Below are 274902 nucleotides of genomic sequence, written 5' to 3'. Positions count from 1 at the left end.
AGTTGAATGAGCCAAATGAGGCTCATTCCATTTTCTCTGGCAGTGTTCAGAGTCCGGATTCCGCGGGATGATATACACTCCCTGATTAGCTCTGGATGATTTTCAGAGTGTGAATCGGATGACATCAGTCCGGGCAAGCCTGAAGCCCTGGCTTTGGATTCGGCGTGGGAGAGAACCATTGGGGGTGAATGCGCCTTTGATGGTGTTTTCTCCTCCTCCGCAGCGAAGTTCCTCCAGGTTTGGGGGAAGGTATTTACCTCCTGTCCCTGCAACGGTGATGCGTTGCTTTCCCCCCGTTGAAAGATTTATACTGAGGCTAACAAGGTGGCTAATCCTAGCACAAATAAACAGCGCCGGTTCTCTGGATTCCTGAGGGGGACAGTCGGATGTATTTGGATGAGACAGTTTCGCCAACAAGGCTGTTTGGCTCGGGGCCCTCCTCCCCAACTATTACTGTGGCAACAGTGCTCCCAAGTGGCTCGGTGAATGGTGGGCAAGTTACTGGTTGCCGAGGTCCCCGACCCCGTTGTTGGCCGGGTATCAGAATGCACAGTCTTCCACGTTCAGACACACGGTTGTCAAGAGTGGTGGATATGAAAACAAGCATGACAAAAACATTTATTATCCCAGTCCTCAGGGTGGTGCTCTGCCCCTTCAGGAGATAATGTATGGGAGACTGGCAGCGTGCTCCGTTCAGTGGCGGTTATGCGCAGTTTCACGATGGGTGATGAGGACGGTGACGAGGAGTTACAGTCTGTAGTTCGCTGTGGGTCCTCCACCTTTTCGTGGTGTCATTATGTCTGAGTTCTTGGGAGAGGACATTTCCTCTCTCCTTCAAAAGCAGGCTGTTCAGGTGGTCCCCGTGTCAGAAGTATAGAGCGGTTGTTCCAGCTGCTACTTATTATCTCCCAAGAGTGATGGAATGTTGCATCCCAACCTGGACTCAAGGTTGCAAGTTTAAAATGCTCACACTTGGAGTCACGTGGGACCACCGAAAAAGATAGCAGCACTTTAGAGAGCTCCTAATAACCGCATGTAAATCCTGAAATTCAACGGCATACACTTACATTTTTTGTCTTAATATATTTCCTTGAAGTACAGTTTAATATAAAGATCATTTACATTTTGAAACATCTCCCTAAAGTGGCATTATTGGAATGTCGACACAAGCTAAAAACTTCTTCAAGCTGAACACGCCGTGTTCACAGAAGGCCACTTCGACTAGCAAACAAACAGTCTTCCAGAATCCCCCCATCAAAACATGGATAAACACGTAAGCCAGGAGAAATCGGTAAATCTGAAGGATCTATTTGAGCAAATGGGAAATATGAATCCGACTTTGTTGGATGTTGCATCCAATGTCTCCACGATAAAAACAACAACTACTGAGCTAAAGGAAAAGCTGATGCGATACAAGAGAGGATGGATGGGGAAGAGGGATGGATTTCGACAGTGGAGGATGCCATCTGCCGTCTGGAGAAGGGTAATGAGAATCATGAGACAAAACTGCACATATTGTGGAATTGTGTCGAAGAACTTGAGAACAGAAGTAGGAGAAATACGGTGAGAATGGTTCATCTGAAAGAGGGGAGTGAAACTGGCAGTGGACTGATCTTGTGTGTGCAGAAAATTATCTCAGAAGGATTTGGATTTGACAACAGGCAAGAATTCTAAATTGAACGAATCCATCTCAGCGTAACCATTCCTGACGAAAATGTGCCCCCGAGAACGGTTCTCTTCTGAGAGATTCTTGCTAGAGCAAGGTGTTAAGCCTAGATAAAGAAGACAAGACAAGGTAAAATACAGGTTGAATTGTATGCCGTTTATAATACAAATGAAGGTAGCCTATGTGCTTGTGGGAGTCTAGGGAGTGTTGCCAATTTAACCTTTCAAGTGCCTCACGGAACATAAGGAATTTTGAGTTGAGACTGCAGCGTCGAAGACAGTTCTGTGATGATTGACTCATCGTGAAGCAAAGTTACGTTCCTAGTTGCTTTGTTTTATACATTTATTTACACTGTTTTATTGTACAAGAGGAGCATACAGTTGAAGTCGGAAGTTTACATACACTTAGGTTGGAGTCATTAAAACTAGTTTTTCAACCACTCTATAGTGTTGGCAAGTTGGCTAGGACATCTAATTTGTGCATGACACAAGTCATTTTTCCAACAATTGTTTACAGACAGATTATTTCACTTATAGATCACTGTCACAATTCCAGTGGGTCAAAAGTTTACATACACTAAGTTGACTGTGCCTTTAAACAGCTTGGAAAATTCCAGAAAATGATGTCATGGCTTTAGAAGCTTCTGATAGGCGAATTAACATAATTTGAGTCAATTGGAGGTTTACCTGTGGATGTATTTCAAGGCCTACCTTCAAACTCAGTGTCTATTTACTTGACACGATGGGAAAATCAAAAGAAATCAGCCAAGACATCAGAAAAAATTGTGGACCTCCACAAGTCTGGTTCATCCTTGGGAGCAATTTCCAAATGCCTGACGGTACCACGTTCATCTGTACAAACAATAGTACGCAAGTAAAAACACCATGGGACCACGCAGCCGTTATACTGCTCAGGAAGGAGACGCGTTCTGTCTCCTTGAGATTAATGTACTTTGGTGTGAAAAGTGCAAATCAATCCCAGAACAACAGCAAAGGACCTTGTGAAGATGCTGGAGGAAACAAAAGTATCTATATCCACAGTAAAACGAGTCCTATATCGACATAACCTGAAAGGCCACTCAGCAAGGAAGAAGCCACTGCTCCAAAACTGCTATAAAAAAGCCAGACTACGGTTTGCAACTGCACATGGGGACAAAGATCGTACTTTTTGGACAAATGTCCTCTGGTCTGATGAAACAAAAATAGAACTGTTTGGCCATAATGACCATCGTTATGTTTGGAGGAAAAAGGGGGAGGCTTGCAAGCCGAAGAACACCATCCCAATCGTGAAGTACGGGGGTGGCAGCATCATGTTGTGGGGGTGCTTTGCTGCAGGAGGGACTGGTGCACTTCACAAAATAGATGGCATCATGAGGCAGGAAAATTATGTGGATATATTGAAGCAACATCTCAAGACATCAGTCAGGAAGTTAAAGCTTGGTCGCAAATGGGTCTTCCAAATGGACATTGACCCCAAGCATACTTCCAAAGTTGTGGCAAAATGGCTTAAGGACACCAAAGTCAAGGTATTGGAGTGGCCATCACAAAGTCCTGACCTCAATCCTGTAGAACATTTGTGGGCAGAACAGAAAAAGCGTGTGCGAGCAAGGAGGCCTACAAACCTGACTCAGTTACACACGCTCTACCAGGAGGAATGGGCCAGAATTCCCCCAACTTGTTGTGGGAAGCTTGTGGAAGGCAACCCGAAACATTTGACCCCAAATTAAACAATTTAAAGGCAATGCTACCAAATACTAATTGAGTGTATGTAAACTTCTGACCCACTGGGAATGTGATGAAAGAAATAAAAGCTGAAATAAATCATTCTCTCTACTAGTATTCTGACATTTCACATTCTTAAAATAAAGTGTTGATCCTAACTGACTTAAAACAGGGAATTCTTACTATAATTAAATGTCAGGAATTGTGCATTTTAAATGTATTTGGCTAAGGTGTATGTAAACTTCCAACTTCAACTGTATATTGTGACATTTTATATAATGTTCAGTAGAGTTGTCACATGTTAAATGGGACACCACGCTCACAGGCTATAACTACCCGGAGTAAATATGGCTAATGGTTATGTATGGTTGTCAAATCACATCAAATGTTATACACATATTTAGGAGATGTTATTGCGGGTGTGGTGAAATGCTTGTGTTCCTAGCTCCAACAGTGCAGTAGTACTTCACTTGTGGTAATCCTAGGTTTTACTTTACTTGTAACCAAGCGAATAGGAAAAATATTTTTTTACATATTTAAAATCAAAACTGGCAGATATTGTGTTCATACAGGAATCACATTTAACAGATACAGAGGCACTGAAATGTAGAGGAGGCTTGGTTGCAGAAGTTTATCATAGCTAATTTAATTCCTAACAAAATGGGGTGTTATCCTGATAAGCAAAATACTTCATTTTGTCATGTTGAAGCATTGCATTGAGGCTCTTAGAAACGGTATTAAGGTAGTGTTATGCAACATACAGTGCATTCAGAAAGTATTCAAACCCCTTGACTTTTTCCTCATTTTGTTACGTTACAGCCTTATTCAAAAATGGCTTAAAATGTTTTTCTTCCCCCCTCATCAATCTACACACATTAACCCATGATGATGAAGAAAAAAAAGGTTTTTGCAAATGTATTAAAAATAAAATCCGGAAATATCACATTTACATAAGTATTAAAACCCTTTACTTAGCACTTAGTACTCAGTACTCTGCAGATCCTCTCAAGCTCTGTCAGGTTGGATGGGGAGCATTGCTGCACAGCTATTTTCAGGTCTCTCCAGAGATGTTCGATCGGGTTCAAGTTCGGGCTCTGGCTGGGCCACTCAAGGACATTCAGAGACTTGTCCCGAAGCCACTCCTGAGTTGTCTTTGCTGTGTGCTTAGGGTCATTGTCCTGTTGGAAGGGGAACATTCGCCCCAGTCTGAAGTCCTGAGTGCTCAGGAGCAGGTTTTCATCAAGTATCTCTCTGTACTTTGCTCCGTTCATCTTTCCCTTGATCCTGACTAGTCTCCCAGTCCCTGCCACTGAAAAACATGATGCTTGATATTACAATTTTTTTAGCGTGATATCCAATTGGTAGTTACAGTCTTGTCCCATTGCTCCAACTCCCCTATGGACTCGGGAGAGGCGAAGGTCGAGAGCCATGCATCCTCCAAAACACGACCCTGCCAGGCCGCACTGCTTCTTGACACACTGCTCGCTTAACCCGGAAGTCAGCCTCATCAATGTGTCGGAGGAAACACCGTCCAGCTGGCGATCGAAGTCAGCTTGCAGGCGCCTTGGCCTGTTTTAAAATGTTTATGACAATTTACATACTATTTTTACATCCTGTTCAGCGAGCCCCATAGATATGGATACTTTTTTGTCTGGTATAGAATTACCTAGATTATCAGATAATCAGGGGACCTGGACTGTACTATATCATAAGAAAAGGTTTGAGCCGCCATTTTATCTATGAAAGCAGTCACCTGGTCTGGATGGCCTTCCTGTAGAATATTATTAAAAAAGTATATCGACTTTCTTGTACCTGTATTGACAGTGGTTTTCCAGGAGGCATTTAAAAATGGTTTTTAAATTTGGTTTTTGACCAGACTTTTGTAAATGAATAGGTGTCCTTTAGTCCAATCCTAAAGCAACCATACTTACGAATGGAATTATGCTTCCTTTTTTTGTCTTTCTAGAGGCAAAAGGCAGGGTTGCTCACTCTCCCCTCTCCTGTTTTAGAGTCGCTTGCGACAATGATAAGAACAGATCCAGAAATTATAGGTGTCCATGGAGGAGGAAAAGAACGCAAGCTGCTTATGTATGCAGGCAATATTCTACTGCTGGTCTCTGATCCTCTTCAGTCTGTACCACGATTACTTACTTGTATTGAATCATATTCTAGTTTGTCAGGCTACAAAATGTATTGGAATAAGTCGGAAACAATGCCAATTAATGCCCAATGTTACTATGGAACCGTTACCCCGTTTAATTTAAAATGGGTTCCTACTGGGATGAAATATTTGGGTATCAAATTGAGTTAAAATTTGGAGGAAGTGATAGGTAAACAAATTGAGCCACTACTTATCAAGATTAAGACTAATTTAGAAAAATGGGAAAAGATACAACTTTCTTTATGTGGAAAGATCAACGGGATTAAAATGGTTGTGGTCCCAAAATTTTATTGTATCTCTACAATGTTACCTATGACTATTCCAGACCGGTATTTTAAACAATATGACAAAATAAGTAAATACTTTTGGCGATATAGGAAAAAACACAGGATTAATATGAAGAAGATGTGCTCACCAAGGAGTGTAGGAGGCTTGGCTTTACCAGATGTAAAATTGTACACTTTATTATTTGAAATGGCTAAATTGGCGATGCATTGGGGTAAGGGAATGCTGGCATGGATTAGATAATAATAGAACGGGAACAAAGTTATCCTTTCCCCCCTGTTGATATTCTATCACATAGTCTTACAGGGGAGAGGTCTGTTGCAACTCCCAAGCCAATTTTGTTAAAAAAGGTGTGGAGAACAGTACACAAGATATGTGGAATTTTACATCTTAAACAAGAATACTCCTCATTGTGGCACAAACCTAGGCTACGGATAGGAAAGAAGTCTGTGTGTGGCTAATGAAAGAAATTCATATTATTAGGTGAAGATGTTTTGTCATACTCAGACAAAAATATGATGTGGGAGACAAACGACATTTCTAGAAATATTTACAATTGAGGGAATGTTTGTTAAAACCGGCTATCAACAAAATCCAGGAAAGAACCCAATAGCAGAGTATTTGGAATTACCCCAACATAAAGCAGCCAATTTTTACTCAATATTTAGTCACCTGTAGAGTAAAAACTTTACAAACCTCAGAACAATATGGTAAATTTCCCTTGAGTGTGAAATTGAGGAGGATACCTGGTTGAAGATCTTGTCCAGCTTAGGGAGGAACCTAAGGGAAGCCAGGGGGAAACTTACTCAATAGAAGATACTACATAGGTTTTATTGGACCCCAACAAAGCTTCATCAGATGGGGCTAACCAACAATTCTCTGTTTTGGAAATGCCAACATTAGTGTACATTAGTGCTACCTTTCTGGAAGGATGTGTTGAAATATCTGGAGGAGTGGTTGGGGTTAACAATTCCAGTTTCACAGAGAATATGTCTCTTGGGTGATAAAACAGAGTTACCTAATGTAACAAATTAGGAATTTGCACTGATCACTGTTGGTATCGTTACAGCAGCTAGAGTTATCCTTTGAATTTGGAAGGGCCATGCCACTCCTACTCTGAAACAGTGGATAGAATCAATGTTGGAGGTAGCATCTTATGAACAAATGCTTGCTAGGATCACTGGTAGAAAAGACAATTCTAGAAGCTGGACGTGTTTTATTTGTCATGTTGTTTCTAAGACTGAGAGGTGATGACTTATGTTTGTGTCCCCATTGAGTTCTGTATTCTAGCTTGTGAGATACTATTTAACTGTTTATGTGTGCTATGTTGGAGGCTATGTCTGAATGTCATGTTCATTGTTTTCATGTACATTTTAAAAGAAATACATATTTAATAACAAAAAAAACCACTTGTAGTCGGTGCGTCCCAGAGATAGGTTCGCGTCCATAGATCTGAAGGATGCATATTTTCGTGTGTTATACAGCCTCCCCATCTCCCGCATCTTTTCTGTGGCACAGGTGGCACGATGGTTTCCCATATTCAGTCTCTGGGGTTTATAGTATATTATATATATCCTCTGCTCTCATCCTTCTAGACCTATCGGCTGCCTTTGATACTGTGAACCATCAGATCCTCCTCTCCACCCTCTCCGAGCTGGGCATCTCCGGCGCGGCCCACGCTTGGATTGCGTCCTACCTGACAGGTCGCTCCTACCAGGTGGCGTGGCGAGAATCTGTCTCCGCACCACGTGCTCTCACCACTGGTGTCCCCCAGGGCTCTGTTCTAGGCCCTCTCCTATTCTCGCTATACACCAAGTCACTTGGCTCTGTCATATCCTCACATGGTCTCTCCTATCATTGCTATGCAGACGACACACAATTAATCTTCTCCTTTCCCCCCTCTGATAACCAGGTGGTGAATCGCATCTCTGCATGTCTGGCAGACATATCAGTGTGGATGACGGATCACCACCTCAAGCTGAACCTCGGCAAGACGGAGCTGCTCTTCCTCCCGGGGAAGGACTGCCCGTTCCATGATCTCGCCATCACGGTTGACAACTCCATTGTGTCCTCCTCCCAGAGTGCTAAGAACCTTGGCGTGATCCTGGACAACACCCTGTCGTTCTCAACTAACATCAAGGCGGTGACCCGTTCCTGTAGGTTCATGCTCTACAACATTCGCAGAGTACGACCCTGCCTCACGCAGGAAGCGGCGCAGGTCCTAATCCAGGCACTTGTCATCTCCCGTCTGGATTACTGCAACTCGCTGTTGGCTGGGCTCCCTGCCTGTGCCATTAAACCCCTACAACTCATCCAGAACGCCGCAGCCCGTCTGGTGTTCAACTTTCCCAAGTTCTCTCACGTCACCCCGCTCCTCCGCTCTCTCCACTGGCTTCCAGTTGAAGCTCGCATCCGCTACAAGACCATGGTGCTTGCCTACGGAGCTGTGAGGGGAACGGCACCTCCGTACCTTCAGGCTCTGATCAGGCCCTACACCCAAACAAGGGCACTGCGTTCATCCACCTCTGGCCTGCTCGCCTCCCTACCTCTGAGGAAGTACAGTTCCCGCTCAGCCCAGTCAAAACTGTTCGCTGCTCTGGCACCCCAATGGTGGAACAAACTCCCTCACGACGCCAGGTTAGCGGAGTCAATCACCACCTTCCGGAGACACCTGAAACCCCACCTCTTTAAGGAATACCTAGGATAGGATAAAGTAATCCTTCTAACCCCCCCCCCCCCCCTTAAAAGAGTTAGATGCACTATTGTAAAGTGGTTGTTCCACTGGATATCATAAGGTGAATGCACCAATTTGTAAGTCGCTCTGGATAAGAGCGTCTGCTAAATGACTTAAATGTAAATGTAAATGTAATAGTGATTCACAAGAAAAGTTGATTGACTCCGGCATCTGGACTCGGTTCTGAATCGTGCGTTTTTTGTCCCAACAGAGGAGGGTCGCATTCCGGCTCTGTCTGGCATGGTTTCGGCTGGGACAAACGGTGCCTTTTCGCTTGTGCCTGCGGTTATTTTGTCTGATGGCCTCTATGATAGCTGTGGTGCCTCTGGGACTTCTGTTGATACGTCTGTTTCAGCGCTGGGTGATTGCCGACAACAGGACGGTGGTGGCGTACATCAACAGGCAGGGAGGGACACGGTCTCGCTTTCTCCTAAACCTGGCCAGTTATCTTCTCGTATGGAGCAGTGTGCATTTCCTGTCGCTCGGGGCGACGTATCTTCCCAGATCTCTCAACATGGGTGCAGATCTACTTTCCAGGGGGGTGGTCCCATCTCTACGGAGTGAAGACTGCACCCCTCTGTAGTGGCCCAGATAGGGGACCGTTTAGGCAGGGCCGACGTAGATCTTATGCATAGCGAAAAAAGGTGCATTGTTGTCTGTTCTTCTCAATAAGGAATCTGGGCACTCCGTTGGGAACGGATTATTTGGCGTATCAGTGGCCTAAGACCCTGCTTTATGTGTTCCTCCGGTGGACCTGATTCAGGCCACCGTGGATAGGGTCTGTTGATTTGGTAGGGCCCCGGTGGCCCAGACAACACTGATTGCCGGAGATCATCTGTCTGCTAGGCGGGGATCCGTGTGGGGTTCCGTGTAGTCGGGAACTATTGTCCCAGGTGCATGGGAGAATTTGGCATCCACGATCGCAGATATGGGATCTGTGGGTTTGGCCCCTGAAAGATTGAACCCTCGAATGTGATTACGACTGTCCAGTCAGCGCATGTGCTTTCTACAAGACGGCTGTATACATATACAGTGCATTCAGAAAGTATTCAGACCCCTTCGCTTTTTCCACATTTTGTTTCGTTACAGCCTTATTCTAAAATTTATTAAATACATTTTTTTACTCATCAATCGACACACAATACCCCATAATGACAATGGGAAAACAGTTTATAAATTTAAAAAAATGTATTACAAATAAAAAACTGGAACTTATTATTTAAAAAAATAAACTTTTTACCACCTTTTCTCCCCAATTGGTAGTTACAGTCTTGTCCCATTGCTGAAACTCCCGTACGGATCCCGCCAAGCTGCACTGGTTCTTGACACACTGCTCGCTTAACCCGGAAGCCAGCTGCACCAATGTGTCGGGGGAAACACCGACCAGCTGGCGACCAAAGTCAGCGTGCATGCGCCCGGCCGCCACAAAGAGTCGCTAGAGCGTGATAGGACAAGGACATCCTAGCCGGCCAAACCCTCCCCTAACCCAGACGACACTGGCCCAATTGTGCGCCGCCTCATGGGTCTCCCGGACGCAGCCCGGAATCGAACCCAATGCAGTGCCTAAGAGCGCTGTGCCACTCGAGGCCTGAATACTTTACATAAAAAGGCACATGACAGCCTGCTTGGAGTTTGCCAAAAGGAACCTAAAGGACTCTCAGACCATGAGAAACAAGTTTCTCTGGTCTGATGAAACCAAGATTGAACTCTTTGGCCTGAATGCCAAGTGTCACGTCTGAGAAGAAACCAGGCACCGCTCATCACCTGGCCAATACCATCCCTACGGTGAAGCATGGTGGTGGCATTATCATGCTGTGGGAATGTTTTTCAGGGGCAGGGACTGGGAGATTAGTCAGGATCAAAGGAAAGATGAACAGAGTAAAGTACAGAGAGATCCTTGATGAAAACCTACTCCAGAGCGATCAGGACCTCAGACTGTGGCGAAGGTTCACCTTCCAACAGGACAACAACCATAAGCACACAGCCAGGAGTGGCTTCGGGACAAGTCTCTGACTGTCCTTGAGTGGCCCAGCCAGAGCCCGGACTTGAACCTGATCGAAGATCTCTGGAGAAACCTAAAAATTGTTGTGCAGCGACGCTCCCCATCCAACCTGACAGAGCTTGAGAGGATCTGCAGAAAGAATGGGAGAAACTCCCCAAATACAGGTGTGCCAAGCTTATAGTGTCATACCCAAGAAGACGAGGCTGTAATCACTGCCAAAGGTGATTCAACAAAGTACTGAATAAAGGGTCTGAATGCTTATGTAATTGTGATATTTCTGTTTTTATTGTTAATACATTTCCAAAACAAATTGCTTTCTCATTATGGGGTATTGTATGTACATTGATTTAATTTTGTTTACGGTGTGTACAACAATTTAATACATTTTAGCATAAAGCTGTAATGTAACAAAATGTGGAAAAAGTGAAGGGGTCTGAATACTTTCCGAATGCACTGTAAGTGGCGCAGGTTTGAGGGTTGGTGTCAGGTTAAAGGTGTCTCTCCATCAGAGAGCTATGGTGGACATTTTCATATTCTTGCATGAGGATTTTGAGCAGGGCCTTTCTTTTTCCACATTGAAGGTTTATATGGCAGCCATCTCGGCTTGTCATGTAGGGATTGACGGCTCTACCCCGGGGTCTCATCTTCTGGTTGTGCAGTTCCTGAAATGCGTGTGTCAGCTCAGACCAGTGTCTAAGCCTACATCACCGATCTGGGACCTGCCTTTGGTCCTGGACACTGTGTGAGCCTCTGTTTGAACCATTGGAACCTGTGGACCTAAAAGTCCTTTCCTACAAGACTGCCCTGCTCATGGCCTTGGCCAAGGGCGTTGGGGATCTCCACGCACTATCAATCTGGAAAATTTCAAGAGCTTTCGAAGTTTCTTCAACTGCAGTCTCAAAAACCATCAAACGCTATGATGAAACTGGCTCTCATGAGGACCGCCTGTAACGATCTTCGTTGGGAGAAAGAGAGGAGGACCAAAGCGCAGCGTGGTAAGTGTTCATGATGAATCTCTAATAGAACAAACTGAACACTGAGATACAAAACAATAAAGTGAACTACTGAAAACCGAAACAGTTCCGTGTGGAAGACAACCACCCACGAAACCCAGGTGAAAAAAGCCTACCTAAGTATGATTCTCAATCAGAGACAACTAACGACACCTGCCTCTGATTGAGAATCATACCAGGCTAAACGAAAAAACCAACATAGGAACACAAACATAGATAACCCACCCAACTCACGCCCTGACCATACTAAAACAAAGAAATAACAAAAGAACTAAGGTCAGAACGTGACACCGCCACAGGAAAGGAAGACCCAGAGTTACTTCTGCTGCAGAGGATAAGTTCATTAGAGTTACCAGCCTCAGAAATTACAGCCCAAATAAATGCTTCACAGAGTTCAAGTAACAGACACATCTCAACAGCATCTGTTCATACAAAAATCTCTGTTCAGATCACTGTCAAAATCTGTATCTAATTCAGGAAATTTTTCAATGATGTCTCAATTGTACAGGATTTGAGTATTCCTGTGTCAAATTATGCAATGCGTCAATCCCATTGGACAAAGGAGCAGCTATTAAGGTTCCAATAGTTTTGTCCATGGTATGACAACGATAGTGGAACATAGAAAGAGAGAGAGAGTAGGCTCAGGGATTAGAATCTCTGACCTGATTCTGGGCTGAACATGTAATATCATAAATGCCAGATTATGAGTCCTGTTGGAGCCTGAGGCAGGGAGGGTTAAAGATGAACACAATCTCTTAATCCTATGATAAAGGGGGTTAAGGGACTGGGGCTGAACGATGGGGGAGGGCAATCCAAATGAAATCCCAGATGGAGAGTACATACAGTGTGCAGAGAGCACCGTTCGACTGGGCATGTTTCAAAACCATGTGCCAGTGTGTTTTTCTGATCAACATGCAGAAAGACTGTTCGTCATCTTTCTCAGAGGTTGAAGCAAAACCACTGATTCATTTGCGCGTCTCTTCATTTCCGGTCAACGTACAGAAAGGCTGGTGAGATTTCACTTGCTCTTACACCCACTGAACATGAAGCGTTCAGAGAAGCATGATTGGACATTGGATCTGAACTTTTTCATAGAACATCTCGGGCGGCGCAAGAAATTAAGGACGAAATGCTTCATGATCCAAATATATCGACTTGCAAGACCATTTGTCATTATGTGAAGTCCAGACCACAGTAAAACCATGATTAAGAGGAAGACTTTGTGTGGGTGCAAACGTTTGTGTGAGGAGATGGTGGGTGTCTGAGACAAACCGTTTGACTTTCCTTGTGTCACAGTTTTTGGGGTAATTGGAGAAGAGATTACAAAGACACCAGCCAAGTGGACTGCAGTGATGGGATAAAGGCCAGAGGGTGGTGGGGAGAAAAAGGGATATACTACTAGGCCAATCGTCTCATCTGAGTCATTGATGGCCGGGGGCAATTCCTAAATGCCCCTTCACCATGACCTCAAAAAACCTTTCAAGAGGATGGAAGCAGTGTTGGCGTACCCCTGGCGTTAGCATTCAAATGCAAGAGAAAGTGTAACACCTGAATTGAGATCTGAGAATTGAAGCCTGAGCTGTAGCTTTGAGCTTTGGCCTGTCCATTGTAGGGTCAGAGAGGCAGAAGGGAAGAGAAGTGTACTGCAACTTGTGGCTCTAGGCACTTTGAGAAGTGTGGCCAAGCAGCAGGGTAGAAAGCCAGCCAGCGCCAAATAGGATTAGTCCCACAGCACTAGCTGAAGTTTCAGTCTAACGCCACCCAAGACGATCTCTGCTAATAAGATTACTAGAGCCCGAACAATAAATCGGTTGACCGATATTATTGACCGATATTATCATTTCACAGAAATATTTGTATCGGTCTTTATTCCACAGATAAAGCGCCAATATTATATACATAGAATAAACACATACGTCTGCTCATTTGCGGTAATTTTTATTTTATTTTTAATGGTTGCCTGAAGAGGGTGCTCTCTACGAGCTGGTCATTGAACATCACTCAGCCCAAGGTCACAACGTGAGAGATAGTAGGCATGGTGGTTTGACGCTGAGTAGCTTGCCACAGCCTGCATATTTGAATAAGTAAATAATCAAAAGTACACTTCACCAAGCAAGCGGCCCTGTCCTCATCACATTCTCACCTAGTTAACGTTAACTGGCTAGCTAGCCAGCAAGGTAGTTAGCTTAGCTAGCTAGCAATCTATGCTAATTATGTGCCAATACTGAACTGGTGCCAAAGTGAACACTCGTCCTTGATACAAAAAGAACACGTTACTGTATGGGCCTATTATGTTAGCTAGTCATTCAAAAATCATGTTAAACACTATTATTTCACACAGTGAGTCCATGCAACATATTATGCGACTTTTACTCCTGAAATTATTTAGGCTTGCCATAAGAAAGGGGTTGGAAACTTATTGACTCAAGACATTTCAGCTTTTCCTTTTTTATTCATTTGTACAAATTTCTAAAACATAATCACACTTTGACATTATCTGGTATCGTGTAGGCCAGTTACACAAAATATAAATTTAATACATTTTTAATTTAGGCTGTAACACAACAAAATGTGGAAAAAGTTAAAGGGTGTGACTACTTTCTGAAGTTAATCAGTGGACTTTTTGCCTCCATAAAATTGGTAACAGACTCAAAAATCCCATTACGGCGGGCTCTAAACATTTCTGCATGCTGCCCTGCCAGCTACCCCGGCCTGTACTGGCTAGCTACGTACGCACACACGCGCACACACAGAGATTTACACTCTGAAACAGATGGGTCTCGGTTTGTGCAATTGAATGATTATCCTGATTATGTTATTTTTCCTCTGCTGCCTTGCCAGTCCAGGGGCACATGCTCTGTGTTCAAAAACGACAAACTGTTGTTTTTTTTTCTCTATGAAAAACTTCAGGCAAACAATGAGACCCTTGGAAACATTACATTATTTCTTATGCCGAATCATAACTGACAATGACAGCTCCATCTCTAAGAAAAATATAGATGAACTGACCTTGACAGTTGGCTGCATGCACCCACAGACAGACACAATCACAGATCAGAAGAACTTCCCGACAGTCACGTCTCAGTGGGAGACAGCATCTGCAGCTCAGGTGGAGCACAGTCAGGAATGTAATTATTTAGACACAGCACACGGAAGTCTCATTTTGTGTGTGTGTGTGTGTGTGTGTGTGTGTGTGTGTGTGTGTGTGTGTGTATGTGTGAGAGAGACTAAACTTAGTGTGCGTGTGAGAAACAGGGAGAGAGGAAGAAAGAGAGAGGCTGTGTGTGCCTGAGGATGTGTATTTGTATGCAAGTGTCAATGAAAAAGTGTGTGTGTGTGTGTGTGTGCGCGCGTGTGCATCCGGATTGATAGACTTAGAACACAGCATCTATCAGAAGAATTATTGACATTGTACAAACAAACTTTCACAGTCCAAGATAAAGATATTTCAATCTGATTTTGGAACATAGGCTTCTAGAATAAATGTCGCTTTAAAGGGCTCAATGGCTCGCTTCAAATGACTAACAGGTCGTGAGGGTTCCTGAAATAATAAATCATTCTAACATATAAATATTCATACATATACTGAGTACACCAGACATTAGGAGCACCTTCCTAACATAGAGTTGCAGCCTCCCTTTTGCCCTCAGAACAGCCTCAATTCATCGAGGCATGGACTCTACAAGGCGTCGAAAGGGTTCCACAGGGATGCTGGCCCATGTTGACTCCAATGCTTCCCACAGTTGTGTCAAGTTGGCTGGATGTCCTTTGGATGTTGGACACTTCTTGATACACACGGGAAACTGTTGAGTGTGAAATACCCAGCAGCGTTGCAGTTCTTGACACAAACTGGTGCGCCTGGCACCTACAACCATACCCCGTTCAAAGGCACCCACATTTTTTGTCTTGACAACTTCACCCTCCGAATGGCACACATACACAATCCATGTCTCAATTGTCTCACGGCTTAAAAATCCTTCATTAACCTGTCTCCTCTCAGTCATCTACACTGATTGAAGTGGATTTAACAAGTGACATCAATAAGGGATCATAGCTATCACCTGAATTCACCTGGTCAGTCTATTTCATGGAAAGAGCAGGTGTTCTTAATGTTTTGATATACTGTACGTACACAAGCCGGGCTACATAAAAGGATGTTTAAAATACATACATACGTTCTCACCCAGATGGAGGGTTTCCCACCGCATTTGATAGTTTTGGTGGGCCGTCAAGGCAAAAAGTCTGTGTAAATCAGCTCCCTCTTGCTTGCCTGGACAACCACCGGTACTAACTTCATCGCTGTGAGAAACCCTGAGGTGAAATTATCAAACGGATGAGGAGGGGAGCCTCATCTATAATATTAGAAGCGACCATGATAGACCCCATTACGTATCTTTATGGTAGGGCTGGGTGATATCTCTCATTAATTAGAGGAATTCAAATGTATGTTTTCGCGCGATATTCCAAATATATATCTTTTACATTTTTTAAGCTTTTATGTCTGCTTGTTCTCATGTTGTCTTTCTGGTCTCGTTTCCTTCGCTCCTTCTGTGTTGTGTGCAATGACTGTAGGTTGTGTGCACCTTCCCATTTGCACGCGCACACACACACACACACACACACACACATACGCACACACAAATAGGGTTGCCAGGGGCCCAATGACTACTCAAAACCCACCCACAAAGCCTGAAAACTAGCCCACATTCTTTTTCCTGCAGCAAGAGAGGAGTTGCCACATTTAGCCAATAAATCCATTTTCCACAGTGGTGTAAAGTACTTAAGTAAAAATACTTGAAAGTACTACTTAAGTCATTTTTTTGGGTATCTGTACTTCACTTTACTATTTATATTTTTGACAACTTTTACTTCACTACATTCCTAAAGAAAATTATGTACTTTTTACTCCATAGATTTTCCCTGACACCCAAAATAACTTGTTACGTTTTGAATGCTTAGCAGGACAGGAAATGGGCCTAATTCACACACTTATCAAGAGAACATCCCTGGTCATCACTACTGTCTCTGATCTAGCGGACTCACTAAACCCATGCTTTGTTTGTAAATGATGTGTGAGTGTTGGAGCATGTCCCTTGCTATCCGTAAATTAAAAAATAAAATAAAAATGGTGCCGTCTGGTTTGCTTAATATAAGGAATTTCCGTCAAAATAAGAATTATTGCAAGCTAACGTGACTAATAAAGGAATTTGATTATGTTGCAAGAGAAAAGATAATTCGCCCTCATTAAACTAGCCAGATCATTTTCCATCAATGAATGTCGATTTAACTTGTTTGACTGCTAGGATTGTGAATAAATCCCTTATGCGCATAACTATAGATAAATCCAACAGGAGAGTTTGAGGGATGAAAGGTGGACAGAGGATCTCAAAATCACTGTGCAAGAAACACTTGAACAAACTTCAAAAGAATGTTTGGCTATTTCCTGGCAATTATGGCTTTATTATGTGCCAGATGTTAAGACTACAAACCGTTATAAAATGGCCTATTTGCGAGATTGACTTGTCATTTCAATAGGCATAGGCTTACTAAAATCTGGGTTTATGATTGTAATTCAACTTAGCTAGATGCAAGTAGCCCATAGTTACTGATAGCCTACAGTAGCCTAGGCAAGAAGTAAGATGAACGATTTAGCAGCTTGCTGAGTTCAAATTGACAGACTCGTTTATTTAACATGAATAGCGAGGCGATTTTGAGGTAAGAAGTGCTTCTGTTGCCAAACAGCTTGCTGGAATAGGCTACTGAGGATGGTGTTATAATTTCAATCACTGAATAATATATTAATAATATGGATATGAACTGAATAGGCCTATACTTGTCAACAACAGCCAGTGTTTTCTTCTTCATTTTTTTTAACCTTATTTTTTTTTATCTGATTGACTGTTACCTTTAATCTAATGCATTCTAACAACAGCTGATCAGCAATTTTGATAGAATTGACCATGATCACAATTGATAACTTTTGATTTCATTACCTAAACATGGCCATTAATAATTGCATAATAACACAAGGCTACAACAACAATAAACTGAAGTTGTAGACAGACTATTTATTAAATCCGTTTTCCAGCTTCAGGTAGGCTACACAAGTAACACAATTTGATTTGCAATGACTCCATTGATAACATAATTTCAACATATTTATTGTATCAAATGGTAGGCTACAATAGCCTACATAGGCATATAAATAAATAGGCTACTTAATGGCCAACAGATTGTGATGGAAAATGTTATGTGATGGAACATTTTATGTTTGTGCTTTTCTAGAAACCAATTTCTATGTTCTATGTTTGTGCTTTTCTAATAACCAATTTCTGTGTTCATGCAAGTGACTAGTTAAACGAATCCTCACTATCAGTTTCTGCAATTTGGCCGTACACCCAGATCCTTGTTTTGAGAACAAAAGATATCTCTGTTTCAAGGTCTCAGCTTAGAGAGAAGAAGCCTCGTGAGGTATTGGTCTGTCACATGCATGACCCAGTATTGGTCGGTCACATGAATGAAGCAAATGTTAATGATACATTAATTATGAATGATGAATAAGCTAAATCATGCAAATATAACTTGTCTGCAATATATAAGAGAACTAACGGGACTGCTCCGGTAGAGCTCCTGATCGACATGTGTACTTGGTGCATTGAGTTGGTTGGAACCTCTCCAGCATGCTGATAATAAAGAATGATTCATTTAAGATTGACTTTGAATGTCCCTGTGTAGAATTTCCACGACAAGATGTATCACTGTCCACATTCAATTTCAGTTTCATTGTGGACTTTTCCCCATATCAGAAGCAAGTGAGGGAGTTCCATAACTTCCATTTGAAATTTCCACTCGCGCAGCACTCGAGACCCAAGAACTGAGCATGCGTAAGACCTTTCATTTTACATGGTTTTCCATAAGCAAAGTTGACATTAGAATGCAATTTAAACCACCTTAATAATTTATCTAATGCGCTCTAGAGCGCCTTAAGTCGTTTTCATTTTTGATGGTGCGCATCAGTTCTAGCGCTTTAATATTTTTTGAGGAAAGAAGGTTGGAAATAGGTGTCTCCATAATGACAATCTAAATAGTCTACCTACAACTGGTAAAAAGTTGTCATGATGTGCACATTTGCTGCTCTGTATCCTCTCACTCATGTGACCCAGCTGCCTGCTGCAGGGCTCAGCCTCAACAGACACCCCTCTGACCCTCCCCACCACTCACGTGTTCACTCACTCAGCAACAGCCTTCTCACTGCCTGACAGTCAGCAGCAGCAGGTCACAGTAATATATATATATATATATGTAATAAAAATACCATGGCGGCCGTGGTGCTATTTAGAAATCGCACAAAACCCCGCAAACAAAATATTTTCACCCAAGACCTCGTTTTAAAAAGTAGCGGACATGGACAAGGCAACCCTGCCCACCAAGCCCCCCCCCCCCCCTCCCACCCGAAACAAGTTGAGACATTATTTAATTGTATTGTGGTATCACGTACCGCTAGCAGCATTTTAGCCAAAGACTGTTACAAGCAGTTGGAGACTGTTTGAACAGAAGGGTGTGTTCATAACAATGTAACTGTTCTACCTTGTTAGCTAGCAAATACATCCAAGTTGGCTAAACCTGAAATATAAAGATTAGCTGGCTACTCACTAGCACGTGGGCTTGTGCTTGATAGATTGTTTATGAGACCTGTGTTAAATTTCTATAATGCCTGCTTCAAGAAGTTAGTCATTATTAGTGAATGTGCATTTTGCATGGTTCTGGTTACATTTGTAACAAAAAGGGCATTTTCATAGACAGATTTCAAAGCCATCTCAGTGATTATTGCAAAAAGTCGTATGGTTGTGAAAGGCTTATATTTGACCTAGGTATAATTTCAGAATCCCTGAATTCATTAGATATTGCTGAATGTCTGAAATGCAATGTAGTTGATATTTAATTGTACAACAATGCTTATTTAGATATATTTTAATTTTTTATTAGATTGCCTTCATAAAGTATTCAGACCCCTTGACATTTTCCACATTTTTTTTAATGTTACAGCCTTTTTCTAAAATGGATGAAATAAAATACAAATCCTCAGCAATCTACACACAATACCCCATAATAATAAAGCAAACAGGTTTTCAGATAAATATTATTAAAAAAACAGAAATACCTTATTTACATAAATACTCAGACAGGATTGTGTCGAGGCACAGAAAGATCCTTGATGAAAACCTGCTCCAGACCTCAGACGGGGGTGAATGTTCACCTTCCAACAGGACAAGGACCCTAAGCACAGCCAAAACAACATAGACTCTGAATGTCCTTTAGTGGCCCAGCCAGAACCTGGACTTGAACCCGATCGAACATCTCTGAAGAGACCTGAAAATAGCTGTGCAGCAACGCCCCCATCCAACCTGACAGAGCTCGAGAGGATCTGCAGGAAAGAATGGGAGAAACTCCCCAAATACAGGTGTGCCAAGCTTGTAGCGTCATACCGAAGAAGAATCGAGGCTGTAATCGCTACCGGAGGTGCTTCAACAAAGTACTGAGTAACGGGTCTGAATCCGTATGTAAATGTAATATTTCCATTTTTCATTTTTAATACATTAGCATAAATGGCTAAAAACCTGTTTTTGCTTTGTCATTGTGGGGTATTGTGTTGATTAGGGGGAAAAAGCTATTTAATACATTTTAGAATAAGCCTGAAACCTAACAAAATGTGGAAAAAGTCAAGGGGTCTGAATACTTTCCGAAGGCACTTTATATCATGAATCGCCCATAAGTTTGAAAAAAATAGAGATATGAGTTCTACGCCATAATCACCCACCCCTACGTTATGGCCAATTACTACTGGGTCGATATACAAGACCTTGCAAACCACACATAATTACAGGTTGGTCTAAAACCTGCCAAAAACACAGAAGGTTCTGGATCGATTCAGAGGCAGCTCCTCCCCCTTGATGACTGTGCTGTTCATCTTTGTACAGTACAAGAGGGGAGTCACTACAGCAGCAGCCAGTAAGATGCGATCAGTAAAGTCAATCACAACATAACAGAGAAGCAAAGAAACTCCCAAAATGATCTGGGACACATTACAGCATGCGGTGCCATGAAAGCTTTCCATTGTTCATTACAATCGATCGTCTCAGGAAAAGTGGCCCATCTTCAATAGACGAGACGAGTAAGGTGTTCATCATGCCCAGTGGAACATGATGTTGGCAAACCCCACACCTGGCAACTTGGTAAAAAGTGCACATGGGAATGAGTGACGGTCCGAGACCAAGGATTGACACTTTGAGATTCTGCGTGAGACCGGCCTCAAGCATTTTAACGACTGTTTGATTTGCAGTCGGCCGCGTGGCGAGCATTCCTTCCTTCCATAGCGGGTAGTGCCCACCAGGTGATCATCTGCATACCTTCTGTTCACGCAGCATAACTGGTTGTCAGTTTCCATATAAAACTGTATTTTCCCATGGTTCCCATGGTCCCCATAACAGTCAACACTCAAAGTAATATGAATAACATATAGCCAAATAAATTTGTGCACCTAGGTTCATATTCTCATTTTAAATACCCATACTTACTGTAGTTTGAACAAATCAGACATATATTGACCTAAACAGGTAACAGGCTATTGCGTAATTAGCTAGGTGTTCAGATTTTTAAAAACAAATGACTCTGTCACCTGAAAGAAGTGTGACCATCTGTTCAGGCTAGGCGGTCGGCAAATTATTTTTAAATGTTTACATAAAACATTTAAGGTATAATTGTCACATCATGTCACGTGAAGCCTTTGTAAAACATTAGGCAACCGCAGAGAAACAGCCACAGAAACAGCTGTGTGTGTTTCTGTGTATGTGTGTAACCCTGCTCGGCCTGTTCATATCCGGCTGAGGAGGATGCTCTTCTTGCGTCGCTATGTCCGCATGGCCCATTTATTATTAATGCACTGGAGTGACTGTGCCAAGCAAGGTGAAAATACACACAATCACAATAACATGAGCCAAACATGGACCTCAAGGGATGGCAGGGGTCGATGCCGGCACAGTGTCTTACCGATTGCCGTCTCCGGCATGTTGAACAGTCTTCTCAGTGGCCACCCGAAACCTCCCGTGGACTGAGAGGCCCACACCCTGAGAAGGAGAGAGAGGGGAAGAAAAGGTTAGTGTGAGAAAGATAGGGGAAGATAATGAGGGAGAAATTATTAATGAGGGAATTGGGACAGAGAGAGAGAGAGAGAGAGAGAGAAAAAAGATGAGATAGAAAGAAGATGAGAAAGACACTAGAGCAAGAGAAAGAAAGGTGAAGAGAGGGGCATGCAAAGATCCATCGCTAGATATGAGTGATGTGATTGACGGAAAGGTATGTAACAGATTGTAAATGCGGACTGAGGCAGAGGCCATGTTAAGCCCTTTGTGTGTGTGTGTGTGTGTGTGTTTATGTGTGTGTGTTTCTGTGTGTGTGTGTGTGTGTGTGTGTGTGTGTGTGTGTGTGTGTGTGTGTGTGTGTGTGTGTGTGTGTGTGTGTGTGTGTGTGTGTGTGTGTGTGTGTGTTTAACGAGCCACACAGGGTATTAGGAAGAAGGGTGAAGGTTAACAAGGAGGAAAGGCTGAGCATCCCTTCGCTGCCATAGAAGCACACCAAACGGTGTGTCCAGGACAAGGCAAGGACTGCATCGTTACCATGGAAACAGCCTCTGCCTCTCCCTCTCTCTCACACACACAGTGCGAAAAATATTAAAACTCAAGTACACCCAAAGTCAAGCACCAATGGCAGGGCGGCATAGTACAGTGGAGAATCTGATATGATCAGACTAGACATTGTAGACAAGGCGTTCCACACACTAACATTATCACACCCTGTCCTGATCTGCAGCGGCCATGTCCCTTCAAGGAGCCCTGTGGCACAGGGGAAGCAGAATATTAGCGTCTGACTGCTGAAAAAAAACACTAGGCCTGATATATCAAAAAGCTCTGTAGACTTATCAAGCAAACTGCTTTGACTTAAGTAGAAGTAAACCCGTCTGATTGAAAATGGTTGCAAAGGGCCTTTTCCATATGGTAAGACACTGCCGTCAACACAAGCTCATTTTATAGAAGTTTCCCCTCGATAAGAGATCAGTGTAAAAGAGCAGCACTTTGTTTTCATACAGTGCCTTCGGAAAGTATTCAGACCCCTTGACTTTTTTTTTTTTACGTTACAGCCTTATTCTAAAATGGAGTAAATAAAAAAAATCCTCAGCAGTCTACACACAATACCCTATAATGACAAAGCGAAAACAGGTTTTTAGAAATGTTTGCAAATGTATTAAAAATAAAAAACGGAAAATACTTATTTACATAAGTATTCAGACCCTTTGCTATGAGACTCGAACTTTAGCTCAGGTACATCCTGTTTCCATTGATCATCCTTGAGATGTTTCTACAACTTGATTGGAGTCCCCCCGTGGTAAATTCAATTGATTGGACATGATTTGGAAAGGTGCACACCTGTCTATATAAGGTCCCACAGTTGACCGTGCATGTCAGAGCAAAAACCAAGCCATGAGGTCGAAGGAATTGTCCAAGCAATTGTCCAAGACAGGATTGTGTCGAGGCACAGATCTGGGGAAGGGTACCAAAAAATGTCTGCAGTATTGAAGGTCCCCAAGAACACATTGGCCTCAATCATTCTTAACTAGAAGAAGTTTGGAACCACCAAGACTCTTCCTAGAGCTGGCCGCCCGGCCAAAATAGGCAAATTGGGGGAGAAGGGCCTTGGTCAGGACCAAGAACCCGATGGTCCCTCTGACAGAGCTCTAGAGTTCATCTGTGGTGATGGTAGAACCTTCCAGAAGGACAACCATCTCTGCGGCATTCCACCAATCTGGTCTTCATGGTAGAGTGCCAGACGGAAGCCAATCTTTAGTAAAAAGGCACATGACACCTGCTTGGAGTTTGCCAAAAATGCACCTAAAGCCTCTCAGACCATGAGAAACAAGATTCTCTGGTCTGATGAAACCAAGATTGAATTCTTTGGAATGAATGCCAAGCATCACGTCTGAAGGAAACCTGTGGGGATGTTTTTCAGCGGGAGGGACTGGGAGACTAGTCAGGATCGAGGTAAAGTTGAACGGAGCAAATTACAGATACAGTTGATACATCCAAATACATTTAAACTCAGTTTTTCACAATTCCTGACATTAAATCCTAGTAAAAATTCCCTGTCTTAGGTCAGTTAGGATCACCACTTTATTTTAAGAATGTGAAATGTCAGAATAATAGTAGAGAGAATAATTTATTTCAGCTTTTATTTCTTTCATCACATTCCCAGTTGGTCAGAAGTTTACATACACTCAATTAGTATTTGGTAGCATTGCCTTTAAATTGTTTAATTTGGGTCAGACGTTTCGGGTTGCCTTCCACAAGCTTCCCATAATAAGTTGGGTGAATTTTGGCCCAGTCCTCCTGACAGAGCTGGTGTAACTGAGTCAGGTTTGTAGACCTCCTTGCTCGCACACACTTTTTTTCAGTTCTGCCCACACATTTTCTATAGGACTGAGGTCAGGGCTTTGTGATGGCCACACCAATACCTTGACTTTGCTGTCCTTAAGCCATTTTGCCACAATTTTGGAAGTATGCTTGGGGTCATTGTCCATTTGGAAGACACATTTGTGACCAAGCTTTAACTTTCTGACTGATATATTGAGATGTTGCTTAAATATATCGAAAATATATCTATTTTGTGAAGTGCACCAGTCCCTCCTGCAGCAAAGCACCCCCACAACATGATGCTGCCACCCCCGTACTTCACAGTTGGGTTAGTGTTCTTCGGCTTGCAAGCCTATCCGTTTTTCCTCCAAACATAACAATGGTCATTATGGCCAAACAGTTCTACTTTTGTTTCATCAGACCAGAGGACAATTCTCCAAAAAGTACAATCTTTGTCCCCATGTGCAGTTGCAAACGGTAGTCTGGCTTTTTTATGGCGGTTTTGAAGGAGTGGCTTCTTCCTTGCTGAGCTGCCTTTCAGGTTATGTTGATATAGGACTTGTTTTACTGTGGATATAGATACTTTTATACCGGTTTCCTCCAGCATATTCACAAGGTCCTTTGCTGTTGTGAACATGGTACCTTCAGGCATTTGGAAATTGCTCCCAAGGATGAACCAGACTTGTGGAGGTCCACTATTTTTTTCTTGATGTCTTGGCTGATTTCTTTTGATTTTCCCATGATCTCAAGCAAAGAGGTACTGAGTCTGAAGGTAGGCCTTGAAATACATCCACAAGTACACCTCCAATTGACTCAAATTATGTTAATTAGCCTATCATATCCTTCTAAAGCCATGACATCATTTTCTGGAATTTTCCAAACTGTTTAAAGGCACAGTCAACTTAGTGTATGTAAACTTCTGACCCACTGGAATTGTGACAGTGAATTATAAGTGAAATAATCTGTCTGTAAACAATTGTTGGAAAAATTACTTGTATCATGCACAAAGTAGATGTCCTAACCGACTTGCCAAAAAAATAGTTTGTTAACAAGAAATATGTGGAGTGGTTGAAAAACTAGTTGTAATGACTCCAACCTAAGTGTATGTAAACTTCCGACTTCAACTGTAGACAGTTGATGAAAACCTGCTCCAGAGCGCTCAGGACCTTAGACTGGGGTGAAGGTTCACCTTCCAACAGGACAACGACCCTAAGCACACAGCCAAGATAATGCAGGAGTGGCTTCAGGACAAGTCTCTGAATGTCCTTCAGTGCCCCAGCCATAGCCCAGACTTGAACCTAATCAAACATCTCTGGAGAGACCTGAAAATAGCTGTGCAGCAACGCTCCCCATCCAACCTGACAGAGCTTGAGAGGATCTGCAGAGAAGAATGGGAGAAACTCTCCAAATACAGGTGTGCCAAGCTTATTTCGTCATACCCAAGAAGACTTGAGGCTGTAATCGCTGTCAAAGGTGCTTCAATAAAGTACTGAGTAAAGGGTCTGAATACTTATGTAAATGTAATATTTCCGTTTTTTATTTTAAATAAATTAGTAACATTTTCTTAAAACCAGTTTTTGTTTGTCATTATGGGGAACTGTGTGTAGATTGATGAGTGAAAAAAACGATGTAATACATTTTATAATAAGGCTGTAATGTAACAAAATGTGGAAAAGGTTACATGATGTGGATAGCCTTATCAAATCATTAGTTGTGCTCTTTGGCGAGAAAGGTGATTTATACGTCTGTGGATGTGCACACAGCACAGCAGCACCTGCTCTGCGTTGATGTCTGTGAAGGAGCGTCTGGTCTGCAGTACCTCCGTGACTACAGACAGACAGGCAGCTGGCAGTAACAAAAATAAACATGAAGCCAAAACAAACCAAAGACGACCCCAACCACCCGGGGTTCAACTGGGGGTTGTGTGACAAACAGCCATGCAGACTAAACATCAACGGTATGAACAGACGTCTCTGGAGTGTTAACTGGAAGTTATGTAGCACTGATGTGACTTAGTGAGAGCCCCTCATTGACACGCATTGGCTGCAACAGACAACTACCCCAGAGCTGAGGCGCGGGGTGTGAAAGGTCACATCGGGGACAAGTACAAGGAGGGCGGTTGCCCATTCATTTTTTAAATTAAATTAGGACATGCTGTTCTCTGACCTTTCTAGAGAAATAAAGGAATAGAATAACAATGTTTTTGAGGAAATAAAGAGAGGGGTGAGGGACCTTGGTAAGGAAAACAGAGCTATAACTAGTTGATTAAACTGCCGTGGACAGGTCACCTCAGATAAGGGTCATTGGTGCCCGGCAGATGGAAATGGTGACTGTGTCCTTTGCCGTAGGTGTGTAGGGCTGTCAGCGGTGATGAGTGTCATGGTTGTGTCAATATTGAACCCAATCAAACATCTCTGGAGCGGTGATGAGTGTCATGGTTGTGTCAATACCTTCGCTCCTCCCAATACATTCCAATTTGCATCCTTGCAGCAAGTCAAATCAATCACATTCTGCTCAAGGTCTGAGCCGTCGAGTGATTCCTGTCGAACTGAAGGTTGATTTATATAGAAAAATGTGCTTGTGGTTAGGGACTTCAACATATTTGACTAACTTGCATGAAACTGAATGAATCAATATTTCATGAAGTTCTGATTACATTTTGATTGAATCTGAAGGGTAAGACTTTGTGAAGTGTTCTGTGTGTAAATGGCCGTCAAAGGACATTCTGTTCATGTTCGGTTCTGTGAGACATTCCTATCAGATCAGGACACCAGAGATATAGAGAAGCCATTAAACATCTCAAATGGATGGAATATGAGTTGTCTATCTAGCTGGCACTAAGCAGCCTTTTCTCCAAAGTGGAAAATACCACCCATTGACATGGCTGTGCAGGCTCTGGAGACTGGAGTGGAAAAGCAGATTCCCCGCACATAGGTTTTCAGAGAATTATTCTCAGGATGGAATCTGAGGCTGTATATCTCTCACCTTTTATAGCGATGGGAGCTGCTGGTCGGAATGAAGGAGGATGAAAGGGGAGCACTTAATTTAGCATTTCATAAGATGAAATCAGACCCATAAAAGTAAAGGAACAATATGATCTACGGGTACCACCGACCACATAAGTACACGTTCAGGGTATCTGGATTCCCGGAACATAGGACTAGTCAAACAACTAGTCAAATATACAGTATTGCCCAGGCATAGCACAATTCATACTTAACATTTTACAGCTTCATCAGGGGTCTCTGGGTTATTCTCAATTATATCACTGGAGGCTCCTCAGAACAGGAAGGGGAGAACCATCCTCAGTGAATTTCATAATAAAAAAATGTGGGAAACATTTAATAAGTTATCCTTTTTAGATAAATCTATACTAAATATATTCATGTCACTAAACAATTGATTAAAAACACACTGTTTTTCAATTAAGGTCTACAGTAGCCAGAGGACCATATTGTAGCCAGAGGACAGCTAGTTTCCGTCCTCCTCTGGGTACATTGGCATCAAAACAAAACCTAAGAGGCTCACGGTTCTCACCCTTTTCCATAGACTTACACAGTAATTATGACAACTTCCGGAGGACGTCCTCAAACCTATCAGAGCTCTTTCAGCATGAACTGACATGTCCACCCAATCAAAGGATCAGAGAATTAATCAGGTACTGAAAGCATAAGCTATAGCTGGCTTGCACTGCAGTTCATAAATGTGTTTGACTCAAATAGAAAGACAATAGTTGAACAAATTAATTTCCTTAAAAATGAATGAGAAGCAAGAGAGAGAGAGAGAGAGAGACAGCTATATTTCGTTGTATTTTTTCACTTTCACTGAGCTAACAAATGCAGTTTAGCCTACACAAACAACAGGCTCAAACAGAGAAGGACACAATGTTAGCTAGCTGGTTGGTTATGGCTATCCAACACTGGAACTCTTCCAAGTCAAGGTAAGCTTTTGGTTTTATTAATTTATTGCCACCGGGGCCCGCCGGTGTAACTGCTAAACTGCTTGCTGACTGTACACTGTACTGCATGATTGTAGCGGGTTTACTAGCGCATGTTAGCTCTAGTAGCTATGTTGACTATGACATTACCTAATACGGTGACAACAATGTAGGCTGTACGTAGCGGTTAGCGGTTATGATATTTTGAGGTAGTGCGCACATGCGGATATTCTGTGTTGAGCAGTTAACAAAGAAATAGGTACACCTATATGCTTCATTTAGAGTTATTAATGTAACTTTAGTTGTTTTACAAACGTTGGGCTATATGTTTTGATTTTTAATACATTGTAAGGCTGCATGATGCGACTCTAATGATGATTTGAAAAGAATGCATGAACTCTGCTTTGTTTTTTGCGCAGGCTTTACACACTTCATCAGTCTCTCATTCACAATTTAACAAGCACTTGATAATGCCTCAAATTGCCCAGCGGCATCCCCTTTGTGTGGACATAATGCCCCCTAAAAAAATTCTGGCCTTTTGCGGCCAATGGCAATTGTGCCCTTGGGTTAAATATAGTAATGATAATTCCCTTCTCCCTGAGTGCTGCTTGCTCCGAAGCACCTCTCACCTCACATGGATCTCCATCACATATTATCAGGTATGAAGGTAAGACCCAGAAGCAGACAATGTCGAATTAACAATGGTTTAATAATCCAACAGGGGCAGGCAATAGACAGGTCAAGGCAGGCAGGGGGCAGTAAACCAGAGATGGGGCAACGGTACCGGACGGCAGGCAGGCTCAGGGTAGGCAGAGGTCAACAATCCAGAGGTGGGGCAAAGGTACAGGTTGGCAGAAAGGCTCAGGGTCAGGGGCAGGCAGAGTGGAACAGGCAAGGGTCAAAACCAGGAAGGCGAGAAAAAGAAAGACTGGGAAAAGCAGGAGCTGAGACAAAAACGCTGGATGACTTGACAAACAAGACGAACTGGCAACAGACAAACAGAGAACACAGGTATAAATACCCAGGGGATAATGGGGAAGATGGGCGACACCTGGAGGGGGGTGGAGACAATCACAAGACAGGTGAAACAGATCAGGATGTGACACGGATAGCCTATAGAAATGTTGCGCAACATGAGCTCACATGAAGTGTTTGATTAGATTTTCAATTACATTTGCATTGATGTCAGAGTGATTAGAGGGACAATAGAGTGCTGACTACCAGTCAGTTAGCAAGTAAAAAAAAAAAATGGAATATCCGAAACATACAATATACTTGCAGTGAAGTTGCTCAACAACTACACCACACCAGTCATCCAACAGACTATCATTCAGAGCGACACACAGAAGCATCCAGGGTCAATGCCCTGCTTAAGGGCAATGTTGACAGATCTCCCACCAGGCCAAAAAACGTGAACCCGAACTCTCCAAGATCCCCCCACAGTTCCCCAATAGCTGTCCCTCAACCATTCGAGACCACTCCCACAGTCCCCCCCCAAGAAGAAAAAAAAAATAAAAAATACAATTAATTTCATCCCCACCCCCAAGAACCCCAAAAACCAACAACCAAGAAAATGAACTAAAGAGAAAAAAGAACAAGACAGAAGAAAACAGCAAACAACAATGCAAAACAAACAAACAAAAGGACATCAAGGACAACTAAAATCATAACAACAATGCCAACTGTATATGTTTGTGTGCATGTCTGGCACTATTACATGTATGTGTGTGTTCCTGTATGTATTTATTTGAATGAGAGTGTGTGTATATGCATGTGTACAAACACCTGCACGGCATCAGCCTCAGGCAAACCGGCATTAGCTGTAAAAACAAAGTGTCATTCAAACTTACTTTTTATTATGTTTTATTTTGACATTATTTTGTACTTTTATCTTTGACCATCATTCTATCTCCCGCACAGCAACTCCACTCCCACTCGTCTCCAATTCCACACCCCAACCCTCAGGTTCTCTCAGCCCATCCCACCTATCTCTGCTGGCCACCCTCTTCGGATTTCTACGCAACACATATCTTTCAACTATGCTGTGATGATTAACGTACAATTTCAATCTATCTAATCGAATAGAATAAACAGATTGCGAGTTGAAGATAAATACTTTTACTAAGAGTATTAGTATATTAGTAATTGACTGACCCGCTCTCTCCAGATCTCCTAACAATACTATTTCTAGGGTGAACCTAACAGTACTGTTTCCAGGGTCAATTTTCGATCAATGCTATGCATTTTCAGCCATTCCTGAACCTGAGACCAGAAACAGGATACCTGAGGGCAATACCAAAATAAATGGTATATTGATCTGTATGACACAGTTGTCAACATCCTGGTCCTCAAATGAAACTGGTATACTTTCCTATTTATGGTATTTTTATTCCTCATCTAGTTTTGATCCTTTATCTTGGGCAGACAGACCAGTTCCCTACCCCCTCCCGCTGCCACCTGGGGTGGAACAAAATACCCTTTTCAAACATCTTTCCCATAAATACAGGTATTTTATCAACCAGCGCATTTGAGTTCAGCCATAATATTTGTTTTATCTTTTCAGGGGGATGAAATTGAAATTGTAGCCAGCTCTGCAATGCTCGTTTGAAAAAGAGTGATACTTTGATTAATTTTTCAATTAATCAAAAATGAAACATGGCAATCTGCACAAAGGCAAAAAGGCCATTTTCAAACAATGGATGAGCTTTTCTTAGTAATCTACTTGAGAACCATTTAGGGTTCAAGTACAACTTTTGAATGAGTGAAGCTTTTAGAGAGAGGTTTAGTGCTTTTCTATTTAATAATCTCAACCCACGCAATTCATATTCATTAATTAGATAGGCATGCTTTATTTTGTCTGGTTTAGCGTCCCAGATAAAGCAAAATATTTTTTGCTCATATGATTTGAAAAACGAATCATCAGGAGTAGGCAGCGCCATAAGTAAGTGAATAAAATGAGATACGACTAAGGAGTTCATCAGGGCAATTTTACCATAAATAGACAGGTATTTAGCTATCAATGGTTGCAGGATCTTGTCTATTTTTACAAGTTTTCTATTGAAATTCATTGTGGAAAGATTATTTATATATTTTGTGATATGAATACCAAGTAGGTCTATTTCACCATCAGACCATTTTATAGGTAAACCTCAGGGTAATGTAAAAGTTGTATTGTACACTTCTCATAATTAGGTTTTAGTCCAGAGAGTACAGAAAAGTTATCTAGATCTTCATTGAGACATTGCAGGGATCTAGCTTGCGGACTTAATATAAAACTTGAGTCATCAACATACATGGACACCTTTGTTTTTTAGCCTTGGATTTCTAATCCTCTAATGTTGTTATTGGATCTGATTTTAATAGCTAGCGTTTCAATGGCCATAACGAATAGATATGGTGACGGCAGACACCCTTGTTTAACTCCGACAATTCAAAACTCTCTGAGAAGTAGCCGTTATTTACTATTTTACACCTGGGGTTGCTATACATTATTTTTACCCATTTTATAAGAGAATCACCTAAATTGAAAAAATACAGGCATTTAAAAATAAAGTACAGTCTTACTTTATTAAATGCCTTTTCAAAATCTGCTATAAATACCAAGCCTGGTTTCTTAGATGTTTCATGATGTACTATTATTTCTAGTAGTTGTCGTATATTATCTCCAATGTATTGTCCATGTAAAAAACCTGTCTGATCAGGATGAACAAAACCTTGTAGTGCTATGCATTTCGGTAGAATTTTTGCATCACAACATTGAAGTGTAAGGGGCCTCCAGTTTTTTTAGATAGACTGGATCTTTATATTTGCAACCTGGGTCTTGTTTTAATAATCATAATAATCAGACCTTCCTGCTGAGTACCTGACAGACTACCATTTCTAAAGGAGTAGTTAAAACAATCTAGCAATGGAGCTTTATGTATATCAAAAAAGGCTTGATATACCTCTACCGGTATGCCATCAAGCCCTGGGGTTTTTCCAGACTGAAAGGATTTAATAACCTCAAAATATTCTTCCTCTAATTTGGCCTTCGAACTGATCTTTCTGTACATTTGTTAATTTTCGATTTTTTATATAATATGGAAAGAATTCCTTACCGTAATCTTCCCTCAGTGGGAGAGGATGAGACGGAAAAGAGAACATCTGCCTAAAATATTCAGCTTCCTTTTTAAAAATAAAATTCGGAGAATCATAGATGTCTTCAGTAATGAGTTTCTGCTAGTTATTTTTGTTAGCCTTCCTGTATTGGAGATTCAGGAAGAATTTTGTGAATTTTTCTCCATATTCCATCCAGTTTGCTTTATTTTTGTAATAGATTACATTAGATCGTTCTTGAATAAGTTCCTCAAGTTCTTTTTGTTTCTCCTCTAACTTATTTTGTATCTCTGTAGTAACGTTTTTATTGCCATCTACCTGTACTATTAGTTCATGGATTTCCCTTGTTAGTCTGGTCTCTTTAGCTAGAAACTGTTTTTTTATTATTGATGAATATTGAATTGAATGACCTCTGAAGGTACATTTAAAGGTATCCCAAACAATAAGGGGATTTTCTGAACCTATATTATACTGGAAAAATTCAGTTAGAAATTATTTTGTCTTATTTTTAACTAAGTTGTCCTCCAGTAAACTTTGATAAAATGTCCAATATCCCTGTCCAAGTGGAAATTCTATAAGAGTTATGTGAAGGCCAATTAGATGATAATCCGATCGCATTCTGTCTCCTATTAAAACTTTTTTAACCTTTGATGCAAGAGAGAAAGAGACAAGAAAGTAGTCAAGATGACTAGCTTGATTAAGTCTCCTCCATGTATATCTCACTAAGTTGGATTCTTTAGTTTTCAAATATCCACTATTTCTAATGTGTCCATAATATTTGTGATTTCCTTAAGGGCACGGTGATGATAGTTTGTAGAGTGATTACCTTTACAGTCCATTGAGGTACTTAACACCGTGTTATAGTCTCCTACCATAATGATTTGATCATTTGTTGCCTGTAAGTTCAATAAATTGGTATAAATATTTTCGAAGAAGTATGGATCATCCTGATTTGGACCAAATAGATTAATGAGTCAAATACATTTTTTGTCCATTTTCATATTCAAAAGGATCCACCTTCCTTGCGAATCATTCCTGACTTTTTGCATATTCAGATACATTTTTTTTAAATTGTATTTTGTATTTTTTTATTGAATATTCAAAACATACAATATACTTGCAGTGAAGCCGCTCAACAACTACATCATACCAGTCATCCAACAGATTCCCATTCAGAGCGACACACAGAAGCATCCACACATCCCAGCATTTCCATAGCAACTGACGTTTCACATGATTATGAAAGAGGCCTTGCATTACCCTAGAGTTAGCAAGTTTGGTAAGCTACTAATGGCCATCAGCAGCATCAGAGCTTGGAGAAGACTAAATACTGTGACTAAACGGTCACGTGGAATTTGACTGCCTTCATGACTTGTGACTGCCAGTGTGGAAATAATACAGTCACTGTAACAGCCCTAGTCACAGACACCTGATGTGTTGTGCACTGAAGTCCACAAGCTAAGGGAAAGATGAGAGAAGGAGAGTGCAAAGAGGCAAATTGTACAAAGCACAAAATGATCATGCTGTTTGTATGTGGCTGCTATGAAAGTGAACTGTATTTGCTTATGATCAGGGGTGTATTCATTCCGCGGATTCTGTTGAAAAACATTTCTTTAAACGGAAGCAAACAGAACGGGGATAAACATACCTGAATTTGTCCAATATAAACTTGTTTGCAACTGTTGGACTAATGATTAAATTATCAAATACACTGCTCAAAAAATAAAGGGAACACTTAAACAACACAATGTAACTCCAAGTCAATCACACTTCTGTGAAATCAAACTGTCCACTTAGGAAGCAACACTGATTGACAATAAATTTCACATGCTGTTGTGCAAATGGAATAGACAAAAGGTGGAAATTATAGGCAATTAGCAAGACACCCCCAATAAAGGAGTGATTCTGCAGGTGGTGACCACAGACCACTTCTCAGTTCCTATGCTTCCTGGCTGATGTTTTGGTCACTTTTGAATGCTGGCGGTGCTCTCACTCTAGTGGTAGCATGAGACGGAGTCTACAACCCACACAAGTGGCTCAGGTAGTGCAGCTCATCCAGGATGGCACATCAATGCGAGCTGTGGCAAGAAGGTTTGCTGTGTCTGTCAGCGTAGTGTCCAGAGCATGGAGGCGCTACCAGGAGACAGGCCAGTACATCAGGAGACGTGGAGGAGGCCGTAGGAGGGCAACAACCCAGCAGCAGGACCGCTACCTCCGCCTTTGTGCAAGGAGGAGCACTGCCAGAGCCCTGCAAAATGACCTCCAGCAGGCCACAAATGTGCATGTGTCTGCTGATGTCTGCAGCATTGAAGGTCCCCAAGAACACAGTGGCCTCCATCATTCTTAAATGGAAGAAGATTGGAACCACCAAGACTCTACCTAGAGCTGGTCGCCTGGCAAAACTGAGCAATCGGGGGAGAAGGGCCTTGGTCAGGGAGGTGACCAAGAACCCAATGGTCACTGACAGAGAGTTCCTCTGTGGACATGGGAGAACCTTCCAGGAGGACAAACATCTCTGCAGCAATCCACCAATCAGGCCTTTATGGTAGAGTACCAAACAGAAGCCACTCCTTAGTAAAAGGCACATGACACCTGCTTGTAGTTTGCCAAAAGGCACCTAAAGACTCTTAGACCATGAGAAACAAGATTCTCTGGTCTGATGAAACCAAGATTGAATTCTTTGGCCTGAATGCCAAGACTCACGCATGGAGGAAACCTGGCACCATCCCTACGGTGAAGCATGGTGGTGGCAGCATTATGTTGTGGGGATGTTTTTCAGCAGGAGGTACAGGGAAAGATGAATGGAGCAAAGTACAGAGATCTTTGATGAAAACCTGCTCCAGAGCACTCAGGACTTCAGACTGGGGCAAAGGTTCACCTTGCAACAGGACAACAACCCTAAGCACACAGCCAAGACAACGCAGGAGTGTCTTCGGAACAAGTCTCTGAATGTCCTTGAGTGGCCTAGCCAGAGCCCGGACTTGAACCCGATTGAACATCTCTGGGGAGACCTGAAAATAGCTGTGCAGCAATGCTCCCCATCCAACCTGACAGAGCTTGAGAGGATCTGCGGAGAAGAATGGGAGAAACTCTCCAAATACAGATGTGCCAAGCTTGTAGCGTCACACCCAAGAAGACTCAAGGCTGTAATCGCTGCCAAAGGTGCTTCAACAAAGTACTGAGTAAAGGGTCTTATGTAAATCTGATATTTCAGATTTGTATAAATTTGCCAAATTATTTAAAAAACCCTGCTATGTCATTCTGGGGTATTGTGTGTAGATTGATGAATTAAATAGTTTCCCCCCCTAATTTTAGAATAACGCTGTAATGTAACAAAATGTGGAAAAAGTGAAGGGGTCTGAATACTTTCCTAATGCACTGTAAGTATTGGCTAATACGCATATTCAGCTGTCGTTGACTTACTCCACATTTTATTGTGTTACAGCCTTCAGAAAATTCCCAGAATATACACTGAGTGAACAAAACATTAGGAACACCTTCGTAATATTGATTTGCACACACTTTTGCCCTCAGAACAGCCTCAATTCGTCGGAGCATGGACTCCACAAGGTGTCGAAAGCGTTCCACAGGGATGCTGGCCCATGTTGACTCCAATGCTTCCCACAGTTGTGTAAAGTTGGCTGGACGAAAGTAACCCGGACGACGCTAGGCCAATTCTGCGTCGCCCCATGGACCTCCTGGTCGCGGCCGGCTGCGACAGAGCCTGGGCTCGAACCCAGAGTCTCTGCGATGCAATGCCTTAGACCCCTGCGCCACCCAGGAGGCCCAGCTTTCCCAGTTTGACAACAGATGCAGCTACGGCGGGAGAAATCAATATGCGAATATCACAGCCAATCACAACACTGGTGAGTAAGTAATACTGTGAAACACTATTATTCCACTATTGGCGGCAGAAATATTATGGACATTTTCTGAAATTACAAAGCAAAAATCCTCACCCATCTACACACAATACCTCATAATGACAAAGTAAAAACAGAAATAAATAAATAAATAAAGGGGGATACCTAGTACAACCTGTACAACTGAAGGCATTCAACTGAAATGTGGCTTCCGCATTTAACCCAACCCCTCTGAATCAGAGAGGAGCGGGGGGCTGCCATAATTGACATCCATGTTAAGACATTTATGCACATTTATAAAAAAAACATTAAATACAGACATATCTAATTGACATAAATATTCACATCCCTGACTCAATACTTTGTAGAAGTACCTTTGGGTAAATCTCTAAGAGCTTTCCACACCTGGATTGTGCAACATTTGCCCATTATTCTTTAAGCTCTGTCAAATTCGTCATTGATCATTGCTAGACAACCATTTTCAGGTCTTGTCATATATTTCCAATAAATATAACTGTTTTAAAGACCATAGGCCTCTTGGTGAAATCCCTGAGTGGTTTCCTTCCTCTCTGCAACTGAGTTAGGAAGGAAGTCTGGATCTTTGTAGAGACTGGGTGTATTGATACACCATCCTAACTTTACCATGCTCAAAGGGATATTCAATGGCTACTTTTTTCATTTTTACGCACCTACCAATCGGTGCCCTTCTTTGCGATGCATGTGGTTGAATCTGTATTTGAAATTCAATGCTCGACTGAGAGCCATGCAGACAATTGCATGTGTGGGGTGCAGAGATGAGGTAGTCATTGAAAAATCATGTTAACCACCATTATTGCACACACGGGGAGTCCATACAACTTGTTAATCAAATTGTTACTCCTGAACATATTTAGGCATGCCATAATAAAGTGGTTAACTTAATGACTCAACACATTTCAGCTTTTCATTTTTAATTTGTAAAAATGTCTAAAAACATAATTCCACTTTGACATTGATGGAAATTATGTAAAAATGTACCACTAGCCACTTTAAACAATGCCACTTAATATAATGTTTACATACCCTACATTACCCATCTCATATGTATATACTGTACTCTATATCATCTACTGCATCTTGCCATCTTTATGTAATACATGTACCACTAGCCACTTTAAACTATGCCACTTTATGTTTACATACCCTACAGTACTCATCTCATATGTATATACCGTACTCTATACCATCTACTGCATCTGCCATGCCGTTCTGTACCACCACTCATTCATATATCTTTATGTACATATTCTTTATCCCTTTACACTTGTGTGTGTGTGTAAGGTAGTAGTTGTGGAATTGTTAGGTTAGATTACTTGTTGGTTATTACTGCATTGTCGGAACTAGAAGCACAAGCATTTCGCTACACTCGCATTAACATCTGCTAACCATGTGTATGTGACTAATAAAATTTGATTTGATTTGATTTGATTTGACATTATGGGGTATTGTGTGTAGGCCAGTGAGAAAAAAATCTCAATTTAATCTACTATAAATTCAGGCTGTAACACAACAAAATGTCAAAAAAGTCCAGGGGTGTAAATACTTTCTGTAGGCACTGTACAGTATGTAAGCCCTTCTATGACACATGCTACTGTGCTAACGCTGATAGGAAGGTCCTGATAAAGGACTGTCTCAGGTAGCAGCTGTTTGCACGGGACTTTATTTGGTCTCACTGGAAGGGTGCAGGTGAAATCCTCATTCTGAAACCTCACCATCATCAGTGAGCCATATAAAGTGGGTTGCTTTCATAAGAAACGTTAATTTTCATTTTTCGTTGGAAAACCATTTTCCGTTGTGTGCCCTAATGTACATGACCCAGAAGTGGGAACTGTTTTTGATCTCACTAATGGATTAATTGAACATCCAGATGCGAGCCGTCCCAGAGTGTCTGGTCGTCTTGAAAGCGGGCATCTATGGTGGCTAATTTGATAGACTACAATGTCTGGCAGCCACCAGCAGCCCATACACATCCTAATTAAAATGTAAATGAACAAATGTCCAGAGAACTGTTGAAAACCTTTCAGATGTACTGAAAACATTCAAGGCCAGAAATACTATGCTTCTTCTATCCAAAATCAAGCATAAATTCAGATCAACTGTAAAATACTGTAGTGCATCAACCTAAGACGCCGTTGGTGTATCATCATCATCATCATCATCAACAACAGGAGACCACACAAGTTGCTGCTCAATTTCATTTACATTTTTAGCTTCCTCTATCCTCTGACTCTAATGCTAGATTATGAAATGCCATATGACTAATGTAGACATAATTTGAGTGACAGTTGTTGGAATGCGGATATTACTGGCAATTGAGGGTGATCATTGCAGACAAGTCCATGATTAAAACTGGGTCTCTTTTTTGATTTCTTGAGTAAGGCAGCTCCAAAATGCAGGTGTTTCAGCCTAGCTTACTGCTTTCTGTGGTGGTGGGGCAGCCAGTGGAAAATACGGAGTGTAGGGGTTGGTAATGTTCTCTAGTTCCGCCGTGATTGGCTCAGTGTTCTGTCACTCATGTGGACACTACGTCACCGCCCAATCTAACGGTAGAACTAGAAAATTCAGGCCCCTTGGGTGCTGCCATAGAGTTACATTAGACGTGCCCAACCAAGAAGGCTAAAGGTCAATGGCCACAGATAAAATGACGTCAAATCACGTTATATCTACAGTAGCTTTGATTGGACTGATCATGTCAACCTCATCCTTTCAAAATGTTAGCTAGCAGTCATCATCATGAATCAAGTCGACGATCTACTGGCAAGTCCTTTTAAATCCTTGTCATATGAAGACAAATAATAAATAGAAATTATAGATAAAACGTATCGGTGCTCATCGGACATTGGACAAACATTACGCAACAAAGTTGGAAATATCAAATTCAACAATGAGTGGTTTGGAAGGAATCAGTGGCTAACTGCAAGCATTGCAAGGCAATCACTAGCCTACTATTCAGTGGAGTGGGTGTGTGGTCCCAAGTCTGGGTTTAAGGGTCTCTTTTCCAAGCTTAAAAGGACAAACATTAAACATTGGCCATGCTGTCAATCCAGCAGGACTTCTGCTGCGCTCAAAACAACTTGAAACTCGTAACTGGGAAATCTGACATCAGTGAGTACAAGACAACTGGTAACTCAGGAAAAAAACGAGCTCCGACTGGGAAAATACTTTTGAACAGTCATCCAACTCAGAATTGTAAGTCAGGAACTCGGGCCTCTTTCTAGAGCTCATACCTGAAGATCACTGACGTCATCATGATTGGACCTTGTTTTTTTCCAGAGTTCCCAGTTGTCTTGAATGCACCATAAATCCAGAGAATGCCAGACTTTGATGACAGGGATATATGTATACTGTAGCTAAGAAAGTAATACTAAGTGTATGTTGTGTAGTAGCCCAAGTGCCTCACCCTAATAATTTGGTCCCTTTTCCCCTCTTAATTTCGCCTAATGTTCTCACTTGGTGGTTCACATGTAGCCTATAACCTGTTTTAGAGAAATGTCATCATTTAATATTTTAAGAGCTTTTACTGTCTTTTTATATGCCCCCTTCATTTATCCTACGGTTCTGACTTGGTATTACAGGGAGAAAACTGTAAGAACGGCCAATGTTCTGAATTCTGTCGATGTACATTTCAAAAGTGCTGAACAAATAGTTATATTGACTACGTCCTAGCTCGCTCGTTAATGTTTTAAATCAAAATTACGGATTGCCTCTTATCCGCTCATCGTCCCCTTATGCCATAGTTTGTAAATCTCAATTGTCAGTAGAAACCACATTTGTTTAAGCAAGTCAGCCATATCAGCTATGTTTTTTTTAAAGGCAGTAAATGAAGTTGAATGAACTATTTTGCTGCCAGACAAGGCTCCGCTGATAGCCAGGTGTAGCAGTGGTAAGGTGTTGGGACTGCTGGTGGGCACCATTTGTCACCAGTATAGTGCAATTAATGTATTCTTTAGTGCTCTGGCTTTGCTGGCATGCATATATTTTTTTAATTGTTTGCTGTAAATACTAAATCCTAATTCTCCATTAGCCAGTGTGCTTCAATAAGAAACAGTGCTGTCACTACGAGTGTTGCACGGTATACCGAAACTTCTGTACTTTTTCCTTTACTAAAACATGAAAAACAGTCCGGTAATAGAATTGTTGTTACTTTCCGTACTTCTGTCAAATGTGCCTCATGGAAGTCTGTTTATCAGTGCAGCCGATGTCCCCTTACAGCGCGAGTGCACCGTGCCTGCTCCACTTATCCTACACCTTATCCTACACCGGGAGTCTGGGCTGTATCATGTTAGCTCCCCACTCATGCCTCCCAGAAGTTAACACACTTGAATAATGCGACATGGCATGTAGAAATGTTGAAACTGTTATTTACTGTTCACAGAACAATGTCCATACAGGCAAGAACACTTTACAATGCAAGATGATACTGGTAGCTTCCAGCTTTGTAGGTACACTTTGATCAGTCCCAAATGGAAGGGAAACTGATAGTTTGTCATCTGCAGCCCCATGAAATCAACCAAAACAAGCTCAATAACACAATGCATGCATACACTCCTATTGAATATGCATTGACCAGTATATTGTGAACTGGCCTAGGCTACATCTTGATTTACCCAGTTTATCAAGAGATTTACCATTCAAATAAATGACTACTATCAGGAATCAAGGTAAGACCCAGATGCAGTCTCATCGAATTGACAATGGTTTAATATTCCAACAGGGGCAGGCAATAGACAGGTCAAGGCAGGCAGGGGTCAGTAAACTAGAGGTGGGGCAACGGTACCGGAAAGCAGGCATGCTCAGGGTCAGGGTAGGCAGAGGAGACAAAGGGCTGTGAGACATAGGTTTGACTCTGGACACATGAAAGGTGGTATATGAAGGGTACGGGGCAACAGAAGACGAACAGCAGAGGGGCTAATAATCTTGGAGATGGGAAATGGGCCGATAAACCGGGGGGGAGAGTTTGCGGGATTCCACCCGGAGTGGCAGATCCCAGATGGATAGCCATACCTTCTGCCCGAAACGATGCCGGGGTCCGATGGCGATCCGCTTGTCGTCGATACCTGGAGGTGGTCTTGAGGAGGGCCGACAGGGCTCTCCTGCAGGTACAACGACAGAGGCGGACAAACATCTGGGCAGAAGGTATGCCGACCTCTTCCTCCTGCTCGGGGAAGAGCAGGGGCTGATACCCCAGGGAACACTCAAACAGAGTGCAGGGAAGGGTGTTGCAGGCGTACTCGACCCACACCAGCTGCTGGCTCCAGGAAGTGGGGTTGGCGGAGACCAGGCAGCGCAGAGTAGTCTCAAGATTCTGGTTGGCTCGCTCCGACTGGCCATTGGACTGGGGGTGGAACCCAGAGATTAGGCTGGCCGACGACCCAATGAGGGCGCAGAATGCCTTTCAGAACCGAGACGAGAACTGCGCTCCCCGATCGAAGATCATGTCCACGGGCAGTCCATGGAACCAGAAGACATGCTGCACCATGAGCTGGGCCATCTCCTTGGCCGAGGGTAGTTTGGGTAGAGGAATGAAGTGAGCGACCTTGGAAAACCGGTCGAGTACAGTCAGGATGGCAGTGTTGCCTTCAGACGGGGGGAGATCCGTGATGGAATTCAGGCGGAGACAAATGTGGTGACATCCGGAACCATCGTAGGCCACCAAAAGCGTTGTCGCACGAAGGCCAAGGGTCCGATGGGAGCCCGGGTGGCAGGCAAGCCTGGAGGAATGGGCCCACTCCAGGACTGCAGAGCAGACAACATCAGTCAGGACAGGCAAGGGTCAAAACCAGGAGGGCGAGAAAAAGAGAGACTGGGAATAGCAGGAGCTGATAACAAAAACGCTGGTTGACTTGACAAACAAGACGAACTGGCAACGGACAAACAGTGAACACAGGTATACATACACAGGTGATAATGGGGAAGATGGGCGACACCTAGAGGGGGGTGGAGACAATCACAAGGACAGGTGAAACAGATCAGGATGTGACAGACTGCCATTATGTTATGCAGTTAGATTGTTTTTTCCGAAGTCAAACTGATTGTATGATTGATTCACTAATGCATACATGTCTCTGAAAATGTTTCCAGTAGAAAAAGTCTAATGTAATGATATTGAACTCAAAAGATGCCCAACGATTGAACAGAGCAGTAGCTGAATTTGGGTCTGGATCAGTGCCATTCTGTGACTTGGACTAATATGTCTTCTTGTCAAATACTGTATAGAAAAGGATATTTACCATCTACTATTCTTTCTAACCAGGACTAAAGAAATAAAAAATAAAAAAAATAGTTTTGAAAAGTGAATCTTGTATTTCTTGCAATTGGATTAAATGGTAGTTAAAATGACTAAATGGTGAGCCGATCATCTGATGTAAGATAGGGGGCATTACAAGTTATCAGTTTAGAGTTTTGTACTTAAGAGTTAAAAAAATATACAACTTAGATCTGAAAAATGTGGCAGGGTGATTGAAAAAACACGTTTAGAAATTGTGTCAATATAGCCCAGTGGCTCTGTCGTGTTTGATCAGGCCAACAGGTAGGCTCGTCATTGTTTTCAGTGTTAGACCGGGATGTGGGCACACCATAAAAAAACGGACAGGCCAATAAATCAAGCCCTCACTCAGGGGAGATAGTTGTGATTGGACCGGGGCAAAATGCTTCCATAACACTTGCTTTCACCATCCAACCACTGAATTTATGATTTTTCCCAGTTGTCTATCGCTAAGACATCCACACTTTCCCCCATGGAAATATGCAGAGAACAAACTTGAAGCCCAAATGTATAAACAATAGTGATAAAGATGTTTGGTGTAAAACATACTTTAGAGGACTCCTGAGATTCTCAGGAGGCCCCCAGGCAGTAGGCTATATTACCCCTTACTGGTGAGTAATTAAGTAAGGTAAGTCAAATCAAACTTTATTTGTCACATGCGCCGAATACAACAAGTGTAGACCACAGTGTGAAATGCTTACTTACAAGCCCTTAACCAACAGTGCAGTTCAAGAAGAGTTAAGAAAATAATTACCAAATAAACTAAAGTAAAAATAAAAAATTGTAAAAAGTAACACAATACGTAACAATAATGAGGCTATATACAGGGGTTACCGGTTCCGAGTCAGTGTGCGGGTGTACAGGTTAGTTGAGGTAATTTGCACCTGTAGGTAGGGGTGAAGTGACTATGCATAGATAATAAACAGTGAGTAGCAGCAGTGTACAACGCAAATGGAAGGGGGGTGTCAATGTAATCCAATGGCCATTTGATTAATTGTTCAGCAGTCTTATGGCTTGGGGGTAGAAGCTGTTAAGGAGCATTTTGGTCCTAGACTTGGCACTCTGGTACCACTTGCCGTGCGGTAGCAGAGAAAACAGTCTATGACTTGGGTGACTGGAGTCTGACAATTTTATGGGCTTTCCTCTGACACTGCCTATTATATAGTTCCTGGATGGCAGGAAGCTTGGCCCCAGTGATGTACTGGGCTGTACGCCTGTAGCGCCTTACGGTCAGATGCCGGGCAGTTGCCATACCAGGCGGTGATGCAACCAGTCAGGATGCTCTCGATGGTGCAGCTGTAAAACCTTTTGAGGATCTGGGGATCTTTTCCTGTAGTCCACAATCAGCTCCTTTGTCTTGCTCACATTGAGGGAGAGGTTGTTGTTTTGGCACCACACTGCCAGTTCTCTGACCTCCCTATAGGCTGTCTTATCGTTGTCTGTGATCTGGCCTACCACTGTTGTGTCGTCAGCAAACTTAATGATGGAGTTAGAGTCGTGTTTGGCCACGCAGTCGTAGGTGAACAGGGAGTACAGGAGGGGACTAAGTACACACCCCTGAGGGGCCCCAGTGTTGAGGATCAGCGTGACAGACGTGTTGTTGCCTACCCTTCCCACACAGCGTTCTCACATAGGTGTTCCTTTTGTCCAGGTGGGAAAGGGCAGTGTGGAGTGCGATTGAGATTGCGTCATCTGTGGATCTGTTGGGGCAGTATGCAAATTGGAGTGGGTCTAGGGTTTTCGGGAGGATGCTGTTGATGTGAGCCATGACCAGCCTTTCAAAGCACTTCATGGCTACCAACATGAGTGCTACGGGGCGGTAATCATTTAGGCAGGTTACCTTCGCTTCCTTGGGCACAGGGACTATGGTGGTCTGCCTGAAACATGTAGGTATTACAGACTCGGTCAGGGAGAGGTTGAAAATGTCAGTGAAGACACTTGCCAGTTGGTCCGTGCATGCTTTGAGTACACATCCTGGTAATCTGTCTGGCCCTGCAGCTTTGTGAATGTTGACCTGTTTAAAGGTCTTGCTCACATCAGCTACCGAGAGCATTACCACACAGTCATCCAGAACAGCTCTCCGTGACCCTATTTTTTTTATTTAACTAGGCAAGTCAGTTAAGAACAAATTCTTATTTACAATGACGGCCTAGGAACAGGGGCAGAACAACAGATTTTTACCGTGTCAGCTTGGGGATTCGGTGTAGCAACCTTTCGGTTACTGGCCCAACGCTCTAACCACTAGGTTACCTGCCACTCCATACAAGAAGATTTCTCTGAATGTAGCCTGCCTGAGTCAAACCCTTTCATATGCCATAGAGAAATTGACATATCTTTGTGTGCTCTCGATCTAAATCACTCACACCTCTCCATGACTCCACCCTGCCAGGGGGATACCGACAAAAGCACACAAACACATTGAACCTGATGGACACACGCAGCTCGTCTGTGCTCAGTGACCTTGGTGGGCACACGGAAGAGGAAGGGAGGGGACACACAGCTGACAGACTGACAGCTGGGTGAAACTATTGCCACAGTGTCTCATCCAGCATACACATGTCACATACTACTTCTCATTACGGCCTGGGCAGAATAATACATCACTAACATAGAATGACTGCATAAGGAGTGAGTGGATCGAAATGTGTACGTATAAGTGAGATATTCTATAACCCTTTATTCCAAAACAATCTAGGCTACTCATATTAAAACATGTCAGACATACCACTTCCACACATTCCTATCACAATGTACGATGGTGCGCTCTCCATGGTTCTATTGACTGTTTTCGGCAGCAGCTCTCGATATGTCTACTGTCTGAGTAACTGTAGCTAGTGTCTCTCCACTTCTAACCATCTGCAGGACAACAAGGTATCAATTCACATACTGGGAAAGTCTGACAATAGGATGGGAAAAAACAGTGGCAGCAACATGCTCTGGTCTATGTCGCTTCTCATCGCGACCAATGAGAGCACACCTAGGTATCAATTCAAAATAAAAAGGGAGCTGGTCGGGACTACAGGATGTTAAGCACATGGCTGCCACCTGCAGGAAGGTCTGTAAATTATACGGCGAACTGACACATTTTATTGTCAGTTATAAAAGGGTGTCATCATAGGACGTGAACAGTGTGTGAACTCATAGGGGCAAATGATACTCTAGATAGAGAGGCCTTTGTGTAAATGAGGTGTGTACAGTTTAACTATGATCAAAACCTTCAGAGTAAATTCTGTTTGAAGTGAATGAAATACACAAATACTTCCTTGAGAGTGAATGAGGGGTGATACATCAAAACAACAAAAGTCCATCAGTATTTCCTCCATATCAGACCCATAACTTTGCAAATGAAAGCATTTTCATACTGCTGTGGACGGTAGTCTAATGCACGTAGTACAATGTTAGTACAAATGTTTTCCACCAAAGGCAAAATCAGTCCTTGTTTTTGGAACATTAGTCATTTCAAAGAACCTGAAATTGGGACACTGGTGATGACTCAAAGGCTAAACATTCCAAATGTAGTATTTCTGCACACGAAAAGGGACATGATATTCACAAAATGACCAATATATTCAAATACCCATTCTAGTTTGTGACCCAACTGGCTACCTACAGTGGTGTGTATTCATAGTGGCCAAGGGTGATGGAGTGATGTCAAATCCTTGTATTCAAAGTATACAAAATTAGCCAATCAGCATTGAGCTAAACTGAGCGAGGTCAACTGAGAATGGTCCTGGCGCACAAAAAAATAGTGTCAAGGGAAGCTAGCTTGGATTTGGCATCACTCCTTTCAAATCCCATAGAGATCATACATAATTGACAGAAAAACTTGAATTGTTACATCTCGTTGTCCTCTGGTGGATAGTTACCCAGCTAGCAAAAATTGTCCCTTTCCTAAATTAGCCATGGATGGAGAGGTATTACTTTATTCTACATACTGGCCAATGATTATCATGGTGATTCTGATCTAACCATTAATTCATACATTGTTGTGCCCCTGGCCTGAGAGGATGGAAGTTCAATATGTAGCCAGATGTAGAAGGATAATGTTAACTAAATAATGTTGCCCATGAATGGAAGTTAGGCTAGCGAGCAAGCATTTTAGCCAGGTATTCTAGGACAACAAAAAATACAAGCATGTACTGTATGACAGAGTGATCATTTCGTCAACATGAAAGAGAGGAGGATGGCATTGGTGTAGGGTGAGTCAACATGTTTTTGTACTTGCACGAATGCGCGCACACACACATACACACAGAAATCAGAACCATTGACAGCCACATCGTATTTAGTTTACGTTGATTAGACTAAATTGTTTTTGGTATCTTTTAGTTGTCACTGTATTAGACTAAGCAGAGGTGATTTGATGATGTTGAAATGGTGCTGGAATAGTGGAGGCAGCTCCTGTTTCCTTTTCGACTTGTGGTAACTCTGTGGTTCTAAATCAATAGTAGTTTAGTGGTCCGAAAATGTCGGAAACATTAACTTGCTTGACCATGCTGTAGGTCATGTAAAAGAAAGGCGTGGTTGAATGTATTCTGCCACTGTCTTCTTATTGTCTCAGCCTTTATGCCTATATATCACGGTTGCAAGGCATATGATCTAACAGGTGATAATTGCATTGTTTGCTCTATAACAACACATAGGTTGTAATATGGCTTTTGGTGTGTGTGGGGGGGGGGCTTCCCCAGTGATTTTACCCACACACCGCTACTGGCTACTTATCTGCCATCTTGTTGGGTTTTGGCAAACCATGTTTGTGTTTAGAGGCACTTCCCTCCTACCTGTTTTTATTTCCCTCTAACATTTTTTCCTTCAAGGGAGATTACTGAGACAAGCTACAGTGACAGCATGACCGCCAGGACCACAATCCATCTCTGCTCCTCTGATCAAAGGAAATCATGCGAATCATGCCCTCTCATGTCGCCATCTGGTGGTCAAAATATGCACCGCAGCAATAACTTGCAAAGTCATCTATCTGCATGCTCGGAGGTCTGGGCAAAAAAAAATAATATTTATACTCACCCCTCCCATTGTTATCCCATAAATAAGGGCCACATATGGTTTCTGATATGTTCCTTAAAATATGAAATCAAATGTAAGTCAAAGCAAGTGTGGTAGAAAAAGTCACTGATAGCCAAAGGAGGGAAACAGGTGCTCCTAAGATACAAAAAAATAACTGGTCTCATCAGAGAAAATGGATGTACAGTACGGTCTGTCCTTGTAGGTTCATAATGAAAACCAAACATTATGTAATACACAGGCATACTTTTGTTGTAAAACTCTCCCCTCTCTTACATAATCATGGATGAAGAGTAATTGGGACACGTACCAATAGTATTGTTCAGGATGTATTCTTCAGAAGTCTCCTACCTTCCCTGCTTCAGTCACAGCTAGGAGGAAATGACATCACAAAATGCGCACAGTAAAGCACAGAGATGATAAGATGCCCGTTTGAAAATGTAGATGACAACATTCAGTACAAATCAAGATCATGTGTGTGTGTTCGTGGATCTCAACAGTCTGTTGTTTACCTCTGATGTCTCCACCAGCACAGAAGGCTTTCCCACCGGCTCCTTTGATAATCACAATTTCAGTCTCCTTGTCCGTCTCCCATTTCTACGATGAAACATGCAATAGATTCAAAACAGTTTAGTACATTATGTGGATCAGTGTAAGTCAATGCTGACTGCCATCTTAGGTTTACACATGATACACGACAAGCTACTACATTTGCCCATTGGAATGCCAATGTAAAATGCCAATGTACCTCTCATTGCATTCAAGCTATAGAGTAGTTGTTGAATATTGCACAATATATTTGTGTTTAAACAAGTACTTCCACGTTCTACGGCCATTAAAACAAGTTTTTCAACATTTAAGATTTTGAATGAAACCTTAACTTGCCCAATTCCCTACTGTGAATAGAGGCCTTAACAGTAAGCGGTTTAGCTAAAATGTTGCCACATTTAATTAACTACTCCTACAGTTCGCTGCTGTTGTTTGCAGTAGGGGAACTGATATGGTTTCCTGTCCTTGACCCATGGCCCTAGTGACAGGTGGCCTAGATAGTGAGAGAGTCGGATCAAGTTCAGGGCTTTGGATCGATTCAAGGTGATCACCCGAGCATTCCCCACTTTCTCCACCAGCACCTCGGCCTGACTTGACATCTTCCCCCAAACACACACAGAGGCAATGTAAACACAAGCTGAAACATTTTAGGTACAGCAATGCAGGTGTTAAGTAGTAGTAGCAGAACGAGCTTCATTGGTTTCATTTGTTAGCTCCTAAACCCAAGGATGAGGATTTCTATCACTCTCCTACACCACATTTCTACGATGTGGTGCTGTTAATGTAGCTAATGCTTTTAACGTGCATGTCTGCCTCTCCCCCCCTTAATTTCTGTGGAGGGAGTATTACAACATGTGAGCCTGCATACTGTAGCTAGCTAACTGTCTCAAAGCTCAATTGCTCACAGATCAATCAATTGCAAGTGCTTACCACTTGTCCTTAGACCTTAAAGAGAACACAAGACAGATGTACATTTATTTACAGAGATTAAATGTGGCAATGAACTGTGGACAGTGTAAACTTGGACATATTGACCTATTTTACATTGGCTCACAAATGTAAGAGGTGAGGTAGATAAGACTTGACTAACTAAAAATGCTGTTTAATTCTGCCTTGCATTGCAGTATGGAAAAGAAAGTCCACAAATTATCGTTCATTGGCTAGGTTATTGTTAGTCACTTTGAAGAAACATATCATTTGCAGTTGGAAGACTACGTGGCTTGACTAATGCAATGTCAAGATATCGGGCGTGTTTGAAGGGTAAGGCAAAAGCGACTGACTGTAAACGAAAGTCGAAGAGTGAAGTCGGGGGACTTGCATCTGTGACAGCCGAAAGTCAGACACTAATGTAGTTTTCCAACAGCAAGGATCAGATCAACATAGCAGCGTTGCCATTGTTAATATAAGGTTTTCTTTATAATGTCGAAAAAACTTCTCCAACAGCAATATCACACACACATTCACGAACCAAAATCATGGGCGTTAATCAATATGCTTACTACCGTGCTTCAAGTGCATTCCCCCGAGGACGTTCTCTTGAGTATGTTCTTGTGAGGACGAGTGTGGAGAAGGCATGAAATATTACATTTGAGAAGCACTTGCACTCCCCCTACTGTCCACGATGCATATGCCCATTCAACGAACCTTCTTCCAGCCAGGACAATGGCAACAATAATGACGAAACAAGATCAACACAAAGCAAACATTTTACTTCATAATAATCAGCTAGATATACAGCTCTGGAAAAAATGAAGAGACCACTGCAAAATTATCAGTTTCTCTGGTTTTACTATTTATAGGTATGTGTTTGGGTAAAATTAACATTTTGGTTTTATTCTATAAACTACTGACAACATTTCTCCCAAATAAAAATATTGTCATTTAGAGCAGTTATTTGCAGAAAATGACAACTGGTCAAATAACAAAAAAGATGCAGTGTTGTCAGACCTCGAATATTGCAAAGAAAATAAGTTCATATTCATTTTTAAACAACACAATACTAATGTTTTAACTTAGGAAGAGTTCAGAAATCAATATTTGGTGGAATAACCCTGATTTTCAATCACAGCTTTCATGAGTCTTGGCATGCTCTCCACCAGTCTTTCACATTGATGTTGGGTGACTTTATGTCACTCCTGGTGCAATTCAAGTAGTTCAGCTTTGTTTGATGGCTTGTGACCATCCATCTTCCTCTTGATCACATTCCAGAGGTTTTCAATGGGGTTCAGGTCTGGAGATTGGGCTGGCCATGATAGGGTCTTGATCTGGTGGACCTCCATCCACACCTTGATTGTCCTGCTGGAAAAACCAATCCTCAGAGTTGGGGAACATTTTCAGAGCAGAAGGAAGCAAGTTCTTCCAGGACAACCTCGTACGTGGCTTGATTTTTGCGTCCTTCACAAAGACAAATCTGCCCGATTCCAGACTTGCTGAAGCACCCCCAGATCATCACCGATCTTCCACCAAATTTTACAGTGGGTGCGAGACCTGGAGAGGCCTACAAAGCCAGTGTCTTGCACCCACTGTGAAATTTGGTGGAGGATCGGTGGTGATCGGTTCAGAAAATAACTTGTAAAATTCTGCGGTATTCCATCAATACCTGGGATTTACTGTTCATTAGATGTTTGATAGACCCGATAATCTCTTCAATTATGATGGGTTCATCACACTGTTTAAATTCTAGATCACTGATAGTGTGAACATTATTCAGTGAGTCAAAAAACATCTGTGGATTCCTGAGCGTACGTAGAGCCAAACAATTTCCTGTAAAAATTGCTACAGTAGTTAGCGATACATTTTCGGTCATCTGTAATAACACCATCAATGTTTAAATTATTGATAGTGTTATTTGTAGAGTGACATTTCTCAAGTCTAAAGAAATAGGATGAATTCTGTTTTACCTACTCAAGCCATTTTTTCTAGATCTAAAAAAGGCTCCTTCTGCTTTTAATCTATATATTTTATCCAGTTTATTTTGTAACTCAATCAGTTCCATGTCCTCTTCCCCAGAGAGGCTGGCTGGCGAACTCCGAGTAAGGGAAGTTATCTTAATGATCACCTTTTCCTCCTCAGCTCTTCTGGTCTTAGCAAGATTACTACCATATTTTCTAAGGAATTTGGCCATTTCAAAGAGCTCCCAGTTCTTGCAATACAATTTTTCTTCACAAGCTCTTTCCCAAAAGTGTGAGAGCAGACCTTTAACCTCAAACTTAACTATATCATTATTTAATAATGAGCTATCAGGGGTAAATATTTTGATATCAATGTAAATGGCCCTATGGTCTGTGAGGGGAGTAGTACAGATATTTGTAGTAACACACTCACTATCAATACATTTCGATATAAGTCAAAAATCTATTCTGGACTGTCTGTATGTCACGACTTCTTCCGAAATCGGCACCTCACCGGCTTTCTAGCCATCGCCGCTCCATTTTTGATCATGATCATAAAAATCAAGAGTACAAAAAACAAAATCATATATATTTTTACACACACACACACACACACACACACACACACACACACACACACACACACACACACACACACACACACACACACACACACACACACACACACACACACACACACACACACACACACACACACACACCTAAGACCTTTCTCACTTGGAAATAAGTATGAATAAATCAATAGAAAAATAACAGTGTAAAGTAAGTCAAAAACAGACCTGTATGCCCCTTTAAAACCTCTATCTTGGTTACTGTATGCATACAAAATAAATAAATCCAACTTTGTCTTCTTCGTGAGTTTGTAAACAAAATAGGCCTTCTCCTGGCCTGGTCATGCAAGAAAAAACTAAGAAATGATTGAGGTACCTGAGTAGTCCGAAAAATAGTCACCCGAGGCTTGTTAGTTAGTCAGTCCAAGGAAAATGAGAATAGGGAGGAATATGGATTTCCGAACCGTTGATGAAGCCTCATCCTCCGATGAAGTATGCAGCCTTCCCCTCATTTTGTACTTTCTTGATCGTTGGCCACAACTCGTTCCTCCTTTCTATGTCCCCCGGGCTGAGATGCTTGGCGAAACGCAGACCATGGCTCTGAAGGAACGTGTTCTTCCTAGCAGCTTTCCAGATAGCATCTCTGTAGAATCTGGCAGTGAAGAGGATGATGATACCCCTTGGTCTTGAATCATTTTGCTGTTTCTTCTTCCCGAGGTGATGCACAACATCGACGGTATCACCAACTTTGTTCTACACTGCAGGCATAACTTCTTGGCAGATGCGGATAGCCTTGTGCTGCACATCCTCCACCTCGGGCACGCCGTAGAGTCTCAGGATCCATCTACTTCTACTGTATTGTTCCAGATCAGTGAGACGTCTATGGTTCCCTCTAGTGGTGCGGGGGCTGTGCTTTGGCAAAGTGGGTGGGGTTATATCCTTCCTGTTTGGCCCTGTCTGGGGGTATCATCGGATGGGGCCACAGTGTCTCCTGACCCCTCCTGTCTCAGCCCCCAGTATTTATGCTGCAGTAGTTAATGTGTCGGGGGGCTGGGGTCAGTTGGTTATATCTGGAGTACTTCTCCTGTCTTATCCAGTGTCCTATGTGAATTTAAGTATGCTCTCTCTAATTCTCTCCTTCTCTCTTTCTTTCTCTCTCTCGGAGGACCTGAGCCCAAGGACCATGCGTCAGGACTACCGGGCATGATGACTCCTTGCTGTCCCCAGTCCACCTGGCCTTGCTGCTGGTCCAGTTTCAACTGTTCTGCCTGCGGCTATGGAACCCTGACCTGTCCACCGGACGTGCTACCTGTCCCAGACCTGCTGTTTTCAACTCTCTAGAGACCGCAGGAGCGGTAGAGATACTCTTAATGATCGGCTATGAAAAGCGAACTGACATTTACTCCTGATTATTATTTGACCATGCTGGTCATTTATGAACATTTGAACATCTTGGCCATGTTCTGTTATAATCTCCACCCGGCACAGCCAGAAGAGGACTGGCCACCCCTCATAGCCTGGTTCCTCTCTAGGTTTCTTCCTAGGTTTTGGCCTTTCTAGGGAGTTTTTCCTAGCCACCGTGCTTCTACACCTGCATTGCTTGCTGTTTGGGGTTTTAGGCTGTGTTTCTGTACAGCACTTCGAGATATTAGCTGATGTACGAAGGGCTATATAAAATAAACTTGATTTGATTTTGATTTGATTTAGACATTGTTATTCTGTTCCACCTTTTCCACACTCTTTAACTTTAGCCACTCTCATTTTCACATCTTTGATTTTACCACATGCAAACGCCAGTCTTTTTTTAAGCATTTGATTGCCATGGTGTTTGCACCTACTATTTTCTCAATGGCGTCAGACCTAGAGTTGATGAGTAAGGATAGGGTAGCCATGATGTCAGAGTCCATTTTGGTTTTTTTGGAGGGTGGAGGTTTGCACTGAATAACCGGTAAAGAGGGGAACTCTTTAACAGCCGTCGAAAGCGTGGGATTATCCATAGGGCAAGCGTAGTTATGCCAGTTGTCTATAAGCATATAAGCGTTCCTCTCTTGTTGATTAGCAATAGAACGGCTAGCTTCTTCCTTTCTCTTTTTGTTACGATTTTGCATGGCAATGCCAAAATAAATTATCCACTTATCATTCCAGTCACAGGGAAGTTCTAATATCTTGAGCAAATAAAAACAATAATAGGAATGACTGGAAACTCGTTTTTTAAACAATCTTTCTGAAGTTTGGTACACTGCTCGGTAAAAAGCATATCAAAATCTGTACATACGCAGTACGCATTCGAGAAGTGCCCTCCGTGCTCCGTTTCGCATACTTTGATTTGGGCTCATATTCCGACCCTCCTGTGGGTGCTCGGAGCACAGTAGTATGCATTTTGAGAAACACGTCACGTGTGTACATTATACGATCAATTAGTGAGAGAGAGCCTCAGTCACATTTACTTATTCACTGTGCACATGCATTGAGGCAAATTAGCTCCTGTTTCAGTAACATCTTTGGTCACAAACAAAAACACCCTAATGATTGGTTGACAATAGAGCCTCCCACAATGCAGGTGATGGCTGCTGGATGAAGTTGGTGAAGAGCAACTGCAGAAACTGACCTTTGATCACATGACTTTGTCAACTTCATGTAGTCGACATGAATGCAACACACTTTGAAAGGCGGGGACCGACTTGATAAAAGTGATCCACTCGAACACGTCCATTAACTTCTCTAGGGTATGTGGGACGCTAATGTATTTTACACCATTTTAAAGATACACTTGTTGTAAATCCAGCCACGGTGTCCGATTTCAAAAAGGTTTTACGACGAAAGCACACCAAATGATTATGTTAGGTCAGAGCCAAGTCACAGAAAAAGACAGCCATTTTTCCAGCCAAAGAGAGGAGTAACAAAAAGCAGAAAGAGATAAAATTAATCACTAACCTTTGATGATCTTCATCAGATGACACTCATAGGACTTCATGTTACACAATACATGTATGTTTTGTTCGGTAAAGTTCATATTTATATCCAAAAATCAGAGTTTAGGCGGGACGCTGCTGTCTCACTTGGCCAAAATCCAGAGAAAATGCAGAGCGCCAAATTCAAATAAATTACTATAAAAAATCTAACTTTCATTAAATCACAAATGAAAGATACCAAATTAAAGCTACACTGGTTGCGAATCCAGCCAACATGTCTGAATTCAAATAGGCTTTTCGGCGAAAGCAAACAATGCTATTATCTGAGGATAGCACCATAGTAAACAAAGAGAGAGAAGCATATTTCAACCCTGCAGGCGCGACACAAAACGCAGAAATAAAAATATAATTCATGCCTTAATATGTCCCATAAACATCATAAATGGTCCTTTTGTTCGATTAATTCCATCGATATATATCCAAAATGTCCGTTTATTTGGCGCGTTTGATCCAGAAAAACACCGGTTCCAACTTGTGAAACGTGACTAGAAAATATCTCAAAGGTTACCTGTAAACATTGCCAAAACATTTCAAACTACTTTTGTAATACAACTTTAGGTATTTCTTAACGTAAATAATCGATCAAATTGAAGACGGGATGATCTGTGTTCAATACAGGATTAAAACAAACTGTAGCTAGCTTTCTGGTCACGCGCCTCTAACAAACAGGACACTTCGAGTGACCCTCGTTAAAGATGGCCGTACTTCTTCATTACACAAAGGAATAACCTCAACCAATTTCTAAAGACTGTTGACATCCAGTGGAAGCGGTAGGAACTGCAAGAAGGTCCCTTAGAAATCTGGATTCCCAATGAAAATCCATTGAAAAGAGTGACCTCAAAAAAAAAAGAAATCTGAATGGTTTGTCCTCAGGGTTTCGCCTGCTAAATAAGTTCTGTTATACTCACAAACATGATTCAAACAGTTTTAGAAACTTCAGAGTGTTTTCTATCCAAATCTAAATGCATATCTATGGATATTATTATCATATTTACAGGTCTTACGTCATGAGTTAGGCCCGTCACAACACCGCACACACGTTTGTAGTCTCTGCAGACTAGTAGACTGGAGGGGAATGTGTAAATGAGGTCTGTATTGGGTGATGTGAACTGCAGAACAGAGGAGAACAACAGTGCAGTGTGTCTGACTCGGTCCAACTCCAGACGACGCCTTTTTTATAATCTTTTTAATCTTTTCCATACTGTAATAAAGGCTGTCCACTTCTATTTTTAATATTTTTTATTTCGACACACCCAATCTCCGACCACCATTTTGGGCTGTAGTTACCCACTTCCAGAGAGGATCAGACCAGACAGGAAGAGGCAAAGTGAGACGATTTACTCCGCCCAAAATCTTTCCACGAAAATAAGCCCACATGAAGTTTGTATGGAGGTTAATGAGCGAGTCGAATTTGGTCAATTTGGTCAGAAACCTAGAGAGGAACCAGGCTCTGAGGTGTGGCCAGTCCTCTTCTGGCTGTGCCGGGTAGAGATAATAAGAGTACATGGCCATTAAGGCCAGATTGTGTTTCAAGATTTTCAAATGTTCATAGATGACCAGCAGGGTCAAATAATAATCACAGTGGTTGAGGGTGCAACAGGTCAGTACCTCAGGAGTAAATGTCAGTTGGCTTTTCATAGCCGAGCATTCAGAGGTCAAGACAGCAGGTGCGGTAGAGAGAGAGAGGGAGGTTGTCTGAACGGCAGGTCTGGGACAGGTAGCACGTCCGGTGAACAGGTCAGGGTTCCATAGCCGCAGGCAGAACAGTTGAAACTGGAGCAGCAGCACGGCCAGGTGGACTGGGGACAGCAAGGAGTCATCATGCCAGGTATTTCTGAGGCATGGTCCTAGGGCTCAGGTCCTCCGAGAGAGAGAAAGAAAGAAAGAGAGAAAGAGAATTAGAGAGAGCATACTTAAATTCACACAGGACACCGGATAAGACAGGAGAAGTACTTCAGATATAACAGACTGACCCTAGCCCCCCGACACATAAACTACTGCAGCATAAACACTGGAGGCTGAGACAGGAGGGGTCAGGAGACACTGTGGCCCCATCCGATGATACCCCCGGACAGGGCCAAACAGGCAGGATATAACCCCACCCACTTTGCCAAAGCACAGCCCCCACACCACTAGAGGGATATCTTCAACCACCAACTTACCATCCTGAGACAAGGCCGAGTATAGCCCACAAAGATCTCCGCCCCGGCACAACCCAGACAGGAAGACCACGTCAGTGACTCAACCCACTCAAGTGACGCACCCCTCCTAGGGACGGCATGGAAGAGCACCAGTAAGCCAGTGACTCAGCCCCTGTAATAGGGTTAGAGGCAGAGAATCCCAGTGGAGAGAGGGGAACCGGCCAGGCAGAGACAGCAAGGGCGGTTAGTTGCTCCAGAGCCTTTCCGTTCACCTTCACAGTCCTGGTCCAGACTACACTCAATCATATGACCCACTGAAGAGATAAGTCTTCAGTAAAGACTTAAAGGTTGAGATCGAGTCTGCGTCTCTCACATGGGTAGGCAGACCATTCCATAAAAATTGAGTTCTATAGGAGAAAGCCCTGCCTCCAGCTGTTTGCTTAGAAATTCTAGGGACAATTAGGAGGCCTGCGTCTTGTGACCGTAGCGTACGTGTAGGTATGTACGGCAGGACCAAATCGGAAAGATAAGTAGGAGCAAGCCCATGTAATGCTTTGTAGGTTAGCAGTAAAACCTTGAAATCAGCCCTTGCCTTAACAGGAAGCCAGTGTAGGGAGGCTAGCACTGGAGTAATATGATCACATTTTTGGGTTCTAGTCAGGATTCTAGCAGCCGTATTTAGCATTAACTGAAGTTTATTTAGTGCTTTATCCGGGTAGCCGGAAAGTTGAGCATTGCAGTAGTCTAACCTAGACGTAACAAAAGCATGGATTAATTGTTCTGCATAATTTTTGGACAGAAAGTTTCTGATTTTTGCAATGTTACGTAGATGGAAAAAAGCTGTCCTTGAAACAGTCTTGATATGTTCGTCAAAAGAGAGATCAGGGTCCAGAAAGACGCCGAGGTCCTTCACAGTTTTATTTGAGACGACTGTACAACCATCAAGATTAATTCTCAGATTCAACAGAAGATCTCTTTGTTTCTTGGGACCTAGAACAAGCATCTCTGTTTTGTCAGAGTTTAAAAGTAGAACGTTTGCAGCCATCCACTTCCTTATGTCTGAAACACAGGCTTCTAGCGAGGGCAATTTTGGGGCTTCACCATGTTTCATTGAAATGTACAGCTGTGTGTCATCCGCATAGCATTGAAAGTTAACATTATGTTTTCGAATTACATCCCCAAGAGGTAAAATATATAGTGAAAACAATAGTGGTCCTAAAACGGAACCTTGAGGAACACCGAAATTTACAGTTGATTTTTCAGAGGACAAACCATTCACAGAGACTATTGCGCTTTCAAGACAACTGGTGCCCCGTTCAAAACAACTGGGAACTCGGGAAATCTCCGACTTCCGACTTTAGTGGTTTCAAAACAACTGGGAACTCAGTAAAAAATAAAAATAAAATTGACAGGGAAAAAATTGATTTGAACAGTCATCCAACTCAGGAACTCTGGCCTCTTTCTAGAGCTCCGACTTTCCGACATGAAGATTACTGACGTCATGATTTGACCTCGTTTTTTTCAGAGTTCCCAGTTGTCTTGATAGCACCATATGCCACATTCAAGTCCTAGTCTGAACTAGGAAACTCGGAAATGTCCGACTTGCTAATTGGTTGTAGTTATACATCTGCTGCTTTCACCCTGTTAGCCAGTCGGACATTTCAGAATTTCCTAGTTCCAACTAGCAAGTGAATGTGGCAATAAGGCGCGTTCCTTTGACCAGGCGTTGCTGACACATGCCAGATCTTACAATGCCTGGATAGGTATTTTATAAATCAACAGAGATACTGGATATAATGACGAGACGCTTGTGTCTCCACCCTAACACTTGAGATTCGTTGTCCACAGACCGGAATAGCAGGGTGTTAACCTAATGTAGCAGGTAAAATAAACTTTCAAGCTCCTGCCCATTCCTTGCTTTGGATTGGTGGATACAGCTCGTTATTTGAATACATTTTTGAATATTCGATGGGGTGTTGTCAACCGCCTTTATTCAATGGTGAGTGAGATCCTAAGCTAACCTCATGAATATGCATAGACGGTTTAGAATTTCAACAACTTCTAAAGTGTTTGTTCTCAATTGCTGGGCTGTCACCTGCATCACAATTATATCAGTACACTCTTAACAACCTAAGCATTATGAAACTTCTATTAAATCAAATAAGCCTCATGCATCAAAATAGCGAATCATTTTTTATCTTGACTAAATTCGACACTCACTCATTGCCCCCATACAAAAACTCCTTGCTTACTTAATAATTAATGATCTCAGGGCCTCCCGGGTGGCGCAGTGGTCTAGAGCACTGCATCGCAGTGCTATGCTGCGCCACCAGAGTCTGGGTTCGCGCCCAGGCTCTGTCGCAGCCGGCCGCGACCGGGAGGTCCGTGGGGCGACGCACAATTGGCTTAGCGTCGTCCGGGTTAGGGAGGGTTTGGCCGGTAGGGATATCCTTGTCTCATCGCGCTCCAGCGACTCCTGTGGCGGGCCGGGTGCAGTGCGCGCTAACCGAGGGGGGCGGGTGCACGGTGTTTCCTCCGACACATTGGTGCGGCTGGCTTCCGGGTTGGAGGCGCGCTGTGTTAAGAAGCAGTGCGGCTTGGTTGGGTTGTGCTTCGGAGGACGCATGACTTTCGACCTTCGTCTCTCCCGAGCCCGTACGGGAGTTGTAGCGATGAGACAAGATAGTAATTACTAGCGATTGGATACCACGAAAATTGGGGAGAAAAGGGGATAAAATTTAAAAAAATATAAAAAATAAAATAAAATAAAATCATTAATGATCTCCTTAACTTCGGGCCAATGTTGGGAGGAGTAAACCCTCTCGATTTGCTTCTGCCTATACTTGAAAATGTGAGATCCCACTGATTTCGCCGTGGTTCCGGTGAATCCTTCGACACCAAATTGCTTTCAAACACCGACCTCTACCGGAGACCTACTTACAAAGTTAGACCTGAACGGTAGCTCAGCAGGTAGGGTCGGGACCGATAGAGCACTCAAACTATAAGGCGTCGGGTCATTTATATGTTATAGCTTTGTCGCATCCTAAACAATGCCATGGATTCACAGTTTTTGAAAAATTGTGAACTTGTTGTAGCAGTGCCTGCGTTATGGGCGAGCCTTAAGGGGCCTGGTCCACCCTAATGTACCTTCCGGCCCGCCCTACCATACCTTCTTGCCCATTCAAATTAAATATTTAAATATTGATAATTTATTTGACCGAGATGCGCGCCGACAGAAAGACCCATCATTGTCAGATAAAGTATCCGAGCAAGCGAAACAGCGACTCTATGTATCAGTATTTGTAGCCCATGTAGGCCTATCTGATGCTGTTTGGACTAAAAGAGTATTGCATGACATTCTTTTATTTTGTCAGACCGTGTCAGATACATGGGCTACATATTGTAACACAGAAGGGCGCTGATGCGGTCGATCAGATGCAAAAACAAGGTCGAATCATGATGACATCAGTGATCTTCGGGTCAGAGCTCTAGAAAGAGGACAGAGTTCCCGACTTGCAATTCCGAGTTGGATGACCGTTCAAAATGCATTTTCCCAGTCAGAGCTCGTTTTTTCCCCCAGAGTTCTCAGTTCTCTTGAACTCCCTGAAGTCAGATTTCACAGTTCTGAGTTTACAGTTGTTTTGAGCGCAGCAGAAGTCATGCTGGATTGACAGCAATGCCAATGTTGAATGTTTATCCTTTTAAGCTTGGAAAATGGACCCTTAATCCCAGACTTGGAACCACAAACCCACTCCACTGAATAGCAGGCTAGTGATTGCTTTGCAATGCTTGCAGTTAGCCACTATACTAATTCCTTCCAAACCACTCATTGTTGAATTTGCGAATTCCAACTTGTTGTGTAATGTTTATGTCCAATGGCCGATGAGCACCTATACGTTTTATCTATAATTTTTCTTCATTATTTCTCTTCATATGACAAGGATTAAAAATAATTTGCCAGTAGATTGTCGACTTGATCCATGATGATGACTGCTAGCTTGCTAGCTAAGATTTTGAAAGTATGAGGTTGACATGATCAGTCCAATCAAAGCTACTGTAGATATAACGTGATTTCACGTAATTTTATCTGTGGCCAATGACCTTGAGGCTTCTTGGATGGGCACTTCTAATGTAACTCTCTATGGCAGCACCCAAGGGGCTTGAATTTTTTTGCTTTACCCTTAGATTTGGATGCGACGTAGTGTCCCCATGAGTGACAGAACACTGAGCCAATCACGGCGGAAATAGAGAACATAACCCAATCACACCCAACTAGAGAACATTACCAACCCCTCTGCTCCGTTTTTTCCCGCTGACTGCCCCACCATCACAGAAAGCACTGAGATAGGCTCAAACACCTGCATTTTGGAGCTGCCTTACTCAAGAAAGCAAAAAAGAGACCAAGTTTGTATGCAGCTTTATTAACTTGATATATATATATATTTTTTAAAGATATATATATATATACACAATTATAGCTCGGCTCGGATAACCAAATACCCATAAACAAATCAGAATTCCCCAGGCCCACAATAATAGAAATATCAAAAACATATCCTGTGGGTTGTAGTTATGATGTACACAGTAATTGGACAGTTATTTTTTTCAATCATTTTGGCATACAACAAGAAAAGAGACGTTTCCCTCTGTGTCCTTTAATTATTTTACATAAAAGAAACCATCATGCTTTTTTAAAATCAGACATATGAGCGGGAGAGATATGGTTTTGTAACGTACATACATTAGGGATGGGGATTAGGGATTGGTTCTGGGGCTATAGTAAAGCACTGGGGAGAGAGATCCAGATCTCTTACGGCTGATAAGAGGATAAGTCATGTCCCTCTGACTGCAGGCTCTAGTCGGAGTCACTGCTGCAGGAGCTGCTTGAACTCTGGATGGAGGAGAAACAGAAAAGGAACACCTTTATTCAACATAAATTATTTCAATGTAACAGAGATTTTACTATGGAGCACTTTCAATTAGGTTTAGACTAAAAAGATCTCTTACCCCATGACTCTGCTTCCCTTTCTTGTGACAACCCCCATGCCAATGCCCATGCTTGTGCCTGTGCCTGCATCCATGACCATGCCCATGACCGTGCCCATGACCGTGTCCATGACCATGCCCATGCCCTCCTCGACCGTGCCCTCCGTGTCCTCCATGACCGTGTCCTCCATGACCGTGACCTCCTCGATGCCCGTGACCGTGACCATGATCATGCCCGTGACCGTGACCATGATCATGCCCGTGACCGTGACCATGATCATGCCCGTGACCGTGACCATGATCATGGCCGTGAGGTCCGTGCCCATGATCGTGCCCATGCCCATGATCTCCATGGGGACCCTGTACTGGATAAGATGGTGGCACAGGGTAGCAAGTGGAGGGGGGCTGGTAGGGAGGGCATACTGGGGGCTGGATGATTCCAGTGGGGCACCTGCCTGGCATTGGCGGTTCGCACCCGCTTGGGTTCACGTTGTAGCCAGAGGGATGCTGGTTTCCTATACAAGGAGAGATTTATATAGAATTACGAGCCAAATTACCTACACTATAAATTGAAAGAGTGGTACAAACAAATGAAATGGGTTTGCATTTACAAACATTTACCTTGGTTGTGACCCCACATCTCGATGTTTCAGATCAAAACCCTGAAATGGAAAAAATATTTAGACTTATTTTAATGATTTATTTAGAATATTATATTTTGACCCCACTTTCACTAAAATAGAACCTAGAGTTAGAGGACGTCCTTGTCAACATATTCCTACATTCAGTCACATCTAACCAGTCTGACCGGTTGTGGAAAATGCTATCTGCAAACATATGGAACAATAGTGTACTAGACAGGCTGCTGGCTGCACACTAAGACAAATGTTCCATACCAGGGAAAGCAACAGTGGGGTGTTGGCCAACATATATTTTTGAATCCTTTTGCAGTGCTTTTTATTCATGTAGTTACCAGGTAAATACTATCTGCAAAGATACTTTTAAAAACAGTTTTTCTCAGGTACTTTGCTTTGACATTAATGTCAAGATACTGTACATAATATGGTATTTCAATGTAAGTTCTGATGGCATTCTTATGGATTTCCACCTGATGGAGCATTGAAAGCACTGAGGTAATCAGTAAGCACCTAATTTACTGAATTAATTTATATTCTACGCAGGTACCAAGTATTTATCCCAGTATTTGCTGGTAAATTAAGCACTGACAAGGGTCAAATAAACTACTTTCTTGATGACTTAAGAATTAGCATAATAGCAGAAATTATACTTTTCCAAATGGAATACAAACATTTTAGCTTTGTTTTGGGTCTTTTATTCCATCTGTAATAAACATTTAGTAAACGTATCCCTAAATAGATAAAAATACTTATTAACAATTAAAGATATACAAAGAGCATATTTCCCTGCATTGGCAATTTTAGTCTCCCATAGTTCAAAGTACTGTAACACATCAATCAAAGTGCTAACTGTTAAACTCTATAAATCATGTTTTACATATTTCTTTAAAAAAACATGATTCTTTTCAATGTGTCAAAATAAGGCATATTTAGAAATAGTGTACTTACTGGGATGTAGTTCCTGTCAGGGTTCTGTCTGCATTGCTTCTCAGAGAAATAACTCTTAAATATACTGTAGAGAGTGACACACCTCCACACCACACGTCCTTTAACACTCCCCAAATCTCTCATCACAAACTAAACACACATCTCTGTGTGTGTGTGTGTGTGTGTGTGTCAAGGGGGTGCGAGGGGGATGGTAATAGAAGGGCAGTGTCACGATCGTTATAAGGAGTGGACCAAGATGCAGCGTGGTATATTTCCATCCTCTTTATTTTGAAGAGAAACTCAAAGAAAAAACAATAAATAGCAAAACGAAACGTGAAGCTACAATAGTGGTCACAGGCAACTATACATAGTCAAGATCCCACAAAAGCACAATGGGGAAATGGCTGCCTAAATATGATCCCCAATCAGAGACAACGATAAACAGCTGCCTCTGATTGGGAACCATACCCGGCCAACATAGATCATTAATCACCTAGATAACCCACCCTAGTCACTGTCACGCCCCAACCAACATAGAGAATAAACAGCTCTCTATGGTCAGGGCGTGTCAGGCAGTTTTTATGTAATTTGATGAATGTATAAAATAATTGGCCAATATTTATTTCATTTTACAAAGAATTCAGTTTTAATTGAATACTGCATATGGTCCATTGGGTTTTACGAAATGTATTATAATTTATTCTTTATACAGTTGCTTGAAAAAGTATGTGAACCCTTTGGAATTACCTGGATTTCTACATAAATTGGTCATCAAATTTGATCTGATCTAAGTCACAACAATAAACAAACATATATGTGCGATATGTATCTTGCAATTCAGCTTTTAGCTGCAATATTCTCTTATCAGGTATTAATATTTTTGTAAGTAATATGAGAAATACAAGCATTAAGAATGAAGATTAGCCAGATGGAAATAAATATCTGGTAAGATGAGTCTTCCAACCATCAAATGACTCACACTACACACCCTTCTGAACAAAGTATGAGTAAAAGGGAAAGTTCTGAGCATTGGTAAATACTGGGAACTTTTTAAAGAGTTGGCATTTACAAATGAGATGTGGAGAACAGACCTGGGCAGGAAATAGTTGTATTTTGTTGTGGTAGTTGAATATAGTTTATATAGTTTCAACTAATAATCAACTATTTTTTTTGATATTCAAATACAGGTCTCAGAAAACCAAATAATATTTTAAGTTATTTGAAAAAATATACATACAGTGGGGAGAACAAGTATTTGATACACTGCCGATTTTGCAGGTTTTCCTACTTACAAAGCATGTAGAGGTCTGTAATTTTTATCATAGGTACACTTCAACTGTGAGAGACGGAATCTAAAACAAAAATCCTGAAAATCACATTGTATGATTTTTAAGTAATTAATTAGCATTTTATTGCATGACATAAGTATTTGATACATCAGAAAAGCAGAACTTAATATTTAGTACAGAAACTTTTGTTTGCAATTACAGAGATCATACATTTCCTGTAGTTCTTGACCAGGTTTGCACGCACTGCAGCAGGGATTTTGGCCCACTCCTCCATACAGACCTTCTCCAGATCCTTCACGTTTCGGGGCTGTCGCTGGGCAATACGGACTTTCAGCTCCCTCCAAAAATGTTCTATTGGGTTCAGGTCTGGAGACTGGCTAGGCCACTCCAGGACCTTGAGATGCTTCTTACGGAGCCACTCCTTAGTTACCATGGCTGTGTGTTTCAGGTCGTTGTCATGCTGGAAATGTTCTGGACACTACGCTGACAGACACAGCAAACCTTTTTGCCACAGCTCGCATTGATGTGCCATCCTGGATGAGCTGCACTACCTGAGCCACTTGTGTGGGTTGTAGACTCCGTCTCATGCTACCACTAGAGTGAGAGCACCGGCAGCATTCAAAAGTGACCAAAACATCAGCCAGGAAGCATAGGAACTGAGAAGTGGTCTGTGGTCACCACCTGCAGAATCACTCCTTTATTGGGGGTGTCTTGCTAATTGCCTATAATTTCCACCTTTTGTCTATTCCATTTGCACAACAGCATGTGAAATTGATTGTCAATCAGTGTTGCTTCCTAAGTGGACAGTTTGATTTCATAGAAGTGTGATTGACTTGGAGTTACATTGTGTTGTTTAAGTGTTCCCTTTATTTTTTTGAGCAGTGTATATTTGATGGCTACCAAATATTTGATGAAGAACCAAAAACTACAACAATTATTTGAATTAGTCTAGATATATGATCATACGCACATGGTTTGGAGGGCTCTTAGATATGAACTTTAATATAGTCTATAGCCTATAATAGAATGACCTCACCATTAGAATAGACCACTTTTGCAGCTTTAAAATGACTAACAAATATATTTGCATAATGAGTGAGACATAAGGTAATACAGTAACACTTGACATCAAGTTCTTATACATGTGTAGTAACTTTGATTATTACAATAGCAACATTGTTGTTACTTACATAGGACTTTGGGAATTGATTCATAATGGCATAATAATGGAGTTATTACAAGTGGAATAAGGAACAGTTACTATTCCTCTTGTGCACAGTAGTTACAAAAACTCTTAGCTCATTGATATGCAATAAAAAATGTAATATCCAAAGTTATGTAACAACATGCCAATAAAATGTTGCTCAAAGTAATTACAGTTTTATTACACAGGCACAAGAAAAGTTGATATCATTGATTAATTGGTTTGACTTAATAATGTACACCTGGGGAAATGGACATTCAAAGGAGAAAAAAACTAATGTTTTGTCACATACACAGGAAAGGTGCAGTAAAATGTGTTATTTTACAGGGTCAGCCATAGTACTATGACCCCCCTGGAGCAAATTAGGCTTAAGGGCCTTGCTCAAGGGCACATTGACAGATTTTTCACCTTGTCGGCTCGGGTATTCAAACCAGTAACCTTTCAGTTACTGGCCCAACGCTCTAACCGCTAGGCCAGGGTTTTCATAACTAGGTCCTGCACTAGTTTGTGTGTGCTCTATTCATTCTATTTCTATCTTCAACATGCAATTCCAGATACAGCCCTGCCATTAGTTGAAGGCAGCCAATCCAATAGTTTCTGAAAAGTAGTATGGTAGAAAATTACGAGATTATGTTTTAATACTGTTTAAATATCGAATAAGGTTTCTCAGTACCCCCTCATCTATGTCTGTGTGTGGCCTCTGGGGTTTTGGGCTAGCAACTGATTTATGATGGTCTTGTCCTCTGTTGGAGCAAATTAGGGTGGAAAATAAGTATTTGGTCAATAACAAAAGTTTATCTCAATACTTTGTTATATACCCTTTGTTGGCAATGACAGAGGTCAAACGTTTTCTGTAAGTCTTCACAAGGTTTTCACACACTGTTGCTGGTATCTTGGCCCATTCCTCCATGCAGATCTCCTCTAGAGCAGTGATGTTTTGGGGCTGTTGCTGGGCAACACGGACTTTCAACTCCCTCCAAAGATTTTCTATGGGGTTGAGATCTGGAGACTGGCTAGGCCACTCCAGGACCTTGAAAAGCTTCTTACGAAGCCACTCCTTCGTTGCCCGGGCGGTGGGTTTGGGATCATTGTCATGCTGAAAGACCCAGCCACGTTTCATCTTCAATGCCCTTGCTGATGGAAGGAGGTTTTCACTCAAAATCTCACGATACATGGCCCCATTCATTCTGTCCTTTACACGGATCAGTCGTCCTGGTCCCTTTGCAGAAAAACAGCCCCAAAGCATGATGTTTCCACCCCCATGCTTCACAGTAGGTATGGTGTTCTTTGGATGCAACTCAGCATTCTTTGTCCTCCAAACACGACGAGTTGAGTTTTTACCAAAAAGTTATATTTTGGTTTCATCTGACCATATGACATTCTCCCAGTCTTCTTCTGGATCATCCAAATGCTCTCTAGCAAACTTCAGACGGGCCTGGACATGTACTGGCTTAAGCAGGGGGACACGTCTGGCACTGCAGGATTTGAGTCCCTGGCGGCGTAGTGTGTTACTGGTGGTAGGTTTTGTTACTTTGGTCCCAGCTCTCTGCAGGTCATTCACTAGGTCCCCCCGTGTGGTTCTGGGATTTTTGCTCACCGTTCTTGTGATCATTTTGACCCCACGGGGTGAGATCTTGCGTGGAGCCCCAGATCGAGGGAGATTATCAGTGGTCTTGTATGTCTTCCATTTCCTAATAATTGCTCCCACAGTTGATTCCTTCAAACCAAGCTGCTTACCTATTGCAGATTCAGTCTTCCCAGCCTGGTGCAGGTCTACAATTTTGTTTCTGGTGTCCTTTGACAGCTCTTTGGTCTTGGCCATAGTGGAGTTTGGAGTGTGACTGTTTGAGCTTGTGGACAGGTGTGGACAGGTGTCTATACTGATAACAAGTTCAAACAGGTGCCATTAATACAGGTAACGAGTGGAGGACAGAGGAGCCTCTTAAAGAAGAAGTTACAGGTCTGTGAGAGCCAGAAATCTTGCTTGTTTGTAGGTGACCAAATACTTATTTTCCACCATAATTTGCAAATAAATTCATTAAAAATCCTACAATGTGATTTTCTGATTTTTTTTTTCTCATTTTGTCTGTCATAGTTGAAGTGTACCTATGATGAAAATTACAGGCCTCTCTCATCTTTTTAAGTGGGAGAACTTGCACAATTGATGGCTGACTAAATACTTTTTTGCCCCACTGTAACGTAGGTAGATTACGTAATGACACCACAAAAAATACAGCTCTACACATGAAACACAGCATTCCTAACCTAGCCTACAATGTCTACTGTGTGGATCTATTTTGAAGTTTCAAAGGAAGATAAAAAAAGGCCACATGCAAAGTTTGTGCTGCTATTATTCCCAGAGGGGGGGAGAAAGTGAAATCTTTCAATACCACAAACCTAATTTCTCATTTGAAAGTGCATCACCCCCAGACGTTCAGTGACCTCTTAGAAGAGAAGCAGAAAAAAACTAAACACACACTTCCAACAACTAAACAAGTTCAAGTCAGCGAGACAACTCAAAGGCCAAATCCATTAACGCCAAGATAATGGAATTCATTGCCCTTGACAATCAACCGTTCTCTGTCGTGGGTGATGTTGGCTTTCGCGGACTGGTCGGGAACCTCGGGCCCCAGTACACACTACCAAGTAGGCGCTATTTTTCAGATGTTGCCCTACCGGAGTTACACAGTGTTGTTGAAACGCATATCCATGAGCTACTTCCTATGGTCGTCACTGCTATTAGCTTCACGACTGACATTTGGACCAGCGATGTCAGCCCCATACCGCATACCGCTGCTGCCATTTCAATGGCATTTGAGAACATATTTGAAACATGAACACACTCCTAGCTCCATTCAAACAACTGACTCGAGAAATAAGCTCCTCAACTGCGTCTGCAGCAGACGTGATACCCTCTGTCATGGTATTGAAACGCCTGCTCAACAAAACTGCCGACACAGACCGTGGGGTTAAAAGTTGCAAAAGTACTCTACTAGAGGCTGTGAACAAGTGATTCGGTGGCATTCTATCTGAGCCTCTTTACTGTGTCGCCACTATGCTCGAAACTAGGTACAAGGACCGCTACTTCGATGCAGGCAAGAAACAGGGTTTATGTGAAATGGTACAGACACAGCTGGACAAGATGGAAACGGACACAGTGACAGTGCGCACCGACGAAGAGGACCCATGACAGAAGAGGCCATGGACAGACAGAGCTGAAACTTCACTGCTTGACATGTACGATGAAATCCTGGTTGAGAATGAAACGACTGAACAAATGAACAACAAAACAGCAAGTAAGTGAAAGAAGGTTTTGATGATGTTTTTACTGGTAATGGGGAAATACGTAAATGCCAACAGTCAGTGTGTGTGTGTGTGTTTAAACTATTTAACTGTACTAGAATGCTTAAAAGGCCGCTAAAATGTTTAATATCGGTATCTGTTTTTCTGGCAAGGATATCGGATATCGGCCAAAAATGTAATATCGGTGCATCCCTAACAATAAGAACAGAGAGTTGCTGACCAGCTCAAAGTCTTTCTCACTTGGTTAGAATTTCCACGACAGTAGTTACTTTCTGAGACCTGTGTTGAAATTGTTTAGAAAAAGTAGTCCCTTTCTGAGATCTGTATTTAAATAGTTTTTTGGGGGATCCGTATTCACATCCAAAGTAACAATTTGTTCCCCCGAAAAAAGGTACTTTGCACAAATCGTGTTTAAAACAAATTATCCCAGGTCTGGTGGATGGAGAAGGGGTTGAATGAGGTGAGTACCAGCATTCTTATCGGCAGTCATGCTTCAGGAACAAAACAAATTGGATGTGGCATGGGGAGGTGAAAACAGAAATGTACCTATCAAGCACACCTTTCTTTGGATTGTCTATTGTGCAACACTTCTACTGTGTGTTATCATATGATCTCCCTTCACTATTGCTATGATTGACAGTGTCATAGATAGCTTTTTGTCCAGACAGTTGCACCCTACACCATCACACACACACACACACAAAGCTGGATCTTACAAACACTCCCCAAAACTGCACCTTAAATTCCATTAGATTTGGCAAATTCGGTGAAAGAGAGCGTGTATGTGTGTGTGTGTGTGTATTGATGCAGGACGGGTCACGGGCTACTGGTTGGTAGGTTTGACTCACACTGTTCTCCCACTCAAACATCATGTTGCAAGAGAGAAATAGTGAATTAGTGAAACCATACAAAATGACTTTATTCTGCATTTCAAAATAAGATTTAATTACAAATCAACTACATCAATACATTTTCAGAAACTAAGGTTGATATTAATAGGCAACATGGAAACATTTTTATTTCAGCACTATTTACAGATTGATTTACGGGCTCGATTTTTATGTCATAATACAGATGCCAAAATGACACCCTCATTTCTCACATAGCAGCTAAAAGGTTTGTTTCAAAGAGTTCAGTCCCACCAAAATGTAAGGCAAGAGGAATGTTAAAATAGCAGGCAAGGTAAGGTGATCCCAAGGTTGAGGTCGTTTCAGGACTCACCCAGTAGAAAACTTGAAAAACTTCACTTTTACGACCAGGGTTGGGGAGGTTACTTTAGAAATTCAATCTATTACAGTTGCTAGTTACCTGTCCAAAATTGTAATCACTAACTTTTGGATGACCCAAACTCAGTAACATAATCTGATAACTTTAAGTTATTTTTAGATTACTTTCCCCTTAAGAGGCATTAGAAGAAGACAAAAATGAATATTACCAATTGAATGACATCTATTGCAGGATAAATCAATGTTAGAGTTTACAAAGTTCTGGCAATAAATGGATGTTGCATTTTACTTTATAGTTATGTAGGCTTCTTTTAACCCATTGCTTTCTACTTTAATATAGATAATAAAATGAGTAGGCTACATCTTCACATTGAAAATCAAAGTCTGTCAGATTTCCAATCCTTCCAATTGATTTCATAACCCTTGGTCTTCAAAAATAGGACTTGGAAAAGTGCTATTTGCATGTGAAAAATGAATTCCATATGCTGCATTTGCCATAGGCCTATTGTTTAAGCTTTTGTTGGTGACACTTTAATATCTCAATAATTTGCAGCTGTTTAAGTCCATCAAAAGTGTGTGGGTTTGAGCATGTGTCCGTTAGGCCTATGGGCATTTTTCTTTTATCAGCACGAATTAGATTGAGCAGCAGTGTGATTCACATCAATGAGCTATATAGATATCAATAATAAGTGATATCCTAGCACCCGTAGGCTACAACACTGCTGTCGTCCTTACCTCCAAGCGTTTATTCAAATTGGATGAATAATCTTTGATTCTGACAGCAGTCGCACCATTGGAAGACATAGCTTGGACTGTAGTCTACAAAAGCCTATTCCTGCTCTTTTCCCACATTCCATTAAACCCATTTGGTGTGTAATGGTCTCTGACTTGTGGTCAGACTCTCTTAAGCGGAATACATTTAATATTATTTGAATGTTATTGAGAAAGAGTAATCATCTAGTTTTTCAAAAGTATCTGTAATCCGATTACAATATTTTAGCTGGTAACGGATTACAGGTAAAAATACTTTTAGAATCAGTTACATTTAACGGATTACATGTAATCCATTACTCCCCAACCCTGTTCACGACCGTTCTTTATGTATAGATTAGAAAGGGCACTGTTCCAATCCTTGCTGACCTCACAGCTTCACCTTCCCGGCCAGAGGGCTGGAGGGGTAGAGGTTAAAGAAGCGTCCCAGCGCCCACACGGTGAAGACGTTCCTGTAGGAAGTGTAGCTGATGGCACAGCTCTTATTGAACACTCCCGAGATGTTTTCCTGAGGAGATAGGCCAAAATACAGTTGTGGTCATCTATAAAGCTTCAGGTTATTCTTCACAGTATGTATCTCTAGTAAGAATACTCTACACTGCTTCTTGGGCTCCAAAAATACACACTGACACAATCTGCAATACAGTACATGAAAGAATGACAGACATCCAGAGGGCCAGACGTTCAACAACAGATTATGCTAAACAATTTGACAACTTCATGCTTGAGCCTTGGGTGGAGCTAAGCACTGAGCACAGTGTGACAGGCGGCAGGGACTCACCTGTGGCCAGTCTCCATTGGGCAGCTGCTTGTCAACCAACAGCTGTATTCCTCTCTCAATCACCTGTGCATCTGGGTACCTGCCACATAGCAGAGAAGAGATTGTGGGTCTACAACTTGAACATACTGAGGTTCATTGGTCCCACTTTATATCATATTGTTTTAAACCATGTAGTTACAAGGCAGTGATGGGTTCTGACTCTTAAACTTCAAATATTGTTAATTATCAGGTATCCTATGGAAATGACAAGTGCCATAGTCTGGTTTCTACACCAGAAGTTTATCTGTAGGGGGAATGTATATGGTGGAGGCAATTGTGCTTGGAATGTACTGAGTAAAGGAAAGGCAATCACATGGTTGCAGTCACTGATAAGGGTAAAGAGAGGTGGTTTAGTGAGGAATGGGGGTTGGGGGTCAGGTCACATTAAGGGAGAAGGAACAGTTTATTGCCCGCATAACTTAACTTCCTGCCTAGCAATAAAGATGTCATGTTTAGAGGGAAGCTACGTTTCTATTCAAGCGTTGATCGACATGGTAATGGCTCTATAGTATTGGAGAAAAGTTGAAAAAACGGACCCTCCGTTACATCGTGACGTGTCATGTCGTAACGTACAGCACGCATAAAGCAACTATTTCTGTCTTACAATCTCTCTCCACCAGGTGTAGCACTTCTCTCATCATTTAAAAACAAGAAATGGACAGTGACGGAGGTAAGGGGGGATACCTAGCCATTTTTTGCGTCATCACTGCAAGCGATCATGACTCTCAAAAGCCGCTGTTTACTTCTGACGATCACTTTAGCACCGCCCTAAAAACCCGATTCAAATTCGACACAAACCTTCAAATAGGTATGTAATGACACATTATATAAACTCTTTATAGTGCTATATTTTAATTTTAGAGGCGATAAGGTGATAAGTTGGACAGATCGAGTGAAAAAAAGCAGTTTCCCCACACGACATCTCTCCTTCTCACTATCACGCATTAGTTTCGCTTCCCCACCCGCCATTTTTAAAAACACCCGACGGAGCTCATTGCCTTCTTGAATCATGCAGAAACGTGCAGCTTGGAGGTCTCGGCATGGATTTTGTTGGAAAGGGGAGAAATTGTGCTTTACAATGGTATTGACATTACAGTTGATCTGGAAGTATTACGTTTTTGGGGCGCTAAAATAAGGTCAATTGTACGGACCAAGGCGATGTACAAAAGTGAGTGAGTTTACGTTAGTTAAATAAGTCATTACAAGGCAGTTACATAAATAGTTACTGTTACCTAGCAACCATGAGGCCCAGCAGGGCCCAGCAGGTATTGTGGATCTGGGAGTTAGCACTCTGTACGTAGCGACGCTGCTCACAGGACTCAAAGTCCTCACCCCAGCCCCCATCCTCCATCTGGTGGGCCACCAGGAAGTCACAGGCACTCTGCACCTCCTTACACACACCACCGCTGGAGAGAGAAAGAAGACAGAAACAGACAAAGACAGAGTGAGAGAGAGGGAAAGATGTATTTTTAAAGGTTTGAAAAAACGATTCCACAGACATTCGTGCTTCCTTTGAATGTGGTGTGTGCGTACACGTCTTCCTCCAGCACTAAGGATCCTTACCCATCATGGTAGGTGTGACCCATGCAGGCAAAGGCCTCCAAGCCGAACCAGACCCCATAGGTGAAGCACACTCCCCAGGATCTAGGCAACACACACCAAAATAAGAAAGGACTAGGGTTGAAAAAGTACAGTAGGATTTCCTGCTCATTCCCTCCTGATTCCGTGAAGCTTCCAACCCGGGATTTCTGGAAAACCTTTTGGGGAAAGTTACCAGAATTCTGCAACCCTAGGAAGGACACATAACTAAATGGTCCATATGACACAGAAGAATTAACAACATGACATTCAAATCACAGACACTGGCATTCAAATCACATGGCATTCAAATCACATGGCAACTTTCTGAATGCACTGTAAGTGAGACCGGAAGCTACTTACCCTTCCCATGACCCATCAGGCCTCTGCACCCTCCGGCAGTACTCCAATCCTTCTCTCAGAGTGGACCTGAGTTAAAACATGTAGAAAAAGTTATGCTTTTAGGCAGCAGCTTGGAGAGGGTTAGGGTTCCAGGCTAGAGGTATAGCATGTGTGTGTGCGTGTACCTGATCTCCTCTGTCCGGTATTCAGGGTACACGCGCTGGAAGTGTCTCAGAGCCTGCATGACTGCTGAGGTGCACTCCACATAGGTGTAGTCTATCATGATGTCACCTGAAAGAAAGAGAGAGGGGGGTGGTGGTGGGAGAGAGTACAAAGCTTGTATTTATATCCTAAAAAAGTATTATATCCATAAATACAACACAGGGAGGGGGGGGGGGGGGTCGGTGAGATGAAAAACTCACCAAACACCTCTGAGGGGTTGAGTAGCTCCAACAGTCTCCCTCCTCGCTTGGTCTCATAAGTGGCAAAACCGCCGTCTCTGTTTCTCATGCTTAGCAACTGCAACACACAGTCAACCAGGGCAAGTGTCAGTATTGTATGTTGCTTTTTTGTCGTATGATGGAATCAAACATGAACTGAGAGTTTGCATTATTATCAGCACCGTGAGACATCATCTTGAAATAAGTTGAAAGTTGGGGAGATAGTAGACAGGAAAATACATGAAAGATCGAGAAAAGCCCCCGACACGATATATCAAGTTGTGGTAAAAACTGTGATTGGTTGTACAGTAGATAGAAGTTAGTTGGTGTTGCCACTGACCACATTGACGGAGTCACACAGGCGCTCTGAGGGGACGTGCTGACTGATGAAGGGACAGTGTTCCTGCAGAAGCATCACTGACTTTAGGCCCTCTGCCGTGCAGTCGGCCACGATCCAGCCACAGTCCCGCGTGCTGAAGGGGAACCCTCCCTGATACACACACAGACACAAACACACATTCATGCATGTAAGCGCGTATAGACACACGCACACAAATGCACGCACACAACCATGCAGGACACACGGATGTGCAGGACAAATACACACAATCACTCACACACGACCATGCAGGACACACGCACACGGTCTTGCAGGACAAACACACTCATACAGGACACGCAGACACTTCCTCTGACTGGCAGTAATTGTTCACCTTGTTCATCTGTCTGTAGTATTTCTGGTATTCTGGGGGGTTGTCTGGTATCTGATGAAATGAGAAAACTGGTTAGACATCGGAAAAAAATCCAGATAAAAGCAGCAGGTGTATTAGGAACCGAGGAATGTGTGCCCTCAAGGTGTTTTGTCTGGCAGCGAGCCAATACACTAAACTCTCTGACCTGTGTGAGGAACTCACGCCCATTTCCTGTGACGCTCTCACCTGTGTGAAGGTGAGGAACTGGTGGGCGTGTTTAAGACACTCTTCTAACCTGGGGCTGTCCTGAGCCCCTGCCTGAATGACCCCAATTGAGAAAAAACACAAAAACGTTAGAAATGTGAACAACAACACATCATCCTCTCAATTTTGTATTCTTTACAGTTATCAATCATCACGTGAATGGAGAGTAATGCACGCAGAACGTAAAGCATGATGAACAAGTCAGATGGGTTCTTTGTAGTCTATGTAGCGTAAAATCAATATGAATATCTCACCTCTAGGAACGCCTGAGCTGCGAAAGCCGTGTCCCATAGCTGTGATCCATTGGTCCCCTATAGGAACACAACCAGACCGCATGTCAGGAAAACAGGTCAGACATTAAAAGTGCTTTTTAGTGCTTTTCTGTCTTCTTAATTTGGGTCAGGAAACCGGCCCATAATGCAAAAGATTAACAACATTATGTATATCATGGCTAGCGAATACCCAACATACCTGCATTTTCATACCATCCAATCCCAGCCTATCGCGAACCAGGAAATGGAAAACAAACATGTAAATAAACACGCTCACAACCTACTGCATTGTCACATACAACTGACTCACTAAGTGACTGACCAGAGGTAGTCTGGGATCCTGGACACGTGCTCCTGGAAGGCAGCGGAGGAGGGTCCGTCCACGTGCCAGCGCACCAGCATGTTGATCGTTTTGGAGATCTGAGGAGTGAAACTAGGTGTTAAATCACCACCACGTAACAACTGACACACAATTCTGGATCAACTTAAACCATAGTGTAAACGGCCAAAACAGCATTAAAGATGGAATCCGCACTAGGGGAAACAGCGCCACTAATGTTATCCGCCCCACGGCCGTTGTTGTTTCGTTGAAGAAGCAGAGGTGGGGAAGCGTTGCATATCAAGGTAAAGAAAAAATGCAGTACATATGCTTCTGTTCTACCGCACGTGCAATGATGTCTGAGGGGAAAGAACTGTGTTCATTGTTCGCAGTAACTTCTTTGATGTGATAATATTGCAAACCAATGTTTCACAAAGAAGGATTCCAGCTGAAGTGCAAGGAAATACTAGATAATCCTAAAACACAAGTGGCATTAGAAAAAAAAAAGTACTTTGATTAAAGTTCAGTTTCTTACTGGGCCGATGCTGATGCACTTGGTGAAACGGTCGTCAGCCTGTATGTGGTCGTACAGCTCTTTGACCGCTCTTCCTCGTAGACTGCTGCTGTGGTGGGCCTCATACACGTTCATGACCACTGAAGAAGAACAGAGAATTCAAGGTTACAGTTATAACGTAGTCACAAATGACCACTCACAAACTATTAATAAAGTATGTGCAGTGCTTACTGTAAGCCATGGTGAGTAGTGTGCTGTGTGGTGTGTACATGTCACATGCCGCCACATTGTTCCGCTGACCAGGCCAGTTGATGGTGGCATAGTCCTGGACATACAGCTCCTATAGAACAGAGAAGGATGCTACTAAGTCCATGCACTCTATTGCAGCTCCATCTTATTCTAGCTGATCTTGTGGCTGTGCCTACGTGTGTAACTTCTGGCCGGAGTGAGTGGAGCACTATGACAGCAACATGTCGCCCCCAGGTGGTGTGAAGTAACTACTGCACCTGTCTGAGGCTGAGCACCAGGGGGTCCTCCTTGGCAGCAAACCTGACAGCATAGCAGTAGCTCATAGGGAGGTAGACCTGGCGACAGTGGCACCAGAGAGTGGATGGGTGAGCAGGGAACCAGGTAGGGAACAGCCTGAATAGAGGACAAACATGGACCAAAGAACAGGAGAAGTTGAAACATAGCTGAGGGAATCAATGTCCCAAATCAAGGTTAAAGTTCACAACTATTCAAGCGTGAGTTGTCTATCCAATTTCAACTTTTATGCATAGGTGCTGTATAAAGGTGAATAAAATCTATGTACAATTCTGATCAAATTCGTATCAGGACATCAAGCATACCACATCTCCGGGAGGAGTGTGTTCATTCCTTCCCAGCTGTACACATTGAGGATGGCCAACCAGAATTTACCCCAGGAGGGGATGCCAACCGCGCCTCCTGTAAAACAGACAGACACACAGACATGATCTGACTCTATAATGGTAACAATTTCACCTCTTATTTGAGGTTAAAAGCATTTAGACACTTTTTATTTCAGGTTTAAAACATATACAGGTGATGCTCTCCAACATTCCCTTAAAAAAAATTCTAACAGCATATTTCTTCAACAGTTAAATAAGACCTTTGCTGTGCAGGTTGTTCCTGGCCCTAACCATATCCGGGTCATCCGGTCCCACTCCCAGAATCCTCAGGGTGGTGTAGCTGAGGGCCGTGCCAAACACTGTGGACTTGTCTTCAATGTGTCTGACAAGAAATGACCAAAACACAACAATAATAAATCTTTGAAGCTTTGACTGCGCTGATACTCACAAGCCTCATAAGCTGTGGTAGAAACATTGCTAATTAAACTACTGGAGAATATCTAAACAGTGTGCGTGGGCATCCCTCTTATTTTCACACTGTATTCTGGGGTAGAAGTGAAGGAGAGCAGTGATAAGAACACTCACAGGCCCCAGCCTCCATCAGCCAGCTGGACAGAGCGCAGGTATCTCACCATCTCCTTCTTCCAGGCCTCAGGGAGAGGGATCTGGGTTATGTGACAGGTGATCAGGAGACCTGAGGATAGCACAGACAGACAGACCACTGATGTCACCTCAGATGTTGTAAGTACAGATGTGAGTCTCATCGTTAACTTGAGTGTTTTTACTGTTTTCATAACCCATGTATAACATTATAACTACCATGGCATAATGTACACGATAATGCACACCACGTGCGACCCCGTCCACTGTTATTTTCCCATGGACATGACACAATAAAACTCAATGACCGTGCTTGTTATGTGTACATACATTATCTGTAAATATGGAAGTTAATATTGGATGGCATTATGCAGACATTTAATTTTACGAGATGCATACTGTACGTCCTTTGAAAGTGCATCTAATTGTGTGTACCTGGTAGCAGGAAGAGGGGTCCTCCGTAGTCTCCTGCCCAGTGGCCATCTTCTGCCTGGAGCAGGCTGTAGAATGCCATGCCCTTCCGGGCTGACTCCTCTGCAGTGTGGGCTGAGGGAGAGCCAGGGATGAATTTACTCTGTAGAGGGGCATAGGTACTGTCACAACAAAGCATGGGTCAAAGGTCACAACATTAATGACAAGCTCTTTAGAGGAGAGATTTAGTTCCACCTTTTGTTCTTGTGGGGCCCAACTATTCTATCATTGAATTTATACTTCAATGAGACATATGTTTATAAGAGGTTAGGATGAGAGAATATGCACTTTTTCTTGCAAGGGTTTCAACCATACGGTTTATGGCTTCAACTAATAATATATTATAATAATTTGGGGGGTGCTTATATTTTACCTGATAGATTTATATTGATTTAAGTCAATTAAGAACAAATTCTTATTTACAATGACGGCCTACTAAGGGGACATGTAGGCAATCCAAAAAATGCAATACAAGTGTGCAATGGAAATGTTATTTATTTCAATTTTTTTGCATATCAACTACCCCTGAGACACCCACATGGAGTGGGGTCACAATTGTACAGCACCCCTGAAGCAATTAGGGTTATGTGCCTTGCTCAAGGACACAGCGACAGATTTTTCACCTGGTCGGCTCCAGTATTCGAACCAGCAACCTTGCGGTTATTGGCCTAACGCTCTAGCCTTAAGGCTACCTGTCATGCCTAATGCTTACGCTTCAAATAGCCTAGGTCAGTCTGTTCTCATAGACTAGATGTAACATAGTAAAAGTAAATCCGAGACACTGAAATTAGTATGTAATGTTAGGTTTCATATGGTTACATAAGAGATGTAGACCTCATTTTTCAACTATTTAAAACTTTTGCAACTACTTAGCATGTCTGCTAACCCTTTCCTTAACCTAAACCTAACTCCTAAACTTAACCCTAACCCCTAGCCTAGCTAACGTTAGCCACATAGCCAGAATTTGTAACATACACAATATATACAAAAGTATGTGGACACCCCTTCAAATGAGTGGATTCGGCTCATTTGGTGTATAAAATTGAGCATACAGCCATGCAATCTCCATAGACAAACATTGGCAGTAGAATGGCCTTCCTGAAGATCTCAGTGACTTTCAAAGTGGCACCGTCATAGTATGCCACCTTCCCAACAAGTCAGTTCGGAAAGTGTCTGCCCTTTTCAACTGTAAGTGCTGTTATTGTGAAATGGAAACATCTAGGAGCAACAACGGCTCAAACGTGAAGTGGTAGGCTACACAAGCTCACAGAATGGGACCGCCGAGTGCTGAAGCACGTAAAAAAAATTGCCTGTCCTCGGTTGCAACATTCCCTACTGAGTTCCAAACTGCCTCTGGAAGCAATGTCAGCACAATAACTCTTCATCCGGAGCTTCATGAAACGGGTTTCCATGGCCGAGCAGCCATGGAAGATCACCATGAGCAATGCCAAGCGTTGTCTGGAGTGGCGTAAAGCTCGCGGCCATTGGACTCTGGAGCAGTGGAAATGCATTCTATGGAGTGATGAATCACGCTTCACCATCTGGAAGTCCGACGGACGATTCTGGGTTTGGCGGATGCCAGAAGAACGCTATCTGCCGAATGTATAGTGCTAACTGTAAAGTTTGGAGGAGGGGGAATAATGGTCTGGGGCTGCTTTTCATGGTTCGGGCTGGGCCCCTTAGTTCCAGTGAATGGAAATCTTAACGCTACAGCATACAATGACTTTCTAGACGATTCTGCGCTTCCAACTTTGTGGCAACAGTTTGGGGAAGGCCCTTTTCTGTTTCAGCATTACAATGGCCCTGTGCATAAAGCGAGGTCCATACAGAAATGGTTTGTTGAGATCGGTGTGGAAGAACTTGACTGGCCTGCACAGCCCTGACCTCAAGCCCATCAAACACCTTTGAGATTAATTGGAACACCGACTGCAAACCTGGCCTAATCGTCCAACATCACTGCCCGACCTCACTAGTGCTCGTGGCTGAATGGAAGCAAGACCCTGCAGCAACGTTCCAACATCTAGTGGAAAGCCTTCCCAGAAAAGTGGAAGCTGTTATAGCAGCAAAGGGGGGACCAACTCCATATTAATGCCCATGATTTTGGAATGAGATGTTCAACGAGCAAGTGTCCACATACACTACATGACCAAAAGTATCATATGTGTGGCAAATTTGCAGCTTGTTATTTTTTATTTATTTTTTATTTTTATTTCACCTTTATTTAACCAGGTAGGCTAGTTGAGAACAAGTTCTCATTTGCAACTGCGACCTGGCCAAGATAAAGCATAGCAGTGTGAACAGACAACACAGAGTTACACATGGAGTAAACAATAAACAAGTCAATAACATGGTAGAAAAAAAAGAGAATCTATATACAATGTGTGCAAAAGGCATGAGGTAGGCAATAAATCGAATAATTACAATTTAGCAGATTAACACTGGAGTGATAAATCATCAGATGATCATGTGCAAGAAGAGATACTGGTGTGCAAAAGAGCAGAAAAGTAAATAAATAAAAGCAGTATGGGGGGTGAGGTAGGTAAATTGGGTGGGTAGTTTACAGATGGACTATGTACAGCTGCAGCGATCGGTTAGCTGCTCGGATAGCAGATTTTTAAAGTTGTTGAGGGAGATAAAAGTCTCCAACTTCAGAGATTTTTGCAATTCGTTCCAGTCGCAGGCAGCAGAGAACTGGAAGGAAAGGCGTCCAAATGAGGTTTTGGCTTTAGGGATGATCAGTGAGATACACCTGCTGGAGCGCGTGCTGCGGGTGGGTGTAGCCATCGTGACCAGTGAACTGAGATAAGGCGGCACTTTACCTAGCATAGCCTTGTAGATGACCTGGAGCCAGTGGGTCTGACGACGAACATGTAGCGAGGGCCAGCCGACTAGGGCATACAGGTCGCAGTGGTGGGTCGTATAAGGTGCTTTAGTAACAAAACGAATGGCACTGTGATAAACTGCATCCAGTTTGCTGAGTAGAGTATTGGAAGCTATTTTGTAGATGACATCGCCGAAGTCGAGGATTGGTAGGATAGTCAGTTTTACTAGGGTAAGTTTGGCGGCGTGAGTGAAGGAGGCTTTGTTGCGGAATAGAAAGCCGATTCTTGATTTGATTTTGGATTGGAGATGTTTGATATGAGTCTGGAAGGAGAGTTTGCAGTCTAGCCAGACACCTAGGTACTTATAGATGTCCACATATTCTAGGTCGGAACCGTCCAGGGTGGTGATGCTAGTCGGGCGTGCGGGTGCAGGCAGCGAACGGTTGAAAAGCATGCATTTGGTTTTACTAGCGTTTAAGAGCAGTTGGAGGCCACGGAAGGAGTGTTGTATGGCATTGAAGCTCGTTTGGAGGTTAGATAGCACAGTGTCCAAGGAAGGGCCGGAAGTATATAGAATGGTGTCGTCTGCGTAGAGGTGGATCAGGGAATCGCCCGCAGCAAGAGCAACATCATTGATGTATACAGAGAAAAGAGTCGGCCCGAGAATTGAACCCTGTGGTACCCCCATAGAGACTGCCAGAGGACCGGACAACATGCCCTCCGATTTGACACACTGAACTCTGTCTGCAAAGTAGTTGGTGAACCAGGCAAGGCAGTCATTAGAAAAACCGAGGCTACTGAGTCTGCCGATAAGAATATGGTGATTGACAGAGTCGAAAGCCTTGGCCAGGTCGATGAAGACGGCTGCACAGTAATGTCTTTTATCGATGGCGGTTATGATATCGTTTAGTACCTTGAGCGTGGCTGAGGTGCACCCGTGACCGGCTCGGAAACCGGATTGCACAGCGGAGAAGGTACGGTGGGATTCGAGATGGTCAGTGATCTGTTTGTTGACTTGGCTTTCGAAGACCTTAGATAGGCAGGGCAGGATGGATATAGGTCTGTAACAGTTTGGGTCCAGGGTGTCTCCCCCTTTGAAGAGGGGGATGACCGCGGCAGCTTTCCAATCCTTGGGGATCTCAGATGATACGAAGGAGAGGTTGAACAGGCTGGTAATAGGGGGTGCGACAATGGCGGCGGACAGTTTCAGAAATAGGGGGTCCAGATTGTCAAGCCCAGCTGATTTGTATGGGTCCAGGTTTTCCAGCTCTTTCAGAACATCTGCTATCTGGATATGGGTAAAGGAGAAGCTGGGGAGGCTTGGGCGAGTAGCAGCGGGGGGGGCGGGGCTGTTGGCCAAGGTTGGAGTCGCCAGGAGGAAGGCATGGCCAGCCATTGAGAAATGTTTGTGGAAGTTTTCGATTATCACGGACTTATCAGTGGTGACCGTGTTACCTAGCCTCAGTGCAGTGGGCAGCTGGGAGGAGGTGCTCTTGTTTTCCATGGACTTTACAGTATCCCAGAACTTTTTGGAGTTAGAGCTACAGGATGCAAATTTCTGCTTGAAAAAGCTGGCCTTTGCTTTCCTGACTGACTGCGTGTATTGGTTCCTGACTTCCCTGAACAGTTGCATATCGCGGGGGCTCTTCGATGCTATTGCAGTTCGCCACAGGATGTTTTTGTGCTGGTCGAGGGCAGTCAGGTCTGGAGTGAACCAAGGGCTATATCTGTTCTTGGTTCTGCATTTTTTGAACGGAGCATGCTTGTCTAATATGGTGAGGAAGTAACTTTTAAAGAATGACCAGGCATCCTCAACTGACGGGATGAGGTCAATATCCTTCCAGGGTACCCGGGCCAGGTCGATTAGAAAGGCCTGCTCGCAGAAGTGTTTTAGGGAGCGTTTGACAGTGATGAGGGGTGGTCGTTTGACCGCGGACCCGTGGCGGATACAGGCAATGAGGCAGTGATCGCTGAGATCTTGATTGAAGACAGCAGAGGTGTATTTGGAGGGCAGGTTGGTCAGGATAATGTCTATTAGGGTGCCCATGTTTACGGATTTAGGGTTGTACCTGGTGGGTTCCTTGATGATTTGTGTGAGATTGAGGGCATCAAGCTTGGATTGTAGGACTGCCGGGGTGTTAAGCATATCCCAGTTTAGGTCACCTAACAGAACAAACTCTGAAGCTAGATGGGGAGCGATCAATTCACAGATGGTGTCCAGGGCACAGCTGGGAGCTGAGGGGGGTCGGTAGCAGGCGGCAACAGTGAGAGACTTATTTCTGGAGAGATTAATTTTTAAAATTAGAAGTTCGAACTGTTTGGGCATAGACCTGGAAAGTATGACAGAACTTTGCAGGCTATCTCTGCAGTAGATTGCAACTCCTCCCCCTTTGGCAGTTCTATCTTGACGGAAAGTGTTATAGTTGGGTATGGAAATCCCAGAATTTTTGGTGGCCTTCCTAAGCCAGGATTCGGACACGGCAAGGACATCAGGGTTGGCAGAGTGTGCTAAAGCGGTGAGTAAGGCAAACTTAGGGAGGAGGCTTCTGATGTTGACATGCATGAGGCCAAGGCTTTTTCGATCACAGAAGTCAACAAATGAGGGTGACTGGGGACATGCAGGGCCTGGGTTTACCTCCACATCACCCGAGGAACAGAGGAGTAGTAGGATGAGGGTGCGGCTAAAGGCTATCAAAACTGGTATACATTTAGCAAACTCGTGACATATAATGCTAATTGTAATTCGTAACATATCATATGAAATGAGTGATGGACATCCACAAATGAATACATACCATATGAAACGTAACATCATACTAAGTAGTGTCTCGGATTTAAGTACAGAATAAAAGTAACTTCATACTAATTAGTATCTCGGGTTTCCGTACAGAATAATATGAAATGCATCGAGAGAAGGTTGCCTAGGTAAGTCCTCTCCTTTAGTAGATACAGGTAATATACCCAATGGCTAGTGAAAAATAAACATGGATGAGTATGTGTACCGTATCCAAACCAAGTGAATGTGCTTCAAGCATAGTCTGCTCCCTGTCTGATGTGTCTTGATCCTCTACATAGCGCCATGTCTGCCTGCCCTCTATGTTACTCAGCCTCCAGCGGGTCAGGTCTGTCGCTGGCTCCGTCTTGTACGGTCCCCCCCTCCTACGAAGGCATCTGAGGGTGCAAGAATTGACAGCGCGCGTATGCGTATGGAATTCATGGGCGCGCGTATCCACTGGGGACACACTGGTTGAATCGACGTTGTTTCCACGTCATTTCAATGACATTACGTTGAACCAACGTGGAATAGACGTTGAATTGAAGTCTGTGCCCAGTGGGTGTGGCGCTTGCGTAATTTTACATTTACATTTACATTTAAGTCATTTAGAAGACGCTCTTATCCAGAGCGACTTACAAATTGGTGCATTCACCTTATGATATCCAGTGGAACAACCACTTTACAATAGTGCATCTAACTCTTTTAAGGGGGGGGGGGGTTAGAAGGATTACTTTATCCTATCCTAGGTATTCCTTAAAGAGGTGGGGTTTCAGGTGTCTCCGGAAGGTGGTGATTGACTCCGCTGACCTGGCGTCGTAATTCTGCACCACAATTAGTATTGTACTTAATGGCCATTGTTGAAATTGATACAGTCGTTGACATGTATCCTGTTCCTTTCCTAATGAGCATGCATGTCCTTTCTGATCAAGTTAATGGTTTAATCTTGTGAAAGAGCACAAAGCAATCAGCTACCAATCAATTAGCAACAGTTATAACTTGCTACAAACGTTTACTTTTATAGTATATATGTAATACACATAATTGAACATGTTCTGTACTTACGTTCCCTCGGTCATCATTAAAACCTTATGAATGAATTAAATCTTCCGCAAACTTCAGCTGATCCACAGGATCGGCCCCAATTTGTGATACTGTGGGAATTGAAGTTCTTTTCAAAATATTTCCGTTGGATAAACACTAACTTGTGCCACAGCGGACTGCCCTTCCCATGATACCAAGCAGTACCATCCGAGTAGGTTTTTGCATGGAGAGATATGAGCAGACAGACGACTGTCCAATCACAATTTAGAGAGGCGGAGAAATGGGCGGGGTTTCAATGTAGCGCTCTAACGAGTGCTCGAACATGTTGCTTTCGTGAATGTGAGAGCGTTACCATAAACTCTTGACATATATGGCAACATTAATCAGAAGACTTTTATTTAGATTCCTATGACAAATATAACGTCAGCATTTTAGACAAATATAGCTCAACATGAAACAAACATAACCAAAGTAATTCATTTGGGTCAATCCACAAAATATCCCTAAACCAGTTTTAATATGGAGAAATAAGATAATAAACCATCCTTGTGATTTAAAAAAAAAACATCTACAAGAGGACTAAGCAACTAATTACAACAAATACATAATTTTTGATATAAACTTAAGTCATGTTAAGTCAGTCAAGCAACTGCATGTGTAGGTCACTGAGATCCACCCGTTATAGGAAGACAGAGACACATGTAACAAATCAGTCCCCTGTCATAATGCAAAACTACTTAACAAAACTAAAAAAAGGAAAAGCAATGAATCTTTCTTCTCAATTAGAAAACCAACATTTAAAAAAGTAAAAACACTGACAATATTATGGGTTTACATTTTCTGACCACAATAACAGATTTTCAGATGGCAACAAGTCCAAAAAGCAAAAGCTAAGGTCTTTAACTAAGTGGTGTGATATGACATGAGATTCAGTCCTCGACAATGTTCAATAAGCTGTTCAGCTTGAGCCCGCACGCAAGCTCCTCCTCTCGACTGGCCAATAAAAGCCTATTCAGTTCCTTCAGGCGCTGCGCCATGGATACAGGAGCACCCTTGAGCCAATCGCGCTCTGCTTTCTCCAAAGGGTCTTCTGATTCTGCTTCCTACAAAAAAATAAGACATTGAAGAATACCAATTAAGTCACTCTACTATTGTACTATTCATTGCAAATGCTCACAACACTTGGGTGAGAGAGACAATGGCAGTGGTGGAAAAAGTACCCAATTGTCATACTTAAGTAAAAGTAAAGATGCATTAATAGAAAATGACTCAAAAGTGAAAGTCACCCAGTAAAATACTACTACAGTAACAGTATTTGGTTTTAAATATAAGTATGTATCAAAAGTACATGTAATTGATAAAATATACTTAAGTATCAAAAGTAAAAGTATAAATCTTTTCACAGACGGCACAATTTACTTGTTTTTTAAATTCACGGATAGCCAGGGGCACAGTCCAACACGTAAACAATTTACTAACAAAGCATGTGTGTTTAGTGAGTCTGCCAGTACAAATACCCCCCCCCAAAATAAGTTTTTTTTTTTACTAAAGTACTTTAAAACTACTGGACAGTGGTTACAGTATATAGTGTGATGTGTACATTGTTATAGTAGCCTACTTATTAGTGTTTTGTGTTTAACACATGTTCAACAGTGTAAATGATAAATTACAGTCACTTCTCTCCTATCACGGCCATTAAACTCTGTTTTAATGTCACCATCGGCCTCATGGTGAAATCCCGTATCTTTAGGTGGTGTATCAATACACCCAGGCACTACATAGTGTAATTAATAACTTCACCATGCTCAAAGGGATATTCAATGTCTGCTTTTACTTTCACCCATCTACCAATAGGTGCCCTTCTTCGCAAAGCATTGGAAAAACCTTCCTGGTCTTTGTAGTTAAATCTGTGTTTGAAATTCAATGCTCGATTGAGGGACCTTACAGATAATTGTATGTGTAGGGTACAGAGATGAGGTAGTCATTCAAATATCATGTTAAACACTATCATTGCAAACAGAGTCCATGCAACTTATTATGTGACTTGTCACCCCTGAACTTATTTAGGCTTGCCATAACAAAGGGGTTGAATACTTATTGACTCAAGACGTTTCAGTTTTCCCTTTTTAATTAATTTGTAAAAAATATAATAGGCCAGTGATAATTTTTTTTTTTTTACCAATTTTAAATTCAGGCTGTAACACACAATATGGAAAAAGTTAAAGGTTGTGAATACTTTCTAGCGGCACTGTAAATTAGATATTTCTGTACTTCATTTTCAATTAATGTAAAAAAAAATCTAAAAACATGTTTTCACTGTCATTATGGGGTATTATATCTAGATTGTATGTACTTTCTCAGGGAACTGTAATATTGTGTTTATGTGTGTGCATATATGTACATGTGTGTGTGTGCATGCGAAGACAGTCATGTACCTGTGTAGCAGTGGACGCACCACCAGAAGTACGGATGGGGGTCATGATGTTAGTCGTGGAGAGCAGGCTAGAGGGCATGAAGAGGGGCATGGAGAAAGAGTCCAAGGGCTCTACCTCTAGCCAGCGCTGCAGCTGCTCCTCACACCTCTGGCTGTGTGCCCTCTCCTCCTGGAGACCGTGGAGGACCTTGTGGGGCAGCAGGTCCCGGGGTGAGGGGGTGTGTGTGATGTCCAGAGTGTGGCAAGGGGCAAAGCGGTCCGGCCGATCCACCAGGCTCCGGAACAGCTTCTGTCTGAGGGGAGGGAGAGCTGCGAGGCCTCCTGGACTGGCTCTGAAGAAGGGAGGGAGAGCTGCGAGGCCTCCTGGACTGGCTCTGAAGAGGAAATGATACATTTTCGTTTATCAATTCGCAGAAGGGAGTATAAGCCAACAAACTCAGGAGTAGATTTGAGAGTGAGAGAGAAATATAGAGGGAGAAAGAGAGACAGAGTTGTGAACCTGTCTCCTCCTTACCCCTGTGTCTCCTGCTGCTTCTCTCTGTGTGTGAGGCTGACCGCCTCAGTCCACTCTGCCGGGGGCTGGAAGCCCTTCAGTCCCTCCTTGGGGAAGTAGACCAGGACCTCTCCATCTTCTGTCACTGCATCTGGAACAGCACCACCGGAGTCTTGGGATTAAGTTAAGCTCTTTACAAATTTCAATCCAATAAAGGCTTTTTAACTTGTTTTCTTGCTTTCTTCATACAATACTTTGATGTCTCAAATCCTGCTGAAAGCTCAGTTTATTCTGTCTCGGATAAGGAGCTGCATTTGTCTTTGGTGCGGAAAATGTCACCCAAAGTGCTAGAATAGGCCTTGAGTAGAGCAGACAGAGTAGATAAACCAATAGTCATCTCACCATCACAAACTGGGCTGTCAGGGGGTTGCCAGTCCTTCAGCTTATGGTCTATGCAGAGAGCCACCACCTCGTCCCAGGGGACCTGCTGGAAGGATGGGCCCTCCTCCTCCCAGTGGTCCTGGGCTCCAGCCGTGGAACAGCGCACCCTCTCCAGGAGGTTCTCCAGACGGGACATGAGGAGGGGCTGGCTGTGGCGCGAAGTTGGGATCTGGCCGGCGTACTGGAAGATGGCGGAACACAGCTGGGGCCAGGAGGCTGGGGGGAATTTTATTAATGAGATGTATTAACGAGTAGATAGGAGGGCAATGTAAACAGTTGTAATTTGAGCAGCAATAAGGGATAAATGTTAGTCTGGGTGCCAGTCTGTTTCTGCTCCATGACAATGGAGTAGGCAAAAGCAAAAACAGATCTGGGATCAGGCTACATAAGTTGCAAGTAAACAGAATCACACACGCACAACCTCATGCAAGCACAACTACACAGTCACACACACAAACTAAAAAGCTACCCACCTGTGTTAGCAGGCATGTCCCAGCTGGGTATCTGCAAGCTGACTACAGCCGTCCGGAGCCAGGCCAGGTGTTGGGGAGAGTTCCAACCCAGGTGTGGCACCAAGTCCCGGGTCTCAGGCAGGGCGAACTCCCCCGGAGGCCAGGACAGGCTGGAGAGGTACTGGGAAGACACTAGGTCAGCCAGGAATGCCAGCACAGCATTGTAGAGTTTGATGACAGGGGCTGGGTTTTGGCGCGACAGCCCTGCCCTCGCCCGGTCCTGCCGGTGGCTGTAGAGGCGGGCACTGAACTCACGGCCCAGCCCGGCCTCCACGAAGTGCACCAGGGTCTGGGAGGAGAGGAGAGAAGGCGCTGGGGCACGTGCCAAGAGCCAGCGTACCGCTTGGCTCACCTGGGGGCAAGCAAACCCCATAAAACAACACATTAGAATACTTCCAATTCAATAAAACTTGGGTTGCGACAATACCAGTATCGCAATATTTTTTCCGTGGCAAAAATTAAAACAAGAAACAGATCAAATTCTTTGGTCCCTTAAAAACCAGCTGTAAGATAGTGTCCTATAGCTTGGAAAATAAATAAATGCGACTCTGGATGAAAACATAATGATGTTAGTTTCCAACATTAGGGCTGTTTTCATAAAGAAATTAAATCCCTTTCATGTTTTGTTTTATTGGCACGATACTAACGAATATCGCGATACTGGTATCGTCCAGGTCATAAATACAACACTACTCATTTAATTACCTTAGGAGCAATGTAAATATTTGTATTTTGTTTCAAGAGGGCTGTCCGTACCTGCTCTGAGCCCTGTAGGTCGCTGGTGGTCTCTGGGATGTGGACGAACACGTGTTCTGATATCAGTCCGTCTTCAACCAACGTCTGGAGCATCAGGTCTAACCAGAAGAGAAGAAGAGGCAGGCAGAGATTTACAGATTTGGTACTTAATAAGGACTTAATTCACAATATGTGCCATTGAGTGAGTGACCACTAAGAAATTGCTGGTGATGTTCAGCCATGTGTGCATGTGTGGTTGGGGTACCCCTACCTTCCTCCAGTTTCTGTGTGTTGTGGGGGCCAGGCACCAATATGGCAAGGGGCAGCGGGCAGTCCCAGATGTTGGCCTGCTGGAGCTGTTTGAGCTGGAGCAGAGCAGAGAGCATGGGCACGTCCTGGTCCTCGCTGCCTGGGCTGGGGGCAGGCAGCAGCATCAGCAGGGCCCCTGTACCTTGGAGCGCCTGGTCCTCCTCCAAATTGGACAGGCCCTCTTCACTCAGCGGGCCCCGAGATGCCTGGTAGGTACAACACACACAGACAAAATCAGTACAACTACACTGCTGTCAGAAGTGTCTTGATATTTGCTTTGATGGGATTGGTGAATGCATCAGGATGTTAATCCGTCAGCGTAGAGCAGGGGTGTCAAACATACGGCTCGCAGGCCAGATCTGGGTTCCAATCCTGCCCACCGGAGGTTTGAGTAAAAAAAAAAAAAAGAGATACAATTGAAGTCAGAAGTTTACATACACCTTAGCCAAATACATTTAAACTCAGTTTTTCACAATTCCTGACATTTAATCCTAGTAAAAATTCCCTGTCTTAGGTCAGTTAGGATCACCACTTTATTTTAGAAATGTGAAATGTCAGAATAATAGTAGAGAGAATTATTTATTTCAGCTTTTATTTCTTTCATCACATTCTCAGTGGCTCAGAAGTTTACATAAACTCAATTAGTATTTGGTAGCATTGCTTTTAAATTGTTTAACTTCGGTTAAACATTTCGGGTTGCCTTCCACAAGCTTCCCACAATAAGTTGGGTGAATTTTGGCCCATTCTTCCTGACAGAGCTGGTGTAACTGAGTCAGGTTTGTAGGCCTCCTTGCTCGCACACGCTTTTTCAGTTCTGCCCACAAATTTTCTATAGGATTGAGGTCAGGGCTTTGTGATGGCCACTCCAATACCTTGATTTTGCTGTCCTTAAGCCATTTTGCCACAACTTTGGAAGTATGCTTGAGGTCATTGTCCATTTGGAAGACCCATTTGCGACCAAGCTTTAACTTCCTGACTGATGTCTTGAGATGTTGCTTCAACATATCCACATAGTTTTCCTGCCTCATGATGCCATCTATTTTGTGAAGTGCACCAGCCCCTCCTGCAGCAAAGCACCCCCACAACATGATGCTGCCACCCCCGTGCTTCACGGTTGGGATGGTGTTCAGCTTGCAAGCCTCCCCCCTTTTCCACCAAACATAACAATGGGCATTAAGGCCAAACAGTTCTATTGTTGTTTCATCAGACCAAAGAACATGTCTCCAAAAAGTACAATCTTTGTCCCCATGTGCAGCTGCAAACTGTAGTCTTGCTTTTTTAATGGTGGTTTTGGAGCAGTGGCTTCTTCCTTGCTGAGTAGCCTTTCAGGTTATGTCGATATAAGACAAATTTGACTGTGGATATAGATACTTTTGTACCCGTTTCCTCCAGCATCTTCACAAGGTCCTTTGCTGTTGTTCTGGGATTGATTTGCACTTTTTGCACCAAAGTACATTCATCTCTAGGAGACAGAACGCGTCTCCTTCCTGAGCGGTATGACTGCTGCGTGGTCCCATGGTGTTTATACTTGCGTACTATTGTTTGTACAGATGAACGTGGTACCTTCAGGCATTTGGAAATTGCACCCAAGGATGAACCGGAGGTCTCCAATTTTTTTTCTGAGGTCTTGGCTGATTTCTTTTGATTTTCCCATTATGTCAAGCAAAAAGGCACTGAGTTTGAAGGTAGGCCTTGAAATACATCCACAGGTACACCTCCAATTGACTCAAATTATGTCAATTAGCCTATCAGAAGCTTCATGAGCCATGCCAACATTTTCTGGAATTTTCCAAGCTGTTTAAAACCTCTTAGGGCTAGGGGGCAGTGTTCGGAAGTTTGGATGACTAACATGCTCAAAGTAAACTGCCTGTTACTCAGTCCCAGAAGCTAGGATATGCATATAATTGGTAGCATTGGATAGAAAACACTCTGAAGTTTCTAAAACTATTAAAATAATGTCTGTGAGTATAACAGAACTGATATGGCAGGCAAAAACCAGAGGAAAATCCATCCGGAAATGTTTTTTTTTTAGGTCACAGGCCATTTCAACGCTAGCCTATGGGATATACAAATAAATAGGACCCAGATTACAGTTCCTATGGCTTCCACTAGATGTCAACAGTCTTTAGACAGGGATTCAGGCTTGTTTCTTGAAAAATGAACAAGTAGTTGTTGTTTATCCAAGGTGTCCCTCATTAGAAAAGTAGTGATGTTGAGCGCGTGAATGAGGTGGGCGCTCTTCGTTATTTATCTTCCCTATTGAACATACTATTCTCCGTCTTAAATATTATTGTTAATTTAGATATTAGAGTACCTGAGGATTAATTAGAAACATCGTTTGACTTGTTTGGACGAACTTTACCGGTAACTTTTTGGATTCGTTTGTATGCGTGTTGAACGAGTGGATTACTGAAATCAATGGCGCCAACTAAACAGACTTTTCTTGGATATAAAGGACTTTATCTAACAAAACGACCATTCATTGTGTAGCTTGGACCCTTGGGATTGCAAACAGAGGAAGATCTTCAAAGGTAAGTGATTTATTTTATCGCTATTTGTGATTTTGTGATGCCTGTGTTGGTTTGAAAAAGTATGTTGATGTGGGGCGCTATCCTCAGATAATTGCATGGTATGCTTTCGCCGTAAAGCCTTTTTGAAATATGACAACGCGGTTGGATTAACAAGAAGTAAATTATTAAGCTTTTAAATTATGTAAGACACTTGTATTTTCATGAATGTTTAATATTACGATTTTTGTATTTAGAATTTCTCGCTATGCAATTTCACCTGATGTTGTCGTAGTGGAACGCTAGCGGGACACCGAGCCGCAAGAGGTTTTAAAAGGCACAGTCAACTTAGTGCATGTAAACTTCTGACCCACTGGAACTGTGATGCAGTGAATTATAAGTGAAATAATCTGTCTGTAAACAATTGTTGCAAAAATTACTTGTGTCATACACAAAACTATAGTTTGTTAACAATAAATTTGTGGAGTGGTTGAAAAACAAGTTTTAATGACTCCAACCTAAGTGTATGTAAACTTCTGACTTCAACTGTATATATAAGGGCTGTCCCCAACATATAAAAATCTTGGTCGACCGAGAGTCGTCTGTTCTTTCGATATATAGACACAACCTATGCTTGAATAAAGTCAACTATATATAGGCTACTGAGCTTGTCTGATGCTTTAAGCACTGCGATTAAAACTCAAGACACAAATTACTAAAGAGGGAGCAAGAGATCAATATAGCCTAACCTGAAGAAAAAAACCTGTTCCCAACCCTTCTCTCTCTGCTGCTGGTATTCGCAGATTCTGCCATTAAGCTCCTGAAGTTGCCGGTAATAGGCTACACCAGCTGTCGGCAACCTTTTCCATTTGGAATAACAAGTTATTGTACTTCTACTGATCTGCGTGCCAGTTATGATTTTCATATGCACATTTTCATGGATCAGATTCATTTAATTTATAACAGTCTTCATATCTCAAAATCAATGTCATGTGGTTAATAAAAATGATATCTAAATGAAAATGATACCAATCTAAAATTAACTTTTCCATTGCCAATATGTAAAAATAGCCTACATAAACCAACAATAAAAACATTCCAGCCTGCAGTTAGAAAATATCCTGATAAAAAATAAATATCCTATAAAATCCCATTAGCTACGCATGACTTGTCTGCAAGATGGTTAGGCCACATGCTAACCATGTGTATGTGACAAATAAAATTTGATTTGATTTGATTTAGAATCTTGAAACATTGTATCAACTATTAACTTGGTCCATCCCGATAGTGATAGCAAATATTCTGGGCCCTCAGAGTTTCCAGTAAGCCCTGGACAAACAGACACAGCTGTAGACTATTTGCGCAAGGGATAAGAAGTAATCAGGTCAGCCTATTTTATGACGTTTACTCCGGATCAGAGCATGACATTTTTACCCCTTTCATGCCGAGTGATTATCGAAAGGGAGAGAGCTGGAAACATTTTTCAAATAGGCTACGTTGAGGAACTATTGTCATTCTCAACGGAAGTAAAAACTTGCTATTTGATGCAAAGAAAAAATTACTTTGACATGCTGGGTTAAGACAATCAGAAATAGTATCAGATCCCCAAACGGGCACATTTATAGGCCTACATTTGTACGCAGGCCAGGTAGCCTAGGCCTACTTCTATGCATAATCAGGTACATGTCCTTACTCAAGACTCTGACAATAAATACAAAACTGAAATTTCACATTTACATAAGTATTCAGACCATTTACTCAGTACTTTGCTGAAGCACCTTTGGCAGCGATTACAGCATCAAGTCTTCTTGGGTATGACGCTACAAGCTTGGCACACCTGTATTTGGAGAGTTTCTCCCATTCTTCTCTGCAGATCCACTCAAGCTCTGTCAGGTTGGATGGGGAGCGTCGCTGCACAGCTATTTTCAGGTCTCTCCAGAGATGTTCGATCGGGTTCAAGTCTGGGCTCTGGCTGGGCCACTCAAGGACATTCAGAGACCCTCTACAGTGGTTGCACCCTCTACAACCACTGTGATTATTATTATCTGTCCCCGCTGGTCATTTATGAACATTTGAACATCTTAGCCATGTTTTGTTATAATCTCTACCCGGCACAGCCAGAAGAGGACTGGCCACCCCTCATAGCCTGGTTCCTCTCTAGGTTTCTACCTTGGTTCCGGCCTTCTAGGTAGTTTTTCCTAGACACTGTGCTTCTACACCTGCATTGCTTGCTGTTTGGGGTTTTAGGCTGGGTTTCTGTACAGCACTTTGTGACATCAGCTGATGTAAGAAGGGCTTTAAAATAAATGTGATTGATTGACTTGTCCCGAAGCCACTCCTGCGTTGTCTTGGATGTGTGCTTAGGGCCGTTGTCCTTTGGAAAGGTGAACCTTCGCCCCCCCAGTCAGAGGTCCTCAGCGCTATGGAGCAGGTTTTCATCAAGGATCTCTGTACTTTTCTCCATTCATCTTTCCCTCGATCCTGACTAGTCTCCCAGTTACTGCCGCTGAAAAACATCCCCACAGCATGAGGCTGCCACCACCATGCTTCACCTCCCAGACCAAGGCCCTTCTACCCCGATTGCTTAGTTTGGCCGGTCGGCCAGCTCTAGGAAGAGTCCAAAATGCTTCCATTTAAGAATGATGGAGGACACTGTGTTCCTGGGGACCTTCAATGCTGCATACATGTTTTGGTAACCCTCCCCAGATCTGTGCATCGACACAATCCTGTCTTGGAGTTCTACAGACAATTCCTTCAACCTCATGGCTTGGTTTTTGCTCTGAGATGCACTGTCAACTGTGGGACCTTACATAGACAGGTGTGTGCCTTTACAAATCATGTCCAATCAATTGAATTTACCACAGGTGGCCTCCAATAAAGTTGTAGAAACATCAAGGATGATCAATGGAAACAGGATGCACCTGAGCTCAATTGAGTCTGAATAAAAAGTGGCACTGGATGCATGGACCACTTTTCTCTACACACCTGACCACACACCTGCTTCTTGTCTCATTGAGTCTGAATACTTATGTAAATAAGGTATACGTTTTTACATTTTTTTTAAAATTATAAATATTTGCAAAAATGTCAAGAAACCTGTTTTCACTTTGTCACTATGGGGTATTGTGTGTAGAATGATGAGGGGAAAAATGAAATCAATTTTAGAATTACCCTAACGTAATAAAATAAATGTGGAAAAAATAAGGGGTCTGAATACTTTCCAAATGCACTGTATAACACATTTTCAGTATGGCCCTCCGGATCTCGTGTAAAACCGAATGCGGCATCTGGGCAAAAATTAGTTTGACACCCCTGGTGTAGAAAGTAGTTATTCAACTTATCGCTAGTCTTAGTGGAAAATGTTTTGGTAATGTTGTTTAGCTCCCACCTTGATGCTGATGTGTATTTTGTGAGTCTTCTCTCCTGCTTCCCTGAGTCCATTGGTGATGCAGAGAGTCCTCAGTGTCCCCTCCTGCTCCTTCTCGGTGTCGTTTGCACTTTCCCCTACGCCAAACTTCGTCTCCAGCCAGTCTGTCAGGATCCTGCAATAAGAGCACAGAGAACACACACTCAATAAACACAAGTATCATCAGAGGTAAAAAGCACTTGGAAAGCATGAGTGACTAGCTGGTGAAAATAAGTGTGTGGAGAGAAAATCAAATGTATTTATAAAGCCCTTTTTACATCAGCAAATGCTTATACAGAAACCCAGCCTAAAACTCCAAAGAGCAAGAAATGCAGATGTAGAAGCACGCTGGCTAGGAAAAACTCCCTAGAAAGACAGGAACCTAGGAAGAAACCTAGAGAGGAACTAGGCTCTGAGGGGTGGCCAGTCCTCCTCTGGCTGTGCCGGGTGGCCCACTGCATCCGGATAAAAATATACAAGAGGCTGCCCCGTTTGAACATACAGTACATGAACATTCACCAATTTCTGCAAAATGGATGTGGTTGTTAGCAGTATTCTATCTAAAAAATAAAAGTTTGTGTAAAAAAGAATTAGCTAATTCTGAATTCAGTCCTCACTGGGAAAGCTAAGATTCAGCTGACTTTTCTGCCTCTCCGGCAAATTATTACAGAACCTAATTGGAACACTTTTCATAAACTCTTGCGATTGATTCAGAATTTTATTCACAAAAGGTCTGATGATTTTCACGATTGACACCATTGGAAAGTTTGAGCCTGTGATCTTTACCACTGGCAGAGATGAGAGCAAGACAATCAGATTTTTATGATGTTGCCTCTCCCATGACTCTGGATGTGTTTTACAGATCTGTTATGGATTCCACCAAGAGCTGGGATGAGTCCCATGACATCATGAAATAGCATTACAGCAAACTGGTTGATAAGAGAGATGCATTGTATGTGTATCTTTGGAAAGGTGAAAAGCTGAATGAGTTTCAGGACAGAAAGAGGCACTCAGAAAGCATGAGACCAGCTGGTGAAAATGGTCAGGTGTGTAGAGAAAAGTGGTCCATGCATCCAGTGCCACTTTCAGAGGAAAGAAAGACCTCAAGAAGAAACGGTCTAACAGGCTGCTCCTTCTCCTGGAGCAGATGCAGATCAAGAACAACAGGATGGAAGCTTAGCTGCGGAGGCTTCAGAGGCAGCTGTCCATCAAACTGAAGTCACTTTACAGTATTTAGCAAAGCCGGCAAATACATGACACTCTTGGACACAGCCATCAAAGTACTGGTGAGAGTACTTGTATGCTGCACTGTGAGAGGGTGTGTGGAATTCAATGGCAATTACATCTGCCACATTGCATTTGATCTCACCTGTCGGCGATGCTGGCAACACTCTCGTGGTCGCTGGGCAACAGCAGGGTGGCCTTCCAGAAGATTCTGTCAGGTGGGTTAGGAACGTTCTCAACCACCAGCGTAGGCATGTCTAGAGGAGTCCACACTGACTCACTGAAGGGGACACACATATTGTTTGATGTTGTGTTTAATGTAATTGTGAGAGAGTTTGAGGAGTACACAACTGAGAAAAGAACTACAATGAAGTAAGTGCGGGGATGACGGCTTACTTCAACAGCTGCTGGTAGTAGAAGTGGACTCGCATCTGATGGATTGCTTCTTGTCTCATCTTTAGCAACCTGGGCACATTTCAGAAGAGTCAGAGGTGTGTAAGAGAGCAAAGGAAAGAGGGAAAAAGAGAGAGAAAGAAGGACAGAGAGAAGAGGGAGGCGAGGGCCAGAGTAGGGCAGGGTAGCACCAGTACCTGGTGCTGGACAGGGCCATGTAGCCGGCATTGCCCAGGTTGACCATGCCCCTGGCCAGGCAGTCCATAGAGGGCTGGGAGGGGGCACTGGGAGCCAGGGCTTTGAGCTTGTAGCGGGGGTCCACACAGCAGGGGGCGGCAGGGAAGCCCCGCATTTGTCTCTTTAGCTGCCTGCGTACCGCCACCACGTCGCGCCACCTGACGGAGAGAAGGAAATAGGGAGGGGGTTAGAGGGAAGCTTACATGTCTTTTTTTTCACAAATTACCCAACTGAGAAGATACTTTGACATTGACATACTAAGATCAATAAAACGAACGACCCATGTCTTAAATGCAACCAATAGCACAGGCCAATGAAAGCCCAGCAAAGAGTGGAGACAGATTGTCGGCCTACAATAAGATGAAATTACAGTCCAAATGTCCAGTGGCACTCACTTATCCAAGGTCCTGGTGATGTCACTGACAAGCAATGTAACCCAAATATATCCACTATGTGCTTCGAAAAAATATCCTGCCGCATGAAGGCTACACCTACAGATGGGAACGACAGACCGCAAATAAATCATTCTGGAAGTGAACCGAATATGATCTCTTTTTTTAATTTTCAGAATTACGGAACTGCTACGACGCTGTCCTGCAAGACTTGGCGAAGACCAACAACTGAGTGGAAGGTTGGCATCGAACATTCTCGGCGAATCTTGGCGCTAACCACCCCACCGTTGGAAGTTCATCGAGGCATTGCAACAACAGCTGCAGAGGTGAAATGAGAAGGGAGCAGAAACTTGCTGTCATTCCGCCGCCTACTGCAAGCAACAGAAGGATCTGAAGCTACTGGGTTCAGAAGTACACCACGACTGAACGGCTGGAGTCTTACCTAAAATTAGCGCCTAGCCTTCGTGACACATCCATTTCAACCCTTTCAATGACTCCAAAATCCTTATGAGACCAGAACATTAAGCACATTCTTGGACGATTTGTTCTGAACTTGTTTTTAAGGTGCTGGATTGTCATGTAGTCTGCTCTTATTATACAATTTTTTTTGTTATTTAGAAATATATGTTTTAGGCATATTTTATTATTTTTGCCCCATAATATTTTGTATTTTGCTAAGCATTTTTGTTGGTAAATGTTTTATAGTGAATGATTGGTGTTAAACCTAGATAAAATGAAAATATATATTTTTTTATTCAAATACATTGTAGAAAATAGATATTGGCTGTTTCTAGCCTTCAGCCTTTATATGACGTATGAACAAATGTTATATACAATATTCAGGCCACTACTGAACCAAGTTCTGTAGGCTATATGTGCTTCACAGCTTCCCCGGAAACTCAACGTATTGTAGCCTCACGAGGACGAAAGAGTAGCGGAGGAAGGAGTTCACTTTTGCTGCAGTATTCACGGTAAAATATTCCGCGTTATGGCGGTGCTTCGAGAGAAGGAGCGAACACCCAACAGAGAGAGAGGGCAGGCTTTGAAAAGCAAACGTGAGCCTTGAAACTAAAACAGCAAGGACCAGAGTTGGAGAACCTTGATGAAGGGTCTACACGAGTCTGGTGGCCCAACTGTCAACCCAAGCAGTCATAGTTGTCATTCAAATGCCTTGGTTGTACCTCTTAATGTACTTCTGTATGCGCTGTAGCTCCGCCTCCAGGATGTCTTCCACCATGAGGAATATCTCTTTATCCAGGGTCTCCTCCACCAGGAAGCTGCACACCTCCTCAGAGCAGCGCGCCACACATGCTGCCTCCTCCTCCGTGGCTAACCTGACACACAGATACTGTTACTGAAAATGACTTATGTCTGGTGGCTATTGCACGTCGGCAAATACAACAGAGACCCGACAGTACTGCACAGGTGCATATACACAAGGGAGAGACAGCACCATGAATATGGGGCTAGTGGTGGATATGGAATCAGGAATGTGAGTTGAGTGTAGAAGGGCAGCTCACTGGATCTCAGAGGCGGCAGTCTCCTGGATACACTCGGTCAAGACCTCTTGGCTGATCTCAGAACAGAGAGAGTCACTAAACTGGGCCAGGAAGACTTCGTGCTCCTGCTTTCTCCTGCCAAGGAAAAGAGAGAGACATGGATAATGAGTTGGAAGACATTGGACTAGAAGTTGGATGTGGAGTTACATGTTAACCGGTCAAAACTTGGACTAAGTGATTTGTTAAACTTCTGCTTCCAATGTATGGTTAAGAAAGTGAGAGATTAATAACATAATATATGCCATTTAGCAGACGCTTTGATCCAAAACGACTTACAGTCACGCGTGCATACATTTTGCGCATGGGTTTGCAGCTAGGGTTAGGATTGAGATCAAGATGTTTCAGAGTCTCTGACCAACCTGGCTTCCTCTATCCTGCGTTTTTCCTCGGCGAGTCTCTCTCGCTCTGCTTGGACCTCGGCTGTGGACACCTCCCGAAGCATCTGCTCCACCACCTCGCTCACCACCGCCTCCATGTGGCCACTGCTCGCACTGCAGCGAGAGAACAAGGCATTGGGTATTAACGTGAAAGGGGATGTTCAATGCTACTCCTGATGTAGCACAGTGTATGCAATCATAAATCAGTCTTAAACAAAGCAATAATATAGCACTCACCCGAGAGCGGCTGCAGCGTAGTCGGCCCCGGCGCTGGCAAGCTCCTGCACCACCGCCTCCAGCACCTCCTCCACCACGCACTCCAGTTCTGCCAGGATGTCCTACGGCAGTAGGATGGACAGAAAACATGAGTCATACGTACGGGGGGGCACATCTCCTACCCTTCTGCTGACTTTCATACACATCTAGAGGCAGAGCCTAGAACTATGACCAAAAAGGAAGCAGCAACGACCTACCAACGGTCTCAACCCACCATTTTTATTTTATTTAACTAGGCAAGTCATTTAAGAACAAATTCTTATTTACAATGATGGCCTACCCCGGCCAAATCCTAACAACACTGGGCTAATTGTGCACCCCCCTATGGGACTCCCAATCACGGCCGGATGTGATACGGCCCAGGTTCGAACCAGGGTCTGTAGTGATGCCTCTAGCACTGAGATGCAGTACCTTGACCACAGCGCCAATCGGGAGCCCATTTGGGAAACACTACCACTAAGGCAAGCAAGCATCAACCCACTAGGGGTTTCTCGCTCTCTTACCTCGTCAGAGTAGATTGGCTCAGGTTTGGGCGGGGGCGAGGGGGGTCTGACAGGCTGGGTCTGGGCAACATCAATGGGCTGGAACAGCTGCTGTTGGAGATCTGCTGCAGGGTGAACCTGGACAGTGGGTTGGGAGGGCTCTGGTTCCCCTGTCTCATCTGTGCCCTGCAATTGCTGGGCAGGCTCGGTGGCAGTGGCAAGGCCGGGGTACGGTGGGGGAAGATCCCCGAAGAGTCGTGGCTCTGCCAGCAGCCTGACAGGTTTGTTCTGCGGCTGGAGCTCAACCTCCGGCTGGGCCTTGACTTCTGGCTTCTGCAGGGTGAAGGCTGGCACTGGGGAGAGTAAAAAAATACAAATAATTCTCAGTCAGAATGAGAAAGATTACAACACAGCAGCAATTGTAAAGAACATGGACGCCCCTCGTACCTGTGACATTGAATCATTAGCTCAAGACTACCAATACAAACTATTGAACATTTTAACAAGGATAGCAACAACGGCAGACAACTCTAGACACCATGACAGGCTAAATAAACAATGTCAGTAAGGGCTGTCTTGAACATCAATCTACGGCACAGCGGCTCTATAAGCGCCTCTACAGTTTAGTCATCTTGAACTGCCATGGCTCCCATACTCGTTACAGCCACCGGGCTGCTCCTGAAGACGGCAGCGAATGTGGGTTCTGCCAGCGGACCCTCCCCACAGTACTTGTTGTGGGCGTCAAAGCTGCAGACGGGGGCATGTTGGGGCGGGTTGGGCAGTGGTCCTCCGTTTACCACCTCCCCAATTAGCACAGCCCTCTTGGCCATGATGACGTCTGACTTCACTTGGGGTAGGTTCAGGTCTGGCTCCTGCCAGGCCGTGCGGCTCAGTTCCACCAAGCTGTGGGGTCAGGAGGTCAGAGGACATCAGAGAAGGAAGTCTGTTGCTTGATGACAACAATTACCCAGTGAAACATTGAAAAGTGACTGTAGTGAATCATCTTTTGATTTTTTTTGTATGAATACTTTTTTAAGGGGCAATTACCAGTTGCTACATCCATTGTTATGGCTTATGAATTAACAATATGTACACATTGATTCTGGAAGAATATAACTTGCCTCATGAGCTTAGTTCAACTGTTGTAACCCATCAAAACGCACACCATCAGAAACTCTGCGTTTTAAATCATTTCACCTGTGTTTTATATTGACAGTCAGTGTTTTTTTGCTTCAATAGGAGTGGTCAGGGGCGTGCAACTACAGTTTCCGTTAACACCAAATACATTAGTGAAACACATTTGGCAGAAAATACCTTCATTTTCTTGAGAAAAGTGCAATGCTATTTGTCTACCAGCCACACGTATGTAAATTAGCTTACAAAAACGATGCATGGCCATCCTATTTGTAATGTTTATCATAGAAAAAATGTAGCCAGCTACATTTCCTTATGTTTTGCTTGAAGTTATTCTTGCATTTGACCAGCTAAAAATACACAGAGAAAAGTTGGTACAAAGTCAGAGAGCCTTCTGTTCGTGAATGTGGGAATGACGACGAGTGGAGAAGAGCAACTGAAGCACAAAATTTGTCTGAAGCAATCAGAAATTACAATAAGAAGCATTTTAAATCTTTACTCCAATGTTTGTAAACAACAAATATAAACAAACACTATATGAGGAAGGCCCTAAAAATTGTCAGAGCCACCTTAGTCATTGACTGTTCTCTCTGCTACCGCACGGCAAGCGGTACCGGAGAGCCGAGTCTAGGTCCAAGAGGCTTCTAAACAGCTTCTACCCCCAAGCCATAAGACTCCTGAACACCTAATAAAATGGCTACCCAGACTATTTGCATTGCCCCCCCCCCCCCCCCCTCTTTTACACCGCTGCTACTCTCTGTTGTTATCATCTATACATAGTCACTTTAATAACTCTACCTACATGTTCATACTACCTCAACTAACCGGTGCCCCCGCACATTGACTCTGCACCGGTACCCCCTTGTATTTAGTCTCGCTATTGTTATTTTACTGCTGCTCTTTAATTTCTTGTTACTTTTATTTCTTATCCGTATTTTTTTTAACTGCATTGTTGGTTAGGGGCTTGTAAGTAAGCATTTCACTGTAAGGTTTACAGCTGTTGTATTCGGAGCATGTGACTAATACAATTTGATTTGATATAGACTCAAAACATGGTTAAAACTATCATTTTTATTTCATGGATGATATCAGTTTCAGCGTTTTCGCAAAACAGGGGCGCGAGGTACTCTTTGTTATTGTTTCTACAGCTGATTGCCGCTTTAAAACACTGTCCCTCTGGGCTCTTTACTGTTGTGAAGATGTTACATTTCAAGCGATACATGGAGGTGCAACCTGAACATCAAATAAGAAACGTTATTTTTTGTTTTCTGTATGCTACAGGTTTTTTTCCTTCTCTCCAGTAAACATGTTGGGTGCATATATTGTATTAGACAGGTACTGACTCGCCACTGACGTTGAGACCGAATTGCTGGATGAAGTCTGTGGCCTCAGCGGCGTCTTCGAACATGAGCATGCGCACCAGATCCTCCAGGGGGAAGATGGTGGACCTCTGAGAGCCCACTGTGTGGGCGTTATTCAGGGTCCTCAGGGCCTTGCCCCTCACCTACACACGCAGGAATGCATACAAACACATAGGCACGTACACACAAACGTCCATCAATTCCCAAGGAACAACCAGTTGGGACGTGACCCTCATTACTACAGGTTCAACTTCCTACTACTTTTCAAAGCTAACTACAGACCCACTAAAAATTACATGGCATGTAAGGAGGTATGTTACTAGGGTAGGTGACATTATTGCTGACCTGGTTGAAGTATCTGTGCAATAGGCAGCCCGCCAAGTAGGAGGCAGATTTCACCAGCTTGAAGAAGCGTACAAAGTTGTTGCTGTTGAGAGCTGCGAATGCCTGCACGGCAAATTTCACCTCTGGAGAGTTGCGCACCTCGTCCCTGAACTGCTGCACCTCACTGTGTGGACCACAACAAAAGAGAGCATACTCTCAGTCAGAGTGGAGGATAAGGGCGGTGTTTGAAACATTAAAACAAAGACAAGCTTACAGTTCATCAGTAGTGTGTTTCCAAATGGAGAATAACTAGGGTAATGTCACAGTCGTAAGAACAAAACAGAAGAAAATGGTCCGTAACGAAGGGAGACTGGGAGGTAAAGCTGACCAATAAGAGACACGTATTACCTTTTTCCGTTACAAAATCTTTTGCAACAGTGTACCCTAATAAACACGACCCAATCATTGGCGAGTGACTGACCGGAGGACGTCCCCAACATCTAGTTTGAGAAGCACGTTGTACTGGCGGAACTCAGCCTCCTGGGGGCAGTAGACACCCCTGGTGGACAGGTCCTGGTACATCTCCTTCAGGCTCTGCAGGCACTTGGTCATGTTCTCGTTGTTGATCTTGGCGTCGAACGTCATCATGTGCTCCTTGCACAGGTGGTGGGCACAGTGCACATGGAAGCGGGTGCACTTCTCGATCAGCGACACCGTCAGCGGGTCACACAGGTGCTGCTGGGTGATGTCCTGGGAGGAGAGGAATAGAGTTAGCATAACTCCAACGGACAAAGCCCCTCAGACCACAGCAATGTGTTATGAAAACTTTTCATAAGCTTTGATTTAAAAAAATTATAATTCTGCTCTCATCTACTCAGCGTTTTTCAGCACTTTCGCATTCCTTTAACTTGCTTAGTTAAATAAAAAAAATACAAATTGTGACACCGATAATAAATTATTTAAAAAACAGTACCAGCTAGCTAGCTAACCAACAGTAGCTGTGTTTACCTTACGGATGCCGCGGGTCCTGTTCCACACAAAGTCGTACCAGTCGCGGTAGTTGTCGTGGCCCTGGTCCATGATCTGGGTGACGAGGTAGTCCATGGTCATGCTGAGCACGGGGAGGGGCCGCAGCTCGTAGGGGAGGGGCTCCTCCTGGTCCGCCGACGACCTGCTGTACTCCTTGATGGCCGCCACGTGGTCCACCTGGACAGGAAGTGGTCTCATTATAAAATGTATAAACAAGGTTGATTTCCTTTAACTGAGACGTTTGGACAGGAGTATATCCCACTCACAATGTCAAGCACTTGGAGTTTGAGGACATATCTAGATAAATAGCATACATATCAAAATCATCATTATTATCATATGCCATCAAGTGGAACATCTCTATTGATGACAGGGTGGTGTACTTTACACAACAGTAGCACAGGTGCAGTATACTTGCAAAATGTGTGCCTGAGAGAATTTGTGTGTCTTGAGACAGGGATAGAAGAAATGGCTTTACCCTCTCGGTGTCTGGGACGACCTCAAAGCAACTGAGCTGGTTGCGTGTCTCCCTCATGTAGCGCTCCTTCTCAGGGCACATGTCTGGGCATGTCCCCACAAAGAAAGACAGCTCCAGGTCTGTCCGTTTGGGCCGCCCTGCACATTGAACAACAGAACCAGTCAGCCTCTACAGACCAGATTTATATTTAATTTGTATTATTATTACTTTTAATTTCATCGTTGTTGTTATGCCAACAGTCAAAGAAATCGACATTCAGCTCTTTCTTTCATGTCAACTGATGGCTTCAAACAAAAAATGCAGGAAAGTCAATTCAGAAGTGCGCGGCCAGTTCCAAGACTGCATGTCAGACTGACAGCTCTATTATACCTACCAGCTCGCAAGATCTTGTCCCTCTGCTCCAGGAAGCGGTACTTCTCCTCAGCTGTCTCAGCCAGCTGGCCAATCAAGTGGAGGAGGGAGGAGGGCACGGGGCGCTCAGAGCTCTGGCCCTCGGAGCTGCTGTCCTGCTGGGGCTCGCTTTCAAACTGCATGGATTTGGCTATGGACGGCTTCGTCACTGGGGAGCTGAGAAACAAAGTGTCTTTTTTATATCTGACGTCACATCCTGATGTGTTTAGAGATTAACTCTAGTCACCCACGGCTAGCTAACACCCACAGTTATCCCCCAGCTAATAAGCCTCGAAAGTAGCTATTATAATTACAGTATAAGTCGTATGTTTCCACAAGCATTTCAGGTTATAAAAGCACTTCAGAGAAACTAGAAGTCTGGCCCAGCTAGCTGTGAGGGGGAGCCAAGGTTACCTCCTGCTGACGTTGACGGTGCTGCTGAGGGCAGGGGCTCTGGGGAGTGTCTTCCTCAGTGGAGAGGAGGACTGGAAGCCCCCCAGACTGGTGTCTGAAACCTGGTTGTCCCTGTCCCTTTCTTCCTCCTCTCCCTCTGGGCCTCGATCGCCTTTCTTCCCCGGGCCTGACACAAACACATAAGGAGCAATACACACGAGCGCGCACACACACAATCAATTTCTAAAGACAGAATGGCTTCAATCAAGGTGCATGGAAATACAGGGGCAGCTGATCAAGAGCTTGACAGTGGGCTACTTGTCTGTCAGATGATTTCCCTTAGATAAGCCTATTAATTGCGTACTTAACTAGTGACAGTAATTTGGTCCGTATCGTCTGTCTTAACTCTGCAAAATAGGAGGATGCGGCCACAAGGACTTACTGTGTTTCTTCCTCTGCCAGAAAATAACAATTTCCTGTCTGTGCAGCATTTTACCCTTCTTCTTTGCCTTTGCTGCTGATGCCTGAAAGGTATCACAGACGTTTGAAAACAAACAAAAAAATATTCTCAGTTAAATTCAGCACAAACATATAACATGTAACGGAACTGAGAATCCCCAAAAGCGTGTCAAGTCGCCTCTGTTGTCTGTAGAGTGTGTACTCACGTGGTCTTGGAAGTGGACGATAGCCAGGTTCTTATGGGGTCGGCAGTAGACCCGGCAGACTTTCCCGAAGCGACCAAAGTGCTTTTCTATGACGTTCTTTTTGTTGAGGCTGAGTGGGATGCTCTTGCACTGGAGAATGGTGGCGTCGTTGGGGGACATGCCCCCCAGGCTGTCCGTGCTCTCGCCGCGCTGCCTCCTCCTAGCTGGGGTCTTGGTCTCAGCGTCTGGGTCAGGGGCTTCCACCGAACCTGGAGGAAAAGGTGAGAAGAAAATCAGCATGACAAAATCTGTGATACAAATTAAACATAATACTTTAAATTTTGGTTAACAGCAAGTAATAGTGTTTTACTTAAATTTCATGATGAGGACTTACCAGTCACCTCTGCTTTCTCCAGAACCTCTGTGGTGGGGGCCTGAGCACTGGGAGGAGTAGCGGGTCTGAGACTGATTGGAGCTTGTGTGTCTGCTCTCTCCCCCTCCCCCCATCCTGGAGGCTGCTGCTCCTCCTTCACGGGGTCCCTCCTCACTGAGTTGGCTGTGGATTTCATAATGCCACTCATTGCTCTGGAGAAGAGTCCACCCCCGGGGCCGCGGGAGGACCTCAGGAGAGGCCGTTTCGAGGGGTGTCTGGGTAGGTCAGCTCTGGCTTCAGCTTGGGCGTCCTCAGATTGGGCAGGCTTCCTTGGAGCGGCTTTGGGACTCACTGGCTCCTCCTTCCGCTTAGTTCCTTTTCCAAGTCTCCCAAACACTGTCACTTCCCTGGTGCTCTCCTCATCGCCAACTTTCTCCTCGGCTCGGGCCTCGGTTTTGAGGTCTCCGAATGTAGAGGTCTGGCCGAAGCTGACTCCTCCAAACAGGGACATCGGGGGCGCAGGCTGGGACTGGAGGACTTTGGTAGAGAAGCTGAAGGAGGAGGGGCTGCTGGGGACCGGAGCTGGTTGGGGGGCGGCGGTGCTGGAGCTGGAGTTAGTGCTGGAGAGAGCGGATGGCTGGGAGAATGTGAACTGGAGGCTCCTTCCTTCTATGCTGAGAGGGTCTTTCTGGGCCAGGCTGGTAGTGGCAATGGAAGCGGAGATGGAGGGGGCCACCGCCGGCTGGGAGAAGCTGAAGCCAAGCGTGCCACTCTTGGCTCCGGTCAGTAGAGAGAAGCCTGAGCTGGCTGGTCCACTGCTGTCCTTGGTGCTGAAAGAGGGCTGGGTGGTGGTGGCGCCACCGAAGGGCTGCTCGGGTGCAGCGGTGGGCTGGGGGTTAGCCGGCTCTGGGCTGGCACTGAAGATGGGCTTAAACAGCACCTCGTTGGACGGCTTGAAGCTGAATTCTGAGGTGCTGAAGCCTCCACTCTGGACAACACTCTGAGCTGTAGCAAAGGAGGTGGTCGTAGCGCTGGGCGGCGGCTGGCCAAAGGGCGACTGGCCAAAACTCAAAGGCTGTGCCGACCCTGCGGTGGTGGTAGTGGTGGGGCCAGAGGAAGCCTGGGAGATCCCAGAGGAGAGGCCGAACGCCGGGGCCTGCTGCTGCCCGTATGCAGGTGGCTGCCCAAAGGCAGAGCTCTGTCCAAAAGCAGGCATCTGTCCAAACCCAGAACTCTGAATCTGTCCGGTGGCCTGACCATACGATGGCGGGGGAGCACCACTAAACCCAGAGCTACCCTGCCCCAATGAGGACTGACCAAAGGCTGGAGGCTGACTTATTGAAGAGAATGTCGAGGTCTGCCCTGACGCCTGACCTAGTCCTCCACTTTGCCCAAAAACAGAGTCTTGTCCAAGCGAAGGCGTCTGCCCAAATGCCGGAGACTGACCAAAGACTGAAGGCTGACTGAAGGCAGACGGTTGCCCGAATGTTGCAGTTTGCCTAAATGCTACATTCTGTGGAGGGTTGGTGGAGCCCTCCTGTCTGAAGGCCTGGAACATGCCACCAGTCTTGTTAGTGTTGCTGGGGGCCTGGAAAGCTCCTCCCTGCTGCCTCCCAAACAGACTGTTGGGATTCATGGTGGAAATGTCAGAATAGTCTGAATTGTACTCAAGGGCAGTCACTTACTCACTTGAACTCACATAAGCCGTCCTAGAGGCCAGGTTGCTGCAAGGCATGTTGAGGAAAGTGTGTGTTCCTCCATTTGAAGTGTCTTCAGTGAAGCATCATTGAGCCTGAAAACAAGCAAAGTAAACATCAGCATGATGATGTTATATAGCTAACTTAACATGTTTTCTAACGTGGTTTATGGAAACGTCTTAATGTTATCAACAACAACAAAAAATACTAATTATGTACACGTAATTCAGCTTCAAATACTATGTAAACACTTTAAAGGAGTACTTCAAATGTAACTAGCTAGTTAGTTAACATGTTGTGACTTGGAAAATGTTAGCTAGCTAACGTTAGTTACTTCATGTAAACCTAGCTAGCTAACGTTTAGTTCGTTAGCATGCTAGCGAATTTACAAGACGTGCTACTTGAAAATCAAGGACATGATAACGCTCTTTGATAACGCTAAAACGTTCGGTTGCTTTTTATAATACAGACGGACTTTACCTTTATATTGTTTCAAACAAGACAGCTAGTGACCTACTTTTTCAGTATTCCCCTATGCTCAACAATTTGAATAGAAACTTGCTGACATCCGGTTCCGGTCCAACCTATTTAGGCTCCCAGTTTCTACATTCCACCCCGGGATGGATCCGCATGAGAAGAATGCTAGCTAAAATGTTCATTTTTTGTTTCAAGCAATAGGATATTTTGTTATATAATAATATACTGGATTTGTATCATTACATCCGCTCTAGAGGACCTTGTTGTAGAATAGTACATATTTGTATTCATAATCTAAAATAAGAATGCCTTCAACAACTGGAACGACTGAGTCACCTTGATTGAACCAACGAGCATTCGTCGGCTAACAACACGCTAGTTACCTAGGATACCTGTTTCTTGTATGTAGACATTCGTAATTTTTACGACTACTTGATGAAAACTATTTCCTTCAGAGTTTTTGTAACATTAGTGACTGGCGTTTTCAAATGGGTGTAGTTCTACGGAATCTTCAGAACGTGGTGCCGCTGCGACGCGCGAGGCTACGGAAGGATGTGGAGACGTTGAGGCACATATTGGGCATCCAAAAATTTGATTTGGGAGTCATTTGCGTGGACAACCGCAAAATTCAACGCATCAATAACATTTATAGGAAAAAAAATATGCCCACTGATGTCCTCTCATTTCCATTCTATGAGGTTGGTATCTAAGTTCTCTTCCTAGCAGTCACCTGCCCGTCAAGAGATCTGAGATGTCATGGCACGGGTGTTAATACACCACGGGTTCAAGATGCAGTGGTGGGATGGTCTCTGGCCTCTGGAAGTGTTACCCTGTTCGCTGTGTGAACATTTGGAAATTGAATTTAGGTAAAGAAACGGTGATCAATGTTTGTTTTGTTTTTAAAGGAGCTGAGGCCTGGGAAGCTGCCTTGCCCCATTTACAGAGATGAACTGAACCTTGGAGACATTTTCTTGGGGGTTGAATACCTGATGAAACAGTGCCAGCAGCAATCTCAGGATCTTCATGGAATTCTCACAGTGAGCAAGCTACTAGTGAAACAGCCACACAATGCATGCGCAACATTTATTTTATTTAACCTTTATTTAACTAGGGAAGTCAGTTAAGAACAAATATTTATTTACAATGACATACAACCTACAACGCAGTAATATCATGCAACAGACATTAAATCACATTTTCAATCGAAGCCAGGGTCTTTTTGGCGGGAGCATAAGAGTGAGGCGGGGTGGCCCACCTTGCCTTTTAGAATGGTGAAATACTGCATGATAAATGGTTTGTCCTGTGACTATCATCATGTGAACACCATTCACATGCAAAAGTATAAAGTTTCTAGTGAAATACTTGCCAGCACACACTAAATATGGTTCTGGGTGCCAAGATTGATAGACAGACCATTGTTTTTATTACACTAAACACTAGTAGTTGCATTAGTGCTTGTTCATTTGACTTCTTTTGTACCCCTTCTCCTTCCTCAGTCAGTCACTGCTCATGGAATCTGTCACTTGTTGGGTTACAGACATGAAACTGAGGAGGAGTGGAAAGAGGTATGGATGATAATTAAAAGTGTAATGGCTAGGTCCCACTTTTTTTTTCTCAACGAAAGATTTCCTTTTAACAGTTGTATATCTGTGCTCCCAGATGCTGCAGAAGGAAAGCTACATACTTAATGAGTTCAACAGATTCACTGGCAGACAGCTGGTGCCTCTGACCAAGAAATGTAGCCAAGACGGGTGACCACCAAGAACCACCTGCAATGGAAGGCCTTTGAAATGGATGGATTTGGAAACGAATGGACTTAGCTTGGATGGATTTGGAAACTTGCAAAGATGACTTCTTGATCATGAATAAACTGCCCATTTCCAAGTGATAGCTACAGACCATGTCAGCCTTCATGTGATTGCTGAGCTTTTACCTATGGAACTAGACAGACTATTCTTATTACAATCAAACTGGACTACTCATGACTTGACATTGATGACAATTAAAAATGTCCAAAACCATTGTTTAAATTCATTTTTATTTTAAAATGCAATGTAGGAAGTCAAATACTGGAGCCGAAACAAAAAAAAAACTCAGTCCACTCTGCTACTCCTTTGCATTCCACATCAGACGCGCTTGTCAACGTAAAACCTGTTCTTTCTCACTTAATGCAAGCAGGAGACCAGTAAATAGCTAGCCAAACCCTAATCTTAGCAAAAAGTAGTCTAAAAGATGTGAATACTGGCCTGGTCAGGTGTGATGAGACATCTGAGCTGGCCATTATAAACAGACCTCTGCTAAAATAAATAGTTAAATCTTATGGCCTTATTAAAAGCAAAGCCTATGCAGGATAGCTTACGCATGTAATACACATTTCTGCATTGTCAGCGGTTTGAAGGAACACATTCTAAACAAAGTGGTTGTGCATTTCTCAAAGTAAAGCGCTTTAGAAAAAGAAACTACCGGTTCTGTACTGGGAAGCACCAGGGAACCCCTAGGAGCATAAGCTTATAAAAAAAAAAAGCAAGCTACTTTATTAATGTTTAGTTTGTCAAGGTGATAAAACATGAATAAAACAGCAACACAAACAGTCCATAAGTAAAGCATTGCAAGAAATTGAAGAAAAAAAATTGAACACACCCGACTCAACTCTAGAACAGAATACAAACATAAGCAGTATTGGCAAATCTATGCCACAAAATAAATATTGCACCACATGTATCAGATGCATATAGAAGAAAGTACTAACCTTAAATTAGCTTTTATTCCAACACAGAAGAATAAATCTTGGTTTTCGATAGATTATATTGGAAATTAAGTCAACCATATAATCCATCTGACACTTTCTATCAAAGTTCTTAAATGCATGATAGTTAATATCATACGAGTGCCAAGAAACTATTTTACAAGTTATTCAACGAAACAAAAAGTTGGGGGCTAATCTCTCATGCTTGAATAAACAAAGAACATAGTCAACTCCTTTATTTTGAGTGCGCTGCATGTCTCATTTCTGAATGGACCTGGAGAGAAGAATGTGGGCTGTATGTGTGCTGACATCTTGAGCCTGACAGAAGCTACCTTGGTCTGTTTTGTTTTAAAAAAGGGACAAAGTGCCTGAAGAAGGCAAAATGTGGACGGCGATCAGTAGTACTGGAGAAGGGTTCTCTTTAACCCGACATCTGATGGGGAACAGCTCTGTGCTGTTGGAGTGTGTTGGTTGGTGTGTGTGATTGATTGATGACAGACTGGTTGCTCAGAGGGGCTGCAGGACGGTCCTCCCTGCCTCGGAGGCTCCTCCACTGGCCCCTGTTCTCTCCAGCTCAGACAGCTCCTCAAAAACATCCCTGAGGAGAGGAGGGAACAAACACAGCAGTCAGTCAAGGCATCCACACCCATTATAGTGGGTTCCAGTGTATATGATACACACAACACCAAGTTAGGCAAACATCTCCTACAATAAGTGAATGTACAACTTTATTTGTATTAAACCCCCCCAGCATTCTTCGAGTTAGTAGACAGTTTAATTTCCCCCCTTTATTTGAACAAATTAGCTTTTCTAATTGCATGAGGGGGGGGGGATTTTGTTCCAGCTTCTGCTCAGTTGCCCATTGGTGTTGGCAGCCCTGCTTACTGGAGCTGGGTCTCGCTCAGCCGCCACTGGATTATACTCAGAGACTGGTGTAGTGCATAGTGACGGGAGGCTGGTTGCTTACTCCTTATTATAAACTGGGCTGTTCGAGCCCTGAATTCTGATTGGCTGACAAATGGTATATAAGACTGTATATCACGGGTATATGACAAAACATTCATTTTTACTGCTCTAATTACATTGGTAGCCAGTTAATAATAGCAATAAGGGGTTTGTGGTATATGGCCAATATACCAGGCTAAGGGCTGTATCCAGGCACTCTGCGTTGCGTCATGCATAAGAACAGCCCTTAGCTGTCGTATATTGGCAATATACCACACCCCCTCGTGCCTCATTGCCTAAGCATAAGAAAACAGGGTTTTAGTATTCAGTAGGGGATACCGTTGCAAAGTTTTTACAACTGAAAAGAAATCTATGTTCTTATTGGACAAGTTCAGGACACGTTTCACTGCATTTTCTCCGCTGAACACAACCCCACACTCCATCTGAAGCTGGGATAGGGACCTTAATGGAAGGGATAAGAGGGACACTCACTTGTGCATGTAGAAGAAGATGTATCCGCTGCGGTCGCGGTCCCTCTGCACCGTGGCCTCCTGCGTGCGCGACACGTCTAGGTCGTTGTAGGTCAGCCACGACTGCTTCTTCATGTCGTAGATGTCGCTGATGTAATGGCCTGAGGGTCGGGAGATTGAATTATAGGTTAATATTAGACTACAAGAATCCAGTGTTTGGGGTTCTCATGGTATCGTAATCATATGCTGCCTCAGCTCACACGACCTTATATTTCCATGCTTTACGTTGTTTCACGGATGAGTGATAATCTGTGGCTCCTGCTACACAGTAGTGCGTTTTGAGATGCACAGAAATCCATTGCTACCAAAAAATATTAATGACATTCATGCTTCAATATTCATTCAACTTGAACACATTTTTGGGTCCCACAAACAACAGTGCATCTCGTAACACAGCCATACATCTTAGCAGACTGTTGTTTATAAGGAGGGCAGTGCTTACCAGAGGAGGAGCTGCTCCCGATGTGACTGACTACACTGATCAGCCGGAAGGAGTTGGCCAAATCTCCACTCTGGGAACAAGAAAGGAAGAGGTGTTCAAGCCAGGACGTTTCACTCCATTTCAAAACGTTTCTCCTTACTTAATGTCAGACACCCAGAACTAAAATGTTGTGTAATTGCATCAGAAGCTCAATTAAGTTCTGGGGGCAGCGGACATATACACACACACGTTAGAAAAGATACTAACAAGAATAGCCAAGTCTCAACCCCCCTAAACAGAAACTCTGCCAGTTTCAGGCAAGTCTATGGGCCAAATGTCCCATTTAGAAATTCGAAAGATGTGAGCACCTGCGAAATCGTGATTTGTCCAAATCATCAATGACAAAAAAAAAAATGCGTACCAGAACAAAGTTGCTCGTTAGTCGTCACATCTCAGCCTCTTGTAAGACGCTACTACCATTTATGTTATGTGCGTCTGTCCGCAAGAGTTTACTCCCTACTGAACAGGACCCTGGTGAAGGCTGGTTAGTGTGGGAGATGAGGAAAAGGAGGGAGGCTCTGTACCTCAGCGTTCCTCTTCAGGTCCCCAGCCTCTGCTTCGCTGTACTCCATGTCCAGCACCTCTTCGTTCCCAGAATCCTCGTCTGAACACAGCAGCTCCGGCAACGAGTTGTTGAACTCTGGGAGGGAGAAACCAGCAGAGCAGATCAAGACACATGAAAACCACTGATATGCGCAAACCAGGGGTTGGAACCAGTTCAGGGAAACAAAAACGGAAAAATAATGACATTTTCAGAGGAAGTGAAACGGAACCGGGAACGAAAGGGATCTCTAGTTTTCTGGAACAAAACCGTTATTTTCATATCTTGCCTACGGCTTACTAACATTCTTTTTAGTTCCCAAAATATTTCTAATGTCTCGAATATAATTTGGTAATTTTGTGAAGTTATAATGCTAGTAATAGCCTAAACACATTCCAATTCACATCATGATTTTCAGAGCTTCAAGCCCCCTCCATGTCCACCACGTTGCCCTCTCCTCACCCGTGAAATTTCAGTCGCATCTCGCGCCTGCACTTATCTGACCAATCAAACATGTAAATAAGACAGTGATGTAAAATACTTATGTAAATACTTTAAAGTACTACTGAAGTCGTTTTTTGGGGGTGGTATCTGTACTTTACTATTTCTATTTTAGACAACTTTATACTTGTACTTCACTACATTCTTAAAGAAAATGACTCCATACATTTTCCCTGACACCCAACAGTACTCATTACATTTTGAATGCTTAGGAGGACAGGAAAATTGTCTAATTCACACACTTATCTGGGGGACTCACTCAACACATGCTTAGTTTGTAAATGATGTATGAGGTTTGAAGCGTGTCCCTGGCAATCCATAAATGTAAAAAAAGAAAATGGTGCCGTCTAGTTTGCCTAATATAAGGAATTGGAAATTATCTATACTTTTGATACTGAAGTATATTTGAGAAATTACATTTACTTTTGATACTTAAGCATATTTACTTAAATAGGATTTTACTGGGTGACTTTCACTTTTACTAGAGTCATTTTGTATTAAGGCATCTTTACTTTTACTGAAGTATGACAATTTCCACCACTGATCAGGGATGGGCAACTGCCGGCATGCGGCCCACAGGCCCCCTTTTGGAGGCCCTCGGATCAAATTCAACTCAACTTACTGTTTGTTGCAAGTTAGAATAGTAGAATACACAAGGTGCAATTTAGAAATTTGGTTGTGAATCAGCAGTTTCTCTATTGTTATGTCTGTCACTGATAGTCAATTAGCCCATGTCAGCTAAATGTTTTCAGATTGGTAAATTAGATTGCTGGCCGCTAAACTAAACGGTCAAATTATCAGCAAGGGACCCCCCCATTGATTTTGTTAGTCTCACTCAGATACCATATTAAAACTGCAAATATTTCTCTCTACACTATGACAAAATGTATAAAATTGCACAAAATGAACTCTAAAACTTAAGTCTCTCCGCTGTCAAGAGGTGGGCCACTAAAATGTTTTGCTCGCAGTGTTTGTTTGTGTGTGTGGGGGGGGGCAACTACAGCCCCTCATGATGAGTTCAGAGTGTGTGGCCCCCACCCCTATCAAAGTTGCCCCTCTCTGACCTATATGAACTGCTACTTTTTTTAATTTATTGGTTCGAACCGGTTCAGAATGTATTTTCTGGTTGGAACACCGGAACTGATTCCAACCCCTGGTGTAAACACACACACACTTATTTTCTTTTGTGAAGCTGAGTATATGCTTAAAAAGGGGTACTGGTGTCTATGATGTACCTTGCAGGCTGAGCTCTGTGGCTCTCTTGAGGTCGTCGTCCTCCCTCATCTCTTGGGCTTCCTGTAGGACATACCACAAATTGAAAATGTCACTGGATTGTATTGTGATGGTGCAACAAGGCAGCATTGCTGGATACAGGGTCAAGTAGACACCTAGTTGACATTATATAAAGTTGGTGGGTCAGAGCTTAAAACCCATTTTGGGTATTCACCAAAACAAGCTGAGGGAAGATTAGCCTACATTACAAGAACATTGGTGAACCACCAACACCAGGTTAATCCAACAGTAAAATGTCAAAGGGTAGAGCTGTATAGGTCTCTCTATGTAATGGCCTAGTGTGTGTTGGGAGTCTTACATGCTCCTGCAGGCTCTGGGCCAGGGCTTGCTGCAGCTCCTGCTCCTCCCGCTCCTGCTCCAGGCTATACTGCTGCACCCAGTCCAGCTCTCCCTGCACCCCTTCAGGTGTCTGGTTTTCCTTGTTTTCATCCATGGTCAGGTCCAGGGAGTTCAGCACATCTACACACACAGATACACTCTGTTGCGCAAGGGTTGGTGAAACGCACATTTCAAAACAGTACATGGTCTTCATGACTTAGTATAGGATAGTTCAAGGAAATTACAATTTCACAAATTTCATAATGGACATCTAGTAACTACAGAGAGTTGTTTTGGTGTGTAGTCTGTTTAAGCCTACACTTCCCTTTCTCTCCTGGCTGGGGTGTGTGTGTGTGTCGTGGTTACCTGCAGACGGTTTGTTGTCCGTCTCCAGCAGGTCTGGGTGGTAGTTTGTCTCCTGGGTGTCGGGGTCGGCGTCACCGAAGCCCGTGTCGGGGCTGCTGGTTGGCTCGTCCTCAGGGGCAGGGCAGGAGAGACCAGTGTCTTGACAACTCATCTCTAGCACTACCGCTAGCATCGCCTCATCGTTGATGTCTGACGCGTCTGTGTGTTGGACGCCTCGCTGGACCGAAACACACAACCAGAGCCCACCATGTCACACCGGACCTAAACCCACAGTATTCTTTCAACCTGGCCCTGCATGTGTCAGTGGTTAAGTTGTAGTAACTAATTTCTCCCCCCAGTCCCCCTACCTCCTCTGCTTTGTCATCAGGCAGACAGTCGCTGAGGCGTCGCTTGCGGCTCACCGCCTTCCGGCTCAGCTCCTCCTCGCTGTCAGAGTCCACCAGGATACTGCTGGAGCTGCCCCCCGCCTTCAGAGACACTTTCCTGGAGGAAGGAAATAAAGACAGTGGTTAGAAGATCCAAACATTTACACCAGTGGTTTTCAACCTGTGGATCGGAGGTATTGCAGGTGGTACAACATTTTTTCATTTATTTTTTAGAATCTAATTTTGTGATTTATAATTACTTTACACAATGCAAATTGTAATAACAATGTATTTTATTTAACGAGGCAAGTCTTAAATTCTTATTTACAATGACGGCCTACCAAAAGGTAAAAGGCCTCCTGCGGGGACCGGGGCTGGGACAAAAAAAAAAATATATAGGACAAAACACACAACACGAGAAGAGAAGAGACAACGCAACACTACATAAAGAGAGAACTAAGACAAAAACACAGCATGGTAGCAACAAAACATGGTACAAACATTGGGCGCAGACAACAGCACAAAGGGCAAGAAGGTAGAGACGACACATTACTCAAAGCAGCCGCAACTGTCAGTAAGAGTGTCCATGATTGAGTCTTTGAATGAAGAGATCGAGATAAAACTGTCCAGTTTGAGTGTTTGTTGCAGCTCGTTCCAGTCACTAGCTGCAGTAAACTGAAAAGATGAGCGATCCAGGGACGTGTGTGCTTTGGGGACCTTTAACAGAACGTGACTGGCAGAACGGGTGTTGTATGTGGAGGATGAGGGCTGCAGTAGAGCTCTCAAATACGGGGCAGTGAGGCCGAAGAGGGTTTTATAAATAACCATCAACCAGTAGAGATCTTGCGACGGGTATACAGAGATGACCAGTTTACAGAGGAGTATAGAGTGCAGTGATATGTCCTATAAGGAGCATTGGTGGCAAATCTGATGGCCGAAAGGTAAAGAACATCTAGCCACTCGAGAGCACCCTTACCTGCCAATCTTTAAATTATGTCTCCACAATCTAGCATGGGTAGGATGGTCATCTGAATCAGGGTTAGTTTGGCAGCTGGGGTGAAAGAGGAGCGATTACGATAGAGGAAACCAAGTCTAGATTTAACTTTAGCCTGCAGTTTTGATATGTGCTGAGAGAAGGACAGTCTAGCCATACTCCCAAATACTTGTATGAGGTGACTACCTCAAGCTTCATAGGTATTACTTTTTGGGGTTAGACCCACAGAGAGAGAACTGCTCCTTAAAAGTAACTAACTTTGGCCTTCCGGGTAGCCTGAGTGCACTTATTTCTCATTTGCCTGAACGAGAGCCAGTCAGCCTGAGTATGCATGTGCCGAGCCTTTCACCAAATGCAATTCTTGAGGTGGAGTAACTCTGCAAGATCATGGTCGAACCTGTTTTTAATTCTCATGTTTGTTAACAATACCACTGAAAATATAAAAAAATAAGGTTCAAACGTTTTCGACAGAGGGGATCAAGGTGATTCTATACCATTTTAAAATAATAATACAACTATTAATAATAAGTTACATTTACTGATAAAATGTACTCTATATTTGACCGCCAAGATACTTTGTTAAATTCCGCCATTCCTGGAATGTGGTCCTCAAGAGTTTGCCGGTGATTTGGTAGGCCCTGGAATGGAAAAGTTTGTGAACCGCTGATCTACACAATGTTCCCATCAAGGAAACAAGAGACCTACTGTAAACATGATTGGTGTCCATGGGGTGGAAGTGTGTGGAAGTGATACCATAGTGTTAGAAAGGGGTTGAATGAGTGGCTTACCAAAGTAGTGAGGAGGAGTTCACCAACTGGGAGGCCTTCAGTGTTCGTGCCCTGTACAAAAAAACAGGGTGTGGTAAGGTCATTTAATTTCTGCAGAGCACATTAGAGTAGGATTGTATTGCATTGACAGGCAGAGTGGTCTTTCAATAATCCCTTTGGCGAGATGTGCTATTGAGATCAAAGAACAGATCTGTGTGTAGCCACGTGTGCACATTTGTTTCTAATCCTTGCCGATTAGTGAGTTACGTGCACAGTTATAGCACATTTTCGGTCAGCAAACAGGTTTTGTACAGATAAACCCTGGAAAAAAGTCATGGGTGTGTGCATCAACTGCATGTGTGCTAGAGGAGAGAGGGAGATTACAGCAGGTAAGGCTACAAAATAATGACAGACCAACTAGTTAGCCAAATCAACACCTATTGTGTAGCCTGGATAGTTCTCGGTAGTTAACTATTATCATGTATTAATGTAATTGTCATCTCCAATGTCCTAACTACACCTAACTACACCATAACTACAAATGGCGACACACAGTTGATCAACGGGTGCGTTAATAAATCAACGCTTACTCCGGCTGTAAAAGTCTGACACAATTGGAAAGCTGGGATTCCCCTCTGTTCAACATTGGGCATGTCATTCTGACAACTTTAAAATATATTCTTAGATAATCCTAATTGAGAATTTAGTAATGTCTCCCATGCTGTCAATAGATCTCCCCTGAAAGGATGTTATCAATAAACAGCTACCTTGCTTTGAAGTAGGCTACTTTAGCCATTTGATTTTTTTTATTTTATTATTATTATTATTATTATTTTAAATATGGCAAGACCTGAAAATGGTTGTCTAGCAGTGTTCAACAACCAATTTGACAGAGTTTTAAAAATATATTTTTTAAGAATAATGGGCAAATGTTGACAATACAGCGTGGAAAGCTCTTAGAGACTTACCCAGAAAGACTCACAGCTGTAATTGCTGCCAAACGTGCTTCTACAAAGTATTGACTCAGGGGGTGTGAATACATATATAAATGAGATAATTCTGTATTTAATTTTCAATAAATTTGTAAACATTTCTAAAAACATGTTTTCATGGGTTATTGCGTAATGATTGGTGAGGAAAATAATCCATTCCATCCATTTAGAATTCAGGTTGTAACAAAATGTAGAATAAGTCAAGGGGTATGAATACTTTCTGAAGGCACTGTAACAGGCCTGTGGTGCCTTGCATCATACAACAATTTTCAGTTACCTTTTTGGCCCAAAGTGTTAAACACCCCAAAAAATGTGTAGTACAAAAATGTATGTCAAGCCTTGGTAAAATTGTATAATTATGCAACAAACGTTGGATAATTTTCACTGTGGGGTGCGTTTCTTACATGGTTCCATGTGCGCTCCAGCCCAGGCTGAGGGGAGGCTGCGTAGTGTCTGTGCAGTGGGACAGCAGTGTGAGATAGCGGGGAATCATCACCTGCTGGCCCAGCTTACTGTTTAGAGACAGCTGGGCATTGAAGCTATAGCGCTTCAGGTGCAAGATAAGAACTCTGCATGGGGGGGAAGCAACAGAAAGGAATTAATTTAGGGTTCTGGTGAACCTTATACCACTTCTCATTCACTTTAACATCAGATCACTGTTGTAGACACACGGGCATACCTGGGGAGTCGGCTGAATTTATGAGTCACTGTCGCCGCTTTCCTGCTGCACTTTTCACAAGAATACTCGATTTCCTCCATCTGGAACACACATCAACACACATTCAACTCATCTACTTCCTATTAGGATTTGGATACTAGGTTAACTGTTTCATTGCATTTAGTGCAGGGGAGGGGGGGGGGGGGTAAAACCCTGTTTGCCTCAAGGGCCGCATTCGTTCTTCAAATCAAATCAAATCAAATTTTATTAGTCACATACACATGGTTAGCAGATGTTAATGCGAGTGTAGCGAAATGCTTGTGCTTCTAGTTCCGACAATGCAGTAATAACCAACAAGTAATCTAACCTAACAATTCCACAACTACTACCTTATACACACACACAAGTGTAAAGGGATAAAGAATATGTACATAAAGATATATGAATGAGTGGTGGTACAGAACGGCATGGCAAGATGCAGTAGATGGTATAGAGTACGGTATATACATATGAGATGAGTACTGTAGGGTATGTAAACATAAAGTGGCATAGTTTAAAGTGGCTAGTGGTACATGTATTACATAAAGATGGCAAGATGCAGTAGATGATATAGAGTACAGTATATACATATGAGATGGGTAATGTAGGGTATGTAAACATTATATTAAGTGGCATTGTTTAAAGTGGCTAGTGGTACATTTTTACATAATTTCCATCAATTCCCATTTTTAAAGTGGCTGGAGTTGAGTCAGTATGTTGGCAGCGGCCGCTAAATGTTAGTGGTGGCTGTTTAACAGTCTGATGGCCTTGAGATAGAAGCTGTTTTTCAGTCTCTCGGTCCCTGCTTTGATGCACCTGTACTGACCTCGCCTTCTGGATGATAGCGGGGTGAACAGGCAGTGGCTTGGGTGGTTGTTGTCCTTGATGATCTTTATGGCCTTCCTGTGACATCGGGTGGTGTAGGTGTCCTGGAGGGCAGGTAGTTTGCCCCCGGTGATGCGTTCTGCAGACCTCACTACCCTCTGGAGAGCCTTACGGTTGTGGGCGGAGCAGTTGCCGTACCAGGCGGTGATACAGCCCGACAGGATGCTCTCGATTGTGCATCTGTAGAAGTTTGTGAGTGCTTTTGGTGACAAGCCGAATTTCTTCAGCCTCCTGAGGTTGAAGAGGCGCTGCTGCGCCTTCTTCACAACGCTGTCTGTGTGGGTGGACCAATTCAGTTTGTCCGTGATGTGTACACCGAGGAACTTAAAACTTTCCACCTTCTCCACTACTGACCCGTCGATGTGGATAGGGGGGTGCTCCCTCTGCTGTTTCCTGAAGTCCACAATCATCTCCTTTGTTTTGTTGACGTTGAGTGTGAGGTTATTTTCCTGACACCACACTCCGAGGGCCCTCACCTCCTCCCTGTAGGCCGTCTCGTCGTTGTTGGTAATCAAGCCTACCACTGTAGTGTCATCCGCAAACTTGATGATTGAGTTGGAGGCGTGCATGGCCACGCAGTCGTGGGTGAACAGGGAGTACAGGAGAGGGCTCAGAACGCACCCTTGTGGGGCCCCAGTGTTGAGGATCAGCGGGGTGGAGATGTTGTTACCTACCCTCACCACCTGGGGGCGGCCCGTCAGGAAGTCCAGGACCCAGTTGCACAGGGCGGGGTCGAGACCCAGGGTCTCGAGCTTGATGACGAGTTTGGAGGGTACTATGGTGTTAAATGCTGAGCTGTAATCGATGAACAGCATTCTCACATGGGTATTCCTCTTGTCCAGATGGGTTAGGGCAGTGTGCAGTGTGGTTGCGATTGCGTCGTCTGTGGACCTATTGGGTCGGTAAGCAAATTGGAGTGGGTCTAGGGTGTCCGGTAGGGTGGAGGTGATATGGTCCTTGACTAGTCTCTCAAAGCACTTCATGATGACGGAAGTGAGTGCTACGGGGCGGTAGTCGTTTAGCTCAGTTACCTTAGCTTTCTTGGGAACAGGAACAATGGTGGCCCTCTTGAAGCATGTGGGAACAGCAGACTGGGATAAGGATTGATTGAATATGTCCGTAAACACACCAGCCAGCTGGTCTGCGCATGCTCTGAGGACGCGGCTGGGAATGCCGTCTGGGCCTGCAGCCTTGCGAGGGTTAACACGTTTAAATGTTTTACTCACCTCGGCTGCAGTGAAGGAGAGCCCGCAGGTTTTGGTAGGGGGCCGTGTCAGTGGCACTGTATTGTCCTCAAAGCGGGCAAAAAAGTTGTTTAGCCTGTCTGGGAGCAAGACATCCTGGTCCGCGACGGGGCTGGTTTTCTTTTTGTAATCCGTGATTGACTGTAGACCCTGCCACATACCTCTTGTGTCTGAGCTGTTGAATTGCGACTCGATTTTGTCTCTGTACTGGGACTTAGCCTGTTTGATTGCCTTGCGGAGAGAATAGCTACACTGTTTGTATTCGGTCATGCTTCCGGTCACCTTGCCCTGGTTAAAAGCAGTGGTTCGCGCTTTCAGTTTCACGCGAATGCTGCCGTCAATCCACGGTTTCTGGTTTGGGAATGTTTTAATCGTTGCTGTGGGTACGACATCGTCAATGCACTTCCTAATGAACTCGCTCACCGAATCAGCATATTCGTCAATATTGTTGTTGGACGCAATGCGGAACATATTCCAATCCGCGTGATCGAAGCAGTCTTGAAGCGTGGATTCAGATTGGTCGGACCAGCGTTGAACAGACCTGAGCGCGGGAGCTTGTTGTTTTAGTTTCTGTTTGTAGGCTGGAATCAACAAAATGGAGTCGTGGTCAGCTTTTCCGAAAGGGGGGCGGGGGAGGGCCTTATATGCGTCGCGGAAATTAGTATAACAATGATCTAGGGTTTTTCCAGCCCTGGTAGCACAATCGATATGCTGATAGAATTTAGGGAGTTTTGTTTTTAGATTAGCCTTGTTAAAATCCCCAGCTACGATGAATGCAGCCTCAGGGTGTGTGGTTTCCAGTTTACAAAGAGTCAGATAAAGTTCGTTCAGGGCCATCGATGTGTCTGCTTGGGGGGGAATATATACGGCTGTGATTATGATTGAAGAGAATTCCCTTGGTAGATAATGCGGTCGACATTTGATTGTGAGGAGTTCTAGATCAGGTGAACAGAATGACTTGAGTTCCTGTGTGTTGTTATGATGATCACACCACGTCTCGTTAATCATAAGGCATACCCCCCCGCCCCTCTTCTTACCAGAAAGATGTTTGTTTCTGTCGGCGCGATGCATGAAGAAACCAGCTGGCTGCACCGACTCCGTTAGCGTCTCTTGAGTTAGCCATGTTTCCGTGAAGCAGAGCACGTTGCAATCCCTGATGTCTCTCTGGAATGCTACCCGTGCTCGGATTTCATCAACCTTATTGTCAAGAGACTGGACATTGGCGAGTAGTATGCTAGGGAGTGGAGCGCGATGTGCCCGTCTCCGAAGCCTGACCACGAGACCGCCTCGTTTGCCCCTTTTACGGCGTCGCACAGGGTCGCCGGCTGGGATCAGATCCATTGTATTGGGTGGAAGGCAAAACACTGGATCCGTTTCGGGAAAGTCATATTCCTGGTAGGAACGATGATGAGTTGACGTTAATCGTATATTCAGTAGTTCCTCCCGACTGTATGTAATGAAACCTAAGATTACCTGGGGTACCGATGTAAGAAATAACACATAACAAAACAAAATACTGCATATTTTCCAAGGAACGCGAAGCGAGGCGGCCATCTCTTTTCGGCGCCGGAAGTACTAGCTTCAACGAGATCCGGAGAGCCACACTGAAAAGTTGTTACATTTCCTTTGCGTCAAAATTTGCTAAAAAAATGATCCTCTATCCTTCATTTTTGGAATTTGATGCTCCTGTCTAGCTTTCATTTCGGTGATTATTAGTGAGCTGGACACAGTCAAGAAACGGTGACTGTAGCTCATTATTTCTTCACAGTTTAAATTTGGTTTTAGTCATTTTAAAAGTATATTGAGTATGTCCCACCCATCCAATTTGTTTTGTTTTTAATATAAAAGTTGGTCACCCATGCTTTAGTGAGATGATATTAGGGCTGTTACGGTGACCGTATTACTGCCACACCGGTGGTCACGAGTCATGAAGGCAGTCGCAGTAATTAGGAGTCTCCAAGCGCTGATGGTCATTAATAGCCTACCAAACTTGCTAACTGCCTGGTACTCAGCACTCTATTGTCCCTCTAATCACTCTGACATCAATGCAAATGTAATGGAAAATCTAATCAAACACTTCATGAGAGCCCATGAGCTCATGTTGCTCAACATTTCTATAGGCTATGCAATTGCGTAAGAAAACAGAGTGATAACCTCTACTTAAAAGAGGATCCCATCAGCTTTCTATAAGATAGGCCTACTATATTTATATCTCAACTTTCCTAATATTAAGCACATTGCTCGTCTTTACAACAGAAGTATAGCCTACCTGGCTGGCATAAAAATGAACCCCGGGAAAAACATCCTTCATTTGCTATTTAAGTGCATACAGTAGATGTATTTTTCCCCCTGCCTGTTTTGAGACAGGTGCATGATAATGGTCCATTCTAAATCAAATTTCACACTTTATTTAGTATATGTAAAGACAAGATTAAATCAAGAATAGTCTGATAGGTGACAAAATTAGCCGATCACTTGTGAATGATATATTATCACTTGTGAATGATGCCCAGCGGAAGGCAAGAAACAATGCATACATTTTTTTGCGACTTTAAAAAAAATCATAGTCCCAATCCTCATGTAGCCTAGCCCATAGACCTTTTTGTTTGGTAAGGTTAGTATCACAACTAAAGTGACCAAATAACTTCTTAAAATGAAGCACATTAATCTGCTTTACAAGGGGTATAGAGCCTAACTGGCATACACAAGCAGCCCGCCAGTTTCAAGTTTGGAGAAGATAATACCATACAAGTGTACCTTTATAATAAAAGCATTATATGCATAATCCCATTTGCAGTCACTTTTGATAATGGTGTTTTCCCGCTAATGGAACATTCGCACTTATAGCCTGCTGCCGTGCGCGCATTGCTCCGCTTATAATGTGAAGAAATAGCCTAATAGTTTATCAACATTTTAAGCTAAACATTCTGTTCTGTTGCATCAGCCTCATTGCATAAAAAAATATGTTGTTATGCAAGTGGTTGTATTAATTTGGCATCCCACAAGTGTCTCAGACTATGTTGGGAATATGTATTTCTTGCACAGAATATAATAGGTCAACTTTTGTACTATAAGGGATAGTAGATTGGCATAGGCAAGTGCTTTTGCTGTTTGTTAGGCCTACTCATCTTGTTGGCTGACAAAGTAAATGTAGACAGTTCTTCCAATATCTTTAATATGCACCTCGGAATTGTATAAGGACACGTGCAGTTGCATCCCCGACGTGTCTGTCTTCACGTGACGGAGACCCATGTGAGTGAGAGGTGCTTCAGAGCACACAGGGAGAAGGAAATTCAAATTGTTATATTCAGCCCAAGGGCACAACGGCCACTGGCCGCAAAGGGCATGGATTTCTTTAGGGGGCAATACAGCCAAACAAAGGGGATACCGCCGGGAAATCCGAGGCATTATCAAGTGCTTGTCAAATTGTGAATGAGAGTGATGAAGTGTGAACAGCCTGCACAAAAAACAAAGCAGAGCTCATGCCTTTCATGTGACTTTTTTCAAATCATCATTAAAGTCGCATCATGCAGCCTTAGAATGTATAAAAAATATAAACAAGGAGCCCAACGTTTGTAGATCAACTAAAGTTACATAAATAACTCTAAATTAAGCATATAGGAGTACCTGTTTCTTTAACCGCTCAACATAGAATGTGCGCACTCCCTCAACTCATTTTGAGAAAAGTTCAGCTTTGTTCAATTGTATTCTTCATACTATAAAACATGATAAAATAATGGCACAGAATTCTAAGAAAATGTCTGCTAAATGAGTATAGCCCACAGCAATATGGCAAAGCCAGATAATGACAACACAGAGTATGCTATTCTGTTCTTCTGAAATGGACTACATTTTCTTCATATCATGTTTCTTTAGACCAGTCTAAAATAAATAATGGATTTATTGTGAAAGTGAAGGCCATATTACATGGATTTATTAGACTTTTTAAAATGTAGATGTCCAAAGATCTGCATCAGTGGCTTGTAGGCTGTGTGTGGAAGCAAGGAGATGCTAAATGTGTTCATGTTAATTAACGGTCAATTACCGTGAGACCGGCAGTTATTTGCTTGACAATGCCCGGCCCTAGTTGATATACAGTATATTTGGACAGGAGCTAGCCTGGTGGTTTTTGGGGACAGTGGACACGCACCCTGAAGAAGAGGTCCAGAGAGTCCTGGATGGACCGGAGAGGGATGGTCTTCTTCCTACGAGGCAGGTCAATGGACAGGTCGTTGAACTGCTCCCGCTTGGTCACCACTTCTCCACAGCTGAAACCACACAATAGCACAACCTTTTTTTCATGATTTGTTGTTTATAACATGACATTCAGTCGGTCTTTATGTCAACTTCATATGCTTAGTAAAGGTAATACCATAAAAGCTAAAGGAATGGACTCTTAAAAGCTGAATCTATGACGTCTAATACACGTCCATTATTTTATTTTACATCAGAGAAGAGATGTACCACCCAGAAATCCACAGTCTGAGGTGATGATTCACTCACCCTTTGCAGGTGATGGTGTGCTGCACCTCAAATTCCATGTTGACCACCACGGGGCAGGTGTAGGTGTGTGAGGTGTCCGCCTCCTCCCCAGGCCTGACCGCGGCCGCCTGCTGGGGGGCCTCGTCCCACGCCGCCGATTCGCTCTTCCAGCTCTTGTTCACCTTCTCCATGTCCTCCTTAAGCTGGTCCAGGCACTGGCTCAGGAACTCATGGGCGTCCTGGGGGGGAGGGGGGGGGGGTGAGTATACAGAGCTACAAAAGAGCCGAAATGGTTGTGGTGTATTATAGGTCTTACGTTCTGCATGTAGCCAGAGAAGCGCTCGGCTGTGGAGGAGATGGAACTCTTCACTCTCCTCAGCAGGTCTTTCTTTACCTCGGGGCACGAGATGTCCTTCTTGGCCAGCAAGTGGGCAAAGCGTCTGCACGCACAACAGAGAGGAGGGTCAGTGAGGGTGCAGGGCAGGTACACAAGTCAGCTGAGCAGTTAAAGAAATATTGAGTCATAGCCATGAAATCACTAAGCCACCTAAACAAAAACAGCTTTTAAAAGGGTGCATCCCTTGTTAAAGTGGACATACTGTCTCTACTCAGTTGGTAGAGCATGGCGCATGCAACGCCAGGGTTGTGGGTTCGATTCCCACAGGGGACCAGTACGAAAATGTGCGCACTCACTACTTTAAGTCGCTCTGGATAGGAGCGTCTGCTAAATGGCTAAAATGTTTTTTTTTAAAGGGTGACTGCAGTAACAGTAGGCTACCTGAGTAGGGCGTTGGCGGGGACCTTTTTCCATGGGATTCCCTGCTTCAGCAGGTCATTGGAGAACGACGGCAGGCTGAAGAGAGACTGCAGGATGGCGTTCATGTAACACGTGTTGCCCAGGTTGGAGAATCTGCAGCAAAAAGGTTAGAGAAAACTGTAAGTATAACTCCATCTATGTACCACAACCACTGGTGAAAAGACATGTTTTCAACTGAAAGTATCTGCTTCGGCACATTAGGGTGGTAAGCGACAACAAAAAAATCTTTGTTGACCGAAATGTCTTCTTTCAACCAATCAATTGGCTGACATTCTTGTGTGTGTATTTTTCCATTTAGACACACCCTGTGTGTTTTAATAAAATCAACTTTATGTATTAAGCTTTGATGCTTTAATTCTTAAGAGCCTACGCCGTTGGGGGGTGGGGGGGGATGGGTTCAAAGCTTGACATATGTAATTGTTTTGAGATGGTCATACTATGGATCATTTAGCCATTTGATTTTGAATATCAAGGACCCCTTTAGATATCCCAATTTGATGTTTTTTTCCCTTCAATTTTTGATATAAAAACATACTACTATAGCCCAGAGAACTGCATTGAGTAACAGCCATAAAATGCCAAAAAAGACATTCAAAATAAATCAGAAACAAGGTTTTGAAGTGTTTGTCCTATATCTGGGAGATGAGAAAGATCATGATATACAGTGCCTTCAAAAATAATTCAGACCCCTTGACTTTTTCCACATTAGGTTACAGCCTTATTTTAAAATATATTTAACTGTTTTCCCCCCCATCAATCAAGACACAATATCCCATAATGACAGAGCAAAAACAGGTTTTTAGAAATGTTTGCCAATTTAGTAAAAAAAAAAAAACGGAAATATCACATTTACGTAAGTATTCAGACCATTTACTCAGTACTTTTTGAAGCACCTTTGGCAGCGATTACAGCCTTGATTCCTTTTGGATATGACGTTACAAGCTTGGCACACTTGCATTTGGGTAGTTTCTCCCATTCTTCTCTGCAGATCCTCTCAGGCATTGCCAGGTTGGATGGAGAGCATTGCTGCACAGCTATTTTCAGGTCTCTCCAGAGATGTTTGATCAGGTTCAAGTCCGGGCTCTGACTGGGCTACTGAAGGACATTCAGAGACTTGTCCCGAAGCCACTCCTGCGTTGTCTTGGCTGTGTGGTAAGGGTCGTTGTCATGTTGGAAGGTGAACCTTGACTCCAGTCCAAGGTCCTGAGCAGGTTTTCATTAAGGATCTCTGTGCTCCGTTCATCTTTGCCTCGCTCCTGACTAGTCTCCCAGTCCCTGCCGCTGAAAAACATCCCCACAGAATGATGCTGCCACCACCATGCTTCACCGTAGGGATGGTGCCAGGTTTCTTCCAGATGTGACACTTGGAATTCAGGCCAAAGAGTTCAATCTTGGTTTCATCAGACCAGAGATTTTTGGCAAACTCCAAGCAGGCTGTCATGTGCCTTTTACTGAGGAGTGGCTTCTGTCTTGCCACTCTACCATAAAGGCCTGATTGGTGGAGTGCTGCAGAGATGGTTGTCCTTCTGGAAGGTTCTCCCATCTCCACAGGGGAACTCTGGAGCTCTGTCAGAGAGACCATTGGGTTCTTGGTCACCTCCCTGACCAAGGCCCTTCTCCCCCGATTGCTGTTTGGCCGGCTCTAGGAAGAGTCTTGGTGGTACCAAACTTCTTCCATTTAAGAATGATGGAGGCCACTGTGTTCTTGGGGACCTTCAATGCTGAAGACATTTTTTGGTAACATTCCCCAGATCTGTGCCTCAACACAATCCTGTCTCAGCACTTTACGGACAATTCCTTTGACCTCATGGCTTGGTTTTTGCTCTGACAAGCACTGTCAACTGTGGGATCTTATATTAGACAGGTGTGTGCCTTTCCAAATCATGTCCAATCAATTGAATTTACCACAGGTGGACTCCAATCAATTTGAAGAAACATCTCAAGGATGATCAATGGAAACAGGATGCACCGAAGCTCAATTTCGAGTCTCATAGCAAAGGGTCTGAATATTTATGTAAATAATGTTCGTTTTTTTATTTTTAAGACATTTGCAAAAATAAATAAAAAACAGCTTTTGCTTTCATTATAGGGTATTGTGTGTAGATCTGAGGAATTATTTTCATTTACTCCCTTTTAGGGCTGTAATGTAACAAAAAAATGGAAATCTGAATACTTTCCAAAGGCACTTAGACACACATCACATTTTTTTTAATAGTATTATTTTACACATATTAAACATATTTCTGGGGTAGGTAACAAAACTACCTTCATACTTACATAAAAAAATTGTAATACTGGTGCTGGTTACCTTCAGACAAGTCCCGTGACACTTGTGGGGGTCATAAAGCAAAACGGAGAATCTCACCTTTCGTGCCAGTCAGTTTGTAGCCCGAACGGTTCGGACGCTACAAACAGAAGTTGGCACATCGACACTATGGACTTCAGACAAGTCCCGTGACACTTGTCCGTGGTCGTAGAGAAAAACGGAGACCACCATCGTGTTGGTTTGAGTCTACCCTTTCCACAGTGGTCTAGTTAGGACGCTACAGATGTTTGTCTCGTGGTCTGACTAGCTATGCCACCTTCCACTGCAGATGTGGAAGGGCGACATTGGCGGATTGAGACTGATCAATGCAAAAATAGATCTCACTAGGTTAAACTGACGGATTTTGATGGGGATTTTTGTATTGCGTTACTTAGACTGACCGGTGCGTCAATCGAGTCTAGAGGGGTTAAGCGCACTCTGATGAAGTAAGTCAAGACTCAAGAGGGAGCCAGAGAACAAGATCGGCAGAATAATAAAATCTTAACCTGAACCTTACCATCCTCCTCCCTTTCCTGCTGGCTTTCGCAGACTCTGCCGTTACTCTCCCGAAGTTGCCAGTAATAGGCTACATGAGGAGTCAGCAACCATTATCATGTGGAATGCCAATATATCTTAAGATTTCTACCAATCTGCGTGCCAGTTCTTTCATGGAACAGTTTAATTTAATTTATAATAACGTATTCGTATCTCAATCATTGTCATGTGGTTAATCAAACTTGTATTCAAATGAAAATTATACAAACCTAAAAAGTAACTTATACTGCCAACTACATAAAAACAATCACCTACATAAGCAAACAAATAAAAACATTGCAGCCTGCAGGTTGAAAATAGCCCGATAGAAATAAATCACATGCTAGCAAACTTGCAAAATTGCATAAGATATTCTGGGCCTTCCGAGTTTCCCGTGCCAGTGAGCTTGGGACAGACACAGCTGTAAGCTATTTGCATAAGTGATAAGAAATAATCAGGTAGGCCTATTTTATGACATTTCCACTGGATTGTGGAAATGTCATAAATGTCAACCCTTCATTGTAAAGGGTTTAAACACTGTTTCCCATGCTTGTTCATAAACAGTTAATGAACATGCACCTGTGGAACGGTCGTTAAGACAAACAGCTTACAGACGGTAGACAATTAAGGTCAAAACTTAGGACACTAAAGAGGCCTTTCTACTGACTCTGAAAAACACCAAAAGAAAGATGCCCAGGGCCCCTGCTCATCTGCATGAACGTGCCTTAGGCATGCTGCAAGGAGGCATGAGGACTGCAGATGTAGCCAGGGCAATAAATTGCCATGTCCGTACTGTGAGACGCCTAAGACAGTGCTACAGGGAGACGGGACGGACAGCTGATCGTCCTCGCAGTGGCAGACCACATGTAACAACACCTGCACAGGACCGGTACATCCGAACAGCCCACCTACGGAACAGGTACAGGATGGCAACAACTGTCGGAGTTACATCAGGAACGCACAATCCCTCCTCCATCAGTGCTCAGACTGTCCGCAATAGACTGGACTGAGGGCTTGTAGGCCTGTTGTAAGGAAGGTCCTCAACAGACATCACCGGCAACAACGTCGCCTATGGGCAGAAACCCACTGTCGCTGGACCAGACAGGACTAGCAAAAGGTGCTCTTCACTAACGAGCCGAGGTATGGTCTCACCAGGGGTGATGGTCGGTTTTTGCGTTTATCGTCGAAGGAATGAGCACTACATCGAGGCCTGTACTCTGGAGCGGGATCGATTTGGAGGTGGAGGGTCCGTCACGGTCTGGGGCGGTGCGTCACAGCATCATCGGACTGAGCTTGTTGTCATTGCAGGCAATCTCAACTCTGTGCGTTACTGGGAAGACATCCTCCTCCCTCATGTGGTCCCCGTCCTGCAGGCTCATGCTGACATGACCATCCAGCATGACAATGCCACCAGCCATACTGCTCGTTCTGTGCGTGATTTCCTGCAACACAGGAATGTCAGTGTTCTGCCATGGCCAGCGAAGAGCCCAGATCTCAATCCCATTGAGCACGCCTGGGATTTGTTGGATCGGAGGGTGAGGGCCATTCCCCCCAGAAATGTCCGGGAACTTGCAGGTGCCTTGGTGGAAGAGTGGGGTAAAATCTCACAGCAAGAACTGGAAAACTTGGTGCAGTCCATGAGGAGGAAATGCACTGCAGTACTTAATGCAGCTGGTGGCCACACCAGACACAGACTGTTACTTTTGATTTTGACCTCCCCTTTGTTCAGGGACACATTATTCAATTTCTGTTAGTCACATGTCTGTGGAACTAGTTCAGTTTATGTCTCCGTTGTTGAATCTTGTTATGTTCATACAAATATTTACACATGTTAAGTTTGCTGAAAATAAACACAATTGATAGTGAGAGGACGTTTCTTTTTTTGATGAGTTTACATAGAGGAACTATTGTCATTCTCAATAGATATAAAAACAGACTGTTCGCTTGCTGTTCGAGGTTGAGAAAACATTACTTTGAGAAGCTCCACAGCTCATTAGTGGTGGTGCATTAAGCCAATCAGAAATACTATCAGATCCCCAAATGGGCACATTTATAGGCCTACATTTGCGCACAGGCCAGGTAGCCTATAGGCCTACTTCCATGCATAATCAGGTGCGCGTCCTTAATAAAAATTGACAGGAGCGCAACAAAAGACTAACTAAATTGAGAGAACTCGTAAATGGAATAAAATAAACCCATACTTGTTTCTCACAAGTGTAGCATAGGTTGTGCTCTCTGCAAACAATGTGTCCCCTCCGACTATGAGAACAGCAAAAAACTGGAATACTAATATATTTAATGCACTAACAGAAATTACCATAACCAAACAAACATTGTAGATTAAAAAAATATAGGAATTAACAGCAAATGTACTGCTGGTGATTTATGTAATGGAGAATTGATAGACATTAACACAAATAATTCACACAATGAAGTTACGAACCAATGAATGTGCACAAATTGGCAGGAGAGCGCGCATTCTGGAGAGAGATGTGCATTGTGCATCTTAGCCACACTTCCCTTCGTCTTGGACTGTTGCCATCCACGCAGCCTACACAATGTATTAGTCTCGGCCCCCATAATGGATTAGTTCACAGAGATGGGCGTGAATAAGACCGGCGTCTCGTGTTCCTTAAATTGTATTTGCAAATGCTTGACAAACAATCGACTAGCTGGGGTCAGCCGTATGGCACATTCATAACGAGCATTAACAGATATAGTAAATCACACATTACAGGTAGGTGGGCAGCACTAGAAAAGCCCCTCATTGACTCCGGAGATTAACTTTAGAATCATCAGTATAACACTGGGATGTCTCCTTACCCTTGCAGTGGAGGCTGGGGCTGGGCCAGAGTGGATGGTCTCGGCTTGTTCCAGCCACCGTAGTCCAGCATGGGGCGCACTTTCTTGAAGGGGGTCGAGTGATTGGGTAACATGAGACTTCTTTTAGCCGAGGTGGTCTGGGATGTACTGGATGGCCTGTGGAGGGAACGACAAATGTTGAAGTCAAGGTGTGGCAGCATCTTAATGATGCGTAAGTATGTTTTCTTAACATCCATGGGACAACCTGGTTAAATAAAGGCGCAAAAAAAAACGTACTTACCTGTCTAGGAAAGAGTGACTCGTGGAGTAGTCTTTGGTCACCGATCGGCTGCCGTAGAATGACGTGGGCTGAAGTGGCGCTGGAACCAATGAAACTGGTGGGAAAGGTAGACAGTTATCACAGGGCGACTAGAGACGGCACAGTTCTAGTCTGGAGAAGGTTATCTCAGTCTGACGAGGGCTTACCAGAGCAGCGGTTCTCCTCTGCCTGTTTCAGCTTGTCTTTGCAGCTCAGCAGAAACTTCCTGGAGAGGTCCGACATGGTCTTGTTGTTGCTGAGATACAAGAAACAGTTTAGATTCACTGGTGCACAACTCTGCCCTACAAAGGCAAAGTGCAGTAACAGCAAATTTGGTCAAAAAGTTTTGATCTGTTGTAATGGCAGTTTCCCCTTTACGCTAAACCAGTGCTGCTAAATCATGGCCGCCACTGTAAAAACACCTACCCCCTCACCCCCACTCGCTAGACACCCCCAGGCCGCAATGGACATAAGCCTAAATTGACAGGAAGGGAGGTGAAATTAACCCTTTGCTTGGTAAAGTAACATTGTCGTTGTCATACCTGGATGAGTCATTCTCCTTGGGGTAGTCCTTAGTCAGGTCGCTGTCAGAGGTGAGGTGTCTCTTCCTCTTCTCAATCCTGAAGGGGCAAAAGATGGTTCTGAAGATGATGAATATGAAGTACACAGTTTTAAATGTCCCTTTAAGAGTGGTTATGAGACCAATGCACACATGAAGACTCTAGCCTCTGTCAAATGAAGAAATGCAATCTCAGGAGAAAGGCTAGTCAGACAAAAGAGTGGTGGAAGAGGTTGCGTTGGGATTCTATACCCCTCACCCAGAAGTCCGCACTTGTTCATTCCCCCTTGTGAATTTATAAGTCCAATCCACTTAAATAAACAAGGGGGGAAAGTATGAGTGCAGAGTCAGGACGGCGCCTGTGTGTGATGCTTTATCTACCTGGATGGTCGGTGTGTTGGCTTGCCTACCTGTTCTCAGACAGCCCACTGCGGGAAGGTGTGGAGGTGACTCTGCTGGGACTGCTCAGGGGTTTGCGGGGCATCGTCTCTTCCCTGTTGTCCACACTGGGTCGTCTGGATGTTGTCTGAAACAGAGCCAAATTTAAATGAGTAATCTTTTCAGAGAAGCAAAAACCAGGAACAGTATGGTTGTAAATGACAGGTACTTTCTTACAACAACTCTTTACCTGTCGTTCTCCAGGTGGGCTAATCTCGTTCTTTACGGATCGATTCCCGAGCACACTGAAGCTTGCACTTCCCTGGGATGTCTTTAGAACTACAAGAAAACAACACTTATCAAACAGAAGGACACCAGTTCCGTAGTAAATCATGCAAATTTGTAGAAACAGTTAATGATCTACAAGTTCCAATAGATTGTTACCTGTTGGTTTTCCCTGCTTCAACTTCTCAAGATATTCTTTCATTTTCTCAGCCACAGCAGTGGGAATTCTCTCAAGGGTGACTACACTGCCATCCTTAAGAGACACCACAATTCGTCTCATAGTGTGCATGGACTGCATCGTGACATTCTTCACATTATGGTTGAGCTGAAAGCATAGACATATATAATGAACATATACTATATCAAGACGATTCCATACATGGGCTCCAATTAGGGATGTTAAGTTTCAATGAGACGCATCAAAAATAAAAGTGCATCGGTCCGAGAGACCCCAAACGATCCAAATGTAGCATGCATATTTGAGATTGTTCAAAGTAGCCACCCTTTGCCTTGATGACAGCTTTGCACACCCTTGGCATTCTCTCAACCAGCTTCATGAGGTGGTCACCTGGAATGCATTTCAATTAACAGGTGTGCCTTTTTAAAAGTTCATTTGTGGAATTTCTTTCCTTCTTAATGCGTTTGAGCCAATCAGTTGTGTTCTGACAAGGTAGGGGTGGTATACAGAAGATAGCCCTATACGGTAAAATACCAAAGTCCATATTATGGCAAGAACAGCTCAAACAAGCAAAGTGAAACGACAGTCCATCATTACTTTAAGACATGAAGGTAGTCAATCTGGAAAATGTCAAGAACTTTGAAAGTTTCTTCAAGTGCAGTCGCAAAAACCATCAAGTGCTATGATGAAACTGGCTCTCATGAAGACCGCCACAGGAAAGGAAGACCCAGAGTTACCTCTGCTGCAGAGGATAAGTTCATTAGAGTTAACTGCACTTCAGATTGCCACCCAAATAAATGCGTCACAGAGTTCAAGTAACAGACATCTCAACATCAACTGTTCAGAGGAGACTGCGTGACTCAGGCCTTCATGGTAAAATTGCTGTAAAGAAACCACTACTAAAGGACACCAATAAGAAGAAGGGGCTGACTTGCTTGGGCCAAGAAACGAGCAATGGACATTAGACAGGTGTAAATCTCTAATTTAGTCTGAAGAGTCCAAATGAAATTTTTTGTTCCAACCTCCGTGTCTTTGTGAGATGCAGAGTAGGTGAACGGATGATCTAGGCATGTGTGGTTCCCACCGTGAAACATGGAGGTGTGATGGTGCTTTGCTGGTGACACCGTCTGTGATTTATTTAGAATTCAAGGCACTTAACCAGCATGGCTACCACAGCATTCTTCAGCGATACGCCATCCCATCTGGTTTGAACTTAGCGGGACTATCATTTGTTTTTCAACAGAACAATGACCCAACACACCTCCAGGCTGTGTAAGGGCTAGTTGACCGAGAAGGAGTGATGGAGTGCTGCATCAGATGACCTGGCCTCCACAATCACCTGACCTCAAACCAATTGGGACGGTTTGGGATGAGTTGGACCGCAGAGTGAAGGAAAAGCAGCTAACAAGTGCTCAGCATATGTGGGAACTCCTTCAAGACTGTTGGAAAAGCATTCCAGGTGAAGCTGCTTGAGAGAATGCCAAGAGTGTGCAGAGCTGTCATTCAAGGCAAAGGGTGGCTATTTGAAGAATCTCAAATATAAAATATATTTTGATTTGTTTAACACTTTTTTGGTTACTACAGGATTCCATATGTTTTTTTATTTTTTATTTAACCTTTTAACTAGGCAATTCAGTTAACAACAAATTATTATTTTCAATGACGGGCTACCGGGGAACAGTGGGTTAACTGCCTTGTTCAGGGGCAGGACGACAGATTTTTTTTACCTTGTCACCTTAGGGATTTAATTCAGTAACCTTTCAGTTACTGGCCCAACGCTCTAACCACTAGGCTACATGCCACCATATGTGTTATTTCATAGTTTTGATGTCTTCACTATTATTATACAATGTAGAAAAAAGTACAAATAAAGAAAAAACTTTGAATATGTCAGTGTCCAAACTTTTGACTGGTACTGTACCTTAAAAGACAGTCTTAACATACAAAATAAGTCCAATGTAATCATGCCATTTTGTTAGGTGAATGAGCACATATAGGGAAAACTATTACCTGAAAACTTTTGAGTGGACCACCAGCATTGAACTTCAGGCACAGGTTGACTTTGTTACCCTTCTCAAGAACCTCGAAGGTCCCCTCCTTCCATCGAGTGGTGCCCACGTCTATACTGTTGTAGCGTATTTTGACAACGCTTCCGCTGGAGAGCTTGGGCACTGCTGCTGCCATTGGTGATTGTCAGGGTTGTGCTCTCCAAATAAACCTAATGGAAGGGAAAGGTAGATTGTGTGCAAACAAGGACATTTTTTAAATTAGGCTTGGGCGGTATACCGGGTATTTGGAAATAACCACGGGATTGCTTTTCAATACGGTCAAAACTATTTAGAATTTTTTTTTATTATAAATTTGAATGTGTAACTACTTAAGTAAATACCTGCAGTCAACTTGTGCAATACAATAGGAGATAAAGTGATTACCAGTAGCCCCCAGTCACGTGGAATTTGTTTACAAGCACACAACAACGAGAGACCGGAGCCTTGTGAGTCACTTACTGTTTGTTGTGCAGCACGCGATAGGTGATCTAGTTACAGTATGGAATTCACAACTAAATGTTTGCCAGCTATCTCTCTTATAACTATTAAGTTAACTGTCTAAAATGTGCTAAATGCTCTGCAGGTGTGCATTTGTTTGCTAATTTAGTAGCTAGTTAGCCATCTAGCTAAGTGCTTAGCTCCTTGCAAAATTAAGCTTTGCTTGGTAATAGCAGAGAATTCCATCCTGGATCAAGTATTTGTTTTGTGCATGCAGCAAACAGAGTAGCATGCACTTTTGAGTTACTTGTATAACTTTGAGCTGGGATGTCTGTCCTGCAAATAGTTTAGGTCAGAGACAGTATAAAATAGATGCGATGCTTTCATTAGCATTTAGTTTACATTCACCTTAAGATCTCAGAGTCTCAGTGGGGTTTGAAAATAGCGCCCCTTGTGTTCAGTGCAAGTATTACAGAATATCACAGGATATTACAAGAACAATATGATGGTATGACAATCTGGATACCGCCCACGACTACTTTAAATATATCTATTTTTAACATTTAGAGCACTAGTAAGAGAGCAGCAACTGAGTCGTCCAGTAACTTTTAACACATTGTTGGCGCAACAAACAGTTGTCCTGTCCTATGGGTAAGTCTGGTTTGAAAGGGAACACTATGCCAAAATACTTTAATTAAATAATATACTGTGCAGACCAGTGCACGTGACCTGGGCAAATTTTTCAAGCTGTAAATTGAAATGTTCTGCTTATGTTAGGTCACATGGTGTTCTTATTTGGCAGTGACAAATGTTTGCATGATGCAATTCCGTTTTTAACCTAATCAGGGAGGGGTCCACTTGTTTACCGAATTACAAGTAAAGTCTTGGGAAGCTCTGCTAGGCAGGGAAGTGTAAGTGTGGCATTATCCACAACAATCAAAGGTATTGTTTACACATTACCCATTGGGCTGCAGTGTATTACGACAAGCATCCTTAGCCACTTGGTTAAACTTAGCTAGCAAGCAAGTGACATAGCTAGATAGAGGGGGAACTAACGTTACTTAGCTAGCTATAATTTAACTGGCATAACGATGCTTAGCTAAGTATGCCCCCATTGTATGACAAATAGCCATGTTCAGAGATTCAACCTTACAGGGATCTCCCAAAAGAATGTAAAAGAGGGGCACTGCGCAAACTTGTGGACTTACATATTTTATTCTATTAGACGAGGGACGCAAAAAAAAAAAAATCATACCTATGGGCATAGCGGGACAAGAAAGCAAGAAAAACAGTAATTGTAAAAGCAAGCCAGCATGATGGTATGTGTTGCTATGGTGATTTCCGTAAATAAACATAGCAAATCAACACTATGACAGATGGCAAAAGTAAAAATATTTCAAGATGTTTTATTTTTTGCCCGCACTACAAATGACTATAGCGGTCCACTAATACAGAACTAATAATGGCCCAGTGCACTACTTTTTAAGAAATATAAAACGTATTTTTTATATATATATATATATATGATACCGCAGCGCTAGAACGCTGTCGGTGTGATCGAAGCGTTATGCCTACAGCGTCATTGCGCAAAATGGTATGCAGCATCATCTGGATATGTGTGCAACAAAAGTTCAACATTCACCTTCTGCTACCATTTCTATCAAGCCGTCTACGCATATAGTTTGAGCAAACATTCGATAAATCCAACATATGTACACACAGAACGCACTGCAACTGCCTCCGCAACGCTGCAAGGCAAACGCAGCGTTCCATTTGAAATGAATGTACTTCTAGTATGCCAAAATGCAATAAAGCTGTCCGTGTGACCGATGCGTTACACAACTCTGTAAGCGTATTCATGTCCAAATACATTTGGTTGCTTGTAAATATTTTATTTACATCTTTTTTTGAAGTACATACCGGCCATAAAGGGAGTAAATGTAGATAGTTCATAAGCGAAACTCCATACTGTATTTGGTGTGTAATGAACGTATTTTGACATTAATACGCTTTCAGATCTGTCTAATACGTTTGAATCGGAGCTTCCAGAGCAAACATCTCTGACGCACAGATACGGCCTGGGGCAGAGAGGACCCAGCCACACTACACTCGAGTCAGTTACTGTTGACTAGATAACTGCTGTGAAGCACCGCTAACCACTAGTTAGTTAGCTAACGTTAGCTAGCTTAGTAGCTATGTAGCTGGCTAACTGGATATTACGAGATGAGATTGACGCCCCCAAATCAACTCAGCAAAACAACATTGGATAGTTACACATCTAGCTAGCTGTGAAAGTCTAGCCATATCCCATGCACGAGCAAGTTCGTAACTAACGATAGCTGGCTGCTAAAAAGGACAAGGAATAGCTAGCTAATTTGATTTTGTCATTTGGAGGTAAACATCGCCTTGACTTAATTACAAGACAAGGAACACTTACCTTTGAATGAAATATCCCTGAAACGAAACTTGTAAATTTTAATATTTTTGTTTTAAATCCTCGGGGAGTAGTACGTTGGTTTAGCCGGCATTCGGTGGCCCCAGTATTATGTTGTTGACAGTGTGGTCCGCACGACGTTTTCCTCCAGTACTCGATGATGGCGGGAATGTGAAAATCTAGAGGAAATGATATACGATAACACATATAACATGTCTTCTCGCGATACTTAACCACGATGAATTGATACCGAAGATGGTGAAAAAAATGAAGATAGTTCACTCGGGCCGTTAAGCATCGCAAAATATTATCAGTTCCGGTTTACTTAACAGGGTTTGTCTACCATAGACACCAATGCAATAGCAGCTGGGCCTGACTTTCATTGAACCAGAAACCCCCCCAGAAAGAAACAGCGAGTGGGGTGTCTCGCTTCCTCTTCCGTCTCTGATTCAACAAATAAAATGCAGAACTGTCTTACTAGCTTCTTATCGGTATCGACCTACCATGTGAACTAAGGGTTATATTTTGTTTAAGGATAATAGCTATGTTGCTTGTGTTATAGCGTTAGACAGCTATAAAGCAGATATCCTTATCAAACAGAAGTTCGCTGCATGTTGGATTAATAAACGCGCGGGTAAAGGTTCAAACGTCGTTCCAGTTCCGATGTGACCATTGTAGCAAACTAAGACCAAATATAAATCAGCTAAAACTAAGCTAGCTAGCTAGGTAACTAGTGTAGGTTTTGTTTTATTTGTAGCTAGCTCAACAGTTTACGGGAAATAATATCCAGACAATGCTGGCTACAGGCGCAGTAAGTTTGCAATATTGAATTAACATGGCATACAATGTATCGTTAGCTAGCTATCTATCAATATGCATATTCATTTTGTGTTATGGTTATTTTCTGTCGCCACCCACCAGATCAATGCACAACTCGTGGAGTCAAACCAGTACACATACTACCGATGTGTCGCAAAGCTAGATACTCGGAGATCTCTAGTTTACACAGTCCAAACAGGGTGGGTATAATTTGTGGAACGTTCCAACGGGAATCTGTTCCAGAAACTTCGTAAAGTAACGTTACAAGGTTGCCAAAAAACAACGCATACAAAGTAGTATGATCAATTCACCTAGCTAACTAGCTGCCGAATAGGCATCAACTCAACACGTAGCTTATTCTTAATGTTTGTCCATAGGCTACCAGAGTGAGGACTGACATTTTTCGGAATAAACGTGGTGAGTGAAAAACTTTATGAAATGGCCCACTCCCTACCCGGTATCTTATTCTGCCGCTATACAACTTTGTATGCGTTGTTTGTTGGCAACTTTATTATTTACGAAGTTTTTGGAACAGATTCCTTTTGAAACGTTGCACAAATTATACCCACCCGCCCAAACACGTGATTGCAGTTAGTGAGTGCATTGAAAAATTAACTAGTTAAGTTAGTAACTAACGTTAGTGACCTTGATTTATCTGATGGATGATCCTAGAAAGTGAGAGCATTCGTTGGAATTGTATTACATGCTCAGATGTCATGTCTGAGGTTGGTTCACCCCCTGCCCTTTTCTCACAGGCTGCAACCACAGCCCTGGTTCAGGTGGATCGGGAGAAGATCTACCAGTGGATCAACGAGCTGTCTAGCCCCGAGACCAGGGAGAATGCCCTTCTGGAGCTCAGCAAGAAGAGGGAGTCTGTCCCTGACCTGGCACCCATGCTATGGCACTCTTGTGGAACCATTGCTGCCCTCCTGCAGGTACTAAATATATTATCTTCACTTACTGTAATACCTATTTCACATTACTGAGCCGATTCAAGCCAATCTGTAATGCACTTTCATAAGAGGAAAAATACATGTGCATTGTTTTAGGTGGCCTTCCCCTATGTCTGTGTGTCTTAGTCATTGTGGCAGCTCAGTTGGTAGAGGGTTGTGGGTACGATTCCCGCAGGGGATGTTAGCAGTTGATGTTATTCTTCAATAACACAGACCCCAATGCAAATCAGAGGGAGGAAAATATATTTATTCAAAGAGAACAAATCATAGTTGTTATGCTGGAAAGTAGATGGTCATTCTTCCCTGTCCTCTGTGTTTTCTCCACTGAACAAAGAGACCAGATGTAGTTTATAACCCAACCCTAGCCTGTGGTTGACCAATTAGAATGACTTACAGTAAAATTGGGCCAATGACCAAATACCGAGTATCTCGTTTTAGTCTCAATGTATAGACAATTCGGACCAATGAGAACTTGCCACATGTCGCTATGAGTCCAAGACCGAAACCCCTACACAGATTCTAAACAGATGTTGAACTGAAAAACAACTATTTCCATTGATTGTTATTTCCCCAATGACCTCTAGTCCTCTGCGTTGTTTATTTATCTTAAAATATTCTTACAGGGACCAGTATGAAAAAAGTATGAAAATGTATGCACTCACTACTGTAAGTCTCTGGATAAGAGCATCTGCTAAATGACTAAAATGTAAATGTAAAATGTTGTTGCATGAAGGTACCTACCTACAGTGCCTCCTTAAAGACATGCTTTTGGCGACTACCAAGTCTTTTTTTTAAACCTCCAGCATTGGGCTGGATGTGGCGATGTGTAGTTCATACAAGCATAATCTATGAGCAAAATTATGGTCTTACCTCAATTAGCCATGAAATCACTAGTTAGAAACTAAGTTTGTTTGGAAGCTTTACTGCACCATTTTCCCCCCATGTGGGCCATCCCCTATCAATTCAGGTTCTAGCCAATGGGATTCAGCCTCTTGCTATTTGAGTGGCAGCAAGGAAGATCCGCACACACAGCAGAGCGAGATAGAGAGCAGTGACGTGGTGCACATACTGTATCTGGACATGTGACGTAGTAGCAATTTTCAGGGACTACGTTTGGCTCGTGAGCACTAATTTCAGATTTACCGGCTAAAAAGTATACAAAAGTACCGTAGAATCTCTTTAAGAGGACGATACTGCTTCACATTCTAATTTATTTGCATTCTGTTTCTTTCAGGAAATTGTGAACATCTACCCCTCCATAAACCCACCAACTCTGACAGCCCACCAATCCAACAGAGTATGCAACGCCCTCGCGCTCTTACAGTGTGTCGCCTCCCATCCAGAGACTCGGTAATGCACCATCTTTCTTTTCAATATGTAAATGATTGTTTTATATGTGTCACTATCTTACACATTCAAAATGTAACCACCTCCTCCAGGTCTGCATTTTTGGCAGCACACATTCCTCTCTTCCTCTACCCCTTCCTGCATACTGTGAGCAAGACACGCCCATTTGAGTACCTGCGCCTCACCAGCTTAGGAGTCATAGGTAACATCCTTTTCTACCTGCATTTGTCTGCCTGATTCCAATGCACCTGATTGTTCATGCTGCAATTCTCTGGCTCATTAAAAACACATGAATGCCTCCAACTGTAGTTTGCTGTTTGTGTGCTTGCAGGTGCTCTGGTCAAAACAGACGAACAGGAGGTGATCAATTTCCTGCTCACCACAGAGATCATCCCTCTATGCCTGCGCATCATGGAGTCAGGCAGCGAGCTCTCCAAAACGGTAGCTAATCTATCCAGCTTCTGCCATATTGCTTACACACATTATGTTACGTGCATATAAACAAAAGGAAATGGATAACCTTTATTAATGACTTCATCTGCTTTCTCCTCAATGTCAGGTTGCTACTTTCATACTCCAAAAAATTCTGCTGGACGACACCGGGCTGGCGTACATATGCCAGACGTATGAACGCTTCTCTCACGTGGCAATGATTCTTGTAAGTATCATTTGTTTTCAGAGGAATGTTTAGCTCAGCTGTATATACGGGTGGGTTGTTCAGCAATAAAACCAGGCACGTGAACAAATGGGGCTTTACCTGTGCAGAGCACCTGCCCATTTGCCTTCCCAGTCTCCAAAGTGCCCTTTTCTGTGGTGATATAATTTCCCACAACATGTTAGTTCTTCTGAACCCACTGCCCGCAAGTCGTCTTTAAATTGTCATCCATGCATCAGAACCAAAAAGTTCAGCGTCTTAATTGTTGACCAATTACCAATCATTAGCAATGGCGTGCAAAGAGACACGTGCATATCCAGATTCGTGACCAGAAAGAACTTAGCTGTGTTTGAATACCCATACTAACATACTACATACTATTCGTTCATTTTAGTATACTGTAAACGAACGGTATCGTTTCAGTTGAGCATAAGAGCTTCGCCTGCCTACTGGAAGTTGACACTGTTGCTATGCAACCTCTTGCTAGCCTGTTAGTATAACAAATGACTAGCTAAACATTTTACGATTTCGGGTGTGTTCGTAAATTCAATCATGAGTGCCAGGGTGCACTCTGGGCATTCGTAAATCCAGAAGCGGTGTCAGATTGTGCGTTTGTAAATTCAGAGCGTTTCGCTCTCGGAGTGTTCAGAGCGCACACTTGACGCTCTGGCCGAGGAGTAGACCTCACAACGGCATTCAAGCACCCAAGCTAACTGGCTAATGTTGGCTAGCTTGCTAGCTACTTCCAGACACAAATGAGAGAACACCTCACTCACCATTTTACTCACCCTAGCAGAGCTGGTTAGGCTGTTTGTTATCCAGAGCGTTGGTGACTAACTGTGCTGCTAGCAACAATTTAATTATGCTTTTTTTTGGCCAACGTTTACTGACACTGGCCATATTCAACCGTGTTGAGCGTTATGTAAATTCATCAGTTATTCTGCACAAGAGTGCTGTGGAATCAGAGTAGCTATCCGGAATTAACAATTTCCATTGAAACGCACAATGACTATACCACTTAGCTAAGAATTCTGTGAATAATTGAGTCAATAAACGTTGGATAGTTAGTTATCAGATAGTTAATATACTGCCTGGCAAGTTCGATTTATTAGTAGCCAACTAACGTTAGGTAACATTCTGGTACATACTGCTGTAATGCTATGCGGTTCGTAAGGATAGAGTAGTTGGCAAATTGTCAGCCAACATAACGTGTAACTTAACTTATTTGAAAAGTCATTATTTTATTACATTGCTCAACATTTTAACTGATTATAATTAGTTAAAGCAATGAATTTGCATCCGCTCTCGTTGGACTTTGGCTGCATATTTTCCGCCATTTTCTTCAAATCTGAAAATGCTGTGAAGCCACGGCCATTTTATGAAGAATTGCATTATGGGCCCTAAAAGCACAGAAATAGTGTCCACTGCATGTATACATCATATCTTGGCAAATTTAGTAAGACATCCGGTAACTTTTGTCATACTAACTATGACCAATAAGCATACTATATACTCAATTCACGTCACAAGTAGTGAGGTTACTATGAGTATTCAAACACAGCTCTTGTTTAATTTCCTCCAGTTTTGCCTGGCAAAAACAGAGTAGGCCTACATTTATCATCCATGTAAAATACAGTTTAGCAATCTACTACTGACTCATCTTTGCCAGAACAATAGGCTACCTGCAGGGTTGGGGAGTAACAGATTACATGTAATCGGTTACATATAAGGGACTACAAAAAAAGGGTAACTAATCCGTTACCAGCAAAATATTGTGATTTAGATACTTTTGAAAAAGTAGATGATTACTCCGAGGATTACTTTTAAATATAGAGAGGATGTTTTTCTGTTTTCTCAATGACGTTCAAATCAGCATTGAAAAAAGGCGCAAGTTCAAGTTTGTTCCACCTGAGCGTGTCTGACCACAAGTCAGAGACCACTATGATGACACAGCAAATCTCTTTGATGGATCGTGCAAAAAGAGCAGGAATATGCTTTTGTGGGTTACAGTCCAAGCTATGTCTTCCAATGGTGCGACTTCTGTCGGCATCCAAAATGAATAAAACGCTTGGCCGTAAGGATGCCAGCAGTGGTGTAGTCTATGGCAATACGGATATCACTTATTGATATCTACAGTTGAAGTCGGAAGTTTACATACACCTTAGCCAAATACATTTAAACTCAGTTTTTCACAATTCCTGACATTTAATCCTAGTAAAAATTTCCTGTCTTGGGTCAGTTAGGATCCCCCTTTTTCCTCCAAACATAACAATGGTCATTATGGCCAAACAGTTCTATTTTTGTTTCATCAGACCAGAGGACATTTCTCCAAAAATGTGCGATCTTTGTCCCGATGTGCAGTTGCAAACCGTAGTCTGGCTTTTTTATGACGGTTTTGGAGCAGTGGCTTCCTTGCTGAACGGCGTTTCAGGTTATGTCGATGTAGGACTCATTTTACTGTGGATATAGATACTTTTGTACCTGTTTCCTCCAGCATCTTCACAAGGTCCTTTGCTGTTGCTCTGGGATTGATTTGCACTTTTCGCACCAAAGTAAGTTCATCTCTAGGAGACAGAACACTTCTCCTTCCTGAGCGTTATGACGGCTGCGTGGTCCCATGGTGTTTATACTTGCTTACTATTGTTTGTACAGATGAACGTGGTACCTTCAGGTGTTTGGAAATTGCTCCCAAGGATGAACCAGACTTGTAGAGGTCTACAATTTTTTTTTTTCCTGCGGTCTTGGCTGATTTCTTTAGATTTTTTTCCCATGAGGTCAAGCAAAAAGGCACTGAGGTTGAAGATAGGCCTTGAAATACATCCACAGGTACACCTCCAATTGACTCAAATGATGTCAATTATCCTATCAGAAGCTTCTAAAGCCATGACATAATTTTCTGGAATGATCCAAGCTGTTTAAAGGCACAGTCAACTTAGTGTATGTAAACTTCTGACCCACTGGAATTGTGATACAAAGTTAAATAATCTGTCTGTAAACAATTGTTGGGAAAATGACTTGTGTCATGCACAATGTAGATGTTCTAACCGACTTGCCAAAACTATAGTTTGTTAACAAGAAATTTGTGGAGTGGTTGAAAAACAAGTTTTAATGACTCAAACCTAAGTGTATGTAAACTTCCGACTTTAACTGTACGTAGCGCATTGATGTGAATCACCCTGCTGCTCTCTCATTTAGCTATTTGCACCTTATGGATTGTGGATGGCTGTTCACAAATCTAAATGTGTATTTGAACCTAATAATGGTTGAATTCAAGAAGTTTAAGCTGCCTATCAATCATTATTTTTGATACCAGTGGACAGTCAGTGAAAAATGCGCTCTTGCAACAGCTGCATAGTACAGATCCCAGCCTATGGAATAAAAGTGGGGCTTTTATTGCTCAATCTAATTCATGCTGATACAAAAAATAAATCCAGAGGCCTAATGGACACATGCTCATACATTTGGACTTATATATTAATGTAAATATATAATTTAATCTTATTCTATGTAGTAGAAAGCGATGGGTTAGAAGAAGCCTACATAGCCAACCCATAAAGTAAACTTTAACATTGATTTGTCCTGCAATAGATGTCGTTCAATTGGTAACACACATTTGTCTTCTTCTAATGCCTCTTAAGGGAAAGTAACCTCAAATTAACTGAATGTAGTCAGATTACATTATTGAGTTTGTGTAATGCAAATGTTAAGTTCCTGATTACAAATTTGGACAGGTAACTAGTAACTAACGGATTACATTTAGAAAGTAACCTACCCAACCCTTGCTACCTGCTGATTTGATACTTTTTCATATTTCAAATGGGCCAAGTTTGGGTGGCTACTGACTATGTGTAAAGATATGCAGCCGTAACATTGTACTGTCTTCAATATTACGGGATGAAGATCTGTAACATATTCTGGTGAACTTACTACAATATTTGTAAGGAATAACAGCTACCAGGTTAGCAACGAGCACTCTGCAGGCAGGCTGCCCTCAAATGATACAGTGCCTTCAGAAAGTATTCACACCAGTTGACTTTTTGTTGTTGTGTTACAACCTGAATTTAAAATGGGTTAAATGTTGATTTAACACACAATCAATTGGGCTTCCCCACTGACATCAGTCGACTTGTTCAACTGCAGAGAAAATGTACCGGAATTATAATTTTTTTAAATCACCAATTGATCAACAATATCAATGCCCGTGTCATCGATCCTACGGCACACCGTGTTATTTGATATTGGTACAGTCTAAAGTGCATCAGCTGCTGTCTTATCAATCATAGTTTATGTGAGGATAAGCAATGGATCACGTCGCCAAACCCACTGGCTCCAGGTCATCTATAAGTCTTTGCTAGGTAAAGCCCCGCCTTATCTCAGCTCACTGGTCACCATAGCATCACCTACCCGTAGTACGTGTTCCAGCAGGTATATTTCACTGGTCACCCCCAAAGCCAATTCCTCCTTTGGCCACCTTTCCTTCCAGTTCTCTGCTGCCAATGACTGGAACGAACTTCAAAAATCTCTGAAACTGTAGACTCATATCGCCCTCACTAACTTTAAGCACCAGCTGTCTGCTCTGAGATCACTGCACCTGTACATAGCCCATCTGTAAATAGCCCATCCAACTACCTCATCCCTATAGTGTTATTTTTTTGCACCCCAGTATCTCTACTTACACATTCATCTTCTACACATCTCACTCCAGTGTTTATTTGCTAAATTGTAATTATTTCACCACTATGGCCTATTTATTGCCTTACCTCCCTTATCTTACCTCATTTGCACACACTGTATATAGTCTTTTTCTCTATTGAGTTATTGACTGTACGTTTGTTTATTCCATGTGTAACTCTGTTGTTTGTGTCGCACTGCTTTGCTTTGTCGCAGTTGTAAATGAGAACTTGTTCTTAACTAGCCTACCTGGTTAAATAAAGGTGAAATAAATAAACTGAGCTCTTCAGTTAGGCCAAATACTGCCAATGTTTGTCTATGGAGATTACATGGCTGTGTGCTCGATTTTTATACACCTGTCAGCAACAGTTGTGGCTGAAATAGCTAAAGCTACTAATTTGAAGGGGTGTTCATATACTAGTGTGTCTCCTTCGCATTGATTTGATCAGGCTGTTGATTGTGGCCTGTGGAATGTTGTCCCAGTTGTTGGATATTGGCGGGAACTGGAACAAGCTGCATCTGAAACATGATGAATGATTGACATGTCTGGTGAGTATGCAGGCCATGGAAGAACTGGGACATTTTCAGCTTCCAGGAATTGTGTACAGAGCCTTGCGACATGGGGCTGTGCATTATCATGAAACATGAGGTGATGGCGGCTGATACATTTTGTTTTATTTTAAATGTAACCTTTATTTAACTAGGCAAGTCAGCTAAGATCACATTCTTATTTACAATGACGGCCTACCGGGAAACAGTGGGTTAACTCCCTTGTTCAGGGGCAGAACGACAGATTTTTACATTGCGTTGTGTGCCCCCCCCAACCCCTCTTTTACGTTGCTGCTACTCTCTGTTTATCATATATGCATAGTCACTTTAACTATATATTCATGTACATACTACCTCAATTGGCCCGACCAACCAGTGCCCCTGCACATTGGCTAACCGGGCTATCTGCATTGTGTCCCATCACCCGCCAACCCCTCTTACGTTGCTGCTACTCTCTGTTTATCATATATGCATAGTCACTTTAACCATATCTACATGTGCATACTACCTCAATCAGCCTGACTAAACGGTACCTGTAAGTAGCCTCGCTACTGTTATAGCCTAGCTAATGTATATACATTTACATTACATTTAAGTCATTTAGCAGACGCTCTTATCCAGAGCGACTTACAAATTGGTGCATTCACCTTATGATATCCAGTGGAACAACCACTTTACAATAGTGCATCTAACTCTTTTAAGGGGGGGGGGTTAGAAGGATTACTTTATCCTATCCTAGGTATTCCTTAAAGAGGTGAGGTTTCAGGTGTCTCCGGAAGGTGGTGATTGACTCCGCTGACCTGGCGTCGTGAGGGAGTTTGTTCCACCATTGGGGTGCCAGAGCAGCGAACAGTTTTGACTGGGCTGAGCGGGAACTGTACTTCCTCAGAGGTAGGGAGGCGAGCAGGCCAGAGGTGGATGAACGCAGTGCCCTTGTTTGGGTGTAGGGCCTGATCAGAGCCTGAAGGTACGGAGGTGCCGTTCCCCTCACAGCTCCGTAGGCAAGCACCATGGTTTTGTAGCGGATGCGAGCTTCAACTGGAAGCCAGTGGAGAGAGCGGAGGAGCGGGGTGACGTGAGAGAACTTGGGAAAGTTGAACACCAGACGGGCTGCGGCGTTCTGGATGAGTTGTAGGGGTTTAATGGCACAGGCAGGGAGCCCAGCCAACAGCGAGTTGCAGTAATCCAGACGGGAGATGACAAGTGCCTGGATTAGGACCTGCGCCGCTTCCTGCGTGAGGCAGGGTCGTACTCTGCGAATGTTGTAGAGCATGAACCTACAGGAACGGGTCACCGCCTTGATGTTAGTTGAGAACGACAGGGTGTTGTCCAGGATCACGCCAAGGTTCTTAGCACTCTGGGAGGAGGACACAATGGAGTTGTCAACCGTGACGGCGAGATCATGGAACGGGCAGTCCTTCCCCGGGAGGAAGAGCAGCTCCGTCTTGCCGAGGTTCAGCTTGAGGTGGTGATCCGTCATCCACACTGATATGTCTGCCAGACATGCAGAGATGCGATTCACCACCTGGTTATCAGAGGGGGGAAAGGAGAAGATTAATTGTGTGTCGTCTGCATAGCAATGATAGGAGAGACCATGTGAGGATATGACAGAGCCAAGTGACTTGGTGTATAGCGAGAATAGGAGAGGGCCTAGAACAGAGCCCTGGGGGACACCAGTGGTGAGAGCACGTGGTGCGGAGACAGATTCTCGCCACGCCACCTGGTAGGAGCGACCTGTCAGGTAGGACGCAATCCAAGCGTGGGCCGCGCCGGAGATGCCCAGCTCGGAGAGGGTGGAGAGGAGGATCTGATGGTTCACAGTATCAAAGGCAGCCGATAGGTCTAGAAGGATGAGAGCAGAGGAGAGAGAGTTAGCTTTAGCAGTGCGGAGCGCCTCCGTGACACAGAGAAGAGCAGTCTCAGTTGAATGACTAGTCTTGAAACCTGACTGATTTGGATCAAGAAGGTCATTCTGAGAGAGATAGCAGGAGAGCTGGCCAAGGACGGCACGTTCAAGAGTTTTGGAGAGAAAAGAAAGAAGGGATACTGGTCTGTAGTTGTTGACATCGGAGGGATCGAGTGTAGGTTTTTTCAGAAGGGGTGCAACTCTCGCTCTCTTGAAGACGGAAGGGACGTAGCCAGCGGTCAAGGATGAGTTGATGAGCGAGGTGAGGTAAGGGAGAAGGTCTCCGGAAATGGTCTGGAGAAGAGAGGAGGGGATAGGGTCAAGCGGGCAGGTTGTTGGGCGGCCGGCCGTCACAAGACGCGAGATTTCATCTGGAGAGAGAGGGGAGAAAGAGGTCAAAGCACAGGGTAGGGCAGTGTGAGCAGAACCAGCGGTGTCGTTTGACTTAGCAAACGAGGATCGGATGTCGTCGACCTTCTTTTCAAAATGGTTGACGAAGTCATCAGCAGAGAGGGAGGAGGGGGAGGAGGGGGAGGAGGATTCAGGAGGGAGGAGAAGGTGGCAAAGAGCTTCCTAGGGTTAGAGGCAGATGCTTGGAATTTAGAGTGGTAGAAATTGGCTTTAGCAGCAGAGACAGAAGAGGAGAATGTAGAGAGGAGGGAGTGAAAGGATGCCAGGTCCGCAGGGAGGCGAGTTTTCCTCCATTTCCGCTCGGCTGCCCGGAGCCCTGTTCTGTGAGCTCGCAATGAGTCGTCGAGCCACGGAGCAGGAGGGGAGGACCGAGCCGGCCTGGAGGATAGGGGACATAGAGAGTCAAAGGATGCAGAAAGGGAGGAGAGGAGGGTTGAGGAGGCAGAATCAGGAGATAGGTTGGAGAAGGTTTGAGCAGAGGGAAGAGATGATAGGATGGAAGAGGAGAGAGTAGCGGGGGAGAGAGAGCGAAGGTTGGGACGGCGCGATACCATCCGAGTAGGGGCAGTGTGGGAAGTGTTGGATGAGAGCGAGAGGGAAAAGGATACAAGGTAGTGGTCGGAGACTTGGAGGGGAGTTGCAATGAGATTAGTGGAAGAACAGCATCTAGTAAAGATGAGGTCAAGCGTATTGCCTGCCTTGTGAGTAGGGGGGGAAGGTGAGAGGGTGAGGTCAAAAGAGGAGAGGAGTGGAAAGAAGGAGGCAGAGAGGAATGAGTCAAAGGTAGACGTGGGGAGGTTAAAGTCACCCAGAACTGTGAGAGGTGAGCCATCCTCAGGAAAGGAACTTATCAGGGCGTCAAGCTCATTGATGAACTCTCCAAGGGAACCTGGAGGGCGATAAATGATTATCTAACAGCTGATTAAACAGCATGATCATTAGACAGGTGCACCTTGTGATGAGGACAATAAATAAATGATTATCTAACAGCTGATTAAACAGCATGATCATTAGACAGGTGCACCTTGTGATGAGGACAATAATATAGGTGTAGACCTTACCGTGAAATGCTTACTTACAGGCTCTAACCAACAGTGCAAAAAATGTATTTTGGTGAACAATAGGTAAGTAAAGAAATAAAAACAGTAAAAAGACAGTGAAATTTGAATTTTCGACGCACGTGACAATAATACAACAGGTGTAGACCTTACCGTGAAATGCTTACTTACAGGCTCTAACCAACAGTGCAAAAAATGTAAGACTTTATTTCTTTACTCACAAGGCAGGCAATACGCTTGACCTCATCTTTACTAGATGCTGTTCTTCCACTAATCTCATTGCAACTCCCCTCCAAGTCTCCGACCACTACCTTGTATCCTTTTCCCTCTCGCTCTCATCCAACACTCTATTCTCTATATAGCCTCGCTACTGTTATTTTTCACTGTCTTTTTACTGTTTTTATTTCTTTACTTACCTATTGTTCACCAAAATACATTTTTTGCACTGTTGGTTAGAGCCTGTAAGTAAGCATTTCACGGTAAGGTCTACACCTGTTGTATTCGACGCACGTGAAAAATAAACTTTGATTTGATTCTATCCAGCAACCTTTCGGTTACTGGCCCAATGCTCTAACCACTAGGCTACCTGCTGTCCCGATGGGCCTCAGGATCTCGTCACGGTATCTCTGCATTCAAATTGCCATTGATAAAATGCAATTGTGTTCGTTGTCCGTAGTTTATGCCTGCCCATACCATAAGCCCACCGCCACCATGGGGCACTCTGTTCACAATGTTGACATCAGCAAACCGCTTGCCCACACAACGCCATACACGTGGTCTGTTGTTGTGAGGCCGTTTGGACTTACTGCCAAATTCTCTAAAACGACATTGGAGGCAGTTTATGGTAGAGAAAGGAACATTTAATTATCTTTAACAGCTCCCTCAACTTGATAGATCTGTGGCATTGTGTTTGACAAACTGCACGTTTTAGTGGCCTTTTATTGTCCTCATCACAAGGTGCACCTGTCTAATGATCATGCTGTTTAATCAGCTGTTAGATAATCCATCCACCTGACAGTTGTGGCATATCTTGGCAAAGGAGACATGCAAATTTGTACCCAAAATTTGAGATAAATACGCTTTTTGTGCGTATTGAACATTTCTGAGATTTTATTTCAGCTCATGGGACAAACACTTGTTTGTATTTGTTCCATGTATTTAGGCTTGCCATAACAAAGGGCTTGAATACTTGACTCCTAAATATTTATTAATTTGTAAAAATGTCTGAAAACATAATTCCACTTTAGCATTATTGGTTATTGTGTGTAGGCCAGTGACACAATCTCAATTTAATGAATTTTAAATTCCAGGCTGTAACGCAACAAAATGTGTAAAAAGTTTCTGAAGGCACTATACTGTTGTGTTTTATTTTTTATTTTTTTTCAAACATGTTGATTCTCTTTATTTTCAGGGGAAAATGGTGCTGCAGCTTTCGAAGGAACCATCTGCACGTCTGCTGAAACATGTGGTACGCTGCTACCTTCGCCTCTCTGATAATCCAAGGTAAATGTAGTGTTAACAGCACTTTAAAGAGATTCTCTGGTACCTTTTTGTAAACTTTTTAGCCAGTAGTTCTGAAAGTAGCGCTCACTAGCCAAAAATGTGTCCCTGAAAATTGCTTACCACGTCACATATGTGCACCATGTCATTACTCTCTCTCTCTCTCGCTCTGCTGTGTGCATCTTGCTAACTGTCACTCAAATGGTGAGGGGCTGGAGCTCATTGACTGGAATACATACTAGTCATCAAAGTCCCAGAGCAAGTCTTTAACACCAGCAGGTATAGGCTTATGCATTATGATGCCGTTATAATGCACTGTAAGACTTGTTATAAGCATGTATGATGCCGTTATGTCTTAGTACTTTCTTATAATGATCTTGTCTAAAATGTGCAGAATCTTAATATATGAGGTATTAGAAAGGGGAAGCTTCACTTGTTCTCTTTGTTGGTACACTGTCTCTTCATGTCCACCAAGAGGAGCTGTGGCATGAATGTAATTTAAGCCAGGAGGTCACTGTCAGAGTCAGATGCAGTGCATTCCGAAAGTATTCAGACCCCTTCCATTTTTCGACTTTTTGTTACATTACAGCCTTATTCTAAAATGGATTAAATAAAAATCCTCATCAATCTATACACAATACCCCATAATGAAAAAGTAAGCAGGTTTTTAGATTTGATTAAATCGTTTAAAAAAGAATCTCATCAATGTTGTAACGTAAGTAAATGGCTGTAACGTAAGTAAATGTGGAAAAAGTCAAGGGCTCTGAATACTTTCCGAATGCACTGTATGCTAGGACTGGAAAACGTGAAACCAATGTGATGGAACTATACCAACAGGGGCCGACTGGCCATTTCGGACAAAAGTCAGATGGGCATTTCTTTCAGTGTTTAATTGTTTATTTTAATTTTTGCAAAATGATCATTATCTGGCTAATACTGGGGGCCTCAAGGAAAACATGTATTTTCCAGCAAACAAAAACTACTAGTGTGTAATCATTTTTTATTCAATAATAAAGTTGTAAATGACAGATTCTTGCTTAAGATATTTTCCTCATAGGCTATTCTAGAAGTCAAGCCATTACCAATCTATTTCCATATAGCATGTAGTGCCTTTTCCACATGAAAATGATAGACGCTGCTTGTTAGAACATTCGCTTTTTTACGTGGGTAAAGCGTCAGTTTGAAAATTCGTCATTGGCTTTGATACTCTGATTGGTTAGAGATGACTCAAAACCTAATGACTTTGTTTTGTACAATGCCCCTCATCACCACAAACGAGGTAAATAATGGCAGTCTCAGACTAGTGTGTAGTGAATTTTGTTTGAGTCGTCAGGCTAGGTGTCTCAAGGCCCTTTATGAGAAACTCCAGGGCCAGATCAGCAAGGGAAGATGTTTTGTCTTTTTATTTTTCATTTCTTTTGCAGGTGTTTTCATTTTGATGTGTGTTTCTCAGAAACAGGTTTAGGGGTAATATACACACATCTTCCTGCCTGCACAGAGTGGAAGTTTCCTGCTTCCTGCCCACACAAAGTCATGGTTTCTAATGACACTCTGCAGTGCTTCAGTGCATTGTGGTCTCATGGCCTACTCACAGGTGGAACTGTTATCTGGGTCAGAGGTTATTTTTCCACTCTGAGCATAAAGGATGTTTTATGTATAGGTTCCTCAGTTGGCAGAGCATGGCGCTTGCAACGCCGGAATAGCGGGTTAGATTTCCGGGACCACGCATACGTAAAATGTATGGATGTATTACTCTAAGTCGATTTGGATAAAAGCGTCTGCTAAATGGCATTATTATTATTAGTTCAAAACGTTGAGTTGATGTCTGAAATCATTCATGCAAGATTAACATAATGAGTATAGAGCTTTTCATTAGAGTTATCTTAAAGCTCGACTGAAGGAAATAAAAACAACACATTTAAAATCAAGGGAGGTAAAATGGCAATAGTGGACTAGGTGCTAAATCCATTTTAGATTAGGTTTAGGACTTTGAAATCCACTTCTACAGACTAACGCCCATTTAAAAGTTCAGAGTGGAGTGGCTCTCAGATGGTCAGGGAGTGCATTCCATGGGCAAGGGAGCAGAAGGCTCAGCCTCGCATAGTTCGGAGATGTATCTTGGAGACTTGAAGCAGTATGGAATGGCTGGAGTGGAGAGTGGGTGGTGTCTTGCTGATTGAGATGAAGTTGCCGATGTAGGTGGGCCTCAATCTTTTCAAGGCTTTAAAATCAAGCATGAGTCAATCCTGTAGTTGACCGGTAGCCAGTGGGGTTGGGCCAGGATCGGGGTGACGTGGTCGGACTTCTTGGACCCTGGCAGTACTGTTCTGTATTTGTAGGAGCCTCTGTAGTGATTTGGCTGGAAGGCCCCCAAACAGCGCATTGCTGAAGTTTATCCAAGAGAAGATGTGGATGAGTTTCTCTGCATCTGGCTAGGAGAGTGACGGTAAGAACCCGGCAATGTTTTCAAGATGGAAAAATGTTTTATTTGGGCATCGAAGGACACCGAATGATCAAACTTGACTCCTAGGTTGGAGAGGACAGGTGGATGGCCTGCTTGGGTGTCCGAATAAGCATAGCATTAGTCTTGTTACTGTTCAACTGGAGGAAGTTCTTTCTCATTCATCCATGCCCTGATGTCCTCTAGGCAGCTGCTGACTTTTGCTAGGGCAGAGATGGTGTCTGGTTTGGTGTTATTTTAAACTTTGGTATCGTTAGCGTAGCAGTGGAAGTTGATGTTATAATCTCTGAAGATTTGGCCGAGAGGGAGCATGTAAATTATAAATAGAATAGGCCCCAGCACTGACCCCTGTGGGATACCGCATGTGAAGGCAGACTCCTGGGATCTGGACTCTCCAGTACTGTTGATAGGAAGGGGAGGTTGGAGATGGGCCTTTAGCTGGATAGGATGTCCTGGTCAAGGATGGGTTTCTTGAGTACTACTGCTGTTTTGAAGATTGATGGTACCTCTCCGGTCAGCAGCAGTGCTGCGTACTCACGCATTGGGCATGAGATACACATTTGACCTTCTTCACAAGCTCACGCGCCACACGCCACACTTTTTATTTCTCACTCATTGGAGGAAAAAAAAGTACTGCTTATATTTTGTCATTAATTCAGCGCATTAACTTCAACTGTGCATTCTACATCACAAGCAATGTAACTGTAGCAGCTTCACCTTGGAGATCCATAATTTCCTGCCAGCACACTATGAACCGCGTCAGATTGAAACTTGTGATTGGTTTAGTAAGGGTCCAAGACCACGGCCTCCGCAATCACCCGACCTCAACCCAATTGAGATGGTTTGGGATGAGTTGGAACGCAGAATGAAGGAAAAGCAGCCAACAAGTGCTCAGCATATGTGAGAACTCCTTCAAGACTGTTGGAAAAGCATTTACAGGTGAAGCTGGTTGAGAGAATGCCAAGAGTGTGCAAAGCTGTCAAGGAAAAGGATGTGTACTTTGAAGAATCTAAAATATATTTTGATTTGTTTAACTTTTTTTTTTGGTTACTATGTGATTCCATATGTGTTATTTCATAGTTTTTATGTCTTCACTATTATTCTACAATGTAGAAAATAGTACAAATAAAGAAAAACCCTTGAATGAGTAGGTGTGTCCAAACTTTGGACTGGTAATGTATATAAAATTAGGGCTGACTCCATTTAGTCGACTGGTTAATTGTTTGGAAATTACTACTAAAACGAGAGGATCAATGAACATTGATTCTGGAAAATGAATGCTCAGTATATTGCGCGCAGCATTTCAGTACCAACAGCATTTTAGCCTGTTATACTAGCTGTCAAGTCTGTTTTATAAATGTGCAATAAGCATCAAAAACAAGTGTGTGTGTATATAGGGAATTGGCAACTCGTTCTCATTCTGAGAAATTAGGTAGACCACTTGATTTCAACATCGGAACAAAGTGGACAGACAAGCATGCTGTTCAAACAGTTGGAGATGGACAGAACGGTGTGTTCATAACAATTCAACTGTTCTGCCTCGTTAGCTAGCAAATAGATTGAAGTTGGCTCAACTTGAAATATGAAGATTAGCTGACTACTCACTAGGAAGTGGGCTTGTGCTTGAGCGATTGAGACCTGTGTTAATTTTCTATTATGCCTGCTGCAAGAAGTTAGTAATTATTAGTGAATGTGCATTATGCATGGTTCTGGTAAAAATGTGTTACAAAAAACTGCATTTTTATAGACTTGAAAGCCAGCTCAATAATTATTGCAAAAAAGCAGCGTAAACAATTTTGTTTCATGGCATATATGCCCTGAATTCATTAGGTTATTGCTGACTCTTTGAAATACAGTATATTTAACCTTTTAATTGTACAATAAAGCTTATTTAGAGAACATTTAAAATTGGAGATGTGTATATATTGTGAATCACCCATAATCCCTAAAAAAACTAATTTCTAACTTATTGCCCAACCCTACTAACAGTTATTCTTCTTTGTGGTGGGGTTAAGTGCCTCGCACAACGACAGGAGATGGTGTCTCCCAGTGTCGCTACCACATTACGCATACTTTTTTTTGTGTGTACATACTAGAGATGCCAATTATTGGTCATGGGAGTTTGGTTAAAAGTCATGACTTATATTGTCATTTTAGTATTGTGCTGCTAGGCAAACATGGTAGGCATAAATGCGTATGTAGAGTAAGAGGATGGGTTTTGCAAATCAGCCTCAACCACCTGAAGATAAATATTCATTACATTTTTCTTGAATGTGGGGTTATTTATTCTTATCAAATGTCACATGAACATATTCAAACACCCAGTATTTGGGAGACATAGATCAGGTGGCCAAACCTCTTGGAGAGCTACCTCCAAGCAGGATTTTCTATGGTCCTATTTTAAAGGAATAGTTCACCCAAATGAATTACATATTTACATGTTGGTTTCTTATCGACAAGGAAAGACTGCAATCCATCCTATGGTTAGTCAATAGCCACCCTCACCAACCATTAATATTAGTATTTTCTAATGCTCTAAATGTTAGCATACTCATGCCCAAATCATTTCTAAGTAACTTCAGACCAGGTCGACAAGTTTTTATTGTCTATTCAACTTTAAAAGAATCCTGAATACACCTTACCTGTGATAAAACATTTTTTTTAAATCCACTCTGGTCATGGGCCTTAAATGCTGACCACACAATAAATGTACACATACATGTTATTCAATCATTGTATCCCAACTGCTCGCGCGCGTCAACGAGCATTTGCGTAGCCATGAGCTAAAATAGAACTTGGTTCTATTTGTGATGCTTGATGTGCTGCAAGTCCCGCCTCTCCCATCTCCTCATTGGTTTTTAGGAGCATATACCCACATGGGTGATTGAAAGATGAACTGAGGTCCAGTTGGTGTTGGTCATGCACCTTAAAGTTGGTTGCCAACCACCATATAAAGGCCGAAGAGGAAGAAGACCTGAAGGAGGAGAGATTACTAGAAACAAAATCGGTTTACCCTTTTATCTGTGGATTAATTGTCGGAGTAGAGGACCTTGTGCATTTCAGGTAAAATAACAACCCAAAGTTTATATCCCAGGACAAATTAGTTGGCAACAGCGAGCTAGCTAGCTAAATTGCCATGAATGTTTAATGCTTTTCGACCTGTCCCCAAATGAATATAGTTAGTTCAGTGTTCATTTTGATATTTCAACCTGCGTGTCCTGAACGCGTCTGGTGTGGATGGACAAAACCAACATGCTCATGATGGCATACGTGGACGCTTCCCCTGTTGAGTCAGCATGTTAGCCATGTGAAAATATGTAGAATAGCCGGAAATTAACTTAGGGAGCAAGTGTGGCCTTAATTTTATAAATGTTTGACTGCACAGCGGAGGATATAACTTCTGTAAAGTTGCCATGGGGGAGGGGTAGTCTGTAAGACGCAGTTAGTAAACTACAAAGGCTGCCACGGCAACCATGGATCTCATGTTAAGAATATCTTAATCGCTGTATATAAGTTATGGATGTTCCTTTTTGCAAAATATGTATATGGTCTGGGGGGGTGAGCAATGAAACTACAGTGTTGAGGTGAATGTATCACATAGCTGCCTGTAGCGCTACCTTGTAACAGGAAATTGATACTCCCTTCATCTTATAGAGGAGTGTGGGTGGTGGATGTTAAGTTAGTGGCAGAGGCGGACTGGTCATCAGGCATTTCAGGCAAATAGGCTTGTCCATTTTTACCCCACTGTGCCGATCTAAATTTTTGCGCAACATTTTAAGTATCTGGCGAATACTGGGAGCCTCAAGGAAGTAAATGGGCCGATGGGGGGGCTTTGAGGGGGAAAAATGGGCCGGTGTGTTATAAATGCCAGGGCCGATTTTCTGGTCCCAGTTCGCCACTGTATATGGACCTACAGTCTCTCTTACACTTACCCAGTTGTCTCAGATACGCGAAGAGGAGTGAACAAGAGCAGGGTGGGGGGGAATGTACTGCAGTCAAGGGTCATGTTCAGAAGCCTAACGTTTTTGAGCATTGAAGACAGGAATGCCATGAAGAGAGTCGACATGATTCCTTCTTCAGAGTCGTGTTTGTTCTAGCATATTCCTATCTAAATGTTAGCCAACGTTGTTTCCTGATGAACGCGCCCCTAATGTTTGGTGTTCTGTTCACTCATTACATCTAACCTCTGACCCCCAGAGCGCGAGAAGCACTGCGCCAGTGCCTGCCTGACCAGTTGAAGGATGCCACATTCGCCCAGGTGCTAAAGGACGACACCACCACCAAGCGCTGGCTGGCCCAGCTGGTCAAGAACCTGCAGGAGGGCCCGGTGACAGACGGCCGAGGCATCCCCCTGACCGCACAGTAACCTCATCAACCCTTTTGACACTACCTGAGGAACAGTACCGTGCTGGCAGAGCCACAGAAGAAAAACATGATTAGTACTAATTTTAAAGTACCAGTGTTAATATTTAAGAGTAAATGTTCTATAAGAGGTGCCGGTACTCAAAAGAGTAGAAAATAATAGGCTCCGGTACTCTGTAGTGGTGTGCGCCTGTCCAATTTAAGCACTGTCCAAGACCAGGAGAGGATGATGCTGTGTAGAACCATAAACTCTGTTGCTCACTTGTTGTTGCCGCTCACCTGGCATTCTCCCTGAGACGTTCTCACAATGCTTCCTCAATGCTTATGGAGGTGTTTGTGTTACATTTCAACAGGGTTGAACATTGAAGTCATCAAAAAGGAAATCAACATTGGTCTGGTTTTAACCTGGTGTTCCCACTGTTTTTGTACTGTCCTGAACCAAAACCACTACAGGCTTTTTTTCTACGTGTTTATTTTTTATTTATGTTTTCTTTTAACCATCTAGAGCAGGGTTCCCTGAAATGGGCCCACGGGTGATTTTATTTGGCACCCTAAGGTCCCCAGAAACCCCCCCAAAAAACGTATTTTAATTCATTTTCTTTACTGTTGTACATAAGACTATAAAAACACCAGTAAATCGGCTTTAAGTGAATTGGGAAATCTGTTCCAAAGTATTCCTATGCATAATAGCGATACTGTATGTGATGGTATACAAATGTAAACAAGGTTTGTAATAAAATATTATATTTGTTTGTGCTTCTTGCAGTCAATTTGCAGTCTACACATTATTTGTAATAATGTTCCGGTCCCCTGACCATCCACTCAAGACAAATCTGCCCACGGTTAAATCTTGTTGATCCGTGCTCTAGAGCAGGGGTACTCAACTCTTACCCTACGAGATCCGGAGCCTGCTGGTTTTCTGTTCTACCTGATACTTCATTGCATACTTCGGAGCTATAGGAGCTGTACGTTGAACATATCTACTGTAACGTATTCCAAAATAAAGCCCCAATCTCAGCAAAAACCGCTTACTTTCTTGAATTGTTGAAGGAAAAACTGTTTGTCCTCTTGGAAATTGAGATTTCAAATGTGATTTCCGAGTTATTGTAAATGATCTGAGAGCAGGTTATTGAAGAGAAGAAAGGTTTCCCTTCACTTGTACATTAGCCTTTAACAGCTTTTAGCCTACCATTTCCGCCGTAAGGACCATTAACAATACAAGGGAGGGATTTTCATTTTGTTTATTGGGTAGATTCCATTTGTAAATAAACTGGATCCCTAGAGGATCTCTGCTAAAATCTGTAATGTGCTTTCCTGTCGGGAAAGTGCCCATAATTGTTTTTTTATATCCACCTATCTGGACGCTCCATTTTTGTTATTGTTACAAGTGAGTGTGCATTAGGAAAATGAGAATGACATTTTGTAGATATTGAAAATGTATGATCAAAAGTAGATGGTATACTATGTGAAATAAATTGTACTGATTGCAAAGTAATTATTTAAATACTCCTACTACTAGTGAAATGGGGTTGCATCTTCTAATTGCAAATTATACCCAAACTCCAGGATTTTCAACTAATGTTTTCCGTTAGATACCAGAGCAAGGTTTGGTCCACAGGAGGGTAGAATTCTCATAAGAGTGATATGTGAAAGCTGTTCCCACGGCTCATTCTACCACTCTGGTTTCTTGACTGCAGTGCATGGGCACACAGCCAAATGGGATGGCGCTTTCTCGATTAGGTCCTCTCTCTTTCTCTTTAGTGTAACTCACTCTACCGGTCCCATTTCCTACCATGTTTTCAGATATGGTATCAGTCATTGTACCAGTGCTAAGTGGGTAAATACAGACACACCAGAGAGGGTTTTAGATGTTGGAGAGGATGGGACATAATGTAACTATCAATATATTAGACAATAAACTCAGCAAAACATGGCTGCATGTGCAATAGACGTAAATTAACTCAGATGGGATTAGTGCAGTATGTATGAAAACGATTGGGTTTGTGAGAACTCGAGTACTGTATGCAGCTCTCTACATGTATTTTGATCTTGCACAGGCAACCTAACCCCTCCTTGACTGAGGTAAGCACAAAGGCCTGTCTGGGTTGCTGCCCTTTAAATGGCGGCTGAACTTCCTGATTTGGCCTCGTTTTCTATTTGGGTTATTAAGAAATGCTAGCAGCCACGATAAATTGAAACGTGAGGTGGTTTGATTTTATGTGTGTGTGTGTTCAAAGGTGGGAAGAGTTAGACAAATTCTCTCTCCAATTAGCTTCAGCCGGCTAGTGCGCGACCGTGGTTTGACTTTGGATAGCCAATCGCCGGTGCTAGTTAGGGACCATCAATAAATTACACAATGTAAATGAGACTATTTTCATGTTGCACACTTTTTAGTTTACTCATGAAAAGCTTTCAATATTTGAATTTCTAGAATTTCTATATTTGGTTTGAAGTTTTTATGTCATTGAAATTTGGAGCAATTAGAATTTGAACATATTGTCCCATGTGTAATTTACCGAAGGTCACAAACTAGCCATCCAAGGTCAACTGAAATTTATGACTGGCATTGCGATCGGTTCGCATGCAGCTGCACTCCGAATTGATGATTACCTGCTGTGAGCATGTAGGCAGGATTGAAACAAACCCAACTTTAATTTACGTGGTGATGCCGTCACGACCACGAGTCTCACAAAACTTTGTTTTGGATGAGACTGACTTTATGACCAAAATTACCCTTTTTACACCTTGTAGTCAATTTTGAAAATAGAATACATGTTTCTGACTCATATCAATGCCACAGGCTGTTTTCTAAATGTGAAGTTGGTTTTTAGGGGCGTTTGCTCTTTAAACCAGGGAGAGGAGTGAATCAGATCTGCAGTCAGCTGATATATAAGAGAGAGTGTGTGGAGACAGAGAGAGCAAGACATTTAAAGTGAGAGGCAGCATACCGGAAAACGGTAAAGGAGAGCGAAGAGAGCAGCCTTGGAAAAAATGAACAGCCCTCATCAGATGCGAGGGGGGAGGGAAAAAAAGAGGGAGTGGCAGGAAAGGGAGGAGAGGTGGAGGGGGGGGACAGTGTACCAGCATGCGGCAGTGTTGTCTGGGGATCAGTTTTCCCAGACAACGCAGGCAGATTGGAGCCTGGTAGACAGGAAGGCTGACACTGAGCCAGCTTTCCTCTGGACACCCCCCATCTCCCTGTGCTGGGCTAGTGGTCTCAGGACACTCCCTGGGTGTCTTAAGTTCTGGAGCTTTCTACTGGGCTTGCTACCTCCAACAGACCCCCATCTCTGGGGGCCAGCTATCTTTTGGGCACTCCCTAATTCTGGTCTAGAGCCCTTTCCTGGACTGGCTCTCACCAAACGTCAATCTATTCTGGAGCTCGTCACAGCAGTGGCAGCCCAAGCTGAGTCGGGGCAAAGACCCAAGGGAGCAGTCTACAATTTGGTAAGTCTCTTTTTTTCTCCTTTGACCCTTCACATTACTTTACAGAAACTCAACTTTTTTCCTCATCTATACAATACAGTATATGTTCAGTAGAGTTTGTGGTTTAGTGTTGGTTTGATGATAATATACCCCCCGGTCCCTGTTTAATACTGTCTCATATTACAGCATCTGGTTCTACTTTGTTGTCCTTCAGCCAGCCTCCCTCCCTGGCACAAGCATGTTATACATGCATGATAAAAGACTGGTTTGTTTATAGGATTCTTCACATAGCTCCTACTGAAGTGTAGAACCAACCTGTGAGGGTCAAGCACAGAGCTTTCATGAAAGGGGAAGTTGAACATTCCTGTGGATACCACAGATGGTTATAATAAGGGGTGCTTGTAGTGGAGTCATATGGGCATATAATGAGGCTGCCACTTCACTGGGTGTATAGTATTTCTATATTACTTTGAGTATTTTTTTGTGTGAGTATGAGACCAATTTACCAGTGAGTCATGATTCTGTGCGTGTGTGTGTTGATCACACTCTTGCACATATTAGTCAAATCCCCTGAAAGAGTTCTCTGTCCCGAAACACTCCTGCCACCGCCCCTCAAATAACATAGAAGGTTATTCTTTGGCTAGAACCATATGACTTTTTGTATTTGCACGAGAATGTACTGTATGTGTGGAATATACTGTAGTTATACTGTAGTTATTCAGCAAATACAAGTTAATGGTTTAAATGCAGTTTCTGCTTGTATAACTTTGTTCTGTGGGGTTAACATGGAGTCAAGTGAATACTGTTTTTTTGTGTTTTAACTCTCAGGAAAATGAGAGTTCTGTTTCTGCCTCTTCTTTAACATCTTTTCACAAACATCGCACAACAATCAACAACATCCCTGGGGTGGTTAAAAAGTATCAAAAATATAGTTTCTTTGCTTTCGCTAGACTTGTATTGCTGGGTAAAGAGTTGATATTTACTAACAGTGGACCTGGAAGGGAAAGTAACTGTGGTATTTTGAACAATGGAACATGGACCTCGCTGTGAACAGTTGAAAACATCCCCCGAGGATACTATAAAAATGTGCCATTGTTCTACAACGGTTGTAAAAGGAAAGAGAGCCATTGAAAAGCCCAAAAAATGGGAGAGTAGCCATTTAAACTATCCCTTTATGCAATATTTGTCTGTTGTTCAGTGTGTACAATACAATATCCTTGTGAGTTTCCTCTCGGAGAAGGTTTAAGAACCTCTTTCCCAAGGCACTAGACAGCTGAGCCAAAAGTTGCTGTCATTAATAGGCTTGGGCGGTATCCAGATTGTCATACCTTCATACCGACCTTGTGCCATCCCGGGATATTCGGTAATACCAGCACTGAACACAAGGGGAGCTATTTTAAAACCCCACTGACCCTTTGTAATCCAAAGGTTAGCAATGCTAAGAAGTACATGTACAATCCCATAGAGAATGCTAACTAAATGCTAAGGAGCGCATTGCGCTAATGTATTTGCAGGACAGACATCCCAGCTAAAAGTTATACAAGAACTCAAAAATCTTACTCACAGTTTGCAGCACACACAAAACAAATATTAGGCAACAAGGCTCTTGATCCAGGACAGGATTATCTGCTGTTACCAAGCAAAACTTGATTTTGGAAGAAGCTAACCACTTAGCTAGATAGCTAACTAGATACTAAATTAGCAAACCAAATGCACAACTACAGAGCATTTAGCACATTTTAGACAGTTAACTTAAGAGTTATAAGATATCTAGCTTGCAAACATTTACACTACCTGTCAAAAGTTTTACAACACCTACTCATTCAAGGGGTTTTCTTTATTTTTTACTATTTTCTACATTGTAGGGAAGACATCAAAACTATCAAATAACACACATGGAATCATGTAGTAACCAAAAAGCGAATAAAAATATTTTATGTTTGAGATTCTTCAAAGTAGCCACCCTTTGCCTTGATGACAGCTTTGCACATTCTTGGCATTCTCTCAACCAGCTTCACTTGGAAAGCTTTACCAACAGTCTTGAAGGAGTTCCCACATATGCTGAGCACTTGTTGGCTGTTTTTCCTTCACTCTGCGGTCCAACTCATCCCAAACCATCTCAATTGGGTTGAGGTTGGGTGATTGTGGAGGCCAGGTCATCTGATGGAGCACACCATCACTCTCCTTCTTCGTAAAATAGCACTTACACTGTCTGAATGTGTGTTGGGTCATTGTCCTGTTGAAAAACTAATTATGGTCCACTAAGCCCAAACCAGATGTGATGGTGTATCACTGCAGAATGCTGTGGTAGCCATGCTGGTTAAGTGGGCTTTGAATTCTAAATAAATCACAGACAGTGTCACCAGCTAAGCACCCCCACAGCATAACACCTCCTCCTCTATGTTTTACGGTGGGAAATACACATGCGGAGATCATCCGTTCACCCACACCGCATCTCACAAAGACAAAATTTGGACTCCAGACCAAAGGACACATTTTCACCGGTCTAATGTCCATTGCTCGTGTTTCTTGGCCCAAGCAAGTCTCTTCTTATTGATGGTGTCCTTTAGTAGTGGTTTCTTTGCAGCAATTCGACCATGAAGGCCTTATTCACGCAGTCTCCTCTGAACAGCTGATGTTGAGATGTGTCTGTTACTTCAACTCTGAATTTATTTGGGCTGCAATTTCTGAGGCTGGTAACTCTAATGAACTTATCCTCTGCAGCAGAGGTAGCTCTGGGTCTTCCCTTCCTGTGGAGGTCCTCATGAGAGCCAGTTTCGTTGTAGTGCTTGATGGTTTTTGCGACTGCACTTGAAGAAACTTTCAAAGTTCTTGAAATGTTCCGTATTAAAGTAATGATGGACTGTCGTTTCTCTTTGCTTATTTGAGCTGTTCTTACCATAATATGGACTTGGTCTTTTGCCAAATAGGGCTATCTTCTGTATATCCCCCCTACGTTGTCACAACACAACTGATAGGCTCAAACGCATTAAGAAGGAAAGAAATTCCACAAATGAACTTTTAACAAGGCACACCTGTTAATTGAAATCCACTCCAGGTGACTACCTCATGAAGCTGGTTTTGAGAATGCCAAGACTGCAAAGCTGTCATCAAGGCAAAGGGTGGCTATTTGAAGTGGCTATATTTTTAACACTTGTTTGGTTACTGCATGATTCCATATGTATTATTTCATAGGTTTGATGTCTTCACTATTATTCTACAATGTAGAAAATAGTCAAATAAACAAAAAACATTCTAAAACTATTGACCTGAAGTTAAGTTGTGAATTCCATACTGTAACTAGATCACCTGGCATTTGCTGCACAACAGTGAGTGATTCCCAAGGCTCTGGTCTCCTGTCATTGTGTGCTTGTAAACAAACACCACGTGTCTGGGAACTACCGGTAAGCTTCATTATGAAAAATTGTGACAGCTGAAATGATGAACAAGTTGACTGCAGGTATTTACTTATTAAGTAGCAACACAGTTCTTTTTTTTACTTCAAAGAAATCGTTTGGACGGTATTGGAAAAACCAGTGCAGCACACAGACTGTCAATCATCTACCCCCCCCCCCCCCCCCTCTTAGCCAATCAATAGATGATGGATAGAGAAAGCAAAAGCTTGATTGGATTTCTAAGCTCTGCAGGCAACCCAGCCATAATGTTGATGACACAGTTAGAACAAATATTCAGCCATGGTGGGCCACACTGATCAGCAAGTAGGGAGGTAGTTGGTTGACCACCGCTAATAATTTGTAGAGCTTATGTATATGTTTCACTATCACAACGTAATAGGTATCGCAGCAATTATGTTTGTCCTCTTTTTTTTGGCAGGATATCACCAAGTGCATGTGTCAAGGCTGTTCATGGATTCTCCCCAAAGCTTGTGTAAGTTGATGGGTACTAAAATGTTGCATGAGGAAACAAGCAACAATACAATTTCATTTTCTTTGATCAAATCTCAAAAATGAACTTTTGGAGTACAGATGTCAGCCTCCATTAAACAGAATAGAGAAACAACACGGGGGTCTCAATTGACCAGATATGGACTGTATTTGTATTTGTAAACACGATGGTAACCCCTGATTCTGCACAGTTGCCAAGGGTGACAAGGACCTCCAGGTGATGAAGGCGGGGGCCATGTTGAAGAAGGTCAAGTCCAAATCGTGGAAGAAGCAGCGGCTTTTCCGGCTACAGGAAGATGGCCAGACCATCTGGTATAAGTCCAGGTGGGCAGGAACAGGCCACTCCACCTGTGAGTAACGAGGGTGTGGGTGGCGGGAGGGAGGGAGTCGTTATAAGAATTGACCACAGACTGTACATACTGTGGATAACTGAATTGACGGCCACATTATTTCTCTTTTTGAAAAAAGGATGATGCATAGAATCATTCCTTGAGAAATCACTTTAGCATTGAAAAAGCCTAAGTATGTCTTCACATAGGCCCCGATTCCGACCCGAGTTAAGCGCGTGTGAATGGAATGTTATATTCCCTTTTTATGCATTTCTCTCTCTATGCGTTTTCTGACCTTGAACTTAAGCATGAGAATAGCATGCTATTCACCCACTTCGTTCGGGCGGATATCTAAGAAATGAAAGGTGCGGAAGTGTCTACAGATTTATTATTTTAAATTTTTTTACCTTAATTTAACTAGGCAAGTCAGTTAAGAACAAATTCTTAGTTACAATGACGGCCTACCCTGGCCAAAGACGGACGACGCTAGGCTAATTTTTTGCCGCCCTATGGGACTCCCAATCACGGCCGGTTGTGATACAGCCTGGATTCGAACTAGGGTGTCTGTAGTGACGCCTCTAGAACTGAGATGCAGTGCCTTAGACCGCTGCGCCACTCGAGAGCCCATATTCTGACCTTGACTTAACTCCCTCATAATGACGCCACATTTACGCGTGAGGAAACCATGAATAAGGTTGAGCAAACCTGCCTGTTCCAAATGGAAAAAGCATCTTTCTTTTTTCAGATAGACATAGCAGCATTATCCATGCACTGTAATTTATAAATGGATAAGAGCTATTGATAAGAGCTAGGTAAATGAGTAATCCGTTTGGAGAAAGGGATTGTAAATACACAGCCATCGTTTTAGATAATTTTTCCTTGTAGACGAATGTGAAACCAGTCATATGGAAGCAAACTGAAAATCATATCATCATGACATGTATTGTGGCTACTTTTCCACAGTGAAAAAGCCTATAAATAGCTGTGCTGTTAGTCAGAATTTTCATTGTGTGCCCTCATCATTTGTGTGGATGAAATTTGGACACCCAAGCTATAGGTTTCTGTAGGGCTTAAGATGCCCAGTTGATGTATGGACTTTAAAGAATGTTTTAAATATAGCTTATGCCCGGGCTTTTGTTTTATTCTGCAATTTGTATCATGTTAAATATTAGCCACTAACAGGAGCCACCGTCAGTAATACCCACATACATTTCTGTCACTTTATTGTTAGTTTTCAATTTGTAGCTTACATTTAGCATCATTCCGTTTCCGTTTTCTTTTTTTGTCACATCCGTGTAAGTTGTTCCTCTAGCGTTAGTGGATCATATTAGGTTCATGTTGTGAAATAATTTGGGACATGAAGCCTATTTGAATCTTTATGGAATTCAGACCACATGTAGCAGGTTAAACCTGGAGCCTGGCGCACGGTTCACGATGACTGGACCGTTGTCATACAGTTCCATGATTAGTAAGAATTAGGGTAGATTTATAGGACTATTGTTCAAACCCTATTGTACACTTTTTTTCTTTCCCACCTTCCAATATTTCATTGATTGAACTTGAATATAACAACTTTCAGGATGAATCAAACCAATTTTTTTTATTCGTCAATATACAGTATTTAGTGTGTAAAGGCTCTCCAAACCATACATACTTTCCTAACTCTAAAATGTTCCTAAATAATATACAAGATCAGCATATTTTTAAATCTACCAGTTGGTGCTGAAACGGAGACAAAGATGCTTCTTCTCTATTTTTATGAACCAGTTATCTCGATCCATTCTAGTCTGTTGACAAAATTCGAATTAAAGGTACATCGTATTTAAAGGGATGGCTTAAGATAAATTTACTGAAAACCCTTTTGAATAAAAACTCCACGAGAAAATCTGTTGGCCAGCAAATGGGAGGGTTTTCAGCAGTTGATTCAAATAAATTCAGTTCACACAAGAGAATCACGCCTGCAAAGCCCGTTACGAACCTTCATAAGGTACGTCTGAATACCAACTACTGAGAAGCATGTAGGAAATTACACCTTTCTTACGCACGCCTTTTCTAAGTATGAATCTGGCCGATAATGCCTAATGTTGCTTTCTAGTCTCTGTGGCTGATGTTGAGGTGGTGCGTGAAGGTCACCAGTCGGAGGTCTTGCTGAGCGTCGCTGAAGAGTTCCCCGCTGACCTCTGTTTCACCCTGGTGTTCCGTGGTCGCCGTGGCAACCTGGACCTGGTGGCAGAGTCACCTTCTGAGGCGCAGGCCTGGATCCGGGGTGTACGCAAACTGATCCAGAACGCTGAGAGCATGGATGACAAAGAGAGGGTTGACCAGTATCCTTATCCCATTCAGATAACAGACAGATTATTAGATGTTTTGTGACACTTGACTTGGTGGGGCCTTATCATAATACGTTCATAACAATTGATCTAAACAATCAAAACCATAAAGGTCCTATTAAGTTACTGGAAGGGCTATAATAAACCGTCAAAGTTCCAGAATGGGTTGAAAATGGCAGCCATATTGTCAGAAAGAAATCCAAATTAGTCTAATTGGAATTAATGGCAGAAGAGAAGAAATCCAGATTTTACTTATGCAGGAAAAATGCGCCCTGATTCTTTTGGCTGACCGAAATGGCTGACATTTATCCCATCATAAGAAGGTTCATTTCCATTCTAGTATTCTAATTCTTAATTCTATGGTCAAAAAACACTTCAGTTGTGAGAGTAAAGTCTTTGTTTTTGCTCCTTTCTAAATCATGTCTTACCAAGTGTTGCCCTTAGCCAGCATCTTCCCTCAGATGGATCTGGGACTGGTTTCAGAAGGCGGACAAAAACAAGGACGGACGGATGAACTTCAAGGAGGTGCGCACACTGCTGAAGATGATGAATGTGGACATGAACGAGGAGTATGCGCTTCACCTCTTCACGGTGAGGTACCCATCAAGTTCGTGAGGTCTTAGTGTATCAAAACTATACTTTTTTCTATATTTATTCTATGCTTCCCACTGCTCATATGACATCCTCAGTCAATGAATCAACCTAGCATTGTGAGCAGCGGTTCAATTGGGATGTTGTAGGTCGTCGAATAGTTCTCAACGTTGGTAATATTTAACAGAAACCTATCACAGTCAAATATCAGTAACTAATCTGCCTTCCATCATCAGGTGATGGAATTCTGTTTTAGTATGATTTATTGAGAGTACAATACCACGGGAAGACTGCAGAGGTAACAATCTATGCTGCTTATTTTCTTTACCCCCAGTTGGCAGATAAGTCTAAGTCAGGTTGTCTGGAGAACGAGGAGTTTGTCCAGTTCTATAAGATACTGACGGAAAGGAAGGACATGAGGCGGGTGTTCCAGGACTACTCCCGAGACAGACAGACATTAACCCTTGCTGAGCTGAAGGACTTTCTGAGGCAGGAGCAACAGGAGGGGGAGAGGAGTTGGGAGCATGCCCAGGAGCTGATTGACCGCTATGAGCCATCAGAGACCGGTAAGGACCACTGTGCAACTGTAACCAACCACAGTCAACCGTAATGAATTATGTCTTTAATAGCCTCGGTGAGACAATGTCAATCACAATGAACGGCAACCCCAATATTAATAACCTAGTTTACTTCAGTAAACCACAAGAGCCCACAATTAACCATTCAATAAGTAAGGAAACTAGCTGTATGTTGCACGTCACTACTTCACAGGAGAGGCATTTTGAACGTAAACTTTTTTTTAAATATCAAAATTTGTATTTTTGTAGAAATGCCTTCTGGAACATGTTAACTTTCATGTGTCTTAATAACAAACGTGTATGCCATCTGTAAATATGAATAAAATTGTTAAATTACGAGCCTAGTTGGTTTAGCAACAGAAAAAGACAGGGACCTTCCCGCTAGCCATGATTGGCTGAGATAATGGATGGCCTGGACATGCCGAGAGATGAGTTCAGATTGGTCTGCCATGTAGCACGCTTTTGTCTACAACATGAGCAGGTCAGTTCACTATGTGTGGTTAATCCTTCCTAACACTGCTTTTTTTTAAAAGATATCACGTAGTAGAATTGCAAAAGTGTTGCTCTCCACTTTCTGGAGGAACGAGTTTTGAAATCAGTGGAATGCCTGGTGGAATTGGAGTGTGATAGCTAAGTAGATGGAGAAGATTCTGGCATTTGATTGTAAATATGAGGAGGGAGTCGAAAAGAGAACACACAAAAGGCTGTTGTATATAAAACGCCTGTCTCCGGATTACATATTCAAACTAAGAGCAACCATGGCATCTGTGACAGAGGGAGAAGCGTCCATCCATGTCTACAGGTAAAATAATCTAGCAAGCTACATTTTCAGATATTATACGTTTCTAATTTTGTCAAAGTCGTTTTCATTTCAAGTTAAAGTGTACTGTTAGCTAGCTAGCTAATGTTAGCTGGGTGGCTCGCAAGCTCATTTTAAGTGTATGATTTGTGTAGTAATATTATTCGTATCTCAGAGCCATTTCGATTGCTAATTATAGCCTGTTGGCTAGCTAGCTAAGATTGAACCTGGTTGGTTAGCTATCTGCAGATTCATGCAGGGTAGTAACGTTATGAGTTGAGATTATGGTTCATTGTTTAGCTAGCTAGCCAGCTAGCTACATGTCTAAAGAAAAGACTCCACTATGCAAATAACCATTTCACTACACCTTCTGTATCCTGTGCATGTGACAAATAAACTTTGATTTTATTTAATATAATATGTGTTTACCAGAAACGGTAATGTGAAGAACATGACCTGCACCAAAGTCAAATTAGGATATAATGTTAGGCCAACGAGACAGTGTCCAAGTTCAAAAATTATCCAGTAGAATGCCCTGCTTTTATTTCATCAGACTCACAACCGTTAGCTATTTTCTGTAATTGGCTCGCCATTAACTTGTAAATAATGATCTTGCTGTGAGTTTATTTTCCTGTAATAATGAAGACAATTGGGCTAAAGTGAAGACGTCAGCTATATGATATGGTCATTATTTGAACTGGCTAGCCAGCTAACTTAACATTAGCTAGCTAGCTAACAAGCTAGAAACAAACCAAAAAATTGTTTATAAAGTTGCTTTTAGTTGCCTGGTTTGCTAGATTGACATATACTAAATACATTTTTAAACGGGTGGGTTTATTGGTGTTAAAATACACTAGCTATTTTGGATTCTGCTGATGTCATGCAGCCGGTAGTTTTTGTGTTTATACTTTATAAACTTTTTACGACAACGACAAGTTTGTCGGACGACAATAGAATGTTCATGATGTCACTGCGACAACTGTCGATAGGCGTAGTATAAACCAGCCTTTAGTCTTGAAATCTTTTGGTTGTTTAGTAAATGGCCCCACATCTGAATCCTTAAAGATATGGTTGGGGCTAAGGTTTAAGAGGGTGTGAACGATGCTGAAAGGATGTAGACAAAGAGAGCTCTCCAGTAGGTTAACCAAAACATTCAAGGACCATTTTCTCAAAAGTGACATTACAAGTTCAACTTTCAAAGCAGAATTACTTTCCCATTGTTCCTCAACTGTAGTGTATGATATACCATTTTCCAGCTCTAAGTCTCTACTTTTATCCAACTAAAACAACTCTACATAAGAAAAAATATATTCTACATAAGACCGGTCACAATTTGTTCCGGCATGTGTCTGGCACCGTCTCCTATCTTAACTTAAAGAACATATTCTGGGTGTTCTGACAAATAAAGGAGGAGGTCATGACAGCCCCCCCCCCCCCCCCCCCCTCATATCTTTACCAGAAACAGGCAAGAACCAAAGATTGTTTATGACACCAAAGACAAGTTGCACAGAGTAAAATTTCCTTTACAGTAGTTACTGAGCATTTTTTGATTGGGTTTGACTTATGATAAGACGGAACTTCCCATGTCTCCTCACAGCCAAGAAACAGGGGGCCATGTCTATAGATGGCTTCCAGATGTACTTGGTCTCTCCAGAGGGCGCCATCTTGGATCCCCAGCGGCTGACCCTGAACCAGGACATGAGCCGGCCCCTCAGCCACTACTTCATCTGTTCCTCCCACAACACCTACTTGATGGAGGACCAGCTCCGAGGACAGAGCAGCCAGGAGGCCTACATCCAGTGAGGAACAAAATTATCCTCACCATTACAACCCTTAGCTTCATACCTAACATCCAATTATAACCCTTTGTAGCTCAGGGATGGGCAAATCCAGTCTGATTGGTGACATACATTTGCATGGGTGCCTGACTTTGAAAGTGTGAGTGCAATTCATTTGACAGGTTTGAAACCCTACCAACCTTGTGACTCAAAAACATCCCGCCCCCTTCCCTGAAAATACCACCCTTAGTGATTGATTGACAGGCCAAACTGTTAAGAATGTGGCCAGGATAATGCATGACCATGAGGAAATTACATTTTAAAAAATGGCAGCAATAATATTGTTTTAGCCAATAAGAATGATCATTTTGTACTTGGTAGATTAAGAAAAAACATTGTTAAATTGCACATTAAGTTCATCTTATTTTTGTTACTGTAGCCTAACCTGAGAATCTTACCTTTTTAAGATGAGAGAAAATAAAAGGGTTTTATTTATTTTTTAAACTGTAGCCTGTAGTTACAGGACTGGACTACTATCAATTATTTTTTATTATCATAATGTTTTTAATGGTGGGCTTTTAAACAACAACTACAATGAGTAGGCTACATATTTGACAACGAATCGTGAAGAAACCGAATAATCATGAAAAGTATGAGGAATAACAAAAGTGTAGTCTCAGCAAGCACACTAATTGACCTTTCAGCTTTTTTTGATGCCTTTGCTTGACTCACTGTCACCATAACATTTTTTCTATTAACTTGTCTCAGCAGCATACATATTTGATGCAAAGAGGGTAGAAATGGCTTTTTGGTCCATATTACACTTACCAAGCCAAGCAGAGCTGTTTTATCGAGATACAAATCAAATCCAAATCAAGTTGTATTTGTCACATGCGCCAAATACAACCTTACAGTGAAATGCTTACTTACAAGCCCTTGTAAGTAAATAACAATAGCTATATACAGGGGGTACCGGTACAGAGTCAATGTCAATGTGCGGGGGCACCAGTGTCGAGATAATTGAGGTAATATGTACATGTAAGTAGAGTTATTAAAGTGACTATGCGTAGATAATAACAGAGAGTAGCAGCAACGTTCCAAAGGGGGCAATGCAAATAGTCTGGGTAGCCATTTGATTAGCTGTTCAGGAGTCTTATGGCTTGGGGGTAGAAGCTATTTAGGAGCCTCTTGGACCTAGACTTGGTGCTCTGGTACTGCTTGCTGTGCGGTAGCAGAGAGAACAGTCTATGACTAGAGTGGCTGGAGTCTTTGACAACTTTTTGGGCCTTCCTCTGACACCGCCTGGTATAGAGGTCCTGGATGCCAGGAAGCTTGGCCCTGGTGAGGTACTGGACCGTACACACTACCCACTGTAGTGCCTTGTGATCGGAGGCATGCGTGCTCTCGATAGTGCAGCTGTAAAACCTTTTGAGGATCTGAGGACCCATACCAAATCTTTTCAGTCTCCTGAGGGGGATTAGGTTTTGTCGTGCCCTCTTCACGACTGTCTTGGTGTGCTTGGACAATTCTAGTTTGTTGGTGATGTGGACACCAAGGAACTTGAAGCTCTCAATCTGCTCCACTACAGACCCGTCGATGAAAATGGGGGCGTGCTCGGTCCTCCTTTTCCTGTAGTCCACAATCATCTCCTTAGTCTTGGTTACATTGAGAGATAGGTTGTTATTCTGGCACCACCTGTGTCGTCTGCAAACTTAATGATGGTGTTGGAGTCGTGCCTGGCCATGCAGTCGTGGGTGAACAGGGAGTACAGGAGGGGACAGAGCGCGCACCCCTGGGGGGCTCCAGTGTTGAGGCTCAGCGTGGCAGATGTGTTGCTACCTACCCTCACCACCTGGGGGCGGCCCATCAGGAAGTCCAGGATCCAGTTGCAGAGGGAGGTGTTTAGTCCCAGGATCCTTAGCTTAGTGATGAGCTTTGAGGGTACTATGGTGTTGAACACTGAGCTGTAGTCAATGAATAGCATTCTCACATACAGTGGGGCAAAAAGGTATTTAGTCAGCCACCAATTGTGCAAGTTCTTGGCTACACTGTAACCACGAAGCGCAATTTTGTACTTGCATATGGGTCTCAGCCAGGAATGTTACTTTTGTAGCTTAATGAAAACATTTTAACAATGTGATTTAACCGATTGATTTAAGGAAATACATTGCCTTCAGAAAGTATTCACTTTCACACACAGTTTTGTTGTGTTACAAAGTGGGATTAACATGGATTTAATTGTACATTTTTGGCAACAACTACACGAAATACTTCAATGTCAAAGTGGAAGGAAAATTTGAACATGTAACTTTTTTTTAATAGAAAATGAAACTTATATACTGTATCTTGATTAGATAAGTATTCAACCCCCTGAGTCAATACATGTTAGAATTGCCTTTGGCAGCGAAGACAGCTGTGAGTCTTTCTGGGTCAGTCAGTTTTGCACACCTGGAAAGTACAATATTTGCCCATTATTCTTTTAAAAAAAATATTCAATCTCTGTCAAGTTGATTGTTGATCATTGCAAGACAACCAATTTCAAGTCTTGCCATACATTTTCAAGCTGATTTAAGTCAAAACTATAACTAGGCCACTCAGGAACATTCAATGTCATCTTGGTAAGCAACTCCAATGTATATTTGAACTTGTGTTTTATTTTATTGTCCTGCTGAAATGTGAATTTGTCTACCAGTGTCTGTTGGAAAGCAGACTGAACCATGTTTTCCTCTAGGATTTTGCCTGTGCTTGGCTCTATTCCGTTTATTTTTATACAAAAAATCTCCACAGTCCTTGACGATGACAAGCATACCCATAACATGATGCAGCCACCACCATGCTTGAAAATATGAAGAGTGGTACTCATTGAAGTGTTGTGTTGGATTTGCCCAAAACATAACACAGAGCCAGCTAGGTAAAAAAAAAGATGCCGTGGCATGCTCATCATGGTTCATACAGGAAAAGTGAAATGATACAAGGAATTTTCTCATGGTGAACGCAGCTCAAATGATATGTAAAAACACCTTTGAACCAACACCATCGGCCATGAAATGAAAATACAAATGTAACAACAGCACAACAAAATAGTTGTACATTTTTTTTTAGCAGGTGCCTTTTTTTTAACACCAGTAGTGCTTTCTAATTGCGCCAAAACAGTGGTATGCGGGAGCGATGCAAAACTTTCCAGTGGACAAAACCATTCATCTTGAAGCGACGGGAGGAGGGGGTGCTATTAATATATAAAATGGACATATGTATTTTAGTAGACTAACTCAAAAGATTGCTATTCATTGAAAATGACAAATTACCCAATGGATCATGATCATTTTCTGGTAAAAAAGTGAGGGTGCAACAACATACGTTTGCACTCTTATTTTGAAAGTGTGGGTGCAGCTGCTTCATTTGTGCCATTGCTCAGGTGCCTATGCACATTTGCCCCAGCCCTATCTGACACATATCTAATAACCAACTAATCATGGTCAGACATGCTCGGGGCGGCAGGTTCCCTCGTGGTTAGAGCATTGGGCCAGTAGCCGAAAGGTTGCTGGATCGAATCCCCGATCTGACAAGGTAAAAATCTGTCTTTCTGACCCTTCCTGAACAAGGCAGTTCCCCGGTAGGCCGTCATTGTAAATAATAATTTGTTTTTAACTGACTTGCCTAGTTAAATAAAGGTTAAATAAAAAATGGTCTCCAGTTTTGAATACAATTCGTTCAATCAGTGTTAGCTAGGACTGGGGGAAATGTGTGATGCCAATCTGGCCCTCTAGGACTGGAGTTGCCCATCTCTGGCTTGTATGGAAGTGAGACACAGAACTTCTAATTTCTTACAAACCAAACCATCTTTCAAACAGTTTTCAGTCCATGTCTGAGTGTCTGCGTACTTGCTGTGCAGGGCTCTAAAGCGGGGCTGTCGTTGTGTTGAGGTGGATTGTTGGGACGGGCCGAATGGAGAGCCGGTTGTTTATCACGGCCACACCTTCACCTCCAAGATCCTCTTCAGAGACGTCATCACCACGCTGGGAGAGTACGCCTTCAAGGTGGGCACCTCAATACCTGAGTTAATTATAACGTTTGCTGAGGAAATTCACCTCTAAGGACTCAAACTCAAAGTAAATTAATCAATCTTTATTATCAAGGTTCACAAACTCAATCCATGCTTGATGAAAACTCTCACAAGGGCGTTCCCTTTCAGTCCTTATATACTGCTACACAAACAAGTCATATAAGCATGATTTACATTATTCATTATTAACGTTAGTTCCTGCATGTGACTGACCGATAGCTCATGAGACTTCTCTCAAAGCTGAGACCTTGAAACCAAGATACTTCTCTTGGATCCCAGAGCAATGTTATGGGCGTACTGCGGATGTGAGGATTCCTCCCATGTACAATCAATCAGTCACTCACATGAGTGGCTATTAGAAAAGCAGCATTTGACACACAAACAGAACACTTCCATCACACATTCATGACCACTCAGCTATTTTTGTATTACATTTTTTTGTTTGTAATTTTTTACCCACTTTTTTCTCCCAAATTTTGGGATTACGACCTTGTCTCATTGCTGCAACTCCCGAACGAGCTCGGGAAAGGCGAAGGTCGAATAATGTGTCCTCCGAAACATGACCCGCCAAGCCATGGTTCTTAACACCCGCTCGCTTAACCCGGAAGCGAGCTGCACCAACGTGTCGGAGGAAACACTGTTCAAATGATGACCGAAGTCAGCCTGCAGGCGGCCGGCCCGCCACAAGGAGTCGCTAGAGCGAAGCCAAATAAAGCCCCGCCCCCCGCCAAACCCTCCCCTAACCCGGATGACGCTGGGCCAATTGTGTGCCGCCCTATGGGACCCCCAGGCTGTAGTGATACCGCAACACTGCGATGCAGTGCCTTAGACCGCTGCGCCACTCGGGAGGCCATGACCACTCAGCTCTATCCAATCCAGTCTCTAAATGGTTCTTGTCCTGACCATTTGTCTTCTGTGTTGGTTTTTGCTTCAACCAAGTATTCAGCATCATAAACCAATCTGTCTTCAGCCTTAACATATCATACAAAACATTACTGTAATAGATCCACACATTCCTTTAGGAATTCCTGTTTAGTCCTTCGTCTGTCCCCTCTCCCAGGCATCTGAGTTTCCTATCATCCTGTCCCTGGAGAACCACTGCAGTGTGGAGCAGCAAAGGGTCATGGCCCAGCTCCTGGACACCATCCTGGGGGACATGCTGCTCAGGGAACCCCTGGACGGACTGGTTACCCAAGAGCTGCCCTCTCCCCATGTAAGACCCCCTTCAATGTGTTTTCTATTCTATTTTATCTACTCTACCGTAACCATTCACCAACAAGGCAAGTCAATTATTTAACAAGTCAATTGAGAACCCATTCTCTACAGATTTGATTTCCTGTCGATGTTCAGGTTTTTATTCAGCAGTGTAGCTAAGAGCAGTACAGTCAGTGGCTTTACTACATTGTTATATTATAAAATGATCACTGGGCCCCCAATGTAAAGCAGAACAGTAACTGAAAGTCAACAGACCAGATGAACTGGATAAACATTCACACTTACAGGTGGCCAAAAATAACTAACTGAAAGCCACACCAAACAATTAGCCACATATCTGAATCTTTGCTACAATATCATTGGACAGTATTTGCATATTTCCCAGCGATCTTTGCATACCAATAAAACATGACATTGTTACTGTTCAGTGAGGTTTTATGTGAACCAAATAGATGTATTGTCATCAATACATTGAAATATTTAGGTGACTTATGTAGTGCTCAAACATTTAAGTTACAAATAACCATAATTAGGATGTGTTGTTGACTTGTAGGCCTGTCTTATAAACAGCATGATGCATTTTGCAATGGTTCATAGTAGACATTGTGATTGACCATTGACAAGTCTGGTGTACAAAATATACAGCCCGGTGTGCAGATAACTAGGGTGCCCATGCATAACTTAATAGTTAGGGCTTGCGAGCCCCCCATGGCCGTGGGCCCCAGTGCACGCGCACCGCCAGCATCGCCTCGCATTCCGCCACTGAGTACAGTCTGTTTTCTCCGGTGATTTGTTTTATTCTTTTTCCATTCAGAGCACTTTAGATAATCAATACTAACGTTTATGATTGGCAGACACTTCCTATGAGGAATATCCTATGAGTGGGTTGTGTGTGTGTGTATACTCATATTAGGATTTGAAGGGAAAGATCCTGCTGAAAGCAAAGAAGATTGGCGGTCTAGAAGAAAGTGAAACGCTGACCGATGAGGCCACTGACGAGGTCAGCGATGAGGCTGAACCTGAGAGCCCGTCTGCAGAAAACCTGTCTGCAGAGGCCCTTTGTCTCCATGATAAGGTATGGGGATGGATGGATAAATGGATGGATGGAGGTGAACGTCTGGCAACTTCTTGCCATCATCTGCACCAACTATTACACTTATACATTCACACATTATTACTGTTAATACATCCTGCCGTTATGTAAAAAATGTAGATGTTTTTGTCTATCACACAGTAAGCAAGCAATGAACGCTGTACCTTGATCTGCCAGCTAATCATGTTTTGCCTTGGTTCAATAGCCACAAAGCAGGTGAGATTAGGTCACTTACGCAGGCATGTCATTTCCTGTCTCCTCAGAAATCCAAGTTCTCTAGGGAACTCTCGGATCTGGTGGTGTACTGCAAGAGTGTCCATTTTCACAGCTTTGAGTACTCTCGCTTGCACTCCAAGTGCTACGAAATGTCCTCTTTCTCAGAGTCCAAGGCCAGGAAACTTGCAAAGGACACAGGTGCGCTCTGAACTATTTTAGCAATACCTACATAGCAAACAATGTATTCATATATTGCCAAGGATCACCGGTGAGGAATTCACTCCCATTCACTGTTGTAGGTCCCCTGGGTTAGGGGATAGGAAAAAACGTCGCTGTATGGCTGTCTTTCTCAGGGACGGAGTTTGTGCACCACAACAGCAGACAGCTTAGCAGAGTCTATCCCAGCGGCATGAGGACCGATTCCTCCAACTACAACCCACAGGAGCTGTGGAACGTGGGCTGTCAGTTAGGTGAAACATATTGCATAATAACATCCATACATATAGAAATAAATGCATGTGATTGATTGGTTGATTGATCTACTCCTAGTGGCGCTGAACGTCCAGACGGCTGGGTTGGAGATGGATCTGAACGATGGGCTCTTCAGTCAGAATGGCTGCTGTGGCTACGTCCTCAAACCTGACTTCATGAGGAATGATGACTCTTTTGACCCAGAAAGACCCCAAGACTGGGATGGCTACACATCACTCCAACTGTCTATCCAGGTCCAGAAACAACTGCTCTGTATCCTACAACTATGTTGTGTGCCTTTGGGCATGTACAGTTTGTGTGTTCTGGAGGTTTACTTTTTGCATGTTTATACTTATCCGAGTCTTGATTGTGTGTGTGCGTGTGTGTCCATCAGGTAATTAGTGGGCAGCAGCTACCAAAGGTGAACCAGAAGGAGGGCTCCATCGTTGACCCTCTGGTTAGAGTGGAGATCTACGGAGTATCGCAAGACCAAGCCAAGCAAGAGACAAGTTACATTGACAACAATGGTGAGGGACCATCTTACATGGCCTGACAAAGAGATGCATTGGGGTCTTTGTACAGACTCGGTCTACTCGGGGACGAAAATGCATGCATTATTATATATTTTTTTTTTTACATGTAAATAGTACGCACCTTGCCATGTTTTAGTAAATGAGATAGAACATGCCATAGAACCCTAGTCCTTCTCTTGGCTGCCTAAATCCTGGTCTCTGCTTCCCCATCTACAGGTTTTAACCCTCTATGGAACGAGACCCTCAGTTTTATCATCCACGTCCCAGAGTTGGCCCTGGTGCGTTTTGTGGTGGAGGACTATGACAAGGCCTCCAGGAATGACTTCATGGGCCAGTTCACCGTGCCCTTCACCTGTATTCAGCCAGGTGAAATAGACATCATCATATTACAACTGAGATAGTGTAAAGTCTGGAAAGCTGGGTAAATCTCAAGTGCAGTTTTCTTCAAATTATTTCACAAATTATTTTTATCCTATTGACTTACCTGGATAAAGGTTAAATCAATTGATGAAACCTGTCTGAATTGTACATCTCAGCTGAGTTTTTATTTAAGCCTGTTATGTACAAATGTACATATTTTACTGTATGAGTGATGGTTTCTAAGTGGATCTCCATGACATAAATCTGAATTTCTTCTGGATGCTCTCCCCACTTTTCCCAGGATATCGGCACATCCACCTCCTGTCCAAAGACGGAACGGCTATCCCTCTGTCTACTCTGTTTGTCAATGTCAAGATCTCTGAGGTAACAACAGAAGTCTGATGGCCCAATGATTGGCTGCAAACTCTAACCACATGGAAGGGCTACAATACCTCATGATTGCTGTCACTTTCAACAAATTAACTATTATCAGTATTGAAAGATACATCGGTATGAACTGCTTTACAGTATTTCTACATAAATACCCATTTCTGTTCAAGTAAATATTAGTGCGACCACACTGATGAAAGATGAAAAAACACCTGGGAATTCACAGCATTTAAGTGATATTTTGCCATTTCCCCAATATAAAATCTTTTAAAATAATCAATGTTTTTTAACTTGTATGTTATAGGAATGCATTAAGCAATGTTCAATAGCACTTAGCTGATCAAACCGGTATAATAACAGACATACTGCAGGGCTCACAAGTCCTTTTAGAGTTAAACTATGCAATGACCTTTGTTTTTATATCATTGTTTCATTACCATTCAACATTTGCATCGTGTGCTGGTAGAGTAACTTAACTGCATAAACTATTAGTCCTCCATCGAAACATTTCCATAGACATTTTGTACAGTTCCTCAAAGTGTGGCATGAAACTATATCGCTATCTCATGCATCATGTTGTAAAAGTGTTATATTGTAACGTATGCATGTGCATAGAGCTCTACAAATAAAGAGAAATGAAAGACCTGCTGTTTTGAAAACATCTTAATATAAAAAGTTATATTCCTATTGGTTAAACATTTTTAAACTGCACATTTCTTGCAATTGTCAGTTAGCAACATTTCTTGCAATTGTCAGTTAATTGACAATGTTTTAATACTAAACATACAATTGTATATTTGTTTCATGGTGTACTTTGCAGTAGTATATGTACATGCATACTCATTAAGACAAGGTCCTTTGTTGATGTTTAATTCAGTTTACCGCTGTAGCCCAGTCCTCATCATGCTTGGATGAGGAAAACTGCATCAAAACGTTCACTAAAATGTCTGTTTTCTCAGGTTCTAGTTGAGTGGCCTGAACCTTTTTACTCCTCACCTTGCTGGCCTTCTGTGACCTCCTCCACCCTCTCTTGCACCAACACCTCCACCCTCTCTTGCACCAACACCTCCACCCCATCCGGTACAATCACCTCCATCCCCTCCTCCCCAGCCCCCTCCTCCGGCCGACCCAGACGGGCATCCTGCAGGGTTAGGCTGAGGGCGTGGGGATCCTTGGCCACCCCATGCTCCACAGGCTGGTCCGGGTGGTGCCCCCGGAGGTGCTTGACCACCTGGAACTTCTGCTTGGCACGGTAGGGGCAGTAGCGGCACATGAAAGGCTGCTGGTTGGTGTGGGTGAGGTAATGGTGGCGAAGGCCGGCTGGCCAACGGAAGGCCCTGCGGCACAGGCCGCACACGTAAGGCCGCTCCTCGCTGTGCTTACGCTGGTGTGTCTTAAGTAGGAAGCGCGTCTTGAAGCCTTTGCCACACTTCTCGCAGATAAAGGTGCGAGCGTCGCAGTGCTGCGTCTCCCTGTGGATGCGGAGGGCGTCACCACGGTTGGTGCGGTACTCGCACTCGTCGCACGCATATGGCTTATCCCCTGAGGGTGGAGGGAGAGAGAAAGAAAGGGCAGGGGAAAGGTCATTTTATGATTGAATTCCAACTAAATGTATTTGTTATAAATGATGACAGCAATAGTGTGTGACTCGTAGTTTGTACCTGTGTGTTTGGTCATGTGATACTTCAATTGGCTCATCCACTTGCATTTGTAGCCACACTCAGGACAGAGGTACTTCTTCTCCTCCTGGTGGATCCTCATGTGATACTATAATGGAATGGCAATGATGATAAATAGTTATCTACTACGCCATTTGTAACACATGGTACCTTAACATATATGGTCCTCTACCAGTCCTTGTAGACTTTTTAAGCCCTACGGTTTGGTATTAGACTGAGATGACCTGACTTCTATAAAATAAAATGGTGTAGTACCATTTGTTTCATTACAGCATTTTTTTTTGAAGGACCTCATTGCTCACCTTTAGCCTTGAGGGATCTGCGCAGGAGTAGCTGCACTGCTCACAGTGGTAGGGCTTCTCCCCTGTGTGTATGCGAATGTGCCATGTGATTTTCTGCTTGTTGCGAGTCGAGTACTGGCAGTCTGTGCACTTGTAAAGGCGGGTACCCCCGTGGGAGCGAACGTGCTGCTCAAAGACCAGTTGGTGGCGACAGGCGAAGCCACAGATGGCACACTTTAGGGGCTTGTCCTCTGGGGGGCCATCCTCATGCTCGTCGAGAAGGTGCTGGGTGAGTGGCTGCCTCTTACGGGTGGCAAAGGGGCAAAGCGGGCACTGCTGGGTGAGGTGGGTCCTCTGGTGCTCCTCCAGGCTCTTCCGGGTGGGGAAGGTCTCCTGGCAGGTGGCACAGTCCAGCTGAGGGTGCTTTTTCTGCTGGTGGACCTTGAGGGTGGCCTGGCTGCCACAGATAAAGTCACATTGCTTGCAGGCTACGCTGGCGGGGCTCAGGTGTTTGCGGCTGCAGTGCTGCTTGAGCGCTGTGTCGGAGCTAAAGCGTGCCTCACATTGGCTGCAGGGGTGCAGGAGCTTCCCTGTGTGGCAGCGGAGGGTATGTCGTCCAACATCGTTGAGGGAGTAGCTGCTGAAGTCGCACAGGGTGCAGAAATGAGAGGGCTGTTTGTCGTGGACACGCTTGTGATGCTGGCGGAGTTTGGAGGCAGCGCCAAAGGTCTGGTCGCAGACGTCGCAGCTGTGGCGGCCCATGCCGGTGTGAAGAGATTCATGGGCATATAGGCGGTAGCGCCGTGTGGTGCTGAACGGGCAGAAGCGGCAGCGGTGGGGCCTGGCACCTTCGTGCTTCAGAGCCACGTGCTGGGTCATGCAACGCTCTTGCTTACAAGTAAAGGGGCAATGGCCGCAGCGCAAAACTGACTTTTTGACCTTTTTGAGGAGCGATAACTTGTCTTTCCGATGGACCAGTACATGGTTAGCCATAGCTTTCTGTGACTTGGCCACAAACGAGCAGAATTCGCACTGCACCTCGTCCGGCTTCAGGCAGCCCCGCTTCTCGTGGTTGTTCAGTGCTCTCTTCTGTTTGCACCTGAAAAGACAGTTGGGACAGGACAATTTAGGAGAATAGCTTGGATTTGATACCTTTATCTCAACCACATCTTCTTCAGAACCACTATTAATATTCTCATCCTCCTCATTGCTGTCATCATCCTGTTCCAGAGAGCTTACAATTCGGACAGCCTTCTTTGTGGGAGCTTTTCTTGTGCACGTCGAGCAGTGACGCTCTATTGTCACAAGCCTGGAGGACCTGAAACTGCACATCTTGCAAGTGAATTTCATGTTATCTTCTATATAGCTATGCGCATTGTCATTCTCTGTGTTCACAGGATGGGCTTTGTCCGTCTTTCCTAAGATTTTCCCCTCATTGATCTTTTTAATCTTCACAGGTCTCTTTACCTTGCCAACTTTCACTTGCGTTTTTGTCTTCCCAACTTTCTTTCTTTGGCTTTTCTGTAGTGCTGTAGATCCTCTCACACCGGAGCCTTCAGGATTGGTCAAATCGCACAAGTTTGCTTCCTCTCCTCTCATTTCTGGTTGTGTGTCTATGGAATCTTCGGTTGGGGCAACATCACAAGATACTATCTCTGATTGATCTGCGGTTGTGGTTTTATCAGGGTTCTGGTATTTACCCTGACCCGAGTCCCTTTCTCCAGACTGTCCAGCAGAGGGAGTGCCAATGAACCTCCTGGTGTTCTTCTGCAGAGCGGGACACTTCCTGAGGCGGTGGGTGTCCAGGCCTCTCTTCTGTTTGAACTGCGCCCCACAGGCTTGGCACTTGAGTCTCTTCCACCTGGCGAGGCAGAGGGAATGGCAGTGGTGTCGGAGAGAGGTCTGCTTGCGAGTCACGTAGGAGCAGTGTTCGCACCGGTATATGCTAGCCTCTCCGGCCTCATTCTGCACCACCAGCATCTGAACCCGGCCTTCCAAGACCAGAGCCTCCGCTTGGTCCTTGTCTTGCTTCCTCATGGCCTTCAGACGAATCTCAGAGTCGGTGCTTTGCGCCAATGGTTCAGCGGATGAGTTGCTAGCTGCGCTAGACACCTCCACTATCTGTGTGTTGTTCTCTGCAGCCTCTGCTTGTTGCCTTGTAGCGGTTAAAGGAGTTTCTCTGTCTTCTGAATCATTTAGGTCATCACAGTCCTCCATAGCCATGTCCTCTTCCTCCGCCTCACTTGCAGATGCTGGCTTTTGACTCAGGGTGTTAGATCCTTTAGGGTCCACTGTGGGTCTTCTGTAAGTTGGGTCTCTGCTGTTTGGCGTCTCACCCTGCATGGATGCCATCTCAGTGCACTCTGTGTTAGCTATTGTTGTCAAAACTAAAGTACAGCATTGCTCTGGATTATCTGTTGAATTGTGACATGCCAGAATCCCTTTGTCAACTACCACTTGGACAATATCAGATTTTTTATTTGCCATTTCTGTGGTTTTGGGGCCAGTTACAGTTTCTAGGTTGTGTTCATTTTGAACAGCAGAGCCAGCGACTTTCTCCTGTAGGTTCTTGATAGGACCTTCAGCGGAGTTCTTGGCTGGCATTTTGTAGAAGCCCTGCAGTAGGTCCACAGAGTTCTCCCTCTCCTTCTCTGCATAGTTCTCTTGCCACTCCTTATCGCCAGGCACGTATCCATGAGCCTTCCTCTTGTGGATGAAGAGGCCGGTGCTGCTGTAAGTGGAGTAGGGGCAGAGGGCACAGCGGAACTCTCGAGTCCGGGTATGTTTGCAGTTTTCGTGGTTGTGCAGAGCCTGGCGGTAGCATGTCTGATAGGGACAGTACTTGCACTGGAAGACTGGAGGCTGATGGCCCTCTCCCTGAGAGTGCTTGAGGAGCATGTGCTTGCGAAGCTCGTACTTGCGCTTGCATGAATATGCACAGACTTCACATATCAGTGATTTGGCCTGGTGTCGGAGTTTGTGGCTGTTGAGTTGGTCCGTGCGGTGACAACGGTAGGAGCACTGGTCACACTGGTACCTGGGAGAGGAAACGGACTGGATCTGTCAATCTCTCAATGCCTAAGTGTGGCCTTAGGTTCATTAACTCCTGATATGATATCCCACTTCTCACACCAAGAGGTGCTAGAGCAGACATACACATCAACTTGGGTGAACATCAGACAAAAAGTATTTTGTAATGCTTTTATCAGTTAAAAATCCCTACACTACTGCATGCACACCATAAAACAGACCACTATTTTCACTTTTTTTTTAACCTTTATTATACTAGTCAAGTCAGTAAAGAGCAAATTCTTAATTACAATGACGGCCTACACCGGCCAACACTGGGCCAATTGTGCGCCGTCCTATGGGACTCCCAATCACAACCGGCTGTGATACAGCCTGGGATCGAACCAGGGTATCTGTAGTGACGCCTCAAGCACTGAGATGCAGTGTCTTAGGCCGCTGCGCCACTGACAGTTCTCTAAGACTGACAGTACCAGTCAAGTTTGGACACCTACTCATTCAAGGGCTTTTCTTTGTTTTTACTATATTGTAGAATAATAGTGAAGACATCAAAACTATGAAATAACACATATGGAATCGAGTAGTAACCAAAAAAGTGTTCAACAAATTTTAGATTCTTCAAAGTAGCCACCCTTTGCCTTGATGACACCCTGAGTAGGTGTGTCTAAACTTTTGACTGGTACTGTATGTGCAAAATAACTAACTAGTAAATTACATACCTGAGGTCACCAGCATGTTTGCGCATGTGCACATTCAGGTAGTGTTTCCATTTGGTGACATATCCACACTCAGAGCACATATGATTCTTGTCATCTGAGTGGATGAGCATGTGTTTTGAGAGGTAGGTCTCATCACGGCACCTGAAGTCACACAGGTTACACTTGTGGGGCTTCTCACCTTGAAAGAAAAATACATGAATAACTTTTAATAATGAGTGATCTGGAAGCTATGGATGAGTATAACAGTCCAATGTTACGTTACTTTTTTCTGCTCACCACTATGCATCAGCATGTGCCGTCGAAGGACCCGCTTGTGTGCGGTGACAAAGCTGCACTGATGGCACCGGTGGATCTTCTCATTGGCGTGGAAATGGCCGACATGCTGCTGGAACTCCACAGGATTGAACGTGGCAAAGGGGCAGAAGTTGCAGGTCAACTCCTCGTCCCCGGCATGGCCTTGCAGTTTGTGCTGCCGGAAGAGGCTCTTGTTGGAGCAGGAGAAGTCGCACTGTGAGCAGTGGAAGGCCAAGTGCGTCCGGTAATGGGCCTCCATGTCCTGGGGGCTACCAAATATGGCATTGCAGGCATGATGGCGGCACTCTACGGCCTTGACTCCATGGACATCGGCTGCGTGTCTCTGGAGCTCCTTCCGGTCAGAGGTCTTGAAGGAGCATCCCTCCTGGAAGCAGGCCAGTGGCTGGCTGTCCCGCAACGTGTGGTGAGACTTCATGTGGGCCTTGAGCGCCTGGCTCTGGCGGAAGCTCTGGCCGCAGGTGGGGCAGGGGTAGACGTCCGGGTGGATGTCGCCCCCTACCTCGTTGGAGTGCACACTGGCCAGGTGGCGGTGGAGCGAGTTGCGCTCCACAGAGGCGTAGTCGCACAGGTGGCAGCGATGGACCTTCTGGCCAGACTCGCGAAGCATGTGGATGCGCAGCTTGCTCTTGCTGGTGAAGTAATGGTTGCAGGTGGGGCACTGGAGACTGGGGTCTGGGAAGTGGAGGTGGAGGTGCTCCAGCAGGTGGGAGCGCATCTTGAAACAGCGGCGGCACTCGGGGCAGATGTGAGTGCGATACATATGCTCCATGCCTGCCATAATATGATCTTCAGGACAGGGAGGAGATGCGGGTGTTATCTTTTGTAATGAAACAAATGAAACAGAACAACTTATTTCCTAGTATGTAAATGTAGACCTAGATTTACTGACATAAACCTTATTTAAAGTGCTTTTCAAAAGTATGGTTAGCACAACATTTATCTGATATTTGATGACCTGGCAAAACCCTACCTCACCAGAAAACTTGAATGGTCCTTAACACAGAAGAGAAGAACAACAACGCCAAAGCAGGACTAGAGATCCCACACTACCTTTAGATGGGTTCTCATTGATGTTCGTAGCTGTTTTGTCTTTTTGCACCTCCTCTCTGGCTCTATTGTCGATGTTGTGCTGCTGTGTCTCTTCTTCATCCTCATCATCTTCTTGTGATGATGACACATAAGCTGGATTGCGTTTCCGGGCCCTTCTTGGCCTTCCAGAGCTGGTCTCAAGAGCCGATTGGCTGCTTCCACCCTGGCCTGTCGTTGTTGGCACCTTGTCACCTGAGCACAAAAATGTACACAAATTCAGGCACCCAGTGTTGGCTCTACCCTAAATATAACAATGTGAGTGAGTATTCGTTTGTGTGGAGAATGATGCATTTATTCCAAAAGCTTACCCTCAGGTGCAGCAAGTGGACGGTCATGTTCCACACCATGGGTACTCAGCTGTTTAGCATGAGCGGTCACAAAGTCACAGCGGGGGCAGTGGAAAGGCATATGGATACGCCAGTGGCCCTCCATCTCAGAATGTGTGCGGAATGCCAAGGTGCAGGACCGGAAGGTACAAGAGACGAGGGTGAGAGCATGCTGTGCGTGCAGGTGTTCCTGGTACACCAACCGGTGTGAAGTGCTGAACTGGCAAGCCTCCACGGAGCAGTGGAACGGACCTGTGAGTTCCTCCCGCCGATGGCTTTGGAAGTGGTGTTTCAGTGCACCTGGCATGGTAAAGACTTCATTGCACAAAGGACACTTATAACGGGTCAACTGTCCCTTTTTGGTGAAGTCCACAGTGCAAAGGTGAGAGGAAAGGCGGCTGCTATCGGAGAATTCCTTCCCGCACTTTTCACAGAGACACAACCCCTCAGTCTCCATTGGCTCATTTGTCTGTTGAGAAAATATTAAGAGCATTATGCCATATAACATGACAGGCAATTAAAACTAAATAACAATGAGTTAGTGTGCCTATCACCAAGGACTATGCCAATCAATCAAATATATTTATAAAGCCCTTCTTACATCAGCTGATGTCACAAAAGTTCTGTACAGAAACCCAGCCTAAAACCCCAAACAGCAAGCAATGCAGGTGTAGATGCACAGTGAAATGTCAACTACCGGAGCTGCCTGGTCACACAGGGAGGAATATACAATAACATGTTTACCTTAGGTGTCCCTACCTATGTATTTACAGTTATAGGCACTGTGTTGTTTCATAGTACTGTTTACAACTGTTATAAGCTGTTTGCATGCATGCAAATAAACTCACAACTGAGTGATTAATATCAATGGGGTAGGATTAGCCTAGTTCAAGCTCTTCTCTGTCCTAGCACCCCAATTGTGGGACTAGCTTCCCCCTGAAACTAGGATAGCAGAGTCCCTGCCGATCTTCCGAAAACGTCTGAAATCCTACCTCTTCAAAGAGTATCTAAAATAATCCCACAGCACCCCCATTCACAAAAAATAAATAAAGAGCCAATCAGCGTTGAGCTAAATTGAGCAAGCTCAACTGTGAATGGTCCTGGTAAACACAAAAAAAATATATGTAAAGGGAAGGCCGTTTGGATTTGGCTTTACAGTCACATCGCATCAAAAGCCATTGACAAAATAAACTTTAATTGTTGCATCTCGTTGTGTTTTTGTCCTCCAGTGGCAAGCTAGCTAAAATTGTTCCTTTCCTAAATTAGCCATGGATGGAGATAGGGATTTGGATTTGTGGTTTTACTTAATTCTCCGTACTGGTCAATGATTCTAACGGTTATGGTGTATTGTTTTTGCTACCTTTTTTTCACCTGTGTAATTCTGGCCTTCTGCTTATTCTGGGGTTTGGACTAAATACTGTGGAAAATGTGCTGCTCAAAAATGACAAGCAACATGGAGCTGTTAAATTGACAAGAAGGGTGTTGATATAGCTGCGTTTAGGCATGCCTTCCTTGTTTTGAGTCAGTTAAGTGTTTCTCATTCTGCTGGATTTGACCTAGTATTTTATATTAAACCTAACTTACTCATCCAGTTGTTTATCCATTTGTAACTCACCCACCAAAAATCACAATATGAGGTTTTACATGTTGTTATTTGGGCTGGTCTAATTCTTAAACTAGAAAAGTAGAAGAATATGTGCGCTCTCGGATATGATCATTTTTTCATATGGTGCTCTGTGATGTCCCAGGTTTATGGCATTGATGAATAAATAATTAATATTTACTTAGATGTTTATATTTTATGTATAAAAGACATTTGTATGAATTGTGTACCATTTTGTTTTCTTTAAAACAATGGTAATTGGAGTTCAGGTGATTGATGGGTGACTAGGTGCATTCTTGTCAAATAAATATGCTTATTTATTTGTGGTTATGGATTCATTCTGCAATGAGTTAATTTGGCTTTGAATCTACAACAGAACATGTCAAAGTTAGTGCATTCGGAAAGTATTCAGACATTCACTTTTTCTACATTTTATATTACAGCCTTACTCTACAATGATTAAATAAAATAAAAAAATCCTCAATCTACACACAATAACAAAAAATGTTCGCAAATGTATAAAACAAAAAATTACATAAGTATTCAGACCCTTTGCTATGAGACTTAAAATTGATCTCGTGCATCCTGGAAAGGCACACACCTGTCTATATAAGGTCCCACAAATCAAATAACCAAACCATGAGGTTGAAGGAATTGTCCGTAGAGCTCCAAAACAGGATTGTGTCGAGGCACATATCTGGGGAAGGGCACTAAAAAATGTCTGCAGCATTGAAGGTCCCCAAGAACACACTGGCCTTCATCATTCTTAAATGGAAGAAGTTTGGAACCACCAAGACTCTCTTCCTAGAGCTGGCTGCCCGGCCAAACGGAGCAATCGGGGAGAAGGGCCTTAGTCAGGGAGGTGACCAAAGCTTCAGAGTTCCTCTGTAGAGATGGGAGAACCTTCCAGAATGACAACCATCTCTGCAGCACTCCACCAATCAGACCTTTATGGTAGAGCGGCCAGACAGAAAATACTCCTCAGTAGAAAGGCACATGACAGCCCGCTTGGAGTTTGCCAAGATTGAACTCTTTGGCCTGAATGCCAAACGTCACGTCTGAAGGAAACCAAGCAACGCTCATCACCTGGCCAAAACCATCCCTACGGTGAAGCATGGTGGTGGCAGCATCATGCTGTGGGGATGTTTTTCAGCGGCAGGGAATGGGTGACTAGTCAGGATTGAGGGAAAGATTAACGGAGCAAAGTACATAGGGATCTTTGATGAAAACCTGCTCCAGAGCGCTCAGGATCTCAGACTGGGGTGAAGGTTCACCTTCCAACTCCCAAAATACAGGTGTGTACGCTTGTAGCATCATACCCAAGAAGACTTGAGGCTGTAATCACTGCCAAAGGTGCTTAAACAAAGTACTGAGTAAAGGCACCTAAAGCCTACATGAAATCCCCTTCGAGAAAAATAAATGGTGAAATAAATGATTGGAACCATTTCTGTGTTTGTCCGCTAGGTTTTATGGGTATTGTGACGAGCCCACTGTGGCCCTCTATAAAAACGAAGTACTAGCTAATAAACACAATTAGCATTCGAAATTATGTTTTGAGATCTCCAGTAACAAATCCATTAATAGCAGTGCTGAATAATGACAGCACTTATGAAACAGAATTCTGACCTACTGCGTCAACTTCTGAGATTCTTTCTCTTGAAAACAATGCATTTTACCCCGTCAGACCTTTGTAAATGGACCTTTATTCTGATGGATATCGTTACATATGTTTACATGTAATGAACATAAACTAGCTAAGTAATTTAATGAGCCTGTCTTACCTTAATAAGGTATTGAAGCTGGGTAGATTGTTTTTACTTTGCTAAATCGCCACTTCAATGACCAAACGACGCCATCACTATGTTTATTTTGGTGGAGCAATGATTAAGTATTTCCAGTTGAAAGTATCTCATCATAATTCCTTGCATACTCAGGGTGTATATGTACAGCATATAGATATAGCTAGCTAGGTATATCGTTGACAATTAAAATCATTTTCGGTAATTTAAGTTTGGTCTAGCATTAATAATGACGCTGCATTTGAAGACCAGGAACTAACATCAACTGCGCCCTGAAAAGACGGAGCTATTAACATAGAACACCGGAAGTATTATAGAGGTCGCCACATGATTCACGGCAACAACATGAACAAAGATTGTGTATAACTAATACCTAATTTTTCTATCCGTGACATTAGCGTCCCGCGAGCAACGTTAAGACTTCCAGTTTTCCGGTTTGCCTTCAAAATAAAAGTATTCGGTAAAACGCTGTGTATGATACGACATCTCATAGTAGTTTGATGGTGACACCTTATTTGGGAAGGTAATGGTTGGAAGGGAATAACTGGAATGGCATCGAACTCATAAAACACATGGTTTCCATGTGTTTGATATCATTCCATTCACGCCATTCCAGCCATTATTATGAGTTGTCCTCCCCTCAGCAGCCTCCTGTGAAATCAATATTTTTTGGCAGCTTTGCATAGTCATAGAGCATAATGTTAAAATTGTTACAAAATTATAACTACAGGATCCTATCACAGTTTTTATTCATTTCCAGTTTGCTTGAGATGCATTCCTGGATGATTATATGGCCGAGTGGCTTATAGCCTCGTGGCTTATCCTATTAGCATCCTGTAGTGGCTTATAGCCTCGTGGCTTATCCTATTAGCATCCTGTAGTGGCTGAAAGCTGATTGGGGGTCACCTTGGGGTCATAATAGGGGCTGCACCAAATGTTTGATGTATAATAATAATTGATTATGTTTATGTTGTATTAATAGAAGGAGAAGGGCTATAAGACCCCTCCCTCACTACATTTATAGGGTCCTGGACTACAGATTAGCAATATATATATGCATTATAAGGTTTAATATTGTTCCACAGTTCTTTTCTAGCCTCTGCTTCTTATAAGAAACGGTCTGAGAGATGTGTGAGTTATTGCAGTCAAAACAGGGTGTCTGTGAGGAAGCACCTCAAGGCTAAAATAGATTCATAGGCACAGAACCCTGCAGGGGAGTGAACGAGATAAGAGACAAGTCAGACATACCACTATAAAGCAACATGGGGAGTGGAAAATTACTGCTGAGCCCTTAAAAAACACCGGAACAATTGTTCTCTCCTGCAAATTTGTATAACTGTATATGCATGGGCTTGGTCTCATGAGTAGAAGATGTTGACATAGGAAGTTACATCACTAGGGGTTGACTGCAAGCATATTAAAGAACATCAACTTACTCGGAAACATGCGTGCTATGTTCCCGTTGTCAACTTCTGCAATTGCATTTATAAAGGTTTTTGATTGATTTACTTAAAGATATTGTCTGATTGCTGATTTCACCAATAAGCAAATGATTGACAAGGAGCAAGGAACCTACCCCACAAAGCCGTGTCTTATCCTAGTTCTGTGAAACCATAAAGCTGTGTGCTATGCCCAGAAGTTGTCTGACTATCTTTAGCTAATAAATACAAATTATTTGCTAATTCAGAATTTGTGACTATTTACCTATGCAACAGAACATATCCGCCAATGCAGTTCACTGTATATGGAATACATATTGGACTTTAGAGGAAAAAGTTTACTACCTGTCTCAGCTAAAGTGAGGTGGAAAAGACTCAGTAGGGTCTCTACGAACCAAATGTTTAGTTTTGGAGGGGGACTGTGTCATGTCGACTGTTGCTGGCTTTTTACTCCACCCCCTTCATAGCCCCCAATAGAGCTTGCCAGCTTGTAGTCTTAAAAAACAGAAATGAATTACCTCTGGTTCATTCAGCCATTCCTATGGAGAAAGAATAGGGTTTTGGGATAAACACTGAAAATAAGGACTGAAGTTATCTTATACGTTTTGTTCTATGAGATAGTATCAATCAGTTAACATTACCTTTATGAATTATGAGGTCTTTATTTACATTTACATTTAAGTCATTTAGCAGACGCTCTTATCCAGAGCGACTTACAAGTTGGTGCATTCACCTTATGATGTCCAGTGGAACAACCACTTTACAATAGTGCATCTAACTCTAAGGGGGGGGGGGGGGGGGGGTTAGAAGGATTACTTTATCCTATCCTAGGTATTCCTTAAAGAGGTGGGGTTTCAGGTGTCTCCGGAAGGTGGTGATTGATTCCGCTGACCTGGCGTCGTGGGGGAGTTTGTTCCACCATTGGGGTGCCAGAGCAGCGAACAGTTTTGACTGGGCTGAGCGGGAGCTGTACTTCCTCAGAGGTAGGGAGGCGAGCAGGCCAGAGGTGGATGAACGCAGTGCCCTTGTTTGGGTGTAGGGCCTGATCAGAGCATGAAGGTACGGAGGTGCCGTTCCCCTCACAGCTCCGTAGGCAAGCACCATGGTCTTGTAGCGGATGTTTTTTCTGATTACATAAATGCTTCAAAATTCACAACAGGTAACATTAGCTGATGAAGATTATTTTTAATAGAACAAAACATATACGATCTCCAAAGCCTGTGTTTACCAAATACCTAATTTTCAGCGTTTATCCCAAAACTCTTCAAATTTTTTTTGTCTTTTCCTCATAGGCTTTGTACAACAAACCATGGTGGAGTTAGTGCCTACAAAAAAAAACATTACTATTGCTTTCTATGCAATACACTGTATTGGACTGTCTACTACCTGTCTCAGATAAAATGAGATGGGAAAAGACTCAGTAGGGTGAGTTTGAACAAAAAGCTAAGTCATATGAAGCGTTAATGGACTTTAACTGTGGTCAAAACAAACAGCTTAAAATGGGGTGCCCGGACACTATAGGGCTCAAATATAGCACTGTGTCATAGGATGCATATATTGTCCTTCCAAAATACCTTATAATGTAAAAGACACATCTTATAATCTTCCTTCTGGTAGACACTCTGGAAAAAATACAACCTACAATATGTTTATTTGAAAAGTCAAGAGATATGCAAGTATTCATCACAATGAAGTTAATTAACCAAATTGATCAACAGCTACACAGAAGTTTCAAGTTTTGTCACATGCACAAGTACAGTGAAATGCTTACTTGCTGGCTCTTTCCCAACAATGCAGTATTCAATATCAAATAGTATAAAGTCGATTATTTTTCAAAACACAAGAAATAAGAAAAACACGAGAAAGTAAGCTTCAGTATATACAGGGTCTGTGGCAGTACCAAATGTACAATGAGCAGGGACACTGGAGAATTTGAGGTAGTTATGTACATGTGGGCACGTATTTGAGAAAGTGACTGGTTGCAGGATTAATAATAATAATCAATATTAGTGGTGGGTGGGTGTGTGAGGGGTGATGTGTGAGTGTCATATAGTCAGTGCAGCTAGACCGTGGGTGAGGGTGGGCAACCATTGCCTAGCTGTTAAAGTCTCAGTGCCTGGAGTCTTCGGCTGTTCAAAAGTCTCAGTGCTTGGGGATACAGTAGAAGCTGTCTCGGAGCCTGTTGGTACGAGACCCAATGCTGCGGTACCTCCTGTCGGACGGTAGCAGATAGAACAGTCCTTGGCTGGAGTCTTTAGAAAATGGTCAGGCCTTCCTCAGACACCGTCTGGTATGTACACTAAATAGCCAAACGTTTGTGGACACCCCTTCAAATGAGTGGATTTGGCTATTTCAGCCACACCCGTTGCTGACAGGCGTATAAAATCGAGCACACAGCCATGCAATCTTCATAAACAAACATAGGCAGTAGAATGGCTTTACTGAAGAGCTCAGTGACTGTCAACGTGGCACCATCATAGGATGACACTTTTCCAACAAGTCAGTTCGTCAAACTTCTGCCCTGCTACAGCTGCTCTGGTCAACTGTAAGTGCTGTTATTGTGAAGTGGAAATGTCTAGGAGTAACAACGTCTCAGCCACGAAGTGGTAGGCCACACCAGTTCACCGAATGGGACCGGCGAGTGCTGAAGCGCGTAGCGCATAAAAATTGTCTGTCCTCGGTTGCAACACTCACTACCGAGTTCCAAGCTGCCTCTGGAAGCAAAGTCAGTTCCTTGGGAGCTTATGAAATGGGTTTCCATAACCGAGCAGCCACACACAAGCATAAGATCACCATGCGCAATGCCAAACGTGTCGGCTGGAGTGATGTAAAGCTTGCCGCCATTGGACTGGAGCAATGGAAACACGTTCTCTGGAGTGATGAATCACGCTTCATCCTCTGGCAGTCCGATGGACGAATCTGGGATAGGCGGATGCAAGGAGAATGCTACCTGCCCCAATGCATAGTGACAACTGTAACGTTTGAAGGAGGAGGAATAATGGTCTGGGGCTGTTTTTCATGGTTTGGGCTAGGCCCCTTAGTTCCAGTGAAGGGAAATCTTAACGCTACAGCATCCAATGACATTCTTGACGATTCTGTGGTTCCAACTTTGTGGCAAGTTTGGGGAAGGCCCTTTCCTGTTTCAGCATGACAATGCCCCCGTGCACAAAGCGACTGCCAGGACTAATCGCCCAATATCAGTGCCCGACCTCACTAATGCTCTTGTAGCTGAATGGAAGCAGGTCCCCACAGCAATGTTCAAACATCTAGTGGAAAGCCTTCCCAAAAGAGTGGAGGCTGTTATAGCAGCAAAGGGGGACCAACTCCATATTAATGCCCATGATTTTGGAATGAGATGTTCGATGAGCAGGTGTCCACATAGTTTTGGCCATGTAGTGTATGTCCTGGATGTCCTTATATGCAAGAACAGGGTTCAGGATATCCGATCCTGAAATACACCAAACAATCTGAGAACCATAGTATATGTGCAGGTTACACCACGTAATCACATCATTGCAGATTGATCTTCTTCTGACAATGTACATGGAAGCATTCTTTCATGGCATTCACCATTCACCACAAATCTAAGTAAAGAAATGGAATTAACAATATATAAATATATGCATGAGAAATGTCTGAGCGGCATAGACTAAGATTAAGTAGTTATATGTTATACTATTGCAAGCACAAACTTTATTTTTCATGTTTATAGCTATGGACATTCAATGTGCTTTTAAATTCACAGGTATTATTACACACTCAAAACGCCACCAATTGTGTGCTCTTCTAGGTACCTTAGGCAGAACATCTATCCTCTCGGAACAGAGATTCTGTAACTGTTGGCTAACAAAGGAAGCGGGGCAGATCAACACAAAGTGATCCTCCAAATGATATTTTACAAAATCAAGGTACACATCTATTATCTTATCACTGAACCAGTTTCCATTGGTTATTGTATTTTATGTTTAGAGGAATCACATTCCTTGCATTTGACAGTGTATAAGTGAAGGACTTCTTTCAGACCAAAGTGGAGAACCCCTGCACTACTTATGCGGTCATGTGCAACGAGACAAAGCAATTTGTTGAGTAATTCTAAACTATAGCACACTGACGACTTTGATGTTTCAGTGCAGTTTACATGCCAAAGCTGGCCATGACATGTATAAAATTTCACAAATGGTTATTCTTCTGAAAATGAAACTATACTGGAAATTGCACAATATGTAAGGTAGAGTAAAGCTTCTAGGTAATTTGATCCAAGCCATGTCCATTTTTGCAAGCAAAGTCTTTGGGGCATGGGTTACATAAAAGCTTGAATGTTAAGAGGCTTTTGAATTCTTAGATATATTACATGCTTTGCTCTGTTGATTCGAACCAACAAGGTATTCGCCTATGCTTTCTGCAGAAATGCCCCTCGGTTCCACTATCAGTTGTTTTGTAGTCTACTATCAGTTGTTTTGTAGTCTGGCCATACACTGCCTGGGCATCACACTCACTGGAAATGTTTAGACTGTGAATGTAGAGTAGATCATTTGCTAAGAACAAGATGTTCAACCATGTCCTTTACACCACTGTAATGAAATTGTTCTTGAGACATGGATTGTGAAAATGTCGCTGAATTCAATGCTTCAAACTGGGAAATTGCCTTTTTTGAAGTGAGGAGATGGTTTCCCTGGGTCAGCTCTAAGTCATCTCTCCAAGTCATCTCAGCATTCAGGAAATGCTGATGTAGTATTTAGAAACATTTAAATGGGTAACGTTTTATCAACTGTGTGATTGGAGAAGTATTCATACCGTGGAATGACAAATATGTTTCTGAATGAAGTGGTTCGTTTGCGTCTGAGGCTCATTAACTACTTCATAGAAATATATAACCCCTTCCCTATTCGTGCCAACAGAAGTGTGTAATTCATTTGCCCCTATCTTAAAAAGTGTCAAAATCCAGCTCTGACCAGAAATGCCCCCTTGTAGATTTTGTGCCTGGGTGACATGTTACAGATCTCAATCTGTTTCTTGTTGCCAACAGCTGGGATTTCAATTGTACTGGATGGAAAAATGGGGTCTCGCTTTACTGTACCATTTTCTGCTACACAGGGCACAAAAATAACAAGAATATCTGGTGTGATGGTCCAAACTGTCTGTCTAATCAATGAGCCATCACATTGACTGCATTTTGTGGGTGCACCCCCCTAAGTGATTAATTGCCTGAATAGAATATCAAGCAATGACATGTCTGTTATGGGCTTTGGTTTTTTCATTTATATTTCGAGGTTGGACATTAGCGCATTGGGTGCACCGATTGGTGTTAACTCGTTAGTATGTGTTACACCTGTGCTGGCTTGTCATCTCATTAGTCAGAAGGTGTTTAACCTATAGCAGCTGGTCCAGAGCTCCAGTTGGCTTGAGAAATGTGCATGTGTAACACCTTTAGTTCGCTCTCCCTATTTGATTTGCAGCAATATTTGGTTTACTTCCAGTCTTTAAGTTTGGTGTGGGTTTTAATTGTATTTGCCTCTTCTTAGGTAAATTTAGCGGGTGCTCATGGTGGGTGTCCTTTATGTCCCAGTTGTTGTTGCTTGTCAACTTTCAGTGGACACCCCCATGATTGTCTAATAGAACCCATCCCAGAACCCCACCTGTTTTGTTTGTTGTTAGTAACTCTTTGTTAGTTTCCCCTTCTGTTATAGTGGCAATTTTTGGTTTCTTGCTGGGGAACGTAACAAAATGGGTGCTTGTCCGGGATATTGTTTCCCATAAGTATGGTAGTCTCTCTAATCACCTATTCTGAAGCTCTGCTGTGCCCAGATATTTGAATGTTAACTTTTATGGTAGAGTTTCTGTCACTGACATCCACCCAAAGGGGTTGGAAGATTGATGGAATCATTTTGAAAGTTGCGATAACACAGGCGCACATATATACTGTATATATATATATATATATATATATATATACAGTATATATATACACATAGTTGAAGTCGGAAGTTTACATACACTTAGGTTGGAGTAATTAAAAGTTGTTTTTCAACCACTCCACAAATTTCTAGTTAACAAACTATAGTTTTGGCAAGTCGGTTAGGACATCTACTTTGTGCATGACACAAGTCATTTTTCCAATTCACACACTTAAAGAAAAAAATCCATGGTCATCCCTACTGCATCTGATCTGGCGGACTCACTAAACACAAATGCTTTGTTTGTAAATTATGTCTGAATGTTGCTATCCGTAAATTTGAAAAACAAGAAAATCGTGCCGTCTGGTTTGCACAATGTAAGGAATTTAAAATGATTTATACTTTTGATACTTAAGTATATTTTAGAAATTACATTTACTTTTGATACTTAAGTAAATTTAGAACCAAATGCTTTTTTACTTTTACTCAAGTAGGATTTTACTGGGTGACTTTTACTTTTACTAGAGTCATTTTGTATTAAGGTATCTTTACTTTTACACAAGTATGAAAATTGGGTACAATGTTAGCACCCTGTGGGGTAATTTTCAAAGATATTGTCCTCTTATCTTAACTCTACTCGACTATCGAGAAGGAGACATTTGCTTTGGTGCTGGCTCTACAGCACTTCGAGGTTAATGTATTGGTCTCTACCACTCTAGTGGTCTTTACCGATCATAAACCTCTAGTTTTCATTAAAAAGACGAGCTCCACGAATTGCCAACTTATTTGCTGGATTCTCATATTGCAGGAGTTTCCCCTTGAAATCAGACATGTCCATGGTCAGGACAACTTGTTTACTGATTGTCTTTCAAGGGTGGGAAATCAATAAGTTTTGTGTTTAGCCAGTGTGTAGCCCTGGCACACAATTTATTTTGACTGCATGTTTTGCCATATTGGCGATGAGTTTTGTTTTGGTTGCACTCATTCCAAGAGGATGAGAGTTAAAGAAACGTATGTTATTTTACCTCTGTTTCTCAAAACTTCACAGAGTTTTAGGCAGCTATAGAAATACATTTACAAAAAGGGAAGAAAAAATGAAAAACATTGTAAAAAAAAAAGTGTATCTGTGTGTTTCTGTATATACAGTACCAGTCAAAAGTTTGGACACACCTACTCATTCCAGGGGTTTTCTTTATTTTGACTATTTTCTACATTGTAGAATAATAGTAAAGACATCAAAACTATGAAATAACACATGGAAACTATGTAGTAACCAAAAAAGTGAGATTCTTCAGTAGCCAGCCTTTGCCTTGATGACAGCTTTGCACACACTTGGCATTCTCTCAACCAGCATCACCTGGAATGCTTTTCCAACAGTCTTGAAGGAGTTCCCACATATGCTCAGCACTTGTTGGCTGCTTTCCCTTCACTCTGCTGTCCGACTCATCCCAAACTTTTGACTGGTACTGTAAATTGTCCACAACAGAGAAATGGGCTACTTCTATATGAATTAATGAGGAGGCGGAACACACCTCAATTCAAACTGTTGTTAGAAAATACAACTTTTTCGAAAATTATTAGAAATTGACAAGTTGAAACAGCGTATAGATAATTAGCAGGCAGCATGGATTAGTTTGAGGACAGTGCGGTTTAACTGTCCTGTTGCACAATAATCACATTTTGGAAAAGTGAGTGTGCTCGAAATGGTCTTTATACCATCTTCATCTGAATGTATGATATCGCCTGAATATGACACATGGAAATCTAGTGCATCCACAGTGTCCAGAACAATAACTTATCCATTTAATTTAAGATGTTTGTTTTTCTATCCTTTTCTGAGCGACTGAAAATGTATGATATTGAAAATATACTAAAAGGCCAGCAACACTCTGTATAATTCAGTGCTACATGAAATGCCACTATATATACATTCTACCTACCCTACTGAGTATTCTCTACAATACTTTTACTGCAGCACTTAGAATAGTTTTTGCTCTTTAAGCCAATATGTATTTCATACAAAGTGATTTGCATTGGGGGCATTTATTTGACTTCGGGCCAATTTTAATGCAATTGTCACTTAAATATGAACAAATATGAATAATTGTTCATGTTTAGACAATTTCCATATAGCGTGAATAAATACAGGTTATTGACAGTTTTCTACTATTACGCTGGGGACTTTTATTATAAACATTTTCGCAATTCCGTGACCCGGAAGTACCTTTTTAGTGTTGCTGACGAGACGCTGATGAACCAACTCACAGCATCGCCACAGCACTGTGGAAATTATATGCCCAATCTGTAGTGTAACAAGGCCAAGGGTGCCATGGTTCTAGGAATGAGACTGGAAAGGGAAGACTGTGAGGACACCTCTTTGGGATGCTCATAACGTATGTAATATAGCTAGCTTTGGGACACAACATCAGGTGTCTGTGTATTGGTTGAACTCCAACCAATAAAAACCAATAAATAGATTTGATTTACACAACTCCCGATGTTGTGTCCGAAAGCTATAATATAGCCAGCTAATTAGCTAGCTAGCTTCCCTATTTGCACAAAATCTCAAATCTTCTGTCTGTTGCTACAACATTCTGACAGTTAAGTTTACCGGCGTGATCAGAGCAAGAGATCCAACCAGCCTAAGCCTCTTTAGCTAGCTAACTAATAATGATACTGACTGTAATTTAGCTAGTTGTAAGAAAGTCTTATTTTTCTTCTAGGTCGAGGTGTTGTATAGCGTCTGAGTAGCCTAGCTACATAGCTAGGAAACACAAGGACAATGCCTATATCAGACTTCGTGGATGCCTTGAAGGACAACCCTTACTTTGGGGCTGGCTTTGGACTGGTGGGGGTGGGCTCGGCCATTGCTGTGGCCAGGAAATCAGCTCAATTTGGGATGATCTTCTTCCGGAGGAACTACATGATCACCCTGGAGGTGCCCAGTCGGGACAAGAGCTACCACTGGCTGCTGAGCTGGATCACCAAGCACGCCAAGCACACGCAGCACCTGAGTGTGGAGACCTCTTACATGCAGCACGAGAGTGGACGGGTACACACACAGTTTGACTTCCACCCCAGTCCTGGCAACCACATAATCTGGTAAAATGTTGACAAGACTCAATAACCGTGACTGTACTCTCTGATTAGTCTGTTGGAGTTTTCGTAGTGTTCTCTCATAGTTCTTCTCTATTTTTCTCTGAGCTGATGTGAGAAAATTATGCTGAACCTAACGTTGTCAACAGATACCATACTGTAGGATATCTCTTCACTGGTAGCCGGTAGGCACAGTCAGGTCCAAAATTGTCACCCTTGATAAAGATGAGCAAAAAATGCACTATAAAATAAATTAACATACTGAGCTATATTGTGTGCTCAAAATATGTTTTATACTCAGAGAAAGATATATTTTTTAATAAGTAATAATTATTCTAAAAAAGATGGGGGGTAAAAACTATTTTTTCAATACCTTTTAATACCTCACTTTGTGAGGATAATAGCACTGAGTCTTGGGAGGGATCTTAGATCATTCCTCCATACAGAATCTTTACAAATCCTTTATATCATTTGTCTAATCTTACGGACTGCACTCTTCAATTCAAACCACAGGTTTTCAATGGGATTCAAGTCCGGAGACTGAGATGGCCATTGCAAAATGTAGATTTTGTGGTCAATTAATATTTTTTTTGTGGATTTTGTCTCGCTGGAAGATTGACTTGCGGCATAAGTTTCAGCCTCCTGGCAGAGGCAACCAGGTTTTTGGCTAAAATGTCCTGCTACTGTCTGGGTAAGTTCATCATGCCATTGACCTTAACAAGGGCACCAGGACCAGTAACATCAATGATCCACCACCATATTTTACAGTAGGTAAGTGGTTATTTTCTGAATATCATTCTTTCGACGTAAAACCCACCACTGGTGTGTGTGGCGAAAGAGATGTATTTTGATGTCATCCAACAAATGTAAACGCCTGGAGATTGGCACATGGAGTGAAACTGATGCTATGGTCAGATTACATGAAAATAGAGATCTTTGGCCATGCACACAAGTGGTGAGTTTTGCGTAGAAAGAAATATGCATATTCATAAAAGAACCCCATACCTACTTAGTGATTGGGGGGAAAATATTGATGAAGTTACATATCGGGATATAATTTTTTATGTATCATTTTGACAATATTGCAATATTTTTGCGCTATTTGGCTGTACCTGCACCAAAACCCCAGTGTCTTTCCTTCATAGCTTGTTCTCCATCTTCTTTTTAAATAGGGAGCCAATTTGTTTTCAGCACTTTTATTTCCATGACTGATCAAAACTAGTTCTCTCATGGCTCTCTTTTATCCCAGACATATGGTGAGAAATAGGTTTGGAACATCTAATCGCAATGAAACCATAGTATCTAATCGCAATACGTATCGTATCGGCACCTAAGTATTGTGATAATATCGTATCGTGAGGTCCTTGGCAATTCCCAGCCCTACTGGTCCCCTGTGGAAATCGAACGTTACAAGCGCCATGCTCTACCAACTGAGCCACACGGGGTCCTTGTTATGGTCTACAGCGTCATGAACTTTACCCAGTATCAGGACATTTTAGCAGAAAACTGGTTGCCTCTCTTTCTTTGAGCAATTGTATTAATATAAAATCATTTTCAATTTTCACTTTATTTAATTTTTGCTCATCTTTATCGAGGTTGCCAATTATTTTGGACCTGACTGTGTATGTACACAGCTCTGTAGCAACGCATACCAGAATTTAGAAAAACACTTTTGTTTCAGAGTGTGAGTTGGTCAACTTTGTGCTGACTGCCATCCCTGTTTGAGTGCAGGTATGGGAGGAAGTGGATCCGAGTGGAGAGGACCAGAGAGAAACAGATGGTGGATCTCCACACAGGCACACCCTGGGAGTCGGTCACTTTCACCGCCATGGGCAGAAACAGAGAAGTCTTCTTCAACATCCTGCAAGAAGGTACACTAGAATCATCTAGACAAGTAGACACTGACAGTGGCCCAGGAAAATGTGCACACAACTTGATATCTGATTTGATTGGCTGTTGCAGATGAGGGAGATTGGCTGTATTACTAGCTTGTGATATGGAGTTGATTGGCTGGCTGTCTGTCTGTTTGGGTGTGATGCAGCCAGGGAGTTGGCCCTGAAGCAGGAGGAGGGTCGGACGGTGATGTACACGGCCCTGGGCTCCGAGTGGAGGCCCTTTGGGTTCCCGCGGCGACGACGGCCCCTCAGCTCAGTGGTCCTGGAACAGGGCTTGGCCGATAGGATTGTAGATGATGTGAAGGAGTTCATCGGAAACCCCAAGTGGTACACAGACCGAGGTAATTACAATTCAGTAATTAATGACAAATGAATAGGTGTTTTGAAATTGAATTGACTCCATCCCTGTTCACCATACAAGCAGATGAGTGTATGGTCTTGTCAGGGTTAATGTGGGTGTGTTTTGTGTTCTGGATTTAGGGATCCCCTACAGGAGAGGATATCTGCTGTATGGACCTCCAGGCTGTGGGAAAAGCAGCTTCATGTGAGTATGCTAATGATGGTAGTATGGCAGCCCCAACCTTGCTTTGAAGCTTTGTGTTAGTGGTGTTTACTCTCCACACTTATCTGTGTATAATCCCTTATAAACATTTATTCAGTTTAAAGGGATAGATCTCTCAAAATACAAGTTGACATGATTTTCCACTTACCTTTGCTGTTGTCAATTGGCCCAGTTTACAGAGATGGCATTAGCCTCCTTGAACTGAATGTTTTGTTGTTGCATGCTCTGTCTTTGTGTTTCAGCACTGCCCTGGCTGGAGAGCTGGGCTACAGCATCTGCCTGATGAGTCTGAGCGACCGCAGCCTGTCTGACGACCGCCTCAACCACCTGCTGAGTGTGGCGCCGCAGCAGAGTATCATCCTACTGGAGGACGTGGACGCCGCCTTCATCAGCCGAGAGCTGCTGCCCATCGAGAGTATGTATATTGCACCTGCTTGTCCTGCTATATATACAGTACCAGTGAAGACATCACAACTATGAAATAACACATATGGAATCATGTAGTAACCAAAAAAAGTGTTAAACAAATCAAAATATATTTTAGATTCTATAAGTAGCCACCCTTTGCCTTGATGACAGCGTTGTACATTCTGCATTCTCTCAACTAGCTTTACCTGGAATGCTTTTCCAACAGTCTTGAAGGAGTTCCCACATACACTTGAAGTCGGAAGTCTAGATACACCTTAGCCAAAGACATTTAAACTCAGTTTTTCACAATTCCTGACATTTAATCCGAGTAAGAATTCCCTGTTTTAGGTCAGTTAGGATCACCACTTTATTTTGAGAATGTGAAATGAGAATGTGAAAAGAAAATGCTTTATTTCAGCTTTTATTTTTTTCAGCACATTCCCAGTGGGTCAGAAGTTTATATACACTGAATTAGTATTTGGTAGCATTGCCTTTAAGTTGTTTAACTTGGGTCAAATGTTTCGGGTAGCCTACCACAAGCTTCCCACAATAAGTTGGGTGAATTTTGGCCCATTCCTCCTGACAGAGCTGGTGTACCTGAGTCAGGTTTGTAGGCCTCCTTGCTCGCACACACATTTCAGTTCTGCCCACAAATTTTCTATAGGATTGAGGTCAGGGCTTTGTGATGGCCACTCCAATACCTTGACTTTGTTGTCCTTAAGCCATTTTGCCATAACTTTGGAAGTATGCTTGGGGTCATTGTCCATTTGGAAGACCCATTTGCGACCAAGCTTTAACTTCCTGACTGATGTCTTGAGATGTTGCTTTAATATATCAACATAGCTTTCCTGCCTCATGATACCATCTATTTTGTGAAGTGCACCAGGCCCTCCTGCAGCAAAGCACCCCCACAACATGATGCAACTGTGCTTCACAGTTGGGATGGTGTTCTTCAGCTTGCAAGCATCACCCTTTTTCCTCCAAACATAACGATGGTCATTATGGCCAAACAGTTCTATTTTTGTTTCATCAGACCAGAGGACATTTCTCCAAAAAGTACGATCTTTGTCCCCATGTGCAGTTGCAAACCGTAGTCTGGCTTTTTTATGCCGGTTTTGGAGCAGTGGCTTCTTCCTGGCTGAGTAGCCTTTCAGGTTACGTCGATATAGGACTCGTTTTACTGTGGACATAGATACTTTTGTACCTGTTTCATCCAGCATCTTCACAAGGTCCTTTGCTGTTGTTCTGGGATTGATTTGCACTTTTCGCACCAAAGTATGTTCATCTCTAGGAGACAGAACGCTTCTCCTTCCTGAGCGGTATGATGGCTGCGTGGTCCCACAGTGTTTATACTTGCATACTATTGTTTGTACAGATGAACATGGTACCTTCAGGCGTTTGGAAATTGCTCCCAAGGATGAACCAGACTTGTGGAGGTCTTAGCTGATTTCTTTTGATTTTCCCATGATGTCAAGCAAAGAGGCACTGAGTTTTAAGGTAGGCCTTGAAATACATCCACAGGTACACCTCCAATTGACTCAAATGATGTCAATTAGCCTATCAGAAGCTTCTAAAGCCATGACATCCTTTTCTGCAATTTTCCAAACTGTTTAAAGGCACAGTCAACTTAGTGTATGTAAACTTCTGACCAACTGGAATTGTGATACTGTGAATTATAAGTGAAATAATCTGTCTGTAAACAATTGTTGGAAAAATGACTTGTGTCATGCACAAAGTAGATGTCCTAACCGACTTGCCAAAACTATAGTTTGTTAACAAGAAATGTATGGAGTGGTTGAAAAACGAGTTTTAATGACTCCAACCTAAGTGTATGTAGACTTCCGTCTTCAACTGTAGGTTAGTTAATGTTTACTTGATTATGTCATTCACTATGCTTACTATGGGGACGGCTCGATCAAGACTCTCTACTTTAATAAAGGTTAAATAAAAACAAGACTTCCTTCCAGTTCGGTTGCTCTTTAGGACTCATTATTGCATCTCTCTGTCCCACAGGCACTCTGGCCTACCAGGGCATGGGCAGGCTGACCTTCAGTGGCCTCCTCAACGCTTTGGATGGAGTGGCCTCGTCAGAGGCCAGAATAGTCTTCATGACCACCAACTTCATAGACAGGTATGAGCCACCTTGTGATTTAATACAGTATCTAGCAACATTTGTTTGTATTGTGATCTAATCCTTTGTGTATCCTGACTACCATCTCCCTTCATCCCTGTAGGTTGGACCCAGCTCTGATCAGGCCGGGCCGTGTGGACTTGAAACAATATGTGGGCCACTGCACCCACTGGCAGCTCACCCAGATGTTCCGACGCTTCTACCCAGCCGAGCCGGCCACAGAGGGGGACCGCTTTGCGGAGAGCGCGCTGGCCGCCCACCCCAACATCAGTGCTGCCCAGGTGCAGGGGCACTTCATGCTGTTCAAAATGGACCCAACAGGCTCCATAGACAACGTGGCCAAGATGAAGGAGTGAGGAGACTTAAAGGACTCTGGGAAGGAAGGTCACAGAAGCAGTCGCCATTTGACACGAAAGGAGAAGTTAAATGGACTCTGTTTGAGATGGAAAATGCTGTAACTTGTCAAACCTTTGATGTGCTTTTTATGGCAAAGTCACATACTGAATAAAAGTGAGTGAGTGTAAATTAAACATGTTTTAAATAAAATCGAAGGCACACGAGTAAGTGGGTACTATTGACGTGGTATTTACAGTATGTAGAGATTCAAACTAAAAGGGGGGTGGCATGTATTACCCTCTCCGAATTCTAAGATAATTCAATGGCAAATCTGTCTGAGAAGCCATCCAGTTCACAGAACCACACTTCTATAACAAGTCTCGAACTCCCTCCTACCGGGACATGCTGCTTTCTCAAATCCACTCTGCATTTGATTGCATATTGGCATAAGTCTACCTTCACCTAGGTAGCCTTTCTCATTGGTTGATTTGAGAAGTCTCTGTCACAATCTGTTTTTGGCAACTGCTTAAGTATTGATGTCCCTAGCTTATACAATGTTATTGATTTGAGGTTGGTTGGTACCTGTATTACTGAGCTTTGAGATTGGGAGAAAACTAAGTACTGCAATATTACGATATAATTACTGTAGAAACTAATCCAGTAATTATATAATGCAATATTGTGCTAACAGTCATTGCTCGTAACTGACTAACTCTGAACTGGTCCAAGATGTAAAGTTAAGCCCCTCTACTTCCTCTATGTAAGAGTAAGCTCCACAGAAAGATAAGTTGAGTAGAGATAAAATGTTAATACGTATGGCGTTTTTTCTGTATTCTTTGCTCGGTGTCTTACGCAACCTAGCTGACTTTATTTAGGAAGTGGAGGAGGTCTACAGTGTGTGTATATATATATACAGCAGTTTACATAGGGGTCACACTGTAAGGACAGACTGGAGATAGGGTCGCTGTGTGCTCCTCTGTAAGTGTATGTGCCAATCATTTGTGTTTATCACTATTGTATTTTTCTCCTTGATTTACAACATAATTGTATACTTTTGGGGTTTTATTTTAGATTAGTGGTTGTATCATATAATGACATTTCTTTATGTTTTAGTACTAATTACTCTACATTCACCTACTCTGGATACAGGCAAGATGAACGATTTTTACCCCCAGCAATTACCCAGCGGGCTAAGCTGGTTTCCCAATGGGATGTTCTGTAGTAAAGTCAGATTCTCCATCCCTTTATATCTCCAGCTTATGGGGCGGCAGGTAGCCTAGCGGTTAGAGAGCGGGCCAGCAACCAGAGGGTTGCTAGTTTGAATCCTGGGTCCGATGGGGAAAATCTTGCTGGAAGTGAGCTTCCAACCGGAGCGTTGCTCGTATCAAGTACTAGATGCACTTGCCTGCCGTTGTGCCATTGACAAAGGTAATGAACTCCCCACAACAACAGCTCGTGTGGCTGCCCCTAGCACCTCTCCAAAACCTGTATGTGTATCTTTCAGAGGGGTTGGGTTAAAAGCGGATGTAATTTCGGTTGGACCTATGTGCAATTGACTAAAAAACTGACCTTGATCTTCTATCCATCCATCCTTTTCATCTGATGTCTTGTCATATTTCAGTTTCACACTATTAATTGAATTCTATTGTAATGATATCTTTTTTCTCTCAAATAAGTTATGTTTTGCCAGAGAGACTTGTGGCTGCTCTAACCCTGCAGCCAAACTGGACTCAGATATTCAAAAGAGAAACTGTCATTTTTAGATGTGACAGAAGATGGAGGAGCCACTGACTGGGACTGTAAATGGAGATTGAATGATACGTCAGTGAATTCCAATACAGATCATGGATACAGAATCCATTTTTTCCCAGCAATTTACATGGATGTCTACACTTGTATTGGTGTGAAAAGAGCAGGATATACACATGGCATTTTCAAACTATACACATGCACACTCGCAGCTTCAAATTTGATCTGTAAGCAATGCTATTAGTCTCACTGTGTCAGGTAAGTTTATCTAACACAGACATTAGGATGTTTTAGAAGGACTGGTAAGGCTGATGTAAGATGCTCAGCTGTGAAGTACATTGTGAACATTTCCAATGCATCTCCCCATTACAGAGAGGCCCAGAGCTGTAGCGAATGTTTCAAAATGGTGGCTGAATGTAGGAGACTGTGACTGAGCTGTGGGGTTGAAGGCTATTCTACAGGCTGCAAGTTTGTCTGGGATAAGATTCTTCCCATGAATCCCCTGGGTCCTGCTACAATTTCAGCTCTGTTAAATTAACCGATAGAGGAAGATACAAGTGTAAAGCTGGGAGAGGTGGCTGTCAAACAAGAGACAGCAAAACTCAGTTTCTCTGGTTGGCAGGTCAGTCTGACCTAGTCCCTATTGGTTTCATATGGGCTTCCCCTAACCTCACTGAAGATTAATCCTCACAGAGTTCAACACTTTAGGAATCAGTCTCTTTCACTGCGCTATGAGGTTAAAGAAAGTCTTCATGGATGGAGATTGAAGAGGTTCACGACAGAGTCAGGAGAAGTGACAGGGTGTCCATCTGAGTTGGCTAAAATTTGACAAAGTTGCTCTATACCTGTGTAGTACAGCTGTAATTACTATGGTAACAGTGTCATTTTCATGTTGTTACATAGTAGTTTAATAACTACTTTAAAATTGTATAATAATGGGGTTGATGTACAGCAAAATATGATTGTCTTGCAGTTGTACAGGTGGTAATGTGACCTTGGAGACTCCTACGCATCCTGTGACAGGGAAATATGTGACTGCTGTAGAAATAAGACTACTCCCTCCCGTTCCATCCCAACATTTTATAAAGATGGATCACTCCATTGAGAACCAGACTACAGGAGAGTTGACCATCCCCTCAGTATCAAAGACCGATGAGGGCTTCTACAAGTGTAAATACCGAGGCTCTGGAGAATCACCAGAGAGCTGGAGAGGTAAGACATTATCTTTGTAGACAAAGTTCTCATTGATTCAAATCCACATATATTTAACATCCGTTTAAAACTTGTACTACAATTGCACGTTTGTTATTTCAGAGTCTCCAGTCCCTAGGCCCTCTACACTAATTGATGTGGGAGTGGTTGTGGTACTGATCGTGGCCGTTGATCTACTGGTGCTGCTTATTTGCCTACTAAAAATAAAAGCTAAGACATTTACTCTGATATTCAATTGACTGTAGTTTACAAATGAGTCATATTCAGGAAAAAAGGGCTGCTTTAGGATTACACTAACACCTGCAACTCAACAGTGAAACACAGGACAGACTACAAGTGGATCTTTGCTATGACTAGAGGTGCTGTACTGATCTGATCGGTTTTGTTTGATATCTTTCGTCCAGTAAAGTGAAGAGAACAACATGGCAACCAGGACCAGAGATACCACTGCAGCGTCGGCATGGTCAGTCCGCTTGTTTCTTCTCACTTCAACCGCTGATCTAATGTACTCTATGAATCATGTAAAGCTATGAATCTGATCTAAATGTTTCTTTTTTTCTCTCAATTAGCCTCCCATGTAATCAATTACCACATTTAATTATTGAATAGATTAGTAATATTCTAAGGCAGGGGTGGGCAAATCTGATCCTGGAGGGCTTTTTCCCCCAGACCAGCTATAACACGGCTGATTAAACATGATTGTGGAAGACCTTGATCTATTAAATTGATAGTTAATTACTCAAAACAGTAGTGTACGTGGGATGGACAGATTTCATACACTGCAGACCTTCCCAGCTTTAAGGAATCAACTGATCCATGACGCCATATTATGCATGGTTGTTAGTGCCCCCTGCATTTTCTAATAGCGAATATACTGGATTAAAGAGTAGAGGGATCATTACTGTCTTTCTAATGCTGTTCAATTATTCTACATGTTAGGTCAGACTAATCCACCACATGCAGATGCAATTTACTCTGTGCTGAAGATGCCTGTTGCAGGTAAAACAGAGTCGTACACTCTTAGAAAAAAAGGTGCGATCTAGAACCTAAAGGGGTTCTTCGGCTGTCCCCATAGGAGAATCATTTGAAGAACCCTTTTGGTTCCAGGTAGAACCCTAAAACTAAAAACTGAATTGGTCTATTCATTAATTTTTCAGACACTCTTATCCAGAGCAACTTACAGTAGGGAGATTTTCATAATTTTTCATACTGGTCCCCCATGGGAATCGAACCCACAACCCTAGCATTGCAAGCGCCATGCTCTAGCAACTAAGCCACATCATCACACCGCAATCCACTTGATGTCTCAATGTACTCAATTACTGTATTGGCCATTGTTTTTCTTCATGGTGATGGAAAGTCTACAGGTACAAACCTAGATGACCAGCCTATGTACTATACACTAATATACATACATTTACATTTAACATTTAAGTCATTTAGCAGACGCTCTTATCCAGAGCGACTTACAAGTACATACATTCATACTTCATACTTTTTTTTATTTTTTTGTACTGGCCCCCCGTGGGAAACGAACCCACAACCCTGGCGTTGCAAGCGCCATGCTCTACCAACTGAGCCACACGGGGCCCTACATTTTCATTAAGTGGTTTGTAAGGATGCTAAATTAATACTGCACAAAAAAGTGGTTGTTTTCCATGATCTTATCAATAAATATATTACATTTAATGTGGGTGTTTGGGGTCTTTGCCCATAACTTTACAACTTTTGATGTAAATGTTTGAGGGCAGGATTTAGTTATTTCTGGATTCCATTAGAATGGTGATCACAGATAAAGGGACAGGGCAACAACTCTTACAATTCCACCTATTGAATCCTGCAAGATACTGTTCTTAATTATACAAGTACCTTTTTTGCCAAAGCAGAGATGCTGAAAAAGATTTATTGCCCGTGATACAGAGGTATATATCAGTCCGCTAATACTTATAAAGGCCCAGTGCACTACCAACACACCTTCAGAGAAATGTACAAGATGTGGTTAGAAGAGGGGCCAGTATTTCAATGATTAGGCTGACATCAACACAGACAACAGAGGATACCAGTGAACAGAAGTAGGGTCAGTTCAGGTCGTGTCACCCTTAGTGATAAATTATCATATTTAATCTGAAATGTCATACAAATTCCAAGAACAGATCACTCTGGAGTGAGATGTAAAAACAAAAAACAAAAATCTAATTTAGCCTACTAAAAACCAAACGGAAAAGGAAATTCTTGCCTATCTCACCCATACAGTGCCTTCAGAAAGTATTCACACCCCTTAACTTTTAACACATTTTGTTGTGTTACAGCTTGAATTTAAAATGGATTAAATGTCGATTTTTCTGTCACTGGCCTACACACAATACCCCATAATGTCAAAGTGGAATTATGTTTTTTGAATGTTTTGCAAATGATTTAAAAAAATGAAAAGGTGAAATGTCTTGAGTCAATAAGTATTCAACCCCTTTGTTGTGGCAAGCCTAAATAAATTCAGGAGTAAAAATGTACTCAACAAGTCACGTAATAAGATGCATGGACTCACTCTGTGTGCAATAATAGTGTTTAACATGATTCTTGAATGACTACCTCATCTCTGTACCCCACGCATACAATTTTCTGTGAGTCCCTCAGTTGAGCAGTGAATAGGCGTCCTTCCTAACTAAGTTGCTGAAAAGGAAGGAAACCGCTCAAGGATTTTACTGAGGCCAATGGTGACATTAAATCAGTTACAGAGTTTAATGGCTGGGGATGGATAAATAACATTGTAGTTACTTCACAATACTCACCTAATTGACCGAGTGAAAAGAAGGAAGCCTGTACAGAATCCTACCGATCCTTGACTTCGGCGATTTATAAAATAGCCTTCAACATTCTACTCAGCAAATTGGATGTAGTCTATCACATTGCCATCCGTTTTGTCACCAAAGCCCCATATACTACCCACCACTGCGACCTGTATGCTCTCGTTGGCTGGCCCTCGCTACATATTCGTCACCAAACCCACTGGCTCCATGTCATCTATAATTCTTTGCTAGGTAAAGCCCCGTCTTATCTCAGCTCACTGGTCACCATAGCATCACCTACCCGTAGTACGCGCTCCAGCAGGTATATTTCACTGGTCATCCACAAAGCCAACACCTCCTTTGGCCGCCTTTCCTTCCAGTTCTCTGCTGCCAATGACTGGAACGAATTGCAAAAATCACTGAAGCTGGAGACTAATATCTCCCTCACTAACTGTAAGCATCAGCTGTCAGAGCAGCTTACCGATCACTGCACCTGTACACAGCCCATCTGTAAATAGCACACCCAACTACCTCATCCCCATATTGTTATTTATTTTTTGCTCTTTTGCACCCCAGTATCTCTACTTGCACATCATATTCTGCACATCTATTCACTCCAGTGTTAATGCTAAATTATAATTATTTCGCCACTATGGCCTATTTATTGCCTTACCTCCCTAATTTTACTACATTTGCACACACTGTACAAATATTTTTCTATTGTGTTACTGACTGTACATTTGTTTATCCCATGTGTAACTCTGTGTTGTTGTTTTTGTCGCACTGCTTTGCTTTATCTTGGCCAGGTTGCAGTTGTAAATGAGAACTTGTTCTCAACTGGCCTACCTGGTTAAATAAAGGTTAAATAAATGTTTTTTTTAAATATATATATACAAATATTACAAAACATGCATCCTGTTTGCAAAAAGACACTAAAGTAATACTGCAAAAACGGTGGCAAAACAATATTTTTTTTGTCCTGAGTACAAAGTGTAATGTTTGGGGTAAACTCAATACAACACATTACTGAGTACCACTCTCCATATTTTCAAGCATAGTGGTGGCTGCATCACTACAAACTGAAAGGGTACACCCACACAGACAGCGTGGTGAAGAAGGCACAGCAGCGCCTCTTCAACCTCAGGAGGCTGAAAAAATTTGGCTTGTCGTCAAAAACACTCACAAACTTTTACAGATGCACAATCGAGAGCATCCTGTCGGGCTGTATCACCGCCTGGTACGGCAGCTGCTCCGCCCATAACCGTGAGGACCTCCAGAGGGTAGTGAGGTCTGCACAACGCATCACCGGGGGCAAACTACCTGTCCTCCAGGACACCTACACCACCTGATGTCACAGAAAGGCCTCAAGGACAACAACCACCCGAGCCACTGCCTGTTCACCCCGCTATCATCCAGAAGGCGAGGTCAGTACAGGTGCATCAAAGCGGGGACCGAGAGACTGAAAAACAGCTTCTATCTCAAGGCCATCAGACTTTTAAACAGCCATCACTAACATTGAGTGGCTGCTGCCAACATACTTAACTCTAGCCATTTTAATAATGGAAAAATTGATGTAATAAATGTATCACTAGCCACTTTCAACAATGCCACTTTATATAATGTTTACATACCCTACATTACTCATCTCATGTGTTTATACTGTACTCTATACCATCTACTGTATCTTACCATCTTGATGTAATAAATGTATCACTAGCCACTTTAAACAATGCCACATTTACATTTACATTTAAGTCATTTAGCAGACGCTCTTATCCAGAGCGACTTACTTTATATAATGTTTACATACCCTACATTACTCATCTCATATGTTTATACTGTACTCTATACCATCTACTGCATCTTGCCTATGCCGTTCGGCCATCACTCATTCATATATTTTTATGCACATACTCTGATTCATTCCTTTACACTTGTGTGTATAAGGTAGTTGTTGTGAAATTGTTAGGTCAGATTACTTGTTAGATATTACTGCATGGTCGGAACTAGAAGCACAAGCATTTCGCTACACTCGCATTAACATCTGCTTACCATGTGTATGTGACAAATAACATTTGATTTGATGTTATGGGTATGCTTGTAATCATTAAACACTGGGGAATTTTTCAGAATGAAAAATAAATGGAATGGAGCTAAGCACAGTCAAAATCCTAGAGGAAAACCTGGTTCTGTCTGCTTTCCATCAGACACTGGGAGATTAATTCACCTCTCAACAGGACAGTAACCTAAAACACAAGGACAAATATAGACTGGAGTTGCTTACCAAGAAGACAGTGAATGTTCCTGAGTGGCCGAGTTACAGTTTTGAATGAAATCTACTTGAAAATCTATGGCAAGACCTGAAAATGGTTGTCTTGCAATGATCAAAAAACAATTTGACAGAGCTTGAAGAATTTAGAAAATAATAATGGGCAAATGTTGCACAATCCAGGTGTGGAAAGCTCTTAGAGACTTACTCAGGAAGACTCACAGATGTAATCGCTGCAAAAGTTGCTTCTACAAAGTATCGACTCAAGGGTGAGAATACTTATGTAAGTGAGATACTGTATTTCATTTTCAATAAATTAGGAAACATTTCTAAAAACATGTTTTCACTTTGTCATTATGGGGTATTGTGTGTAGATGGATGAGAGAAATATATTTAATCAATTTAGAATTTAGGCTGTAACACAACAAAATGTGGAATAAGTCAATGGGTATCAATTCTTTCTTTTAGTTTTTGCAAAGAAAGTAGTGTGTAGTTCCAGTAGTTGACTAGACAGCTACATGGCAAAAAAAAGTAATTAACAACTCAAACACTACCAAGCTTTGAATTTAGTTCAACTACCACAAAGCTACTGCAAAATGTAGTTAAATTACTAGTTGAACTACATGTCGTTCACTACTCCCCAACACTGCCCACAGCCGTTTTTTTAATGTGAGATTTGACAGTGGCCTTCTGTTATTTCTATGTTTCAAGTAAGCATTACTTCCTGTAGGCCTTCACTTCAACAAGGGGACATTCCTTCTATTCCTCTTCCTTTTCTCCAGTGTTGGAGCTGAAGGGTTAACCTCCTTAGAGTCACAGGGATATGGCCCCTCCCCAGTCTCACTGGTGAAACAGAAGCCCTGTGTTTTTAGACATTCCTTGTACTGCTCCCATCATGGTCGTCTGTCTGGCCCAGAGTATGGTGCAGAGGAGCTGCCGCTGGCTCCTGCCGTTCCCTACTGCCCTGGCTCTGGTCTACACCAGGGGTGCAGGAGGCACCCCTTCTCCCTCAGTTGCCCAACCGTCCACCTCCCAGGATAAGATTCGGACCGAGGATGACCTCCCCAGGATCAAAACCAGGGTGATGTTGTACAGATTGTATGTCCAAGGCTACTACAAGCGTCTACATGAGCTACAGGTACAGGAAAAAGTGAAATGTGTGTTATCTAAGTGGGCTTTCTATGTTTTCTTTGGCACTCAAAGTGGCTTGCTGCAAATATTTACCACTCTCTATGTTTTGGGTACTGTAAGTTTCCAATATCTTGCTGTGTGTTTCTGATATTTACTAACAAATTGAAACATGAGATCCGTCAATCTCTTTTTCCATTTTCGAATTAAATATACCTTCCTGCAACCCGCCTCACCCAACGTGGTACGGATCTGCATTTTTTTTTTTAGACCTTATAACTGGAACCTCCGTCAGAAGCTAGCCATCAGAAGCTAGAAGCTAGCCAACAGAAGCTAGCCAACAGAAGCTAGCCATCAGAAGCTAGAAGCTAGCCAACAGAAGCTAGCCAACAGAAGCTAGCCATCAGAAGCTAGAAGCTAGCCATCAGAAGCTAGAAGCTAGCCAACAGAGGCTAGCCATCAGAAGCTAGAAGGTAGCCATCAGAAGCTAGCCAACAGAAGCTAGCCATCAGAAGCTAGAAGCTAGCCATCAGAAGCTAGAAGCTAGGTAGCCATCAGAAGGTAGAAGCTAGCCATCAAGAAGCTAAGCTTCTGCTTAGCAAAGCTAGCCTTCAGAAGCAAAGCTAGCCATCAGAAGCTAGAATGTAGCCATCTGAAGCTAGCCATCTGAAGCTAGCCATCAGAAGCTAGCCATCAGAAGCTAGAAGGTAGCCTTCAGAAGCGAAGCTAGCCATCAGAAGCTAGAAGGTAGCCTTCAGAAGGTAGCCATCAGAAGGTAGAAGCTAGCCATCAAGAAGGTAGTCTTCAGAAGGTAGCCTTCAGAAGGTAGAAGCTAGCTTGATGATGGTAGCCTTCAGGTAGCCTTCAGAAGCAAAGGTAGCCTTCAGAAGCAAAGGTAGCCTTCAGAAGCAAGGCTAGCCACCAGAAGCTAGCCACTAGCCTTCAAGAAGCTAAGCTTCTGCTAGCCTTCAGAAGCAAAGCTAGCCTTCAGAAGCCAAGCTAGCCTTCAGAAGCAAAGCTTCAGAAGGTGGTCTTCAGAAGCTAGAAGGTAGCCTTCAGAAGCGAAGCTAGCCATCAGAAGCTAGAAGGTAGCCTTCAGAAGGTAGCCTTCAGAAGATAGAAGCTAGCAATCAGAAGCTAGCCAGAAGCTAGAAGGTAGCCTTCAGAAGATAGAAGCTAGCAATCAGAAGCTAGCCTTCAGAAGCTAGAAGGTAGCCTTCAGAAGCAAAGCTAGCCATCAGAAGGTAGCATCAGAAGGTAGCCATCAGAAGCGAAGCTAGCCATCAGAAGGTAGCCTTCAGAAGATAGAAGCTAGCAATCAGAAGCTAGCCTTCAGAAGCTAGAAGGTAGCCTTCAGAAGCAAAGCTAGCCATCAGAAGGTAGCCTTCAGAAGGTAGCATCAGAAGGTAGCCATCAGAAGCGAAGCTAGCCATCAGAAGGTAGCCTTCAGAAGCGAAGCTATCCTTCAGAAGCAAAGCTAGCCTTCAGAAGCTAGCCAGCTAATTAGCTACTAGCTATTTAATTATTGTTAGCCACTGCTAGCAGTTTTTACCTTAATAATATCTGCGAGTCTGCGCAGCGAGATATCAGCCCAGAGCATATTGGACTGCTTCCCCCCCCCCCCACTACATCACCGGACTCCTGCCACAAGCTCTGGACCATTTCACCGGATCATCGCAGCTAGCTAGCGAGTGGCTATCATGGCTAGCGAGTGGCTATCATCAAGCTAGAAGGTAGCCTTCAGAAGCTAGCCATCAGAAGGTAGCCTTCAGAAGCGAAGCTAGCCATCAGAAGGTAGCCATCAGAAGCTAGCCATCAGAAGCTAGCCATCAGAAGCTAGCCTTCAGAAGCTAGAAGGTAGCCTTCAGAAGAGAAGCTAGCCGCTAGAAGCTAGCCATCAGAAGCTAGAAGCTAGCCATCAAGAAGCTAGCCTTCAAGAAGCTAAACTTCTGCTAGCCAGCTTCTGCTAGCCTTCAGAAGCAAAGGTAGCCTTCAGAAGCAAAGGTAGCCTTCAGAAGCAAAGGTAGCCTTCAGAAGCAAGGCTAGCCACCAGAAGCTAGCCGCTAGCCTTCAAGAAGCTAAGCTTCTGCTAGCCAGCTTCTGCTAGCCTTCAGAAGCAAAGCTAGCCTTCAGAAGCAAAGCTTCAGAAGGTGGTCTTCAGAAGGTGGTCTTCAGAAGCTAGAAGGTAGCCTTCAGAAGCTAGAAGCTAGCCATCAAGAAGCTAGCCTTCAAGAAGCTAAACTTCTGCTAGCCAGCTTCTGCTAGCCTTCAGAAGCAAAGGTAGCCTTCAGAAGCAAAGGTAGCCTTCAGAAGCAAGGCTAGCCACCAGAAGCTAGCCACTAGCCTTCAAGAAGCTAAGCTTCTGCTAGCTAGCCTTCAGAAGCAAAGCTAGCCTTCAGAAGCCAAGCTAGCCTTCAGAAGCAAAGCTAGCCTTCAGAAGCTAGAAGGTAGCCTTCAGAAGCGAAGCTAGCCATCAGAAGCCAGAAGGTAGTCTTCAGAAGGTAGCCTTCAGAAGGTAGCCTTCAGAAGGTAGCCTTCAGAAGATAGAAGCTAGCAATCAGAAGCTAGCCTTCAGAAGCTAGAAGGTAGCCTTCAGAAGCAAAGCTAGCCATCAGAAGGTAGCCATCAGAAGCTAGCCTTCAGAAGCGAAGCTATCCTTCAGAAGCGAAGCTAGCCTTCAGAAGAAAAGCTAGCCTTCAGAAGCTAGCCAGCTAATTAGCTACTAGCTATTTAATCATTGTTAGCCACTGCTAGCAGTTTTTACCTTAATAATATCTGCGAGTCTGCGCAGCGAGATATCAGCCCAGAGCATATTGGACTGCTTTCCCCCCCCCCACTACATCACTGGACTCCTGCCGCAAGCTCTGGACCATTTCACCGGATCATCGCAGCTAGCTAGCGAGTGGCTATCATGGCTAACGCCCTTGTCCAGAAGTACCAGTTAGACTCGAGCTAAGCCCATTCCCCCTGCTAGCAAACGAAGTACACCAACTACAATAACTCTCTTGCCAATTGGCCCATCTGTAAATAGCCCATCTAACCAACTACCTACCTCATCCCCATATCTGTTTTTTTCTGCTCTTTTGCACACCAGTATTTATGCCAGTATTTACTTTGCCACTATGTCATGTAATAAACATTACCTCCTTACTTAATTTGCACACACTGTATACAGATTTTCTATGGTGTTATTGACCCTACTTTGTTTATTCCATGTGTAACTCTGTTGTTTTTGTTACACTGCTTTGCTTTATCTTGGCCAGGTCGCAGTTGTAAATGAGAACTTGTTCTCAACTGTCCTACCTGGTTAAATAAAGGTATATAATATATATATATTTGTTGCCGTAGTAACCCGCGGATGAGTGCAATTTAAGGAAAACAGGCAGTCTCAGCTGACATGCAGTGTTGTTTACCTTCTCTAAGAGCTGTCTTGCACTGGAAATACAATCCCCATTGACACAGCAGGGATTACAAAAGTACAGCGGTTTACATTTGTTGTACCAGAATGCATGTTGAAAGATTTGTTGACCCCATTTCCTAATATCAATCCAGCTTTTCAGTTACATAACAATGTGGAAAAGACTGAATAGTAGATGTGTGTACAACAAAGTAGGCCTATACTATATGTAACCCAGCTAGTCTTTCTCTCTCTCTCACTCTCACTCTCACTCTCTCTCACTCTGTGTGCTAGGTGTATGAGAAGCAGCTGTACGGCCCCATGTACAAAATAAGCATAGGCAGCATTAACTCCGTTGCTCTCAACAGTGTGGAGCTACTGGAGGAGCTGCTTAGGAAGGACGAGAGGTTCCCCAGCCGAGGAGACATGTCCCTCTGGACAGAGTACCGGGACCTGAGGGGCATTGGTTACGGCCCCTTCACTGAGTAAGGGGACAGGGATGCCCTTTTGGTGGGAAGTGATGAGATCACTTAAGAGAGGGATATAGCAGTGGCAAGGGGAAAGCAGTCACGTTAGAATATACTGTACATATATAATATGTCTTATGATCACACTCAGTGACGCGGTGAGGTCGGTGGCTGGGTAAGCACGGGCTCTTATCAAAGCCAGATTTACTAACAAACCTTGATGAAGCTCCAACAACCAGAGTGACATAGGCTATTAAAATCCTCTGACTCACCTGTGCGTCAATGTAAGTAACATAATAAACAAAACGCCGTAAACATCTGTCAGATTAAGCTAGATACTGTATTTTTTGCACGGGCTGTGTCTAAATCCACCGCATCTGCCTGTGGTGGCCTTCCACATCTGTGGTGGAAGGTGGCCGAGCTACAGCAGTGTTTTTCAGACCACGAGACATCCCGACAATGTCTTCTCACAAAAAACGTTTGCAGCATCCGAACGGCCTACAAACTTATGACCACTCTATAGACGGATGACTCTCACAAACATGATGGTGTCCTCCGTTTTACTCTGAAGGTCTGAAGGTAATCCATACAAAGGAATGAAAGGCAGTACAGAGGTAGTTTTGTGCTCACAAAAAAATGTATTCTTTGGACAAGCTTCAATACCATACAACTCTCCTTCCGTGGCCTCCAATTGCTCTTAAATACGAGTAAAACTAAATGCATGCTCTTCAACCGATCGCTGCCTGCACCTGCCCGCCCGTCCAGCATCACTACTCTGGACGGTTCTGACTTAGAATATGTGGACAACTACAAATACCTAGGTGTCTGGCTAGACTGTAAACTCTCCTTCCAGACTCACATCAAACATCTCCAATCCAAAGTTAAATCTAGAATTGGCTTCCTATTTTGCAACAAAGCATCATTCACTCATGCTGCCAAACATACCCTCGTAAAACTGACCATCCTACCGATCCTCGACTTCGGCGATGTAATTTACAAAATAGCCTCCAATACCCTACTCAATAAATTGGATGCAGTCTATCACAGTGCCATCTGTTTTGTCACCAAAGCCCCATATACTACCCACCACTGCTACCTGTACGCTCTCGTTGGCTAGCCCTCTCTTCATACTCTGCTAGGTAAAGTCCCCCCTTATCTCAGCTCGCTGGTCACCATAGCAGCACCCACCTGTAGCACGCGCTCCAGCAGGTATATCTCTCTGCTCACCCCAAAACCAATTCCTCCTTTGGCCGCCTCTCCTTCCAGTTCTCTGCTGCCAATGACTGGAACGAACTACAAAAAAATCTGAAACTGGAAACACTTATCTCCCTCACTAGCTTTAAGCACCAGCTGTCAGAGCAGCTCACAGATTACTGCACCTGTACATAGCCCATCTATAATTTAGCCCAAACAACTACCTCTTCCCCTACTGTATTTATTTATTTGGCCACATTGTATATAGACTTTTTTTTCCTACTGTATTATTGACTGTATGTTTGTTTTACTCCATGTGTAAATCTGTGTAGTTGTATGTGTCGAACTGCTTTGCTTTATCTTGGCCAGGTCGCAATTGTAAATGAGAACTTGTTCTCAACTTGCCTACCTGGTTAAATAAAGGTGAACAAAAAATATATAAAAAAACATCTCCTTGATATAGGACAGACACTTAAAAACCTTATTCCTTATGATTTATTTTTTGACTGTCTGTTTTGCCATTTATGAACTTGTTATTCAATGCGTTTCCATTGGTTACTTGTGAATGCCAATTAAAAAAAAATACTTAACGGTGTCCGAAAATTCTAAATCAAATGGCTAAATGATCCATTCGAACATCTTAACAATTTCATAGGTTAGCTTAGTAAAAGTGTTATTTGGTAATGACGTTTCAGACTAGTGGACATTCCAGTACTCACTGTTTGCCTGCCCGACAGCTAGCAGTGAGGGAGACGGTGGTTGCTAGTTATTGTTTGCGGTGCAATAGTGTACATTTGTCAGGTTGTTTTTTTCTGCCTAGAAGACCCGCTAAACACCAGTCTCAACGTCAACAGTGAAGAGGCGACTCCGGGATGCTGGCCTTCTAGGCAGAGTTGCAAAGAAAAAGCCATATCTCAGAGTGGCCAATAATAAAAAATGTAAAAAAGGATTAAAATGGGCCAAAGAACACAGACACTGGACAGAGGAACTCTGCCTAGAAGGCCAGCATCCCAGAGTCGCCTCTTCACTGTTTACTTTGAGCCGGATGTTTTGCGGGTACTATTTAATGAAGCTGCCAGTTGATTACTTGTGAGGCATTTGTTTCTCAAACTAGACACTAATGCACTTGTCCTCTTGCTCAGTTGTGCACTGGGACCTCCCACTCCTCTTTCTATTCTGGTTAGAGACAGTTTGCGCTGGGTCTGTGAAGGAAGTAGTACACAGCGTTGTACGAGATCTTCAGTTTCTTGCCAATTTCTTGCATGGAATAGCCTTCATTTCTCAGAACAAGAATAGACTTGACGAGTTTCAGAAGCAAGTCCTTTGTTTCTGGCCATTTTGAGCCTATAATCGAACCCACATATGCTGACGCTCCAGATACTCAACCAGTCTAAAGAAGGCCAGTTTTATTGCTTCTTTAAATCGGGACAACAGTTTTCAGCTGTGCTAACATAATTGCAAAGGGGGTTTTCTAGTGATCAATTAGCCTTTTAAAACTTGGATTAGCTAACACAACGTGCCATTGGAAAACAGGAGTCATGGTTGCTGGGCCTCTACGCCTATGTAGATATTCCATAACAAATCTGCCGTTTCTAGCTACAATAGTCATTTACAACATTAACAATGTCTACAGTGTATTTCTGATCAATTTTATGTTATTTTAATGGACAAAAAAGGTGCTTTTCTTTCAAAAACAAGGACATTTCTAAGTGACCCCAAACTTTTGAACGGTAGTGTATGTGTATTAAAGTAGTAAAAAGTTAATTATTTGGTCCCATATTCATAGCACACAATGACTACATCAAGCTTGTGACTCTAGACATTTGTTGGATTCATTTGCTGTTTGTTTTGGTTGTGTTTCAGATTATTTTACGCCCACTAGAAATTAATGAAATCATACCTTGAAGGCAGAACTCAGTGTGTCAGAGTGAGCAATGAGCTGTCGCCCACTCTTAGCTATGATGTGGGCGTGCCCCAAGGGTCAATACTGGGGCCCCTCCTGTTCAGCTTGTACATTAATGATCTGCCTTCTGTCTGTACTGGGTCTGAAGTTCAAATGTATGCAGATAATACAGTGATATGTGCATGCGAAGAGCAAACAACAAGCTGCACAAGAACTCACTACTGTAATGGTCCAGGTTACAAAGTGGCTCAGTGACTCGTGTTTGCATCTCAATGTGAAAGAAACAGTTTGCATGTTCTTCACCAAGAGGGCAACAGATGCTACTGAGCCAGAAGTCTATGTGTCAGGGGAGAAGCTCCAGGTGGTATCTGATTTTAAGTACCTTGGCATCATACTTGATTCCAACATCTCTTTTAAAAAGCATGTGAAAAGGTAATTCAAATAACCAAATTCAACCTAGCTAATTTCCGATTTATACGAAATAGTTTGACTACAGAGGTAGCAAAACTACTTCAAATCTATGATACTCCCCCACTTAACATACTGCTTGACTAGCTGGGCCCAAGCTTGCTGTACAACATTAAAACCTATTCAGTCTGTCCACAAACAGGCTCTCAAAGTGCTTGATAGGAAACCCCATAGCCATGATCACTGTTACATCCTCAGAAAGCATGAGCTCCTGAGTTGGGAAAATCTTGTGCAATACACCGATGCATGTCTTGTATTCAAGATCCTAAATGGCCTGGCTCCCCCTCCACTCAGTATTTTTGTTCAACAGAAAACCCAAACATATGGCAGCAGATCCACAAGGTCTGCCATGAGAGGTGACTGTATAGTTCCCTTAAGGAAAAGCACATTTAGTAAATCCGCTTTCTCTGTGAGAGCTTCCCATGTCTGGAATACACTGCCATCAGACACATAACTGCACCACATATCACACTTTCACAAAATGAATGAAGACATGGCTAAAGGTCAATCAGATTTGTGAACATAATCCCTAGCTGTGTATTGCCACTTTCCATGTTTTCTGTAGCTTGTGAGGTGTGGAAACACTTTTGTTGCTTTTATGAATTTTGTCTTGCTGCTTTTTCTATGTTGCTCTCTGTATGCTACGTCTTGCTTGTCCTATGTTGCTTTGTCTGTATGCTCAATGATTGTCTATATTGTAATTGTTTTTAATAACCTGCCCAGGGATTGCGGTCGAAAATTAGCCGGCTGGCTAAAAACCGGCACTTTTAGTGAAACGTTGATTAATGTGCACTGTCCCTGTAAAAAATAAACTCAAACTCAATGGTAAATCATGTATTGTGACATCTTGGGTCACTTTTATTGTAAATAAGAATATAATGTTTTCTAAACACTTCTACATTAATATGGATGCTACCATGATTACGGTATATCCCTGAATGACTCGGAAATAGTGAGTGAGAAAGTTACATAGGCATAAATATTGTATCCCCCCAAAAATGCTAACCTCCCCTGTTATTTTAATGGTGAGAGGTTAGCATGTCTTGTGTATCTATAATTTTCTCAGTGCGTCTGTAACAACTTGGAGAAAGAGCGCAACACATACACACTGACAACATCTACATCTGTTCAACTCTCCTGTGCCGTTCCTAAGCCAGCCTTTCGGAAGCTTTACCTTCACACAGCCTGTCCACATGTGCTGTGTTGTCTGCACAGCCCTAAATCCAGCCGTTTGAAAACGCAACCTGATGCCATTTTTTGTGTCATAGCGCAATTATAAAACTGGATGGGGGGGGACAAAAATGCAATTTCAGAATGTGAGAGGATTTAACATGATTTTTGATTGACTACCTCGTCTCTGCACCCCACACAACTAATTATCTGTAAAGTCCCTTGGTGAATTTCAAATACTCTCAAAGAAGGGCACCTATTGGTAGATGGGTACATAATCAATGTCTGCTTTTTTATTTATTTTTATCACTTTGAGCATGGTGAAGTTATTCATTACACTTTGGATGGTGTATCAATACACCAAGTCACTACAAAGATACAGGCGTCATTCCTAACTCAGTTGCCGGAGAGGAAGGAAACCGCAATGAAGCCAATGGTGACTTTTTAAAACAATTAGTTTTAATGGCTGTGATAGGAGAAAATTGAGGATGGATCAACAACATTGTATTAACTCCACAATACTAACTTAAATGACAGAGTGAAAAGAAGGAAGCCTGTACAGAATAAGAATATTCCAAAACATGCATCCTGTTTGCACTAAAGTAAAACTGCCCAAAATAAACTTTGTCCTGAGTACAAAGCGTTATGTTTGGGGCAAATCTAACACAACACATTACTGAGTACCACTCTTCATATTTTCAAGCATGGTGTTATTCATCATGTTATGAGTATGCTTGTCATCGGCAAGGAGTTCTTTTAACGAAAACAAGAAATGGAATAGAGCTAAGCACAGGCAAAATCCTAGAGGAAAACCGTGTTCTGTCTGCTTTCCAACACACCCTGGGAGACAAATTCACCTTTCAGCAGGCCAATAACCTAAAACACGAGGCCAAATATACACTGGAGTTCCTTACCAAAACGACATTGAATGTTCCTGAGTGGCTTGGTTAGATTTTCAAGCTGATTGAAGTAAAAAATATATGATAAGACTTGAAAATGGCTGTCTAGCAATGGTCAACAACTAACTTGACAGAGCTTGAAGAATTTTAACATTGTACAATCCAGGTGTGCAAAACTCTTAGAGAATTATCCAGAAAGACTGGTGATTCTAACATGTATTGACTCAGGGGGATGAATACTTATGTAATGAAGATAAATAAGTGTTTCATTTTCATCAATTCTAACATTTTGTAAATCTTTTTTCTTCCACTTTGACAAAGTATTTTGTGTTGATTGTTAACAAAAAAATGACGATTGAATCCATTTTAATCCCACACTGTAACACAACAAAATGTGGAATAAGTCAAGAGATGTGAATACTTTCTGAAGGCACTGTATGTATATCACAGGGTAAGCACTGTCTACCCAGCCTACCTTGACTACACATCACTGCAGTGATGCCATTGATACACTAGTGCTCTGTCATGAAAGAAAATGCTACAGATCCAGTGATTCAAAAAAAAGGCTGTCATTACACATTTCCATAGACCATGCGTGTGTGCAAGGCAGGAAACTTGAACTATAGACTAACACAGCACAGTTTGCACTGGGAGTGTCCTTTTTAGAACCATCAAACTGTATGAGATTACATATATTTTACTTAGTATCCATCTAGCTTTGTGACATTTCCTATGCATATCAACACAGATGCTTCAAATCGAGAAGCAGTGCAGTGGTTCTGATTTATTTCCTTAGTTTTGTGTTCCGTGAACTCCACGTGCTGCAAGACCAGCACAACACCCTGCGTGGATTTGTAGGTCAAGGTCCAGTCACGTTAATCAAACCGGATGCTCAAAAACAGTAAATCCATTTAAATGAGCCGGTTACGTAACAGTAGTAATACACTATTGTTACATACTGTATGCAATTTACACAGAAGCTGAAATTAAAGCTTTATCCCGTCTTATCCTGCTTGAATTCAATATGAAGTTACCTAAATTCCAACATGTACCAATTAATGAATGTCTCATCAATGTTATTGTTGTGAATGTGTCATGGATGTTTCCTGATACAGTATATGTTTCCTGACAGGGAAGGGGTGAAGTGGTACAATCTGAGGACTGTGCTGAACAAGCGCATGATGCACCCTAAAGACTCGGTGCAGTACGGAGACGTGGTCAACGAGGTGGTCAGCGACCTGATCAAGAGGATCTACCATCTACGTCGAACCAGCCCGACGGGAGACCTGGTGAACAACCTGTCCAATGAGCTCTACCGATTCTCTCTGGAGGGTACGTGGGAAATTCTGCCTGTGGGTCGGGACAGCGATTCTTTCACCCTTCACTATATCTACAGTTCATTTTAAGTTCAATGATTTGATTAAGTTGGGTCAAGTTGCATGTTTAACTGGGTCTTTTTAAAGCATCCAGGTATAATGCTAATATAATTCTAACTTGTTATAAGCATTAATAGGCTTTCAAATGTCTTATAACAAGGATTCTAATGTCATGTGGGCTATCTCGATGCATAACATTTTCAACTGTCTCAAACTGGCTGTTATTTAGTCCGGCTCATTATGAGATGATTATACGACATTATAACGGGGTCATACATGCTAGTCTTGCTATGCATTACAGCTGCATCCTAATGCCTCATACCTGGATGCTGTAAAGCTGTGGTCACCAACCTTTTCTGAGTCAAGATCACTTTCTGAGTCAAAATGCAAGCCTAGATCTACAGCTCAGATTTGGTTTTAAACATTACTTAAATAGTAACGCAAGCTTATCGAAACACTGCTGTACTCCTTCATTGCAGCTGCTGTGCTGGTTGTAGCGGGAGTGGAAGTAGGGAGAACGCACATTCTATGGTTTTTAAGTGTTAACAAAAGTGTTGACAGTGCTGAATAACAACTTTAAATATGAACTTACTCATAAAAACAGCAGCTCTTTGCTGTTTTCGTTGAGTCTCTCCAGTCATGGTTTAAGGTGTTTTGTAATAATATGGAAGATTATGCTTTACGTAGTGTCTGGCATCTTAGTATGTCAGATGAACCGACAATGCTTGTCACTACCTCCGAAGTAGGCAGAGGCTAGGAGGAAGTGAGATGCATTGGGTGGGATCCTTTTTTTAAAAAGAAACTCACAATCATCAGCTGTATACGGGAGCTTTCTGATTTACAATGTAGCATAGTCAATATGTTATTCATTAATGACCCTGGACTTTGAGTCAGAGGGGATAGTCATTTTGAGACACCAAAACTGCTCAGACTTAAACAGTGATTCTTCAGCTACCTTATTTCCATCATCTTCAAGAGGTCATTTTTACTGTCCCTAATGCACGTCATATAGCAAAAGGAGCATTCCAATACTTTGAAATTCTATTGTATCTCATTTTGTCCAATATTGATAACCTATTAAATGGAGCTTTTGTAGTCTGGAATCAGCAGAATATATAATTTTCCTTTGACAGGGAAAATTAATCTGAATCCATTTGTAAAACAGTACTCAAACGTTCAATTACAAAAATGGTCTTAAAGCTTCCTAAATGTAGGTACAACTACACATCTGCATTGAGAAACTGCCAGGGTATAAAGGTAATACAACTTGAAGGGTATGGCACCGTTAACTTCACGTTGATCCATTCTTTGAAGACTCTAACAGACATGACTGTTAACATGCGCACCTGAGCTCGGTATGTTTTATAACACTCGAGTCCTGTCACGTGGCTGAGGAGACTTTCCTTGAGTAATTTACACATCACAAACATCACTTCAGAGTTGTTTGGTTGCTTGATGAATCTCGAGCGGCTGGATTTATTTGTTAATAAAGTCACCACCATTGTAGACTTTACATTTAAGGGACTGGGTAAATTTAGTTTCTTACTTGGATAAAAACATGATTACAAAGAACAGTTAATTTGGTCTGCACAGCTTGGAAACACTAATCCTGCATAATAACCCACTTGTACACATTGAAGTGTCTGCATTCATCCTCCTCACTTCGCTGAAGAAAGTAGATTCGGACTTTGACCTAGTGAGTTGGAGACAAGTGTGAATCTGACAAACATATTTGGTGTTGTCCCCAAGGGCTGATTCACATTAACTTTGCTCCTGCTTTACTCTCACCAACATCATCGGCAGTGACAGTGCCGAAAACCAGGCTTCGCCCTACAGCTTACCACGACATCCCATCCCTGCAGGAGTTTGTGGACATGACTGACCTGAACACTAGTGCAGTTGAGGGATCTGACGCCAATGAACGTGGACCTCATCATGCAGCCAGCACTGGGCATTATGTTCCACGACCTGACCAGGCTAGAGAGCAAGATTCTGATCTCCTATAAAATCTTCACTCTGGATGAGGTGAGCAGAGACCTGCACTCCCTCAGGCTCCTATATGTGGACGTACAAAAAGAGTTTGGTGTCATGGAGAGTTGTTTAGAACCTCTGACCAGCCTGATGTGGAGTTCTGCTGGCCTCGCCTGCACTGCAGCTGTGATTGGAGAACTGGGCCAGAGACAAATCTAATTGTCCCACTGGGTCAAAATGTTTTCAACAGGTAGTAAAAGCTGTGTTTACTCTCTCTCCATGCTGCTGAGCAAATGATAGTGATGACTTTGCTGTTAATCTGTCCCTTTGCATCATATGTACAGTATCAGCAGTGATGGTGTCTGTGCTCCATAAGTCTATGGCTTCACCATTCATGTGCAGACAAAAGTTTATCTTAAACTTTAAATTTCTGTTCTTCAGGAATCTCTTCCATCCTGTTTGAGACGCGGATCGGCTGCCTGGAGGAAGAGATCCCGGTGGAGACGCAGCACTTCATCGATTCCATCGCTCAGATGTTCTCCTACAGCTTGCCGGTGGCCATGCTGCCCAAGTGGAGCCGCAACATCCTGCCATTCTATGGGCGCTACATCGCTGGCTGGGAGGGCATCTTCAAATTCTGTGAGTTCTTCAGCATAAGACATTCTGTGCACTTCTGCACATCTCAAGGATTTAAGAGCATTGGATTGGAGTGTGCATTGTTGATATTGGAATTCATTTGATTACCTATTAGTACAGATAGATAACGATTTTCTTTTTCAGCTGTGAAGTTTATTGAGATGAAGATGGAGGCAATTCAGAAGCGAGTGGACACAAACCAGGAAGTTGAGGGAGAATACTTAACGTACCTCCTCTCCAATACAAAGATGACCAATAAGGAGGTGTACGGCAGCATCGCTGAGCTGTTATTGGCTGGAGTCGATACGGTAAGTAAATCTGTGGAGGTTAAACTACCGTCTCAGTTTATGCGGTGTGTGAGTTTCAAATTAGGGGAAGCAACCCGGGGGGGAAAAAATCCTTTATAATAAAGTAGCCTATTGCATGTACACTACCAGTCAAAAGTTTGGACACACGGGGGGTGCTGTTGTAAGCCAAGGATGTAGAACGCATTTCCCTAGTTAGTGACCAAATTTATATATTTAACCTCGCAAAATTGTATGCATTTCTGTTTGGTCAGGCGTCTGAAGAGACCTCTAAACAACTCAGATCAAGTCTGAGAAATGTTGTAATGTCGTCTACCCAGCCAAAAACGGAGTCTGAAAGAGCAGGCCGCAGCAAGCCCGCGCCCTCCTGATTCAGCCGTGGAGCTAAATCAGGAGAGGGAACACTGACCCACAGGAACACTGACTGTAGAGCTGCTACAATCTGTGATGGGTACCCTCAAAACCGATATTTTTGGTAGAGAGAGAGTAAATTTTACCCATCTCAGGTCAGAGATATCAATGGTCGAAGACGAGCTTAAAAAATCTATAGAGAGTATACAGAATAAGCTCGACACACACGTAGCAGCCTTATCGGAGCTTGGTGCTACAGACCACAGCACTCGCATTATTGAGCTAGAGGCTAACGTTGGCTCATTAATAACTAGGGTGATATACCTCGACAATAGATGCGAAGATATGGAAAGTAGAATGCGGAGGAACAACATTGATCTTCTGGGAATACCGGAGGGAGTGGAGGGCCCAAGACCGACAGAGTTCATGGCCCAGCTGCTTCAGAAGCTGCTCGGCCTGCACGGTTGTGTCTAAGAAGGGGGCTAGCTTCGGAGCTATGAAGCGCCAGCTACGCGCCTGCCCAGGCATTCAGTACTGGTTGCAGAGCAGGGAGATATTCCTACCCCCAATTTGAATAGAGATGGAGGACGCCTCATCTATACTGGCATCATTGTCTGCCCTCGCTCACTCCTCCGTTACAGGCCCTTACTCCTCCTTCACCAAAAATGTGTCAAAACAACATTGAAGATCTGGAGTCAATTTAGACGCCACTTTGGGTTTCAGACAACCTCTTCTTTCGCTTCGGTAACCTCAAACCCAGCTTTTCCCCCATCTATGGTTGCTGGTGCTTTCTCAACATGGTCTAGTCTTGGTATTAAAATATTTAGAGATCTCTATATTAACAATACATTAAGTACGTTTGAACAATTATTAGCTAAATTTGGGCTCCCCAGACATAATTTATTTAGGTTCTTACAAGTCAAGAGTTACGTCCACAGCATAGATCCAGGATTCCCCAACCTTCCTGGTGAAACACAGTTTGACACATTTCTTATCCCACTTCCTACTCTAAAAGGCAACTTGTCAATAATCTATAGTCAAATTTGCTCACTACAAACCACCTCATCAAACAATATTAAATCCTCATGGGAGGAGGAACTGGGTGAGGAAATATCTGATGAGCTATGGGAAGGGGCACTCAAAAGGCTACATACCTCTTCTATTTGCGCTCAGCACGGTCTCATTCAATGCAAACTCATTAATAGGGCTCACTGGACCAAAGCGAGATTATCCAAAATGTACAACGGATGTGAACCCTAATTGTGTATGATGTAACCAGTCTCCTGCTAATCACGTACACATAATTTGATGTTGCCCATCTCTTGTTGGTTTCTGGAAAGACCTCTTTAACACACTCTCAGAATTAAGAGGCACACAGATCGAACCAGACCCTTTTATTGCATTATTTGGGGTTTCCTTTCCCACAATACAACTGGCCAAAATGAATAAGGATGTCATTGCCTTTGTCACTTTGTTAGCGAGATGATTAATTTTTCTTAGATGGAAATCCTCTGCACCCCTTTCTCATGCTCTTTGTATTAAATCCATTTAAATTGCATAAAGTTGGAAAAAATTAAACACACCCTCAATGGGTCTATAGACAAATTCTATGCAATGTGGGCTCCCTTCTTTTCTTATGTTAAACGACTACATTTCTCTGCAGTTCCAGAGTGATGTATATTTATATATCGGTGACGTAAGAGGCCTGGTATGTGTATACATGGAATCTCGGATGATAAGGAGGACTGTATTATCTGTGCTAGTTGACTTGTAACAACTATCAAAATATATATTTTTTGTCTTTGTTTTATTTGTTATTTCTGTCTGTCTCTTTGTTTTGCTGTATTGTTGTCCTTGATGTGTTGTTTTATATTACTACCAAATAACTTACAAGTTTAATTATTTTGTAAATATGGTGTTTGAAAATCCAATAAACACAGTAAAAAAAAAATTATTGACACCTACTCATTCAAGGATTTTTCTTTATTTTACTATTTTCTTAAATATATTTTACCCCTTTTTCTCCCTAATTTTGTGGTATCCAATTGGTAGTTACAGTCTTGTCTCGTCACTGTAACTGCTGCAACTCCTCCGAAACACAACCCAGCACAATGCCTGCTTCACCCGGAAGCCAGCCGCACCAATGTGTCGGAGGAAACACCGTACACCTGGCGACTGTCTCAGCGTGCACTGCGCCCGGCCCTTCACAGGAGTCGCTAGTGCGCGATGGGACAAAGATATCCCTGCCGGCCAAACCCTCCCCTAACCCGGACGACGCTGGGCCAATTATGCTTCGCCCATGGGTCTCCCGGTCGCGGCCGGCTGCGACACAGCCTGGACTCGAACCCAGAATCTCTAGTGGCACAGCTACTCGAGAGGCTAATATACTATTTTCTACATTGTAGAATAGTAGTGAAGACATCAAAACTATGAAATAACACACATGGAATCTTGTAATAACCAAAAAGGTGTTAAACAAATTATATTTTAGATTCTTCAAAGTAGCCATCCTTTGCCTTGATGACAGCTTTGCACACTCTTGGCATTCTCTCAACCAGCTTCACATGGAATGCTTTTCCAACAGTCTTGAAGGAGTTCCCACATATGCTGAGCACTTTTTGGTTGCTTTTCCTTCACCCTGCGGTCCAACTCATCTCAATTGGGTTGAGGTTGGGTGATTGTGGAGGCCAGGTCATCTGATGCAGCACTCATCACTCTCCTTCTTGGTCAAATATCCCTTACACAGCCTGGAGGTGTGTTGGGCCATTGTCCTGTTGAAAAACAAATGATAGTCCCACTAAGTGCAAACCAGATGTGATGGTGTATCGCTGCAGAATGTGGTGGTAGCCATGCTGGTTAAGTGTGCCTTGAATTCTAAGTAAATAATTGACATTGTCACCAGCAAAGCACCCCCACACCATCACACCTCCTCCTCCATGCTTCACGGTGGGATCCACACATGCAGAGATCATCCGTTCACCTACTCTGCGTCTCACAAAGACACAGCGGTTGGAACCAAAAATCTCAAATTTGGACTTATCAGACCAAAAGACAGATTTCTACCCGTCCATTGCTCGTATTTCTTGGCCCAAGCAAGTCTCTTCTTATTATGGGTGTCCTTTAGTATTTTTTAGTATGACGGCCTACCAGGGAACGGTAGGTTAACTGCCTTGTTCAGGGGCAGAACGACAGATTTTTACCTTGTCAGCTCAGGGATTCATACCAGCAACCTTTCAGTTACTGGCCCAATGCTCTAACCACTAGGCTACCTGCCGCCCCAGTGGTTTCTTTGCAGAAATTCGACCATGAAGGCCTGATTCACACAGTCTCTGAACACTTGGTGTTGAGATGTGTCTGTTACTTGAACACGCTGTGAAGCATTTATTTTGGCTGCAATTTCTGAGGCTGGTAACTCTAATGAACTTATCCTCTGCAGCAGAGGTAACTCTTGATCTTCCTTTCCTGTGGCGGTCCTCATGAGAGCCATTTTCATCATAGCCCTTGATGATTTTTGTGACTGCACTTGAAGAAACTTTCAAAGTTCTTGACATTTTCCACATTGACTGACCTTCAAGTCTTAAAGTAATGATGGACTGTCATTTCTCTTTGCATATTTGAGATGTTCTTGCCATAATATTGACTTGGTCTTTTACCACATAGGGCTATCTTCTGTATACCACCCCTACCTTGTCACAACACAACTGATTGGCTCAAATGCATAAAGAAGGAAATAAATTCCTTTTAACAAGGTACACCTGTTAATTGAAATGCATTCCAGGTGACTACCTCATGAAGCTGGTTGAGAGAATGCCAAGGGGTATGCAAAGCTGTCATCAAGGCAAAAGGTGGCTACTTTAAAGAATCTCAAACATATAATATATTTAGATTTGTTTAACACTTTTTTTGGTTACTACATGATTCTGTATGTGTTATTATTCTACAAAGTAAAAAAGAAACTCTGCAATGAGTAGGTGTGTCCAAACTTTTGACTAGTACTTTAGGTGTCATAACCAGCCATAAAAGAACTACAGTGGTAGTTCAAATTATTCTTTGTGTCAATAAAGGAGATCTCTTTAGGCTCCTTTTTGATAGGAGCATCTGCCCCCTTGTCTTTGTGTTCGGTCACTGGGAAACAGAACAGCTGTTCAATGCTGGAGTAGTTGGTCTCCAGAGGAGCGTCTTTCTTACAGTAGTTGTCATAACCAGCCATAAAATGCAATATATGGTCACAATAGGTCTAAATATATGTGTCATAACAGCTGACATAACTTGTCGTAACCGGTCATAATATGGTCATGTCAGCTGTTATGAAATATTATGACATGGTTTGGAGTGTGTCAAAACGTTGTGATGCTAGGTGTCAAGTAAAGTGTTACAGAATGCTGTTCATTGATTACAACTCAGCCTTCAACAACATAGTGCCCTCCATGATCATCACTAAGCTCAGGGCCCTGGGTCTAAACCCATGCCTGTGCTACTGGGTCCTGGACTTCCTGATGGGCTGACACCAAGTTGTGACGGTAGGCAACAACACCTCTGCCACGCTGATCCTCAACACGGGAGTCCTACAGGGGTGCATGCTCAGCCTCCTCCTGTACTCCCTGTTCACCCATGACTGCGTGGCCGCGCACGTCTCCGACTCAATCATCAAGTTTGCTGACGACACAAAAGTGGTAGTGATTGCCAACAATGACGAGACAGCCCACAGGGAGGAGGTGAGAGCCCTGGCAGAGTAGTGTCAGGAAAATAACCTCTCCCTCAATGTCAACAAAATAAAGGAGCTGATCGTGGACTACAGGAGACAGCAGAGAGAGCTCGCCCTCATGTCACAGGAAGGCCAAGAAGATCATCAAGGACCTCAGCCACCTGAACCACTGCCTGTTCACCCCGCTACCATCTAGAAGGTGGAGGCAGTTTAGGTCCATCAAAGCTTGTACCGAGAGACAGAAACTATATTTCAATCTCCAGGCCATCAGACTGGCTTCATTAACTGTTAATCTGATGGATTTTGGATGTCCTTGGTCTTATTTATTTGTTTGGGGGTCTATACATGAGGCCAACTTCACCATATTGTCCTGGAGGCATACTTACACACCCAGTCTCATTTCTTTGCGTGAATGATATCTCTCAAATTTACACACCCAGTCTCATTACTTTGGTGAATGTCATTGTCATTGCGTATATCAACACTATTTTTGGACACTATTCTCAAATTGTTTGCTATCCCTTTACCTTTCTTTCTGTGCCACTAAATATACCCTACTGGTAATGTTACTAGGGCCACGTTCAGTTGAAAAATGTTCTTGAATTAAGTTATTTGTTCTTCATAGTATATTTCTAAAACGTTGTGTCCTGCTGAACGCTCCCCCAGGTTGTTAGCTATAGCTAGCTAATGAGGTAACATCACTGAACAAGGTGTAGCCTAAACAAATGGTTGACGGCCCAGTCCAAAAGTAGCCTAGTTTTAGAACAGCCCACGATATTTACATTTAAGTCATTTAGCAGACGCTCTTATCCAGAGCGACTTACAAATTGGTGCATTCACCTTATGATATCCAGTGGAACAACCACTTTACAATAGTGCATCTAACTCTTTTAAGGGGGGGGGGGTTAGAAGGATTACTTTATCCTATCCTAGGTATTCCTTAAAGAGGTGGGGTTTCAGGTGTCTCCGGAAGGTGGTGATTGACTCCGCTGACCTGGCGTCGTGAGGGAGTTTGTTCCACCATTGGGGTGCCAGAGCAGCGAACAGTTTTGACTGGGCTGAGCGGGAACTGTACTTCCTCAGAGGTAGGGAGGCGAGCAGGCCAGAGGTGGATGAACGCAGTGCCCTTGTTTGGGTGTAGGGCCTGATCAGAGCCTGAAGGTACGGAGGTGCCGTTCCCCTCACAGCTCCGTAGGCAAGCACCATGGTCTTGTAGCGGATGCGAGCTTCAACTGGAAGCCAGTGGAGAGAGCGGAGGAGCGGGGTGACGTGAGAGAACTTGGGAAAGTTGAACACCAGACGGGCTGCGGCGTTCTGGATGAGTTGTAGGGGTTTAATGGCACAGGCAGGGAGCCCAGCCAACAGCGAGTTGCAGTAATCCAGACGGGAGATGACAAGTGCCTGGATTAGGACCTGCGCCGCTTCCTGCGTGAGGCAGGGTCGTACTCTGCGAATGTTGTAGAGCATGAACCTACAGGAACGGGTCACCGCCTTGATGTTAGTTGAGAACAACAGGGTGTTGTCCAGGATCACGCCAAGGTTCTTAGCACTCTGGGAGGAGGACACAATGGAGTTGTCAACCGTGATGGTGAGATCATGGAACGGGCAGTCCTTCCCCGGGAGGAAGAGCAGCTCCGTCTTGCCGAGGTTCAGCTTGAGGTGGTGATCCGTCATCCACACTGATATGTCTGCCAGACATGCAGAGATGCGATTCACCACCTGGTTATCAGAGGGGGGAAAGGAGAAGATTAATTGTGTGTCGTCTGCATAGCAATGATAGGAGAGACCATGTGAGGATATGACAGAGCCAAGTGACTTGGTGTATAGCGAGAATAGGAGAGGGCCTAGAACAGAGCCCTGGGGGACACCAGTGGTGAGAGCACGTGGTGCGGAGACAGATTCTCGCCACGCCACCTGGTAGGAGCGACCTGTCAGGTAGGACGCAATCCAAGCGTGGGCCGCGCCGGAGATGCCCAGCTCGGAGAGGGTGGAGAGGAGGATCTGATGGTTCACAGTATCAAAGGCAGCCGATAGGTCTAGAAGGATGAGAGCAGAGGAGAGAGAGTTAGCTTTAGCAGTGCGGAGCGCCTCCGTGACACAGAGAAGAGCAGTCTCAGTTGAATGACTAGTCTTGAAACCTGACTGATTTGGATCAAGAAGGTCATTCTGAGAGAGATAGCAGGAGAGCTGGCCAAGGACGGCACGTTCAAGAGTTTTGGAGAGAAAAGAAAGAAGGGATACTGGTCTGTAGTTGTTGACATCGGAGGGATCGAGTGTAGGTTTTTTCAGAAGGGGTGCAACTCTCGCTCTCTTGAAGACGGAAGGGACGTAGCCAGCGGTCAAGGATGAGTTGATGAGCGAGGTGAGGTAAGGGAGAAGGTCTCCGGAAATGGTCTGGAGAAGAGAGGAGGGGATAGGGTCAAGCGGGCAGGTTGTTGGGCGGCCGGCCGTCACAAGACGCGAGATTTCATCTGGAGAGAGAGGGGAGAAAGAGGTCAAAGCACAGGGTAGGGCAGTGTGAGCAGAACCAGCGGTGTCGTTTGACTTAGCAAACGAGGATCGGATGTCGTCGACCTTCTTTTCAAAATGGTTGACGAAGTCATCAGCAGAGAGGGAGGAGGGGGGAGGAGGGGGAGGATATGCTTTATGAATGTAAAATGTGGCCTGCCAATGCATGATAGAAAGAAAAAAACGTAGTGCCATTTTATGAGTCATGTCTTTTGAACGGTAGCCTAAGGGCTAGAATCAAGACGTTTTCTCTGAAGAAAAGATGGAGACTTGGATACAGAACCTGTATATGAAATTCAGTGGGAAAAGTGTAAGGATTGATCGAGACTACAAATTCAAAGACAGCCTACTTTTCTAAAGCCTACTGAAGTGGGAGTAAAACATAGCTAGACTATTGTTTTACTATTAAACTCAATGCTGCTATTGTCTTTAATATCGTAAAGCAGCTTGTGTTTTTTAACCAGGCAAAGGGTAGCTAACTAGAAGGCTGGTGGTGACTGTTTAGCTAAGGTGAAGCAAGAGGGTCACCTGCGTGATGTGTATAATCAGAGCCTGTCTGCCTACACTCGTTGCTTGCGCCCAGCAGCTCACCAGCTGATGAAGGCTGTGTTGCTACTCATCTGTGCTGCTAATATTAATTTAGTGAACTGAAAAATAATAGTAATTTTTTTCTGGCTCTATTTAGTCAGTTATAGTCTCGTCAATTGCCACTGAAAAATAGGTGTTTGACAAATATTTGAGTCACTATTTTTGTTGACAAAATTAACACCGATTCATGTCTGAGTAACTCAAACATTACAACAAAATCAATGGGCTATAAAAACCTAGCTAAAAATGTTACCTGACATGGGCTAGGTGATCTGGACATTTCTGACAATATAAAAGTTCTCTACGGTCTGTAATGACTGACATTACATTAGCAAAACTGCTTATGCACTGTCCAAATTCGACATGGCACCTTCTGCATTCTACTATTACAACTTTGAAGAGTAAGTTGAATGCCTGACTGAGGGAAGGGGTGGGACCACTGATTTTAACCAATGTTCTAACCAAAAGTTCACAAGTATGGCCCCAGTGTGTTGTACGATAAAGGCATGTATTCACTAACCACAGGAGGTTGGTGACAACTTATTTGGGGAGAACGGGCTCGTGTTAACGACTGGAGCGTAATAAGTGGAATGGTATCAAACACATGGTTTCCAGGTGTTTGATGCCATTCCATTTGCTTTACTCCGGCCATTATAATGAGCCGTTCTCCCGGCAGTAGCCTCCTGTGTCACTAACGCTGCTGTTGTCATATTTTAAGACATCCAATACCATGATGTGGGCGATGTACCTGCTGTCCAGGGACTCCAATGTGCAGAACACCCTTTATCAGGAGGTGTCCCGCTGTATACCAGGAGACAACATTCCATCTGCTCAAGATGTCACCTGCATGCCATACCTCAAGGCTGTCATCAAGGAAACACTAAGGTAAGAAATGTGAAAGTGGTCGTGTACGTCACTTTGGAAAGGATGGAGTTCTTGAAAGTTCCCTTATCTTGCTCTATAACACCATTTCTGATGTACTTCCTGTTCTCCAGAATGTACCCTGTTGTCCCCCTGAACTCACGCATCATGGCAGAGAAGGATGTCATCATTGGCGGACATTTTTTCCCCAAGAAGGTTAGTCTCTCTTTAGGGAAACAACCAACTTTCAAGTACATCTTCACTTTACTGTCCTAAAACTGACCCAACCATAAAAACAAAACAACATTTGAATGCATGTAAATCATGCCGTTGTTGGTATAGTGCTGTAACAATTATTTCCCTCTCTGCTGTTTTGTGTCTGTAGACTTCGTTTACAATGTGCCACTACGCCATCAGCCAAGATGAAAAGACATTCCCAGAACCATCGAAGTTCAAGCCTGAACGATGGTTGAGGGACGGCCGAGTCCGACCAAACCCCTTTGGCTCTATCCCATTTGGTTTTGGGGTTCGGGGCTGCGTAGGTCGTCGGATAGCTGAACTGGAGATGTACCTGGCTTTGTCACGGGTAAGAGCAGTTTACAGATACATTGCACTACACTATTTCAACCAACAATAGATTGTGTAGAGTGGATTTTGTAGTAGCACAGTTGACTTGGTAAAGGTTAAAGAGGAAACTTGCGTTCTAGGATCCAGTCGAAGTAAAAAATTAAATAATACAGAGCTTTCAGGGTACAGGTAGGGCTGTTGCTAACCATGTGTATGTGACAAATAAAACATTTGACTTGATTTGCGGTGACCGTATTACCGCCACACTGGCGGTCACGATTCATGAGGGCAGTCAAATTCCATGTGACCGTTTAGTCACGGTAATTAGGCTTCTCCAAGCTCTGATGCTGGTGATGGTCATTAGTAGCCTACCAAACTTGCTAACTGCCTGGTACTCAGCACTCTATTGTCCCTCTAATCACTTTGATATCAATGCAAATGTAATCGAAAATCTAATCAAACACTTCATATAGGCTATGCAATTGCGAGAGAAAACAGAGTGATGGCCTCTATTAAAGAGAGGAGGATCCCATCAGCTTTCTATAGGCTAGGCCTACTATATTTATTTCTCAACTTTCCTAATATTAAGCACATTGCTTATATTTACAAAAGGAGTATAGACTACCTGGCTGGCATGAAAATGAACCACGGGAAAAGCATCCTCCATTTGCTATTTAAGTGCATAGTTCACCTGTTTTGAGACAGGTGCATGATAATGGTCCATTCTAAATAAAAACAAATTTCACACATATATTATTTAATATATGTAAAGACAAGATTAAATAAAGAACAGTCTGATGGGTGACAATATTTGTCTGATGGGCGACTTTTTCGAATCATAGTCGCATACATGTAACCTAGCCCATAGACCTATATGTTTGGTAAGGTTTGTATGACAACTAAAGTGACCAAATAACTTCTTAAAATTAAGCACATTAATCCGCTTTACAAGGGGTGTAGAGCCTAACTGGCATACGTATGCAGCCCGTGAGTCAAGTTTGGGGAAGATCATTTTTACCATAAAAATGCACCTTTTATAATAAAAGCATTAATAAAAGCATGCATAATCGTATATGCGGTCACTTTTGATAATGGTGTTTTCCCGCTAATGGAACATTCACGCTTATAGCCTACTGCCATGTGCACATTGCTGCTCTTATAATGTGAAGAAATAGCCTAATAGTTTATCAACATTTTAAGCTAAACATTCTGATCTGTTGCATCAGCCTCATTGTGTAAAAAAGATTTTGTTATGCTAGTGGCTGTATTAATTTGGTATGTATCGCATCCTTCAACTGACCCAGACTCAAGACTATGTTTGGAATATTTATTTATATTATATTTAGGTCAACTTTTATACTATTTTTTTTATTTAACTAGGCAAGTCAGTTAAGAACAAATTCTTATTTACAATGACGGCCTAGGAACAGTGGGTTAACTGCCTTGTTCAGGGGCAGAACGATAGATTTTTACCTTGTCAGCTCGGGGATTAGATCTAGCAACCTTTCGGTTACTGGCCCAACACTCTAACCACTAGGCTACCTACCACCACTATGGGGGATAGTAGATTGACCTAGGCTAGTGCTTTTGCTGTTTGTTAGGCCTACTTTGTTAGGCCATCTTGTTGGCTGACGAAAAGTAAATGTGGACAGTTATTCCAATATATTCAATATGCACCTCGGAATAAGGACGGGCGCAGTTGCATCCCCGAAGTGTCTGTCTTCACTTGTAGCCTGTTAGAAAGACCCGATCACCTGATGGAGAGCCCGCATAACTCAGGGAGACGGGAACAATGGCACAGGTGATACAAAACATGCAAAGGCTAATAGCATCAGTGGCTAAAAATTAATGTGGCTAAAAGGAAGAAAAAAATATTATTCTGAGTCTCAAGATTATATAGTCATTCTGAATTACGTATTGGCCTATATACATCATTATAGATGTTGGTTGATATTAAACTGATACAACTTTGAGTTGAACAATGAGAACATCTATCGAAAAAAGCTATTGAATGCAATAGTGTTTTAATATGAAGATTTCACAGACATACTTCCTCCTCAAGAAAGACTGTGTAGTTAAAGGTTTGGACAGGGTATTGAAAATTGTGGAAAATACCCTCCTAAAAAGGAAACGCTGGCCAGGAGTCTTGCTCGATGCTTAGGTGGACGACTTAGGCCTATTCTCTCTTAGTGAATATATAAAGGCATCTTGATCTGTAAGGGCTACTTCAGTTACTACTAGACCTAGAACTCAGGGCGGTTGGTGGTTGTCAGGAAGCCGATAGGACAGGAATGTTTTTTGAACCTGAATACTCCCGAAGAGACCCTGACAATGACTGAAAATGATATTTTCTCTCCCCCAGATAATCAAGCTATTTGAAATCAGACCGGACCCCAGCATAGGAGAGGTGAAAGCTCTCAATCGCTCCGTCTTAGTAGCAGACAGGCAAGTCAATCTGCACTTCCTGGAGAGGACAGACAAAGCTGCCCTTTGATATGTTAAAGACAGGTGATGGCCATTTGTCACCAAGCAGCCTACAATATCTATCGCTGAATGTAAATAAACACACACTACAGTTCAAAAGTTTAGGTTCACTTAGAAATGTCCTTGTTTTAGAATGATAAGCACATTTTTTTGTCCATTTAATATAACATCAAATTGAGCAGAAATACACTGTAGACATTGATAAAGTTGTAAATGGCTATTGTAGCTGGAAACGGCTGATTTAATAATTTTTTGTTTAAATGGAATATCTACATACACGTACAGAGGCCCATTATCAGCAACCATCACTCCTGTGTTCCAATGGCACGTTGTGTTAGCTAATCCAAGTTTATCATTTTGAAAGGCAAATTGATCATTAGAAAACCCTTTTGTAATTATGTTAGCACAGCTGAAAACTGTTGTTCTGATTTAAAGAAGCAATAAAACTGGCCTTTAGACTAGTTGAGTATCTGGAGCATCAGCATTTGTGGGTTCGATTACAGGCTCAAAATGGCCAGAAACAAATAACTTTCTTCTGAATATCGTCAGTCTATTCTTGTTCTGAGAAATGAAGGCTATTCCATGCGAGAAATTGGCAAGAAACTGAAGATCTCGTACAACACTGTGTACTACTCCTGAAGAGGTGACTCCGGTATGCTGGCCTTCTAGGCAGAGTTCCTCTGTCCAGTGTCGGTGTTCTTTTGCCCATCTTAATCTTTTATTTTTATTGGCCAGTCTGAGATATGGCTTTTTCTCTGCAGCTCTGCATAGAAGACCAGCATCCCGGTATCGCCTCTTCACTGTTGATGTTGAGACTGGTGTTTTGCGGGTACTAAACACAATACCCCATAATGCCAAAGTCTAATTATCTTTTTTCCAAATTATTATTATTTTTTTTAAAGCTGGAAGGTCTTAAGACAATAAGTATTAAACCCCTTTGTTAGGGCAAGCCTAAATAAGTTCAGGAGTACAAATGTACTTAGCCCACACATACGATTATCTGTAAGATCCCTCAGTCGAGCTGTGAATTTTAAACACAGACTCAACCACAAAGACCAGGGAGGTTTTCCAATGCCTCGCAAAGAAGGGCACCTTTTGGTAGATGGGTATAAAAAAGCAGACATTGAATATCCCTTTGAGCATGGTGAAGTTATTAATTACACTTTGGATGGTGTATCAATACACCCAGTCACTACAAAGAAACAGGAGTCCTTCCTAACTCAGTTACCGGAGAGGAAGGAAACCACTCAGGAATGTCACCATGAGACCAATGGTGACTTTAAAACAGTTAGAGTTTTATGGCTGTGATCGGAGAAAATTTAAGATGGATCAACAACATTGTAGTTATCCCACCATAGTAACCTAAATGACAGAGTAAAAACAAAGAAGCCTGAACAAAATAAAATATTCCAAAACATGCATCCTGTTTGCAATAAGGCACTAAAGTAAAACTGCCAAAAATGAGGAAAATAAAATAACGCTTTGTATTCAGGACATAAAGTTATGTTTGGGGCAAATCCAACCCATCACGGAGTACCACTCTTCATATTTATGGTGGTGGCTGCTTCATGTTATTTGTATGCTTGTCATCAGCAAGGACTAGGCAGTTTTTTAGGATAAGAATAAATGGATTAGAGCTTACCACAGGCAAAATCCTAGAGGAAAACCTATTTCAGTCTGCATTCCAACAGACACTGGGAGACAAATTTACCTTTCAGCAGGAAAGGCAAAATATATATAGAGTGGAGTTGCTTACCAAGACAGCATCGAATGTTCTTGAATAGGCTAGTTACAGTTTTGACTTAAATCGTCTTGAAAATCTATAGCAAGACTTGAAGATCGCTGTCTAGTAATGATCAACAACCAACTTGACAGAGTTTTCTTGTGGTTTTTATGGAAAGTTTTCTTAACGTTTTCAGAACAATTTGAGAAGATGACTTTAAATAGAACCATGAGGAAACCTGTAGGAAACATTATGCTGAAGTACTGAAATTCCCACAGAAGAATGTTGTTTCTCAAAACTATTTGAGAACATTCCCAAACCAGTTGGAGAACATCCCTAGAAAACGAACAAAATTGAAATGTAATATATATATATTTTTTTTTTATCCCCTTTTCTCCCCAATTTTCGTGGTATCCAATCGCTAGTAATTACTATCTTGTCTCATCGCTACAACTCCCGTACGGGCTCGGGAGAGACGAAGGTCGAAAGTCATGCGTCCTCCGAAGCACAACCCAACCTAGCCGCACTGCTTCTTAACACAGCGCGCCTCCAACCGGAAGCCAGCCGCAACAATGTGTCGGAGGAAACACCGTGCACCCGCCCCCTCGGTTAGCGCGCACTGCGCCCGGCCCGCCACAGGAGTCGCTGGAGCGCGATGAGACAAGGATATCCCTACCGGCCAAACCCTCCCTAACCCGGACGACGCTAAGCCAATTGTGCGTCGCCCCACGGACCTCCCGGTCGCGGCCGGCTGCGACAGAGCCTGGGCGCGAACCCAGACTCTGGTGGCGCAGCATAGCACTGCGATGCAGTGCTCTAGACCACTGCGCCACCCGGGAGGCTCCATCTTATATTTTTAGGAAATGTTTTGTTAAAGTAATGAAATACCAAGAAATTATACTGAACAAAAATATAATTACAACATGTAACAATTTCTATGATTTTACTGAGTTACAGTTCATATAATGAAATCAGTCAATTGAAATTATTAATGATGTCCTAATCTATGAATTTCACATGACTGGGCAGGGGTGCAGCCATGGGTGGGCCTGGGAGGGCTCCATTTGGGAGCCAGGCGCAGCCAATCAGAATGAGTTTTTCCCCACAAAGGGGCATTATTACAGTTTCATCAGCTGTCCAGGTGGCTGGTCTCAGATGATCCTGCAGGCGAAGAAGCCGAATTTGGAGGTCCTGGGCTGGCATGGTTACACGTGGTCTTCATTTTGTGAGGCTGGTTGGATGTTCTAAAACAAATCTCTAAAACGACATTGGAGGTGGCTTATGGTAGAGAAATTAACATTCAATTCTTTGGCAACAGCTCTGGTGGACATTCGTGCAGTCAGCATGCGAATTGCACGCTCTCTCAAAACTTGAGACATCTGTGGCATTGTGTTGTGTGATAAAACTGCACAGTTTAGAGTGGCCTTTTATTGTCCCATGCACAAGATGCACCTGTGTAATGATTGTTGTTAAATCAGATTCTTGATGTGCCACACCTGTCAGGTGGATGGATTATCTTGGAAAAGGAGAAATGCTCACTAACAGGGATGTAAACAAATGTGTGCTCAAAATTTGCGCGAAATACACTATCTGCGAGTGGAACATTTGTAGGATATTTTATTTCAGCTCTTGAAACTAACACTTTACATGTTATATTTATATTTTTGTTCAGTGTAAAAAAATGTTTTGTCAAGTTCCTTAACTGTGCAGAGAATGTTCCAACACCAAGAAACTATCCTGCACCATTATCAGAAAGTTGTGGGAAGGTTGTATGCAAAATAACCATAGGCCAACCACGCCTTAAGAAACATATGGTTCTCAGAACGTTATGTGCTAGCTGGTATAGTTGGGGTTCAGCTGTCTTCTATGTTGGGAATTCTGAAAAGGCTTTACAATGACTGATTAAAATGTAGGCTACTACAGTCGGGAGAACAAGTATTTGATACACTGCCGATTTTCCTACTTACAAAGCATGTAGAGGTCTGTCATTTTTATCATAAGTACACTTCAACTGTGAGAGACGGAATCTAAAACAAAAATCCAGAAAATCACATTGTATGATTTTTAAGTAATTCATTTGCATTTTATTGCATGACATAAGTATTTGATCACCTACCAACCAGTAAGAATTCCGGCTCTCACAGACCTGTTTAGTTTTTCTTTAAGAAGCCCTCCTGTTCTCCACTCATTACCTGTATTAACTGCACCTGTTTGAACTCGTTACCTGTATAAAAGACACCTGTCCACACACTCAATCAAACAGACTCCAACCTCTCCACAATGGCCAAGACCAGAGAGCTGTGTAAGGACATCAGAGATAGAATTGTAGACCTTGTAGACCTGATTGACCGTCATCTACTTCTCCCCACTGTATATAAATTGCTATATCTAGACCACACTGTTTTGTTTTAATTTTAAATTAAAAAATATATATATTCTCTCTATGGAAAGTCTGTTCTATATTTAAATAAAATAAATTCACTACAATGATGTTGTAAACTTGATATTTGTCTGTGTGTTTGAGTAGGCCTGCTGTAAAAAATAAAATAAAAAATGTTTTACTAACATACTTTACATCAACTTCATACAGGTGCACCAATACCACATAGAATGAAAGGTTGCTGGATCGAATCTCCAAGCCGACAAGGTAAAAATCTGTCGTTCTGCCCCTGAGCAAGGCAATTAACCCATTGCTCCTCGGGCGGCGATGCCTTTTAAGGCACCCCCCTCACCTCTCTGATTCACAGGGGTTGGGTTAAAGGATGCAGAACATTTCAGTTGATTGCATTCAGTTGTACAGCTGACTTGGTATCCCCTTTTCCATTTCCCTATCAGTAATAAAATCAGTCATTGGTACCTGGCAATGTTGCAAAAAATGTACTAATAATGTCCAGAAGATGTCAGTAGCATAACAGTCACCAGGAAGATCATGCTGTCAAACAGCTGTTGTAGCTACACATGTCCGGCTAGTTGTAATGAGGTCTGGATATGCGTGAATGTACAAATTATGGAGTGCACAAATTAATAAAATAGAATCCCAGAGTGTTCTTAAGATGCCACTGCAAGATAAATGTTATTTTGCATTTTATAACGTGCTATAAAGAGGACTACCGAAGACATTCAAAGAACTCCTCCTTACTGTGCTATAACTGTATGGGTCCAAAGGCTAGCCTACCCAGCGTGAGATTTTAGTCCAGGATTTAAAGCAGAAACCACATGGAGAGGCGTTGTCAACGGAGTCAAAATTTGCGTGAGAGAGTAGAGAGCATCAATCCACATACAGTGTATAGCGTATGCCAATTTTAATTGTCATGAGAATCCATATAAACAGTTTTTGTTATGGTCGCTATGTAGCCCTTGTATATTATTGTTGTGTGTTCCTTTTTACTCAACTTAAAATGTCCTACGGGAGCCACCATACTTTCACTAACCAGTTATGTTAGCTCAACAATGTGAGGAGAGTTGTAGACACACCCGAGCAGTTTATAAAGACTTTAATCTTGTTCTTCCTACATAACAGTATTCTCTCTTGAAATCTGAGTCCTTGAGTTTCCCAGCCCAGCCTGCCTAGGCTATATGCTATCGAAATCAACACAGGTAGGCTGCAATTGTTTTCAATTATAAACTTGGTGATTCGAGCGCTGAATGCTGATTCGCTGACAGCCGTGGTATATCAGACTGTATACCACAGATATGACAAAACATGTATTTTTACTGCTCTAATTACATTTGTTACCAGTTTCTAATAGCAATAAGGCACCTCGGGGTTGTGGTATATGGCCAATACAGTAATCCCTCGTTTATCGCGGGGGTTACGTTCCGAAAATGACCCGCGATAAGTGAAATCCGCGAAATAGAAAACTTTTTTTTTTTTTACAATTAGCAACTATTACATGTATACAAATACAGTGACTCACGTGTAGGCCGTTTCACTGCTCTTCAGACTGGGCCGCTGCATCCTGACTGCGCTCTGCAGTGTTCTCTTCTTCTGAAGCCCGCGGTGCAGGTGTGTTTGTTCGGGAGAAGAGCATAGTGATAGGCAGCTGTTGTCGCTCTTTTTTCTTCTTTGCAAAAAGATCCTTGTACACCGACATGCCACCATCGATTACGTTGGAGAACTGTAATGAACGGCTCATCAAAGGGTCCCATTCCTCAGCTACTCGCTTAAGTTCAGTGGCCATTCGCACCATGGTTGCTAAGCGACCAAGCGTTAGTCCTTCCTTCCTTCCTGGCCAACTTAATGTAAATTTGCCAAGCTGTTTTATGTACGTACACATAACTGCACGAGACGACAAAATGATAGCACAATTCGTAGCATGTTTTGATACAAGAAGCGGGAGTGAGTTTTTAGCGAATCAGAATGCAGAGCACAATGCACCAAAAAAAAATAAAAAATGCATTATGAAAATCCGCGAAATAGCGAATCCGCGATAAGTGAACCGCGAAGTGGCGAGGGATCACTGTATACCACGGCTAAGGGCTGTATCCAGGCACTCCGCATTGCGTCGTGCGTAAGAACAGCCCTTAGCCGTGGTATATTAGCCATATACCACACCCCTTCGTGCCTTAATGCTTAAATAGATTGCCTGTTTGACTGAAATCTTAGCTTACAGCCCAATACATTTTAAACTACATCTTTAGCTAGTCTACTTAGCATAGGGAAAATAGTCCTCTGTACCACACCACCACATTCCACTATTTAACCTATCTAATCCTACTCCAGACCAACGTCTGTGAGGACAGAACACTACCACTCAACACCCCCCGCAACTGTTATGCAGTAAAACTTTGCAATCCCAAGTATTTCTCTGCTGCTGCCAACACAACCTTTTATTTTCTGTGATTTAAAAAAAAAAAAAATCCATTGATGCAGTACAATTGGCAACCATAGCTATGAATGCCAAGAAACCTACCTTACTGAAGCAAATACAGTATTCTTCCCATTACTCTCTATTGGTCTCTGCCTAATCGCAGGAATCCTCTCAGGATCCCTCACCCTGTACCCATCTTCCTCTACCACTCTCTTCACCACTTCCGCATACGACACTATCTGTACTACTCTGACGGTAGCAACCTCAACCTGCCTTTCTCTCACCGGACACCTCCGATCTCTAGCCCCATGGGCACCCCCACAACTAACATCCAAACTACACATTACATTATCTCATGCCCTCTTGCACACTTCTCACATCTAGGACTCTCCCTCCTACTTACTGCTGCAACATGCCCATAAATTTGACTCATTAAACACCGAAGTATTTCACGGGATAACTCTCACTTCCTACCTTAACCTTATCTGCCAAAGATTACAGCAAAAGTCAACAGAACAGACAACTTAATTTTACGTTTCCCAACGCTCTCCACCGGATCTGTGTCGCAACCAGGGTTGGGGCGTAACGTATTAAAAATGCTTTCACACTTCTTTGTTTTCTCAAATCAACATTGAAAAAAGGTGCAGGTTTAAGTTTGTTCCACTTGAGCGTGTCTGAGCACAAGTCAGAAACCACCATGATGACACACCAAATGTGTTTGATGGATCGCAGGAAAAGAGCAGGAATAGGTTTTTGTAGGCCACAGTCCAAGCTATGTCTTCCAATGGTGCGACTGCTGTTGGCATCCAAAGATTAATCAACTTGAATAAATGCTTGGAGGTAAGGACAACAGCAGTGGTGTAGTCTAAAGACGATACGGATATCACTTCTTATTGATACTTTATTTTAAGAATGTGAAATGTCAGAATAATAGTAGAGAGAATCATTTATTTCAGCTTTTATTTCTTTCATCACATTCCCAGTGGGTCAGAAGTTTACATACACTCAATTGGTATTTGGTTGCATTGCCTTTAAATTGTTCAACTTGGGTCAAACGTTTCGGGTAGACTTCCACAAGCTTCCCACAATAAGTTACGTGGATTTTGGCCCATTCCTCCTGACGGAGCTGGTGTAACTGAGTCAGGTGTGTAGGCCTCCTTGCTCGCACACGCTTTTTCAGTTCTGCCCACACATTTTCTATAGGATTGAGGTCAGGGCTTTATATGTGGATTTGCCCTTTAAACAGCTGCATATTATCAAGATATCAAAGTGTCACCAACAGAAAGATAAACAATAGGCCTATAGCAAATGCGGCACATGGCATTCCTTTTTCACATGTAAATAGCTCTTTTCAGTAGTGCTCAAAGCATGCCATTCCATGAGCGCAGCATTTTTTTCAACTCGAACCAGTGAGCCCAATCAGTCCTCCATGACAACAAAATCATAAGCAACAGAGTAGGGCTGGCTAATAAGTCCTTCGTTTTTGGGTTATGCTCAGGTAAAGCAATTTGGCTAATCTATACTTCCATATTTCCAAGTCCTATTCTTGAAGATCAAGGGGTATAACATTTACTGGAATTACTGTAATTCTGATAGATTTGGTTTTTAATGTAAAGATGTAATTTAATCGTATTACTATATGTAGTAGAAGGTAATGTGTTAAAAGCAGCCTACATAACCAATCCATAAAGTAAAATTGTACATCCATATATGGCCAGCTATGTAAACTTGAATATTGATTAATTTTGCAATAGATGTCGTTCAATTGGTAACATACATTTTTATCTTCTTTTAATGCCTCTGAAGGGGAAAGTAATCTAAAAGTAACTGAATGTAATCAGATTACGTTACTGAGTTTGGATAATCGAAAAGTTACGTAACTGATTACAATTTTGGACAGGTAACTAGTAACTAATGGATTACATTTAGAAAGTCACCTACCCAACCCTGGTCGCAACAAATGGCGAGCGTCACAGACACCGGGAATCTTCACTTTCAACTGATCTTCCTCAACATTTAATGCTACCCACGTTATCACTCCTTTCAAAGGTGCCCTGCTCTGGAGATCAAAGCAAGTCACATTTATTGTCTCTAATCAGGTGATCCGGAGCACCCGCTCCCTCTGGGCTGAAGAAACACAAATCATCCCTAGTCCACTCCTAGTTACTTTAACCAACTCAACAGTTCCGAACCTCTTCTCCACCCAACCTACCACCACATATTGATCAGCCAAAATGGAAGGATCCATTCTCTACACAAATATCACTCGCACTGGCCCATAATCATCCTTTACATCCTCGGACAAGGCCCGACCTTGGTGGTCCTCACTGTAGGAACTTCATCCACACTCTCGTCAGGGCCCATCACTGAGCTACTGAAACACGTATCCCTTTTTTTTATACTTGAAACCAACCTTCCTTGTCATACTGCTTCCCTCTATACTCAACTTCTTCTCAACAGTCATCACTGCACCACCGTTTTCAGATTTTCTGACAACTTCCGGATGATGCACACCTCGCGAGTCTTGTTTACCATTGGCTGAACGCGCACCACAACATCAGGAAGTAGCATTAGCCACCCTAGCATGGTGGTGGAAATGTGTGTTTTATTAACAGTATAGTACGAAAATTTCCCATATTTCTTCCACAGACGAGCTATTAAATCTAGTTAAGGAGGAAACCGATGCCTTCGCAGCCAGAATAAAGGATGTTTTATGTATGTCAGTCCATGGGGGGGACACGAGTGTATTACCGTCGAGGCTGACAGCGTTGGCACCTAGAGATAATACGACATCAGGAAGAACTATGCCCACTAGGAGTCTCGGCGCTAGGTATGAGAGAAATTGACACACTACATTGTAGAGTTCAAAAACATCGCTAGCCAATTACAACCTGTTCTCGCTAAGTGAGCAATTGAATTAAAGGGCAACTACACCCTCTAAATGTATTGTAATGAAACAGCAGGGAGCAGGTCTCGAACCCTCGACCTTCTAGCCCGAGGTCCGGCGCGCTATTGACTGTGCCGCAAAAGCATGCTCGTGCGGCAGAGTCGATTTCCGCGCTTATAAACCCAGGGTCGTTACAGTATTTTATTTATTGTTCCCAGACCTCAAACGTGGTCTCCTGATGTGGTTTAAGCATTGTTGTGATTTTGAGAGTGAAAACATGAAAAAACGAGGAAGACTCGAAAACCAGGACAAATTTAACCGGGAAAACAGAATTGACCAAAATAGTGTATTACAATCTGTGCAGACTGAGTCGACACCTAGAGGTAATACGACATCAGGAAGAACTACGCCCTCTAGGACTCTCGGCGTAAATTGAGAATAGGGACACATTTCTAACACTTTGTATTTTCTTGTACACTTTTAACATAGGCTCAGGCCCTGGTGTGAACTCATATCCCAGCCATAATGCCTTGCATTATGCCTGGTAATAAAACACTTCAAGTGTGGCTTAGAGGCAACTTGAATCCCACAAATGCGAGGTGTCTTCAAAATACTATTCATATTATGCATAAAACAAACTAAATGTAATCATTTTTATGGGTTATATTGATTAGCCATTGGCTCAACTCGCGAAGGGGCACAATTTACCCCAAAGCAACCATTTTGACTATATTAGCCCACACAGCTACAAGGATACACTTTCATGATAGGTTTAGGACCTCATATTGTAGCTTATAGATACCCCAACTAATGTATGAAACAGTTTTAAGACTATGTATTCTGGCTTAGATACAAGCATCATGAAACCTATAACACAATACATTCATTGGACTTGATTAATACCTTTTTTTACCTAAATTTTTCCATGTGGTTTCTTCCTTCACAGACTCCATAACATGATGACCTCTTCTTAAATATTTGGCCACATGATTCATTTTGTGTATAGTTTCCTAGAAACAAAGAGTGACTCAACAAAACCTTTGGCACGACTTACCCTACTGTCCCTTACATTTTTGGCTAATCTTTTGAGCAACTGAAATGGTCTATTATTTGTTGTTAAACAGCTGCACAAATACAGCATGGAAAGTTTAGTTTTTGGTGAAGAAATGTGTCCCAAGCAATTCTATGGTGACAGGGCAAAAACTGTACCCTTCTCACCTCCTTCCCTCAGGAGACAGCTCACTGCAGAATGAGTCCACACAGTGCTGCCAGAGTGGTGGTGGTTGGTGCTGGTCTAGCAGGCTTATCTGCAGCTTCCACCCTGGTGAAAGCTGGCTTTCAGCACATCCAAGTCCTGGAGGCTATGGGCAGGCCTGGAGGCCGGGTCTACACCACAAGACCCTTTGGCCAGAATGTAATTGAGCTGGGGGCCAATTGGATCCACGGTCAGGAGGCCAACCCGCTCTTCCTGCTAGCCCAGGAGCAGGGCCTGCTGCTGGAGGAGAGAGGCTCAGCCAGCATCATGTGCCTGCCAGGCTCCGTCACCCCTAGGGACTACTTCTTCCGGGAGAGCAGGCGACAGCTTCCGGTGGACGAGGTGGAGCAGGTGTGTTCCTTTTTTAGCCGACTCACCTCCAGGGCCTTCGAATCAGAGTTGGAGCCGAGGCACAGCAGTCAGAGCCTGGGGGGCTTCCTGGACGAGGAGTTCGCCCAGTCACACCTGGCGGCCTCGGAGGACGGCCCGAGGGTATTCGAGTGGTGCAAGAGGAGCGAATGCACGGATGAGGCCAGCTCCTCCCTCTATGAGGTGTCTGCCTCGCAGCTGGGTCACTATGTGGCCTTGGAGGGGGGCTTCTTCAATTCTCTGGGCCCCGGAGGCTATCAGGCCCTGGCAGACACCCTCTTGGACAACCTTCCGCCTGGAGCCGTGCTGTGTGACAGGCCGGTACACAGCATCCACTGGGCCCTGCAGGAGGAGAAGAACCACACCCGTCCAGTCAGAGTGCTGTGCCAGGGGGGCCAGTGCTTCATGGCAGACCACGTCATCGTGACCGTCCCTTTAGGCTTCCTGAAAGAGAATGCAGTGGCCATGTTTGAGCCAGCCCTCCCCAAGTCCAAGGCCGACGCCATTGAGAGACTGGGCTTCGGCACGGTGGACAAGATTTACCTGCGGTTCGAGGACAGGTTCTGGCCCCATGACTGTGGCGGGATCCAGCTGGTGTGGGACGCGGGGCCCGAGGATGAGGAGGTATACCAGCACTCTCAGTCAGAGGCTGGGGCCTGGAGAGACATGTGGTATAAGAAGATCTGTGGCTTTGACACGGTGGCCCGCCATCCCACAGTCCTCTGCGGCTGGATCACAGGCCGGGAGGCCCGACACATGGAGAGCCTGGATGAGAAGATGGTGGGAGAGGTGTGTGTAAGGTGTGTATCAGGTCTGCTTATCAATCAGGTGCACAGGTCAAAGGTTCAGTCATTGGGTGTGTGGGAGAGAGGTGTGGCCATCATATCTCATCACTGAGATATGTGACATTCATGTTGAACCTTTCACCCTGTCTTTAAGGTGGTGTCTGTAGATGGCCTCAGATTCCATGCTTTTTATGCCCTTAAATACCCTACAATGGTTTACCACACTAATATTTAAGGACATTTTATTCTGCTATTGTTTTGTGCTTGAGACAAAAGTGAGTTTGTAAAGAAAACGACTATAAGCTATTCTAATTTCTGAGCTATGAGCATGAGCTATTGCTCACCAAGAAAAAAAACTGTGTGAGAATGCATGCATGAAGAATTAAATCAGAAACACACAGTCATCACTTTTAATCCCATTATTAGTCAGCTATTATTTTGGCAAACTGTGTTTGCATGTTCAGGATGAGTAACAATCAGGCTTGTGTTTTGACAGAATGCTCAGGTCCTTCACTGGCTGGTCAGTACCAGAGCCAGCCCAGGTCCTGATGTCTAAGTGGGGGAGTGAGCGTTTTGTCCGTGGGTCATATACGTACCCCCCTCCAGGAGTGGACGCTGTGAGGGAACACACAGCCCTGGCAGCCCCTCTTCCTTTGCCCTGTGAGGCTGGATACTCACAGGCAAAGGTACAATACATGACGTTCACAACCCTTCCTGAGCGCACATGATTCTGACAACAACTTTCATGTACATTTGGCAACACTTTAAAATGAAGATAGCTTCTAGTAACATTAAGCATGCTTCTAACTGCTCATTATTGCAATAACTAATATCTTTAACATACCTACTTCCTAATAACATGTTAGTAAGAATATACAGTAGTTTGACATGGCTAATATTGGTACACACACAGTCAAGTTTGTAAGTGTATGAACCAGCGATATGTCTCTAAGTTAGCTAACTTGCCTTTGAGACGGCATCAATTAAGCCACGGTATCACAATGATCTCAGTCAATGTACATTTTATGGTCGGCAAGCTGACCCGTAATCAGATTTGATGGAGAAGATATTTCCGCTCAGTATCTGCAATTGAAGCCAAGATCATATACCAAATACCAACCGAGTTGGTGGTGCTTTGTAGACTGTGACTTTTTTTTTAATGATGCGTTGTAGAATTGCATAATATACACACGTGATTTACGGTAAAGATAATACTCAGGGACCAAAGTTTGTGTGTTTGCGTCTGTCAGTCCTGCGGTCAATTCAGTTTTCAATTTAGTCAGTTAATTCAGTGAATTAAAATGATATTCATGAAATGGAAATTATCCATTGTTTTCTATGAAGATTTTTCAATTCATGAATAGAATTTCAACTTACTCCCTGAATTGACCTCTACTCTGGTCTCCGTATGTTCAGCCTCTTCAGGTGCTGTTTGCTGGCGAGGCCACCCACGTTAACTTCTACACCACCACTCACGGGGCCTACATGACGGGCATCAGAGAAGCACAAAGACTCATTGACCTTTACGCCGATAGTGAGCCCGATTCCTATAACGAGTGATACACAAAACGCCTCATTACAAAGAACTCTAGCTTCTCAACAGGTTACTGATACTGATGAAATTACCATGAATTGCTTTTGTTATCTAGTAAGCAGCTGCTTGAAATCATTAGCCACTATGAATGTCGCCACTATGGATTCAGCTGTGGACTTTGTCCACTTTGGTCACGTGTTAAAGTTGAAGTGCTTTGTAATTGTAGTTGTATGTCACAGTATCAGTTCTTTCTTTTAGGGATTGGTTAGCATACTAATATTACCTCACTCATAATGTAATGACCTTTTTCCTTCTTTCATGTAAATTGAAACCGAAGCTGTAATTCATTGACAACCTTCTTTTTTTTTTTACACAAATACATTTTTTTGTGATGAATATATTAATTGGATCCCAATTAGATACACCACACTGCCATTTGTTTTCACATTAAAATTTGATGCACATATCAGTATGATTCATTATGATTTGCTGAAGGTATTGAAAACACAAACTGGGGAATATGGTCTTTATTAACTGTCATTGTAGCTTTGCAAATGAAGGGTCTTCATAGAAATATATTCATCTGCTTATCCAACATAGCAAAAACAAAATACCCCAATAGATATCTCTATTTGACAGTCATAATTTCATTGATACGTTAGACCTCAACATTTATATTATGAAACACAAAGTACCTACTAATAAACTAAGCCCTTGTGGTCCTCTGAAGATTGCAAATGTACATTTTGCAGATATGTTTTCAATATTAAGGCTAATTGTGGACATAAAGTATAGAACCAATATCATATTCTACTTCTTTTTAAATGCCTTGACAGGCACATTACATATCCAGATATAATTATGTGACACAAGTAGCAATTCAGGGGAGAAAGTGCTGCAAATGAAGCCTATGCTAAATCTCCAATAATAAAACGTGTAGAATCCTTTCTATCAACTACAAATGTCATCTTCATAACTCGATTGCCTAAATTATAACAGCAACATTTCAGAATCAAGAAAAAAAATCATAGATTATTTGCAAGACTAAACCTAAAGGCACTTTAATCTGTTGTTTACAGTTATTTGAGAACTACCCACTCATGAACACATTATCTTGGCTAAGAGTAGAAGTGCAAGGCTAGATGACAAAACACGAGGGGCCTAATTTTGAAAGCGCGAAAAAGTGTCAACCATGTCTGAAATACTCCATATACTTTTGTTTTATTGGGGCTAATTTCAAAAGCATGTCATGTCCACGCTGGAGTAATATTTCTGCAGGTCTGAGATGCACAAATAACAGTGCAGAATCAAGATGCAGAATTTAGAACTCTTGCATTCCAAACTCCTTTTGAAATAGAGTTTAAAGGAGATTTGACAACAGTGCAGTTATTTTACGCTGTCAAAATGAGGCCCAAGGTGTAGATATACTCCTTCTAGAACAGACCCTTTACTTTCTTCAAATTCTGCTGCTTCCAGTTGGGCATGGAGTAGAACTCTACCCTGGACACACCCAGGATCAGAGCAAAGTCATCATTGGAAAGATGCTCCTGGAAAAGATAAAGGTATGGTATAGTTATAGTACATGTTAAAATAGATGAGTGAGAATGATAAACGTGCATTTAGCTGACAGCTACTCTGAAATACAGACTGAAGAGAGACCAATCATGGAGTTCAAGGGTGTAGTTTACCTCTTTCTTGGTGGGGTCAACCCCTTCGGGCAGGTCCTCTGTCTGGCAGTTCAACAGCTTGTCTGCAGGGAAGGTGGCCTGAACGGTAGGTTGCAACAGTGGTATTCCAGTGTTCTTGGAGTTATTTTGAGTGGAATTGGATGTGGTTCTCTCCTGTAGCCACAAACAGACAGAGACCATTCCTTTAACCTTTGCAGAAAATCATATCTGACTGCGTTCTGTGACAATGCCATCATTTTTCCTAAATGGCTAGGTTAAAACACCAGGTCAACTGGTGGCTAGACCTTCGGTAACATTGTTGGTGGACATTGTTTTCCGTGAGTCAGATTAACACTAACACTTAAATACATTTCCAGTTGCATGCTGTAGATGCACTGCATTTGTAAAGAATGCTTACATGGGAACGGTTTCGTAAATCAGATTATGTTAGTGCGCTTGAGAGAGAGTAGACTCACCACAGTGATCTGGATGATGTCAGTGGCATCCCCAAGCTCAGCCTTCAATTCTTGGTAGGACTTCCCTCCCTGTGGACATAATAATCAGCTTGTTTAAATCAATATTTTGTGCCCTGAGTAAACACATTTTGGTAACACTTGATACCAACAGGTGTAATGCATTATGATGCAGTTATAATGCATTGTTAGACTTGTTATAAACACATGACCCTGCTACAATGTGTATTATTATCTCATAATTACTCATATTCTTGCTACATACACTCCACATGTGTGGGTCCCAGGCGTGGAACCAGCCAGTGAAGGTGGGAGGCTCAAAGCCCTGTTTGATCATCACGATGGGGGTGTCTACATCCCGACCCCCTGGGTGGGACTTCAGGTATTCTTGTGCCGTGGGGACCACATTGTCCTTTTCTATTTGATTGGCTCCCTTGCCGATCCACAGGAACACCTGAGTAAGAAGAGGTCAAGGGTTTGTAAGGAAGGATGTCCTCTCAGGACCGCTTGTGTTTTACAAGAACCAAACCTCCAGACCATAGATTGATAGTGGCCACCAAAGGACAGTACAGTAGTAGCCTGGAACCCAAACTGTAACAATGGGGAAACATGGTAAATCAGTTTGGATTCCAGGCACAACCGATTGGCAAGTTGTACTGCAAATTGAGAAATCAGGTCACTAAACTGAATAAAAATAAAGAAACTATACTATGAAACAAATATAAATGATGTAAAGAGTGATAGTAAAAATGCTTTGGAGCACCTTAAATGAAATTTTGGGCAGAAAGGCAAACTCAGCTCCATCATTCATTGAATCAGATGACTCATTCATCACAAAACCCACTGATATTGCCAACTACATTAAAATGTTTTTTTCATTGGCAAGATTAGCAAATTTAGGCATGACATGCCAGCAACAAATGCTGATTCTACACATTCAAGTATAACTGAACAAATTATGAAAGACAAGCATTGTAATTTTGAATTCTATTCAGTGAGTGTGGAAGAGGTGATCATTATTTTTTTTTGTCTATCAACAATGACAAGCCACCGGGATCTGACAACTTGGATAGAAAATGACTGAGGATGATAGCGGACAATATTGTCACTCCTTATGGAATAGCGTTTACTGTGAAGTGACACACACACAGGTACAGACACAAGGCATACGCACACAAACGCTAGCACACTCACTCTACACACACGTTCATTGCAATATTGTTGTGTGCTGGTATTATACATTTTGTATTGTAGATATCTAGTGGTGTAATGTTATATGATGTACTGTTTTATCTTTTGTTTAATTTGTGATGTAAGTGCCTTAATGAAAGAGTGGAAGAGTACCTTGGAAGAGTACCTTGGCAGCAGCTAATGAGATCCCTAATAAATACAAATAAGGCTAAAAAGACAGGCCCTCACCATGTCCCATATGTCCAGCAACATGATGTCATCTTCGTCCAGGTCATCCTGGTTGAAGTTGGTGACCTCCGTGGCCAGAAAGCGGCCCGTCTGATTGGAGCACTCGAAGAGACGTGGGGTGATGTTGCTGTGCTCTTCCTGAAGCCTTGGCAGAGACCACAGACGGACCAGGAAGAAGGTATCAAAAAAGGAATGTAATTTTCAGTTGTAAACAATGTTTTTCTGAGTTCATTAATAAAACAAGGTTAAACCCGCTAACTGAATTCAGAAGAACAGGGCCCTTAGGTAACTATAAAACCAAGGGATCAAGTGTAGTACCTCTTGCTGTCGGCATACTGGGACTTGCCTCCCAGATTGACCCAGAAGTGAGCCGGCTCCTGGCCCTCTGCAATGACCTGTTTTTCCCTTCTGGAGATTATGTCTGCCAGGGATTTGCCCATCTCTCGCTCATCGCCACTGCAGCCCTGCAAGGGATGAGAGTCATACCTGTCGCATAACTAGGTAAAGTACTGCCCTTGAACTCAGGGACATCAGGCACCCATTATTTTAGAGGGGGGTGGGGTGCAATTTTCAAACACCTGAATCATCTTTTTCCTTCAATCTAGAGCCATAATCATTATGCCTAATTCTATGTAAAAATATGTATATACCTGTTTAATGTTTTATTAATCATGCACATTGATTATTTAAGATATTTTATGACTTAGGAGTTTAGTACCACTGCCACACTAGTATATAGTATCATAACCCAAGAACCTTCAGTACATTTAGTAATTTCTTGCTTATCTAAAAAAAAAAAACATTCCTTGTACTTTTTGGCTGGTCCAATCATTGTGCACCTCCACCCAAATACCGCTGACAGATCTTATTATAGATAATTATGATAACATTTAGGCTTAAAAATAAAGTTTTGTAATTAGCATCAGAATTTTTCAAAAACTGTGCAAATCTGAGGGGGCACGTGCCATTGGGCATGACGCCACTGCTTGTACTCCTCCTCAATGCTTAGCTGGAGACCTGTTACTCTGCTTAACCTGGATGACAAGGTTATGGCATTTTTGCTGCTTACCTTTCCGTACCACAGATAGCAGCAAGTGTCAGTGCTGAGCACAAAGACGTCGTTGGAGTTGAGGGACGAAGAGCGTGCTGGCACTTCGATGGCGCGGGTGTTGAACTCGTTGGTGCCGTGGATGTGGAAGAGACGAACTGCCGGCTGGACATGTGTAGAGTTGACTCTGGAGCTCCCCTCCTGCAAACCACGATTACAATCAAATGATTACATACAATCATTATGAGATCCCAATGAGAATCTTTTAAGACGATAGATTTGAAACATTCCAAGAATTTCCTTGAAAACTAATTGACAAAGGAACACATGGAGGGCTTACCTCATAGACCACCATCTTGCCCTTGAATATGGCCATGAGGTGGAGTGGTTCTTTCCCCATGGGCACTCGGACCTGAACTGGCTCCCCGTTGTACTTCCGGTCGATGTTCACGGCTTGGAAAGCAGAGGCAGCTAGCTCTCCCGTGGTCGCATGACGACCCTATATTGCACACATCAAACACATCCTAGTTATCTATCTGCATAGGTTGCAGAAAGCAAGCCAGAGACTAAGTCATGAAATTAAGCTCTTCTCATATCAACATTTTCTGGTATTAACAAAGCTTGATTGCCAAGCAGAAAAAGAGCTATGTCATACAGGGAATGGTGGCTAGCAGGTTATTCTGACCTGCCACATGTATAGCATGTAGTGACTCCTGTGGCTGACTTCATATTTGTAGAGGATGAGATAGCAGTCGCCTCCATAGAAGTGGCCCAACCACTTCCTGTCCACAGGCACCAGCTCACTGTCCTCTAACCTCCACATCTGGTTGGAGGAAAATAGGACATGTTGGTGTCCATTGGATGTATAGTTTAAAGGGGAGGATTATGAATAATTATTGTGTCAAATATGGTTATAACAGGATGTGATAGAAGAATTCTTGTTACCAACCAACCTCTGCTTCGCCTGTTCCGTCGTCCACCATTTTCTGCTGGGCAGCCAGGTCAGGCCTTGCATGCATGGAAGTTGCATCAAACTTGATCTGCTCAACCTTGGCTGCATTGTCAAGAAAACACATTTAGAGATACTAGAGACACTGTTTTTTTTTACCAGTGAATACTGAGTGTTTAGTTTCATTAGTCAAGTTGAGAGATACAGTTGAAGTCAGAAGTCTACATACACTTAGGTTGGAGTCATTAAAACTCGTTTTTCAACCACTCCACAAATTTCTTGTTAACAAACTATAGTTTTGGCAAGTTGGTTAGGACATCTACTTTGTGCATGACACAAGTCATTTTTCCAACAATTGTTTACAGACAGATTATTTCATTTCAATTGTGATACAGTAATTCACTGTATCACAATTCCAGTGGGTCAGAAATGTACATACACTAAGTTGACTTGTGCCTTTAAACAGCTTGGAAAATTCCAGAAAATTATGTCATGGCTTTAGAAGATTCTGATAGGCTAATTGACATCATTTGAGTTTTACTGTGCATTGAGTGTATATCCAGTGTGACTTGCTCACCAATTTTCCCTGTGCTGCTTGTGGTTCCCATCCCCACAGTCTGACCCTTCACGGTCCACCTCTGGAACAGCTGCTTGAATACGGCAGACTCAGCACCATCATTCACCATCTCAATGTAGGTGGAGATAGGGTAGCCCTTCGCCTTCTTGTATGCCTAGAATTCCAAGAGTTTAGACTTTAAAATACAGATGTAGGATCTTAATTTGATCACTATTTTGTTGGTGAAAATGTATCAACCCCTAAAATCATTGCATTCATTATAATCCACATAATAATTCACATTTCTTGTTGCTGCAGGATTATTTTCCAAACTGGCTCAAATTAAAATCGTACATCTGTAGGGATCACATGGAATGTAATTCCTGTGCTTTGTTTATTTTTTTCATTTTGCTAGGAACGTACCAAAGTATTCATACATCAGAATGTTATAGATATATGGGTGTCAGAGAGAGTGGGTAAACCATTGAGTGGAGCTTAGATCCAGGACCAGAATAAGTGTCTCAGGTGGTTTTCAGGGTTAACTTGTTTGAGTATTTGTTATATGGGATGTACAAACCGAGGGTGTCTGATATTTTAGGACCCCCTATAACAGTCAGTCTGAATTCCCCTAGAAAGCCCATAGGGGACAGCAAAGGGGTATCAAAACCATTGTGAAACTAATATGTGTCGAGGTGCGGCTCACTTCTGCTTTATCCAAAGACTCAGACCGCTCTGTCTTGGAAGCCTTCTTTCCTTTCCAGATAAAGATTCGTGTACCACCTTGATCCAACAGAAAGCAGTCCTGTGAAATTAGTAGATTTAGATTAGATGTCTCATTTATGAAATTACATTTATTTATACCTCTAATGCCCAGTAAAGAGGTTTACTGTTTTCCTGAGTGTCAGTACTGCATTATTCACTTCTGTACATAGGGACAATTATTATGTGGCATACCAAGAATGTCTGTAACAATCCCAACAGATTAATTTTCACTGCACTAAAAATGAGAACCAATTACTATGAGAACCAGTTACTGTAATCCTCAATTTTCATGTGAGCCTCATTTCTCATGGTTTTAAACCACATCAGTGTTGGCTTTTAACTGAAATACTTAGACGCAGACAGACAGTGGATTTATTTTCTGTGTACCCCTTGTAATCTAGATGTGTTAGTATTAGAAGTTTGGCTAATTTTGACTGTTGAGACCATATGCCAGCCCTCAAGGGGAAGCATGTTTGTCTCTGTTCGGTGTCACAGGGCAGAAATAGTCTCTCTTTCAGTTCTCATTAAAATATCACAGAACTAGTGTAAAACTTACACATACTTATCTCTCTCAGCTTCCACATTTCGCAGAAGGATCTTTATCATATCCTTATCATCTTCTCATTCTTGTATGAACCTGATCATTTTATTATGCTTAAGCTCAGTCAATATAATTTAATAGCACACGCCCAAATATTGTACTTTGAATTCTGGATAAAAGATTGCTTGAGTAGACAAGTGGCAACAAAGTGCACTTTAAACCCCTTCTCCTTTAACATGCCCCCTCCTCTTTCCCTGATTGACAAGGAGACTGACCTCGTGATTCAACAGGTCCTGAGTCAGAGGCTTCACTGCCACCTCCTGCACCACAAGGTTCCCCTGGGCATCTGAGATACTGCACAGAACAAACAGAATGTTACACATAATTTTTTAACAATAATTCTGTAAGAAAAATGGCTAGCTCTCACTAGCTAGTTCACATCTGCTACAGTACATGTAAATGACAGGTCATAAGAGTTTATCATGTCTATGACAGGTCATAAGGAGGTTATAGATATCCCTGAGGTCATGTCAGTGGTCAGCACTCACTGAAAGAGCTTCACGCTGGACTTCAGCTTCTGGTCGACTACATCGTCAGGTGCGATGCAGTCCCTGATGTCCCGTCTTGTCTCTCCTAGGTGCTGTTTCATCAGCTTCATGGCCTCCTCTGAAGACTTCTCGTCGTCCCCTTCCACCACGCTCACCTGTGCCCGTCCCCCTCTCTCCCTGTCACGGATGTCTTTGGCTAGATTCATCCCCTGCAGAGAAAAACAAACGTGACAATATCCACCAATCATACCACCACCAGGGTACTAGGGCGCTCTGTAATGCTAGTTTTTAGCTGATGCGTTTATCCAAAGCACCTTGAGTGCAAGGGCCGTACTTTACAATAAAACCCACCATGATCTACCTTATTGAGTCATTGGAACCACACTCCTTTCTTAGTTGTATGCTTTCCATGCTGGAAGGGTTAGGTTTAGAGGCAGAGGTCTTCCTACATAGGGGCCTTGTTTGAATACTTAAAAAATGCACAAGTCCTCACTTCTCTTCCTTATGGTTATCACTGACCTGACATGCCTGGAGGTGTGAAAGCAATGTGGTTGAACCCCTGCTTTCACTTATCTCTCATTCATGATGCATCAAAGTGAAAACAAAGTACCACCGCTCCACACTTTCACTTCATTAAAACTTTGGGTGGTAAAATGGGGTGGCAGGTAGCCTAGTGGTTAGAGCGTTGGGCCAGTAACCGAAAGGTTGCTAGATCGAATCCCCGAGCTGACAAGGTACAAATATGTTGTTCTGCCCCTGAACAAGGCAGTTGTTGTTCCTAGGCCGTCATTGTAAATAAGAATTTGTTCTTAACTGACTTGCCTGGTTAAATAAAAAAATCTCAAAGCACAGACATGAACTAAACTCTGACGAGATCTGTCCATTTTGCTCGCAACGTTTAGACAACGAAAATGTCACCCGTAAAGTTCTGTTAAAGTAGTATTGCAGTAGTTTCTCTATGGCTGCGGTCTAAAATGTCTCCTTACCTTGAGTTTTTCCATGCGGTTGCTCTTGGGTCCATTCCACTGGATGATGAGGTTGCCCAGGTCCAGCAGGAACACATCCCCCTTGTTGAAGCTGTTCCAGTTCATGTCCACCTGTTCTCAAGGATGGATTGATGATGATGGAAAGGGGGATTGATGGGGATGGAAAGGGGGATTGATGGGGAAGGAAAGGGGATTGATGATGATGGAAAGGGAGATTGATGATGATGGACAGGGGGATTGATAGGGATGGAAAGGGGGATTGATGATGATGGAAAGGGGAATTGATGATGATGGAAAGGGGGATTGATAGGGATGGAAAGGGGATTTATGATGATGGAAAGGGAGATTGATGATGATGGACAGGGGGATTGATAGGGATGGAAAGGGGGATTGATGGGGATGGAAAGTGGGATTGATAGGGATGGAAAGGGGGATTGATGATGATGGAAAGGGGGATTGATGGGGATGGAAAAGACACAGATGAATTCCATAATAATGTCGATTAAAAAATCTGATAAAAAATGAATATAAATGCTGTAAGTAGGGAAATTGTTGGCTCACTGGGAACTGAATATCCAACTAGTCAGTGACAACTGTGTGGAGTTTGGCGTTTGTGACAGTGACTATGTGAGATTCTTACAGTATTACAGACACTATGTCCTGGGATTTCCTATGATATTTTATGTAGAACCTCTTATCTTCTAACGACTCTTGTGTCGCACGTAAGCATCGTAGAATATTCGTGGGAGTCTCAGCTTTTAATAGATAGATTTTAATAGTTTGTAGCTCCAATCATTTGGACTCCACAGATGTTTCTGTAAAAAGACCCGGCACCGGGCCCCTTTGGAATACTCCCTTGTTTCACAAACACCACTGAACTAGACTAATCCAATGGTACAACCCAGAAGTCTGTAGCTACATTTGTTTTTTAAAGGGGTTAGAAGTCTAAAACGCACCGTCATTATGGGGTACTCGTTGGGTTAACAATATCTTCTTCATTCTACTCAGCTTTCACAATTAGTAGTATGTCTGAGTTGAACATTGAACGTAGACTCAGCGATATGACATAGATGCAGAAAGTAAACAGCATAATGGGTCAATTTCCGCAAGCAACTAATAGGCTCAACTTCTCTGCTGTTTTTGTCCCGTGGCTACCACGTTGTACATAGCTGTACACAGCGTGAAGTGAACCGTGCGCATGCACGGACACTGTGTTTGACCGTGTGAGCGCAAAGTGTTGCATCTCGCTCATCTCAATATCTCCGGTGCTGCTTGTCGCAATGTCATTTGGCTGAGTCAACCTTTAACCTTGGAATTTTTGTAATGGATAAGGTACGTCAGTGTAATTTCTTGATAGGCTTTCTTGTGATTATGTCAGTGAGGAGCTACACGGTAGCCAGTGGCGCAGCAAATGTGACTAATAATTGATGCACTTGAACTTAAGTTGAATCCGCTGTACAAGAAGTGTTTTGCATTTGTTCTGAGGCAGAAAAGGAAGTGACATGCACCGGCTGAGCTGTTTCTAGTCAAGTCAAATTGAAGAAGAAAATATAGTAACTGAAGTAGACATCCTAGTCAGGGGCAGAGCAGAGACTGTGAAGGCAGTATATTCCACAAGGGTCACGTTGGCTTGAGCTTTCTCACCTCTCCAGCCACCACATGCTTTTTTCCCTTGACATGGAGCAGGCGACGGATGTTGTAGGTGTTGGTCTCCACCTGCTTCATCCCAGATGCCACGCCGCCCTTCTTGTAGCTGCAGAAAAACATGCGCAAGAAATGTTGTCAGATGACAGCCATGAATGATGGTCTGAAACCATTTCTGTTGTTATTTGGCAATTACCAGGATTGTATTCATTAGCGCAAATTTCAGCAAAAGGTTTTGGAACAAAAATGTGTTTTTCTTATTGGACATCTTCAGGTAGATCCCTTCCTGTTTCAGCCTGTTTGTCTCTACTCGTTTCCTAGTGAATACACCTCTGATGCTCTGAAAACCATTACGTGTTAGGTACGTCACCACAATGGGAAATGGCCTTTTGCTGTAGAGAGGGGGAGGTGATATAATTTCACTATGATTTACAGTACAAAACCGATGATGGCTACAGAAATACCAGTACATACCTTTTTTCTCAAGATTCTGGTTCCTCCTATTGTCACCTCTTGTATATCAACAAGGTATTTCTCTTGCCACTGTCTTTCATGGCACCATAATCATTCCAAATAACTTGGTTTGAGGCTTTTTGGTATTGTGTTCATTGACAGTGCCACTAAACTGTGTGTGGGTGTTGGGTAGATGGTTTTTATAGGTGTTAAAAACAATTCTATGGGTGTTTGGGTGTGTTACTTTGAGGTTAAGCCAACATGGTGGCTTATTTGAGTGATGATTTGGAGGAACTCAAGTTGTTTGTCTCTAGTGTAAATACGGACGTTGCATTGGATACATGTGAGCTGCTGCTAATTTGTCTGTGTTCAATGGGAATCATTGTATCAGAGTTGTTCCTTTTCTTTCCATGCAGTAGGCAGGTGTAGGGTGTGGACTACGTAGCTCACATGATGCCCTGTTTGAAGTATCCGCGGAAGGTGTCGCTCTCATAGCCCTGCGCCTCGCGGTGCTGCACAGCCACACCCCCCAGGTGCTCGTCCATCATGGTGGTGTAGATGGCCGCCGCCCCCTGCTCGTCGTTGGAGGTGTCCTTTCCGAGCCAAAAGTGGATGTCGTAGGTGAATGAGCTGTTGATCTTATTGGTCTACGAGATCAGACAGAGACATGATGTTACTGGGATGTCACTGTATGTATTATTTTGGGTGCATCATAACGTTGCATTGATTACTTACGTATAGAATCATATAGCTGTCTCCTTCATAGAAATTTCCATATGCTTTAGACGGGAAGGGCACCATCTCCAAGGCCTGACCAATTGGAAAATTGGAACCAGTTCAATTGCATTTCATTTCATTGTGTGAAAAAGTTTGATAATGAACCTAAATTGTTATTTACATGTTCGGCATATTCATTATGTAGTGATGACAGAGGAAATATGTGCTGTTCTCTCACCTCTATCCTCCATATCTGCAGCCCTGGCGTGGTTTTATTGAGGACTTTTGCAACTTGGGTTTTGACCTCGATCTGTGGCATGGTGCCAGATTCAGCTTGGAGAAGATACCTAGAGGGAAGGGGGGGGGGGGGGATGTGTGAGTGAGTTAGTGGTCGTTCACTATTTATTAATGAAGCCAACCTATTCATATTCTGTTGTTTACATGTTCAATAGTATTTCAGACAATGATTCAAAGGGGCTTGGAATACCGAAAAACATCATCAAAACAGACACAAACTCTATCATCTGTACTGTTGCCTAGTGTTATCTTGCTCTGCTACCTCACATGACTGGCTAAGGGGAGGAGTTGATCCATAAGTCAATGAGTTGATCATTGGCAGAGTCAATGATGTGACAGGGGTGAAAGTAGATTAAATGTATTCCTTGTACTGGATGTCCTTTGTGTGCACACGCTTGTGTGTGGGCCTAATCAGAGCCCCACCTGTTTTGAGCCCCACATTTTTAGCAAAATAAATAAATATATGTATTTCTTTCTTTTGGGGGGGTGGCTTTCCTGTTTTTCATTTTATTTTGGCATTAATACATATCTCATTATTTGTTTGCAAACAATGTATAAAAAAGAATATATATAATTCAGTTAATAAAGCTTCATTCACACATGGTCTATTTTTTGTTTTCTTGAGTAAGGCAGCTCCAAAATGCAGGTGTTTCAGCCTAGCTCAGTGCTTTCTGTGGTGGTGGGGCGAGCCAGCAGAAAATAGGAGCACTGCGCCTTGATTGGCTCAGTTTTCTGTCACTCACGTCATCACCAATTTTAAGTCCTTAGTAAGGGTAGACATCCAAAATGTCAGCCCTTTGGGTCCTGCCATAGAGTTATATTACAAGTGCCCTTCCAAGAAGGCTCATTGGCCACAGATAAAATGACGTCAAATCACGTTATATGCACAGTAGCTTTGATTGGACTGATCACGTCAACATCTTACTTTCAAAGTCTTAGCTAGCAGTCATCATCATGAATAAAGTTGACAATCTACAGGCAAATCCTTTTTAATCCTTGTCATATAAAGATAAATAATGAAGAAAAATTATAGATAAAACGTGTCATCGGTCATTGAACATAAACATCACACAACAAGTTCAAATTCAACAATGAGTTGTTTGGAAGGAATCAGTGGCTAACTGCAAGCATTGCAAAGCAACCAGTGTGGCTGTGTGTTTTTTTCTCTCAGAGTTCCCACGATAAATCCAGAGTATGCCAGACTTTAATGACAAAGTTTGATGACAACATTTTCCCACAAAGGACCGCCGCGACACCTTCACAAGGTGAGTCCAAAAATGTCTTGTATGCTGCTGCATAAATGATGTAATATGCAAGGGAGATATGTATACTGTCGCTAAGAAAGTTATACTAAGTGTATGTAATGTAATACGCTGTTAGTAGCCCATGTGCCTCAACCTAATAATTTGGTCTACTTTCACCAACGCGGTATTGTAGACACATCGTTCGTGGCCGTGTGCTTGTTTGCCAACTTTTTTTTGTACAGCTTTGACAGTGCTACTGATAGTAGTGGTGGCGCTTGGCTTGCATGTGCAAATTCAGCACACACAACATTCTATAACAGAATTGTGTTATTTGACGTGTCAAATTAAATGTTTATTTAACTCGTCAAATAGTGTTATCTTTTTTGACCCAAACAGCGTTCAATGTGCCTCACCCTAATAATTTGGTCTATTTTCACCTCTTAATTTCACCTACTGTTCTAACTTGGTGGTGCACATGTACTGTAGCCTATAACCTGTTTTAGAGAAATGTAATCACTGAATTTTGTAAGAGCTTTCATTGTCTGTTTATATGCTCCCTTTATTTATCCTACAGTTCTGACTTGTTGTACTGGGAGTACACTGTAAGAACTGCCCATGTTCTGAATTCTGTCGCTGTACATTCTCAAAAGTGCTGAACAAATAGTTATATTGACGACGTTCGTCGTTGCTTGCTCATTAATGTCTTAATCGGAATTACGGATTGCCTCTTATCCGCTTGTCGTCCCCTTATGCCATATTTTGTATATCTCAATCATCAGGAGAAACCACATTTGTTTAAGCAAGTCAGCTATATCAGCTTAGATTTTTTTAAAGGCAGTAAATGAGGCTGAATGAACTGTTTCGCTGCCAGACAAGGCTCCGTTGAAAGCCAGGCGTAGCAGTGGTAAGGTGTTGGGACTGCTGTTGGGTCTTTGCTGTTGGGACAGCTTTATGTAGGCCCTAACAGTTTGTGGGCACCGTTTGTCACTGTTATAGTGCAATTAATGTATTGTTTAGTGTTGTGTTATCATATAATTCCATATAGAATCCCTATTGATTCAATAGGATCTCTGTGGGCCGTAAAGATTTCTCATTTAACTATTAAAATGTATGACCTTTTACTGTGGCATAAACACAACCAGTCTTGATGTTGTCATCTGATTGTCAAACAATCACTTCAAAGAGCTCCTTTACTAGGCGAACCGCACATGTTCATCCACTCGCAACATATTTCCAGACTCCAAACAGTGGTGAATGGAAAAAGACATCTGTTACACAAAACACCAAAAAAGTGTAACGGCATTTGGCAATTGCCATTAGGCCAGAATTTATACAGTACGTCTACTGCTGTCTGCTACTGTCGGCCACTCATCTCACCCGGCCTTGGCAAAGTGTGAGTGTCCTCGTCGAACCACATCGCATTTTGGAGCATAGGCTATACTACCCATTTTCAAGTCCATTCGCTCATGTTTCATGTGGTAATGATACATAATAGTGTAATAGCCTACAGTTTTCTTGGCATTTTGCTTTAATTATTTTGTTTTAATCATGTTTTACCGGTATGCCATACCCCTACTATTTATTTTGCCGGCACGCCGTACCGGACCGTACTCCCTTACTTTCACTCCTGGATGTGACCTCAGTAGAGTATTTCCTATCTCAGGTCACAGAGTGGTAACGGGAGTATACTGCTCAAGAGTGTCTAAGTCTGTGCTCATTGTACTACATAAAAGGAACAACATATTTTGAAGCCACCCTTGCAGGAGGAGCGTTAACAGCTGCCACAAAGCAGGAAGTGAAAGTCTCAGTACCTCCCTATTGTTACCACAGTCTTGAACACAGCAGTCTCCAATTTTCTGAGTGTCAAAACATATGGTGCCTTACTACAGTGTGTGCAGTTATACTGCGATATTGGAATATATTGACAGATAGCTGAATGTCAACTTTTCCATCATGGTCTCATGTCTTACTTGTAATGAGGACCTGCCAGAATTATAAATATATATGTGTCTAACGTGTGCTTCGTTTCGTGGACCATTCCATTGTACAGCGTGCTGTAAATACAGGGATTGACACATTTATGGTTTGTTATTTAGTTGGTACATTTGGCTGCTGAGGCGAAGCCAAGTTTTTATGATAATGCTAATATAATTTCTCGATCAATCTAAGGGAGAAGTAGAGAACAGTGGTCTTGTCAAGGAGTTAAACCTTTAGGACTGGTTTCTCAGACACAGAGTAGGCTACTCTTATTCAAATGTCCACTGTGGAAAGGGGATAGTCCCCAACAACATATAGGAACAAAACATCCACTTAACAGAACTATTTGTCCCGATTAATAGAATCGTCATTTAGAGAATGAGAGGGCCAGCTGGAACAGCATACTGTGTGGCTGACTGGCTGGCAGGCTGGCTAGTTGCCTGGCTGCTGATAGACCATGGAAGCCCAGTTCAGTTTATGAGCAGTGGACCATAAAGTAATATTGTGCTGTGTTTGCGCTCTGTCTGTGTCTTGTAACCACAGACTCGTCTCCATACGGCTTCTAAACCAAACAGCAGCCATCGCTGAAACAGACTAGCAGGCCTATTACATTGCTTCCTTTGTAGCCTGAGTGTTTGTCAATCAAATAAATGACCCACCCCAACACCCTGGGTAGATTCAATAATAAATATAAGGCTCATAACTACAAAGGCCCATGATAGGCTATTCACAGCTTCACCAACTCATTACTGTATAGTTGTTCCATGCTGGTTTCAAATCAAATCAAACTTTATTTGTCACATGTGCCGAATAGACCTTACAGTGAATTGCTTACTTATAAGCCCTTAACCAACAGTGCAGTTCAAGAAGAGTTAAGAAAAATGTAACCAAATAAACTAAAGTAAAAAATTATAAAAAGTAACACGATAAAATAACAATAACAAGGCTTTATACAGGGGTTAACAGTACCGAGTCAATGTGCGGTGCTACAGGTTAGTCAAGGTAATTTGTACATGTAGGTTTGTGTGTGTATATTGTTTAAATGTGTATCACTGCTTAACCTATAGCTTATCTTTCCTTTCTGTTCCCTGCAGTGTGTATGTATGTCCTCAAAAACACTCTTTCTGATTTGCACATCCCAGCCAAATTCATGACATTGAAAACTATTTGATTTTCGTTGCTGTAAGTTGTCAAGTGGAATAAAACCAAGTGAGTGATTGTTCACAAAATGTTCATTTCAAATTGACAATAAGTAAGACTGTTGCGCTCACAATGAGCCTTTCTACTTGTGGAGTAGCCACAGTATAAATGCGTGTTTGCTTATCATAAAACAATAACTTTGAGTCAACTTATCAGCACCATTTTTCCTCCCATAACTGCTGTTCAGAGGTCTGTTGATAGAGTAATACAATAATGATTCATCACGACACTTATCTTGCCTGTGTCATGATTGGATAATAGGGCGATTCCATGCCAGCGGGAGCGGAAAATATTTTTAGTGTCTCAGATTGTACTGGCAATTCTCACATAGGAACATCAGTGGGAGGAAGGATGTTTAACATGGTGTTTAAATATGTATCACATGCAATTTCTTTGAAAATCATGATGAAATTGACCTTTTTTAGACCTATACACGTCTCCTGTAAAACCCTATGATCTGTGAACTGTACATGATACATACAACATCTTGGTGTAATTATACTCCTTATAGTGTTCTCTCAAATATGGAGTATGTCTAGACTCTGTAAAACAAATTTCACATTCATTTATTCAACCTTAAAAATATGAATATTAATATACTACTCTTTTTGATTTTGCTTATTTTTAGACATTTCGTTACTAACAATATACACATTTTCAGACTGGCCTCAATATGTAATTCAAAAAAAAAAAAAATCTGTAATCAATATGAAGACATTTGCAGGCAAAAAATGTCACTACTTTAGCTGATAGCTATATATCCGATACATGTTGGGGCCATTTTCCCTAGCTAACCTCCCAAGGTTCCACAATGACCAAGACATAAT

General features: G+C 42.8%; 11 protein-coding genes and 1 long non-coding RNA gene across 20 annotated transcripts; 7 read left to right on the top strand and 5 right to left on the bottom strand.

Annotated features, from left to right (window-relative positions):
- Positions 1–69627: 69627 nt before the first annotated feature.
- lss (lanosterol synthase (2,3-oxidosqualene-lanosterol cyclase)) lies at positions 69628–84720 on the bottom strand. Its single transcript, XM_071340354.1, has 22 exons — positions 84572–84720; positions 83736–83904; positions 77876–78014; positions 77426–77534; positions 77101–77222; positions 76820–76916; positions 76478–76613; positions 76203–76311; positions 75993–76111; positions 75461–75558; positions 75338–75365; positions 75121–75177; positions 74849–74920; positions 74624–74674; positions 74251–74400; positions 73893–73989; positions 73656–73761; positions 73492–73557; positions 73114–73194; positions 72783–72956; positions 71512–71590; positions 69628–71238 (listed from the first exon to the last, which is right to left on the bottom strand). Exons 1-22 carry the CDS (start codon positions 84586–84588, stop codon positions 71101–71103), a joined length of 2214 nt encoding a protein of 737 aa, XP_071196455.1. The 5' UTR covers positions 84589–84720; the 3' UTR covers positions 69628–71100.
- A 209-nt stretch (positions 84721–84929) lies between these two features.
- On the bottom strand, positions 84930–108756 carry mcm3ap (minichromosome maintenance complex component 3 associated protein). Of its 3 annotated transcripts, none has more exons than XM_071340349.1 (28): positions 108668–108756; positions 106475–108245; positions 106102–106349; positions 105879–105960; positions 105458–105623; positions 105027–105220; positions 104654–104790; positions 104155–104352; positions 103628–103896; positions 103168–103330; positions 102805–102965; positions 100983–101230; positions 100349–100680; positions 99807–99907; positions 99552–99683; positions 99154–99267; positions 98815–98967; positions 97202–97399; positions 97008–97076; positions 96757–96891; positions 95370–95523; positions 89437–89680; positions 89187–89284; positions 88392–88782; positions 87880–88134; positions 87499–87649; positions 86986–87358; positions 84930–85653 (listed from the first exon to the last, which is right to left on the bottom strand). In XM_071340349.1, exons 2-28 carry the CDS (start codon positions 108087–108089, stop codon positions 85480–85482), a joined length of 6555 nt encoding a protein of 2184 aa, XP_071196450.1. In that variant the 5' UTR covers positions 108090–108245; positions 108668–108756; the 3' UTR covers positions 84930–85479. The 3 variants fall into 3 exon arrangements, with proteins under 3 accessions (XP_071196450.1, XP_071196449.1, XP_071196451.1); XM_071340348.1 differs by having other exon boundaries at positions 108631–108754; XM_071340350.1 differs by having other exon boundaries at positions 87499–87628; positions 108631–108754.
- Positions 108757–109115: 359 nt separating this feature from the next.
- Positions 109116–110648, top strand: LOC139538379 (endoribonuclease YbeY-like). The gene is made up of 4 exons (XM_071340356.1): positions 109116–109325; positions 109533–109664; positions 110124–110192; positions 110287–110648. The coding sequence occupies exons 1-4, from the start codon at positions 109116–109118 to the stop codon at positions 110380–110382; spliced, it is 507 nt and encodes a 168-aa protein (XP_071196457.1). The 3' UTR covers positions 110383–110648.
- LOC139538376 (ubiquitin carboxyl-terminal hydrolase 37-like) lies at positions 110647–140131 on the bottom strand. Of its 2 annotated transcripts, XM_071340352.1 has the most exons (25): positions 139875–140131; positions 136962–137169; positions 134933–135098; positions 134739–134827; positions 134521–134636; positions 134094–134171; positions 133719–133807; positions 133534–133627; positions 133254–133409; positions 127553–127684; positions 127091–127214; positions 126796–127013; positions 126443–126560; positions 120146–120225; positions 119871–120035; positions 118496–118546; positions 117690–117764; positions 116696–116831; positions 116349–116565; positions 115963–116123; positions 115607–115667; positions 113854–113969; positions 113291–113360; positions 112811–112949; positions 110647–111971 (listed from the first exon to the last, which is right to left on the bottom strand). In XM_071340352.1, the coding sequence occupies exons 2-25, from the start codon at positions 137133–137135 to the stop codon at positions 111881–111883; spliced, it is 2916 nt and encodes a 971-aa protein (XP_071196453.1). In that variant the 5' UTR covers positions 137136–137169; positions 139875–140131; the 3' UTR covers positions 110647–111880. The 2 variants fall into 2 exon arrangements, with proteins under 2 accessions (XP_071196453.1, XP_071196454.1); XM_071340353.1 differs by lacking the exon at positions 117690–117764 and having other exon boundaries at positions 139875–140128.
- A 151-nt stretch (positions 140132–140282) lies between these two features.
- On the top strand, positions 140283–161333 carry LOC139538378 (CCR4-NOT transcription complex subunit 9-like). Its single transcript, XM_071340355.1, has 8 exons — positions 140283–140682; positions 141446–141625; positions 142878–142993; positions 143083–143192; positions 143322–143431; positions 143550–143648; positions 153652–153743; positions 160399–161333. The coding sequence occupies exons 1-8, from the start codon at positions 140665–140667 to the stop codon at positions 160565–160567; spliced, it is 894 nt and encodes a 297-aa protein (XP_071196456.1). The 5' UTR covers positions 140283–140664; the 3' UTR covers positions 160568–161333.
- Positions 161334–163627: 2294 nt separating this feature from the next.
- plcd4b (phospholipase C, delta 4b) lies at positions 163628–183284 on the top strand. Its single transcript, XM_071340347.1, has 16 exons — positions 163628–164010; positions 167824–167877; positions 168086–168244; positions 170319–170547; positions 171015–171144; positions 171479–171710; positions 174119–174320; positions 178192–178336; positions 179423–179575; positions 180491–180652; positions 180934–181084; positions 181240–181356; positions 181436–181611; positions 181752–181884; positions 182107–182256; positions 182552–183284. The coding sequence occupies exons 2-16, from the start codon at positions 167856–167858 to the stop codon at positions 182650–182652; spliced, it is 2262 nt and encodes a 753-aa protein (XP_071196448.1). The 5' UTR covers positions 163628–164010; positions 167824–167855; the 3' UTR covers positions 182653–183284.
- On the bottom strand, positions 182410–193762 carry znf142 (zinc finger protein 142). 2 transcript variants are annotated; one of them, XM_071340345.1, is made up of 8 exons: positions 193461–193762; positions 190059–190545; positions 189712–189942; positions 188623–189447; positions 188347–188524; positions 184622–187637; positions 184302–184407; positions 182410–184182 (listed from the first exon to the last, which is right to left on the bottom strand). In XM_071340345.1, exons 2-8 carry the CDS (start codon positions 190531–190533, stop codon positions 183626–183628), a joined length of 5388 nt encoding a protein of 1795 aa, XP_071196446.1. In that variant the 5' UTR covers positions 190534–190545; positions 193461–193762; the 3' UTR covers positions 182410–183625. The 2 variants fall into 2 exon arrangements, with proteins under 2 accessions (XP_071196446.1, XP_071196447.1); XM_071340346.1 differs by lacking the exon at positions 193461–193762 and having other exon boundaries at positions 188623–189478; positions 190059–190243.
- A 9265-nt stretch (positions 193763–203027) lies between these two features.
- On the top strand, positions 203028–209463 carry bcs1l (BC1 (ubiquinol-cytochrome c reductase) synthesis-like). 2 transcript variants are annotated; one of them, XM_071340344.1, is made up of 8 exons: positions 203028–203204; positions 203535–203913; positions 205639–205778; positions 205949–206143; positions 206283–206346; positions 206607–206779; positions 208786–208903; positions 209007–209463. In XM_071340344.1, the coding sequence occupies exons 2-8, from the start codon at positions 203594–203596 to the stop codon at positions 209257–209259; spliced, it is 1263 nt and encodes a 420-aa protein (XP_071196445.1). In that variant the 5' UTR covers positions 203028–203204; positions 203535–203593; the 3' UTR covers positions 209260–209463. The 2 variants fall into 2 exon arrangements, with proteins under 2 accessions (XP_071196445.1, XP_071196444.1); XM_071340343.1 differs by having other exon boundaries at positions 203028–203913.
- An 8614-nt stretch (positions 209464–218077) lies between these two features.
- Positions 218078–244691, top strand: LOC139538368 (sterol 26-hydroxylase, mitochondrial-like). Of its 2 annotated transcripts, none has more exons than XM_071340338.1 (9): positions 218078–218390; positions 222072–222262; positions 229011–229210; positions 231667–231864; positions 232006–232169; positions 241037–241203; positions 241314–241395; positions 241565–241765; positions 244109–244691. In XM_071340338.1, the coding sequence occupies exons 1-9, from the start codon at positions 218148–218150 to the stop codon at positions 244238–244240; spliced, it is 1578 nt and encodes a 525-aa protein (XP_071196439.1). In that variant the 5' UTR covers positions 218078–218147; the 3' UTR covers positions 244241–244691. The 2 variants fall into 2 exon arrangements, with proteins under 2 accessions (XP_071196439.1, XP_071196441.1); XM_071340340.1 differs by having other exon boundaries at positions 218258–218390; positions 222146–222262.
- A 4699-nt stretch (positions 244692–249390) lies between these two features.
- Positions 249391–258063, top strand: LOC139538369 (spermine oxidase). 2 transcript variants are annotated; one of them, XM_071340341.1, is made up of 4 exons: positions 249391–249550; positions 254883–256075; positions 256557–256746; positions 257477–258063. In XM_071340341.1, the coding sequence occupies exons 1-4, from the start codon at positions 249530–249532 to the stop codon at positions 257618–257620; spliced, it is 1548 nt and encodes a 515-aa protein (XP_071196442.1). In that variant the 5' UTR covers positions 249391–249529; the 3' UTR covers positions 257621–258063. The 2 variants fall into 2 exon arrangements, with proteins under 2 accessions (XP_071196442.1, XP_071196443.1); XM_071340342.1 differs by lacking the exon at positions 249391–249550 and adding an exon at positions 253292–253594.
- A 43-nt stretch (positions 258064–258106) lies between these two features.
- Positions 258107–269698, bottom strand: vil1 (villin 1). 2 transcript variants are annotated; one of them, XM_071340336.1, is made up of 19 exons: positions 269596–269698; positions 269376–269450; positions 269091–269287; positions 268188–268296; positions 266544–266654; positions 265558–265766; positions 265285–265363; positions 264410–264508; positions 263728–263881; positions 263155–263255; positions 262887–263024; positions 262542–262700; positions 262223–262402; positions 261472–261617; positions 261154–261298; positions 260000–260188; positions 259738–259806; positions 259283–259435; positions 258107–259141 (listed from the first exon to the last, which is right to left on the bottom strand). In XM_071340336.1, the coding sequence occupies exons 1-19, from the start codon at positions 269674–269676 to the stop codon at positions 259028–259030; spliced, it is 2508 nt and encodes an 835-aa protein (XP_071196437.1). In that variant the 5' UTR covers positions 269677–269698; the 3' UTR covers positions 258107–259027. The 2 variants fall into 2 exon arrangements, with proteins under 2 accessions (XP_071196437.1, XP_071196438.1); XM_071340337.1 differs by lacking the exons at positions 269091–269287; positions 269376–269450; positions 269596–269698 and adding an exon at positions 268384–269012.
- LOC139538370 (uncharacterized) lies at positions 267548–270253 on the top strand. The gene is made up of 2 exons (XR_011667723.1): positions 267548–267875; positions 269057–270253. It is a non-coding gene; the product is annotated as an uncharacterized lncRNA (long non-coding RNA).
- The last annotated feature ends 4649 nt before the right edge of the window (positions 270254–274902 follow it).

This window comes from Salvelinus alpinus, chromosome 14, assembly GCF_045679555.1.
Source record: "Salvelinus alpinus chromosome 14, SLU_Salpinus.1, whole genome shotgun sequence".
NCBI classification, from domain to species: domain Eukaryota; kingdom Metazoa; phylum Chordata; class Actinopteri; order Salmoniformes; family Salmonidae; genus Salvelinus; species Salvelinus alpinus.
Note: the sequence above shows the minus strand (reverse complement) of the source record. Positions and strands in the feature narration are given on the sequence as shown.

What these genes read in the sequence shown, in the direction of transcription:
- lss (XM_071340354.1), bottom strand. An exon ending in ACACTCCTCCCGGAGATGTG is followed by an intron (nt 76,614 to 76,819) that starts GTATGCTTGATG and finishes TCCTCTATTCAG; the next exon opens with GCTGTTCCCTACCTGGTTCC. An exon ending in AGGATCCCAGACTACCTCTG is followed by an intron (nt 75,366 to 75,460) that starts GTCAGTCACTTA and finishes GGTTCGCGATAG; the next exon opens with GCTGGGATTGGATGGTATGA.
- mcm3ap (XM_071340349.1), bottom strand. Translation starts at nt 108,089, where the DNA reads ATGAATCCCAACAGTCTGTTTGGGAGGCAGCAGGGAGGAGCTTTCCAG. An exon ending in AAATACACATCAGCATCAAG is followed by an intron (nt 89,681 to 95,369) that starts GTGGGAGCTAAA and finishes TGTACCTACCAG; the next exon opens with GCATCTCGGGGCCCGCTGAG. An exon ending in GTGCGTCCACTGCTACACAG is followed by an intron (nt 85,654 to 86,985) that starts GTACATGACTGT and finishes ATTTTTTTGTAG; the next exon opens with GAAGCAGAATCAGAAGACCC.
- LOC139538379 (XM_071340356.1), top strand. Translation starts at nt 109,116, where the DNA reads ATGGGTGTAGTTCTACGGAATCTTCAGAACGTGGTGCCGCTGCGACGC. An exon ending in TCTCATTTCCATTCTATGAG is followed by an intron (nt 109,326 to 109,532) that starts GTTGGTATCTAA and finishes TTGTTTTTAAAG; the next exon opens with GAGCTGAGGCCTGGGAAGCT. An exon ending in ATCTTCATGGAATTCTCACA is followed by an intron (nt 109,665 to 110,123) that starts GTGAGCAAGCTA and finishes CTCCTTCCTCAG; the next exon opens with TCAGTCACTGCTCATGGAAT.
- LOC139538376 (XM_071340352.1), bottom strand. Translation starts at nt 137,135, where the DNA reads ATGGCAGCAGCAGTGCCCAAGCTCTCCAGCGGAAGCGTTGTCAAAATA. An exon ending in AGAGGAGAACCGCTGCTCTG is followed by an intron (nt 133,628 to 133,718) that starts GTAAGCCCTCGT and finishes CTTTCCCACCAG; the next exon opens with TTTCATTGGTTCCAGCGCCA. An exon ending in CCCCAGCCTCCACTGCAAGG is followed by an intron (nt 127,685 to 133,253) that starts GTAAGGAGACAT and finishes TTTTTGCTGCAG; the next exon opens with ATTCTCCAACCTGGGCAACA.
- LOC139538378 (XM_071340355.1), top strand. An exon ending in CCATTGCTGCCCTCCTGCAG is followed by an intron (nt 141,626 to 142,877) that starts GTACTAAATATA and finishes TGTTTCTTTCAG; the next exon opens with GAAATTGTGAACATCTACCC. An exon ending in GCCTCCCATCCAGAGACTCG is followed by an intron (nt 142,994 to 143,082) that starts GTAATGCACCAT and finishes CACCTCCTCCAG; the next exon opens with GTCTGCATTTTTGGCAGCAC.
- plcd4b (XM_071340347.1), top strand. Translation starts at nt 167,856, where the DNA reads ATGGATTCTCCCCAAAGCTTGT. An exon ending in AGGAACAGGCCACTCCACCT is followed by an intron (nt 168,245 to 170,318) that starts GTGAGTAACGAG and finishes GTTGCTTTCTAG; the next exon opens with TCTCTGTGGCTGATGTTGAG. An exon ending in AGCCAGGAGGCCTACATCCA is followed by an intron (nt 174,321 to 178,191) that starts GTGAGGAACAAA and finishes CTTGCTGTGCAG; the next exon opens with GGCTCTAAAGCGGGGCTGTC.
- znf142 (XM_071340345.1), bottom strand. Translation starts at nt 190,533, where the DNA reads ATGGAGACTGAGGGGTTGTGTCTCTGTGAAAAGTGCGGGAAGGAATTC. An exon ending in CAGATCCCTCAAGGCTAAAG is followed by an intron (nt 184,408 to 184,621) that starts GTGAGCAATGAG and finishes ATTCCATTATAG; the next exon opens with TATCACATGAGGATCCACCA. An exon ending in TCACATGACCAAACACACAG is followed by an intron (nt 184,183 to 184,301) that starts GTACAAACTACG and finishes CTCCACCCTCAG; the next exon opens with GGGATAAGCCATATGCGTGC.
- bcs1l (XM_071340344.1), top strand. Translation starts at nt 203,594, where the DNA reads ATGCCTATATCAGACTTCGTGGATGCCTTGAAGGACAACCCTTACTTT. An exon ending in CTTCAACATCCTGCAAGAAG is followed by an intron (nt 205,779 to 205,948) that starts GTACACTAGAAT and finishes GGTGTGATGCAG; the next exon opens with CCAGGGAGTTGGCCCTGAAG. An exon ending in AGAGCTGCTGCCCATCGAGA is followed by an intron (nt 206,780 to 208,785) that starts GTATGTATATTG and finishes TCTGTCCCACAG; the next exon opens with GCACTCTGGCCTACCAGGGC.
- LOC139538368 (XM_071340338.1), top strand. Translation starts at nt 218,148, where the DNA reads ATGGTCGTCTGTCTGGCCCAGAGTATGGTGCAGAGGAGCTGCCGCTGG. An exon ending in GGTTACGGCCCCTTCACTGA is followed by an intron (nt 222,263 to 229,010) that starts GTAAGGGGACAG and finishes GTTTCCTGACAG; the next exon opens with GGAAGGGGTGAAGTGGTACA. An exon ending in CTACCGATTCTCTCTGGAGG is followed by an intron (nt 229,211 to 231,666) that starts GTACGTGGGAAA and finishes TCTGTTCTTCAG; the next exon opens with GAATCTCTTCCATCCTGTTT.
- LOC139538369 (XM_071340341.1), top strand. Translation starts at nt 249,530, where the DNA reads ATGCTATCGAAATCAACACAG. An exon ending in TGCTATCGAAATCAACACAG is followed by an intron (nt 249,551 to 254,882) that starts GTAGGCTGCAAT and finishes TCCTTCCCTCAG; the next exon opens with GAGACAGCTCACTGCAGAAT. An exon ending in CTGGATACTCACAGGCAAAG is followed by an intron (nt 256,747 to 257,476) that starts GTACAATACATG and finishes CCGTATGTTCAG; the next exon opens with CCTCTTCAGGTGCTGTTTGC.
- vil1 (XM_071340336.1), bottom strand. Translation starts at nt 269,676, where the DNA reads ATGCCACAGATCGAGGTCAAAACCCAAGTTGCAAAAGTCCTCAATAAA. An exon ending in AGCATGTGGTGGCTGGAGAG is followed by an intron (nt 266,655 to 268,187) that starts GTGAGAAAGCTC and finishes CCTTGAGAACAG; the next exon opens with GTGGACATGAACTGGAACAG. An exon ending in TGCTGGACATATGGGACATG is followed by an intron (nt 260,189 to 261,153) that starts GTGAGGGCCTGT and finishes CTTCTTACTCAG; the next exon opens with GTGTTCCTGTGGATCGGCAA.